This window comes from Oryctolagus cuniculus, chromosome 7 (assembly GCF_964237555.1).
Source record: "Oryctolagus cuniculus chromosome 7, mOryCun1.1, whole genome shotgun sequence".
NCBI classification, from domain to species: domain Eukaryota; kingdom Metazoa; phylum Chordata; class Mammalia; order Lagomorpha; family Leporidae; genus Oryctolagus; species Oryctolagus cuniculus.
In genome coordinates this window covers 161,314,695-161,555,720 of record NC_091438.1, presented here as the reverse complement: position 1 = coordinate 161,555,720, position 241,026 = coordinate 161,314,695, and the positions used below count along the sequence as shown (strand labels likewise).

Sequence of the window (241,026 nt, the reverse complement as noted above, 5' to 3'; positions counted from 1 at the left end):
TTGTCTGAGGGACCCACATTTCCACCCAGAACCACGGGACATGGGCCAGCTGTGGGCTCAGGGGCTCAGCAAGGCCCCTGAGAGCCCTGGAGCCAGGGCCTGGCCACGGCCCCTCCCAGAAGCAGCCACCGCAGGCTGGAAGCCACTTAGCTGCCGCAGATGTGGGCCCGGCCCCTGGGTCCGAGCCCTCGGCACGAGTGGATTCAGCCAGGGCAAGGGGCCGCCGCCGGCCTGGGCAGTCGCCAGGAGCAGTTAGAGCCAACTGCAGTTTTGTTTTGGCAAAAGCAAATAAAGGGGTCAGAAGCCAACCAGGGGAAGCGGGAGCTGCCCCCGGAGGGAAAGTTCCAGAAAGAGAGAGAGAGCTCCATTCGGCAAGATTTAATGAGCTAGAAAGCAATGAGAAACAGGACAGAGCCGAGGTGTAAATCAAATATTAATCATCGTACGGCAGGGCTTGCCCGGGCGTGAATCAATACTGCACGCAGACACGCACACACCTGCTACCAGAAACGGGGCTGAGCGCCAGGGCAGCAGAGGCCGGAGGAAGGGGCACCCCAGGGCCAGGGCAGAGGCTGGAGGAAGGGGCACCCCAGGGCCGGCGGCAGAGGCTGGAGGAAGGGGCACCCCAGGGCCAGGGCAGCCGAGGCCGGAGGAAGGGGCACCCCAGGGCCAGGGCAGCCGAGGCCGGAGGAAGGGGCACCCCAGGGCCGGCGGCAGAGGCTGGAGGAAGGGGCACCCCAGGGCCAGGGCAGCCAAAGTCGGAGGAAGGGGCACCCCAGGGCCAGCAGCAGAGGCCGGAGGAAGGGGCACCCCAGGGCCAGCAGCAGAGGCCGGAGGAAGGGGCACCCCAGGGCCGGCGGCAGAGGTGCCCCTGAACGATAGGGGACACCTCCCCCTGTCACTGTCAGCCGCCGCTCGAGCCGCCGGCCCCAACGTGCTAGGCTGGGAACCTGGGCAGGAGGCTCTGCCCACTGCTGGCCCTGCGGCGGGGTGTCCCCCACCCATCTGTCATTCTGCTCATGGAGCCCCTCCGCACACCTGGCCCCTGTCCTGGACTGAGTCATGTCCAGCCCTCAATCCTGCAGGCAGGCGCAGTGGGCAGTGGAAGGAGAGCGTCCAACCCAGGGCCCTACCTTCAGCTTCCTCCCTCCTCCCTGCTCCTGCACGGCCCCAAGGACCCCAGGGCAGCCCCAGAGGAGGGACAGCCGAGGGAAGCAGGACACAGCATTGGCCGCTGCAGAGCCCCAGCCTCGGCCCACGTGCTGCCCACACGGTGGGCCTGCCCCGCTCTGCCTCCCCACCCCTGCAGACCACACAGCCTGGAGAGCGGAGGGGCCTGGGCTGGATGGAGGTGGAGGGAAAGCCCTCCCCCAGCGCTGGCCCCAGCTGGCCGACCAGCCCCACCCCGACCTTCCGAGGGCCACCTCTGGAGGCGAGGTCACCTTTGCCAACATTGGCTTTGACCTCCGGTCCCCGTCATCACGCCCATTGTTCCCACCTGGGCCCAGGATCAGGACTTGAGAGCCTCTCTGGGGACGTCCACAGGGCAAGCTGGCCGCCCAGGACGGCCTCTGCCCCCAACAAGGAGAGCTGTGCTGTGGGGCGAGGCGGTGGGGGCCAGTACGGGACACTTTCTGCCGGAACCAGCTTTCAGACGGGCAGGAGCGCCAGGGCCTGGCTGCACGTGTCTGGTCTGTGGCGGAAGGAGCGGCCACAGCTGTCCAGGGGGAACCGTCCCAGCATCCAGAGCCACAGCCTCAGGCTCAGGGCACAGGGCTGAGTTGGCTGTGTGTGCAAGCATGTGGCTGTGTGTGAGCATGAACATGTGTGTGAGCATGAACATGTGTGTGCAAGCATGTGGCTGTGTGTGCAAGCATGTGGCTGTGTGTGCGTGTGTGAGCATGAACATGTGTGTGCAAGCATGTGTCTGTGTGTGAGCGTGGACATGTGTGTGCAAGCATGTGACTGTATGAGTGCATGTGTGTGCATGTGTGTGCATGTGGGTGTGTGCATATGCTTACACCTACATGTGTGTGCATGTGTGTGAGCATGAACATGTGTGTGCCAGAATGTGACTGTGAGTGCATGTGTGTGCATGTGGGTGTGTGTTGATGTGGGTGTGTGTGCATGAGTTAGTGCATCTGCATGTATGTGAGCATGAACATGTGTGTGCAAGAACTGTGAGTGCATGTGTGTGTGAGCATGAACGTGTGTGTGCAAGAACTGACTGTGTGTGAGTGCGTGTGTGTGTGAGCATGAACATGTGTGTGCAAGAACTGATTGTGTGTGTGCATGAGTGTTTGTGCATCTGCACGTGTGCGTGTGAGCATGAATGTGTGTGCGTGTGCATGTGTGTGTCCCCGCCTCCAGCTCCCCTTTCCTCCTCGTCAGGAGCCGCACACAGCAGCCGCGGTGGCCACCGTGAGACAGATGGGCGCTGGAACAAACCCCAGGCTTCCCAAGACCCCGCACTTGGGGGCTCTTAGCCCGCGTGCAGCTCACGCACCCCCCAGGGAAATGTGGTCAGAATTTCACGTCTGCACCCAGGAAGAGTCCCCGGGGGTGCATGACCCCCCGCCCCTCCAAGCGAAGACCCTGTCCTGTGCGGGAGAGGCTTGGCACCCTGGCCCGGCTCACCCTGAAGTCGACATCTTTCGCTGGGAGCCACCCCGCCCCGCGTCCCCAGATAGGCACAGCTACCGTCGCCCAAGCCTCAGCTGCCAAGCGGCAGGCAGAGGCGGGGCGCAGCTGCACCCCTGCAGCTCACACACCTCCTGCCTGCTGGCCCAGCGCTTGGCACAGCGACCACAGAGCCGGGGCCGTCTCCTGCGTGGAGGTGGGGGCAGCCCCGCCCTCCGGTGCCACGGGCTGGTGCAGTGAGCAGGAATGACCTTGCCTGGGAACCCTGCTGGCGGGAGCGGGGCTCTGAGCCGCCGAGAGCGACGTGGAACTCAGCCCACTCGCGGAACTCCCCCTCGGGCTTCACAGCGTGTCTGCCCTCAGATCTCCGAGCTGCTGAACAGGACCGATCCAGCCGCAGCCCACTGCCGCTTTGTTCCCCGCGAGAGGCGGCCCCAGAAGCAGGTTTGAGTAAGTGCACAGTGACTCCTGTTGTTGACTTAACAATTTGGCACTCTTGTTTATGGCGTCAGAATCTCCCTAGGCTCTAGTTGTGAGTTGCCAAGGCTATGGAAGCCTTTTGAGTTGGCTGACTTCGATCTTATTCTGACAGGGTCATAGTCAAAGTGGAAGTTCTCTCCTCCCTTCAGAGAAAGGTACCTCCTTCTTTGATGGCCCCGTTCTTCCCACTGGGATCTCACTCACAGAGATCTTTCATTTAGATCCTTTTTTTTTTCTTTTTTTTTTTTCTTTTTTTTTTTTTTTGCCAGGGTGTCTTGGCTTTCCATGCCTGAAATACTGTCATGGGCTCTTCAGCCAGATCCAGCAAATTACTTCTAATAAACATAGAATGGCTCCACAATGCACGTATTTTAAACACCCCCCCAGGAGCCCTGAGCCTGGGGACCCTGCCGTGGGACAGGTGCCCGGGGGCCCAGCCCCTCCACGGCTCCCCACAGGGCCCCAGCGGTCCCCAGCACTCCTGGAGGCTTGCACAGGAAGCCAGCAGGCTTGCAGATCGGGGTCACAGAGACCCCGCACCTGACCCGGGCAGCTTACCAGGAGGCGGGCGTCACCCTCCACCCAGGGCTGCCCGGAGCCAGCAGAACTCTGGCGCTCATGGTCCACAGACGGAGTGTACGTGTACGCTCAGGGGTCCACAGACGGAGTGCACGTGGAGACACGGCCGTGGAGAGGAGTCCACGCCTCCACAGCAGTGTGCTGTCCCCCCCACCGCGTCCTCGCCCTCCCCAGGGGCCCCGCCCAAGGCCACTGTCAGATGGGATGGACGCGCTGCCTCTCATCAAAGACCACAGACGCGCTCTGAGCGCCGTCCACGTGGAAGCCGTGCTCGACGTCCAATCCAGGCCTGCGAACTCTCTTTGCGGAAGAAGAGCCTGGATTTGCCAGGGCGCCCTCGGCACGGCCGCCGGGTCCTCCCCCAGTCACAGCACAGACGGGAAGAATGGGGGTAACACGGGCAATGACGCTCAGAAAACAAGCACCCCATGCACACGCGCGGACGAAGCCAGCCTGCCACGGAGGGCCCGGCTCCGGCTCCCAGCCCCCAGCCAAGTGACAGATTCATAACCAGGCGTCCCCGGCCCAAAGCCGGGAGAGCAGGGCAGGCTGCGGCAGCTGCGGAGCGGGAAATGGGATTGGCGGCCCCGACTCTGCGGGTCACCGGTTTTAATTTCGCCCGATCGCCCGGTCATCAGCAGCTGCCTCCGTACGGCCACTGGGGAGCAGCAGGCAGGCCCCAGTCACCCACGGGAGCCAGCAGGGGACCCCAGAGCCCCCCTGGCCTCCAGGTGGACAAGGACAGAGCCCCGGGGGCCTCTGCAGCCCAGCCCTCCCCCACCCGCCCCGGGCTCTCCCATGACTCAGGCCCAGAGGGCACCCAAGCTGGGCATGGCCTGAGGGGTCCCAGCACGGCCCCTCCTGAGCTGCAGGTGCCAGCGCGGCCCCGGGAGCCATGGCAATCCTGGCCCAGGGCAGCCTGCGCCCCCGGATGCCAGGGCGGGGAGAGAGCACCCACCCTTCGGGGAGGCAGGAGCGGGCCAGGCTGCCGTGAGGCCAGAGCACGGCTCCCACAGGGGCCGCCCCCCACGGCATGGGCTGCCCGGGCCCCGGCCTCCACTCCCAGCAGGCGAAGTCCTGTCTGGTGTCCCCAGCGCCCCTCCAGGCTCGGGCCCTTGAGTCTCAAGACCAGCACTGGGCGAACGCTGCTCGTTCGGCACAGCTCAACCCCAGGCATCGGCGGAGACGGCGAGCTACTCGGAATCACCCGGCTCCCAGAGCCCCACCGTGGGGAGGCAGGGAGCCGCCCCCAGCCAGGATGAGGGAACCGTGACCACGTAACGGCCACCAACCGCCCCAGCCTCACCAGCTCACCTCTGATTTGTCATGTGGTTTCGGATTTCACAGAGATGAAATAGAGACCAAGATTAAAAAATCCCCGAGGCCGGTGCTGTGGCGCAGCGGGTTAACGCCCTGCCCTGAAGCACCAGCATCCCTTATGGGCGCCGGTTCTAGTCCCAGCTGCTCCTCTGCCGATCCTGCTCTCTGCTGTGGCCTGGGAAAGCAATAAAAGATGGCCCAAGTCCCTGGGCCCTGCACCTGCGTGGGAGACCTGAATAAGCTCCTGGCTCCTGGCTCCAGATCGGCACAAAACACCCAGCGGCCAACTGGAGAGTGAACCAGCAGGTGGAAGACCTCTCTCTCTCTCTCTCTCTCTCTCTCTCTCTCTGTAACTCTACCTCTCAAATGAATAAATAAGTAATCTTTTTTTTAAAAAATCCCCAATGCGGCACCCACTCCCTCTTTCCCACTGATGCCAGAAGTCAGAACCCGGAGCAGCCCCTCCAGCGCCCACCCAAGCCCTGCGTGGGACCTGCCGCTGAGGCCTCGCGAGGGTCCGCCTCCCAAACCCCGGACCGGGGACTTCCTGCTAGGCACTCACTCCTTGGAAGAACCAGTGGCTGTAGACTTAAGAATGGAAGAAAGGGGGGCGGCGCCGTGGTGTAGTGAGTAAAGCCACAGCCTGCAGTGCCAGTATCCCATACAGGTGCAGGTTCAAGTCCCGGCTGCTCCTCTTCCAGTCCAGCTCTCTGCTATGGCCTGGGAAAGCAGTAGAGGATGGCCCAAGTCCTTGGGCCCCTGCACCAGTGTGGGAGACCCGGAAGAAGCTCCTGGCTCCTGAGTTCAGATGGGCGCAGCTCTGGCTGTTGCAGCCAATTGGGGAGGGAACCAGTGGATAGAAGACTTCTCTCTCTCTCTCTCTCTCTCTCTCTCTCTCTCCCTCTCTATAACTCTGCCTCTCTGTAATTCTGCCTTTCAAATAAATAAATAAGTCTTTTAAAAAAATGGAATTGGTCAGGCCATCTTGATAGGGTTGTATTGGAATCCCCTGGCATGTTTCTAGCTCCACCATTTGGGGCAAGTCAGCTTGAGCATGTCCCAAATTGTACATCTCCTCCCTCTCTTATTCCCACTCTTATATTTAACAGGGATCACGTTTCAGTTAAATTTAAACACCTAAGCATAATTGTGTGTTAATTACAGAGTTCAACCAATAGTATTAAGTAGAACAAAAAATACTAAAAGGGATAAAGTATTAAATTGCACATCAACAGTCAGGACAAGGGCTGATCAAGTCACTCTTTCTCAAAGTGTCTCTTTCACTTCAACAGGTTTCCTTTTTGGTCTCACTAGTCAAAGTGAGCCATTTCAGTTCACAATTGATCACACTGATAGGTCTAAGAGCCAAAGAGATCACATAAACAAGACTAGTGTCTGCTAATACTAACTGATAGAATAAAAAAGGGAGAGAACGATCCATCATGGGAAGTGGGATACACAGCAGACCCATAGAATGGCAAATGTCCTAACAGCACTCTGGCCTCAGAATCAGCCCTTAAGGCATTTGGATCCAGCTGAAGAGCCCATGAGAGTATTTCAGGCATGGAAAGCCAAGACACTCTGGGGGAAAAAAAAGGATCTAAATGAAAGATCTCTGTGAGATCCCAGTGGGAAGAATGGGGCCATCAAAGAAGGAGGTACCTTTCTCTGAAGGGAGGAGAGAACTTCCACTTTGACTATGACCCTGTCGGAATAAGATCAAAGTCAGTGAACTCAAGAGGCTTCCATAGCCTTGGCAACTCACGACTAGAGCCTAGGGAGATTACTGACGCCATGAACAAGAGTGTCAAATTGTTAAGTCAACAACAGGAGTCACTGTGCACTTACTCCTCATGTAGGATCTGTCCTTAGTGTGTTGTCCAATGTGAAGTAATGCTGTAACTAGTACTGAAACAGTATTTTACACTTTGCGTTTCTGTGTGGGTGCAAACTGAGGAAATCTTTACTTAATATATACTGAATCGATCTTCTGTATATAAAGATAATTGAAAATGAATCTTGATGTGAATGGAAGGGGAGAGGGAGTGGGAGATGGGAGGGGTGCAAGTGGGAGGGAAGTTATTGGGGGGGGAAGCCATTGTAATCCATAAACTGTACTTTGGGAATTTATATTTGCTAAATAAAAGTTAAAAAAAGAAAAATATCAGATGACAAAAAAAGAAAAGAATGGAGGAAAGAAGCAAAGCACATACACACACAAATAGTGCCTGCACACACGGAACACGGACAGCCCATCACTTGCAGGTGGTGATGTACACACGGATGGCACATGTACGCAGAGATGACACGTGTACACACAGATGGCACACACGGATGGCACATGTATGCAGAGATGACACGTGTACACACGGATGGCACATGTACACAGAGATGACACGTGTACACACGGATGGCACATGTACGCAGAGATGACACATGTACACACAGATGATTCTGTACACACGGCTGGTGCATGCACACGTGGATGGTGATGCACACACAGATGGCGCATGCACACGCGAGTGTCACTCAGCCCTGAAGTGGGTGCTGTGTTCTGTCACATTTATCACAACTGATAAACCATCCCCAGACTCCACTGTGTGCTGAAGACTCACCTCCCTCCCTCCCTCCCGCCTCCCTCCCTCCCTCGGTGCCTCCCTCCCTCCCTCCTGCCTCCCTCCCTCCCTCCCCGCCTCCTGGCCTCCTCCCTGCCCTCACGCGGAGCTCCTCCCAGCCCCCACCTTCAGGGGAACGCACGACCCTCATCTCACTGCGTCTGACACATCACCACCCGGCCTCTGGTTCCAGCCACACCCTCTCCGTCCATTTCAGGGCTGAGCAGTGTCCCCGGGCGCACCCACACCCTCTCCGCCATTCACCTGGTGGCAGACACTCCACCTGAGTCTGCGTTTTGGCTGTGGTGAGGCACGCATGGCGGGGCGGGCGTCTCCATTACCGTGATTTCGTGTCTGTCGTGTGTACACGGGGGAGGGCTTGGTGGCCCGCAGGGCAGCTCTGTCTGGCACCCCGGCGGCCCCTGTCCTGTCTTCCCCCGCAGCTGCGCTAACTTATGTTCCCACCACCAGTGCACGGAGTCCCAGACTCTGCTGCCCACGGGGTGAGGGTGGCTCACGCGGCCGACGTGCGCTTCCCTGGAGAGCGGGGACGCGGGGCGTCTTCTTACTTCTTCGCTGGCCGGCGTATCCGCCTGTTCAGAGCCTCTGCCTATTTCTCGACTGGGTTGGGTTTTCTGCCGCTGAGTTTTCGCGTTGTTGATGCACTCTGGGTACCAACCCTTGGCTGGACAAGCAGCGAGCAGACAGCTCCCGCCTCTCGGCTGTCTGCACCCTGGTGGCTGTGTCCTCCGCCTGAGTCCGATGGAATTCTCTCTCTAGTGCTGTTTTGTTGCCTCTGCTCTGGGGGTCTTATCCAAAAAAAAATCCCTGCCTCCGCCCGCATCTTGATCCACCCTCAGTTGCTTTCAGTGTATGGTGGGAGGCAGGCATTTAATTCCATTCTTCTGTATACGAATGCCCAGTGTTGCCAGCACCATTGATTGAAATATCATCCTTTCTGCAATATACATCCTTGGCGCCTCTGTCAAGCCAGTTGACTCCATGTAAATGGATGAATTTCTAGGCTCTTCCGATCTGTGTGTCATATTCATGCCAGTGCCATGCTGTTTTAATTACTAGAGCTTTGTAATATGCTCTGATATTGGCGTTGGTGATGACTCCTCCAGCTTGCTTTTTTATTTATTTATTTTTTGCTCAGGGTCACTTCGGCTATTCTGAGATTTTTGTGATTCCACATTCATTTTAAGATTGTTTTTTCTAATTCTGTAAAAAATGTGATTGATGGGGTTGGCACTGTGGCGCAGTGGGTGAAGCTGCCCTGTGCTCCTGGCTGGGGGTTGGTCGTGTGCAGTCTTTATAATTTGGGGCATTTTTATACTGGATTGATTGACAGGCTCCATCACGAGGGGATGCTGGATCTTACCAAACGCTGTCCCTGTGTCGACTGAGGTCGGCCTACGGTTCCCGCTCTTCCTCCCCGATGTCAGAGATTTGCAGAGGTCGAGCCGCGTCTGCCTCCCTGGGGCGCATCCTGCCTGGTTGTGGTGTTTGACTTTGCGGCTGAATTGTTTTGCACCTAGGATTCTGGTGCTGTGTCTTCGTCTGGTTTTGATATCAGAGTAACGTTGGCCTCATAAGATGGTGGCAGAGTTCCATCCTTTGTACTGTTTTGAAGTCGCATGAAAGCGTCAGAGCTGGTTCCTCTTTAAATGTTGTGTAGATGTCTTGAGCGGAACACGGACATCGGACACAGCAAGCTCCAAGGACGCAACAAGACAGCCGAGAAAGGCTGCATGGCACGCGTGGTCAGATTCCCAAAGCTGAGGACAAGGAGAGACTCCGGGAGACAGGGAAAGAGAGGCGAGCGTTCCCTACAAAGGAGAACCCGCTGGACGAGGAGACTTCTCAGCAGGAACCCTGCAGCCCGGAGCAGCGCAGCAGGACACACTCGAGGCAGTGAGGGAGAGCACTTCCAGCCAGGAGCACCGCATCTGGGGAAGCTGCTCCTTAGCAGGGAGGGAGAGACGGAGCCGAGAGAATTCACCACCACCAGCCCAGCCGACAAGAGCTCCCGCAGGAGAAGTGAAGACGATGGGAGAACAGGGCAAGAGCAAAGCCGCTGACTGCAGAGACACCAGTGAGAAAGAGGGGTTGTCACGCGGCACAGCACGGTGAGCCGCCGCTCGCGAGCCTGCCATCCATTATCGGAGTCCCGGCTGCTCCACTTCCCGTCCAGCTCCCTGCTAATGCACCTGGGGAAGCAGTGGAAGACGGCCCAAGTGCTGGGGCCCGGGCCACTGGTGTGGGAGACCCAGGTGAGCGCTGGGTTCCTGGCGTCTGCCTGGCCCAGCCCCAGCCGTTGCAGACCTTTGGAGAGGGAACCAGTGGATGAAAGATCTCTCTTTCCCTGTCACGCCCTCTCTCTGTCACTCCACCTTTCAAATCCTCAACAGCATAAAAAGAGAAAGAGAAGAGAATCCAAAAGCTACCAAAATACAAAGATAATCTGTCAGCATTAACCTTGAATGTAAATGGGTTCAATTCCCCCATCAAAAGACTTGGGTTGGCTGAATGGATCAAAACACAAGATCCAAGGACAATGCCACCTGCAATCAACTCACTTCACAGCTACGACACACACGGACTGAAAGTGAAGCAGTGGAGAAAGATACAGCAGACCAAAGGAAACCGGAGGCAAGCAGGGGTAGCTATCCTCGTGTCAGATCAAACGGACTCTAAATACAAAGCTGTGAGAAAGAGGATGTTATGTATCGGCAAAAGCATCAGTTCAGCAAGAAGACACAGCAATCACAAACGTGCGTGCACCCAGCACGAGACCACCCAGGTACATCCAGCAAGTACAACTGCACTGAGAGAGACCCCAGCACCTCAGCCCCCCACTGCCATCAACGGGCGGCAGATCCAGCGGGGCTGAGCCAGGCTACAGAGCAGACGGCCCCGACGGCACTGCAGAGTGTGCAGCCTCCTCATCGGCACATGGAACGTTCTCCAGGAGAGACCACATGTGAGGACAGCGATCGCCTCGCGTGTCTTCTCAGACCACAGAGGGACAAAGCAGAACTCAGCAACGAGAACCATGGGACATTTACAGAAGCAAGGAGATCAAGCCCCTGGTGCTGAGTGAGCAGTGGGTCACTGACAGTGTTAAAAAGGGGGATCAAAGATCGTTCTTGAAATAAATGAAAATAAAAACAGAATGTGTTGGGGGCTGGCGCTGTGGCGTAGCAGGTTAATACTCTGGCCTGAAGCGCCAGCATCCCATATAGATGCCAGTTCAAGACCCAGCTGCTCCATTTTTTTTTTTTTTGACAGGCAGAGTGGACAGTGAGAGAGAGAGAGACAGAGAGAAAGGTCTTCCTTTGCCGTTGGTTCACCCTCCAATGGCCGCCGCGGCCAGCGCGATGTGGCCGGCGCACCGCGCTGATCCGATGGCAGGAGCCAGGAGCCAGGTGCTTCTCCTGGTCTCCCATGGGGTGCAGGGCCCAAGCACCTGGGCCATCCTCCACTGCACTCCCTGGCCACAGCAGAGGGCTGGCCTGGAAGAGGGGCAACCGGGACAGAATCCGGCGCTCCGACCGGGACTAGAACCCGGTGTGCCGGCGCCGCTAGGCGGAGGATTAGCCTAGTGAGCCGCGGCGCCGGCCCAGCTGCTCCACTTCTGATCTAGCTCTCTGCTATGGCCCGGGAAAGCAGTAGAAGATGGCCCAAGTGCTCAGGCCCTGCACTCACTGGAGACGTGGAAGAAGCTCCTGGCTCCTGGCTTTGGATCACTGCAGCTCCAGCCATTGTGGCCAATTGGGGAGTGAACCAATGGATGGAAGACCTCTCTCTCTCTCTCTCTCTCTCTCTCTCTCTCTCTTTCTCTTTCTCTGCCTCTCCTCTTTCTGTGTAACTCTGACTTTCAAATAAATAAATAAATCTTGAAAAAAAACACAATGTGTCAAAACCTGTGGGATGGAGCAAAAGCAATATTAGTGGGAGATTACAGCAGTGAGTGCTAACGTTTAAAAAAGAAAGAAAGATTTCAAGAAATGATCCAATGGGGCATCTCAAGGACTTAGAAAAACAAGGAGAAACCAAACTCAAAATATTCTTGAGGTTAGAAGTAGAATCAGAGCAGAAATAAATGAAATTGAAGCTGAAAACAACACAAAAGACCAAGAACACAAAAGGCTGGCTTTGTGAAAAAGATAAACAAAGCAGGCAAACCTTTAGCCAGAGTGGAAAAAAAGGGGAAAACTCAAACACGTAAAATGAAGGGTGGAAAGGAGGCATTACAGCTGACACGCAGAGGCAGGGGGCCACGGGGCTCTACGGTGAGCAGTGGGAGAAAATCCTGGCCGCGTCCACCCCGCCAGGGTGAAACCAGACAGGGAAATCCAAGCAGATGCCTGAGCGCAAGACAGACGCAGCCATCAGTCTCCCATCAGGGAGGCCAAGAGCTGAAGGTCTCCGCCCCACCCTGCAGTGCCCCGGAGAGAACCAGCCTCGGCACACACTGGCCTCTGCCTCCCCACCACCGGCCACCCTGGCTTTTCCTGGGGTCCGACACACCCTGCAGCCTGCGGACAGGACTGGTGGCCCGGGGAGGAAGCAGACAACGGGTGGGGTCGGTGCCCAGGGCAGGCAGGGCTGGGTCCACAGGGGTTGTGGCAGTGACGATGTGGGGTGTCAGACCCCAGGAACAGCAAGTGGGCGGGGCAGTGACAGTGGGGATGGAGATCGGTTGCCAATGCTTGCCAGTGCTATGACAGCCACGCCACAGGACAGCCGAAGCAGGGACCCAGGCGTGGAGGGCCCAGTGTGGTTGGGGAGCCCATGCGTGGACAGCCCAGGGTGGCGGGGGTGGGACCATGTGTGGACAGCCCAGCGTGGTGGTGGGGGCCCACGTGTGGATGGCCCACTGTGGCAGGGATGGGATCATGTGTGGACGGCCCAGCATGGCAGGGGTGGGCCCACGTGTGACAGCCTAGTGTGATGGCGGGGGGCCCACATGTGGACAGCTCCCCCCACCGTGGCAGGGGTGGGGCCACATGTGGACAGCCCAGCATGGTGGGGGTGGGACCATGCATGAATGGCCCAGCATGGCGGGCACAAGGGAGGGATTGTCCTACACAGTGGCCAGGACTCCAAGAGCCCGTGTTCCCGTTGGTGACAGACACCCCCATGGCCTTCTGTGACCCGAGACTGGCTGTCACAGGGCATTGCTTTTTCCATCTTCCACTGGGGAGGGACCCCCTCTCAATGGAGCTGTGACCAAGTCCTGGCACCACCACATCCCCCTCCCAAAAGCTAGGCTGGACCCAAATGTCCTCGGGCGTGCCCTGAGGGTGGGGGTCACAGGGGGCTTCAGCCAGCTGGCGTCGCTGCACACCACAGAAAACCGGACACGGAGGGTCCAGCCGCCCCTCCCGTGCCACCCCTAGCTCCTGCGCAACGCCATCTTCTCCACCGTCCCATGTGTCAGCTGCCTGGGCCAGGAGGACCCAGGGAGGACCCAGCTCTCTCTGCACCCTGTGGGGACGGGGGGCTGGGTTCGCAGAGGGGGGCTCTGTGCAGACCCCATGGCGGCTCTCACGGCTGCCAACGAGACAGGGCTGGGCTCCTTCCCCTTGCACGACGCTGTGTGCTGGGACTCCAGAGTTCAGGGGTCAGCCCAGCCCCCTTTCCAGAACCTTCTAGCATGTTGAGAGGCAGCACTCCCCCGAGGCTGAGCTCCCAGGGTCAGGGGCTGTGCCCGTCGCCACGCCCTAGAACCAACACCAGTGCTCAGAGAGCCTCGGGGGCTATGCCGGGCCGCAAACAGACCCGCGGTTGGCTCCACAGACAAAGGCCCTTTACCCCGGCTGCGCCGTGGTCCGTTGGTTCCTCGTGTCAGCCGCGTTGCAGAGTCAGGAGATGATACACGAGATCCCAGCCTCTGGGAGGTGACCCAGGCCCCGTCCTGCAGGGCCACCAAGCAGGGGACACCCAGCAGATCTGCCCCAGTCCCTTCTGCCCACACAGAGCCACGTGGGCCCCCACGCCCCGCCACCATCAGACACACACTTCGTCTGCCTCGGCCTTGGGGTCCTGGCCAGCTTTACAGTCGGGGTCTCAGCAGCAAGAGGATCCTCGAAGGATCCCTGCCCCTCTAGGGTGCGGAGCGCCTGGGAGACATGGACCAGGTGTCACCAACAGTCCAGGCTGGCAAGCTCGCTCCGGCAGGACACACCTGCCCTTAACGGAACAGCTTTTCCACCCAGGATAAGCGCACTTGCTTGGGGTGGGAACTCGTCATTCTGCGTCTTCATCCCCCAGGGACGTCCCTTTCCACCCAGAACAAAGAGCCCAACATTGAGGTGACGCACCGGGCCTGGCCCTGGCCACCCCCGCCTAATTCTCCAGCCTCAGCTTGGACTGCTGGGGCACAGAGCTCCTCTCCAGCCCCCCGTGCACCCCCTCTGCCCCTTCCCTAAATCCTGGAACTCAGCTCCGTCTCGTGCGTCTGGCCTCAGAGTGGACGCCAGCTCCCCAGAGGCTCCTCCAGGCACCGCACCGAGCTCCACCTGCTGCCCAGGCTCCTCCTCGCCCACGACTCTGCTCCACGTCCACCTGCTGTGCTGGATGCCTTGCTCGGCTGCCTTCCTCCCCGGCTGTGAGGGCAGCAGCGTGGGGCAAGGGCAGCCCGGCCTCTCCACGGCTGCGACCTCAGGACCTGGAAGAGTGCCTGGTGGGCATGAGCAATGATGCAGAACAGCCAGCCGGGCTGGGGGACGGATGGACGGGGTGGATGGACCACAGGTGCAGGGAGAGATGACAGCCGGGCTGGGGGATGAATGGACAAGGTGTATGGGCGACAGGTGGAGGGAGAGATGACAGACAGGTGCATGTGTGACGGGTGGGGGAGTGTGCAGGTGATGGACAGAGGGAAGGCGGAGGGCTGAGGATGGACGGACACACAGGTGACGGATGGACTCAGACAATGGATAGATACAGGTAGGATGAATGGATACAAAGATGATGGCTGGACACAGACCGTGGATGAACGGATGCGCAGATGTTTATGGATGTACAGATGCCAATGGATGGACAGATGGATAGATGATGATGGATAGATGATGGACGGATGATGGGTGGATGGACAGTTGATGGACAGGTGATGGACATGGGTGTCCATCCATGGGTGGACAGGTGGACAGGTGATAGACAGTGTACGGATGATGGGAGGATGAGCAGAAGAGAAATGGATGGATGGCTGCACACAGATGATAACAGCATGGATGCAGAGGATGGACGGATGATGGGTGGATGGACAGTTGATGGACAGATGGACAGATGATGGGAGGATGTATGGATGGACGGACGGATGGACAGAGGATGGGTGTGTGCATAGACGGATGCTGAAACATGGCTCATTCATTCACACTCTCAGCCCCGCGGGGGTGGATGCACGGATCCCGGGAGCTCTGCACCCCCGTTCCTTTCATCTCTCCAGGCCCTCGGGGGCGACCCCACAGAGGGCCCCAGCTCTCCCCCGGGCCCCCCGGCCCCTGGCGTGGCCACCGCCTGAGGCCACAGACGTCCCCCAGTGGCACTCGGCGCTAACAGAGCAGTTCTCAAACGCGGGGCTCATCGAGCTGTCCACAGCGGAGGGCACGATTTTTGTTTGCAATTTGACACGAACCAGCACTTTGGTAAAAGCTGCTAAAAATGGAGACTAGAAGAGCGAAGTGAAAAAGATACAACACGGAAGCCTCAATCTTTCTATCAGACTCAACAGACAAAAAACTACCAGAAAATCGCTGTCCTGCCTTGAACCAGAGCGTCCAGGCACCCTGGGGGCAGCCGCACGGCACGAGCCGTGGGGGCTGCCGAGGCGGGAGGCGGTGCTCGCCCCGGGGGTCAGGTGGGTCGGGGCCCCCAGGACGAGCGGGCCCACGCAGGTCGGGGCAGCCCCCACCGCTGGCCACGTCCCTTCCCCCGTCCACGGGCAGAATCCAGGCCAGGCGGGAAGAACACGGGCCGACAGCTGCCGGCAGAAAGGGTCCGTTCCAGCTGCGGGAGGGTGACGCCACCTGAGCTCACGCGTGGGCGTCTGTGGGTGGGCGCCTGCGGGCGGACGTGAGCAGGGACCGAGCAGGGGAGGACGGCTTAAACGCTGTGGCCGAGGGGCCGGCGCTGTGGCGCAGCGGTTAAGCCACTGCCTTCAGTGCCTGCATCCCACACGGGTGTTGGTTCGAGTCCCGGCTGTCCCCCTTCCAATCCCACTCTCTGCTAACGGCCTGGGAAAGCAGCGGAGCCCAGGGAGAAGCTCCTGGCTCCTGGCGCAGCCCCGGCCATGGCGGCCATTTGCGGGGTAAAGATCGCTCTGTCTGTCTCTCTCTCTCTGTCTCTGTACTCTTCCTTTCAAATACATCAATAAATCTTAACACACACAGAGTCACTGAGAAGCTCACCATCAGACGCAGGGGCAGCAGGCGGCCAGCGGCCCGGTCTCTGAGCTGGCCTAGAATGTCCTTTCGCCCAGAGCCAGTCTCCGGAGCGCTCCTGGCCCATCCTCGGCCTCCCCAGGACAGGAAGTAGCTGCCTCTTCCCCAGCCCTCCCGAGCGGCTCCTCCTGCAGCTGTGCCGGGAAGCACCGGAAGGTTGCACACAGCTGCCTGAGCGTGGCCTCTCACACCCAGCGACGGCCGCCTCCATGCACGGGCACAGGTGCACACTCACCTGCACACTGGCACGTATGCACATGCGCTTGCATGTACACGCACATGCACCCAAGCATGTGTGTGTCATGTGTGCTTGTGGTACACGCACACGCGTGTGCATGCCCGGTCTGCCCACACTCACCTCAACGCAGATACTGGTTGAAAGAAAGCAGCGGGACCAGCCAGTGTCGGCGTCGCTGAGCTGGCTGGAGGCTGCGGGGGCACTGGAGCCAGCAAACCTCCCAGGAGTCCCTGCTCTGGGGCACGAGAGACCCGGGAGGAAGGTTTTTCCAGTGCTGGCCACGTTGGAAACACTTTGCAGGCCTTTCTTGTTTGTTTTGTTTTTTAAAGATTTATTTAGAGGGCCGGCGCCGCAGCTCACTAGGCTAATCCTACACCTAGCGGCGCCGGCACACCGGGTTCTAGTCCCGGTCGGGGCGCCGGATTCTGTCCTGGTTGCCCCTCTTCCAGGCCAGCTCTCTGCTGTGGCCCAGGAGTGCAGTGGAGGATGGCCCAAGTGCTTGGGCCCTGCACCCCATGGGAGACCAGGAAAAGCACCTGGCTCCCGGCTTCAGATTAGCGCGGTGCGCCGGCCGCAGTGGCCATTGGAGGGTGAACCAACAGTAAAGGAAGACCTTTCTCTCTCTCTCTCTCTCTCACTGTCCACTCTGCCTGTAAAAAAAAAAAAAAAAAAAAAAAAAAAAAAAAAAAAAAAGATTTATTTAGAGAGGGGGAGGTCTTCCACCTGCTGGTTCACTCTCCAGAAGGCTGCAATGCCCAGGGCCGGGCTAGGCTGAAGCCAGGAGCCTGGGGCTCCATCCGGGGTCTCCCACGTGGTCAGCGGCGGCCCAAGCACTCGGGCCAGCTTCTGTTGCTCTTCTCAGTGCGTTTGCGGCGAGCTGGCTTGGAAGTGGAGCAGCCGGCGTTGTGGGTGGCTCTGCCCACTGTGCCACAGCACCAGCTCCTGCAGCCCCTCCTGAAAAGCCTCTTATTCGGGGACAGGGGGAGTCAGGCCTCCCCGTGCTGCGGCCAGCAAGGCCTTGACTCGGTTTTCTGGGTCCCCAGGGTCTCTGTGAATAGTGAACGGATTGAGGCTCAAGGTCAGAGTAAGGACAGAGACTTGGTACAATCGCCGTGTCTGGCAGTGGTGCCCAGGGGAGAGCTTCCGCCGGCAGGCTCCCCTCGGAAGGTCGCTCCCCCAGCGGGCTGCTTGCAGACCCAGACCCCGCGGCCGACTCCCGGTGCGCTCCTCCCAACACTCCCTGCACCCACGACGCTGGCTGACCCCGCACCGTGACCCTGCGCACCGGACGGAAATGAACTTCTCCTTCTAAGCTGGCTCCTCTCGGGTTTCAGGGGCAGTGACAAATGCGGCCCCCAAAGCTCCTGTGCTGCAAAGCTGACCCCCCAGCACACTCGCTAGTGGGGCTTGGAGGCGGGGCCTGGGGGCCAGAGGGGGGTAGGCGCCTGGGACGGCCCAGGAGGCTTCCCGGGTGGAGGAGGGGACGCTGGAGCCGGCGCGTGTGCAGTGACACAGGAGGCCCTCGCCACGCGCCAGGCCCTGCTCTTCAACTTCCCAGCCTCCAGAACCGCGAACTGAAATAAACCTGTTTTTTTTTAAAGATTTATTTATTTGTTTGGAAGATAGAGTTACAGGAAGAGGGAGAGACAGAGAGGTCTTCCATCCACCGATTCACTCCCCAGATGGCCACAACGGCCAGAGCTGCGCCGATCCGAAGCCAGGAGCCAGGAGCTTCTTCCGGGTCTCCCACGCGGGTGCAGGGCCCAAGCACTTGGGCCATCCTCCACTGCTTTCCCAGGCCACAGCAGAGAGCTGGATTGGAAGAGGAGCAGCCGGGACTCGAACCGGCGCCCATGTGGGATGCCGGCGCTTCAGGCCAGAGCATTAACCCGCTGAGCCACAGCGCCAGCCCCTGAAATAAACCTGCTTTTTAATAAAATATGTTTATAAATAGATCATTTTTCTCAAAAAATGCAATCATCCATCTCAGCTCCAATGTCACTAAGGTCCCCCAAGGCGCTGACGGTGATCAGAGTCGGGGGACCCCAAGGAGAACGTGTGGCCAGCAACTCCCGGGGCGAGGGTGGAGGCAGGACGAGGGCTGTCCGAGGCCCGGAGCCCCCCAGCGGCACCCAGAGCCACAGCTGGGACAGCTGGAACCGAAAAACAGGGAAGGATCGGAACAAGCCGCTTCCCACTAAAAAGCTTTGAGTCCACTCGTGAATGAAGCAGGCAACAGTGAACAGAACGGTGTGAACACCAGCACTTACGAGTCAGAGGCGCTTCAGACTTCACGCACAGCGAATTAAAAGGCAGATCTATTTGGAGGTACAGGTCAGCTATTCCTAGACGCCCTCTTTTCCTTCTGTAACCAATGAGTGACCGGGGGGAGACCCGGGAAACTGACCGGAGGTTCCCGCCTGCGTGGCCCCCTGGGCTTCCGCTCGGCAGTCAGGTCCTGGCTCTGCGCAGCCTGGGCTCTGCCCACTCCCATTCATTTAAGTTCCTCCGTTAGACTTAGGACAGCTGCTCATTCAGCCGGGGACTGGCGGGCTCCCATGGACAGCTTCCGACAGTGCACCTGCCACGGGCGGCAGCCGGCCCAAGGGGACACACCACTTGGAGACCCCTCCATGGCCCAGGGCAGTGGGGCAAAGATGAGGGAGGGGGGACCCCAGAAACACATGGGGCGTGAGGACCCAGACGGCTGCACCCAGGGCTGACTCGGGCCTCCCGCCTCTGTCGTCAGCACCCTTGACATCACAATTCAGAGCAATGTTGAAGGAAAGAGAGGACGTGTCCCTGGGAATGTGGGGAGCGAGTGGGCCCCTCCCCGTGCTGCCGGGAGCTGAGTGGAAGGTTCTGGAAGCTCATCTCTCTGGGCTGCCTGCCATCAGCTCTGGGAAGAGACCAAGGAGACTTCTCTTACGCACAAGAGGCCAGGGCCCCGTGCAGCGCCCAAACTGACAGGAGAGAGAGAGACAGGAGGAAAACCGGCCTTTTCTGGAAGGAAGAACAATGCCCGTCCAGCAGGCTTAGCAAGGGAGGGGTTGGGGGGCGCGCAGCCGAGCGCCGTGCACCGCAGCGCCGGGCCCCGGCCAATTACAGAGGGAGAGGCTCCGGCACTCCGAGCCTGAAAGACGCAGTCATTACGGAAGCAGAACTCCCAGCAGGAGATGTTTTATGGAGCCTAATTAAAGCCCAACAGGACAGAGGCGTCACAGCGGCGGGAAAGGACGCGTCCCCGAGAGCTGAGCCACAGAGCGCAGGTGACGGGGGCGGGGGGCAGGGCTGCCTGGAAGAGAGGCAGGTCATCTGTGCACGTGTGTTCTCATGCACACATGCACGTGCACACATACATTGCTCACTGTGCTCTCGCCTGCTCTCCACGTGTGTCCATGTGTGTGCAAGTACCCTCAGACCATACATGTGTGCCCACACACGTGTGTGCTGCCATGTGCACACGCATGCACACACAGCCCTGGACATACAGGCACAAATGCACCTGCATACACATAAGCACATGTTTGTGCACACACGTGTACGTGTGATTGCTTGTGTGCAGCCATGTGTGGTGTTTCCACATGTGTACGTGTGCAGGCACACGCACAGGTAATCCTGTCTTCCTCCGTCAGCCCCAGAGAAAACAGCCCTCCGTCTTCCCATTCCAGAAACCGTGGCTCCCGGGGGTCCCGCCCCCAGGTCAGGCCCCCACAGTCTGTAAAGGATGTGAAACGGCGCACCCCCGGGCGGGCGCTTTGTCCAAGCCAGAGCCGGGGAAGCAGCCACAGCCCCGGGGAGGAGCGAGCCCTCGAGGACAGGCGGCCACGCCGACAGAGCTGGGAAAGCGGAGATCCGTGACCGCGAACACGCGTGCACGTCTCTGTGCCGAGCGCCACCAGGGTCCACACGCACCTGCACGCAGTAGGCCCACGTCTGCTGCAGAGTCACGACCTCCCACGCATAGACACGCAGGACACAACACAGCAGCAGGGACAGAACCTCACGTCCCCACCCCCGCCCGGAGCCTCACGGTCCCCACACCCCGTCCTGCACGGCCCCTGCCGCACGCCCGCTCCGGCCGCGTGCCCCGGGCTGCCCTTCCAGGCCAGTCTGTCTGCAAGTCCCTTCCAGTTCCCAGAATTCAGTGCGGGGGAAGACGCCCAGGAAAATGACCAAGGAGACACAGGCAGGTGGACAGACAGATGGACAGAGGACGGCAGGCAATTATGGGAAGGTCAGAGGTTTCCCAGGGGACAGAGGCCGGCAGGGGCCCACAGACATCAGCTTGACGTCGGGATTTGGCCAACAGGAGCTCTCCCGTGGCCAGCTGTCACCTGCAGGCCCCTCGCTCTGCGCTGAGCCCGGAGCACCTGCTCCACACGCAGGCTCCCAGGCGCCGCCCAGCCCCGCAGACGCTGACCCTTCCCCCGGCGCCTCGGCCCCAGCCCCCCGCTCCTCACGCTGACACCGACGCCGCAGAGAGAAAACCCGAAATCCGATTCCCTCTTCAGGAGAGCAGGTTTATTTCCTGAAGTTAAGAAAATAAATCCAGAGATGGAGGATTCTCCTTAATGGAGCAACGAAATTAAAGCGAGAGGAGCGCAAGCCCGAAGCTCAGCCAGAGGTGAGCAGAAATAATGGGATTTGCTGGAGGCTCAGAGTCACGGCTTTGATAGACCCGGCCAAGCCACTGAGGTGTGGACGCAGGGGCGGTGTGGACACAGGGGTGGTGCGGACAGAGGGGCGGTGCGGACAGAGGGGCGGTGTGGACACAGGGGTGGTGTGGACAGAGGGGCGGTGTGGACAGAGGGGCGGTGTGGACAGAGGGGCAGTGTGGATGGAGGGGCGGTGTGGACACAGGGGCGGTGTGGATGTAGGGGCGGTGTGGACACAGGGGCAGTGTGGACAGGGGCAGTGTGGACAGAGGGGCGGTGTGGACAGAGGGGCGGTGTGGACAGGGGCAGTGTGGACACAGGGGTGGTGCAGACAGAGGGGCAGTGTGGATGGAGGGGCGGTGTGGACAGAGGGGCGGTGTGGACAGAGGGGCAGTGTGGACGCAGGGGTGGTGTGGACAGAGGGGCGGTATGGACAGAGGGGCGATGTGGACAGGGGCGTTGTGGACAGAGGGGCGGTGTGGACAGAGGGGCAGTGCAGACAGAGGGGCAGTGTGGACAGAGGGGTGGTATGGACACAGGGGCGGTGTGGACGCAGAGGTGGTGTGGACAGAGGGGCGGTGTGGACAGAGGGGTGGTGTGGACAGAGGGGCATTGTGGACAGAGGGGCGGTGTGGACAGAGGGGTGGTGTGGACAGAAGGGCAGTGTGGACAGGGGCAGTGTGGACACAGGGGTGGTGCAGACAGAGGGGCAGTGTGGATGGAGGGGCGGTGTGGACGGGGCAGTGTGGACAGAGGGGCGGTGTGGACAGAGGGGTGGTGTGGACAGAGGGGCATTGTGGACAGAGGGGCGGTGTGGACAGAGGGGTGGTGTGGACAGAGGGGCGGTGTGGACAGGGGCAGTGTGGACACAGGGGTGGTGCAGACAGAGGGGCAGTGTGGATGGAGGGGCGGTGTGGACGGGGCAGTGTGGACAGAGGGGCGGTGTGGACAGAGGGGCGGTGTGGATGGAGGGGCGGTGTGGACAGAGGGGCGGTATGGACAGAGGGGCGATGTGGACAGGGGCGTTGTGGACAGAGGGGCGGTGTGGACAGAGGGGCAGTGCGGACAGAGGGGCAGTGTGGACAGAGGGGCATTGTGGACAGAGGGGCGGTGTGGACAGAGGGGTGGTGTGGACAGAGGGGCGGTGTGGATGGAGAGGCGGTGTGGACGGGGCAGTGTGGACGGAGGGGCGGTGTGGACAGAGGCGATGGGGGCGAACGCAGTCCGAGGAGAGCAGCACGCTGGGCGGAAAGCCACCGAGCCGCACTCGTCTCCCTCTGTGGTCCTCTGGGCGAGCAGCAGTCTGTCCTGGGCCTGGAGGAGGGGGCTGGCTGAGTCAGGGTGAGGGGTGAGGCAGCCCCACCCCTGCCCGAGGGGGCCCACGTCCTCAGGGGGGCTCCATCTGGCACTCCCCCTACCTGCTCCCCCTGCCCACCACCCCACCCCTCCTGGGGTTGACAGGCTCCGCCCCAGCAATCAGGCTCTGGGCAGCGCGCAGAGAAGTGGGGGGACGGTGAGCCACGCAGGGCACCACCCAGCCACCTCCCCCGCACGCAAGGACTTCCAGTCCTATCACATTCGGGGCCGAGCGCACCCCAATCTTCGACCTCCACTCATTTGGCTTCATCTCAGCCGTGGGCTGCACGGCGTGGTGGGGTGGGCTCCGGCCAGCACACCTCTGCCGGCCGCCTGCGCTGTGTGACTCGGGCTGGCCCCCTCCCACTTGCAGGTGGGGGTCTCCACAGTCACTTGGCACCTTCAGGGCTCGTCCTGCACCCGGCCCTGCAGGAGCAGAGGCTGTGGACTTCGCTCGCCAGGGCCACCCAGCACCCAAGGCTGGTGCCAAGACCCCGGGGGCAGGGATCAGGCAGCAGGTGGCCACGGGAGGGGTGCCCTGCCTGGAGATGGCACCCTGGGACCCATCTTCCTTGTGCTGAACCCAGAGTGCTGTCTGCTTTGCCTGGGCAGGAGGAGGTCCTTGCTCGCTCAGGGACACCAGCAAGCAGCACCCAGTGCCGGCAAAGGTGGGCTCAGGCCAGTAGATTCCGCCAAGTGCAGGGCCGGGGACCACCACCAGGCGGAGCCCCAGGGACGTGCAGGGAGAGGTCCTGGACTAAGGCAGCTGGGATGTGCAGGCGCTGGCAGCCAGGACCAGGAGGGCTGGGAGGGCACCATCACCATCACCAACACCATCATCACCATCACCATCACCAACACCATCATCATCACCAACACAATCACCAACACTGTCACCATCACCATTACTATCACCAGTAATGTCACTGTCACCAACACCATCACCATCATCACCAGCACCAACACCATCATCACCAACACAATCACCAACACTGTCACCATCACCATTACTATCACCAACAATGTCACTGTCACCAACACCATCACAAACACCATCATCACCATCACAAACACCATCATCACCATCACCGTCACAAACACCATCACCGTCACTGTCACCAACACCATCACCATCACCATCATCATCATCACCATCGTTGTCATAACCTTTCCATCGCATTTCTGTGTGCAGTGAGAACCGCTGAGTTTGCCCACAGAATTCACAGGGCTGGAGGGGGCGATTGAAAGCCAGGAACACCCACAAATGCCCTGTTTTCCTCAATCCTGACCCAAAGAAAGCTGAGCTCTGCTTCCTTCAATCCGTGACCACGTTCTCTTGAACAACAGATGCCAAGACCCTGAACCACACTTACCAGGGTATTAACTCTTCCCTTCTCAGCTGAAACCCAGACGTCCCAGGCTTTCCTCAACCCAGAAGTCACAGCTCTCCGTCTCTATGGGTTGGGGGCCCATCTGTTGCGCAGTGTCCAGGCAGACAGCCCCAGCCCCCCTAGACACACACACACAAACCTGGAACCAAGCCCCACCAGAAGTAAACATCCGTGGCACCCAGGGAGCCCTGACCTCCCCTCCAGCCTTCCCAGCCCCAGCTGCTGTGTGTTCACACACACACACACACACACACACACACACGCATGCACACAAGGAACCCAGGAATGATGCAAGAGTAATGAGGGCAATGACATAAAACCTGTCTTTCCCAAAGTCATCTTAACGTCTAACCCTCTCTCTCATCTGCCACAACTAAACACCACCCAGCACTCTGGCTCCTTCCTGGGAACTTTCTGGCCACAGACAGGCACTGGGATGTTGCCCGGCGTCCCAGGACACCTGGAAGGTGCAAGTCCATCAGGCCAGAAGTGAACGGCTTGAGAAGCCGAGTGAGTCTCATTCAGCAGCCTCCGCTCTGTGCTGGAGCCTCCCGTGAGCAGAGACCACAACACAGCACCCGTCCCAGACAGGGGCCAGCGCTTACCGAGTGGCTCCATGGCTGAGCACCCCTCCACCCCAGAGAGCGCTCAAAAAAAGAGAAACAGAAGGATGAGAAGGAGTCAGGACCTCCAGGTCCTTAGCCCCAGCCTGGGAGTGTAATATGGTTGCTGTGGTCCACAAAAAAAATTCGTTTTCTCCATTCACCACCCAACCCAACCATCCATTCTTCCATCCGCACTTTCCTTTTTGTCTATCAGTCATCCACCTGCCCATACACACACACATTCTCCCCCTTCTATCCATCTATCTGTTCATCTATCCACCCACCACTCACCCATCCACCCACCCACCCATCCACCCAATCACCCACGCATCCACCCATCCAATCACCCACCCATCCATCCACCCATCCACCCACCCAATCACCCACCCATCCACCCATCTACCCATCCACCCCTCCACCCATCCACCCACCCATCCATCCACCCATCCACCCATCCACCCATCCACCCACCCAATCACCCACCCATCCACCCACCCATCCATACATACATACACTCACCCACCACCCACCACCATTGTACCCATCCACCCACCCATCCATCCACCAATCCACCCACCCATCCATCCACCCACCCACCCATCCACCCACCCACCCATCCATCCAATCACCTACCCATCCACCCATCCACTCACCCATCCATCCACCCATCCATCCACCCATCCACCCACCCATCCATCCACCCATCCACCCATCCATCCATCCACCCATCCATCCACCCATCCATCCACCCATCCATCCACCCAATCACCCACCCATCCATCTACCCACCCATCCACCCACCCAATCACCCACCCATCCATCCATCCACCCACCCACCCATCCACCCAATCACCCACCCATCCATCCACCCACCCATCCATCCATCCACCCACCCATCCATCCACCCACCCAATCACCCACCCATCCACCCATCCACCCATCCATCCATCCACCCACCCATCCATCCACCCACCCAATCACCCACCCATCCACCCATCCACCCACCCAATCACCCACCCAATCACCCACCCATCCATCCATCCACCCACCCACCCATCCACCCAATCACCCACCCATCCATCCACCCACCCATCCACCCATCCATCCATCCATACATACACTCACCCACCACCCATCACCCACCCACGCATCTCCCCATTTCTTTGGTTCCAGCAGAAGTAACTCTGCCACCGGAAGTGTCGTCTGGAAGCGCCCACGCTGCAGGCGCCTGTGGTGGATCACGCAGGTGTTCACAGATGAACCTGCTCTGTGTCCTCTGCAAGTCGTGCTACAGATGACTCCAGACCGCATTTTGAAACCGTGATAAGGGCCGGCGCTGTGGTGCAGCGGGTTAAAGCCCTGTCCTGCAGTGCCAGCATCCCACATGGGTGCCGGTTCCAGTCCCGGCTGCTCCTCTTCCAATCCAGCTCTCTGCTGTGGCCTGGGAAAGCAGTAGAAGATGGGCCAAGTCCTTGGGCCCCTGCACCCACATGGGAGACCCAGAAGAAGCTCCTGGCTCCTGGCTTTGGATCGGCGCAGCTCCGGCTGTTGCGGCCATCTGGGGAGTGAACCAGCAGATAGAAAACCTCTCTCTGTGTCTCTACCTCTCTCTGTAATTCTGTCTTTCAAATAATAAAATAAATATTTTAAAAAATGATAAAAAGGTGAGACCAGACCCAGTGGTCTCTTTTTTTCGAGAAAAACTTGGAGACCTTTTACATCTCCCAGCAACAAACAGTCATTGGAGGATCCGTTCCACCTTCGCTTCTGTTCAGCCCGGCCCTTACAAGGCTGTCGCAGCGGGAACCGGATGTCCCTGGGGACGGATTTGCAAGTAAGAGCCAAGATCCACTCGGAAGCCTCCCCTCCTCTCTTTCAGGGAACGCTGCTGACCTCACATGGAGCAGGACCCCTTCTTCCCCCCACACCCCGGCTGGCTTCACCCTATCACACCGCAGCCCTTGTCCACGGGGCTCCCACCCGCCCTGGGTGTGGCAGTTGAGCTTCCAGTCACAGCTCCCACCAGAAGACAGCAATCATTCGAGCCAATTGGGAGGAGAGGCATCGGCTGTTGCTCTGCACAGATCCTGAGCCCAGGCAACCGAAACCTGATGCCTCTTTGACCCAGCTCTCAGGGTCTTCGGCAAGCTCGGCAGTTTGGGATTTGGCAGGAGGACTCTGAGTGGCCGGCCTTCCTGGTCCCCCGTCCCAGCAACCAAGCCGAGGAGAGACTGGACCATCGTCAGAGAGCAGAGCCGCGCAGGCCTGCGCTTGCCCTGTTCGTCAGTTCCACCCTCTCTCGGGCACAGTGCATTGAACTGGCCTCAGTATTTTGACTGCCCTCCTCCCTCTCTGCGGCTGGGATTGACTTCAAGGGCCCTCCAGCATTGATTGGAGGCGACGTTGCTCTAGTTCATTATCGATTCCAGCCCCAGCGTAGAACAAGAGGGTCACGTCCACACTCAGATGCTCCCGCACTGACTACTACATCTCGCTGTCACAGCGGCCAGTCCACGCACAAGCACTCTTCAGGCTCTTAGGGTGAACGTCATCCACAGACAGGCTGGCCTCGGGCCCTCCTGTCATCACAAATCCCGCGGCCCCCTTGGCAAACCCCTGCAAAGCCACCTCCCTTCATTAAAAAGCCGAGGTATGGGGCCAGCGCTGTGGCGCAACGGCTTAATGCCCTGGCCTGAAGCGCCGCATCCCATAGGGGCCCCGGTTCGAGACCCAGCTGCTCCACTTCCGATCCCGCTCTCTGCTATGGGCAGTCCTTGGGCCCCTGCACCCTCATGGGAGACCCGGAGGAGGCTCCTGGCTCCTGACTTCAGATGCAGCTCCGGCCGTTGTGGCCAACTGGGGAGAGATGTCTCTCTCTCTCTCTCTCTCTCTCTCTCTCTCTCTCACTCTGACTTTCAAATAAAAATCTTAAAAAAAAAAAAAAGCGGAGGTCTGGGATCCTCACGCCACAAACAGACAGCAAGCTGGGCGGGGCATCCGCCCACCTACAAATCATCGTTCTTTTCTCTCGGAACAAGCCAGGGTCTTCCAACAAGGGAGCCAAGCCTTCAAGCCTCGGAGAGGAGAGTTTCGGGTCTCTGTCCCTCCATTCCCTCCCAGAAAAAGGAAGAAGGGGGTTCAGTGAAGTCTGAGTAAGACGCTCTTCACATCCGAGGCTTTCAGATGAAGTCGCAGACTTCTTCCGCGAGGTCTGTGTTAACTGTTTTGGACTTTGTGGGCTGCGCGATCGAGACCAGCACTGCTCGACTCTGCCACCGCGGCACAGGCGGCACAGGCGGCACAGGCGGCCCAGACGGCAGGCGGATGACAGGTGTGGCAACAAAGCTTCCCCTACCAAGGGTGGCGGCGCGCTCTGCGGTTTGCTAAGCCGTGTGTGCAGTCGGTGCTCAGACCCGGCTGGGGCGGGGCCTCTGGGGTATCAGGGAGGCCAAGGCTGTGCACCCGGACCCTGCTCTGCTGGAGCTCAGCTTGGTGTCCCCCGAGGTCTGCCAATAAAGATGTTTGGCTTCTCCCCCGGTTCCACCTCCCTGGCTTTGCCCTACGGCCCCCACCAGTTACCATCGTGAGGGGAACAGTGAGGAAGACTCCCACACACCCAAAGGCTGCCCTCCTAAGGTCGTCCCGGAGGCCTTGTGAGGCCAGAGAGAGCCGAGGACGAAGCGAGTCGGTCCTCGGAGCGCCAGCACCCAGGGTCGGGCACCGACACGGCCGGCTCGCCTGGGAAGCGGCACAGGTGGAGTGAGGCTGGCTCTTGGGGGAACGAGGGCAGAGCTGGCCTGCACAGCCTGCCCGGGAGGGCTGCGCGCCTGCAGAGCCCGGGCCAGTCCCGTAACCAAGCACGTTAGCACCTAATTGGCTTCAGCAATTTAAAAAAGACCGATTCAATTTCCGCTCCCTTACACCGCAATCCAGGCAATTTGGAGACGAAACGAGATAAACGGACTTCCTCTCACCAGAGCCGTCCCGGGGAGCGTTGGAGACGCCACGTCTTCTTCCATCAAAGGGAGCCCGCGTCCATCAGAATGAACGTGGGCATAATTAGCCCAGCGGCTCCGTTAGTTCTCCAAAGGCTGAATGGAGAGCCCTGTTCAGCCCTGGCCGATCCCCACTCAATGTGCGATTTATCCGAGGGAGACCGAGGGCTGAAGGGACCTCCCGATGCCATGTTTGCCCTCCTGTTGTTGGCAGACTGGGCAGGACCGGAGCAGAAAACGCCAAACCTGTGGAATAGTGGGTAAAGCCCCCGCCTGCAGTGCCGGCATCCCCTATGGGCGCTAGTTCGAGTCCCGGCTGCTCCACTTCCAATCCAGCTCCCTGCTAATGGCCTGGGAAAGCGGTAGAAGATGGCCCGAGTGCTTGGGCCCCTGCACCCATGTGAGAGACCCAAATGGAACTCCGGGCTCCTGGCTCCAGCCTGGCCCAGCTCTGGCCATTGTGGCCGTCTGGGGAGTGAACCAGCAGATGGAAGACTTCTCTCCCTCTCCATGTCTCTGCATTCCCAAATAAATAAATAAATAAATCTTTTTGTAAAAGAAAGAAAACTCCAGCGTGGAAAAGGTGAGGGTGAGAGTAACGGCCCGTGGTCACAACCAGGGTTATAGAAGCAAGTGCAAGGGTGAGCTGCAAAGAGGGCAGTAGAAGACCTGCAGAAGCCAGGAGAGGCAGAAGCCACTGGAGGGAGACCGCGTGGTGGGCAGAGGCCCCTCAGGAGCCCCCACGTAGACAGGGCCTTGCTCGCTAGTGAAAAAGTGCACAGGCAGCACACTTGTAGCACACACAGACACACACTCACACCTGCAAACAGCTGTGTGCACACAGATACAGAAAGACAACCCAGCCCACACCAGGACACACACACACAGAGCAGACAGGCACACACACACACACAGACACAGACACAGACCTTACATGGGCATACAGCTGTATGCACACACAGAAAGACAGCCCAGCCCACACCAGGACACGGACGCACGGAGCACAGAACAGCCAGCCACACACACACACACACACACACACACACCTTACATGTGCACATAGCTATATACACACACAGAAAGACAGCCCAGCCCACACCAGGACACAGACGCACGGAGCACAGAACAGCCTCACACACAGACACACGCAGACCCAGACACACACAGAAGCACCCAGACATGAAGGCAGACCCCCATGGCACACACAGACACTGAGCAGGAGTGAACACACGTGCACCCTGCACGCCAACGTAACACACGCATGACACTCAGCTGGGGACAGATGCAAACCTGCGTCCAGGCCCAGGGCCAGCCCCCAGGACGTCTCCCAAGGTGATGGGGAAAACCTGGCGGAAAGCAGATGTGAGCAGCTTGGACCACGCCATACTGCACGCTGCACGCCGGGAGCGAGCAGCCCTCGGCACGCGCCTGACGCACAGCGGGCTCCGTGTGCCTCGTGCGGGACTCAGCGCCTGCAGCGCCACAGTAACCTAGACTCTGGCCTCCTGGTCCTCACCCCCGCCCCAGCCAAGTGCCCCCCGCCACACCCAGGATCCGCCCTCAGCTCCCTCCTGGCTGTGCAGCCCTGGGCCCCGGCTCCCCGCTGGCGACCCGGGAACCACAACGGCCGCTCCACCTTGGGTTTCTGAGCTTTAGATCAGGCCATGCCGGGTCGCTCTCACCAGGGCCAGCTCCCGGCTCAGCCGTGGCGCTGTTCCCTCGTGCACAAGCATCCTGGTTGCTGGTAGAAACGTGGGGGCGGGCTCCGAGGCGAGGGACCTCCTTCCCAGAACCCCCCAAGTTAGGGGCAGAGCGGGGCCGGAACCCAGGGGTCCTGGTCCTCCAGCCACTCAGAGCCCGCTGTGGCCAATCTCCTATCCTGCCCAGTGCCTCAGTGGCTTCCTCTGTCCCGGTCTCTGTCCCTCCCCTCCCCCTCCTCTCTCCCTTCCCCCTCCCTGATCCCAAACTCTGGTCTCCCTGCGCCTGGAGACGTCCCGGACCCAACAAGTCCAGAACTCAGCTCTTGTCTTTCCCCCACGCCTGCTCCTCTCAGCCCCCTGCTCGGCAAGGGCGGCCCTGCCCCTGCGGGGTCCCCTCCAGTCCCCTCTGCACCACCAGCCTGACCCTCAGGAGGAAGCCGAGCTCTCCACCCACCTCCCTTGGCCCCCCAGCCTCCCTGTGTCGCCCAGAGTACGCCACACCCACTCCACCAGGGGAAGGAGAGCCCCTGACCCATGGGCCCGCAGGTCTGCCCGCCATGACTGTGACCCCCACCACAGCCACGCAGCCACCGCCACTGCTCCTTCAGGGCCCCGGGCCCCAGCTCTCGGGAATGTTCTAGAATGTTCCTCCCAGACACCTGCGTGGCAATGCACACGTGGACAGCGGACACCTGGGTCTCTCCTGTTCCCACCCATGGGAAACCAAGGGGCCAGGAAGGAATCGGACGCCCATCCGTCCCCTCACTCCTTTCTCTTCCCACAAAAGTCCTGGAGTCAGACGCTCCGAGACTTTGTTTATGCCCCAGACCGGCTTGCCCAGGGCTGCGCAGCTCAGCGAGTGGCAGAACAAGGAGAGAACCGGGCCCCCGACCTCAGCCACGGGCTCCACCGCTACCGCGGCACGGGACACCGCAGGGGCCTGGCAGGCTGGCACCTGTCAGACAGGAGCGGCATCGGAGGCGAGGGGTTGCGGGGACATGAGTTAGGAGGCACATACAGGGACATTTGAATAAATGACACCCGATAGGCAGGGACATTACCCACCCATTCCTCCCCTCCATCGTCACACCGCCACAGCCACAGGCTCCGGTCGCTCCTCTTCCAGTCCAGCTCTCTGCTGTGGCCCGGGAGGGCAGTGGAGGATGGCCCAAGTGCTTGGGCACCTGCACCCCATGGGAGACCAGGAGAAGCACCTGGCTCCTGGCTTCGGATCGGCGCAGCGCTGGCCGTAGTGGCCATTGGAGGGTGAACCAGCGGAAGGAAGACCTTTCTCTCTGTCTCTCTCTCACCGTCTATAATTCTACCTGTCAAATCAATTTTAAAAATTCTCTAAAAAAAGTTAACCTGAACTCCAAGAAACACAGAACCCAACACCCAGGAAACAGGAGACCCCTGTGTTTTGCTGGATGTAGGGGAGATTCTCACCCAGGGCCGAGTGAGGGCCTGGCGCCCAGGGCAGAGGGGGCCGGGGAGGGGCGACACGGTCACACACGCACTGTACGCACTCCAGCACTGCAATACACACAGCCTGGCGTCAGTGCCTCTGTGCAGCCTGCCGGAGTGAGAATCTGAACCTCCCTCGTGACTGGAAGCGCCGCTGAGAGAGGCGCACCTGCGTGGGAGACCAGGAAGAAGCTCCTGGCTCCTGGCTCCGGATCGGCACAGCTCTGGCCATTGCAGCCATTTGGGGAGTGAACCATCGAATGGAGGACCTCTCTCTCTCTCTCTCTCTCTTTGCCTCTCCTCTCTCTGTGTAACTCTGACTTTCGAATAAATAAATAAATCTTATTTAAAAAATTTTTTAAAATAAGAAGAAGAGAACCTGAGCTTTAACGGGGTCCTTGAGCTTCGAGCGCCTCCTGCTTCCCCACAGGGGAAACCCCGTGTGCAGGCGGCCTCTGCTCTCGCCCCACCCCCACCTCCGGCACAGGTGCCGCTGGTGCCTCCCGGAACGGGCCTCACCACAGGGTCAGGGGACCAGGGCTGGGCAGAGCACGGCGTTCCCTGGCGGGGCTGCCCCCCAGCGTCCCCCGCCCCACCGCCCGTGACGGCCACTTCCTCCAGCCAGGGGTGCTGGCAGGGCTCGGAACACCTCTCGGCTGAATGGAAGCAGCCCAGCCGCCCTCCGGCATCCCTGGGGACGCTGTCGGCTCCTGTGACTGACAATCGCGGGGCAGACAGACCCGAGGCGCTGGCTGCCGGCACCCGAAGGCTGTCCTCGGCACCGGGGTGCCCTCCGCGCTGGCTTGGTTCCCAGGCAGGCTCGTTCCTCGAGATGGCCTCAGGGCTGAAGCTCCGGCGTCCACGCCAGGACACGGAGATGTTTCTCTCCCAGACGACTGTGGCCAAAGTCCCGGGGTGGCAGCTCCTGGGACCGGCAGGCAGGCATCCAGGGGTTTCGGAGATCCCAAAGGAAAGGGCTGATTGGCTCGGCTCGGATGCCCTCCCCACTGCGAGAGCAGGCCCTGGGGCAGGAAGGGACTGCCCCGCCCACAGGGCTACTCCCAGGAGAAGGGGGGCGGCGGCACACAGGCGCTGTGTGCGGCATGGCAGAGGACGCCCAAGAGGGACGGATTTCTCGAACTCACCGATCCAGAGGCCGGAAAGGCCCGCAGGCCCAAACTCCCGCAGGCCCGGTGAGCCCGGGGCAGGTGCCAGAGCCCGTGTCCAGGAAGGAGCACGTGGTGAACTTGGGCGCTGAGGACCCCCCACACCCGGGCCCAGGGGAGGCCTCGAGGGGTGTCTCCACCGCTTCTGGTGTCCGTTACACCGGGTGATTTTAGTTTAGTTTTTTAAGAGTATGGATTTTTTAAAAAGATTGGTTGTGTTTTTTTTTTTGTTTTTTTGTTTGTTTGTTTTTTGTTTTTAACGGGCAGAGTGGACAGTGAGAGAGAGAGAGACAGAGAGAAAGGTCTTCCTTTGCCGTTGGTTCACCCTCCAATGGCCGCTGCGGCCGGCGCACCGTGCTGATCCGATGGCAGGAGCCAGGTGCTTCTCCTGGTCTCCCATGGGGTGCAGGGCCCAAGCACTTGGGCCATCCTCCACTGCCCTCCCGGGCCACAGCAGAGAGCTGTCCTGGAAGAGGGGCAACCGGGACAGAATCCGGCGCCCCGACCGGGACTAGAACCTGGTGTGCTGGCGCCGCTAGGCGGAGGATTAGCCTAGTGAGCCGCGGCGCCGGCCTAAGATTGGTTGATTTCTATGAAAGGCAGAGGATAGGCAGGGAAAGACAGAGAGATCTCCCATCTGAGGGTTCACTCCCCGAACGGCCCCGGCCGTCAAGTCTGGGCCAGGATCCTGGGTCCCCATCCAGGTCTCCCACATGGGTGCAGGGGCCCAAGCACTTGGGTCTCCTTCTGCTGCTCTCCCAGGTGCCTTAGCAGGAAACCAGATCCGAAGCAGAGCAGCTGGGACTCAAACCCGCGCTCAGTCAGATATGGGATGCCCGTGGTGCACGCAGTGGCTAAACCCACTGGACCACGCGCCGGGCCCTCCTGGTGGTTTTAGATCTCCTGCGGCCCCGACTTTCAGATTGGCCCCTTGGGGTTCCCTAAAGGGACAGAGCTAATCTCACACAAGCCCTTAACGTAACCACAGTGAACAGAGGAGCTTTTCGGGGGGGGGGGGGGTTGTTGCTAAGCCTGACCCACGATGGCTAAAGGCCCAGCACCCGGGGACACTGACATGAATGCGCAGGGGCCTCACACAGGGCTGCACGCCCAGAGCCCCAACAGGGTGCAAAGGGACAGGGGCGGCAGGCACGTGGGGCCCAGCCAGGCTTCCCGGCTCAGGACCCGGCCACCGGGCCTGCAGGACCGCGACTCACGGCCCACGGAGTGACCCTCCCCACAACCCCACCCGGCCCGGGCTGTGTGACCCATGAGGCCAAGTCTGCTTTCTGGGCTGGAGCAAGCGCCCGAGGTCGGGCCATGCGCACAGGAGAGGGGCACCAGCCGCGGCAGAAGGCAGCCCAGAGGCAGGGCAGGGGCAGGGGCTGGGACAGGGGCCAGGCAGGGGTGGGTCAGAGGCGGGCCGAGGGCCGGGAGGGCCAGCCCACTGCCTTGTAGGAGCCCACTCTTCGCAGAGCCCACCCCTCAAGCCCAGCAATGACCCCCACCGCCCCAGCTCAGTCGCACAGAGGACCAGGCCTCTGCCTTCCTCACGGCCATCACCTGGCCCGGCGAGGCCCACCAGCGAGGAGGGCCCAGCCACCTTGCACAGGCTCTTTGGGCTTTTGTGTCTATTTTATTTCTTTACTTAGTGGAGAGGCAGACGAACAGGGAGAGAGAAACAGAGAGAACGGCACGTGCCGGCTGACCCCCCCCCCCCCACCAAGATGCCCACAGCAGCCTGGGCTGGAGGGGCCAGGCCAAAGCCAGGAGCCAGGGACGCCATCCGGGTCCTCCACGTAGGTGGCAGAAACCCAGCCACTGGAGCCGTCGCCTGCTGCCTCCCAGGGAGCTGGAGCAGCTCCGCACACCCACGTCTTAGCCCTAAGCTAAATGCGCCCAGCGCCAGACCCCTGTGTTGATGTCGGGGTCCCTGGGAAGTGACCGGCCAGGGTCCGGTTGTCAGGGAGCAGCCCCTGGTCTGCATCCTGGCAGACGTGTGAGCGCCCTGTCTCCTGCCAGAGGACGCTCTGTGCCACCTCCGGACTGCCAGCACGACCACCCCCGCCGAGGCCCTGCCGCAGGGGCCCCAGACCCCGGGCTCCTGAGCCACGGGAAACCGGTTTGGAAGCTGACCGATATGCCTGTGGGGCTCCCCTGGGCCCTGCTGCCCAGCGCCAGGTGCGGTGCCCGGGGCCGGCCACCTGTCCTCGTCCGTCCAGCCCGTGCTGACCTGCAGCTGCCCAGGGCTCCTCTGGAGAGCGACGGCTCCGGCGCGCGGTGGCAGGAGCTGGGGTCCAGGGTCCCGCGGGGAAGCCACATGGAAACGCTCCATTTACGCTTAGTTTTGTGAGGAACCAGCCTGTCCACCGTCCCTGTCTCAAAGCGATTTAAGCAAACGCCGTGGGCAGTGGATGGCCCCTCGCAGGCCAGCGCCGGCCTCCGGACCAGCACCACCCTCGGGGGGCCTCGGCGCCCAGAGCCGCCCCCATGGCCACTGGCCGATTAGGGTCTCACCTCGGCGGCAGCTCGGGGAGAGGCCGTGCTGGTGACGCCGCCTGCCCCACGCCTGCGCTGTGCTGACCGCCCCCAAATCTCCCAGCACCACGCGGGACCCCTCTCGGCCATTCTCCCAGGAACTCATTAGGAAATCCTGCTCAGCTTCTCCGGTCACCTTGAAGGGGTGTGGAGGCCGCCGCGGGCACAGCTGACCTCAGTCCCCCGCCAGGGCCTTCGCTCAATTTCTTCAAATTCGATCCTGCTCGAAGGAAAGCCGGGTGCAAGCCGCGAGTCCCCCCCCCCCACAGAGGACAGGGCCGCCGCGGCTGGACCTCCTTGTCGCTGCTTTCTCCTAGGGCGGCGAAGTGACCAGCACCGGCAGAACCTTCCAGAAGGGGCTGGTCACCTGGGAGACGCACACTCACGCACCCGTCCATCCACCCACCCAGCACGCCGCGAGCGCCCACGGCTGCCTCCCCGTCACACCAGCCGGCTCAGACTGGTGTAGCTGGGACTCGCTGGTGACAAGGACAAAAGGTGTCCCTGTGAGCCCGGTGTTCCAGCGGTAGGACAACAGCAAACAGATGCAAACCGAGGCGGGGGCACCGGCAGGCAGAGGGAGGTGGGAGGCGGTACAGCAGCAAGCCCCTGCGGGAGACCTGTTGCCCCGAGCCGAGCCCCCACAGGGCTCCTGATGCCACTGCATGACCACGTGGGCTGGGCCCGGCCACAGGGTTCTGTGGGCCAAGGCAGGGCCACCTGGGTGTACAGGGCCCTCGCCCAGGCACCCACAGGGGCACCTTGCTCCGGGCAGGTCCCACCCGTGGCTGGGGTCTTCTACAGCCCTGGGCACAGAGACGGGGTCCAGATCCCACCTGCCGCAGCTTGCACGTTTGTCCCCATGAGCTCGGTTCAGTCCCCGCCGTCTTCCGTTGATGGTGCGTGGAGGGTGATTCGATCCGATCTGGTCATGCAAGGGCCTGTCTGACACGGGACAGCTGTGGGGACAGACGGGACACCTGGCGCTCTCTCCACACAGCTTTCAGGCTTGTCCCCGTGGTGGCCTTGGGACTGGCTCGGGGGGGACCGTGCACACCTGCCACGCTCTGACAAGGAAAGCAGCTCAGACCCCGGCGTGGCGTGCGCCGCCACCGCCGCACTGTGGCCCAGGCCAGGGAGACGCTGGTCCACTGGGGTTCAGGACTTGGAGGCCCAGAGTCTGAGACCGGGCAGGACCCACCCCCCCGGGTCCTGGTGACGCCTTCCTGCTGGCAGAGTCCCAGGGGAGGGGGCAGCGTCGCACGGAGAGGCAGGCGCCTGCACACCCACCTGTGCCTCCCCCTCTCCCCTTATAAAGCCCCAGCTGCCAGCCCCGGCGCCCCACCCTAACAACCCAGCCCGATCCAATCCCCCAGAGGCCCTGCCTCCAGAGAGTCCACCCCGGGAACCATTATCAGAAAACACTGGGGCTCCAACTCGAGCTCAGGGGACGAACCGTCACGCCCAGCAGACAGGGACGCAGGCCACCTCTGCGCCGGAGCTGCAGAAGACGGCGTGAGGCCCCACGAAGGGCAGCTCCTTTAGAGAGTCACAAGAAAGAGAAAGGCAGGCAGGGGGGGAGCGGAGCGGGCTGCGGGGGGCGTGGTGGGGTGTGGCGGGGGCGTGGCGGGGGCGTGGCGGGGCGTGGCGGGCGTGGCGGGGCGTGGCTGGGGCGTGGCGGGCGTGGCGGGGTGTGGCTGGGGCGTGGCGGGGCGTGGCTGGCTGACAGGCGACAGGGACGCATGGACCGTCCTGGGCTCACGGGTGACACGGGCAGCTGCAGGAGGCCCCAGGACATCGGCAGGGAGGCGGCCAGTGCCGCTGGCACTCACGGGACAACATGGAGTCGGAGCTAACGAACAGATGAAGTCCCAGCAGCCGGGGGTAAGGGGTACGGTGAGGGGCAGGGCAGGGAGGGAGGGGGATGGCCAGGCACGGGGACGTGGAGATCATTCCCAACCGAAGCCAGGGACGAGGCCCGCGGGTCACCGAGTATTTCAGGCAGTGGGAAAAAGACCAGCAAAGGCCCTGAGGTGAGACGCACAGGCACATCCGCGGACGGCCAAGCGGGCGGCCGGGAGGAGGGGGAGCCAAGGTGGAGAAGCCGCCGAGGGCTGTCCGTCGGGACCACAGGGCCAGTCTGCAGCCCGCCCAGTCGCGGGAGTGGCCCGTCCTGGCGAGGAGACCTGGAGGCACTGCCCTGACCCTGGCACAGGGCAGGGAGGGGGTCCCGGCTCGAAATCCTGCCCCTCTGGGGACCCCACAGGGCTCTGGGAATCTGGGGGCCACGGCCCTCCCTCCTGGAGCACCCTCTGTCCCCAGCGTGGGCCAGGCCCTGCGGGGAGCTGCGTGGGCGCCCTCTGTCCCCAGCGAGGGGCAGGCCCTGCGGGGAGCTGCGTGGGCGCCCTCTGTCCCCAGCGTGGGCCAGGCCCTGCTCACTGTCTGTCACCGGTTTGAGCCGGCTGTCGCGTGCAAACAGAAGATCCTGGCTCGTGGTGTTGGTGCCAGGAACGCCCAGCAAACACAGCCCAAGAACGGGAGGTTGCTCGAGCGAACCTGAGGTCACTCATTTAGGGAACGCTGTAGGCAGCAGGGCAAACCGGAGGGGGCGGCGGGGCTGGCCTGCGGCCCGGCGCCCAATCCGACCCCCTGCTGATGCATCCAGGAGGCTCAAGTACCTGGATCCCTGCCACCACGTGGGAGACGTGGATGGAGTTCACGGCTCCTGGCTTTGGCCCACGTCAGGGGTGGACCAGCTGATGGAAGACCTCCCTCCCTCCCTCTCTCTGGTTTTCAAGGAGATGAAAATAAACAAGTAAGTCAGGACCCCGAGGTGCACAGCCTCACTCCCCACCCACCTGCCCAGCCCCAGGTCAAGCGTCACTGCGGAGGCACCGGCCCCTCCCCCAGGCCCCTGCGCCTTCCCGGTGTATGGAAGGCACTGCCTCCCCGCCCTTGGGCCCAGGAGCTGGGGCACCTGTCTTCCTGGCTCAGTCTCAGCCACATGGCGGCCCCGCAGGCTGACGGCCTGAGAGCAGGGGCCGCCTGGTAGCAGAGGGACCCCCACAGACGGAGCCTGCTCCACACTGCACCACCTGCACCTGCACTCTGTGGGCGGAGCCTGTGGGCGGGGGCTGGAAGGACTCCGCTCCCGGTGGACAGCGCTGGCCAGGGGGGAGGGAGGGACCTGCTGGACTGCGCCCCTCCCCTGCTTGGCGTCTGACATCCTCCCAAGAGTCCATGGAGTAGGAGCTGCGAGAGCCCCGTGCACAAGGGCTCACACGTGTGCGGTGTCGGTGCAGCCCTGCATCTCACACACGTGTGCGGTGTGTCGGTGCTCCCTTGCATCTCACGTGTGCGGTGTGTCGGTGCTCCCTTGCATCTCACACACGAGTGCGGTGTGTCAGTGCATCCCTGCATCTCACACACGTGTGCGGCGTGTTGGTGCATCCCTGCATCTCACACACGTGTGTGGCGTGTCGGTACATCCCTGCATCTCACACACGTATGCGGCGTGTCGGTGCATCCCTGCATCTCACACACGTGTACGGTGTCGGTGCATCCCTGCATCTCACACACGTGTGTGGTGTGTCGGTGCGTCCCTGCATCTCACACACGTGTGCGGTGTCGGTGCGTCCCTGCATCTCACAGACGTGTGCGGATTCTGTCCTGGTTTCCCCTCTTCCAGGCCAGCCCTCTGCTGTGGCCAGGGAGTGCAGTGGAGGATGGCCCAAGTGCTTGGGCCCTGCACCCCATGGGAGACCAGGAGAAGCACCTGGCTCCTGCCATCGGATCAGCACAGTGCGCCGGCCGCAGCGCGCTGGCCGCGGCGGCCATTGGAGGGTGAACCAACGGCAAAGGAAGACCTTTCTCTCTGTCTCTCTCTCACTGTCCACTCTCACTCTGCCTGTCAAAAAAAAAAAAAAAAAAAGAACACCCTCAAACATAGCACGCTCCGGCCCCCGCAGCAGAGCCAGCTCCCGCCCACAAGCCAGCCCGCGTGTCCACACCCCCATCCCACTCAGCCTGCCTGAGACGGCCAGGGACAGATGGCACTGAGCCACTCCCCTGAGAGGGGGCCCACGCCAGACTCCCCCGGTCTCCCCACCGAGTCCCCCTGTGAGCTCGGGCTCAGCCTCGAGTTTGTGTGGCCGTTGATGCTGGCTCGAGGGATCCGGCTGAGACTGACGGGGCACCGTCACGGTGAGCGTCCTGCCGGCACAGCGCACGGTGCTGCATCAGAGCCAGGCGGCCAGGCAGAAAACCCGGGCCGGCAAGGGGGGCACCAACAGGGCAGGCCGCACCCTCGCGCCGCGTGAGGGACGGAGAACTGGGCAAGGACGGAATGGGCAGGAGTGGGCAGGAATGGGCAGGCTGCCCAAGGGGTGCCCCGAGTGACGAGACCGTGCAAACCACGGGTGCTCTTGCCACAGGGAGCCCCGCAGGAAGCTGCCCAAGGACCCAGATTGCCGGACACTCCAGCCAGGTAGCTGGAGGCCTGAACGAGCCCGGACTCCAAGGTCAGGGCCGGACCCAGGGCCGGGCGGCTCACTGGGCTGCGGACAAGCCGAGCGTCTGCTGCTACACTTACACGCTCTGCGGCAGGCGCACGAGTCCCAGAGGCCGCCTTTAACAGAAAACAGCGGGAGAACCCAAGCGACAGCGACAAGGACGAGTCCTAGCGACAAGGACAAGGACAAGCCGGCGAGGACGAGGACGTCACAGAGACGTGTTCCAGAGAGGATCCTGTGTACACCGTCAACGCCTCCCCTCCCCCAGGATCCAGCGTCCACACTGCTTCCAGGCCGGCCTGGGCCACGGCACAGGGATGCATGCAGAGGGGTGCGCCCGGCCTCCAGAGGGCAACTGCAGCCCCTCATCTGCCCCCTCCTGCAGGCAGGGGCTGACGCGGCTACCTCGGGGCACACGGTGGACGCAAACTGCGGCCCAGCGCCGACGGCCTACGTGGATGGCTTTTAAGTTTATTTATTTATTTTTATTTGAAAAGCAGAAAGAGAGATGGAACTTTGATTTGCTGATTCATTCCCCCACATGCCCACAGAGGCCAGGCCAACGCCAGGAGCCAGGAGCCAGGAGCCAGGAGCCAGGAGCCAGGAGCCAGGAGCCATCTGGGTCTCCCGCACGGGGGGCAGGGACCCAGGGACGGGGGCTGTCACTGCTGCCTCCCAGGGTGTGTGTGAGCAGGAAGACGGGGCAGAAGCCGCGGTGGCACCGGAACCCAGCGCTCCGGTGTAGGAGGTGGGTGTCCCAAACCTCAGGTTTCCCGCAGTGCCACAGTGCCCGTCCCTGGATTTTTAAATGTAAGGGAACCGAGCGTCCATCTGGTTGAAAATGGTCTATTTTGGGTTTTCTATCACTCACAGCTGGAACAGAAATGAGCGCCCTTCCATTCTCCCTTCCCCTCTCCCTGTAGGTCTCTAACCTGCCCGCACCTGGCCCCCGCCAGGACACCCTCTACATCTGCTCCTCTTCTCACCAAAGCCACAGGGCCACGCCCACACGGCCACACCGCGCTGTCCCCTCGACCTGGTGGCCTGGGAGGACCTTGCTTGGCACCGGAACAGCTTTGCAGGCCGGGCTGCAGCTGCTGGCCTCCTGGACCCGGGCACGCGGCGCCGCTCCCCGCATCCGTCCTGTCTCCCCCACTCACCCTCCACCTTCACACGGGAAGCTGCCCCTCCCCCTGCCTGCTCCAGGCCCAGCTGAGCGAAGCGGCCCAGGCTCTGCCTTCCCGACGCTCCCAAGGCCCCGGGCAGGCACACAGCCCAGACGCCGATGAGTGAGCGAACTCTGAATGAATGAAGGAATGAATGAACTGGCTGTCCCAGGTAGCTCCTCGGAAGGAACGCACTCAAAGGGGAGCGATCTAGGCGTTAGAAACGTCAAAAGGAAAATCCATAACGAGATCTTCTAGAACGGCGTCTCCTTAGCCACATGGCTTCGGCGGGGGCACCCTGTGGGCGTGGGCGGGGCACTGGGCGGGGCTTGCTGGACAGGGCACCTGGCTGCTGGGCCCGCCCACACGCCTCTCACGGATGGCGCGTCTCACACGTGCCCCCTCAGCAGGACTCAGACAACCCAACTCCTTCAGGGAAGAAACCCGTCGGCCACCTTGAGTCGTTACGGGACTCGGAGCCGGGCTGCAGGTGGGCGGAGGCAGCGCGGCTCAGCCGATCGCCACGGCCCTGGCTCCCGACACCGCCAAGCCCCTGGCTCCAGCTTCTTCCCTCTCCCGTGGGGGAGGCAAGAGAAAGCCGCGGCTCCGACCTTCAAGATCCGGCGTGAAGTTTGTCTCGGGACATCGCAGACCCCAGTGTGGCCGGAGCACTGTGTGGTGGCGGCGAGACCGACAGCCCTGCCCGGCTCCTCTGAGAGGGGACGCTGGTTCCCGGTGGGCACCAGAGGGGTCGGCACTCCCCACAAGCCCCCACCGCGCCTCCCACACCCCCACCCCGGCTGTGCTCCTCCGAGCCTCACCCTCAGAGCCCCGGCTCCACCCTGCCACGCCCAGGCCCACTCTGCACCCCGCAGGTGCCCCCGGCCCAGCCGCCCACGCCGCACGGGCAGAAGCGCAGACGACTGCGAGAAACCTCGTGTTCTGTGTTTCACTCAGGAACCTGAAACACAGGTAGGAAGTAGCACCAGCCTAAGACAGGGGGTAGCAAACAATATATTTATTGTGTGTGTACAAAATCTAGTGTGAAAAACATTATTTTCTCATTTAGGATGATTCATAAATGCACTTTGCTGAAAGCAAATCAGAGTTAGACGGAGTCAGCGACAACCACGCAGGCGTCCACGGGGCGCCGGGGCCTGGCCTTGCCCGGCTGAGTCCCCGGGGCCACAGGCGGGGGGCAGCAGGCGGCCACGCCCCGGCCACGCCCTCACTGGTAGGTGACCTTCACGCAGAAGGCCTCCTCGTTCTTGTCCTCGTGGTCGTTGACGTAGATCAGGATCTGCTCCTGCCCCGCACTCTGCCGAGGCGCGAACCGCAGGCCGATCGTGTAGGTCTCGCCCGCTCCAACCTGGGAAGCGGCAGGATCCCGGTGCCGCCTGAGCCGGCCCCGCCCTCCCGTCTCGCCACATCTGTGGGGGTCAGGGTCAGCCCCAGGGCGTCCAAGGCCTGCCCGAGACTCCAGCCGGGCGCGCTGCCCCGACAGGCAACTCCGGCTCCGACCGGAACTCTCCTGTGCGCCCCCTCCCACCCTCGAGAGAAGCCTGGCCCAGTCCCTGGCAGGTGGAGAGGCCCGTCTGCCCCAGGACCCCGGGACGGTGCTGGGGGGAGGCTGGAGGGGCACCCCACCCCGCCCCGCCCCCGCACCTGGAAGGAGTCCTCCTTGAACTGCAGCAGCTGCGGGTGGTCGCTGTGCAGGTGGTAGGTCCTCCGCGAGGGGTAGGGGTTGGTGTAGGTGATGCGCTTGTTGGCGCCCTGCCCCTCCCCCGCAGCCATCGTGATCTCAAAGGCCTGCAGGGGGAGACACACCCGTGTCGAAGCCAAGGGCTCTTTGCCAAGTATCTGCTCAGCCTGTCCCACACTGTGCGGGGCCCCAGACGCAGGGAAGACGGCCGAGCTCGCCAGAGCGACACCCCCACCCCGCCCAGCACAGAACCCGGCCCACCCGACCCACCCGACCCACGCAGCCGAGGCACGGGACCCGGCGACAAGCCAGCGTTGAGAACCACGAGGCCCGGGCCACCGTCGCCCGGCCTGCACGCAGCCCAGGGACACACCTTGGAAATGAGCGGCTGGCGGCAGGAGAGGCACACGAGCCACGAGGCCACGAGCTGGTGGCAGTCCACGTCGACCAGGTGGAGGTGGACGAAGCGGCTGCCGGCCCTCCGGGGCCTCACCCCCACGTGCAAGTCCTGTACCGCGTGCGGCGGCAGCACAAACACCCCTCTGGGCTCCGTCTTCCAGGGCAAGAGAGGCGAGTCAGGGCCCAGAGGCTGCCAGGTTCCCCAAGCTCGGGGCAGCCCGAGCGGGGGCGCAGGCCCCTTGTCATCAGACACCCACCCGTCCCCTGTCCCAGGCCCAGCCCCCACTGCCAAACACGCCCCGCCAGGGCGGGCTTGGCCGAGAGGGTAAGACGCCCGCACCGCACCGCGCAGCATGCACCCTGGGAGGCAGCGTCACGGCTCAAGCCGTCGCCTTCGTGGTGCCCGTGTGGGAGCCCTGGGAGAGCCCCGCCTTCTTCGCAGCATCTGGGGAGTGGACCCGACGGGAGCACACGCACTCTCTGCCTCTCAGTGAGACAAAACTGAAGATCAAACCCGGCACAGGCCAGCCGGCGCAGGTCTGCCCTGCCCTCGGCACCCACACGCGTGGCTGTGCTGCGCGAATTCCGTCGTTAACGTTCACGACCACGCTAACCGCCAGCCTCCGCCACGGGCCGCTCGGCCCAGCACTGTGACGGAGAGCCGCCCGCCCGACCCTCTCCAGCCGCCCTCTGCTGCAGCAGCAGACGGACCCCCGAGAGGCCGCACCTTCAGCTCCTGGGGGTGCGACGTGAAGGCTCTCACTTTCCTAACCGTCTGTGTCCCCCGGAGGACGAGGGACAGGCGGGTCAGCTGGCCTGTGACACAGGAGACGTCCACGCGCTGCAGGGAGTGGAGGTGGACCTGCCAGGTATGCAGGGGCGTGGCCAGCCAGCGGTCCCTGCAGCGGGACAGGAGCGTGTGGGCGCCCTGACGGCAGCGCCGCCCAGAGGCAGCCGAGGGCACAAGGACCGGAGCCCACTGACCGCCCACCCGGCACTCGGGGTGGGGCCGTGGCCCGTGCACCACTTCTCTGCACCCAGGACCTGCCTGGTGGGGGACGCGGGGAGGTCGGGACAACACATGGAGGAGGGACAGTGGACGCTTTGGCCAGACTGTCCCCTGGACAGGCTGCAGCCCCCACGGCGTGCGGGAGAAGGAGGCTGGAGGCCACCCACAGGAGCCCACGCGGCTCGGCACCCGGACTGCAGGTGAGGCTCCCGGAGGCTGGGAGGAAGGAAGGGGCCAGGCCACCTACCTGGGCCAGGAAGCCCAGGACAACACGTGGCCTCTTCAGGGCTGAGGGTGAGGACGGCCACTCTCCATCTCCCCCCGAGGCTCAGCAAGAGAACAGTGCTGGCCAGCCCCGCCACTGTCTCTGGGCGCACACACGCACGTCCCCGTCTGCCGGGCCGTCTGTGCCTCCCCCGCTGGCCCCGGGACTCAGCGCCAAGCGGCAGACCCGCAGCTCCCGAGGCCAAGGCCCACTCCCGCTCCGAGGTGGACGAGGGGCAGCCCCTCGTGGCCGGGCACCGCCTCCCCCTGCGCCCAGGCCACAGGTTGCCGACTCACGCGTAAATGACCACAAAGAAGTCTTTGACCTCCGGGCTCGGCCCACTGGCCACCTTCAGAAACACGTCCCGCGGCTCCCCGGGGCCCTGGCAAGCAGACCGGGGCGTATCAGTGCCAGCGCCGCCCACCGCCCCGGCTCGAGCCCGGCCCGGCCCCGCCCCGGCTGACGCTGTCCGCTCTCGGAGCGCACGACATCATTAGCGTTGATCTTGTGTGGATTCCAGCAATTACACTCTACAGATTGTATCAGGTTTCCTCATCAGCCATGACACAATGCTTGCGTTATCCTTCACACAATGGCAATTAATAAGCACTTAATTAGCATTCACTGTGCTTCACGCCCTTTTTAAATTTAAATTCTGATGATGACACAGCTGACCTGGTGTGAAACACACCCCTGAGGCTCCCCTTGGCCCAGAACCGGAAAGGAGGCGGCCAGGGGCCCTGGCGAGGCGGGCCCCGACCCACGCACCACGTTCTGAGCCTCGCAGACGACGTTCGGGTCACTGCACCGGACGTGGACCGGCGGCTCCTCGGCTGGCATTCCCACGGGGGCACCTGCAGTGGAGACAACAAAGATGCCAGCTCAGCCCAGAGCAGCAGCTGCCGGCACGGCCACGCCCACCTCCGCTTCTTAGCCACCGCCTCAGGGAGTCATCCACAGGGTCCCGGGGAGCACGGGCGCTGCGCCTGCTCCCAAGGCCCCAGCGGGAAGGAAGCCAGGCTTTTCCAGGCACGACCGCTACGTGCGGCGAAGGCAGAGGGAGCCGAGAGCTGCGGAAGGCAGTAGCCAGCCACCAAAGGTGCCCCTGTCACCTCCAGGGAGTCTGGATGCGGCGCCTCCCCCGGGGCCATGTGCTGGGCCTGGTCCCCGGGGTGGCAGGATCCCAGGGAGGACCTGGATCCCCAGGAGGTAGGAGGGGTCGCTGGAGCTGCTCAGGTCCCCAGGGGCAGCCCACTAGGGGCGAGGGCACCCCGCCCATCTGGCCTCTGTCTGGTGACAGGTCTCTCCCTGCCAACGGCCACGAGGACCTCACCAGAGCCACACGGATGCCGGCCGTGACCTCGACTCTCCGCAGCTGTGAGCCAAGCGGCCCTCCCTCTGTGTGAAGTTAGGCTGCCCGGTGTTTCATGGTGGCAGTGAGAACGCACCGGCACAGCTGCCAACTCAACCCACGACGGCAGGCGGCAGGAGTGACCCCAGGCCGCAGGCAGACGAAGCAGTGAAGCCACTGCCACCGTGGGAGACGCCTCTGCCCTGGGGCGGGGGGCGGGGACCTGCCTGGGAGCCTGGGCCAGGGAGGCAGGCGGATGGCCTTCTTCAGGAAGGTGAGCTCCGGGTGGTAGAAGCGGAAGACCTGGTCCACCACGTGCGGCTGGGGCTCCACCGTCAGGCAGAGCACGGCGAGGGGCTTGCCGCCAGCCGCTCGGAACACGACCTGCAGGAAGGCAGCGGGCCGGCGTCAGGCCACGCCCACAGGCAGCCTCCGCCTCTCAGAGGGCACAGGGATCCCCTCAGCCCCTCCCCCATGAGGCGGAAGGACCAGCAGTGCCAGACACAGGGACAGGCCTGCAGCAGCCAGAACCACCCCAGGGCACCGCCCACCCGGCCCAGGACAGCGCAGCACGGGAGGGCGCGTGGCTACACGGCCACCCTGGGGCGCACGCTCTGCACACGCCAGAGAAAGGCTGGCAGTCCCAGCGCACAAATGACCCGGCGTGACTCCACCTTCCCACATCCCCAGACGCGCGCCCACAGAAGGAGCCTGACATTCACCCCCGGGCGTCCTGAGGGCAGAGAGAGGGCAGCAGGGCTCCACGTGCCCAGATAAAGGGGCCGGAGACCCCCTCTCCTGGGGCTGCACAGAGCTGCCCAACCTGGCTGCCCGGATGTGTTCACCCGGACAACTGGAGTCACAGGTACCCTCATCTCAACACACACACACAGTTCACACACACACATCAGGCACACATGCACCATGTACACACACACACTGGGAACACACGCACACACCAGGCACACATGCACCGTGTACACACAAACACACACACTGGGTACACACGCACACACCAGGCACACATGCACCATGTACACACACACTGGGTACACACGCACACACCAGGCACATGTGCACCATGTACACACACACACTGGGTACACACGCACACACCAGGCACACATGCACCATGTACACACACACACACACACACACACACACACACTGGGTACACACGCACACACCAGGCACACATGCACCGTGTACACACACCATGTATATGTACACACCATGTACAGACACACCATGCACACATAGACCATGTACACATACACCTTGTATACACACACACAGTACACAATCATGGATATACACACCATATACATACACATCTATGCACATACACCATGTACGCACACACAAACCATGGACACACACGTGTGCACACACGCACACTCACATGAACCACACAGAGGAAGAGAGACAGAGGCATAATCTTTCCGAACCTACAAGGACTTGATAAAGTCCACAGAAAATGGAATTAAAGTTTATTTTGGTGAAAAAGCTTTTGAAATCCATGCACCGTTTTTTCATAATCAGTGTTTTCCATGAAACTTTTTTTTTTTTGACAGGCAGAGTGGACAGTGAGAGAGAGAGAGACAGAGAGAAAGGTCTTCCTTTGCTGTTGGTTCACCCTCCAATGGCTGCCACGGCTGGCGTGCTGCGGCTGGCACACTGCACTGATCCGATGGCAGGAGCCAGGTGCTTCTCCTGGTCTCCCATGGGGTGCAGGGCCCAAGCACCTGGGCCATCCTCCACTGCACTCCCTGGCCACAGCAGAGAGCTGGCCTGGAAGAGGGGCAACCGGGACAGAATCCAGCGCCCCGACCGGGACTAGAACCCGGTGTGCCGGCGCCGCAAGGTGGAGGATTAGCCTAGTGAGCCGTGGCGCCGGCTTCCATGAAACTTTTGAAGACCCTGCATTTCTTGTGTTACAGGTTGACTTTAGATTTGTGGAAATATTTTCATTTTAGAAACAAAGTGAAGCTTAAAAAGAATCTCTATGTATTGGCAGTAATCAGAAAAAGGCACCCCCAGTGCGTGATGTCACAACGGAGACGACCAGGACCGAGGACAGCCACACACGGCCGGAGCTGCGGCGCCCTGATCACGCCAGCACACGGACGCTGAGACACGCAGACCCACCGTGTGGCCAGCAGACCACACCCGGGGGGATTCGGCAGACAAGGAAATCATGGGACGGGAGCTGCGAATGACAAACAGGAAGCAAGACAGCAGGAACAACCCGGATGCCCGACTGGGCCTGGGGTTAACCCACGGTGTTGTCTCTACAGCTAGAAGAAGGAGTCTGTGCACATGCACACACACACATGAACACACCTCACATGGTGTACACATACACATGTACACACCACACAATGTGCAACACACACATGTGTGCATACCACACGTGTGTACACACCACACACTGTGCAACACATGTACATGCCACACACGCTGTGCCACACATGCACACACCATACACTGTGCAATACACCCGCATATACATACAACACATGTGCAACACACATGCGCGTGCCACAATGCTGTTCAATGCACACATACATAGCACACATGTGCACTTGCACACGTACATGGCACACCTGCTATGCATGTGCACACATCTACATACCACACGCTGTGCACATGCAGACACACAGAAGACACAGAAAGAATGCTCACATGACTTCTGCTGGTATAAATTATGTCTGAGATGAAAACTGTGCTGGGTAGGATGAAAATAAAACAGCGAGAAAAAGGATTCGTGAACTTGAAGTCGTCACAATGTAAATGCTTCAAAATGAAACAGAGAAAACTGAAAAATTCTTGCCAAAGCAGCACCGAGAGGCAGAGTAATTTCACGCAGAGGATGAGCGTTAAGGTGGGTGCTGAAGTCCCCAGTACCGTTGTGCGCAGCCTGCGTCCCTCTAGATCCATGAACATTGCATGGCCAGGCGCCCCGTGACTCGGTGCACACACGCTTACTGTAGTCTCATCTTCCTGCTGAGTGGGTCCTGAAGCACTGCGTGGTGCCCCTCTGTCTCTCTTCACGGTTTCTGTGTTAAAGTCTCTTTCGTCTGGCGTCAGGATGGCTACCCCAGCTCTGTTTTGGTTTCTGCTGGCAGGGAATCCCTTGTTCCATCTCTCACGTTCAGCCTGCGTGCGTCCTTGCTGGTGAGATGTTTCTTGTAGGCAGCACACAGATGGTTTTGTTTTTCATCCACTCAGCCAGTCTGTGTCCTGCACCTGGGCGCTGAGGCCATCGACACTCAAGGTGGCTTGAGAAGTAGCGACGTTGCCCTGCCATTTTTCCATGAAGGTTCCGATTGTTTACTCTGGATTTCCTTTGTTCTTTTACTGGGAGCTCTCCTTCCTTCCCCTTCTTCCACAGCGACGGCCGTGTCTGTGTTTCTGTGTGCAGCTCATCCTTAAGCATCTTCTGCAGGGCTGGTCGGGTGGTGACAAGTCTTTCAGTTTCTGTTTGTCGTGGAAGGTCTGTATTCCACCTCTTCATAAATGAGAGCTTTGCAGGCATAACATCTGGGTGACAGCCTTTTTCTCTTGGGACGTGGGCTGTATCTCGCCATTCTCTCCTGGCCTGCAGGGTTCTGGGGGAGTCTCTGTGAGTCTAATTGGATCCTCTGAACGTGATCTGACGTTGCTCTCGTGCACATTCTAGAATCTTCTCTGTATGTCTCACTGTGGAGAGTCTGACTACCATGTGCCGTGGTCGTGTCTGTTAGGAGTTCTGTGTGCTTCCTGCGCTTGGACGTCCCTTTCTCTCTTAAAATTAGGGAACTTTCTGTTATCATTTTACTACAAAATCCTTCTAGTCCTTTCTCTTTCCACGCCTTCAGGAACTCCTAGAACCCGTGTGTGTGTGGGTCACTTGATGGTTTCCTGTAGATCCCCAACAGTGAGTTTTAGTTCTCTAATTTCCTCTCCTGTGTTTGGTCTGACTGTGTAACTCCCTGTGCTTTGTCTTCCAAGTCTGACATTCTTTCTTCTGTCTCACCGATTCTGTGGTTGAGGCTCTCCACCGCATGTCTGTTCTGTTGAATTCTTCATTTCATTTTGATTTCTCTTTAAGATCTCAATTTCGTGGGAGAAATTTTCTTTCATGTCAGGTACGGATTTCAGTAGTTCGTGCGTTTGCTTCTGATACTTCTGTTTAATCTTATGATCAACCTCTTGAATTCCATGTGACATTCCGTCCGTCTCACCACCTTCACGACCTAGACTGAGGTGTGGGCGTCATGCGTCTTCCTTGCCCTTTTTCTGGAACTGGTGCGTTTGTTACTCGGCATTCACGGGACACTCGCTGGTTTCTTCTCTGACTTCATCCCTGTACTACGCCCCACACCCCGGCTTCTAACTGCCCTCCTTCACAGCAGGACCCTCTGCTGTTGGCTACAAGAAAACAAGCAGAGCCTGGAGCACAGAAAGGAAGAAATCTAAGAATAAGGACAACGGAACAGGACACAGGAGCCAGCATGGGGGGCTGGCACTGGTCAGCTGGGGACAACGCGAGACCGCACGAGAAAGCTGCGACACCACTCACAGGACGACCAGCCGCGTCCCCTAACACACTGAAAAGGTCAGCCAAGGCCAGCAGGGGCACTCTGCAAGGTGACCAGCCCGCACGCCCCAAGCCACCACGGGGACAGGAGGGCTGCCAGGGCACACGGGGACCCACGAGCCACCGGCGAGCGCGAGGACGGCCGTGGCGATGCCATCACGGGCCATTCCTGACCCAGGCGCCTGCTGCACAGGACGGGCCGGCTCTGAGCATCACGGAGCAGCGGGGCCGAGTGTTGCTAACCTGCCCTCACACTGCTCCGAAAAGCAACGCACAAATCCAGAGGACAAGTCGGACGGGGGAGAACGGCGGGAAACCTGGGGCAGCGGGTCTCCGAGCTTGAAGTGACTTCAGAGCAACGTCCTGTTTTCAGTCACAGGAGTTCACTCGCGAAGGCTGGCCTGGCCACAGAGCAGGAGACGAGGGACCCCCGTGCTCTCAGGAGCCAGGGCACAGCTCGTCGTCCTGAAGCTTCATGCACAAAGCGGAGAGCCCCAGCGCGTACCCGGCTCCCCAGGCAGGCGAGTTGAGGCGGACGGAGACCTCATCATGGCTGTGCCCAAGCTGCGCCGGCCCCTGGGCCCCACAGGGAGTGTAACAGGCGTGGGCTGAGCCGCTGGAGGAGCAGGCGACAGCACCGAGCCCACCATGACGACCGGGCACTGTGGCCTCTGCGGGGCGGTGCTCAGCCCACGCCCAGCACCTCCTGACCCACGCCAGGAAGCAGGAAAAGGGCCAGCAGGCGCAGCCCGGACACCAGATGCCACGCCAAGGACTCGGGTGAACGCGGGGTAGTGGCGACGGCACGTGACCAGTCGGGGAAGTCCTTATCTGTGAGGGACGCTGAAAACTAATGAAATCTCGGGATTTTTAGGAAAACTCCAAGTCCACGTGAAGGGATCGCATTTCACCATCAACATTACCACAACGTGAAAACCCCTGGAGTCTCATCCGAACTCCTCTCAGCTGACCAGCAGGTGCCTCCCGAAAACACGGCGGCCAGTCCTCCCGCGCGCTGTCCACTCGCACGGGCACCGCCAAACCCAGAGAAGTTTCCGCACTCTCCCTCTGCGGCCCCGGCCCGGGCCCCCTGTCAGGTCGGTCTCCAAGCGTGCCCACAGCACTTCAACACCAGCCTTGTCTTTCCTGTGCATCTGCCCGTGGCCCTGAGCCCTGTGCCCCCAACTGCCCTGGTGACGAGGACAGGGCCCCCAACCCCGTACGGCCGGGTGACGAGCAGGAACGGCCCCCACGCAGGGGCTCCCCTGGTGAGGGGCCAGCAGGCCCAGGCTGCAGCCACAGTGGGACGACAGGCGGAAGCCCACCCTGGGACTGGGGCTGCCCTGACCTCTGCTCGGTGGGGTGGGGACAAAGCTTTTGTTTTTTCTTTAAAACTGCTACAAAAGGCCATTTGTCCACAAAAGCTTTGAAAGTTCATGAAACGATGGTGGCTCAGCTCCTCCAAAAAATGTCCTAGCAGCAGGCTGCTAATGGGTGGGCGCCCGACAAGCACAGCTCATTTCAGGGAGGAGCCCGCCTGGTTCTCACACTCACACACACACACACACAGAGCCAAAGACACACACACACACACACAGAGCCAAAGACGCACACACACACACACACAGATACATGCAGACCCACACACAGAGCTATAGAAACACATATACACAGAGCCACAGAGGCTGACCCTCACACACACACACACACAGAGCCAAAGACGCACACACACACACACAGAGCCATAGACACACACACACACACATACAGAGCCACAGACACGCTGACATACATACATGCACACACACAAAGAGCCAAAGACACACTGACACACATACAAAGATACACATGCAGAGCCATGGACACACACACACACAGAGCCACAGAGGCTGACACACACACACAATGTACTCACACAAATGTACTCACATACATACACACAGAGCCATGGACGCACTGACAGACATACACGCAGGTGCACACAGACACACAGAGCCACAGAGGCTGACACTCACACATACACACAGATGTACTCACATACATACACACAGAGCCACGGACACACTGACAGACATACACGCAGAGTCATGGACACACTGACACCCAGAGTCACACACTGACACACACACAGATACACACGCATGCTCACATACATACACACACCCTTACTCACAGCTACACACAAACTCACACATACATATAGATGCATACACGTGTGGCCACACACACACACACAGTCGAGGGGATGCTACGAGGAGGCCTGTGCCGTGGCCCTGTGCTGTGACAGCGTCACTCTGGGTGGCAGGCCCACAGCCCGAGCACAGGGCTGCAGAACGGCCGCCGCTGGGGCGCTGCTTCGACGCCTCCCCTGCCCAGGGACCGGTCAGTGCCTGTGAGGAATGAAAACCGCCCCCCCACCACTCACCGCCCAGACCGGGCCCCGGCCCCTGCCTCAGCAAACTGATCCACTGCACTCTGTCCACGCGAGAGCCTGGCTCATGCTGTGGGGCGTGGGAGACTGGGGGGGTCTCATGGGCCGTGGGGGGCGGTGGCCGCCTCCTGCCCCTTTACCTTGGCGTGCTTAGTGGGCATGGTGCTGGACTTCTGAGGGCATCCCGCGTCCACACCCTGCCAGGAGCTCAGCTCAGTGGAGGCCTGTGAGCAAGATCAGCGGGGGTCGGGGTGGAGTGGACGGTGGCCAGGTCTGGACACAGGACCCGCTTCACCCCGCCCCCTCCCCGGGCCGCAGCTGGGACGGACCAGCCTCACCCCCACTGTCACAGCTCACCTGGCCTGACACAGCTCTGCCTGAGGTCTCCCCAGGTCCTCCTGGCCTGTCCACCAGCCAGGGGGGAAACCTGGGCCCATCTCAGGGTCACCCCCGAGATCCCACCCTCCCCTCCCCGTGCACACTCGCACCACCCACCCTGGGTCTGCGTGTCATGCAGAGGAGCAAACGGGGGAGGGGGCCTGCGCCTGGCGCGGCAAACGCTGCGAACATCTGGGTCCCTCAGCGCCACCACGGCTTCAGAGAGCCATGCCGACCCAGCCAGGAGTGGCTGGAGGAGGAGGCCGGCCTCCCCGATGCCCACCGGCAGGACAAAGGACGGGCAGCCACGCAGGGCCCGCGAGTCAGCACAGAGGCGCAGGAGGCCCAGGGCTAACCAGCTGCCACCGGCAAGGGGCGTGCGGGGACACAGGAAGCGCTCGCGGGGCCCCGCCTGCCGCCCGCCAGCACCTGCACCGCGGCCGGGGGTCCCGCGCAGAAGCTCTGGTACTTGAAGGGCACGTGGGCAGTCTCGTGGGGGCGCAGGTAGAGCTGGGGGGCCAGGCTGCCGCGCAGGCGGAACATGTCCTCCTCCAGCGGCGTGTGCAGGCCCACCGAGTCCTTGAAGAACCTCCACTCCCGACTGTCCAGGATGAGGCTGGGGGACGCAGAGCACAGGCTTCGGCGCGCGCCGCCCAGCGAGGGTCCCACGGCGGCACCCCCACCCGACACCAGGCAGCGGGAGAGGAACCAGGGCCGGCCCCCAGCGGCCTCCCACCTGAGCTCGGGGTTGTCGATCTCGATGGTCACCGTGTGCGCCGCGTTGTGGGGGTTCTTGAGCGCAAACTCGAAGAACTCGGCCGAGCCCAGGGCGGCGCAGAGCGTGTGCTGCGTGGTGATGGCCAGGCTCAGCACGCTGGCAATGCGCTGTGCCTTGGTGCGCTCGCGGTAGGCGTCGATGACCTGCAGGTCCCGCAGGTGCTGCGCATGGAGGCCCTGCCGAGCCTGCGAGACACAGCGTGGCCCCAGCCCGGCCTCGTCAGCCTCAGGGGCCTCAGCCTGGAAAGCCCCTCTCTGGAACGTCACCTCTGCCGCGCCCCGCTGGACTGTGCTGCGCTCCAGGGCGTGGGCTCCCTCGCCAGCTGCTGCCCTCCCTGTGGCCCTGGCAGCAGTGGGGCCTGCCCTGCTCCACAGCATGCCCGGCCCTGGACAGCACTGGCTTCAGGTAGGAGTCAAGGCTGACGCTGCTCACCGGCCGGACCCTGCAAGCTGAGTCCACGGGAAGGGACCCAGGGCCCTGCCTGCCATGGCGCCAGCTCAGCGTCCCCACAGCCGGCCGTCCTGAGGCCAGGCCCCTCCCTCCCAGACGCCCCTGGAGGCGGTGGCTGGCAGGTGTTCTACAGCTCAGAGACAGGTGTGCTCCTGTGCCTCTGTCCCAGAGCGAGGCCCTGGGGGCTGCTCGGCACGCTCCAAGGCCTAGAGCGGCTGCCCCATGCCAGAAGGGGCCAGGCTGCAGCCCGAGACAGACCAGGGGCTCCCCCAGACCCATACAGGGGTGAGGCCCCAGAATCCACGGGAGCACCCCCAGTCATCGTGACTTGCAAACGCCCTGGAAGCTGACGTCCCGCCATGTGTTACCCTGCAAGGGGGCGCAGGGCAGCCCTGGCACTCCCACTCACCAGCACGCTGGGCCGGAGGCCGCTGAGCTCCCCGCCGCCCTCCCGCAGGCGCACCGACCGCATCCTGTCCAGCTTGCGCCGGCGCGCGGCCTCCGTCTCGTGCCCGCTGCTCCGGGGCCCCTGGCCGGCCCGCGCGTGCGTCAGCAGCACAGCAGCCAGCTCGCTGTCCACGTCGGCCAGCTTCCGCGCCTGGACCACGTTCTTCACAGCTGGAAGGGCGGGCAGCGGGCGTCAGCAGACAGGTGGTGGCCCCTAGAGCCACCGAGCCCGGAGGCAGAGCTGGAGATACTGCGACCGGGCCTGCAGCAGCCCTCTTCCCCCCGTCTGGAAGGGAAGACCCGAGCTATCTGGAGCCCTTCAGTGGTTTTCTACTGGGCGTCGGGGCCACGCGCGGCCAGCCAGGCCCCTCCCAGGTGCCTGCCCCGTGCAGCCCCTCCAGTGGGAACCCCTGCGTGCCAGGGCCCACGCTCAGATCAGGACCGGGGGCTCTGGGCAGGGGTGGACAAGCTGAGGCCCAGCTCCCAGGCTCATGCTCTCAACTCTGCACCCCGCTCCCGTGGGCAGCCTGTCTCCTCGGCGGTGCTCAACCCCAACCCTGGCACTAACGCCACGTAGAAGAGAAACGCGGGCCCAGTGGGCCAGGTGCCAGCAGGGACGCCCAGGAATGAAGGCCAGCCAGTCCTCACCGGTGCACACCACTGCGTCCCCTTCCTCTCCACCACGGCTGGGATTAAAGCGTCAGTGGAGCTGTGCTTGGTGACAGTCACATCAGAGCAGAGCTTCCTGCACAGCCACCCAGACCACCACAGGGGGGACGGGGGCCCTAACCCGGGACACAGTCACAGGTGGGAAACAGGGGCCCTAACCCGGGACACGGTCACAAGTGGGGGACAGGGACCCTAACCCGGGACATGGTCACAGGTGGGAAACAGGGGCCCTAACACGGGACACGGTCACAGGTGGGAAACAGGGGCCCTAACACGGGACACGGTCACAGGTGGGGAACAGGGGCCCTAACACGGGACACGGTCACAGGTGGGGAACAGGGGCCCCAACCCGGGACACGGTCACAGGTGGGGGACAGGGGTGCCCTAACCTGGGACACAGTCACAGGTGGGGAACAGGGCCCCTAACCCGGGACACGGTCACAGGTGGGGGACGGGGCCCTAACACGGGACACAGTCACAGGTGGGGGGTGGGGTGTCCTAACCCAAGACACAGTCACAGGTGGGGGACGGGGTGCCCTGCCCCGGGACACAGTCACCGGTGGGAGACAGGGGCGCCCTGCCCTGGGACACAGTCACCGGTGGGGGACGGGGGCGCCCTAACCCGGGACACAGTCACAGGTGGGGGACGGGGCCCTAACCCAGGACACAGTCACAGGTGGGAGACAAGGGTGCCCTGCCCCGGGACACAGTCACAGGTGGGGGACGGGGCCCTGCCCCGGGACACGGTCACACCAGCTGAGAGGCTGTGCATCATCCTCACTGCAGACCCCAGCCCTGGGCCTGGGCTGAGACACAGCTTCCCCCAAACACCCCTTCCTCCGCTCGGGAAAAGCGGGCCTGGAGCACCTGCTCCAGGGGCGCTCCGTCCTCTCAACACGTCCCTCTGGGTGCCAGCTTCCTGGGCGGCAGGTGGGCCCCTGCCCTGCTGGCCCCACTCTGGGGTTTCCCGGCGGCCTCAGCCCCTGTTCCCAGAGAGCGGACATCTCGGCCTCTCCGCTGCTCACAGGGACCACAGCGGCCAGCGGGGGCTACAGAAGCACCGGCCCCACGCAGAGAATCCAGACTCCCTGTGACCACATCTCGGCCACGTCAGACCTCCGCCTGCCTGGATTACGAACCGCAGGCCCCTCCTAGTGTCTGCTGCGTGCACAGGCCCCTCCTCCCAGAACACAGTTTTCCCTGGAATGTCAGGCAACTTGTGGGATCCTGGAGGCCTTGCCAGATGGAAACCAAAGCCCCTCAGGCTCTCCCAACCTCAGCTCCAGGGCGGCCTGCAGGACACCAGCAAGGCCAGCGTCACAGGAGCCTCAAGCCCGACAGCTCGTGCCGACCGGCACGAGGAGGTGCCCACTTGCACCGGGAGATTTCCCGAGCGCTCAGCGGCAGACGGCTCGCCCGCCAAGGGGCACGTGGAGAGCCCGGAGGCAGAGCGGCTTTATCGCGGCTCTGCTGGAACAAGTCTGAGCGCAGCCCCAGGGCCCTGAGCACCTCCCGCGGACCCACCTCCTACAGGCCCCACCACCTCCCCACAGCGGCCCCTGGAGACCACGCCAGAACACAGGGCAACACAGCGCCCTCTGGGGACCACGCCTGTAACATCGGGCACAACAGCACCTCCCTGGAGACCATGCCAGAACACACGGGCAACACAGCACCACATGTGATCCAGATGCCTGTAACACACGGGCACCACAGTGACCCCTGGAGACCACGCCAGAACACATGGGCACCAAAGTGCCCCCCAGGGGCCACGCCTGTAACACACGGGCGCCACCGCACCTCGTGTGATCCGGACGCCTGTAACACACGGGCGCCACCGCACCACGTGTGATCCGGACGCCTGTAACACACGGGCGCCACCGCACCACGTGTGATCCGGACGCCTGTAACACACGGGCGCCACCGCACCACGTGTGATCCGGACGCCTGTAACACACGGGCGCCACCGCACCACGTGTGATCCGGACGCCTGTAACACATGGGCGCCACAGCACCACGTGTGATCGAGACGCCTGTAACACATGGGCGCCACAGCACCACGTGTGATCGAGATGACAGATACGCAGGTCTGTGGGGTGTGAAGCCTTAAGGGGCTGAAACACTCTCCCCAAAGCAGGCCTTTCTCAAGCTCCGCCCCCAGTCCCTCCCACGACACGGGGAGTTTCTGACTTGGCTCTGAAAGTCAGTCTGTCCGTCCTGACCCTTCCTCACCTCTGCTTCCCCTGCCGCAGGAGCCAAGCAGACACACGGGCCCGTGGGACAACCTCCACGGAGAGCCCGGCCAGGGAGGCGCCACGCATGAGGAGCACGGTGGACTGACGGGCTCCCAGGTGCACAGGACGACAGGCAGGGCACCAGGCTGGACACGAGCAGAACACGCACACACACGTGTGTCCCCGCACATGTGTGCACACACACTCATGCACACACACGCAGACATGCGCACACATGCACACAAGCCCCACCCTCTATGCACAATCCACGACCCTCCCGCACGGGGCCCCCACAGTCAACTCACATTTTGGGCCTGCTCTGGCGAGGAGGCTGCCCCCAGGGAAGCGACTGGCTCCATCGTTGGAGATGACCCGAGACCTGGACGGCGGCAACGCACCGGAACTCCTCCCTCCCTCACACGCGTGACCTAAGTGAAGAACGGCAGAGCGGAGCGTCACGGCCAGACCACGTCACACACGGCAGACGCCCCTCGGCCCGCGCTGCGCACGCCCCAGGTGCCTCCACCTGGACGCAACTCGCGTGCGAGCACGGGCAGGGGCTCGTTCTCCCCAACCCTGCTGGCCAGGGCGCCCTTCCCCGCCGCCATCCAGCTCAGCAGCCGCCGTGTTCCGGGGATGGGTCCAGGCACGTGTGAGTCGCCGTGTTAGTATGAGGGGTCCGAGCACATGTGAGCTACAGTGAGGCAGCAAAGCCCTGGGTTCCTTCCCCTCTGTTCACAAGGAGCCACGGCTTTCGACAGCAGCTCGGTGCATGGCACAGTCCCACACCCACAGCTGGGTGCGCGGCACAGTCCCACGCCCACTGCTGGGTGCACGGCACAGTCCCACGCCCACAGCTGGGTGCGCGGCACAGTCCCACGCCCACTGCTGGGTGCACGGCACAGTCCCACGCCCACAGCTGGGTGCGCGGCACAGTCCCACGCCCACAGCTGGGTGCGCGGCACAGTCCCACGCCCACAGCTGGGTGCGCGGCACAGTCCCACGCCCACAGCTGGGTGCGCGGCACAGTCCCACGCCCACAGCTGGGTGCACGGCACAGTCCCATGCCCACGTGCCAGCCTGGCCTGGGTTCTGGTGACGGAACTGGGCTTTGTCTCTCCAGCTGCCTGGCAGACACGTCTCTTCCAGAGTGGCTCTGACTGAGGGTGGAAAGAGGGTGCTGTCCTTCCACGGGGTGGGTGGGTCTCCAAGCAGCTCTAACTGGGCGCCCCCTCCAGGTCCAAGGACCGGCAGCCAGGACACTGAACTGCGGCTGGTGGCCCAAAGGCATCCTTGCAACGCCAACCACCCCCTCAAGAGTGGCGGGCGAAGGTCCCAGCGGGAGGCGGAGAAAGGCCAGTCTGCACTTACGGATGGACAGAGCAGCCTGGCAGGACGAAGGCCGGCCACACGGCCGTGAACGAGCTCCCTCCCTCAGGGAGCCCGCAGCCTAGGACTCCCGGCCCTGCAGGCGTGTGCTGGAACCCGCAGTCTGTGGCTGGCCTCCCTGCTCCTGCCTTCGTCACGTGCTCTTTCAGAGCTGAGCTCAGAGCGACTCGGGAGCCACAGAGTCTCGGGGCGCCCCCCAGACTGCCGCACCGTCCAGGTGCCAGTCCCCTGCGGCAGCGAGCGAAGCTCACGGCCGGACACACACGCTGAGAAACCTGCTCTCAATGAGGCCAGCACCACGCAGGCCAGGTGGCAGGCTGCCTTCCCCGCCCAGGCAGCTGACGGGCCTCACCCCTGACCCGGACGTGAGCTGTGTGACACGCAGCAGGGCAGCAGCTGTGGCCTCCCCGTCTGCCCGGAGATCCCTGCTCTGTCCAGAGACGCGGACGGCACTGGACGCCACCCTCAGGCCCGCAGCCCCCGTGGACCTGCGGGGCCTACCCCGTCCTCCGGGAGAACGGGCACCTGGCATGCGGCTGCCCTGCCTCCACTCTGCCGCTCCCTCCTGTCTTGGCCCCGCCCCGAGCCCCCGCCCCCGTCTGTTCTGCACAGGGCTCTCCCACGTGCCCTTCACACGGGACCTTCAGACAAGGCTGCTAAGACTCTCATCGTATTCCACTGACGCTGGACATCACAGGGTCGCCACCTTCATCCCTAAGGCGGGAACCGTGGTGTCCACGCCCCTTCCTGTGGGCCGCCTGTCCTTCAAGTCCAAGAACAGAACCCGAGGCAAGACGGGCCCTCAGATGTGTTTGCCATTCCCTTCGTAACCTTCCCACCCCGTGCCAGGCAGGAGGGCAGCACAGTGCCCTAAGGAGCCCCCAGACCCCTGACGGAGATGGGCAGGAGGGCAGCACAGGTGGCGATGCGGGGGCTGGGGCAGGCGGGATAACAGCCTCCCGGCGCCGCCCCTCCCGGCCCAGCATGGGGGTCACATCCCGCCTGGGCCCCCAAGCCCTCAGGTTCCCACCCACAGGCTCCGAGTCGGCCCGGGCGCCTTGCTGTCTGCATCGTGTCTTCCCACGTGAATTCACAGCGAGCGGTGGCAGCAAGGGGCAGCTCCCAGCGGGGACCCAGGTCTGGCAAACGCCGTGTCCCACCCCAGGACCCACGTCAAGGAGAAACAAGCCTCCCGCCACCTGGCAGGCGGGCACCGAGCGGCTCCGCACACCTGGGGGAACCCAGAATCTCTGTCACCACCAGTGGTCCCACAGGAGGCCGCGGGTCCACCCCTCTGACTGGAATGAGCAGCTGGCATCCGCAGCCTCGGAGAAGCCCACAGGGACCGGGATGTTGCAAAGAGGGCAGGTCCAGGCCCGGGGAGCTCACAGGGCCCCTGGACAACAAGGCCGCAGCGGGATCAAGTGGTCACCTCGTGGGCAGGACCCATTCCCTCATGAAGTTTCTGCACACAGAGCACGGACTTGTTAGTCGTGGGAAAGGAGACTGTGTGGGCTGGGCTCCCATTGGCAGCCGACTCGGGCAGGGACAGCCGGCAGACGCCGGTCTCACCAGGGCGCAGCTTGCTGTCTGCAGTCGGTGCAGGTCTCCTTCCCTTCCGCGAGACAGAGGCTCCGCGGGGACCAACACGTCTGCTGCAGGGGCAGAAGTCTCCCCATCACGGGAGGCGCCTGACGGCCCCTCCTGCCAAGTGCCCGCCCTCACCGTGCCCACCGCCAAAGCGCAGCAGCGCCAGCTCCTGGAGCTTCCCAAGGGCACGGCCTGCCAACCCTTCCTGCCGTGGGCCCTGGGGTCGGCAGGCCCAGAGACGTCCCTGCGGGAGCCAACCCGCAAAACACTGCACAGCCACCAGCCCGGTCAGGCTTCTGCCCGCAGCACACGCTTCTCAGCTTGATCTCAACCAGAACGCGCGCTGCACACACAGCCACCCGCGCCGGGGCCAGGCTGCAGCGGAGGCGGGGACGCTGCCCTGCGTCTCACCCCGAAGGCTCCCACAGCCCAAGTAGATCCTGCTGGCACACGCCTGCTGCTCCGCGCACAACAGCCAGTGTTACAAAGAATAAAAAACCATAACGCTCTTTGTTCCAAAAAAAAGTGAAATTTCCAGAGGAAGCCCAGGCGTGGCGGCAGTGACACACGTGCTGGGCGCGGCTTTGTCCTCGGTTAACGTCCCCCCCCCCGTGCCCTGCACACCAGAGCTGGTGTCAGACGCGCTTTCCCGCGAGCGCACGGCTCTCCTGCAGCCAAAGTATGAAGATGGCAACTGGAGACAACACAGGAGGGAGCCCACCTCCTTCCGAGGATTGAGAAGCTGAAGCCTGGAGCCACCGCGCATGTGGGGGCTGGCGAGTCCAACGTGGAAGCCTCCACGCTGGCTGGAGGCACAGCGCCCGCCACCCCCAGGCACGTGGCTTCTGAAAAGCGTCCGCGGCTCACTGGGGCCATTCGCTCCTCCGGAATCTCAGGAGTTTGCTGTCTCCCTGTTGTCTACTCTCCAGGCTGCCTCGGGTTCTACAGTGAACAAGCAGGCAGAAGCCTCCAAGCAGACTTAATGAGCTGTGCGCCTCCCCCTGCCGGCCTCCGTGCTGCCAGCACGGGGCGGATGTGGCCCACGGGGCTCCAGGGTTAAAAACCAGGAAAGGAAAAGTCCCCCAACAAAATGATGGCCAGGGCGGCCCTGTCCCCACAGACACAGCCAGGGCAGCCACGTCCCCACACACATGGCCGGGGCGGCCCTGTCCCCACACACACGGCTGGGGCGGCCACGTCCCCACACACATGGCAGGGGCGGCCCTGTCCCCACACACATGGCCGGGGCAGCCACATCCCCACAGACACAGCCAGGGCAGCCCCACCCTCACAGACACGGCCATGGAAATCTTGTGTTTTCCCTGTGCCTTTAATTTTGCCCAAAAAAGGCTTAAGCTGTCCCGAGAACCCACAAGACAGATTCGTGGGGTTGACAGGGATCCCGCAGTGGGCACGGGCAGCACTGGCCTCACACCCCAATCCCCGTGCCCGCCCTCACACCCCGATCCCCGTGCCCGCCAGCCCCATCCCACCAGAGTCCTCAAAGCCTTTGGGACGTCCAGGCAGGGTCATCCCGAGCCATGGCAGCTGCCCTCGCTGGCCTGGCACACAGGGGGACAGACAGCGACTCCCCGCGTCTCTGATGAGCAGCTCCTGGGACAGCATCGGGTGCGAGCTCACGGAAATACATTCCCTACTCCTGGGCCGGACGGAAGTTTGGGGACATCCCTGCCACTGTCCTCTGGGATGGGGCGGTTCTGTGAGCCGTGCTCCAAACAGAACCTCTCCCGGGGGGGCTGCTTCGCGGGAGGATTGTCACAGAGAGCCCCCAGGCTGCACCCAGACACAACAGGCAGGCAAGCCTGGGACGAAGCCTGGGACGACTGGTAACCCCAAGCCCTGCTGGCACAAGACCACCAAGCAGAGACAGCGCAGACTCGGTGCCCGAGGACAGACGCCCCCTGGCTGACACAGGCTCCCGGGGGCCAAGCTGCTGAGGGTCTCGCTGACTCCCGAGAAGGTGACGCGCACAGTGGCGCTGCCCTAGGGAGCCCACACTCCAGCTTGGGGAAGAGTGGTCACTGGAGGAACCGTGCAAAGCCAGGCAAAGCTGGGGGTGGGGGACTCTTACCCACATTGGCCAAGGTCAGGTGCAGCCGGCCCTTCACCACCGTGTGCACGCCGATGGGCCTGACGTAGCCAAACCCAGCCACGTCTCCGCTCACCACCATAGCGTCCTGTTCGTACTCGGTTGCCACAACTTCAAGCTCGTGGGAGACCTGCACGGCCGGCCGCCCTTGGCGGAGGAGGTGCTGTAGAGGAGAAACGTGCGCTGAGAGCCGGGTCAGACCAGGGAGCCCTGCCCTGACCACACCCCTCCCAGCAAGGCCACCAGGTGTGTGGGTGTGGGCGGCCCAGGCCCCAGAGAGCCCTGACCCTGGAACACGAGGGAGGGGAGTCGGAGTGGAGGCCGGCTTCCCGAAAGCAGGAGTCGACGACGTCACAGACTTTGCAACCCAGGGAGTAAACCCCAAGTCTCGGCTCCGGGACCCACGGCGGCCGGGCAGCGGCCCTCGAGCAGGACGGGCAGGAGGGCAGGGCCAGCAGAGCCCATCTCCGTGCCTGAGAGCCCTCCAGGACACTGCCCCCTCCAGAGCACACACAAGCCTCTGGACACAGAGGCCGGGCAGGAAGCCTGGTGCACGGCAGAGCCCGGGGGTTGTGGTCGCAGGGTGTGAGGGACCAGCTGGAGCACAGGCTGAGGCCAGTCACAACTGCTGAGTGCGGGAAAAGCCAAGAGTGCTAACCATCATGTCTCCGGCTTCACAGTTTTACCTGTCAGTCCTCTGTCTGAACCCAGCATTCATGAGGCACGCCTTGGGCTGACAATGGAATTGTGGGCTGGGATCCAGGCCAGCAAGGACGGTGTTTACTGTGTGGCGTGGACGAGCGGCCTGCCCTCTCTGAACGAGAGCTGGGAAGTGTGGGACCAGACGAAGGCCCCAGCTTCAGTGAGGCACACCCACCCCCAGCACCCAAGGCCAGACCCAGCCCCTCCCTGGTGGGCCCAGGGCTCCCAGCGGCTCGGCCCCTGCCCGCTGAGCAATGCCTGGCCACACATGGCTGCCATTTAGGAGACCGTGGCCCCTGGACCACGTGGTGGCTCCTCTGGAGAGCAGCCAATGAATCAAGCAAACAGCACCCAGCCTCCCACCAACAGGGAATACAAATGAAAACAAGGCGTCTCTCTAAAAACATCCTTGCAGCTGTGATGGGCAGAAGCTCGTATCCCACAAATCACGGCGGCACGTGGAGACCAGGTGCCCTCCCGTCCTCGGAAGTGCAGGCCTCACCTGGCCGGGCCCCCCTGCAGCCAGCGCAGCCACGCCAAGTCTCCTCTGGACGCTGTCATTTGAGGGAACACGAGGGTCAAGAACGCACACGCAGAGTCAGAACTGGGCTACAACACTGGCTCCGGGGCCGGCACTGTGGCATAGCAGGTAAAGCCGCCACCTGCAGTGCCAGCATCCCAAGCGGACACAGGTTCGAGTCCTGGCTGCTCTACTTCCAATCCAGCTCTCTGCTATGGCCTGAGAAAGCAGTAGAAGATGGCCCGAGTCCTTGGGCCCCTGCACCCATGTGGGAGACCCAGAAGAGGCTCCTGGGTCCCGATTCCGATAGGCCCAGTTCCGGCCATTGCAGCCATTTGGAGAGTGGACCAGTGGATGGAAGACCTCTCTCTCTCTCTCTGCCTCTGCCTCTGCCTCTCTACAACTCTGCCTTTCAAATAAACAAATAAATCTTCAAACACACACACACACACACACACACACACACACTGGCTCTGGTCATTGTCAGTGTGACCTCGGCCCTGGCGTTAGGTGGCTGGAAGCACCGAGCCAGGTCTCCTGACAGCAGGGAGGAGGCTGCAGACTGTGGCCTCCAGATTCGACCAGCAGGAGGAGGCCACGTGCACCACCTACAGGGGGGAGGCCATGAGCGCCACCTGCAGGAAGGAGACCGTGAGTGCCCACCTACAGGGGGGAGGCCGCGGGCGCCCACCTACAGGAAGGAGGCCGTGAGTGCCCACCTACAGGGGGGAGGCCACGAGCGCCACCTGCAGGGAAGAGGCCGCCCACCTACAGGGAGGAGGCCGGAGCGCCCACCTGCAGGAGGGGCAAGGCTGCAAAGACAAAGCCGCACAGGCACCTGGCTCCTGTGCCTTGGCACCTGCGGTCCCTGGGGAGTGCCTTTCAATTTTCCACCCTTTCTACCTAAGTTTCAAAGAAAGACTTTTTCATTGTAAGGAAGTAAAGTTCGATGTATCCAAGTCTGTGTTGCTGACCTCACAGCATTTGGTTAAGGGGCTCTCAGCGATGGGAGACACAGGACAGCTCCCCTCAGCCCAGGAGCGATGGTAGAAACAGGCACAGGGCCTGGCCGGGCAAGGATGGGGGCCGCTGAGGCTCAAATGCGCTCGGCGAGCCCCTCCCCCGCCCTGGTACTCCTCCCTCCTCCCTCCTCCCTCCCTCACCACGCGGGCGCCCGCTGGGGCTCAGGACTGTGCTGCAGATTCTGCAGTGACACATCCGGCCCCTCCCCAGGGACATCACAGGCGGGAATGGAGGCACATGAGCAGCGGCCACCACGGGGCCACATGGCCACGCCCTGACCCCCGTGGAACCAGAGGACCCGGCTGAGAAATCGGGAGCCTGCACCTGCATGTGTACCAGCCCCTCTCCCACCCTCAGGAGCACCCGGGAAGTCCGAGGGAGCGGGGTGGGGCACAGGCACACTCTCGGCGTGGGGGGCAGGTCAGTGCTCTCCCCCTGCACACCAGAGCACACAGCAGGGGAGGGGCAGAGGAGCCAGCGAGCCGCTCCCGGAGGGCCGTGGCTGCAGCTGGAGTCCAGGGAAGCGGCTCCGCGGGAGCAGGGAAAAGTGGAGAATTTAAGATTCGGGAGCTGTGACGGCAGTGCCCCTCCTCTGCACTGCCTCCCAGCGGCTGGCGGGAAGATTCTCGGGACACAGCTCTCCGTCACCCCTCTGGGGTCCCCATCATGTGGCAGGGATGGCCTGGGGCGCAAGCCCAGGGAACGGGGAGTGAGTAGCGGGGCCTGGGTTTAGCCACCAGGCGTGCTGAGAGAGAGTGGGCTGAGCCCAGCCAGAACCGGAAAAGCCCGATCCACCGACTCCACTGCACAGCCCAGCCTCTGTTTGGCCCTGAGGGGCGAGGCAGGCCTGGCACCTGCCCCAGGGAACTCCCGCCAGCACCCTGGAGCGGCCGCGGCAGCATCCCCACGGGGTCCGTTTGCAGGAGACCCTGACAACCAGTGTGAGCTGGGCAAACACTGGGCAGACAGCTCGCGCAGCAGAATCTGGACTGATGAGAAGCAGAGACCGTGGCTCCGGCTCTAGATAGCGAGGCAGAAGCCGAACCCCAGTCCAGGGCAGCTGGGGGGCCACGGCCCCTGCGTCCCGCAGGGAGCCCCTACCTTCATCGGGACACCCACGGACCCGAGCAGGAGCAAGGAGTCCCCGTCCCAGATGTCCAGCTGCAGGACCTGCGCGGCCAGGTAGTGGACGAACCAGCGCTGCTCCCCGGGCTTCAGGAACTCGGGGCCCACCGTGTACTTCAGCTGGAAGCCGGGCGCCCCTGCGAGAAGAGAGTCCCGGAGTAATTGGAGTCATTTGTCATCTTTAGACTTTGTAGAGATTTCTGCTCTGGTCATGATTACTAATTTCTGCTTCCGTCACGGCCACTGTTAATAAACACATTAATCAAAAACATCCAAATTAACAAAACGAAGAGTCGTGTCTATGGGACCACATCTCTCCCCACGTGTACAATAAGCTCCTCCCAGAACGAGATTCATGGCTCTCACCAAGTCCTTGTAAAACCGTCCATGATGGATGGCAACAAGGCCTGCCTGAGGAGCCTCTCCGGGGACTTTAATATTCTGGACACAGAATTTAGGGGGAAACGTAGTCTACTGCTGCTGTCAACAGCGGGACGCCCCCCTCCTTGCCTCCCTCTCTCTCTCACTCGCTCGCTCTCTCGCTCGCTCTCTCTCTCTCTCACACACACACACACACACACACACACAGAGGAAGCACTCAACCTGACAAGGGGCTGAGACCGCACCAGACCCCCCGACCTGCCCTGGCGTGGGGCGGTGTCAGCCCGGGGCTGTGGCCACTTCTCTCCCACAGCCCACTCCGCGGAGGGGAGCTGGGCCCCAGCCCGGCTTCCTCTTCGCAGGAGGCGTCACCATTCGTCCTAAATCGGAAAAATGCCACTAAACGGTCATCAGAGCCGCAGGGAATGGAAGGTGGGGAAGCTCAAACATTTCCCCACGTCCGTCAGTAACAGCAGTGGTCAGGCAGCCCTGAACTCCGGGCTGGGGCAGCTGTGCACACGGCCCCACGCTGGGCTGGGCTCTAGGCGGGCTTCGGCCACAAGTCCACTCCTCCCCCTCCAGCCAGCCCAGTCCCCTGGCTGGCCCAGACCCACATCCCGCCTGCTGTCCTCAGGACCAAGGCCAGGGCCAGGGCTCCCAGTGGAGCAGTGAGCACCCTGGGCCTGAGACGCTGGGCTCCTGGGGTGGGGGTGCAGGGCCCCGGCGGGGGCTCCAGGGGAATGAACAGAGCTTCAAACAACGTGCACAAGTGTAGAGGCAAGTGAGGAACAGGGACAAAGAGCACGGCGGAGCTGGCGACGCGCGTCCGTGATGGCGGGCCCATCCCCAGCACAGCAACAGGGGGGCCACAGCACACCGACACGCGGCCGGGATGGCGGGCCCATCCCCAGCACAGCATCAGCGGGGGCCACAGCTCACCGACACGCGGCCATGATGGCGGGCGCATCCCAGCACAGCAACGGGGGCCACAGCTCACCGACACGCGGCCGGGATGGCGGGCCCATCCCCAGCACAGCAACAGGGGGGCCACAGCACACCGACACACGGCCGTGATGGCGGGCGCATCCCCAGCACAGCATCAGCGGGGGCCACAGCTCACCGACACGCGGCCATGATGGCGGGCCCATCCCAGCACAGCAATGGGGGGGCCACAGCTCACCGACACACGGCCGTGATGGCGGGCGCATCCCCAGCACAGCATCAGCGGGGGCCACAGCTCACCGACACGCGGCCATGATGGCGGGCCCATCCCCAGCACAGCAACGGGGGGGCCACAGCACACCACCCACAGCTCCCGCCGTGGCCAGCTCCGAGGACGTGGAGTGGCGTGGCCGTGCCAGCACAGTGGCCGTCCCTCCGGTTGCTCTCTGCACCCCCGCCTCACCACTCCTCTGCTACAGACCACTCAGTGTGGCCACCCTCAGCCCCTCCCAGCCCTCCCAGCCCCTCCCAGCACCCTGCTGGGCTCCCGCACCGAGCACCACCACGGCCACAGCTGCCAGGTCCTTTCAATGCCATCAGTGGTTCACTCACTCAACAAAGACTGGGCCCCTGCACAGGGCGACGTGGGAGAATGGGACAGACAGGGGCCCTGCCCGTACGGCGCTCAGGGCTCAGTGGGGAGGCCCTGCAGAACCCAAGCGCCCACACCTGCCCCCTGCTCCGGCACAGTCTGGCCCTCGACTCCTCCCGCTGCAGGCACAGACCTCTGCACTCCTGGTCCAGCTGAGACCAACGGCTCCTCGGCGGCCACCCCAGAGCCCGGGCTCCCCGCAGTCCACGTGCCAGCAGTGCCTCCCCCCCACTCAGAAGACCGAGACAGCGCCGTCCACCAACGGAACTCAGCATGGACCCCGGGGGCAGTGGCACCTTCCGCCTTCACAAACTGCATTCCCGGCTGGCACCCCGCTGCCCCCCGACCCGGCCCCCTCCAGCTCCAAGCCGGGGGCGGGGGGATGCTCTTTCCACAGGCGGGCGGCCTCTTCCACCCCCTCCTCAACCCCCACCTCTCAGGATCCCACACCTTCTGCTCCGTGCAGGCGCACACCGTGTCCTCGGACGATGGCAACTGTGGTCCCCACACCCACAGCTCACGAAGGAAGCGCAGCAGCTGTGGGCGGGTGGGCACCGAACAGCTGAGACACCTGCAGATGCCAGACGTCCGCAAGATGACGACGACGGACGAACCACTTGCACAAGGCAGCGCCAGTGGGCAAGACGCCCAGGCTCCAGAGCTGGCTGAGGTCTGGGAGGCCACGCACGGGGTACACACCTAACCTGGACCCCAGGCTGTGGGGGGACACACCTAACCTGGGCCCCGGGCTGTGGGGGGACACACCTAACCTGGACCCCAGGCTGTGAGGGGACGCACCTAACCTGGACCCCAGGCTGTGGGGGGACACACCTAACCTGGACCCCAGGCTGTGGGGGGACGCACCTAACCTGGACCCCAGGCTGTGGGGGGACACACCTAACCTGGACCCCGGGCTGTGGGAGGACGCACCTAACCTGGACCCCGGGCTGTGGGAGGACGCACCTAACCTGGACCCCGGGCTGTGGGGGGACGCACCTAGCCTGGACCCTGGGCTGTGGGGGGATATACCTAACCTGGGCCCCGGGCTGTGGGGGGACACACCTAACCTGGGCCCCGGGCTGTGGGGGGACACACCTAACCTGGGCCCCGGGCTGTGGGGGGACGCACCTAACCTGGACCCCGGGCTGTGGGGGGACGCACCTAACCTGGACCCCGGGCTGTGGGGGGGCACACCTAACCTGGACCCCGGGCTGTGGGGGGACACACCTAACCTGGACCCCGGGCTGTGGGGGACGCACCTAACCTGGACCCCAGGCTGTGGGGGGACACACCTAACCTGGGCCCCGGGCTGTGGGGGGACGCACCTAACCTGGACCCCGGGCTGTGGGGGGGCACACCTAACCTGGACCCCGGGCTGTGGGGGGACACACCTAACCTGGACCCCGGGCTGTGGGGGGACGCACCTAACCTGGACCCCGGGCTGTGGGGGGATATACCTAACCTGGACCCCGGGCTGTGGGGGGACACACCTAACCTGGACCCCGGGCTGTGGGGGACGCACCTAACCTGGACCCCGGGCTGTGGGGGGACACACCTAACCTGGACCCCGGGCTGTGGGGGACACACCTAACCTGGACCCCGGGCTGTGGGGGGATACACCTAACCTGGACCCCGGGCTGTGGGGGGGACGCACCTAACCTGGACCCCGGGCTGTGGGGGACGCACCTAACCTGGACCCCGGGCTGTGGGGGGATGCACCTAACCTGGACCCCGGGCTGTGGGGGGACACACCTAACCTGGACCCTGGGCTGTGGGGGGACGCACCTAACCTGGACCCCGGGCTGTGGGGGGACGCACCTAACCTGGACCCCGGGCTGTGGGGGGACGCACCTAACCTGGACCCCGGGCTGTGGGGGACGCACCTAACCTGGACCCCGGGCTGTGGGGGGACACACCTAACCTGGACCCTGGGCTGTGGGGGGACACACCTAACCTGGACCCTGGGCTACAGCCTGGGAGACCACACAGACAGACACACCTAACCCTGAACTCCATGACACAGAGTGCATCTCTCACGTGCCCTCAGACCAGTAACAAGAACTGGCCATTTTCTGGGCCACAAAGAAAACCTAAACACACTCCATGAAGTGGAAATAAGACAAGTAATATTCTCTGATCACAACGCAATGAACTAGAAGTCACTGTAAAACTTTTATTAAAAAAACCAATTCACAACTTACAAATAACTCCGTCCAAGGGCAAGCGCAAGCAGAAAGCAGCAATGACGGACACGGCACTCGTCTGAGTCAGCAAAACACAAAGAAGCAATCGGAGGACTGAAGTTACAGAGACGGAGGCAGAGAGGTCTTCCAGCTGCTGGGTCGCTCCCCAGATGGCCCCAACAGCTGGAGCTGGGCCGATCCAAAGCCAGGAGCCAGGAGCTTCTTCCAGGGCTCCCACGTGGGTGCAGGGGCCCAAGGACTTGGGCCATCCTCTACTGCTTTCCCCGGCCATAGCAGAGAGCTGGGTCGGAAGTGGAGCAGCCGGGACTTGAACCAGCGCCCATATCGGGTGCTGGTGCTGAAGGTGGAGGCCCAGCCTACCACACCACAGGACCAGCCCCTCAATCTGTAAGTTTAACAGAACTCTAACAAAGAAGCCAACACCCTCCTGCCACAGAAAACTAACCAGGTGGGAATGCCAGGCAGGCTGACTCCTGACACAGCAGGAACACCGTGGATGACAGGTGCAACGCTGAGCCGCAGGCCACATCCCGTGTGAGCCAGGAACGGTCTGCATGGTGTTTGTTGGAAGAGGAGGAGGAGGAGTCGTCAACAGAGATCACACATGACCCAGAAAGCCTAAAATATTTACCGTCCAGCCCTTAAGACACAACAGCAGAAAGTCCGTAAATATGTCTTTTTAAGAGGTGGCAGATGCTAGTGGGTCTCTCGAGTCGCCCGGAAAAGGCGGGGTTGTCAGCAGACGGCAGTGGGTTCCACAGCTCCCACCACGCGGCAACGTCGGTCCCAGGTCCATCAGAACCCTGAACATAAGCACGGAGCCTGTAAGTCCAAAGAAAACACGGGACTGGCACAGAAAAATAAGAAACTAATGAAAACTCTAAATCCACGCTAGAAAGAGACCCAGGAAGAAGGCACCCAGGCCCCGGCCTGCGGGAAGCACCAACTCTTGGGGGCACCAACTCCTCAGAGAAACGGCCGGACCCAGCCCGAGGCAGGGGAAGCACAGGACGAGCTGGGACATCCCAGAGGCTCCCAAGGGCTCCCCTGGCCAGACGAGGGATGACGTGTGCACCAAACGCAGGAGTGGGAGTCTGGCAGGACAGCTAAGACCCCACGTGGCACCCACCTCCCACAACAGAGCACCCGGATTCAAGCCCCGCCCCACTTCTGATTCCAGCCTCCCACAAACACATGTCCTAGGAGACAGCAGCGGACGGCTCAAGTACTTGTGTCCTGCTACCCACCTGGGAGCCCTAGACTGAGCTCCAGTACTTGGGTCCTGCCACCCACCTGGGAGCCCTAGACTGAGCTTCAGTACTTGGGTCCTGCCACCCACCTGGGAGCCCTAGACTGAGCTCCAGTACTTGGGTCCTGCCACCCACCTGGGAGCCCTAGACTGAGCTTCAGTACTTGGGTCCTGCCACCCACCTGGGAGCCCTAGACTGAGCTCCAGTACTTGGGTCCTGCCACCCACCTGGGAGCCCTAGACTGAGCTTCAGTACTTGGGTCCTGCCACCCACCTGGGAGCCCTAGACTGAGCTCCAGTACTTGGGTCCTGCCACCCACCTGGGAGCCCTAGACTGAGCTCCAGTACTTGGGTCCTGCCACCCACACGGGAGATCCAGACTGAGCTCCAGTACTTGGGTCCTGCCACCCACACGGGAGATCCAGACTGAGTTCTGGTCTCCTGGCTTCAGTCCCAATGCTGCGGACATTTGAGCAGTGGACCAAGGGATGGAGGGTCTGTCTGTCTCTGTGTCCCTCTCTTTCAAATAAATAAAAAACTAATTAAAACAAGCTTTAAATAGTAATAATGTATCATAACACAAAGCATAAATAGGGGCCGGGGCTGTGGCGCAGCAGGTTAACGCCCTGGCCTGAAGCACTGGCATCCCACATGGGTGCCGGTTCCAGTCCCAGCTGCTCCTCTTCCCTTCCAGCTCTCTGCTATGCCTGGGAAAGCAGCAGAAGATGGCCCAGGTCCTTGGGCCCCTGCACCCACGTGGGAGACCAGGAAGAAGCTCCTGGCTCCTGGCTTCAGATCGGCGCAGCTCTGGCCGTTGCGGCCTTCTAGGGAGTGAACCAGCGGATGGAAGACCACTCTCTCTCTGTCTCTACCTCTCTCTGTAACTCTGACTTTCAAATAAATAAATCTTTAAAAAAAAAAAAAGGCATAAATAGATACCCAAGAGATGACAACGATACCCAAAACACACACACACAGAAACCTGACAGCCACAGCCCCAGCAGCCACACAGGAGTGAACCACAACCACACCACCTTCTCACCACCTTTAGCCGACAGCAGGAAGGTGTTCCGCACCCGTCTGTCTTCGCGGGGGCGAACACAGGGTCATCCCCGGTCGTCAAGGGAAAACCCTTCACAGAAGGATGGCAGCAGAAGCCGTGAGACCCACCAAGACGGAGAGAAAAGCTTCCCAGTGAAGCTCCGATCGACACGACAGAGTTACTGCAGGAGCTCTCGGGCCGGGGAGCAAGGGTCTGCCTGGCCCCGAAAGCCCTCCTTCAGCGCCAAGGGAAAAACTCTGCTCAGGAAACACGGAGACGGTCTAGGCGTGTGCTGCCCGAGGGCCCCGTCCACGCACACGGCCCCGTCCACACGCGTGTACCCTCCAGCCGTGACCCCCACATGTAACCGCTACCGGGGCTGAAGCAACAAGGCAGGCACAACCCAGGGACGCAGACACGGCACGCGGGACGCTCCACAGACGCCTCGCTCGGCTTCCTCAAGCAGCCGGCGTCTGGAGAGAGACCGCGGGAGACCGTTCTGGATGAAACAGGCCACCAAGGCGCCACAGGAACCTGGACGGAGTCGAGCGCCAGACCAGAAAGACGCGCGGGGAAGCGCGGCGACTTCACCGTGGGACGGCTGCCGTCTTACATGCGCTAGAAGTGCGCCTGCGTGAGGTCCACGGAACACGGAGCTAGCAGGTGTTCATTTGGGTCCCAAAAAACCTGAAGCCCGTGCACAGCTCTCCCTCCACATGATCTTTTGTGAACTTGGTGAAGACTCCTAGCAGAAAGGGATTTCAATGTTTTGCACCAAATAAACTTATCTTCACCTCCTACCCCATGAACATCTGCATTCTTAGCCTCGAGAGGCCTGTGGCAAGTAGAGCGGTGCAGGGGACCAGGCCTGCAGCCGAGGCGCCAACGACGGGGGCGGGGGGAGTAACTAAAGCCAGCATCCCACCACATGCCAGCATGAAGCCTGCAGCTGGCGACACGAGGGACTGGGGTCCACTCAGGAGGAGCCAGGCCAGGCAGGACTGCGCGGCACCGTGGAGCTGGGTCCCGGCTGCGCGGGCCCGGGCGGGCGGGCAGGCAGGCAAGTGCTCCTCGGGTCAGTGCCCCGGCTGACCCAGGACTCAGCGACTTCACTCTGAGGAAGACTGTGCTAGACAAGACCCAAGAGGGACAAGCTAGAAACACAAGCCCAGGTCAGAAGCAAACGCTATGAAAAGGAAAGATGTAGAGGACAGGGACCAGAGCAAGCAGACCAAACCACCACTCCTGGAAAAAAACGAGATGACAGGAAGACATGCTGCTCAGAACCCCAAACACCACATACACTGGGAGCCAGCCCAGAGCACACACGGCTGCCCCAGGCCCACAGGGCACAGCTGCTCCAGCCCCACAGGGCACACGGCTGCCCCAGCCCCACAGGCCACGGGCTGCCCCAGCCCCACAGGCCACGGCTGCACCAGCACCACAGGGCACAGCTGCCCCAGCCCCACAGGGCACACGGCTGCCCCAGCCCCACAGGGCACAGCTGCCCCAGCCCCACAGGGCACACGGCTGCCCCAGCCCCACAGGGCATACAGCTGCCCCAGCCCCACAGGGCACACGGCTGCCCCAGCACCACAGGCCACGGCTGCCCCAGCACCACAGGGCACGGCTGCTCCAGGCCCACAGGCCACGGCTGCCCCAGCACCACAGGGCACACGGCTGCTCCAGGCCCACAGGCCACGGCTGCCCCAGCCCCACAGGCCACGGCTGCCCCAGCCCCACAGGCCATGAACTCCAGAGCTTCAGTTCTGACCACTGTAGTTTCTCCCTCACTGGGCCAGGGAGGCAGGGCTTCGGCGCGAGCCTGCAAGGGCTCTGCCAAGACAGCAGCGGCTCCGATGCCGCCTCCTGGGAGTGACTCTGTCTCCAGACAAGGCCCGGCCTGGAGCGGCTCGAGCCTCACCCACGCAGACAGCCGAGTGCCCACAGCAGCAGCGCCTGGACCTGAGGACGCCTCTGCACCCAGGGAGCCGCCTCGGGGGCTGGCTTTCCAAGCGCGGTGGGCGTGGGCCGGGGCTCGCAATAGAGAACAGGAGCCTCCACCCAACTCACACAGAGACAGAAACCCACTCCAGGCGATTCTGGACCTGGGTGTACACAGAAATTTAACACAAACGCCCAGAATTATGTTTAAGACTCTAAGGAGACACACTACTAGTCTCTGTGCAGCGTACACTGTGGTTATGGTAGCGGCTTGCCTTTCCATCCTGGAAATCGTCTTCCATTAAAATTAAGTCCATTTATCATTGTTTTCCTTTTTATAGTTTTATTTGTTTTGTTGATCTTAGAGGTAGAGAGAGGAGAGAGACAGAAAGAGCTCCCACCCGCTGGTTCACTGTCCAAGTGCCCACGAGCGCTAGGCTGGGACCAGGCCAAAGCCAGGAGCCGGGAACCCCGCTGGGGCCTCCCAGTGGGTGGCAGGGACCCGACGCCATGAGCCATCGCCTGCTGCTCCCAGGTGCACACTAGCAGGAAGCTAGAGTGGGGAGTGGGAGCCAAGACTCGAACCCAGGATCTCTGGTACGGGACGGGCGTCCTACGCGGAGTCTTAACCGCAGCTCCAGGCCCTGCTCCTGGCGCATCTCCACAACACAAGCACAGCCGTGGAAGGACACTCAGCGGGCAGCGCCTCGTCAAAACGAAACACTTCCGCCCCGCAAGCACACTGCTGAGGGAACGAAGACAGCAAGCCGCAACCAGCAGGAAGAATACACGCAAAACACACACCTGGCGAAGGGCTGCATCCAAAACACACACAGACACCTATGTGAACAGGCACCACGTGGACAAGGCATGAAGGACAGGACCTGCACGCCAGTCATCAGGTTCCCACACGCCAAGTGCCCACCAGCGTGGCCAAGATCCAAATCCTGACAACACCAAATGCCAGCGAGGACCAGGGCAACAAGACCGCTCACTCACGGCTGCTGGGACTGCAACACGGCACGGACCTGGGCGGTCCGGTGGCTTCCTACAAAGCCGAGCACATCCTTACTGGGTGAGCCAGCAAGACGTTCCTTGGTATTGGCCCCAGAGAGCCAAAACCCAAAGTCCACTCAAAATCCTGCACCCAGATGTTCACAGCAGCTTTACCCGTGACTGCCTAGGACCCGAAGCAGCCGCGGCGCCATCCCACTGGTGCAGAGATAAACGCACCACGGCACATGACGCGACGGCACGTTTGCAGCAGCAGGAAGAAATGAGCTGTGAGACACAAAAAGACAGGGAGGAACTTAAAATGCACATTGCTAAGGGAACGCAGCCAATCTGAAAAGGCTACCTTCTGTCTGCTTCCAACCACACAGCACTCTGCTCAGGCGCTGTGTGCGCACACGTGCGCACGCGTGTGTACGTGTGTGTGCGCACGTGTATGGGTGTGCGCATGTGCGTGTGTGTACATGTTTTAAGATAAATAAAATGAATGGTTAAAAATTTTTTTAAAGATCGGTGGTTGGGGCCGGCGCCACGGCTCACTAGGCTAATCCTCCGCCTTGCGGCGCCGGCACACCGGGTTCTAGTCCCGGTCGGGGCGCCGGATTCTGTCCCGGTTGCCCCTCTTCCAGGCCAGCTCTCTGCTGTGGCCAGGGAGTGCAGTGGAGGATGGCCCAGGTGCTTGGGCCCTGCACCTCATGGGAGACCAGGAGAAGCACCTGGCTCCTGCCATCGGATCAGCGTGGTGCGCCGGCCGTGGCAGCCATTGGAGGGTGAACCAACGGCAAAGGAAGACCTTTCTCTCTGTCTCTCTCTCTCACTGTCCACTCTGCCTGTCAAAAAAAAAAAAAAAAAAGATTAAAGATCGGTGGTTGGCAGGGGAGGGACAGGCCGGGCCGAGCACAAAGGGCCCGAGGGCAGTGACAAGGCGACTACACATCTGTCAGACGCCCAGGCCGCACGACGCAGAGGGAGCTGCAGGATAACCTGACTTAACACACCAGGAGGGCTCATCAGGTCTAACAACCGGGCCACACCAGTAAGAAAAACTCATTCTGTTACTTTCATTTTTATTTTTGGTCTCCAACTTGAGAATTTTGGACTTTGAATTCTAATTCATAATGACAAGAAAATCTGACTTTCGAGTCTAATTTCTTTGGGCTCCAACATGAAAGAACTTTAACTTCCCTCTGGGAGACCCGTCACAGGAAAGGGCTGGTGTTCAAGGCAGAAGCAGCCCTGCGTGGCCGGCTGACGCGCGCCCCACGGCCGTGGTCAAACCTCGCCACAGAACCTCTGAGGCGCCAGACCGGACAGAAAAACAGGGCCAATCTGGAAGGGGAGCAGAACGGGAGATGCGTGTTCAGTGAGGGACAGAGAAGCCTTGAAACGCACTCATCACCCTGGCCCACGCCAGCGCTCCTGGGGAGGGCAGCCACAGCACCCCGCCAAGTCCCAGGTGGAGGGGAGAAGGAGAGGCCTGCTCTGGGAGGGGACCCCATGCGGCTGGACACCTCCTCCCTGAGGACGACGGCCACGCCCCGGAGGGCCTGCGCTTAGCAGTGAAGGGCGGGCAGCTGCCAAAGGCAACCCCAGGAAAGATGCAAAGGAAGCCCTCCCGGGCCGCACCCTGGCTAGAGCAGGTAGGGAGGGGTGGGCCTGGGCTGCCCAGCCCCACGCGCTCCTTTCCAGAGGTCGCTGGAGTCCCAGACGAGCTTCCTGGCGCGCAGGGAGGTGACCGCGCCGCCCGCACCCAGCCCTCCGTCCACCTGCACCAAAGCCGTCCCGCACGAGCTGGCGCTGGCACGCGCACCACGCTCCCGCCGCGGCTGCAGCACAGAAAATGACGACAGGAGCTGCACCGTCGGACCCTGACGGACTCTGGTCCTGGGCTCTGGGCGCTCACGCTCGCTGCACCGTTTCTTTCCTTGACTTTGTTGGATGTTCCTGCTTCTCCCCAGGACGTCTGGAGCTGAACAACGAGGCCGTCAGCTAGAAATCCCTTCCTCCTCCCACCCAGGCGTTCAGACGACGCGTTTCCCTGACCGCGGTCTTCCTGCACCTTGTAAACTACGATATCGTTCATCACACGCGACATTGCTTTGCCACAGTTCTAGGCGGTCGTTTCTATCTTGATTCTGCACTGACCCAGGGAATGATTACAAGCGTGTTTTAGGATCTCACGACAGCAGGCTGGAGCCTTTGGGAAGAGGACCGGCGGAGTCCTGAGCGGCGGCACCGGGCGTGAGCTGTCAGAGTCAGATGTGATCTGGGAAGAGGACCGGCGGAGTCCTGAGCGGCGGCACCGGGCGTGAGCTGTCAGAGTCAGATGTGATCTGGGAAGAGGACCGGCGGAGTCCTGAGCGGCGGCACCGGGCGCGAGCTGTCAGAGTCAGATGGGATGCGGATTCCCTGGCATCGCTGGCACTGCTCAGTGATCTAAACCCACAAAGGTCCCACCCTTCCGAGCTGTGCTCAAAAACAATGCAGCCTCCAAGCCGAAAGCACAGTTGTCTAAGGTCACCTTTGAAACCATTCCCTCCTGTGTGAGTGCGCAGCCTATCAGCCTGCCAAGGGGCACGTCCAGGCCCCTCTGACTACGGCCCCTCCACCTGTCCCGACACACTCTCCTTCGCGTCTCCAGGCTATGGCGCTGGCAGCTCACAGGCCCAGGATCGCTACTTCCTAGTGAATTATTCTCCCAGAGACGACTAAGCAGCCTCCTTATCCCAGCCCTGCACGTACCTACCTGCTCTGCTCATTTGTCTCATGCTAACATTTTTAAGCTGCTTCCTTTCAGAACTTTTTTTTTAAGATTTATCGACTTATTTGTTAGTTCATTTGAAAGACAGAGCAAGAGGGAGAGAACTCTTCCACCCACTGGATCACTCCCCAGATGGCCACAACAACCACGTCTGGGCCAGCAACTTCTATCCTGGTCTCCCACGTGGGTGCAGGGGCCCAAGGGCGGGGGCCGTCGCCCACTGCCTTCCCAGGCCACAGCAGGAAGCTGGATCAGAAGAGCCTGGCGCTCTGACGCGGGATTCAGGAGTCACAGCAGCGGCTTCACCTGCCGCACCGCGCGGCCCACCCGGGGTCAGTGTTCTGAAAAGCTTTCCCACCTCGAGACGGCAGCAGCCCCAAGTCTGCTCGGTCCCTCACGAGGGACATCACCGGCCAGAGAGGGAAGACACCACCAGTAACAGGACAACGCGTCCAAGGCGTTTCCACCTGCGGTTTGGACCCACTTGCTCACAGCGAAGCCTGCGAGGGGGCCTTCCCAGCGCTCAGAAACTCAGAGAACAAAGGGAGGAGTGAGGCCCTGCCCTGCCCGTCCTACACAAACGGCTCACAAGGGGAAGCATCCCGCTGACAGCCAAGAACGTGCCCTCCAAGTCCAGGTGCAACCCTGGGTGAGTCACTGACCCCTCGGCGACGGCCAACGCCGTGCCGGCCACGGGGATTCCTGACAAAGGCAACACCGCACATCCGAGGGCGTGGGCATCCGGCCCAGCAGTTACGATGCCCACCTTCCACATCACCGGGTTTGGCACCAGGCCCCAGCCAGTGCCTCCAGCTTCCTGCTAACGCAGACCCTGGCAGGCAGAGGGGCGGCTCAGCCTCCCACAGAACACACTCAAGTCCAGCTCCTAGCTCCCAGCTTCCGCCTGGCCCAGCCTGCTGTTGCAGACATTTGGGCAGTGAACTGGAAAATGGGAGATTCTCTCTCTCTCTCTCTCTCTCTCTCTAATAAATAATTCCTTTTATACAAATTGTACAAACGGAACATACATCTGATCACACACCTTGCTCTAACTTCCAATTTACAGGAAACAAGGGACAGAGGCACACTCGGAATACCAAGGGAAAAACAGAGGCGGGCGGTGGCCCTGCCATGGTCGGGGCTTCAACTGCAAGGCAGGGACCTCCCAAAGGGCTTCAAAAAGTCCACGGAGAATTAAAGGAATTAAAGGCCTGGCTCACAGTGGTGCAAAGGAACCGGAGGTCCACGAGCTTTTCAAAGCACGCACTTCCTGAAGCCCTCACCCACTAGAAACACTTCCAGGTGAAATGACGCAGAGCCGGGACTGGCTTCAACCAGCACTGTCTGGGGTGGGCGGGGTGGGGGGGGCACTGGAGCTGCGCACACGGTGACTGACGCACCCGGGTATTCTCTCCGGTTCTCGGGTTCCAGCGTTCCACACACGGTTTTTAAAGGTGGAATTAAAGAGTCGGAAAGCGGGGTGCAGGACTTCCTGCATTCGCCACGCGCACCAGCACTCACCAGCCTCGGAGGAGCCGTCTTTATTCTCCAGGACGAGGATGTGGGTCAGGGAGCCCGAGCTGGCCTTCCCAGCCTCGTCCAGCCTGACCAGCTGCAGCCGTGGTGTTGTCACGGGTGGGAAGCGGTAGAACTGGAAGGTGAAATACACAGTCTTTGGCCATGGTGTTCCTGGGCAGTCCTGGGCCACTCTGAATCCAACAACAGCTCTGAATTAATCAGGCGTCCAGAGGAGAGAACACCCACAGGCAGTCCCTGGGGCCCGTGGGCAAGAGCAGCCTTCCTGGGGCCTCCGGGAGCTGGCCAGACGTCAGCCTGCTTCCGGGGCCCTGGTGCTGCCAGCTGGGGACGCCACGGCCAGCGTCACATCAGCACCCGAGAACTGGGCGACACACCACGGTGGGGCTCATTGATCATTATTTATTTGAAGGGCAGGGAGACAGAGCAAGCTCCCGCTGCTGGTCACTCCCCAGTGCCTTCATGGCCGGGGCTGGGCCGTGCCAATGCCAGGAGCCCGGAGCTCCATCCAGGTCTCCCACCTGGCTGGCAGGGACTCAGCCGCTTCTTGGGGCTTGAATTAGCAGGCAGCTGGAGTCGGGAGCCAGAACCGAACCCAGGCACAGGCATGTCAACCGGCAGGTGAACTGCCCGCGCATGTGCACACCAATTCAGACTCCCAGACGGAGCAAAGCAGGGCTCACAGCCGTCAGGACGGCTCTGGGCGGGGCCTGGCCAAAATGAAATAGAACAGCCGCACTCTGAGCCAGCAAGACCGGGAGAGAGAGCTCTGCCGCTCCACCCCGACGGGGTCCCCCTCCAACTCAGGGCGCCGGCGCTGCACTCTGCTCAGACGCCAACCCCTCACCTGCTGAAGGCGAGGAACTGGAACACGATCTCGTTGCCCTGCAGACAATCTGATTCTTCCTTCTGGGGGTTAAACTTCACGGGCGCTGTGGGACTGACCGCTTCGGCAGGCTGCTTGTTGGAGTCCAGGATCTCGGGGAAGCCGGCGGACTGCAGGAGCGCCATGGAGGCTCTCGAGAGCTGGCTTCCAGAACTGTGAGAGACAGGCCTCGGGCAGCCCAGGGAAGGGCGGCCGCGACCGCAGGCCAGCACGCCGTGCTCCGGCCGTGACACCTGCCCGAGCCCGCCCCTCCCACACCGCACCTCACCTCCGGGTCTGGGGCCCCAGGACAACCGGGAGATGCGCGGGGGTGAAGGGCAGCTCCTGCAACTGCTCGGCATCTGCCGCTCCCAGGAGCGAGGCCGGCCGGCTCAGGTCAGCTTCCAGGTGAGAGATGCTGGCCTCCGTCGGGGGGAGCCCCTGCTGAACACAGCACGGCCTCTGGTGAGGCTCTCACCCGGCAACGCCACGGAGTCGCCACGGCCGCCAGCTCTGGCCACCACACACAGCAGCACGGTCTCACAGCAGTTTCAGGCAAACACTGAGTAATTATGGCGTAAGTCTGTCCATGCAGGAGTTGGGACGCAGTTACACCAAGAAACCCATTGTTGCCTGAACGTCAGAGTTAACCGGGCAGCCTGTGTATCACAGGGCAGCGAGCAGCGGGAAGGAGCCCGTACGCGGGAGACGGGGAACTGACACCCAGACAAGTCACTGGAGAGGGACGGAGGCTCCCGCGACACCCAGGCGAACCACAGCCGCGCCACAGGCTGGTGGGCGGGGCCTGAGCATTCTCGCCCTCACTTGCACCCGTGCCCACGCCCGTCGCGCCAGGCAGGGGGCGTCCACCACAGGGCAGGCTTGGGGTGTAGCCGGCTCTCTGCAGCCGGGCCCCTGGGCTTCCAGTCGCAGCTGGAACAGGGCACCACTCGCCCGGGGTCAGCCCAGTATGTCACGGGGTGCCCGGAAGAAGACGGGCCAGCTCGTCACAGACGTGTGGGCCCCAGGCAGTGGACTCGGGCACCGCGCAGGTTTGCCGGTTTCCACGGGGCTCCTTCTGCTGAGCCAGAGGTGCGGGCTGCAGGCAGACTGGGAACGCAGCAAACTCCCCACGGTCGGCGGCAGCACAGGCCTGCCTCACCATCAGCCCGGCCCCACCGGGCGTCCCGGGACGGCACGCAGAGCCCGGCCTCAGCCTCTGCTCGCGGTGCCACGGAAGCTTTGCCTTCCTCTGCACAGACATCCGGAGGCGGAGTGACTTCGCTTCCCCAGGCGCTGTGGCAAGAACTCGAAAGGCCACATCCTTCCTTGTTCCCAGAGACAGATGGCGGCAAATGTCTGAGTGGGGAGCAAGCACTTCCCACCCGAATCCTACACCCCCCCACCGTGAGGCCAGCAAGGGCGCCGTCACCTCAGCGAGACTCCCAGCAGAAGGGCGCACTTACGGCGGGGGCCGGGGAGAGCCGAGAGCCGTCCACCTGCTGGCAAGGGGGCTTGGCTGAGCAGGGCCGAGTCAGGGACTGTGGGGACGCCGCCAGCTGGGAGAGCGACAGCTGGAAGAGAACAGAGCGTGGGTGACGTGATCCGACCCACCCGCCATTCGCGAGGCCACTCCCACGTGGGCAGAGCGTGGGTGACGTGATCTGACCCACCCGCCATTCACGAGGCCCCTCCCACGTGGGCAGAGCGTGGGTGACATGATCCGACCCACCACCATTCACGAGGCCCCTCCCACACGGGCAGAGCGTGGGTGACGTGATCCAACCCACCCACCATTCGCGAGGCCCCTCCCACGTGGGCAGAATGTGGGTGACGTGATCCGACACACCACCATTCACGAGGCCCCTCCCACGTGGGCAGAGCGTGGGTGACGTGATCCGACCCACCACCATTCGCGAGGCCCCTCCCACGTGGGCAGAATGTGGGTGACGTGATCCGACCCGCCGCCATTCGCGAGGCCCCTCCCACGTGGGCAGAGCGTGGGTGACGTGATCCGACCCGCCACCATTCGCGAGGCCCCTCCCCGTGGGCGCACTGGCGCAAGCCCATCCAGCCACGGGCTGCCCTGGGACCCAGGTGGCCCCTAAACTTCCTTCCCTTCCGAAGAGCTCACCAGGAAAAGCAGGGGGAGGAAGAGGCTGCTCTCTGACCTCCCTGGACAGTGGCCACCTGCGCTGCCATCAGATGGACGTCCCTGCTGAGTGGCTGACCACACTGGTGGCCACACAACTCCACCACCTCAACACATGTGGCCGCAGACAAGCCAGCTGCCCTCTGCTGGCCTCAGCCTCTCCCCTGCACAGTGGGGATCACCGTGGGACTAATGAGCGGTCACACCAGGTGCCGGCGCCGTACCCCACAAATGCTACACAAAGACCCTGGGGGGCCGGCACTGTGGCACACGAGAAGCCGCCACCTGCCACGCCAGCATCCCACGTGGTGCCAGTCAGGCCCCAGCTGCTCCACTTCCCATCCAGCTCCCTCCTAAAGGGCCTGAGACAGCAGCGGAAGACGGCCCAAGCACTTGAGCCCCTGCACCCACATGGGAGACCCGGAAGGAGTCCCGGGCTCCTGGCTTCGGCCCGGCCCAGGCATTCAAGGAACAAACCAGCAGGCAGAAGACCTCCCTGTCTCTCCTTGTCTGTCTGTCACTACTCTTTTCACGTGAATAAAATCAATCTCCGTAAGAAAATTCAAGACTGCTGAGGAGGGACCCGCGCTGCCCTGAAGCCACACGGCAAGCCCTGGACTCTGGGGCCAGCACACAGCGCCACTCGATGTCCACGGTCCACAGGCACAGCTGGCCCAAAGGCGGGGCTGGCACACAGAAGGACCCAGTAGCTGAACACGTGTGTGGGGAGAGCCGCTTCAAGCCCTGGGGGGGTGGGGGGGCCTGGGCAGCGGAGATCTTCACGGCTGCTCAGTCCCCCCCGACCCCACAAGCCGCCTGAGCGTTCCTGCTCTCTGGAGTGGCAGGAGCTGCTGCGTGGTCTCTGATCACTACGGGTAGCCTGGAAACTGCTACGGGAAACAGGCTCGTGGGCGGCGGGGGGCTGGGGGCGGTGCCCAGACGGCATCCTTAGGTGAACAGGACACTCACTGGTGACCCGGTTCCCAGCCTGCCCCTTGGCCATTCAGGCCGCGTCCTACAGACGGCCTCGCGCACAGGATTATTCGTTTCTGGAAAGCCAATCTCCAGGGCGAGGATGGCAAAGTCACCAGGAGGAACGAGTAAACTCCAACCCCGCTGGAAACCACGCGGCCGAGGCCAGCCTGGAGCCAGGTGAGCGCCCCGGGGCAGCTCGGCACTCAGCCTCGGTGGCCGGCCAACAGCCTAGCTACAAAGAGCCTTTCTCTGCACTCGGGAAACGCCAGCCCCTGGGGACAGTCCCCAGCTGACACGCTCCGGCAACGTGCTGCGTCCCAGGTGGTGCCTGGCCCTGGCTGCTCTCCTGCCCAACATCTGGGAGAGGGAGGGGGAAGAGCCGATCACAGCGTCTCTCGGGGGAGAAACAGAGGCTGCCGGTCCGTCAGGAGTGTCCCCGGGAGACAGGACTGCCAGGGACGACAGAGCACTTGGAAGAAGCGCAGGAACCTGCGTTCGATAACACGCTGGGGGTCACGGGCAGCCGGCAGGACGTGGGTATGGGAAGAACACACTGCAAGACAGAATGGGAGACCACAGACGTGCCCACCTGCGCAGCCAGTGGGCCCCTCCCAGCCGCAGGACAGCTCCCCTTAAACACACAGAGCCGGCGCTGCGGCACAGTGGGCTAAACCTCCGCCTGCAGTGCCGGCATCCCACATGGGCGCTGATGCCTGTCCTGGCTGCTCCACTTCCAATCCAGTCTCTGCTGTGGCCTGGGAAAGCAGCAGAAGGTGGCCCAAGTGCTTGGGCCCTGCACCCATGTGGGAGACCTGGAAGAAGCTCCTGGCTCCTGGCTTTGGATCGGCTCAGCTCCGGCTGTTGCAGCCATTTGGGGAGGGAACCAGCGGATGGAAGACCTTTCTCTCTGTCTCTCCCTCTGTCTGTAACTCTACTTCTCAAATAAATAAAGTCTTTAAACACACACGCACACACACACACACACACACACACACAGCACGTGCTCACACGTCTGTGGAGCTCCTGGAGCAGGCCTCGGTGGGCCCTGACTTACCCCTGGTCCCACAGGCGAGTCCTGGGTGGCAGCGGGACCCTGGGCTGCTGACGCTGGCGGGCCTGGGAGGAAGCACAGGGACAGGGGTGGGGGCCGTGAGCCTCTGTGGGCCCAGCAAGGCCAGGTCTTCACTCATCGCCCCACCCGGGCAGTCAGAGGTGCTCAGCGGAGCTTGCCAGTGGGAGCCCAGCAGGAGCGAGGACGCGGTCCACAGCCTGGCAGCTTCTAAGGACCCCCCGCAGCTCCTCCCCAGCACTGCCCGGAAGAATGGACACGAGCTGGCCCACGCTGCACCCCACCATGCTCCTCCGGGGGGCTCCAGCGGGCTCAGTGACCCACAACATCCTCTGGACACTTCCAGGTTCCCTACCACGGCCCCGCACGGCTTCTCCGTCCTCCCGTCGCTCAGCCGTCCCTGCCCCGGAAAAGCCCAGGCCTGCTGCTTGCCTGCCGAGTGCATCTGGCTTGGGCACCGCTGCTGCTTGAAGTGAGACAGCAGCGAGGCAGCCGGCCGGGCTCACGGCCCCGCTGATGCCCACTACGCACAGTCCACTCCCCAGGTACAGCTCGCTGCTCCAGGAGGCCGCCCTCCTGCACGCAGGCCCAGGGAGGGCGGAGCTGAGACCGGGAATGACCTCCACACCTGCTTCCCGTGGAGGGAGCAGCCCCCTCCCGCGGGAGCCATCTGCACCTGCCAGGTTCTGTCACAGCAGAGAGGACCAAGGACAGGCTGGGGGGCCTGTGTCTGTGATGCGTCCACGCCTCCACCCAGGACAAAAACCTCAACGCTCAAGCAGCCCCCGGGCTCCTAACGGCTGCACACGGGTCCCCGGCACCACTGAGGTCTCCTCCAGCATCCTGTGGTCATACGACAGTGCCAACATCTGCTTGTGCCCGCCCCGCCACTGCCTCACTCCACAGCAGGGGCTGCTCCAGCGAGACCCCACACGCACCCTGAGGGGGCCACCTCCACCCTCCCCAAGGCCAGCACGTGGCCAGCATCGCCTGCTGGGATGGCGGGAGCTCCCCCTCAGGTCCAGAGCCTGGATCTCCAGCCCTGGCGTCCACGCCCCGCCTGGCTCATGGCACTGACCTTGGTGACAGGAGTCTGTCCACCACGAGCAGAGCTCACCCCCGGCGAGCAGCCTGAGAAATCGATTCCCCAGAGACCTGCCCCACTTCCTGTCACCCTCAGTGCCTGGCGCCCTTCCTCCCACGTGGCCCACGTCTACTGTGAAACTCCAAACGAGTGCGTCTCTCCCAGGAGTCCCTGCGTCCCCACAGCACACTCGGTACCCTCTGACCAAGGGAACACGGCAGAGGGCTTTGACTTACATGCCGTGCACTCTGCACAGAGAACACCAGCAACTTCCTGGCCCACCCCAGCCGCAACACACCAAGACTGTCGACGGAGGAGGACTCAGACACATCAGGCGCCACCCTAAACCCAGCTCTGCTAGACCCACCCACCGGAGCCAGCACGCCAGCCAAGCCTCTTCCAGCGGCTCCCAGAACCCACAAGAAGGGGCTGCAGGCTCAGCCCTACCAAGGGCTCGCTGTGGGGGTGGGGCGCAGGGAGAGCAGGCGGAGCCCCCCACCTCCCGCGGTCCCACTGTCCACCCGGCAGGCACCGCTCACAGGGCAGCCACCCCCTGGGCTGGGCCTGCTCACCCGGCCCGGCGCCCCTCTAACAAGCCAAGTTCCTGTGAAACACCTGTGACAAAGGAGCCTGCGGTTCCAGAAACAGGGTCACGGACTTGGCAGGGAGCCGGCAAACCAGCGAGCGAGCGTGGCCTCCCCAGGAGACATCATCTCACTGGGAGCAAAACGCAGACGCAGGATCTGCTGGGCCCAGCTGTCCTCAAGCTGCGGCCTCCCCCCAGGCCCCTGGAGCAGCCCCGAGGACGGACCGCAAAGGCAGCGGGCGGGCTCCACTTCGCTCCACCTGAAATGGGGACTGAAAACTCGACAGGCTGATGCCGGCAACGAGGGAGAAATTGCAGAAATGGCCCCATTATCTTCAGCTAAGAGAAAGGTGCACTCAGGAGCCGGCCGCTGGGCACCCTGGGGGTGAGCAAGCCCACGTGCCCTGGGAAGCGCCCCCCGAGCCTGACACGCCCCAGCCTCAAAGGTGGGCACGGTGGGATGTCGTCTCGGGTAACTGTATCAGGACTTAGCCTGCAACCTTAGCTTCCAGGGTAAAACAGCATTAAAAAAAATAAAGAAGGTGTGGGGCACTGTTGAAAGACCCCTGTGGGGGAGCTCAGGCCTGGGGGTGCCCCAAGCCCCCCGCCCCAGACAGGACAGGTGAGAGAGCACAGCTCACCCGCGCGGCAGCTCCACGGCCCACGCTCCTGTTCCAGCACTCTGTGTGGCGGTCACTCGGCCCCGCCCCAGGACACCACGTCCCCCACAGCGTCCACGTCACTTCCTCCCAAAGCCACAACGAGGGGGTCGGACCGGAAGCCGACTCCACCACGGAACACCACTGGGCTGAGAACAAGGTGGGCCGGCAAAACCGACCACAGCACCACACACGGGGACGAACACACGTGTAGAAACATCGGCACCAACACAGGTGTGTGCGTCACGTCCACCACCTGCGGAAAGAACACGTCCAGAGAAACCCTGGCACCTGCTGGGTGGGGCCCAGAGGTGCTGGGCGGGTGTGGGCCAGCGGGTGCCCACGTGGAAGGCGGCCACGTCAGAGGAGCAAGTCACCAAACAGCCAGCACGGCAGGAAAACAGAGAAAGCCACCCGCGTGCGTGCGGGGGAGCCGCCGCCACTGAGACCCTGGCCGTAACGGGGCTGCCAGTCCACCCTCAGCACACGGGGCGAGCGGGTGTTCACAGGCGACGTGGACAACGTGAAGTCGCCACAGCTCAGTGGTGATGAACAGGGACACCCCCACATCCCTGCCAGAGAGGACGCCGGCCACACAGAACTCAGGCAGCGGCCACCCCGCGTCCCTGCCAGAGGACGCCGGCCACACAGAACTCAGGCAGCGGCCGCCCCGCGTCCCTGCCAGAGAGGACGCCGGCCGCACAGAACTCAGGCAGTGGCCGTCCCCCACTCCTCCCGCTCACAGCCCCCTCACACCCCAGCTGGCTCACTGGGGCACAGAGCTGGCTGAGCCACCAGAGGACCTGGTCCCAGGTCAATACCCTGGACGGTAAGTGAGAGAGCAAACTGGGACACAAGGTCTTCATGGCTGCTCCAGCACGCGGTGTGGCAGCTGTGGGGCGGGCAGGAAGGAGCCACGTCGGTGGTTTCCCACGACACCGAGGGACATGACCGGGAACCAGCCCCCAGCGACTGCTGCAGACACAGGAAGTCCGGGCGTGGGTGTCGCCACTGTTCAGATCCGATCTCCCCAGCACACCGTCCCTCTCCCGTCCATCTCCACGCACCCAAAGCAGCTGCCAGAAAAGCTCAGGTGCCCACTCCACTGCTCTGGCCATCAGCTCTGAGAAGCGCACACGCCCTGCACCTGCCTTGAACGAGGCCTCCCTGGGCCAGGGCCGGCGCTTGGACCCCCAGCCTGGGCGACCCCGAGGGAGACAGTGCGACAGAAGTCCACTGCGAGCAAAGGGTTCAGCCGTGGCCCCAGGGCACAGCGCCGACACCCGTCCTCCCCCAGGGAGACCTGCACAGGGCCTCCCACTGTGCGTGGTGGGTAGACACCGAGAAAGGACTCCGTCACTCGGCTAAGAGCACGGCCACACAGCCGAGCCCACCCCTGCCCCCACCGTCCCCAGACACGGGCTCTCCCTAACGACCGCCCTGCGCTCCACTCCCCCACCACGGCCCCTTACCAGGTGACAGGCAGGGACCTCTCACTTCCCAACAGGTTATGAATTCCACAGCCGGGTCAGGCGCTGTGCACAGCAGGTTCAGCTACTGTGTGGACACACACACCCCACAGTGCCGGGGGTCGAAGCCCCTGCCTGTCCAAGCCACTTCCTGCTAACGTCACACGGGGAGCCAGCAGTGAGGGCTCACGGGCCAGGGCCCCTGCCACCACGGAGCTCAGCCTCCTGGCTGCGGCCTGGCCAAGGCCCGGCGCTGGAGGGCATCTGGGAACTGAATCGACAGAGGGAAGCATTGTCTCTGTCACTCCGCCAGAGAGGTCACGGCCGAGGTGCAGGCGGCAGGGCCTGCGTCCTGACCTGGTGTCGCGGAGCTGCCGCTTGTCCCCTCGCTGGGCACACAGAAGCAGGGACAGCAACGAGGGCACAGGCCAGGACTGCGTTTTAGCAGCTCATCCATCACCCTGCGCTGGGCCACGGGAGCCCCGAGAGCGGGCAGACGCGCACAGGGCCAGGGGCAGCGTCTTCACCAGACCCCTCCCAGGCTGCAGACGGCCCCTCCCTCCGCGGGCATGCGTGGAGCCCAGCAGCGGCCTGTCTGGGGTCGGTGCTGGAGCCCACAACCGGCGACGCAAGCTGCCTTCTGACACCCGCCGGAGCTCAGCCGCAGGGGCCCAGGGCAGGAGGAAGCGGCAGGCGCCTGGAGGAAGGGCGGTGACCCGAGAAAGCACCCAGCCCGGCTGCAGGGTTTTCCAAGGAAAGCCAACAGCCCTGACGGAGGAGCAGCGAGGCAGGAAGAGGCCGTTGCTTGGCAACCACTGGGAAGCAGGGACAGGACCAGGCCAAGGTGGAGGGAGGGAGGGAGGGAGGGGCCAGCCCCTGGGGCTGATGGGAGGGGGGCGTCGCCCTGTCCTCATACCGCAGGAGGGAAGGGTGAGGCCACCGGGGGCGGGGGTGCGCTCCAGACCCCAGGCCCTTGCTCCCCACTTTGGTGGTGAAAGTCGTGTCTGATCACGGGGCGGGGGGGAGGGGAGGATGAGCAAAACCTGAGACACCAAGGGCCGCTCCACGGCGTGGGCGTGGGGCTCTCGGCTGAAGGCCTTGGGACCGCAGGCAGACAAGGGGGCGGGAGGGGTCCCAGCCCTGGCTGACCAGGTCCAAGCAGGGGTGGAGGTCCCGTGGCCTGCATGGAGCCCTGCGCGGGGGCCACCCCGGGGTCGTCTCAGACCCCGGCTCTGAGCTCTCTGACATCCTGCAGCAAAGGGCAGGCCTGGCAGGCTGCACGCTACAGGGCGGCTGGGAAGCTGCCCCGCGGCCCCACGCACTTCCCCGACTGCTCCCCCGACTGTGGCTGGCCGCGGCCTGTCCGCGTACCGGGGAAGCGCTGTGGCTGCGCGTCTGCGGTGACCCCTTCTGCAGGGCTGGTTTCAAATCGATTAAGCAAACAAACCTAAACTCTGACACCCCCAGACACTGGAAAGCAAAATGTGGGTCAAAGAAATCCCAGGTTACAGGAGACGGAGCCTGACCGCCCTCTAGTGGCCGCCGCCCGCGCGTGGCAGGCGAGGAACGGATCTGCCGAGCCCAGGGACTTCAGAGCCAGAGCACCTCGCTGGAAGTGACCGCCCACGTCGTTAGGACGTCCACGTGCGGCGGTTAAGCAGCGGAGGACGGAGGTTTCTGTCTACGTTAAACACCCCCGGATATTTAAAACCTCTCACGCGGAGCCGTAAGAGGCAGCGTCTCCAGCGCTCAGGAGCGATCATGTTATCACGACGCGCGTGCACCATAAACCCAAATGGACTAAACCGAGTGAGCCGCCTGCATCTGGTAACTGAAGTACAGGCGGAGCTGCTACAGCGCATTTCACAACAGCCGATGCCCGCTCCTCCCAGCCACCACAGCTCACTGCTCCCCGCCGAGGATGCGACAGCAGATGGTAAAGGACCCAAAGGGCACCTTTCCAAGTCCAGCCGCTGCCCGGGGTGCCCCGCACCGGGAAGACAAAGCCCCGGGCACGGCCCCCAGCACCATCGGGAGATGAGGCCCTGAGTCCACGGGCCCTGCCTGTGAAACGCTCCCGACAGCCTCTGCGCCGACCACCTGTGGGCGCCCACAACTGACGGGCCAGGGGGCCAGGCAGCTGCTGGCGGCCGGCGAGGCGGGAGGGGTGTTGTGGCCCTTGCTGACCCTGGGGCATGGGGCCCTTCCTTTCTTTCTGGCAACTGCCCCCAGCCACAGTGAACACAAAGCCAGAGTAAGGGGCTCCACTGCCACCACAGCAGGGCTGACTGCAGGACGGGGCAGGGGGAGACGGCACAGAGACCACACAGTCACCCAGACGGGGCAGGGGGAGACGGCACACAGTCACCCAAGAGGGCACACAGACCACACACAGTCATCCAGACAGGGCAGGGGGAGACAGCACACAGACCACACAGTCACCTAGATGGGGGGGGGGGCACCTTTGTTCTGCCAAGGCCCGCCTGCAACAACGCCATCCCATACGGGTCGAGTCCTGGCTGCTCCACTTCCGATCCAGCTCCCTGCTCGTGGCCTGGGAAAGCAGCGGAGGATGGCCCAAGTGCTTGGGCCTCTTCCACCATGTGGGGAACCTGGAAGAAGCTCCTGGTTCCTGACTGTGGCCTGGCCTAGCCCCGGCTGTAGCGGCCATTTGGGGAGTGAGCAGGCGGACGGAAGACTTCTCTCTCTCTCTCTCTCTCTCTCTCTCTCTCTCTCTCTCTCTCTGTAACTCTTTCAGATGCATGAACAGACCTCTGTGGACATCAGCCTGCGGCAGATGGACTGAACGTGAGCCCCGCCTTGCCAGCCCCAGACCACACGACCTTGCGGGCCGCATGCTCCCCTCTCCTGACCTGAAACAAGTGGGCGTCTGCCAAGAGCCGGGCTGAGAGCAAAGCCCCACCGTGGACGGGGCCCTGGAGCAGCAGAGGGCAGCGGGAGGGCGCACAGCCCAGCAGCTGAGACCCCCCCGCCCCCTCCCCGCCCCACACCCACCTTCAGCTCCCAGCCCCAGCCTCCTGCAGGGTGGGGTTCCCCCACACCGCACCGCAGACCTGGACCGAGGTCCCCTCTCCCAGCCTCAGCCTCAGCCTGGCCCTCGCCATCACAGGCATTTGGGAAATAAACCTCTCTCTCTCTCTCTCTCTCTCTCTCTCTCAAATAAAATACAGTAACTTTCAAAAAGAAAGAACAAGAAGAATTTGATAAATTTAATAATTTAAGAATTCAATACATTCTAAAATACTTCCAAGTTCTAGGAAAACAGGAAATTAAAACTGAAATCAATGGTGTGGGGCAGAGCACTGGGACCACAGCAGGAAACGGGTCCACGCCGTCTGTGGACGAAACTACAGACCCTGCGTGTCTTATCAGCAACAAGAAGAATCGGAAACCAGCGAAGCTTTTGCAGCAACTTGAAGACATCAAGAGGATGGAATTACTGACGGTGAAAACATAAAGCAGACATCAGGTGCAACTGAAGTTGGAAACTTGGGCACACAGAACAGGGGCGGGCGTTGGGCCCAGTGGTTAACACACCTGTCTGTGCTCCACGCTGTCTCGGCTACGGCTCTGCTGACGCACACCCCGGGGGGCAGCAGGCGCCGGCTCAGGCGGCTGGGTCCCTGTCACCCAGCTGGGAGACGTGGCTGGGATTCGGGCTCCTGGCTTCCGCCCGGCTCAGCCGCAGACACCACGGGCATTCAGGGAGTGAGCCAGGTGAGAAGTCTGCCCAGCTGCCTTGGTCTACCTCTCAAACAAGATTCAAAAAACAAAGAACACGAGAACTAAGCAGATCCGAGAGCCAAGTCTGTACAGAGGCCGGTGACGGGCGCAGTCTGCGAGGACCTGACCAGAGCCGGGGGCATCGCTTCCCTCCACCGTGCGAGGAATGAGAGGCAAACCAGAACTGTAGACACAGCTTTGTCCCCACAGCTCTGCAGGACACGTATCCTCACAGCTAACACCAGGGAGGCAGAAATACACAGACCGACGGCCTGAGGGACGGCGAGAAGGACGGCCGCTTCACTCCCAGGGCACTCGGCAAAAGGAGGGGCGCTCCCTCCTGCTAGGACAAGCCAAGCTGCAGATCAGGGTCTGCTTTGCTGGGGCGCCGCCACCCCACACAGGCCACCGGGACTCGCCGCGAAGAGGCGCGCAGCCCGGCGTCACCGACCTCTGCCCTCAGGGACCCCGCTCGCACAAGCCAGCCACACCCAGACGGGCCACTGGACAGCTCCCCGCAGGCCACGTGCCCACCGTCCCAGTTTCTCCACTGACTCTGCAGGTCCACGGCAAGACGGGGCAGGAGCAGAGGCCCCGCCCCGTCCCTGTCCCCACACTCGGCTCCTTTAATCTCCTACCACAAGCTGTCAGCCCCACAAGGACAGGCACCCGTGGACAGACGGACGGAGGGGGACGCCTGCCTGACCAGCTCGACCTGGCCCAACACGCCCTGCGGTTCCTCCGGACGCTCGCACCCGTGGCAGAAGCATCTCCGGCGGGGCTTCCGGGCCCAGGGAGCACCGAATCCAGGGAGCACCAGGCCCAGGGAGCACCGAATCCAGGGAGCACCAGGCCCAGGGAGCACCAGGCCCAGGGAGCACCGAATCCAGGGAGCACCAGGCCCAGGGAGCACCGGGCCCAGGGAGCACCGAATCCAGGGAGCACCGAATCCAGGGAGCACCAGGCCCAGGGAGCACCGGGCCCAGGGAGCACCAGGCCCAGGGAGCACCGAATCCAGGGAGCACCAGGCCCAGGGAGCACCAGGCCCAGGGAGCACCGGGCCCAGGGAGCACCGGGCCCAGGGAGCACCGAATCCAGGGAGCACCAGGCCCAGGGAGCACCGGGCCCAGGGAGCACCGGGCCCAGGGAGCACCAGGCCCAGGGAGCACCGAATCCAGGGAGCACCAGGCCCAGGGAGCACCGGGCCCAGGGAGCACCGAATCCAGGGAGCACCGAATCCAGGGAGCACCAGGCCCAGGGAGCACCGGGCCCAGGGAGCACCAGGCCCAGGGAGCACCAGGCCCAGGGAGCACTGAACCCAGGGAGCACCAGGCCCAGGGAGCACCGGGCCCAGGGAGCACCGGGCCCAGGGAGCACCGAATCCAGGGAGCACCAGGCCCAGGGAGCACCGGGCCTGGTTGTCAAGGACATGCAGAGCAGGGCAGCCGTGGGGGTGTGGAACTGTCTCACTGGCCGGCGGCGGGGCAGGGATGGGAGGGCGAGCGTGGCATCACCAAAGCTGAGAGCCCCCACCGGGCCCGGCTCCGCGTCCGGGCCGAGCAGAGGGACGCGGCCTCACTCCCCAGTCCTCACACCCCAGCCTCTGCCCACTTTGCACTGTGCTGTCCACGGACGTGCTTGGAGGAGCGGCCACGCTCCTCCTTGCCGGTCGGGTCTGGTGGTGGCATCTTCTGGGCGTCTCCCAGGCTGAGGCTGCCCACGCTCCTCTCGCAGGACCTCCCACCCTTCCGGGCCTCCTCCCCGGGCTCTCTGCCCTGCCCCTCTTCTCTGAGGGAGCCTCCTAACCTCAAGGTCATTAAAACATCCTCCAACGGCTGTGCAAGGTTCCTCAAGTTCTGCTGGACATCCCAGGCCTTTGATCCATCCCACTTCACAGCAGGGAAGACTGAGGAGAGGCGGGCGGCACTGGGCGGCTGGCGAAGCTCGCGCAGCAAACACGCGCAGGCTCCTCAGACGCTGCCACACTGCGCGCTTCTCTGCAGATCTTGCGACTCACACCGGGAAGTTCCAGCCATAACGCTGCCTGCAGACCTATCTGCTCACTTAGCTGACACGGCGACGGCAGAAACAAACCCCAGCCGTCCACCCGGGCTGCTGGGGAGCCGAGCTGCTGTGTGCGTCTAAAGGCTCCAAGCCTCGTCACGGGCAGCCTGGGCCGAGTCTCCCTGCCCGTGTGGGTTAGCTGTCCCTGGCATCAGGAGCCTGGAAGGGCACTCCCGGGCTGCAGGGACCTCTCCAGATCTCAGGGAACTGTCAACGCGGCTGCAGGCCCGCAGAGGCCAGCTCTCCCTCCAACGGCATCTCAACCTTCACACCGCAGCGACGGCCAAGAGAACGCGCCGATTCCCCGCTCCCTGCGCTTCTCTCAGCAGTGAGTGAGCACTTTCTCTCGCGTTGCAGGCGGCTCCCGTCCCCGCTCAGCTCCCTCTCTGTATCCAGCCCGTGCGTCCCTCTTGCCGTGTGCGCCCATCCTGCTCAGCTCCCTCTCTGTATCCAGCCCCTGCTCCCCTCTTGCCGAGTGCGCCCATCCTGCTCCGCTCCCTCTCTGTATCCAGCCCGTGCGTCCCTCTTGCCGAGTGCGCCCATCCTGCTCCGCTCCCTCTCTGTATCCTGGCCCGTGCGTCCCTCTTGCCGTGTGTGCCCGTCCTGCTCCGCTCCCTCTCTGTATCCAGCCCGTGCGTCCCTCTTGCCGTGTGTGCCCATCCTGCTCCGCTCCCTCTCTGTATCCTGGCCCGTGCGTCCCTCTTGCCGAGTGCACCCATCCTGCTCCGCTCCCTCTCTGTACCCCTGGCCCCTGCTACCCTCTTGCCGAGTGCGCCCATCCTGCTCCGCTCCCTCTCTGTATCCTGGCCCGTGGGTCCCTCTCACTGTCTATTTCTCGCGGATCTGGGGGAGCTCCCCCGTCGTCTTCCTCTAACCTAATTCTGAAGTTTCTAAAGCTCTGCTGTTGGATCCACCAGGAACCCGTCTGTGAATGCGAGGATGAGGACGGAACTCTGTGCCGCGTGGATGACAGCTCACGGCAGCCCCGCCCTCACTCCCGGGCAGGCGGGGCACTGCTCCTGCACCAAGGAACAAAGGCTGCGGCCGAGCTGGCCCTGCCACGGGGAGGCCCTCCAGCCTTGTGTAAGCCACACGGAGGCTAAAAAAAAAACACCTCAGAGGAGCAGGCAAGTGTGAGTCGAAGCGAGAATGCCATGGGCCGTGAGACAGCTCCTCACCGCCTGGCAGGTCGCAAGGGCAGGGGTAAACCGGAGGAAAGAATGCGCCAGCTCCAGGTGGGTTGGGAACTAAACCTGGGGATCCCAGGAACCCCAAGCAAAACAACACTCAAAGCACAACTCTGGGCGCCAGCGCCGAGCCATGGATAAGGCTGCCGCCGCCACACCGGCATCCCACCGGGGCGCCCTCTCCTGTCCTGGCTGCGCCACTTCTGGTCCTGCTCCCTGCCAATGGCCTGGGAAAGGCAGGGGAGGATGGCCCGAGTGTGGGAGACCGGAGGAGGCTGCTGGCTTCAGCACGGCCCAGCCCTGGCCAACGCAGCCATCTGGGGAGGGAACCGGCGGATACAAGGTCTCTCCCTCTGTAAATCTGACTCTCAACCTTCCGTGGGGTAAACACTACATCACTTCATCAAGGACACCCCCTAGTCGATCTGGACGGGACGGCACCCATGCGCCCTCTCTGCGTGTACTCTGCTTCCGCCCCCACCCCCGTCCCTCCCGCTCCCCCCCCCGGCCCGGAACGCGCCAGCAGCTCACTTGCGGCAGGTGAAGCTCCTGTCGTCTACCTTACACCCACGTGGCTGTAACATTTGAAGCAGCGCTTCTTTAGACTGCTCATCGTAAAAGATACACTGGTAGCTGGTGTGGGTTCAGTAAAAATTTCTTGATTGAAAAAAATAAATAAATAAATCTTTTTAAAAACTATCTTGTTAAAAAAAAAGAAAAAAAGAACAATTCTGGGAAAGTGACGCCGTGGGAAGGCTGGTTTCAAACCTCCTCCAGCCTCCTCAGGAAAAGGCCGGCAACCAGGGAGGCGAAGCCCAGGCCCACGGACGACACCCTCGGCGGGTCCAGCCCAGGGGACGCCCCCGGGGGACCCTGTCAGCTCACAGAGCACCCGGACATGGCGGCTGCTTGTTTGCAGGGCCACAGCCTGTACCGCGATTTAACACTCGAAACAGCCCTTTCAGAGCAGGTGATTAGACCCTCCCTAAGGCTAGCTGTACAAGTCCACTCTCGGGGATTACCTATGCTGCTGCTTCCAGACACGGCCACCCCACCCTTGCAGGAACACGATCGAAACTGCACCACACCGTGTTCCCATTTAGCCGTGAAACCAACGTGCGCCACGATCGCCCGCCCTTCCAGAGCCACGCGGCTCAGGGTCGGCGGTGACCACGCGGGAGTGTGGCAGCCTGTGCCAGAGACGACAGACGCGAGACCCAGGGCAGCCAAAGGGCTGGAAGCAAACTCCCCCCGCTCGGTGCCGGTGACCCGCGCGGCCAGGGCTCAACGCAACCCACAGGGTCCAACAAGACCGACCCTGACAGCAAGTCCAGGCCTACCAGCCGCCACCGCGAGGCATTCCAGTGGACAGAGCAGCACCACCTGAGTACAGGGGCTGTGGTGGACATCCTGCACCCCCCAAGTACAGGGGCTGTGGGGGACATCCTGCACCCCCCGAGTACAGGGCTCTGTGGGGGACATCCTGCACCCCCCCCGAGTACAGGGTCTGTGGGGGACATCCTGCACCCCCCGAGTACAGGGGGCTGTGGGGGACATCCTGCACCCCCCCCCGCCGAGTACAGGGCTCTGTAGGGGACATCCTGCACCCCCCCCCGAGTACAGGGCGCTGTGGGGGACATCCTGCACCCCCCCCCCGAGTACAGGGCTCTGTGGGGGACATCCTGCACCCCCCCCCCGCCGAGTACAGGGGGCTGTGGGGGACATCCTGCACCCCCCGAGTACAGGGGGCTGTGGGGGACATCCTGCACCCCCCCCGAGTACAGGGGCTGTGGGGGACATCCTGCACCCCCCGAGTACAGGGCGCTGTGGGGGACATCCTGCACCCCCCCCTGCCGAGTACAGGGTGCTGTGGGGGACATCCTGCACCCCCCTCGCCGAGTACAGGGCGCTGTGGGGGACATCCTGCACCCCCCTCGCCGAGTACAGGGCGCTGTGGGGGACATCCTGCACCCCCCCCCGCCGAGTACAGGGCGCTGTGGGGGACATCCTGCACCCCCCGAGTACAGGGCGCTGTGGTGACATCCTGCACCCCCCCCCCCGAGTACAGGGGACTGTGGGGGACATCCTGCACCCCCCCCGCCGAGTACAGGGCGCTGTGGGGGACATCCTGCACCCCCCCGTGTACAGGGGGCTGTGGGGGACATCCTGCACCCCCCCCCCCGTGTACAGGGGGCTGTGGTGGACATCCTGCACCCCCCCCCGAGTACAGGGGGCTGTGGGGGACATCCTGCACCCCCCGAGTACAGGGGGCTGTGGTGGACATCCTGCACCCCCCCCCGAGTACAGGGGCTGTGGGGGACATCCTGCACCCCCCGAGTACAGGGGGCTGTGGTGGACAGTCCTGCACCCCCCGAGTACAGGGCGCTGTGGGGGACAGTCCTGCACCCCCCGAGTACAGGGCACTGTAGTGGACAGTCCTGCACCACCCCGTGTACAGGGCGCTGTGGTACACACCCTCCTACACCACCCCGAGTACAGGGCTCTGTGGTACACACCCTCCAGCACCACCCCGTGTACAGGGCGCTGCACGTTGGGGCACCACTCATCTCAGATTACGAATGCACACGTAGGGAACGAAACCCTGAGACCCACCTGGCAGGCACAGAGCTGGGAGCCTGAAAGGCAGAGGGAGAGGCCGTGGGAGGAGCGACGGCGGACAGAGGTGCTCTGCCCCGGGGCCGCCGCTACGTCAGCGCCCCCGTCTGAAACCCGAGCCGCTCCAGCACCCGACACCCCGACACTGTGCGAGCCGATTCCGGAGCACCTCGGGTCACAGGTGCTCAACCTGTGCTAACTTTTGGTGGCCGAATCTTTGGGGGCATCACAGAGAATTCTGCAAGACCGTGAAAATGGAGGTCAGCAGATCAAGTTCTGGACCAACGAACAACACCAGTGCCCTGCACCCAAGGCCAGTCAGTCTCCATACACTGGGCCCTCAGCTCCCAAAGGACATCGCTCTGAGACAGCAGCTCCGGCACCTTCCCACCGGGTCTCGGGCGCCGCAGCCGGGAAGAGGCAGCAGGTCCTCCTGGACACCCAACTCACCGGCAGGAGGAGGGTGGGGGTCCCCCCAGGAACCAGCAGAGAGGAGGGGGTCACGGACCAGGTTCCAGAACTTACTCTCGGCTGGCGAGATCCCCAGAGCCAAGGCCTGGCACTCACTCAGGTGGACTTCCCAAACGCTCCCTCTTCCACCCCCTCTTCCCTGTTGACGGGATCCCCCGTCAGGCCACAGGTCCCCAGCTAAGAGGCCCTGGACACAGGGTGCCAGCGGCAGCAGAAGGCGCGAGACCCACCCGTGCTACAACTCCGTAACCACACACGTGCAGGCCCATCTGTCACTCCTGCTGGCAGCCAGCGAGACACACATTCCCGACCCCAGCGCTCCAAGGGGAGTGGGAGGTGCCTACGGCAACACGCAGAGCACCCTGCAGCCCCACTCTCGGCCAGTCTCTCAGCTCTCGGGCCCCAGGCGTGCAGGACATCCACGGGAAGTCGTACCCCCCAGGTGCCGCCCACAGAGCCACCCGCGGGTGCTGGGTCAGGGAACCGTGGCTGGGTCAGGCACTGGGCCGACTCACGGCTGCAGCACAAGGGCTGACCTGCTGGGCCACGCCACGCCACCAGCCAATGGTACACCTGTTAAGCAAAATCCCAACTGATTCCAAAAAAAGCAGTCTGTGGCAGCTACTCATAATCGTGACGGTTACTATGCTGGACTAAGCATCTCTCCTCGAGAACAGATGGCAGCCACGCTGCAGGCTTGCAAAGTCGGCTCCCTGCGGATACTCACTTGAAGGGGCCGTGGGCGGCCTCCTGGCGGACGGGCGCTCTGCCTTGAGGCCGCCAGCGCACTGCGTGGGCGCGTCCAGGAGTTCTTCAGAGCTCAGTGAGAACTGGAACTGGATGGTTCCCGACTCCACCTGCTTCACCTGCAATCAGAGGGCACAGTGGGGGCCAGTCCTCCAGCACTCCCCGGTCACTCACGGCCGCCCCGACACAATGTGTGTGCGCTCGGAGCAGCAGCGAAGTTTTCTGAACAGAAAACAACGGGCTGTGGCACTGAAGTCCCAGAAAATCCTATCATCGCCGAATAATCCCGGACCCAAGTAGAGATCACAGCCAGTGTATCTCGTCTTGTGCTCCTTAATCAAGCACAGAACGGCTCTGTCTCCGTGCGTGGTTCTACACAGATTCACACGACCAGCACACAGTCAGGATGCGCACCAGCTCCGTCACCTTCAAACACCCCCGGCTTCACCTAACCCAACGACCCTGATGGTGGTCTGCAACGGTGGCTTGGTCTTTGTTTTTAATTTAATTTATTTATTTGAAAGGCAAAGTTACACAGAGGCAGAGAGAGAGAGAGAGAGAGGCCTTCCATCTGCTGCTTCACTCCCCAGTTGGCCGCAATGGCCGGAGCCGGGCTGACCTGATCTGAAGCCAGGAGCCAGGAGCTTCCTCCAAGTCTCCCACGCAGGTGCGAGGGCCCAAGCACTTGGGCCATCTCCCACTGCTTTCCCAGGACAGCAGAGAGCTGGATCGCAAGTGGAGCAGCTGGGTCTCAAACCAGCACCCATCTGAGATGCCAGCACTGCAGGTGGTGGCTTTAGGCGCCAGGCCACAGCGCCAGCCCCAGTGGCTTGGTCTTTGTGAGAATGTCACACGTGGGATCATATCGGACACAACCTGGACGCTGGCTCCCTTCCCTCAACACAACGCGGACGAGATTCATGCAGGCCGCTGCACGCCGAGCCTCGGTCACCCTGCTCACTGCTGAACGGTGTTCTGCCGTGTGGCTGTGCCGTTTCTCACCCCTTCACCCGTCCCAGAGCGTCTGGCTGCGTCCATCTGGGTCTTCAGATTTCTGGGCGAGTTCCCGTTTCTCTAAGAGTAGGCCAGTGGGGCCACATGCCATGTGCATGTCCATTAAAAACTTCTAGGCTCTGATTTATTTCCAAACTCCCCGCTCTGCCCCGTAAGTCTATGTGCAATCCCTTTACCAATAATATTCTACACTGATTAGCGCCGCCTTCCATGAAGTCCTGAATGGTGGAGGGTGACTCCTCCAACTTTGCTGTTCTTTGTTCAAAACTGTTTTCGACTCTAATTCCCTTGACTGTCCACATAAACTTTAGAATCAGCTTGTCTGCGTCTGTTAAAACACCCTGCCGAGATGTCTACTGGATTCACGTTCAATCCATTGATCAACGTTGGGGAGAAGGACGTCTTTACCCTGCTGAGCCTTCCAATACACGCAGATGCGATGCCTCATCATGATTCAGGTCTGTTTCCACACTAAGGTTACCAGCTTTCACAGAGCTGTTGCATTGAGGGGGCTTTTTTTTTTTTTTTTGCATTTTTCTGAGCGCTCACTGCTCGTATGCAGAAACGCAATTCGCCACACGCACCCCGTGTCATCCAGCAACCTCACTGAGTCACCTCCTCACTCTGGAAGTTACTCTGTGGTTCCTGGGGATCGTCTACACAATCATGCTGTCCACACTAAGGGCGGTTTGCTTCCTCCGTGCCGTGTGTGTCTCCCTTGCTGGACCCCACGGCACTGGCCGGAACTTCCAGCGCCGTGTTGACCAGGATCAGGTGCTGAGAGTGGGCATTCTCCCTTGTTCCTGGTCTTGGGGCAGACGCGTCCCGGGATTCTATAATCCTGGGAAGGCTCAAGAAGCTTCCTCATCTCGCTAGCTTGTTCAGAGGTTTTACCAGAAACAGATGCTGAATTTGTGAGCTGCCTTTTCTGTATCAACTGCTATGATCATATGGCTTTACTTCTTTAGGCTGTAACTGAACTGAATCATATAAATTGGTTTTTGAATAGAAAACAGACTTGCGCTCCTGGAACAGGCCCCCATGTGGTTATAATGTATTATTATCTTTGCATAGTGTTGGATTCCACTTGGGCATTTTTCATCTACGTTCGTGAGGGACAAAGCCCCGCAGTTTTGTTTTCCTGCTACTGTCTTTTTCTGGTTTTCCTATCAGAGTAATGCTGGCCTCATTACATGAGTTGGGAATTATTTCCGTATCTTCTATTTTCTGGAAAAGATTCTGAAAATATTCAGCAGTTTGTAAACTGAGTAGGCCCAGATATCTTGTTTTCAAAAGTTTTTCAACCCGTGAATTTGGGGCAGGTGTTGTGACCCAACAAGTGAAGCTACCACCTGTGGCGCCAGCGTCCCACAGCAGAGGGTCAGCAACGCCAGCGTCCCATGGCAGAGGGCCAGCGACACCAGCGTCCCATGGCAGAGGGCCACCGACGCCAGCTTCCCATGGCAGAGGGCCAGTGATGCCAGCCTCCCATGGCAGAGGGCCGGTGACGCCAGCATCCCCCAGCGACGCCAGTATCCCATGGCAGAGGGCCACCGACACCAGCGTCCCATGGCAGAGGGCCAGCATCCCACAGCAGAGGGCCAGTGACGCCAGCGTCCCCCAGCGGCGCCAGTATCCCACGGCAAAGGGCCAACGAAAGTCCCAACTGCTCTGCTTCCGACCCAGCTGCCTGGGGAAGCAGAAGATGACCCAGGCACTCGGGTCCCTGCCACCGGCGTGGGAGACCCAGATGGGGTTCCAGGCTCCTGGCTCCGGCGCAGCTCAATCCTGGCCATTGTAGACATTTGGGGAAAGAACCAGTAGGCTGAAGATCCCTTCCTCTGCCTCTCCCTCCCTCTCTGTCACTCTCCCAAACAAATACATAAATAAATCTCAAAGGAGAACGCTGAATTCGATCTCTCCAATGTCACAGGACCACGCAGGTTGCTTCCTTCACCCTGGGCGACTTCCAGCAGCCAGTGGTCCCTTGGGAGCTCATCCGTTCCATCTGACCCCACGGCACTCCCTGGTGTCCTCGGAACCCCTGCGCTGTCCGCAGCGGTGGCTCTCCCGTTGCCCACGTGAACAGTTGGTCTTCCTTCCTCCTTCTCAGCCTTGCCGGAGTTGACTGACTTCACTGATCTTTCCGAAGACTCAGTTCTCTGTTTCGCTGGCTTCTCTGTTTCCTAAAAAAATGCTTCTGTTTTTGATGCAGAAGATTAGATAACTGATTCAAGATCTTTTTTTCTAAGTTTAATGTTATGCTATAAATATAATATTTATATTTATAAATGTATTTATTTGAGACAGAGACAAATGGATGCAGAGAGACAAACAGAAAGGCTCCCATCTGCTGGTTCCCTCTGCAAATCCCCTAACTGGCCTGGGCTGGCCGAGGCCGAGCCAGGAGCCAGGAGCCCAGTCCAGGCCTCCCTCGGGGTGGGAGGGGTCCACTGAGTCACCACCCTCTGCCCCCACCAGGGCCTGCGTCAGTGGGAAGCTGGAGTCAGGCGCAGGGCATAGACCTGAACCCAAGTACTCTGACATGGGACGTGGGTTTCCCAACGGACAGCCTCTCCCACTAGGCCGCACGGCTGCCCCAACGTCATAAACTTCCGTCAGAGCGGACGTTCACGTATCGCACTCTACTTTGCTCATTTCACAACGTCTCGTTTTCTCCTGAGGCTTCCTCTTTGACTTGTGGATTATTTAGAAACGTTCTAATTTCTGAGTGTTTGGAAACACTTATGTCATCCTCGTTGTTGATTTCTGGTTTAATTCCGTTAGGATCAGAGAACACACCTGGTGTAATTTCTGTTCTTCTGAAGAGGCTGAACTCTCCTGTGACCCAGGCTGACGTCCACCTGGGGGGGGAGGGTGCTGCAGGTGCACTGAGCACTGTCCACGGCTGTCCTACCTGGGGGGCTGCAGGTGCACTGAGCACTGTCCACGGCTGTTCTACCTGGGGGGGGGGGGGCTGCAGGTGCACTGAGCGCTGTCCACGGCTGTCCTACCTGGGGCACTGCAGGTACACTGAGCACTGTCCACGGCTCTTCTACCTGGGGCACTGCAGGTACACTGAGCACTGTCCACGGCTCTTCTACCTGGGGCACTGCAGGTACACTGAGCACTGTCCATGGCTCTTCTACCTGGGGCACTGCAGGTACACTGAGCGCTGTCCACGGCTGTTCTACCTGGGGGGCTGCAGGTACACTGAGCGCTGTCCACGGCTGTCCTACCTGGGGCACTGCAGGTACACTGAGCACTGTCCACGGCTCTTCTACCTGGGGCACTGCAGGTACACTGAGCGCTGTCCACGGCTGTTCTACCTGGGGGGCTGCAGGTACACTGAGCGCTGTCCACGGCTGTCCTACCTGGGGCACTGCAGGTACACTGAGCACTGTCCACGGCTCTTCTACCTGGGGGGCTGCAGGTGCACTGAGCGCTGTCCACGGCTGTCCTACCTGGGGGGCTGCAGGTGCACTGAGCACTGTCCACGGCTGTTCTACATGGGGTGGGGGCACTGCAGGTGCACTGAGCACTGTCCACAGTTGCAGGCACAGAGTTCTCTCTACACACATCACACAGATCCAGTCGGCTGATGACGCTGTCCACTCTTCTATGGCCTGGTGACTTCCCACCTGCCTGGTCCACCGTGCACACGGTGAGGAGAGCCGGGGTCTCCGGCCGCACAGTGGACCCACTTCCCTTCCGGCTCCTCCGGTTTTGCTCCCTGGGCTGGAGCCCTGCGGTCGACGCAGCTGCGTCTGGGGCGTCGTCTGTCGTCTTCCAGCACTGAGCCCTCCAACCACGCCCCGTCTCTCTGAGCTCCCGCAGGCCGCCTCGGCTCTGAAGTCCACCTTGTCTGTCGCTAACACGGGCGCTCCGGGTGTCCCCACGTCGGTGTCCCCACGGCCTGCCGTCCTCTGAGCCTGTGTCGCTGCTGGACGCGCACTCCTTAGACAGCCTGGAGCTCTCCGTCCCTGATCAGTCCTGCCAACCACTCCCTCTGGGCGCCACGGCCGGTGTGTCTGGAGTCAGGACGGCCACGTCAGTACTGCTTCTTCCGCTGGCTTTTTCTGTACCTGCTTCCCAAACCTCCTTCTGAATTATTATTTTGCCTGCTTTTGAGTTATTCCGTTTTATCCGTCTAGTGGGTTTTTGGCTCTCTCTTTGCGACTTATTTTTAGTGACTGCTATTATGGCTCAAGGTACCTGTGCATCTACCCAGAATGCGTATTAACTCTTCCTGTGGAACACGAAGACCCTCACCCGCAGCCCTCCTACCCCTCCTTCCTCGCTGCCACCTCCCCTGCGCTCACAGAGACCCTCACCCGCAGCCCTCCTTCCTCGCTGTCACCTCCCCTGCACTCATAGAGACCCTCACCCGCAGCCCTCCTCACCCCTCCTTCCTCGCTGTCTCCCCTGCACTCACAGAGACCCTCACCCGCAGCCCTCCTCACCCCTCCCTCGCTGCCACCTCCCCTGCACTCACAGAGACCCTCACCCCCAGCCCTTCTCACCCCTCCTTCCTCGCTGCCACCTCCCCTGCACTCATAGAGACCCTCACCCGCAGCCCTCCTCACCCCTCCTTCCTCGCTGCCACCCCCCGCACTCACAGAGACCCTCACCCGCAGTCCTTATCACCCCTCCTTCCTCGCTGCCGTCTCCCCTGCACTCACAAGGACCCTCACCCGCAGCCCTCCTCACCCCCTTCCTCGCTGCCACCTCCCCTGCACTCACAAGGACCCTCACCCCCAGCCCTCCTTCCTCGTTGCTGCCCCCCCTGCACTCACAGAGACCCTAACCCCAGCCCTCCTCACCCCTCCTTCCTCGCTGCCGCCTCACCTGCACTCACAGAGACCCTCACCCCAGCCCTCCTCACCCCTCCTTCCTCGCTGCCACCCCCCCGCACTCACAGAGACCCTCACCCGCAGTCCTTATCACCCCTCCTTCCTCGCTGCCACCCCCCCTGCACTCACAGAGACCCTCACCCGCAGTCCTTCTCACCCCTCCTTCCTCGCTGCCACCTCCCCTGCACTCAGAGACCCTCACCCTCAGCCCTCCTCACCCCTCCTTCCTCGCTGCTACCTCCCCTGCACTCAGAGACCCTCACCCCCAGCCCTCCTCACCCCTCCTTCCTCGCTGCCATCTCCCCTGCACTCAGAGACCCTCACCCCCAGCCCTCCTCACCCCTCCTTCCTCGCTGCCACCCCCCCGCACTCACAGAGACCCTCACCCCAGCCCTCCTCACCCCTCCTTCCTCGCTGCCACCTCCCCTGCACTCAGAGACCCTCACCCCAGCCCTCCTCACCCCTCCTTCCTTGCTGCCACCTTCCCTGCACTCACAGAGACTCTCACCCGCAGCCCTCCTTCCTCGCTGCCACCTCCCCTGCACTCAGAGACCCTCACCACAGCCCTCCTCACCCCTCCTTCCTCGCTGCCGTCTCCCCCGCACTCAGAGACCCTCACCCCCAGCCCTCCTCACCCCTCCTTCCTCGCTGCCGCCTCCCCTGCACTCACAGAGACCCTCACCCCCAGCCCTCCTCACCCCTCCTTCCTTGCTGCCACCTCCCCTGCACTCACAGACTCTCACCCGCAGCCCTCCTTCCTCGCTGCCACCTCCCCTGCATTCACAGAGACCCTCACCCGCAGCCCTCCTCACCTCTCCTTCCTAGCTGCCGCCCCCCCTGCACTCACAGAGACCCTCACCACAGCCCTCCTCACCCCTTCTTCCTCGCTGTCACCTCCCCTGCACTCACAGAGACCCTCACCCGCAGCCCTCCTCACCTCTCCTTCCTCGCTGCCGCCCCCCTGCACTCACCAAGGCTGGAACTCTCTCGTCATTGGGGTCGCCCTGCCGCCTCGGCCACCCCACGTGAAGAACTCAGAGGGGACGCTCCGCCGTGTCCCCTCTGTGGTCTCCCACCGCTGGAGCTCCAGACCCCTGCCGGGCACCATGTCCCCTCTGTCTGGGGAATTCCTTCACTTACTCTCAGAAAACGTCGCGGGGCCAGCACTGTGGTCGTGGTGCAGCCACCGCCTGCCACCTGGGCATCTCGTGTGTGAGCCAGCCCCGCCCTGGCTGCCCCACTTCCCCTCCAGCTCCCTGCTGACGGCCTGGGAAGGCAGTGGGACGGCCCCCGTGCTGGGGACCCTGCAGCCATGTGGGCCGCCTGGAGGAAGCTCCTGGCTTCCAACAGGCCCAGCCCCGGCTGTTGTGGCCATTTGGGGAATGAACCAGCAGATGGAAGACCTCAATCTCTCTCTCTCCCTCCTTCTCTCTGTAACTCTGCCTTTTAAATAAATATTTAAACAAAAAAAAAAAAAAAGAAGAAGAAGAAAGGGAAATGCCTGCCATCAGTGAATTCTCTTGGCTCCAGCTCGCAGGAGACTGCCGCTACGTCAGCTTCGTCTCTGTGTGGCTTCCGCTGGACACAGAATTCCGGCTTCCGTTAGCACTTTCCACAAATGCTGCTCCACCCTCCTGCGGCCTCCACGGTCTCTGAGCGAGGAATCCACAGCCCCTCAGCCTCCGTTTTGCAGGAGCCGGCGCTGTGGTTCCTGGTTCCTGGCTTCAGCCCCGCCTGTGGCAGCCTCTGGGGGGTGACCTTGCTCCTCCCCCGACACCGCGTCTCCTCTCTGTGCCACTGCCTTCCACACGCATACATCTTTTTAGGATCTTACTATTTCTCTCCAGCAATGCATCATTTTCTACGGCTGTTTCAAGGTACTGAGTTTCCGGCAGTTTGCTGCCGGCGTCACTGGGCGTGGACTCTGCCCTTATTTCTGTGTCCACTGACTGGAGGTGAAGGTCTGCCTTTCGACCAATCAGGAAAACTTTCAGCCACTATTTGTCGTCTTCTCCCTCATGCGTTCCTTGTCCTCCACGGGGACCCGGCTGGCGCGGGCGCTGGTGCTGCCCGAGCTCAGCCTGAGCCCCTGTGCGCTGACCCGCAACCCCGCTGCTCTCCGCCGTCAGCTGCGTGAACTCTGCTTGGTCCTCAGCTTCGCTGGCTCGTGTCTCACCTCCACTCTGCTATGGAGACCGTCTGGCGAATGCCCTAACTTGGTCATCTGGTTTTTCAGGTTAAAATGCGCGTCTCGGGGGGCGGCACTGGCACAGGGGTAGCACTCTGCCTGAGATGCCAGCACCACGGCCGGGTGCCGGAGTTCAGGCCCCAGCTCGGGTCCCGACCGCAGCTCCCTGCTCACGAGCACTAGGGAGGAAAGCAGCGGGCAGTCGGTCCCTGCCACCCACACGGGAGATCGGAGGGGCCCCTGGCTCCCAGCTTTGGCCTGGCCCACAATGGGGAATGGGCCACAGGTGGGGGGCTCCCCTCCCTGGCGTGCTAGGCCCACACTGGGGAGGGAGCCACAGATGGGGGTCTGCTCCCCTCCCTGGCGTGCTAGCTCTCATCCTTTCTGGCTCATACTTACACACAAATCAATAAAATATTTAAATTAAAAACTTTCAGATTTCCACGTGATTCTTAGGTACATCTCCTGTCTCCACCAAGACTTTCTCTCCCCCTTGCCCTGCTCGCCAGAGCCCCTGAGGACGGCAGCTTCAGGCCCCGAGTGGGAACCGCAGCACCTGCGCAGTCAGCGCCGGCCCTGCTAAGGGCCCAAGCCCCTTGCCTGCTGATTTCAGACATAGCACAGCGTTCGAATGTCACATGAGGGGCCTGAGTCCCACTTAGACCCACACAGAGCACCTGCTGTGTGCAGCCGGCCCCCGCCGGCCCCCGTCGGCCCCCGCCAGCCCCCGCCGGCCCCCGCCAGCCCCCGCCGGCCCCCTCCGGCCCCCCCCCCAGCTCCCCTCCAGCCTCGCTGGCCCGACAGGCTGTGTCTCCAGGGCCTGGGCAGGGCTCTTCAGGGCTCTCCTGGGCGCCACCCAGTGGGCACCTCCGGGACTACCCCAACACGGGCATTCAGATCTACACCCTGTGGCCTGGGGGTGAGCCCAGGGCTTGTAAACAACTTTCCAGCGCTGAGTCCCAGGCTCCTCCCTCCGGGTCCCACCCACCCCCACCCCGGTCCTGCCCGGTTCTCTGTGCCGCCCACCGCAGGCCGCAGGCCTCAGCCTTCACCGCGGGGAGTGGGCACAGGACGCCCACAGTGCATCAGCCGGCAAAGAGCAGCAGGAACTAGAAAACAAGGCAAATTCCAGACACCACAGCTGAGACTTGAAAGTCGCTGCCTCTGGAGACAGAAATCCTTTTTAAAAAGAACAATTATATCGCTTCTCGGCCTTTTGGCTAAGATCAAGTGTGAAGAACAATTATTCACTCAAGGGGGAAAAGAAGGAAGTGCTTAAGAAAGAAGGCATAATCAAAATATGTGACTTCGTTTCACAGAAAGCAACAGGGAAATAACTACAACACAAACACTAAGATCTACCTGGGTCAGGGCACTGCGCTGCGGCGTAGCGGGTAAAGGTGCCACCTACAGCACCGGCATCTCACATGGGCACCGGTTCAAGTCCCGGCTGCTCCACTTCCAATCCAGCTCTCTGCTGTGGCCTGGGAAAGCAGTGGAAGATGGTCCAAGTCCTTGGGCCCCTGCACCCACGTGGGAGACCTGGAAGAAGCTCCTGGCTCCTGGCTTCAGATCAGCCCAGCTCCGGCCATTGCTGATCCATCTGGGGAGTGAACCAGCGAATGGAGGATCTCTGACTCTCTGCCTCTGCTTCTCTGTAACGCTGCCTTTCAAATAAATAAATCAATCTTAAATAAATAAATAAAGTCACCCTGGTCAAAAATGAAGGGGTAGTTACATTTTTCTTTGATTTGCGTCTGCCAGTCTTCCCGCTCAACTTTAAGTTCCAGGGACCAGGGGAATTCTTAGTATAAAGGAGGAACTCGGCAAGAACCGCTGGGTGAATGAACGGGATACAGACCTAACTGGTTTGGGGCAGACGAGGGCACGCCTAGGTTCCCAACAGGCCTGACGTGCTGGGCGCTAGAACCATTGCAGAAAACACACCCGACAAGCAGAGGAGCAGTGCCTGTTTGGTGCAGGACAGCAGGTCAAGTTCATGGCCGGTTTAGTTAATTATGTGTACTTAGCGCATGGCCCTCCACCAGGGGCGATTCTGCTCCTTTGAGAGACGGCCGACAACGTCTGCAGACAGCTGGGGCTACAGGAGTGAGGGGGAGGGGGTGTCTGCGTGTGGTGCTGGCACCACTAGCTGGAAAGTCAATGAAGATTTATTTATAGCAATACAGACCCCAGGGGAGGGAGGAGGAGAAAGAGAACGGTAATGGCTCCGGAGAGGGACGGCAGTTTTGTGACAAGGGCTCCAACCAGACCTTGTGGGAATGCAGCAAGACACGGTCCGGTAATGAGAGGCGTTTCTCGTGACAGGAAAAGCTGCACAATCAGCCGCTCCCTCACTCGGGTCCCCAAAGCATCATCCAAACCGTAAGTAACAACCATTCGTCGCTGGAGTCAGCACAGAAGCCACACGCGGAAACAGCAGGTGCGGTCGGCACAGTCCCCAAAAGGCTCCCGCGCGCACCGTGAAACAGGCAGCCGGAAACCCCGCGGCCAGGCCACAGTGGACGGCCCTGCAAGGCCGGGGTGAGCGCCCGCCCTCTCTCTCTCTCTCTCTCACACACACACACAAGCTACACTCTCTCTCACACACACTCTCACACACACACACACACACACACACCTGCTCCACATTCTGTGCTTTCCATACTCACACACACACATACACCCCTGCTCCACGTTCCGTGCCTTCCATACTGCGGCTCAGAGACGCTCTCGTCTTACAATCACCTGGTAACCCCGAGGCCATCTGCTCCCCGGCTCGGTACTCAGCAGAGAGCAAGGCGGAAAGAGTGATGAAGCACAGGGGCCACCGAGCTGGCAGCCAGACCGCCAGGCGCCCGCCTTCCTAGGAAACCAGCGGCAGACCCACCGAGGCCCAGCCTGCACAGTCGCCGAGCGGGCAACAGGACCCTCACGGTCTAGCCCATCACCTCCAGAGACCCCCGGGTGGGCACGGCTGCCACAGACCTCACTGACGTCACACTGACCGTGAGCAGACACTCGTGTGTGCCCCGGCCAGGGCGTCCCCACGACGAGAAATAGCCCTCTTCACCAGACGTCTGCACGCGTGCCTGCCGCCTTCTGCTCCTGAAGACGCACGAACCCGCGGGGAGCGCGCCGGGGAGACCCACACGGGCAACGCGCGCGGCCACTTACCTCTTCAGAGCTCATGCTGGCCGAGGGGACCTTATAGACCAGACAGTGGGAGGGGTTGGGTCGGATGCCGCCGTGCAGAGGCAGGGTCACCCGCCCGGCCCCGGCCTCCCGCGGGGGGCTCCAGACAGCCCAGCGGACCATGTGCATGCAGGCCAGGCTGGACAAGGAGGTCACTGAAGCCGCCTGGAAGTCAAACAAAGCACAGTGGCGTCTGTTTCCACAATGCCGGGGGGAGGGGGAGGGGGAGGGGAGGGAGGGGGGAGGGAGGGGAGGGAGGGGAGGGGAGGGGGAGGGGGAGGGGAGGGGGAGGGAGGGGAGGGAGGGAAGGGGAGGGGGAGGGGGAGGGGAGGGGGAGGGAGGGGAGAGGGTGGGGGGCAGCCGGGCGGGATGGGCGGGGCGGGGGGTGCCACCCAGACCGGGGTTGAGGTGACAGCACTGTCACGCCTAACACTGGACACAGCCCAGGGGCTGAAGGAGAGAGCGGAAGGAGGCAGGAGGAGTCCACAGCACCCCTGGGCCTATGCGCTCCCTCTGGGACCCCCCCACCTCACCAGGACCTCCCTCCCACCACACATGGCCCCTCTTCTGGCCCAAGGCAGCGACGGCATCCCCCCCTGACCCACAAGGATCTCTCTGCGGGTCCGTGCAGCCCCCATGCTGTGCCACCGTCCCCTCAAGCCCACCAGGAAAGCATCGAGGACGGCACCCGGGGTACACTGGGTCCAGCACCCGGGGTACACTGGGTCCAGCACCCTGGGTACACTGGGTCCAGCACCCCGGGTACACAGGGTCCAGCACCCCGGGTACACTGGGTCCAGCACCCTGGGTACACAGGGTCCAGCACCCGGGGTACACTGGGTCCAGCACCCAGGTACACTGGGTCCAGCACCCTGGGTACACAGGGTCCAGCACCCGGGGTACACTGGGTCCAGCACCCAGGTACACTGGGTCCAGCACCCGGGGTACACTGGGTCCAGCACCCGGGGTACACTGGGTCCAGCACCCGGGGTACACTGGGTCCAGCACCCAGGTACACTGGGCCCAGCACCCGGGGTACACTGGGTCCAGCACCAGGGGTACACTGGGTCCAGCACCCGGGGTACACTGGGTCCAGCACCCAGGTACACTGGGTCCAGCACCCGGGGTACACTGGGTCCAGCACCTGGGGTACACTGGGTCCAGCACCTGGGGTACACTGGGTCCAGGGCTCGCATGTTCTTCAGCCTAACATGCGCCTTCACGTGGCACTGGGAGGTCACCCGGCCAGATGTCACCTCCGCACGTCCAATGTGGGGACACGGACGCTCGGAACCCCGGTCCAGCAGCCGCACTCAAACAAAGTCCCTGTCACAAACACAGACCCAAGCAGTTTCCACCTCCTTGCCCGTGTTCACAAGAAGTGGGAAGCAAGCTCGGCTCCGGTCCTTGCCGGCCACTGAACCCCGTGCTGCCGGCCAGCGAGGCCTGAGCTGTGCCCCCCAGGCGCACCTCTGAGGGCCGGCTCTGAAATGACGCCCTGCGAAAACAGCTGAGAGAGGTCTGCCATCCACTGGTTCGCTCTCCAAACAGCCACGACGGCCGGAGCCAGGCTGATCCGAAGCCAGGAGCCAGGAGCTTCTTCCAGGTCTCCCATTGGGTGCAGGGGCCCAGGACTTGGGCCATCCTCCACTGTTTTCCCAGGCCATAGCTGAGAACTGGATCGGAAGAGGAGCAGCTGGGACTTGAACTGGCGCTTCTATGGGATGCCGACGCCACAGGCAGTGGCTTAGCCCACTATGCCACGGCATCGGCCCTCCATTGACTTTTTGAAGACCCCTCGCATGCAGGGATGTCAAAATGTTTTGGCACCAAAATGAACTTACCAGGGCAAGTTTTGTGGTACAACGACTTAGGCTGCCCCTTGGGACGGGTGCATCCCCTGTCAGAAAACCAGCTCAAGCCCCAGCTCGTCCGCTTCCAAACCAGCTTCCTGCTAACGCACACCCTGGGAGGCAGCAGGTGATGGCCCAAGTGCTGGGTCCCTGCCACCTGCGTGGGAGGCCCGGCCACTGCAGCCGTTTGGGGAGTCAACGTGCACACCAAAGTCCCCCCCCCCCCGCCCCGCCTACTCCTACTCCTGACTCCTGCTCTCACTCTCTTTCCAGTAATGAAAATACACAAACATTTTAAAAAATCAGTGAACACACTTATCTTCCAACTCCATTTTCCTCGAACTTCAGCACCCTGGTATGCGCACCACTGGGAAGGCTGAAGCTCGTTCAGAGGCTCACAGGGTCACCCCGGGAGCCCAGGGAGAGGCCCTTCCGCTCCGGGAGCCTGAGAGCCCCGGGAAGCAGCACGCCGGCCTGAGCAGCTCCACCCCCAGCACTGTCTTCCTGAGCAACGCAGACCCCTCAGCGTGAGCGAGGCGGGGGGGCTCCTCCCCGGCCCTGGCAGCAGCCTGTGGCTCCCTGGCACTGAGGAGGGAACCAAGGGCACCCTAGACCAACCTCCTTCCCACTGCCCAGGCGGCCATCACAACTATGGCGGTGACCACAGTGGTGGGGACGGAGCCCGGGAGGGAGGCCCAGGCCCTGCCTGGAACAGGTGGAGAGCATCGTCCACCAGGAAGGAGATGCCAAGGGCCCTGATGACCGAGCTGCGCCGGAGCTGAGAACAACAGGGCTCCTCCGGTGACCAGGGTCCCAAAAGACCCTGCGTATCTGTCTGGATTCAGGGAGCAGCCGTGCCACTGTCACTGCCCAGACACGACTCCCCACACGCGTGCACACACACAAAAGGGCTCTGGCTGGGATCCTGACGCCCACGTGTGGCTCTGCAGGCCACTGGGTTAAACCACAGCCAAGTTCATGTGAGAGCAGACCCGAATACAGAAGAGAAACCATCTTTTCAACCAAGCCAGCCTCTTCCAAACTGCTTGTGGCTGGATGAAGCTGCACCTTTATACCCACACAGGGAACAAGTCCAGAGCCGGCACCTAGCACAGAAGTCACCCCCACGCCGTCGGAACCGGACCGCGGTCCGTCCCTTCAGCCGGGGCCAGGCTGACTGCTCACCGTGGCCGTGTTTCAGATCCCGGGCCAGGACACGGCGCACGTATCCATCTCGGGGTGGGCGGGGACACCCTGGCGGTGCAAGCACAGAGTGGGGGCGGCCAGGGTCCCCAGCACCGGGCTGCCCGCTTCCTCCCTGCCCACCCAGCTGCAGGGCAGGCTCCAGTCTACCAATGGGAAGCTGGCCGCAAATCTGATGCTTTTTATGGATGAAACGACCGTACGTGTTTTAGGAAAACAAGTCACTAAAGAAAAAAAAAAAAAAAAGGACCTCACCTCCTGTAAAACAGATGTGCATTTCAGGGTCAAAAGTAAAATAAAACAAAACAGCCAAGTTTTCATGCTGTTTGTGGAGCCCTGGTGAGGTTCAGTTCACACAGACTGTAAAGAAACAAAAGCCCAGAATTCACTGAATCGTTCCCATTTAGGGCCCGAACTATGACAGCAAAGAATATAAAGAAGACCTAAAGGGGCCAGCACCATGGCATTGTGGGTAAAGCTACCGCCTGCGGCGCCGGCATCCCGTAAGGGCGCTGGTTTGAGTCCCGGCCGCTGCACTTGGATCCCACTCCCTGCGGATGTGCCTGGGAAAGCGGCAGAGGATGGCCCAGTGCTCGGGCCCCTCCCGAAGGGCAGCAGTGCACACAGAGGGCCTCCTGTGTGGGGGCCGCACACGGACACTCCTGCGACCCAAGGGACCTCACGGAAACCCTCAAGACCCCCCAGTCCCATGTGTCAGGCTGTGTTCATCCACCTTCAGCACACGCCAGACCACGGTGCTCAGGCTCCACGCACAGAACAGCCCGCAGATGCGGCGCCGCCGTGCCCCGGGCACCCAGACCAGCACCTCGCGGACAGCACAGGCTCAGATGTGCTAGACGGACTTGTCTAGAGACCGTTGACAGACAGAGCTCCTGTGTCCACTATGACCTCTCAGCGACTTCTGGGGGGGTCGGCCTGTCTGTCACATGACCACCACGCCAGGACTGCTCCCACCTGGAGACCCCCAAGGGCTGCACACTTGTCCTGCCCTCCTCCAGGACGGGAAGACAGCAGCCACTCCGGCTAACAAATTAACCACACAGGAGACGCAGCAGAACCGTCTTCAGACCCCACGCAGACTCAGGGGGCGGGGTATTGGGTCTGACTTTCTGCTGTATTCTCTGTATTTGTCCCCCATCTGGGCACCCCCATTTAAAAGTGGATGGTGTACACAGAACCTTGGGGGCCACTCCAGGACTCGCGTACACGGACCTGGCTCGGGGGCCACCTCCCAGAGGAGAGGGCGCGGCCCCCTTCTACTCATTGCTGAGTCACCGCAGGACAGTCATCTCCAGCTTTGGGCTGGTGCGCTGAGTCCCTGCACTTTGGCGACACCCAGTGAACCACGCCCGGTGCAGGCGAGACTCTAGGAAGCTCTCTCAGTGCAGCCCTGAGCAGGCAGATCTGCGGAGGGCGCAGGTGCCCAGGCTCCATTATCCGCTCCTCCCTGCTGTAACTGCGTTTCTCATTTCCATCCTGGGGGGGTGGGGAGGGACAGCGCTGTGGCTTAGCGGGCAAAGCCGGCATCCCGGGCCGGCGCTGTGGCATTCCAGGTAAAGCCAGCACCCCATGTGGGCACGCGTTCACATGCCGGTCGCTGTTTCTGGCCCAGCTCCCTGCTGACAGCCTAAGAAAGCAGTGGAAGACGGCCCAAGTGCCTGGGCCCCTGCACCCACGTGGGAGACCTGGAGGAAGCTCCTGGCTCCTGGCTTCGGCCTGGCTCAGTTGTAACTGTTGCAGCCGTTTGGGAAGTGAACCAGCGGATGGAAGATCTCTTGGTCTCCCCCTCTCCTGTAACTCTGACTTTCAAAGTAAATAAGTAAATCTTTTTTAAAATTTTGAAATAAAGACATACAGATGTTCACAAATGAACTAAAATTATTTCCCTCAAAACAACTCAAAAGGGACCAGTATTGTGGGCGGTGGGCTAAGCTGCTGCCTGGGACACTGGCATCCCACACCAGAGCACCGGTTCAGTCCTGGCTGCTCCACTTCCACCCCAGCCCCCTGCTGACACCCCTGGGGAAGCAGTGGAAGACGACCCAGGTGCTTGGGCCCCTGCGACCCATGTGGGAGACCCAGATGGAGCTTCTGGCTCCCAGTTCTGGCCTGGCCCAGCCCCGGCCATTGCAGCCATCTGGGGAGTAAAGCAGCACACGGACGAGATATCTATCTATCTTTCCAATAAATGTCTTTTACATAATAACACTTCAGAAGGGGTTGTGGGGGGAGCATCCGCGAAGGCGGTGACCCATGAAGGTGACCGCTGAGGCTTCCTGTGTGCACTTGAACATCTTGTCTGTTTCTGCTCATGCTTGAATTCCCACTAGACAGCCTCCTCCAAAGACAGGAGGAAGGACGCGCCGCCCGATGGCACAGAGCTTGCAAAGGCCTCATCTTAACCGAAGACGGGCTTCCCCAGGCTGCTGCCCCCATGGCCGGGGCGGGGATGAAGTCCCCGCGGTCACTCACTCCGACCCCCGGGGAAGCAGCGAGGACCGGGCTGGCACCAGGGCCTTTGTTTTCCTCGACTCTCAGATCTGTGCCCGCTGGGAACGCTGGGTTCAGCCTCCCCGTTAGCGCGTGTGCCGCTCTCAGCGTTCCACACAGCAAGTCGTTGTGTGGAAAACCATTTCACACCCGGGAACACTCCCGTCCAGATTACACCGAGACAGAACACTTGATGACAGTGAAACGGAATCCAGTACCCCCGTCCAACCACCTCCAGGACAGAGAGGGCCGATGAGCCGTCACAGCCGCATCCGAGCACCGGGCAGCCAAGGCGCGAAGCCGCGGGCCACAGGCTGGGCTCTGGGGGAAGAGTGACAGCGACAGCAGAGCGTGTCCCGCGGGCCATCTCGGCTGCGGCAGACACCCCCTGGGGCTGCACCTAAGCTACGATCCACGGTGCTGGGGGCAGCACAACAGGCAGCCCCCGCCGTGCCCTGGACTGGTCCCCCGTGACCCCCAGGCTGGCGCTGCCACCCAGCCATCAGGAGTAGCACGGCCCGCCCAGAGGCCCACCAACTCCACACCCCCCCCCCCGCCCCGTGATCACCGCCCCACCCCAGGAGGCCCCAGGCCCACTCATCCAGGGCTAGTCACCTGCTCCAGGGAGAGGCACAGCTGGGAACTGTGACCCTGGGGGAGACACAGCCAGGAGGCGAGGCACAAGGCGGCCGTGCTCCAGCACCTCCCCTCCCTGCCACGGCGCCGGCGGCCCTGGGCCTGCCCTTCTGCTTACGGGAGCTGCCCAGCACTGCTCAGACCCCACCCCCATGGGGGACACCGGCCAGCCCTGCCTCACTTTGCAACTGATTTGTTACAATGATATGGCCTTTTTCAAACAGAAACCTGGATTTTAAGAACAGCCTGATGGGGGATGATCAGAGCCGCATCGGCGATGAGTGGCGCTCACGCGTGGAGTTGCTCCAGCCGACTCTCCCGCTCCTGCTCTTCACATAACAAAGGCACACGCACACACGGTGCACCGTGCAAAGCACAGACTGCCAGTGCAGGCTCAAGTTCTACCGCACTAAACACCACGCGAAAGACACCTTAGAACAGCCTCGTTTCTCCGATGGCTGTCGACTTGATAATTACTAATTAATGCCATCACGACCCGTGAAATTTATTCGACTACCTGCGACCCTCGGCCAGCAGACTGCGCCATTACCATACAGAGGGAGAATGGTGACAGGGGAGCAACCGCGCTCCAGGCCTCCTTCCAGGCTGACCAGACAGGGCGTTCGACGGGAGAACGCCAAGGCCAGCCGCGTGCACTAGGCGCAGAGCCCGTCCCGCCCGCTCCGCCTAGGGGATCAGGTCCTCACCACGCCGTCTGTTCCTGTGGGACTGTGAAACACGTACTCCAGCTGGAAGATGACCACGAACGCCGGCTGATGGACCATCTCGGGCAGGCGGAGGCGGCTCCTCAGAACCAGAGCTTGGCTTCCAGAGCTGGGTCAGAAACAGCGGGGGAGGTCACAGCGGTGGCTCCGCCCTGTCCTGGGCCCCCCTCCACCCAGGGCGCTCCAGGGACCCCAGGCACCGTGAGACCCCAGGGGACTGCCCAGGCACAAGCCCACCAGGCAAGAGAACTCTTCCACAAGGCTCAGCCTCCAAAGCGATTCCCTGAACCAGAGCTTTAGAAAACTTTTATTTATGTACTTGAAGGGTGGAGAGCCAGAGATTCCCCCTCCACTGTCCCGGCAACAGCTGAAGCCAGGAGCCCAGAACTCCACCAGGGACCCACGCGCTGGCCTCAGGTTGTCTGTCAGGTGGGAAAGACCCCAGGACACAGCTGCCAGGCGCCACACCCCCCCAGCAGCCACAGCTGGAGGCATCCAATATGCAAATTCCAAAACCCACCTCCCACAGCTGACACGCCCCTCCCTTCACGGTGAAGCCTCACGCACGCCCACCCCGCCCCCTTAACTCGGCAGGGCTGGCCCCGGAACCCGGGGCCGGGCAATACCTGCTCTTGGAGGAGGAGCTGAGCTTCCTGCTGAAGCTGGCGGAGCGTGTCAAGGCCACGTCCATCGCGGGCACCAGCACCACCACCTGAGGCCTCTGCACAAAGCCCAGGCCGTTGTGCACCCCCACGTGCAGACGCCGCTCCCGGACCTCCAGGGTGCCGCCGCCCTGCAACAGAGACAGAGCCGGAGGCCTGAGGCCGGCACAGACGGGACGGGCGGAGCCTGAGGCCGGCACAGACGGGAGACGGGACGGGCGGAGCCTGAGGCCGGCACAGACGGGACGGGCAGAGGGAGCCCCCAGGGCAGCGCAAGTTCCGGGGCAGGCAAGGAGAGGCAGGACAGACGCCTCGTGTGAGCCGGGCTTGGGCCGAGGGCACACCGTGACCCGGTCCAGCCGCCAGCCACGGGGCATGCCCCACACGGCGCCCGCTGAGGCCTGCACGGCCACACTCGCAGGCTGGGCGCGCTCTCGGGACGCAGCCAGCACAGGACCGCGGGACGTGGCTCCTTCGACAAGACTCTGTGGTCTAGGGAATCCGGCAGCCCACTCTCCGGAGGCACGGGGTGCACCGACACAGGGGTGCCCGGAGGCAGACGCTGCCCACCCAGGGACTCGGGACTTGGGTGACTCGGGCGGGAGGAGGCAGCGTAGCAGGCAGGCGTCACGACCCAATAAAGGATGGACGTGCCCCCAGTGATCCCCAGACAGCAAAGTTTCATCTCAACCCAGACCTCACAGGCCCTCCAGCAAACGCACACGGCTGTCCCCAGCTGCCCGTGTTCACTACGTCGTGATCTTTGCAAAACCACCTCCAAGTTTTCAAGCTTTCTTCACTGTCCACTGATCGTGCTGAATGGACCCAAGTTCAGCCTATGAGTCCCCGGGGAGTGAAAATACAGCGATGGCATTAACTGAGTACCCGTCAGCTCAGGAACAAGAACACACACGGTATGAAGTCATTTTTATGGTGACACGTGAAGTTCAACAACGACCTCTGCCCCACACAACCTGCCCTGCAGACGCAGGCAGCGCCGGAACCACGCCCGCCGAGAGCGTGGCCGCTGCGGTTTGGTCCTGGTCTCCACGTCGCATTCACAGCACGGATCCTGCCACGGGGCACGGCAGTGCCGCGGCGGGGCAAACAGCCGAAGCCCCTCATCCCCACAACAGGACGCCACGGCGCTCCTGAGAGCCAAACACCCGGATGCACGTCATGTGTCCTGGTGAACACGACAGGGTCCCCCGGGACACTCGCTCCCTAGAGGGGACTGGCAACAGGTAGGGGAGCCGGTCAGAGGGCTGAGCACACAGGACGCGAGCAGGGCGGTCAGCTGGAGAGACGGGGGGGGGGGGTGCACCCCCCGGGATGGTCAGGGCTTTGCCGTGGGACCCGGTGCTGCGGGAGGAGCCATGTGCTCACAGGTCCACGGAAGGGACAGGTGTGCCGCCACCGCCAAGGTGGGACAGGCGCAGCTGGACAGGCGTGAGGCCGAGGAGCCACACACAGGGAGGCCAGGGAAACCAGCAAGGACGAGCCACACCCGTCAGGACCACGGGGTGAGGCGTCCTGCTGTCCACCCGAGGGTAACCAGGGGCCAGCAGAGGGCTCCGAACAAACAAGAGACAGCTTCGAGTAAGGAGTGGGAGACAAGGTGTTCTGTGGGACTGACACTTCATCCAGGAATTTCCTGCCCCAGCACCTACTCAGCAAAAGTAACAAAAGCATCAAGAGGCCGACCACAGCGCCAGCCAGGAAGGCGGCACAATCTGACGCGTCAGCCTCCAAGTCCAGCACCAAGACAACGCACAGAGTCCCTGGAGCCCCAGGGGGCGGGCAGGGCTCCACGTCCACCTGGAAGAATCCTGGAATTCCACCAAAGCCCCACAGCAGGGGGCACACGCTCCCCGTGGCTGGACGTAACGCCTCTCCAGCCACCTCCTCTACCCTGGCCTCGCCGACTCTGGACGGGCCAGTGCTCTGCTTCGGCCAACGGGATGGTAGCAAATTCACTGCCACCAGGCTTGATGCACTTCTGATGCCTCTCCTACGCCTCCCTTCTGTGAGAACAAGCCCAGGCCGGCTGCTGGAGGACCCGCGAGCATGTGAGGCTCAGCTTCCGGGCTGAGGCCGGCACCTAGCTGACCATGAGCCACAGGCAGACACAGAGGAACGCCTCAGGAAAGCCCCTTTCCACTTCCTGCTCAGGGGCGTACTGAGTCAAAGCGCCAGGACACACACGGGAATGCTCTCTGCAGGGTCCCAACAGCCCCAAACCAAGCACCGCCCACAAGGCCGGCAACGGTGGCGTGGACAAGCGAACCGTGCGCGCTCACAGCACGCGTGGTGACACGCTGTAGAACTGGGAAAGTGGGCGAACGGCTGCACCAGCTGTGAGAGACAATCTCGCGGGTGCACCACGCCGAGCTGAAGACCACAACACCGAGGAAAAGGACGATTTCACTCCCAGCTCGAAAGCAGGCAGGGCTCCACGGGTTAGAGACGCGTCCAGACCTGGCGAAGCCAGAGCAAGCAGCGTCCAGGCGAGGACAGCGGAGGCCGTGGGGGCTGGGCTGCCAGGCCGGGGGTCCTCTCTCACCTGCTTAACCACCACGTCGGCGCAGCAGGAGCGTCCCTCTTCCGGCAGGCCCCGTCGCCAGCTGTCACTCACCCACCCTGCCCAGGAGACGGTACCTCTCGGAAGTGGTCGCTGACCAGGAGGTCCAGAAGCTCTTCCTCAAACTTCTCAAGGGAGGGGTACAAGGTGAAGAACACGTCGTCCAGGAACCACGTGACACACTTCTGTAGGCGGGGCTTCCGCAGGGCATCGCCTGGAACGGCGAGAGGGAGTGTGAGGTCATCCTTGGAGGCAACGGCCAGACGTGCGCGGGGCAGCTGCGGGCAGGCATGCAGACAGACACACCGCCGGCCAGAGCCGCCGTCGTCACACCCCGCCGCGAAGCCAAGTGAACACACGCCCAAGCTGTACCCCAAACCTCCCCTGGGATCAAATTTCACACCCCGACAATTCAGAGACACAGAGGACGCGACGCAGGGTGGCACCTGCACCCCTTCAGCCTTCCTGTAACAAGAACACAGCCAACAGTGCCATCTCTTCCCCCGCTGTGTCTACCCTGAACGGCTGGAAACACGCTGGGATGCTGGTGAGCACGTCGAGGCAACGCGTGGACGAACGCAGCCTGGGCTGGCCCGGGAGACAAGTCCCCGGCCTGGCCCAGATGCCCCGTCCTTTGGGCTCCTTGGGGACCAGAAGGCTGATGGCTCCCAGCACCTCACTCAGGGTGTCACAGGACAAACTCAGCTGAGAGAAGGAAGAGCCCTTCTCCCGGCCCCTGGAGCAGACTACGGTGAAGGCAGAGGGGCCGCGGCGTCCCGGCACACGCACGGCCCCGTGGAACCTTCTCATCCTCTCAGATCCCGGCTCCTCCCCTTCCTGTCTTTGCGACAACTCACACATTTAAGCTCAAGGTCTTGGATGATTTTTTTAAAGCCCTTAAAAGTTCCAAAGAGGAAAACAAAACACGGGGTTAACCCTCCATGGTGAGGACACTGCCCATCCTGGGAGACAGTGTCAGGGAGCCCAAAGGCCTCACACACCCCCAAAGCCCTGCAAACAGCCCACATCTCCCACACCAGTAAGGCCACTTCCTACACTGACTCCGGGAAAACAGCCAGAGGCGGGAGAGAGCAGTCACGGTAAGGACACGCACCAGGCACTACTTATGGCACAGAAAGCCAGGACAATCAGACGGCCCACAACAGGGGACCGCCAATTAAATCACTGCTGATCCAGCCCAAGTAAGGACCAGCACTGCTGTCCAAGGCTCTCTGATGACTGAAAACCAACTGAACAAAACAAAAACTGTGTATCACTCCTTTTGGCGTGGACTTCATTTAAAAATATCTGCATGGACTCCTGCATACCTGGGGGCAGTAATCACAGACCGTCTCGCCTCCTCCTCCACGGTTCTGTTTTCCCCATCACGACAGGCGTTAGGCTTGCTGCCTCCAAACAGAACACGTCTACGTTCCTTTCGGGATTTAAAAATGTGTTTAGCAGAACAGATGACAAAGCACAGACCAACAGATGACAAAGCAGCGCTGGTCCTTACTCGGGCTGGATGAGCAGTGATTTAATTGGCGGTCCCCTGTTGTGGGCCGTGGCAGAGCAGGTCAGGCCGCCTCTTAGGACCCCTGCCGCCCACGCGGGAGCGCAGGTGCAAGTCCCAGCTGCTCCGCCTCGACCCAGCTTCCTGCTAGTGCATCCCGGGAAGCAGCGGGTGACGATGGCTCAAGTGCTCGGGCCTCTGCCGTCCACGTGGGAGACTCAGGTGGAATTACCGGCTCCCGCCTTCGGCCTGGCCCAGTCCTGGCTGTTGCATTCTGGGAGTGAACCAGCAGATGGATAAATCTCAATGTCTATCTCTCTCTCTAACTATCTGCCTTCGAAGTAGATGGAAATAAACAAATGCAATTTCTTTTTCCAGCGCAGGCAGCCTCATCCCAACAGCCAGAGGTGGAAGCAGCCCCGTATCCGCAGGGGGACGGGGTCTTGTTCAGCTGTGAGAAGAAGGAGACTCTGGCTGGGCTACAGCGTGCTGCCAGGTGAAGGAAGCCAGTCACAGAAGGCCAGCAGCTATGTGGGCTCCCCAGAGGGGTCAGGGTCAGAGGGCAGCTCAGGGGGTGCCCGAGGCTGGGGACCAGGGAGCTTCTCGGGACAGAGTCTGGGAGAACAACACAGTTCTAAAGATGGATGGCGCAATGGTCACCTGCGGGGATGGACTGACTACCACTGACCACCGAGAAATGATACGGTGGTAAATTTTGTTGTGTTTTAGCACAGTATCTTTTAAACATTTATTTACTTATTTGAAAGTCAGAGTTAGAGAGAAAGAGGCCTTCCATCCAATGACTCGCTCCCCAGGTGGCCACAACAGCCAGGGCTGGGCCAGGCCAAAGCCAGCAGCTTCGTCAGGGTCTCCCATGTGGGTGGCAGGGCCCACACGTTTGGGCCATCTGCTGCTGCTTTCCCAGGCCATTAGCAGGGAGCTGATCTGCAGCAGCGCAGCCGGGACACGAACCGGTGCCCACACAGGATGCAGACGCTGTGCGGGCAGCCCCACCTGCGGTGCACGATTTAAGAGCACGGGAGTGCGTGAGGTCCACCCTTGGCTGCAGTGGCCAAGCGAGGTCTGGAGCTGTCCCGTGCTGAGACCCTCCCCGTGCTGTGGACAGCGAACGGGAAAGCGAGGAGCCCTTTCGGCAGATGGGGCTCCAGGAGCGGCGAGGTGGCCCCGCGGCACTGCCGCCACAGAGCGCCACACGGGCCCAGCTGCGGACGGCCGTGCTGGCAGAGCTTCCCAGGACAGGCAGGAGGCCAGCTGGGCCCATGGAGGAGCTAAACGGAGAGCCGAGGACGTCGGGCACGGGTCCCTGGGACGACGCCTGGCACCAGCCACCACTCCCGTGAGCCGCCAGAGCGTCGCAGCCAAGCAGGGCAAGAGGAGTGTGCAGCAAAGAAGGCCCCGAGGCCCGGCTGCCAGGGTGAGCAAACATCAGGGAGAGGCCGGGGCGCGCAGCCCACGCCACGAGGCGGAGCCCACGGGGTCAGGGAGAGGCCGGGGCGCGCAGCTCACGCCACGAGGCGGAGCCCACTGTGCCCTGAGTCCTGGACCGAGGCAGCCGCAGACGCCCCTCTCTGTGTGACAAGACTTCAGCCTGTGCAGCTCATGGATGGGGCCCTTCTCAGGACTGTGACCCACAAGGGCGCCCACAGCAGCGCACTGCTTCAGACGGTCCCACGCGGCGGGCCAGAGCCGCCACCGGCCACCAGAGCCGGTCAAGGACAGGGTGCAACAGCTCCAGGCGAGGCCGCCCCAGCCCCCTGCCCCAGCCCCCTGCCCCAGCCTCCCCTGTGTTCCTGACAAGGCCCTGCGCCTCCTCTGTGCTCTGAGCCCCATCTTCAGCCCTGACACAGCTGGGACCATCTCATGGGACACCCCCCCCCCACAGGCTTCTGTCACTCATCACGGACACCTGTGCACGCGCCGCTCACCTGACAGCCTGCCAGTGAGCACACACCCGAGCCCCCCTCTGCCCAGAGCAGAGGAAACCGGCACCCTGCATCCACACCCTATCTACGGAAACAGGAAGGGGGACTCCGCATCCTCCTGGCCCCTCACCAGCCCAGCGCGCGGCCCCCGGGCAGCTGGGCGGCTGCACCTACCCCCTAAGGCCCTCAAACACAGGACAAACCCTGAAAGGTGAACACAGCTGACCCATCTAGCTCTGCGCGGCTGCAGCAGGAACACAAGGAGAGCCCAGGCTCAGGGCTTCACCCGCCCCGTGAGCCACACCGGACGAGGAGCCAAGAGCAGACAGGGCTGCAGAGAGGCAGAACGAACAAGGGCAGACCGTGGGTCCAGAGCCCACAGTGCCAGAAACTCAAGCTCAGAAGCACAGAGCCCAGCGAGGAGCTGGGCAAGACGCTGCAGCCACGGAAGACCCAACGGGCAGCCCCACGGAGCCCCACGCTGCAGGGGACACAGAACTGCTGGTGAGAGACGGTCACTCCTGGAAGCAGGACCTGTCACAGGAAGAGGGCAGTGTCCGACCAGCCCAGCCCCTGTGGTCCCGGGCTGACAACACTGCCCATGGGGTGTGAGACTGAGGAACCTCCCAGGTGGCGGTAGGCACCAATGAGCCACAGATCCTGAAATACAAGGGCCAGTGCTATGTGGCACAGAAGGTTAAGCCTCTGCCTGCAGTGCCGGCATCCCCCGTGGGCACCAGTTGGTGTCCCAGCTGCCCCACTTCCGATCCAGCTCCCTGCTAATGCACCTGGGAAAGCAGTGGAAGATGGCTCAAATCCTTGGGCCCCTGCACCCAGCTGGGAGACCCAGAAGAAGCTCCCGGCTCCTCGCTTTGGCCTGGCCCAGCCAAGGCATCGGGGCCATACGGGGAGTGAACGGAGAATGGAAGATGTCGCTTTCTCCTTCTCTGGAAGTCTGGTGCAAACCCCAGAGCTGGGCCCTAGGAGCAGGCACCGCTGACCCCCAGAGCCCTGCGTCCTGAGCTGGGAAAGGCAGAAACAGCGTCCACCCCAGACACCGACTCTCGTTACTCCTGCACGTCCGTTCGAGAAAGTCACCACGCACACGGGATCGCTGAACCCCATCCCACGAGAGGACGCCTGAGGCTCTCCAAACAGCACAGCCTGGCAGAGCCTGGCCGGAGGCCTCCCAACTGTGCCCAGCCCCGGGCCGGAGCTGCCTGCCCTGCCGCCCAGCCACTGGCCATCTCAAGGAGACCTTCGACAAGAAGGCTCCCCCTCACCAAGGACTGCAGGGAGCTACAACTCAGCAAGGGCAGCTGGGACGGCGGCAGAGGCCCAGTGTCCCGGGAAGGGGCCCAGACTGGGCTCTGTATCCCCCTGTGACGAGGGGCACAGGCACCCCCGGATCCAGCAGCCGTCTGGTAGTCCTGAGCGGTCCACACAGAGAGGAGAGGAAGCACATGTCCCTGATGTGTCCCGCACAGGGAGCAGTGTGGGCAGGAAAGGCCAGCTCCCTCCAGGACACAGGTGCACAGGGAGCACCTGCTGAATCCTGGGCCCAGAAGGGCGAGGGCAGGTGGGCATCTCCACTCGGCAGCCCTCTCTGGGCCACCTGTACAACCACCCAGCTCTCAAGCCGGCCTCAGCCACCACACTGGCACGTGGCAGGAGCTGTGTCTGAAGGGCTAACAAGGAGGAACCCGGCCAGACCTGCGGCCGCTCGACCCCAGCAGGCACAGCGTCCGGCTGAATTGAGGACAGAATTCCCACGAAGAGCAACACAGGTGCCTCACCCACTGTCCCACTTCTCCCCAAACACAGCTCCAAGAGCAGGCCGATCGCCGTCCCCATTTCACCGGAGAAAAGTCAGCAACGACAGAGGCCTGGGGAGGTGAGGAAGTCCCCTGAGCTCTCGCTGCGGCGAGGGGCGGGCAGGCACCACCAGCACCGCGCAGAGCCTCACCGCACACCGGAAACCATCGCGCATTCAGACAGCTGACAGCAGCACCCAGAGCCCGCCGTGCCCCGCTACCCCCGCCGGCGGGGCGGCGCCACCCTCGCCATGTGCCTGGGCCTGGCTCTATCTGCTACCAAGTGCTTGCGCAGGAACACGGTTCCCAGGAATGACACGGTTCCCGGGGAAGCGCACCCCACTCCACGATGACCCAGTTTACCTGGGACTCCCACGAGTGGCTGCAGAGGGGATGACTGCTGGCAAGTGTCAACAAGCAGGAGCCCCTTCCCACGGACAGCCTGGAAGCAGAGACCCCTGGGACCCGCAAGGAGTCCCCCAGGCCGGCATGGGCTCCGGCGACCACAGCCCCCGGGGACGTCTCTCGGCACATCTTGAATCCAGCGCACACTCCAGCGGTGCAACCAGCGGAAAGCGGAGGGTCTGTGCGGGAACGGCGGTGAGGGCGAGCCAGGCCCAACGGCACCTCCGCGGGCACGTCAGACGGGCTTCGCCTGGGGAAGGGGGGTTTCGCCTAGGCACTCAGAGCTGCGCCCCCCGCACCCACACGGGCCCTCCCCAACAAACGCCCTGCGAACCATCAGTGGATCTACAAAAGGTGCACACTGAACACTGGCAGGGCAGAGGTTCTCTCGGGGCGGTGGAGTGGGAGGAGACAGCCCCAGTGCCCAGCGCCCAGTGCCCAGCCCAGAGGCGCCTGAGAGGCGTGCAGGGCGGGACGGAGGGCAGCGAGCCTGGAGAGCCCGGCACTGGCTGTGACCACCCCGCAGGGCGCCCGCAGTCCCAGTGGCTGCTGAGCCGTGATGCAGCCAAGTCTCGGCACAGCCAGTTTTGCTCCACCCCCACTGATGGCTGCCTCCTCTCTACCCTCCCACCATGGCTGCAAGGCCTGCCCAGCTCTCTGCCCTGGAGTCCTAGAACACACCACTGATGTCTCCACTGCACACAGCCCCCGCCTGCCACTCATCCGGAATGGCCACCGAGACACAAGCTTGATGGAGCCTGCACCAGGTCTCCGGACAGCCTTGCCTGCGTCACAGAAACCCACCCATTCACGGCTCGCTCCATTGGCCTCCCGGGGGACCCCTGTTTCAGACACTCTGGGAAGGGCCGCTCTGCTCGGGGGGGCACTACAGGCTGAGACCCCCACCCTCTCCAGACTCTGCGCCCAGTAAGACCAGGCCGCACTGTCCCTGGGCACCCCAGGAGGAAGCCCCACGCAGAGACGGCTTAATCCTGGCATCAGCTGTGGCCTTGGCTCCAGCTCCCCACACAAGTGAGCAAGAGACAAACCAGGAACTCTGAGGAAGGCTGCGGGGTCCCGCCCACGTCGGTGTCCTGGCATGACACTGTGCTATGCGTGGCACGTGGGACCACTCTGTACTATGCATTACAGCCGCCGGAGAATCCACAATGACCTCAATCAAAATTTCAATTCAAAACAATGCAATTCTGCATATCGTGGCAGCTTACAAACAAACAACGCTCCAGCTCCCAGTGTGGCATCAAGACAAAACCTGGGCCGGCGCCGCGGCTCACTAGGCTAATCCTCCGCCTTGCGGTGCCGGCATACCGGGTTCTAGTCTTGGTCGGGGCGCCGGATTCTGTCCCGGTTGCCCTTCTTCCAGGCCAGCTCTCTGCTGTGGCCCGGGAGTGCAGTGGAGGATGGCCCAGGTGCTTGGGCCCTGCACCCCATGGGAGACCAGGAGAAGCACCTGGCTCCTGCCATCGGATCAGCGTAGTGCGCTGGCCACGGCGGCCATTGGAGGGTGAACCAACGGCAAAGGAAGACCTTTCTCTCTATCTCTCACTGTCCACTCTGCCTGTCAAAAAAAAAAAAAAAAAAAGATAAAACCTAACCCTCCCCACGCAGACAACAGCCCCTCCCCAGGAAGCACCCGTCCCTGCCTCGGCCCTTTCTGGGCCGCAGAGTATCAGTCAGCAAGAACGAGGCTCGTGCAGCAAGCGGAGTCACGAGGCAGGGTGGCCCAGGGGAGCCCGGGACAGCCCGAGGGCTGCCTCAGGGTCCTCAGCGAGCCACATGGCACGAGAGGCCCGGCAACATGGGTTTCTCCCCCGAGACAGCCATGGGAGGAGAGGGGGGCTGAGGAGCTGGGTCGGGGGTGCAACTCCATGGCCTGCAGATTCCCTGCTCACGCGATGACAACAGGAACAGCTTAAACTGTCACTCACGGCTGCAATGTCACAGGCACCAACTGCTGCCTTCTGGGCCACCCCTCCCCCGCAGGGCGGCAGGACCCCTGTCACGTGACCCCACCCCAGCAAGGCGGCAGGACCCCTGTCACGTGACCCCACCCTGGGGGGGGTGGCAGGACCCCTGTCACGTGACCCCACCCCAGCGGAGGGGGGGGCAGGACCCCTGTCACGTGACCCCACCCCAGTTGGGGGGGCAGGACCCCTGTCACGTGACCCCACCCCAGTGGGGGGGCAGGACCCCTGTCACGTGACCCCACCCCAGTTGGGGGGGGGCAGGACCCCTGTCACGTGACCCCACCCCCAGCAGGGTGGCAGGACCCCTGTCACGTGACCCACAGCAGATCCAAACCTCAGCGTCCAGCCTGCTCCTGCTCACGGTTAATTTCTAGTCCTTGTTCCTCACCACTTCTCAGGGCGGCTGGACAGGGACCACACTGGTAGTGATGACTGCCATGGGCCCACCCGAGAAATTCACTAATTCAGATAACAACACGGGCACCATGCCCAGCCCAACACCCACACCAGCTCAGCAACCCCACTGACAGGTAACCCCCTGCACCCCAGCCCAGCGATGACACCGGGGTTGACCGCGAGTCTGGAGTGGAGTGGCTTCCTTCCTTCAGGGTCCCGGGCACTTGAGTCTAACAGCAAGCACATCGCTTCCCAGGCTCTCAGCCGTCCACGCCCAGTGCCAGGCCCGGCTCTTCCCTGAACCGAGCGACATGGACACAGCCTCTACTGGGGCCGGGAGCTCCCCGCGGGCGCCTGTGGGAAAGGCCGGTGGTCCCCACGCCCACCTCCACAGCCAGCCAGAGCAAAGGGCCCCACCCAGAAGCAGTGCACACCCCACAGCGTCCCCCAGCTGTGCAGGGGCCGACCCGAGGCCCCCCAGGAACCGACCTCTGAAAACCACACCAGAGCCCGAGGCCTTTCACCTAAATTTCAGTTTCCAAAAATCATCAAGTCGCACACGTGTGTTCACAGCAGCACCACCGCCCGAACCAAAAGGCAGGGGCAGCCGCAGTGTCCACGGAGGGAAGGGTGGACGGATCGACGGCCAGCTGGGTCCACACGATGGAGCCTCCAGGAGCCCAAGCCACCCACAGACGGACCCGGCACTGGCTCAGGGAAGTCACTTACAAAATGACTCGCGCTGTGTCCCCCGGCTGGGGGGAGGGGAGGGCACCTGCAGCAGCCACAGAGACGGGGGCTGGGGCTGCGGGAGCCGGGGAGGCAGGCGGGGGCAGCGCCTACACCAGAGTCCAGCCTGGGAAGCCGGAAGCCGTGCAGGTGAGGGCGCCGTTAAGTCCAGTGGGCGGACGTAATGCCACTGACCCGGCTGCCTGAAAGCGGTTAATGGTAAATTCTGCACCCGGCAGATTCTGCCTCAGCTAAGAACAGCCCAAGTCGCGGCTACCACAGCCCAGGGAACGGACGCCCAGCAGCGGCGGTCTCCCCGGCCGTGGTCAGACACCACCGAGGGGACGGAGTCGACCGAGGGAAGGGACCGTGTGCCCGACGGCCACCGCCAACGTCCCCTCCCCGGGGACCCCCTGCCAGAGCGGCCGTCTCTCTGGACCCGCCGGGTGGGGAAAGCAGAGCAGCCCTTACCCGTGTCCCCGTGCGCGGGGAGGAGGCCGGGGACGCGCTGCAGCCCAGACACCAGGAGGTTCTCGGGCAGGAGGTGGAGCGCCGGCTCCAGCGGCGGGTGCGGCTTCAGGCTGTACTGCAGGCCGCAGCTCTCCATCAGGGTCATGTGCTTGTTGTCTGGGGGAGAAAACACCAGCTGACGGCTGGGACCAGAGCACCGAGAAGCCGAGCGTCTCGGGAAGAAAGCCCAGACCGGACACGCAGCTCTCTGAAGACGGGAAAGGCTGCTAGCTCGGCCCCAGGAGGCAGAGCCCCGCCCGCAGGGGCGCTCCCTGGTCAAGTGTGATGAGAAGAGGTCGCTGCGCATCCTGGCTGACAAGCCCTCCGCCCGCCTCTCCCCGAGGGACGGGGGCAGGGGACGGGCGTGCGGCGCCTCCGTCACAGGCTCCGGAGTCACCTCAGGCACCACGTCCCTCAGGCCCCACACTGGTGCCAGACAGCACTGGAGGGCAGCTGGCGTCGGAGACAGAGCCCAGCCCTCAAAGCCAGACACAGCAGTGCCCGCACACAGGACAACAGGAAGCCACCCGTGAGCGAGACCCGGACACACAGGGAAGCAGCTTTGCCCTCCACCAGCCAAGGGTGGGGCAGGGCCCCCTGGGAGACGGAGACGGGCTCGGACCTGCAGCCCAGGGAGGGACAGGGTGCCCGGGGTGGAGGCAGCGGCGCCAACAGAGACAGGACTGCAGGGGAGCATCCCCAGGAAGCACAGGGCCTTCTCACGCCCACCAGCAGCCAGTCCTGCTCGGGCTTGGTTTCCTCCAGCGACAGGGACCTCACCATCTCCCGAGGCACACCAGGGCATCCCAGGCCAGTCTGGCCATTGAGGCTGCTAAGAGTGACATTCAGCTCACTCGTTTTCTGACTTTGTAAAGACAGAGCTGAGTGTGAACACGGTATTCATCACGGAGAGAAACCAACACAGACCGCAGACTTCACCCCAACTCTCCAAGATGGGGGCTGCCTGCTTTGAAACGAAAATGCCCCAGAAGGCTTTCCCACGTGGCCAGAGAGAGGAGACTGGCACGGGAAACAAGGAGGCAGAGCAGGCCCTGAGGGGGTGAGGGGGGATGAGGAGATGCAGCACGTGGGGGGGGAAGGAGACACAGCAGGCCCTGGGGGGGGTAAGGGGGGATGAGGAGATGCAGCATGTGGGGGGGGTGGGGAGGGATGAGGAGACACAACAGGCCCTGGGGGGGGGGAACGAGGCGACACAGCAGGCCCTGGGGGTGGGGGAAAATGAGGAGACAGAGCAGGCCCTGGGGGGTGAGGGGGGACAAGGAGACACAGCAGGCCCTGGGGAGTGAGGGGGGACGAGCTGACACAGCATGTGGGGGAGGTGGGGGGGGGGGGGGACGAGGAGACACAGCAGGCCCGGGGTCGGGAGGGGGACAAGGAGACACAGCAGGTCCTCAGGCCCTCACCCCACCACCACCAATCACCCTGGGGGCGTGGCTCCCACCTCTGTCCTGCTGAACACCTGAGTGTGCCCATGGAGGAGACTGCAAAACCAGGCAGCTGTGAAGAGGGGCACAGGAAACCCTCCCCCGGAGGGAAGCGGCAGCGTCAGACGAGGGTGAGAACAGCCTCGTACGTCTGCACCCCTGTCCATCTGTGTCCAGCCAAGGGCCCGGGAGGGACTGCAGGAACCCACGAGGGGCGGGGCTTTCACATGGTTCAGGTGGGAATTCACGGCCGTGTGGCTGCACCGCCATGCCCAGCACATTTCTGGAAATGCCGACTGGAGGGAGGAGCTGACACCCCCACGGCTGAGGCCCCTCACAGCCCCTGCACAGCCCAGAACACCCAAAAACTGCACACGCAACACACACGCCACAGTTCTCACATACACATGCACACATACAGTGTCCAAACACACATGCCCGGGCCAGCACTGTGGCATAGTGGGTAACCGGCATCCCATATGGGCGCCGGTTCAAGACCGAGCTGTCCCACATCCAATCCAGCTCTCTTCTGTGGCCTGGGAAAGCGGCAGAAGATGGCCCAAGTGCTTAGGCCCCTGCACCCACGTGGGAGACTCCTGGCTTCGAATTGGCCCAGCTCCAGCCATTGCGGTCATCTGGGGAGTGAACCAGCAGATGAAGACCTCTCTCTCTCTCTCTGCCCGCCTCTCTGTAACTCTACCTTTCAAATAAATAAATAAATCTTAAAAAAAAACACACATGCACAGTGTTCACACACACACACACAATGCCCAGTGTTCGCACAAATGGTGTTCAAACACACATGCCCGGTGTTCACATACATGCACACATGGTGTTCAAACACACGTGCCCAGTGTTCACACAGACACATGTGCACACACACACACCCAGTGTTCACACACACCCAGTGTTCACACACATGCCCAGTGTTCACACACACATGCACACACACACCTCCAGTGTTCACACACACACCCAGTGTTCACACACATGTGCACACTCCCAATGTGCACACACACTCCCAGTGTTCACACACGTGCACACACACCCAGTGTTCACACACACGTGCACACACGCCCAGTGTTCACATACACGTGCACACACTCCCAATGTGCACACACACGCTCCCAGTGTTCACACACGCGTGCACACACACGCCCAGTGTTCGCACACACGTGCACACACACAGTGTTCATACACACGTGCACACACTCCCAATGTGCACACACATGTGCACACACTCCCAATGTGCACACACACCCAGTGTTCACACACATGCACACACTCCCAGTGTTCACACACGCGTGCACACACACACCCAGTGTTCACACACATGCACATACACACTCCCAGTGTTCACACACACCCAGTGTTCACACACATCCAGTGTTCACACACGCGTGCACACACATGCACACACACCCAGTGTTCACACGCATGCACACACGTGCACACACACACACACCCTGGGCCTATGGGCACCGCGGGGGAAGAACTCGGGGCAGACAAGGGGCTCCATGCAGCCGCACAGTACCCAGGGCCAAGGTTCCTACCAGGACCACATTTCTGCCGGATCCTTCCCATCGACAGACCGTCACCAGCTCCGGTGTGGGGTGTCGGGCTGCCTCTGGCACAGGCCACACACAGCTCCCTGCTGGGGAGCCAGGCAGCACCCCCAGGGGCAGGCACAGGGGCCCCCACATCCTTCCCTCCGAATCCCTGGCAGGCGCCAGTCCCAGGCACAGCAGGAAGCCCCCCACCCTGCTGTGGGGCAGGTCCCTCTGCACCTTCCAGAAGACAAGAGTCTGGTGGGTTCTCCCACTGAACGCTCCACCTCGGGTCGGCACAGGAGGGGAAGCCCCCGCGGGGCTGGGGTGATGAGCGACCTCCCTGTTCAGGGCCTCACTGAGCACCTGGTGGCCAGTGACAGACGGCACTGTGGGGGGACAAGGAGGCCAGCTCCCCTTCCCAGGGCCACGTCCTCACTGGGCACTGTCCTCCTTCTGGGCTGGTGCACTCCAGTTCTTTAAGTTATGCCCGACTCCAAGTCCACGGTAAGTCTGCCCAAACCCATGAAATCAACGAGCCGAGCAGACGACTTCCGTGGAGAGCCAACAGCCCAGGGCTGGGCAGGAAAACTGCCGACAGGGGTGCTGGACTCACGTTCCACGGGGTCCTGGAGAAGCGGGTGCAGGAGGGCTCGGGGGCTGCCGTGGTAAAGCTTCAACCTGGAAAACAAGGCCAGGGACCATCACCCTCTGCACCCACACAGCCACCAGAGGCCAGGAGCGCCGGGGCCGGCACCCTCCCCCACTGCAGAACCCCAGGGAGCGCGGTGTGGGAGGAGCGTCTCGCCCCGGGGGTCTAGAAAGCCTGTGGTTGGCTCACTGCACACACGACACCGGGGGCAGAAGCCAGGGTGCTGCTAAACAGACACCCGCCAACGCAGAGTCCAGCCCCCACCACCGAAACCACCCAGCCCCAAGTGGCCGTGGCCGTGGGGCCAAGGCTGAGAAGCCCCGGTCCGGAGAGGGATGTGGGAGACAGGTCCCGGCTGGGAGGATCCAGTAGGAGCTGAGCCACCTCGGCACACCCAGCTCCTGAACAGGGCCCGGCACAGAGCAGGCGCTCAGCCAGTGTCTGTGGACAGCCCCTGCTCACTGGGTGCCTGTGGGTGACGAGCTCAGGGCCCAACACACAGCAGCCCCGTGAGCCGTGCACTGTGGTCATCCTCACACACAGAGGAGGGAACTCGGGACCAAAGGGCCGAATGACCTGCCTAGAACCGCCCAGGGACTCAGAGGCGGGGCGGGACTTCAGCCCACACCCAGCCACGCCCCCCCCGACACCTGGGACCGGAGCAGGTCCTCACTCAGGCTTGATGAGAAGTCGGGATGCAAAGCCAGCCACAGCCCAACGCAGGAAGCACCGGTCCCACAGCCCAAAGCAGGAAGCAGCCTGAGATGACAACCCAGGTGTCTGCTGTCACCAAGGATGAGCAGTAGCTTCGCCGCACAAGGACACCGGGAAACCCACGGGGTTCACAGCAGGAAGATACCGTTTGTCCTGGGAGGCGGCGCTGGGGGAGTCTGGCTTGTTGGTGAAGATCCGAAGGAGTCCAAACCCACACGACAGGGACTGCACGGCCCCGTCCCGTTTCTTGCCTTCGGCGACCACTTCTACCACAGCCACGATATTCGGGTGGTTCAAGGAGGTATGAAAATACAGGGGCTGCAAAACAGAAGTTGGAGGGTGGCCCGGCCGTGCACAGCCCGCTGGGGAGGAAGCAGAGTGTGGACGCAGGGCCCTCTCGCGCACAAAGCACCAGGACCGCACACCAGGACCGCGTCTCCCTGCCACGTGCCCTCCCATGGAAGGCCGCACCCTCCCCCAGGGTGCCAGGGGAGAGAACGAGACCCCCACAGCACCAAAAGCTGCCGCAGGAGCTTCTCACTCAGAGGAGCTGATGGTTGGGACGGCAGACTCTGCTCCCGGGGCAGGAGCCGCCCACCTCAGCCAACGCCCTGGCCTGGGCCCTCCGGGAACAAGGATCAGTGCAGCGAAGCCCCCTGCCCCAGGGGTGGGCGGCACCAGGCAGGACCCCACCTGCCAAGCCTCCCCCGACGCCCAGCACACGAAACTTCACAACGCGCCAGGACTCTGATGAGTGGCCATCGTGAATGAAGGCCCATCTGGACTAACTCTGTTTAATTTGCTTTTTAATTTATTTATTTCAGAGGCAGAGAGAAGGAAACAGAGACGAGACACACACAGCTCCTATCCACTGGTTCACTCCCTAAACGCCTGCAAATGCCATGGACAGAGCTGGGACAGGCCAAAGACAAGACCCAGAAAGTCATTCCAGGTCTCCCGAGGTGGGGCTGGGACCCGATGAGTTCAGCCACCCCCCGCCCCTCAAGGGTCTGCATTAGCAGGAAGTCCGATGGCCGGCGCCGCGGCTCACTAGGTTAATCCTCCGCCTAGCGGCGCCGGCACTCCGGGTTCTAGTCCCGGTCGGGGCACTGGATTCTGTCCCGGTTGCCCCTCTTCCAGGCCAGCCCTCCGCTGTGGCCAGGGAGTGCAGTGGAGGATGGCCCAGGTGCTTGGGCCCTGCACCCCATGGGAGACCAGGAAAAGCACCTGGCTCCTGGCTCCTGCCATCGGATCAGCGCGGTGCGCCGGCCGCGGCGGCCATTGGAGGGTGAACCAACGGCAAAGGAAGACCTTTCTCTCTGTCTCTCTCTCTCACTGTCCACTCTGCCTGTCAAAAAAAAAAAAAAAAGAAAAGAAAAAAAAAAGAAAAAAAAAAAAAAAAAAACAGGAAATCCGAGTCAGAAGCCAGAACCAGACATCAAACCCAGGTGCCCACCACGGGACACAGGCGGCGTACCCAGCATGCTTACTGCCAGGCTCGACTCCCTGTGTTGAGGAGGGATCCTTGGTGTCTCAGGTGCTAAGCAGTGATACCTAGTGCAGGGCCCAGTGAATTCCTTTTCCAACAAAATCACCTTGAGAGACCAGCGTTGCAGTGCAGCAGGTTAAGCTTGGAATGGCGGTTCAGGTCTCATCCAGCTCCCTGCTACCAGGCCCGGGAAAGCAGTAGAAGGTGGCCCACATGGAAGACCCAGACAGAGTTCCAGCCTCCTGGCTTCAATCTGGCCCAGCCCGGGCAGTTGTAGCCATTTAGGGACTGAACCAGCAGATGGAAGATTCTCTGTGTGTCTCTCCTTCTCTCTCTCTGTCACTCTTTCAAATAAATAAATATATTTAAAAGCACCTTGAAACATTTTCTTGACATATTTCGGGAGGCAGGCATTTGACACGGCCGGTGAGGCACCACTTGCAACACTCACGGCCAAACCGGAGTGCTGGGGTCAAGTCTCTGCTCTGCTCTCCACCCCAGCCTCCTGCTAACGCGCACCCTGGGAGGCGGGTGACGGCTCCAGTAGCTGGTCCCTGCCCCGCTGTGGGAGACCCGGATGGAGCTCCCAACTCCCGGCTTTGGGCTTGGCCCAACCCTCAATATTGCAGGCATGTTGGAGAATGAACCAGCAGATGGAAGGTCAACATCCCCCTCACCTCCCTCTCTTTCTCTCCCTCTCTCTCTCTCTCTGTGTGTGTGTGTGTGTATGTGTCATCTCTGTCTGTGTCTCTCTACCTGTCAAATAAAATAAACATTTTTAAGAGTGTATTTTTGGACCTAGGCCAAGCAGGCGGCACCCCCACTGATCCTGAAAGGTTTTCCACGCCCTAAATCAACACAGGCCCCTGACTCTGGACGGGAAGCGCAGGGAGACCCGGGGAGCAGGTCCACCGCACAGGTGGAAGGGCTGGAAGCAACTGCCCTCTGCCACCCCACTGACGTGAACGTGGTCGTTGTTTGAGCTCGGAGACAGAAACAGAGCCGCCGGCTGGGCCGGGCAGCCGACAGCGAGGGGCGTCCCCCAGGCTCTCGAAGGCCACACGGAACAGAGGCTCCGGACTCGGTGGCCCCAAACCCAGCGTCCAAGCTGGGGGCGAAACCTCTGAGAGAAGCCACCCGCGGAGACCAAGGCAGCCCCCGCGCAGGGCGGGGCCACGGGGGCTGTGACCGAAACCTGCAGGGACCCCCCCCACCCGTTAGCCAGCCGTGACCACGGTGTCACCGGGAGAAGCTTCCCTGTGATCACAGACTGTCAGCCGGCTAACAGAGAGACACATTAAAACATCAGCCCCGAGGTATAAATCGTGACTCTATTATCTCTTATTGCAAAATGATGAAATAATGACCACTTAGTGCTGACAAGTGGATGGACTAAGGGAGAGTTATGTTTCTGTTTCCAAGACTCAAGAACGCTTTCTAAAAAGCCCCACCCAAAGTCAAGTGTGTGGCCCTCTCACCTTCCGTGTTTAGGAACACGACTCACTTTCACTTTCGGCAGTGAGAACAAACATTGGCAACGCTGACACAAGCTCCAGGTCACCTTGGAAGGGCTCCACCGGAAGCCATGGGACCAGCGGCTCTGGGACGGCTACGGCCTCTCCCTCTGTCTACCCACAACCAGACAGAACCTCCTGCCACCAACAGAGCCCCAGAGCTGTGTCTCCTGTCCGACCGCGGCATCTAAAGCACCCAGCCGGAATGACAGGCGTCAGCCACGGGGAGCAAGGCGGACGGACAGGCGACGCCAGTTCAGACGGCTGTCTTGGGATCACTGCTGACGGGACACCGGCTCTGCCCAAACCCACCTGCGGACCCTCCAGCGTGGGGCCGGCCTCATGCTGCAGAGTGTACAGGGACCTAGAAAACACAGGGGCTCAGCACAACTCCAGACGGCGCTCGGAGCAGCGCCAGCGCCCACGCCCTCAGTATGCACACACCGACTGAATGCCAGCGCCACACGCGCTGACGGCACACGGACACTGTGTGATGAACTTTCAGTCAAGCCCAGCAAATCAGCTGCGGGAGGGGGCCCCGAGACAGGAGAGGTGGGCTCCCGGTCACCCCCACATCACCTCTCGCGTCTGCGTAGGACAAGCTTCCTCCCTGACGGGATAAACAGATTAATAAATCATGTAAACGCCCCTGTCCTAACGCCTTCATCTCCGAACACAGACAGCATTCCGCCTCGGGCCACGTTTCCATTTCTCACCCGCAGTGACAGGCCCGAAATTGGGCTCTGCGGCCGCCGTCTTCCTGAAGGGGCTGCTCCGCCTTCCCCGGCGGCCCGGCCATGTGACCTGCGACCTCTGACAGGCAGCCCTGCGACAACGCCGGGCCACAGGCCAGAGCAGCACTGAGCAGACTCAAACCAGCACCTTGCTGGTTCCGGAGGCATATACTTTCAGGGTGGCTGTGTGGCCTAGCAGTTAGGGCGCCCGCACAGTCCACAGCAGAGAGCCCGAGTTCAACTCCCAGCTGCAGCTCCTGTCCCAGCTCCCCGCCAACGCACGCCCTGGACGGCAGCACCAGGCGCTGTGCTCCTGCCATTCCCCCAGGAGACCCGGCTGAGCTCCTGGCCCCGCCTGAGCCCCAGCCCAGCCAGAGCCATGGCAGGCGTTTGGGGAGGGACCCAGGGATGGCAGCACTGGCTCCATCTCTCCCCTTCTCTGTGGCTCTCAAGTCAATAAATAAACGTCAACAAGGAAAGCGAGCCGTTAACGGACGACCTTCAGGAAGTCAAACAGCTCACAGAGCTGCATGCAGCGTCCACCCCCGGCTTGGCCTCTGTCCTGGCCCGGTCCATCCAACGCCGAACCGCACGAGTGTGCCGCACTCTGCCGAGCCAAACTCTCTGCTGGAAAACGCAAAGCCAGAAGCTTCTACGGCTGGGAAGGTGGGGGTCCCAGAGACGGGGACGGCTCCCCTCCGAGAGTCACCAGGCCCAGGAAGGCGGGGGTCCCAGAGACGGGGACGGCTCCCCTCCGAGAGTCACCAGGCCCAGGAAGGCGGGGGTCCCAGAGACGGGGACGGCTCCCCTCCGAGAGTCACCAGGCCCAGGAAGGCGGGGGTCCCAGAGACGGGGACAGCTCCCCTCCGAGAGTCACCAGGCCCAGGAAGGCGGGGGTCCCAGAGACGGGGACGGCTCCCCTCCGAGAGTCACCAGGCCCAGGAAGGCGGGGGGCCCAGAGACGGGGACGGCTCCCCTCCGAGAGTCACCAGGCCCAGGAAGGCGGGGTCCCAGAGACGGGGACGGCTCCCCCCCGAGAGTCACCAGGCCCAGGAAGGCACAGGTCCCAGAGACGGGGACGGCTCCCCCCCGAGAGTCACCAGGCCCAGGAAGGCGGGGATCCCAGAGACGGGGACGGCTCCTCCCCGAAAGTCACCAGGCCCAGGAAGGCGGGGGTCCCAGAGACGGGGACGGCTCCTCCCCGAAAGTCACCAGGCCCAGGAAGGCACAGGTCCCAGAGACGGGGACGGCTCCCCCCCGAGAGTCACCAGGCCCAGGAAGGCGGGGGTCCCAGAGACGGGGACGGCTCCCCTCTGAGAGTCACCAGGCCCAGGAAGGCGGGGGTCCCAGAGACGGGGACGGCTCCCCTCTGAGAGTCACCAGGCCCAGGAAGGCGGGGGTCACAGAGACAGGGACGGCTCCCCTCTGAGAGTCACCAGGCCCAGGAAGGCGGGGGTCCCAGAGACGGGGACGGCTCCCCTCCGAGAGTCACCGGGCCCAGGAAGGCGGGGGTCCCAGAGACGGGGACAGCTCCCCGGCGGGGGTCACCAGGCCCAGGAAGGCGGGGTCCCAGAGACGGGGATGGCTCCCCGGCGGGGGTCACCAGGCCTAGGAAGGCAGGGGTCCCAGAGACGGGGACAGCTCCCCTCTGAGAGCCACCAGGCCCAGGAAGGCGGGGGTCCCAGAGACGGGGACGGCTCCCCTCCGAGAGTCACCAGGCCCAGGAAGGCGGGGGTCCCAGAGACGGGGATGGCTCCCCTCCGAGAGTCACCAGGCCCAGGAAGGCGGGGGTCCCAGAGACGGGGATGGCTCCCCTCCGAGAGTCACCAGGCCCAGGAAGGCACAGGTCCCAGAGACGGGGACGGCTCCCCGGCGGGGGTCACCAGGCCCAGAGTGGCCGCTCTCAGCAGTGGCGCTCACTCATTTCCAGCTCTGGCTGCACCGCCATTGCGGCTGTGCCCGCCCTGCCCCAGCCCTGCGGCGGGGGGCTCCCGGCACCCCCAGAACCAGGCTGATGAATCAAGCCTTTGCAAGGGCTTGCAGGAGCCTCACTCGGGTGACACCGATGTTCCCCGACAGCGTCCACATTTAAAGGGGCGATCGCACCGCTCTCGTTACCCCGACAGATGAGAGCTGCCTAGGAGTCGCTTTCTCAGCCCGTCGGCCACGGCCCAGGGATGCTACCCAATTACCCGCGTCACTCGGCAGGGGCCGGTGATTTACCGATCACTGCAGCGACACGGGCCTCTGGGGCCCAGGGGAGGTATGGCTTAGCTGTGTACGGAGCACCCCACGACCCCTGCCCTGGGCTTAGCTGTGTACGGAGCACCCCACGACCCCTGCCCAGCACCCTGCCCAACATCAATAAAGGGGGATAAGCCCACCAGCAGCTGAGCCACGTAGTTAAGGAGTGGATCTAAGGGAGAGTCCATCTCAGAAAGGAAACGTGGAAGTGCGGTCCTGTGGCCGCCAGGATTATTTTTTCAAAGACTTTTTAGAGGGAGCCTGAGTTATTAACTGTCTCAGAGGAAGTGAAGGGCAATCCTTCTCCACCAGGGACGGTCTCGGAGGAGCACACGCACTCCGAGCTCAGAGCTGAGCGAGGTCTGGGGCCGCTCGCCTCTGGGCACCCCCATCCCCCAGCAGACCCCACAAGGGTGCAAAGCCTCATCAGTTACAGAAAGGAACACCCGGCTCAGGCGCAAAGAAAGGTGTGTGTGTGTGGAGCCTTCTGGGACCTTGCTGTTCGCAAGGTAGGACAGAGCACCATCTCCCAGGCTGTAAAGACACAGGCAGCTCGATGAAACCCCGGGCGAGGGTGCCGGACAGCCGGGGGCGCCGAACACGGTCCCCGCCCCCAGCAGCTCGCCAGCCTCAAATGAGGTCACTGCCCCAAGCCAGTGCCGCGGGTCAAGCTAGAAAAGTGTCTCCCTCAAGTCTCAGAACCACCTCTGCGGAGGGCAAAGGGTGTTTTCTCCCCGTTTCCACAGCAGCGTGGGCAGGGCCATCAATCGGCCGGGCGCTCTCACACAGCCACACCATCGTGTCTGAACGCCCACCCGCGGGACCCCTAGAGCCCCACCACACATGGGCACACCCGGAGCAGAGGGGAATTCTCCGCAGTCCCCTACACGGCAACAAACCACCTTCCCTGTCTCCTTAATGTCAAGGAGACACAGGAGGCGGCGGCTGGGCGGCCGGCAGGCCGGGTGCTCACTCCCGGGGCGCCACTGGCCTCTACTGCTCGCTGTGGGCATAGCAGCTGCACACAGCAGCCTGAAACGCCGGCTCCCTGCACCAACCCGCCTGCGTCCCACCTCGGTAACTTCTAGAAACTTCAAGCACTGTGCTCCACTGGGCCCCTCTCCTACCACTGCCCTCGACCTCAACAGAAGTCGGCCCAGGTGTCCCCTACGTGCAGCAGGGGCCAAAGCTGTTTCCGTCACTTAGACGTGAACCACGCATGAGAAGGCCACGGCACAGCTCCCGGGGTGGCAAAGCTGGAGGTGCGGACCCCTCGGCAGTGTGGCAGGGGACCCCCGACCTGCAGATCGGCTCTGACAACACGACCAGTGTTGTAGCCTGAGCATCAGGGCGGCAGAAGCCCGCCCCTTCCACCCAGGTCGCAAACACTGGTGCAGGGCGCAGGGCAGGTGTTGCACAGACCGGGCCGAAGCACTCACACGTGGACAGCTGTGACGAGCGGAAGCGAGGGAGGGACTCATCCCGGAGCCTCAGGGACAGAGCGGCCCCCTGCTGGTTTCAAAGCATAATCCCACCTCACTTCCAAAACTCAGACCACGGGGCCGTGTCGGGGACGTGCAGTCAGCGGGGCAAAGGGACAGGGGCTCACGGCACAGCGCTGCACTCCAACCTGCCCAGGCCTCACTGCCCAAGGCCCGCGCGCCCCCTTGTGAGGGGGGACGGGCTCCATCTCCACGCAGCTCGCCTCACTTTCCTCCACTTGAAATGGAGACAGAACACACAGCGCCACGGAGCCGACAAGCATGAAGTGACCTAGGCGCCACAGTGAAGGACAGCTCCCGTCACTGCACCGCCGTACTCACGGCACAAGCCTTCACACAGCACTGGCATCCTCCGGCCTCCCTCTGCACACGCGAGAAAGAGGAAGTCAAAGCAGCTGGCCCCAAGTGGCCGACCTGAGGGGCGGGGGCCGGCCAGCACCAAGACGGCCGCAGAAGGGTCGCTGCACCCGCCCACAGCAAGCGTGCACTCCCCCGGGCTCGCGAGCCGGGGGCCCCGTGAGAGGCGCCCACGCAAGCTGTTTGCCAGCGGCGCCGTCACACATTCTGAGCTCCTGGGACGTGCACCTGACCGGGGCCCCGCGTGACCTTCCTCACTCAGGCACCACCTTCCTCCACCACTCACGCCAAGACACGCACAAGCCCCACGCCGCGTGTGCAACGGCAGCAAGCTCACAGCCAGCTCAGTCACGGGTCAACCACGGTCAGAACAGGGCCCCTGCAGGAAAGGGGGCGCCCTGGACAGGGGGTGCCCGGAGCGATGTCTTGAAGGATGGCTGTGGTCACACAAGCTGTCCCAGCACCAGGCTCTCCCCAGTCAAGGTCACGTGTGAGGCAGCAGGCAGGCCTGGAGAGACCTCCACGGCAGAACTGGCCCACTCTGCCGGCCCCTGCGCTGCCGTGCTGGCCCCGCTCCCCACCCACCCCCCACAGCTGCCGGCTGCCCCGCCCCGCTGGGAGCATCCCCGTCTCTGCTCGCCCCAGGGCCTGCTTCCTTCCCACCCTGGGGGCCTGGCTGTGTGCCAGACCCTCCCTCACCACCCTGCCAAAGCAGGCCGCCTGTCCCTAGCAGGTCCCTACGGACTTTTCACAAGTTGGAATCCTTTGATCCCATGCTGGGCGTCACCCCACCAGGCTGCAGGCTCTGTTGGGTGGCACCATCATCCCCTGGCGCCCAACGTGATGGCCCCCCAGACAGCAGGCACGGACCACGATCGTGTGCGACCAGTGCTGCCACGTGGAGACAGAGCACGTGGAACACAGGGCGGCCGACGGAGCCCCCGGAGCAGGGACAGGTGACTCAACCAGGGCCAGCGCGGCCTGCCCCGTCTGGAGACGCAGGCCCAGGGGTGACTCCGCACTCTGCCACCTTCTACTCGGGCACACTGCTCGACTGAATCGCGTTTTCCCCACGGTAGAAACAGAAAACGGAAATGAAAGGCAGAACAGGAAGCAGATGCAATCGATGACTTCCTAAATTAATCCAAACCCCAGGTCCCCCCCTCACCTTCAGCCAGAGCTGTGCACCCACCCGGCTCCCGCGGGAGGTCCTGTCTGGGAACAGAGGCCCCCCCGCTAAGCCTACACTCAGCGAGTGCACCTGCCACCCGGCCACGTTCCGAGGGGTCTGAGGCGCGCTGGCCTTCTCTGGCCCTCCCTAGGCCACAGCCCAGGACCCGCGCTGCCCGCCTCCACCGCGGAGCTGCCCTGCCCGGCGTCGCGAGGCCTCACCTCATTGAAGACGACCCGGGACGGCTGCCTCGAGAGCTGCTTGGTCGGCTGCACGGAGCTCTTCCACGTCCTCCCGAAGAAGTGTCGGTAGGTGACATCAAAGAGAGACACTCGCAGATGGCACTCCACCTCCGACAGCACCTCCAGCAGCCCCTAGGAGACAGCAGGGAGCGGGCCCTGAGGAGTGCCGCCGTCACGAGCACCCGCAGCCACTGCTGGGTCACTCGGCATCCAGACCGAGTGCTCCGGCCGGAATCAGCAGCCCAGCTGCCTCCTGGGAACCCCATCTCGCCATGGCTCGCGGTGGGGTCTTTTTTAAAAAAATAAGTCTCTGCTTTTTCTTGTATTTATTTATTTATTTGAAAGGCAGAGTTACACAGAGAGAGAAGGAGAGGCAGAGAAAGAGAGAGAGGTCTTCCATCCGCTGGTTCACTCCCCAATTGGCTGCAACAGTCGGAGCTGTGCCGATCTGAAGCCAGGAGCCAAGAGCTTCTTCCGGGTGTCCCATGTGGGTGCAGGGGCCCAAGGACTTGGGCCATCCTCCACTGCTTTCCCAGGCCATGGCAGAGAGCTGGATCGGAAGTAGAGCAGCCGGGACTAGAACCAGCGCCCACACGGGATGCCGGCAGTGCAGGCGGTGGCTCTCCCTGCTACGCCACAGCGCCGGCCCCTCACAGTGGGGTTCTAAGTCAAAGTGCCTGGCCCTCCCCCAGCCAATGAGAGCACTGAAGTTGCCTGGAACAGACACAGACTCACGACTCGCACGGCCAACAAGACACGGGAGGTCAGGGCTGCAGACACAGGCACGCCTGCCAGCACGCAGGCCGACAGCCGCTGGCAGCCCCTGTGGAGCCGGGAGCAGAGAGAGAACACGCCCAGGCGGCATCACCCCAGACCCTGGACCAAACCGTGGGCCTGCGTGCTGCTGCGTTAATGAGCCGCTTCTGCTGTAAGCCACTGTGGACGATTTATCGTTTCTAAACAAATGAGTCCTTCCCGATACAACCAAAGACGCCGCATCCTCAAGTCGTCGGAGTCACCGTGGGACGGCGTTGGCAAAGGCAGGCAGCTCTCTGAGGACGGAGGAGACACGGCTACCACAGAGCACGAGGCGGCCCAAAACCAGAGGCAGGGACCGGATCCCAGGCTCACCGCCTCCACTGCCCGTCACGGCGACGCCAGCAGTGCGTGGGTACCGCCCGGGACACGGCTCTGCTTTGCTTCCATTCACTCGTGCAACAAACATCTGCCGCGTGTCTGCCAGGCACTGTTCAGGAACAAGACAAACTCCCGCCATCACGGGGCTTCCGAGAAAAGCCGGGCAAGGGACGAGGAACGAGGCGACAGTGCGGCTGAGAGCCCTGGGGGTCTGTGGCTGGAGAGCAGAAGCAGCCACGGAACCAAAGGTCCGGGGACAGAGGAGCCTGGTGCTGGGCGGTGCCTGAACCACACTCGCTAACTCCGCTCCCTCCTTACTTTCCGTAGTCTCCCGCTCCGGCAGCTGGGGCCTCACTGCCTGGTGACTGCCTCCCGGGCCAGCCTGAGAGAACTCTGACACGCAGACCAACTGGCCCACACCAGCCCCACCCACCGCACCCCGGCTCTCACTGCCCAGGAGACAGCACTCCTCCGATCACCCTGGGGCTAGGGGTGGGCCTGCCACGTCCTCCGCCTCACCCACCCTTCCTGCCAGGACCACAGGGAAGGCTTTGGCCCAGCCTGCCCCCTCGGCTTGGGACCTGCGAGTGACCAGCCTTCCAGCAGCGGCCGTCGGATCTGCTGGCCTCACTGTAAGATCCCAGAACGTTCGGAAAGAGGAGGCACACGCATCGAGGGGTGCGGGAGGGGCTCCCGGGGCATGATGGGAAGCTGGGCTTTTACAACCCAGATGGGACGAGGCCAGGCGAGCATCCCAGGCAGAAATGGCATGGCTGATTCGGGACCAGGGCTGGAGCAGGGGCCACGGCGCGGGCCACTGACAGCGGGCACGTGACTGTGACCCTGGTGGCTGCAGCGGAACGTGAGGCAGAGGCGGGAAGGCCTCGCTGTGTCCCCTCCCCCAGGTCCCCACTGACAGACGCCAGCACACTGTGTGTGTGCAAAAACAAGGCGGCACCGTGCACGGGGACAAGGAAGACGAGACCCAGTCCGTTTCAGTCGCCACTCAGGACCAGAGACCTCTGCCTGTGGCCTCGCCCCCACCGCGGCCACACTGCCCGCTCCCTGCTCCTCGCACCTGCCACGCAGTCCCACGCTCCCATCACGCCCGACAAGGCGGCCGCCAGCCAGCCCCATCCCCTGCCCGGCTTCACGTCCACGGCTGCCGCGGGAACTCTGAGAACGCCAGGGGGAATGCTGTTCCCTGCTCCAGTCCTTCAGCCCAGCGCCAGGCCACACACGTGTGGGTACTCGGCACGTACTGGGTCAGGCCAGGGCCCCGCCGCTCCTCCTCACCGTCTTCGAAGGCCTCCCCAGACACGAGCCATCGCTCACCAATCCCTACCGCTGGCCTGGACTTCTCCCCAGAACCTGAGTCTGACAACCTTCTCTGGGACCCCTCCCCACTCAGACAAGTTTCTAGGTGCAACTGCCCACCTGGACCCAGCACTGAGAAGACAGGCCACCGGGCAACCACCTGGGCACGCCAGTGAGGACCAAGTGAACCAAAACAGCCACCCCAAAGTACAACTCACGTCCATGGATTAAACAAAGAAAGTCAATGAGGGGCCGGCACAGTGGTGTAGCTGGTGAGGCCGCTGCCTGCAGTGCTGGCATCCCATATGGGCACCGGTTCAAGTCCCAGCTGCTCCTCTTCTGATCAAGCTCTTTGCTGTGGGCTGGGAAAGCAGTAGAAGATGCCCAAGTGGCTGGGCCCCTGCACCCGTATGGAAGACCTGGAAGAAGCTCCTGGCTCCTGGCTTCAGATCAGCCCAGCTCTAGCCTTTGTGGCCATTTGGGGAGTGAACCAGCAGACGGAAGACCTCTCTGTCTGTCTGTCTGTCTGTCTCTCTCTCTCTCTCTCTGCCTCTCCTCGCTCTGTGTAACTCTGCCTTTCAAATAAATAAATAAATCTTAAAAAAAAAAAAAAGCAAGCCAGTGGAGCAGTTAAAAGAAACATGGTAAAAAAAATAAATAAATAAAGTGCCCCAAGCACAGAACAAACGTGCTGCGTTCTCAGCCCAACCCTTCACAGGGAGGTCTGCCACCCTGCACGGCAATCTACGCTCAACACAGCAAACCCACACACACCCGCCAGACCATCTCGATCACGTTTTCCTTACATCGATTTCTATTTATCTGAAAGTCTGAGTTACAGACAAAGAGGGAGCGCCAGAGAGAAAGAGAGAGGTCTTCCATCCGCTGGTTCACTCCCCAGATGGCCACAACAGCAGAACTGCACCAATCTGAAGCCAGGAACCAGGAGCTTCTTCCAGGTCTCCCATGTGGGTGCAGGGGCCCAAGGACTTGGGCCATCTTCTACTGCTTTCTCAGGTGCATTAGCAGGGAGCTGGATCAGAAGTGGAGCAGCAGGGACATGACCAGTACCCACATGATGCCGGTGTCGCAGGCAGCAGCTTTACCCGCTACGCCACAGCACCGGCCCCTTTAACATTTATTTCCAACTTCATCTCTTTTTAAATGCTGTTTTTGATGCAGAACCAACTTTGTGTCTCTGTGATAAGCCTCACTTGAGCCTAACATACTATCCTTCAAACATAGTGCTGGATGAGAGGGCGACAGCTAAGGACTTCTGCCTCAGTACCCACGAGGGCTGTCAGTCTGCACGCACCTGCAGTGCCCTGGTCCTGGAACAGTGAGTCTGGGGGTGCTCTCTCCCTGCCTCCTACAATCGCTTATCTAGAAAGAGTCTTACTCGAGGGTGTCCGCCCTGGCGATTGAGACACCAGTGGGGACCGACGGCTTGGTCCTGGCTCCAGCTTCCTGCTGGGGCACATCCTGGCAGGCAGCTTAATAGCTGCAATGGCTGGGCCCCTACCACCCACGTGGGAGTGTGTTCCCAGCTCTCGGCAGGCAGCCGGGCCCTGCTGTGGCCACTGTGGGCATCCGTGGCCAGGAGTTCTCTGTGCCTGCCAGATGACCATACAAAAGTGGGAAGAATTAATCTTCCTGTACCCTTGGTGAAAGTCAACCTGGGAGACGCAGCGACGCTTTCCTGTGTTTCCTTCTCGTGATCAGCCTCGCCGGGGCCTACGGCTTTTACTGCTCATCTCAGAGAACCGCTTCTGGCTGTGTCGGTTTTCCTATTGCTTGTCTTTCACTTGAGTGACTCCTGCTCAGACACTTACCACTTCCTCTGCTCTGTGGACCTGGCATCTGATTTGTCCTGTTTCTCCAGGCTTTAAGGGAGCAGAGGTCACTGACTTCACATCTTCCTTCTGAACACAAAGAGGACGTGGACAGCTGTGGATGTCGCAGGGAGACGGCAGCAGTCACCCCCACAGGCAGATTCCAGTAAGTTCCTGAATTACTTGCTCCAACTATTTTCTGGTCTCCGGGTGAATTCCTCTTCGCCCCTGGCTATCCAGCTCCCTATCAGTGCTCACCCTGGGAGGCAGCTGGTGACGGCTCCAGGGCTTGAGTGAACACTCAGGCTCAGTTCTGAGCTCCTGGCTGCGGCCTGGCCCCGCCCTGGCTGTTACGGGCATTCAGGATGTGAACCAACAGATAGAAAATCCTTCTGTGTGTCTCTCTCACTTTTCAAGTAAAAATAAATAAAAATTTTAGAAAATAAAGTGTACCCGGGCCAGCACTGTGGTATACCAGTTACAGCCGGTAAAGCCGCTGTCTGCAGTGCCGGCATCCCATATGGGTGCCTGTTCGCGTCCCGGCTGCTCTACTTCCGATCCAGCTCTCTGCTGTGGCCTGGGAAAGCAGTGGAAGATGGGCCAAGTCCTTGGGCCCCTGCACCCATGTGGGAGACCGGAAGAAGCTCCTGGCTCCTGGCTTCGGATCAGCACAGTTCTGGCTTTTGTGGCCAACTGGGGAGTGAACCAGTAGATGGAAGATCTCTCTCTATCTCTGTCTCTCTCTCTGTCTCTTCCCCTCCCTTCCTCCCTCCCTCCCTCTTTCTGCCTCTGCCTCTCTGTAACACTGCCTTCCAAATAAATAAATAAATCTTTTAAAAAAAAAAAAAAGAAAAGAAAAGAAAGAAGAAAGCATACCTTTTTGTAAGCAACGTATAATTAAGTCCTTTTCTTTTTTTTTTTTTTTTTTTTTTGACAGGCAGAGTGGACAATGAGAGAGAGAGAGAGAGAGAGAAAGGTCTTCCTTTGCCGTTGGTTCACCCTCCAATGGCCGCTGCGGCCGGCGCATACGCGCTGATCCAAAGCCAGGAGCCAGGTGCTTCTCCTGGTCTCCCATGGGGTGCAGGGCCCAAGCACCTGGGCCATCCTCCACTGCACTCGCTGGCCACAGCAGAGAGCTGGCCTGGAAGAGGGGCAACTGGGACAGAATCCGGCGCCCCGACCGGGACTAGAACCCGGTGTGCCGGCGCCGCAAGGCGGAGGATTAGCCTAGTGAGCTGCGGCGCCGGCCCATAATTAAGTCTTACATGATCATTTTTAATATACGACTTAGAATCGGGAATTCCGCTTGTAGGAATTATTCTAGATATATGTGTACACAGGAAATATATGATGTAAATGAGGTTATTCATGGCGGCAGTGTGTGTAATAGAAAAGTCTAAATGTTCATCCTTGCTACAAAATGCTGGTTCATACAAAGAAATACTCATTCTTGAGAAAGAATCACAGTGGTCATCACATTATATGGAAAACCTATAAGATATATGGATAAGAATTTTAAAAAAGCAAAGTAGAGAACACACTACTCACCTTTGACAAAAGGAAAACTTCCACAAGCACAAACGCATTTACAAACGGGTTTGCCTGGAAATACTGGGGAAGGGGCCGGCGCTGCGGCGCAGTCAGTCAGACATCCGCCTGCAGTGCCGACTCCCATGTGGGTGCAGGCTGGAGTCCCGGCTGCTCCACTTCTGATCCAGCTCTCTGCCACGGCCTGGGAAAGCAGTGGAAGATGGCCCAAGTCCTTGGGCCCCTGCACCCATGGGAGAGACCTGGGAAGAAGCTCCTGGCTCCTGGCTGCAGATTGGCACAGCTCTGGCTGTTGGGGCCATCTGGGGAGTGAACCAGCGGATGGAAGCCCTCTCTCCCTCTCTCTCTCTCTGCCTCTCTGTAACTCTGCCTTTCAAAGAAGGAAGGAAGGGAGGGAGGGAGGGAGGGAAGGGGAGAGGGAGGGAGGAAGGATGGACCCACTATGCCCCTCCACGGGCTGTCCGTCACATGGGCGTGCTGTGGATGGCCCCACAGAAACCCTGGCTTGTCCAGCAGGTCCCCCAGCTGCAGGGCACGTGTGGAGGTGCGGCCATCAGGGCATGGGCCTGAGCGCAGAAAAGGCCACGGGGGCACCAAGCACAGGGCCCAACGGCCACAGAGTGGCCGGGTACACAGGGCCTGACAGCCACAGAGCTGCCGGGAGCACACGGGCCCTGACGGCCACAGACAGAGCTGCCAGGATGCCCGGGCCCTGACCGGCCACAGAGCGGCCGGGATGCCCGGGCCCTGACAGCCCACAGAGCGGCCGGGATGCCCGGGCCCTGACCGGCCGCAGACAGAGCAGCCAGGATGCCCGGGCCCTGACAGCCCTCCCGGGCCCTGACAGCCCACAGAGCGGCCGGGATGCCCGGGCCCTGACAGCCCACAGAGCGGCCAGGATGCCCGGGCCCTGACAGCCCACAGAGCGGCCGGGATGCCCGGGCCCTGACAGCCCACAGAGCGGCCGGGATGCCCGGGCCCTGACAGCCCACAGAGCGGCCGGGATGCCCGGGCCCTGACAGCCCTCCCGGGCCCTGACAGCCCACAGAGCGGCCAGGATGCCCAGGCCCTGACAGCCCACAGAGCGGCCGGGATGCCCGGGCCTGCCTGCAGCAGTCCAAACTGCCGGGCTGCAAGCAGGCCAGGCTGAGCCACGCGCAAGGCCGCCTCTTGCAAACCTGGCGCAGGGACAACCAGGAGATCAGATCACTGCCCCTGGTTTCTTCACTGCTCCACCAGGGACAGAAGAAAGCCTCACCCAGCGTCAGAAGTGCTGACCAAGCCGCTGAAGGCGGCCTGCTCTTTGCTGATGGGCCACTTTGCCTCTGAACGCTGCCGAGCCCAAGGTAATGGGTGTTGTGGTTAAGACCCAAGTAAATCAGCGAGAATCAATACATTAACTGGCACCCTCGGCCCGGCCACCGGCAGTCAGGGGCAAGCGTCGTTACCTGTCTGATGAGCGGCCCGTCGAGCCACTTCAGGACACACTGGAACGCCGTGGACTCCCTCACCGGCTGGCGTGCTCTCTGCGGGTGGGGGGGCACAAGCACGTTGTGGGCAAAGACCTCGTGCCAGTCCCGCATTCCGGCGGCGAGGATCCCCGGGTGCCTCCAGGATGCCTGCACCTTGGCACACAAAGGGAAGGCGGACGTAAGGGCCACGCACCAGAGCCACGCGGTTTCCTGTCACCGATCGGCCCCAAAGCCGTCGCCACACTCCGCAATCCCCAGCGCAGTCGCCGCACAGCTGGCTGGCACCATTTGGCCAACGTGCCCATCTCGCGGCAGAGAGCCCGCCACGCCGCGCCTGGCCCTGGTGACGCAGGGGCAGGGCTGCGCTGACAGGCCGAGCACGCAGGAGGACGCCGGGCCTGGGGGAGAGGGCAGCTGACCTCCAGGCCTCGTGCGGGGCAGTCCTGGGAGGGGGCCGGGAGGGAGACTCAATCAAGGCCATGAAAGGCGCGTCTCAGGGCTTGTGCTGCCGTTCAGAGGGAAATCCGGCTCTCAGAGCACACGGTCAGCAGCCTGGAGCTGCCGGGGACCACCCTGGGAGAAGCCACTCGAGACATTAAAAAAAATAGCTAGTGGGGGACAGGCAGCAGTGCCAGAGCCCCTCGGCAGCCTGGTGCGTTACGGCGTCATCCGACCCCGCCGGGCCACGGGCGGACCTGAAGCTCCTCTAGGCTTCCTTCCGGCTGACACAGAACCACAGCCCTGACTCCGCACTCCACACTCCGTAGGCAAGGAGGGAAGGCCGCGGGCTAGGTCTCCTGAGAACAGTGCAGTCGCCAAACCCAGGGCTCCAACAAGACCCCGCAGAGCTTCCCTGAGGTCAAAACTAGGTTCCTGCAACCGGCAGACTGGTCTTCTCCATGGTGCCGACACCCAGGCTGCCGGAGCGAAGGCCGCGGTGCCGGCCCTGCGGGAGCTGCGGCACAGCCAGAGGCAGGCGGTCACCACGCTCGTCACCACCCAGGGCAAGGGACAGCGGCACCACGGCCACGCTGCAGAAACCACCAGCGTCCGCCACGCACACACTTCGGGCCGCCGTCAGCCAGGGCGGCCCCCTGTGCCTCTGAGGCTTTGGATCAAAACCTCCGCTCTTCCCATCCATCGGCGGCATTGCTCCTAGGAAGAGTGACCGAGGGACAAGCCACTGCCCGTCCGACTGGGCAGATGCTTTCTCAAAACTGGACCAAGTGCGCTTGTCACTTCAAGGCAAACGACCGTAGTAAGGGTGGAGCTCCCCGGCCAAGAGCAGGACTGGGGACAGGTGCACCTCCACAGCCTGGCAGCTTCGTCCTTCGAGGCTTTGCTGATGCGACGGACAGTGACACGCGCTGTGACCCTCTGAGACTGCACCGGCGAGTGCGTCAATGTTTGGAAGCTCTGCGGAACTCAGCGAGCCACGATCCTCCAAATGAACAACGCGGACGGTACAACATCCCGCAAGAGTGAAAGATCCGCCCCCGAGCAAGGCGGGCCAGAGCGGGGGACGTTTACCGACCCAGCGGGCAGGACTCCACTCTGGAACAAATCTTTCAGATGGGGGGGCCGGTGTTGGCATCAGACTAAGCCCCGCGTGTGATGCCGGAGACACACCCCATGTCACGGTGCTGGTTCAAGTCCCAGCTGCACCACTTCCTACCCAGCTGCCTGGCAGCACATGGCCCAGAGACGGGGCTCCTACCACCCACGTGGGAGACCCAGGTGGAATTGCTGGCTCCTGGCTTCAACCGGGCCCGGCCCCAACTGCTGTGGGCATTTGGGGAGTGAACCAGCAGAGAGAAGATGATCTCTGTCACTTTCCCTTTCAAATAAATAAAAATATTTAATAAGAAAAAAAGTGCGAGGGGCTGTTTCAACAGGCCACACTCCCCGTGCTCACGGCGGCACCGGGGCACACAGGATATGACTACAGGCCCGGGATGCTCCCCTGAACGCCAGGGCTGGGTCCAGCCCACACCTCAGTGCAGCCCTGGGGTGCAGAGCCAGCCTGTTGGCGTGTGATGGGCACGCAGGGCTGGTTTACCTCCGCGGTCACCTGTGTCTGCTCAGCACCCACTAGGGAAGGGCTGCCCCCTGTCCCGGCCCGGGGCCTGCAGCGACTGGTTCAGAGAGAAGCACCTCTGACCCACACTCGGCCGCAGTCTTCCCCGGGAGACCCCAAGCCAGGCTGTCTCCCTACGAGGCCCGGAGCACGGGGGGCCAGCCTGACGGGCATCGCGGGAGCCCCTGAAGGCCCCTGGGGCTGCTTTCTCCTTTGATCCCAGTGCGTGGTGGGCTGCAGATGCCCCAGCGCTGTCCGATCCTGCTCCTGGAACCGGGGACACACAGCCCGGCTGACGGGTGGAGGTGCGGACACCATTGCTGATAAGGACTTTGAGGTGGGCGGTTTGCCGGGGTGGTCCGGCAGCCTGGCGGACGCCCAAGGGTCCTCACGGGAGCCAGGCAGGAGGGGCCCCAGGCAGCCAGGAGACAGGGAAGCAGGGGGCTCTGAGCTGGAGCCGCAGGCCAGGGGCTGCAGGCCGCCTGGAGCCCAGAGGGGAGCAGCGCTGGCCACACCTCGACCCCGGACTTCCAACCCCCAGCCGGGCAAAGAACACGTCTGTGCTGCTTTTAAGCTATCAGGTCTGTGGTATTTTGTTACAGCAGCTACAGGAAACCTACCCGGCTGCCCCTTCCTGTAGGCAGAGGAGCCAGACCACCACCCAGCTGGAGGGCCGCCTCCCCCAGGAGGGCTTCCAGGCTGCTCCCGGGGGTGCATGCCTGGGCTCGCGTGGCTGCTGAACGTCCCCTGGTCACAGCACCTGTCACAGGTCTGGTTGGACCTGCACCCCGGCCAGCGCCTTGAGGAAGGCAGCCGTACTCCCGTGCCTTGGTATCCAGCTCGTCAGCACAGCTCAAAATCACGCTGAACCGCCGGTAACGCTCACCCGGTGCCGCTTCTTCCCAGTGGCTTGCAGTGCGGACGTGAGAAGGGCGGACACACAGGACGCGCGCTGGACGGACATGAACGGGGTCTCAGGGGGAGCCTCCCCACCAGGGTCGCCCTCTGCAGACGCCCAGGCCCTCCGCCCTGACCCCGGGTCCCCGGCCTGTCCTGTGCCACACATGGCCAGCAGAACACGCGGGTGCCAGGCTGCCCTCGCGGGCCATGCCATGACCTCCAGCGCCCCCGCCTCTCCAGCTCCCCTTCTGTATGGAGAAGCAGCCGATCTGAAAGATCCCGCCTCCCACAGCAGTCGTGAGGCCGGGAGGTGGCGGGTGACACCTGGGAGGGAGGCCTCACCTTCAGGCGTCCACTCCGAGAGGCCTCCTCGGAGGCTCCTCCCGGCCCAACCCACACTCTGTCACAGAAGTGTCCCCTGTGGGACCGGGAGCTCCAGGAGGTCAGCAAACACTGGTTAATGAGGATGCCCAGGGGCCGGCGCTGTGGCGTGGTGGGGACAGCCTCCGCCTGCAGAACTGGCATCCCATATGGGCGCCGGTTCAAGTCCCGGTTGCTCCACGTCTGATCCACCTCCCTGCTAACGGCCTGGGAAAGCAGTAGAAGACGGTCCAAGTGCTAGGGCCCTGCACCCACGCAGGACACCCAGAGGAAGCTCCTGGTTCCTGGCTTTGGCCTGGCCCAGATCCGGCATTTTGCAGCTATTTGGGAAGGGAACCAGAGAATGGAAGATCTTCCTCTCCCCTCTCGTTCTTTCTCTGTATCTCCGCCTTTCAAATAAATAGATCTTAAAAAAAAAAAAAAAAAAAAAAAAAAAAAAAAAGAAAGATAGATAGATAGATAGATGTCCTGGAACAAGAGCAGAAGCACCTCTGGGGCCCAAAGGACAGAGAGCAAACCCAAAGCAGGCGCTCCCGGGGGAAACAGGCAGGAAGCGCCGGCCACCCAGCCACACGGCCACTTCATCGCCCCAGCAACTCCGCACGCTCAGCACCACCACAGCCCCCAACGCACAGAGGAAAACCGGCCAAAAGCCAGCCCCCGCGGGAGTGAGGTCAGAGCCAGGGAGGCTCAGGTCAGTTGGCTGAAGCCCCGCGGCCGGAGGGCCCCACAGAAAGGGGCTCCAGCCTTGGTGAGGACCATGTGCACAGAGACCACCTGAGCTTCGGGGACCGGCCCTGCACAGCGACCCAGAAAGCCGCAGCGAACGCAGGGGGCCCCCACGTTCCGCCTCCCCCCTGGGCGCAGGGGGACCCTTGGACCCTTGCGAAGTCCTCCAGAGGCCAACTGGGCAGAGCCGGGCAGCAGCGGGGCTGGCTGGTCGGCGCGTGGAGGTGAAGGCCACAGGGGCCCCGAGCAGAGTCTCGTGGACAACCCTAGGGCCCGCAGGAGCCGGACAGTCGGACGCGAGCCCTCGGGCTCCGCCGGCAAAGGATGCACACGGAGAGGCCTGAGGCACACGGAGGCCAGGGAACCAAGGCCACGGGCCTCGGCAGAGCTCAGGCGATGCCCCGCTTCGGCTGGGGGGCTGCAGAGGGGCGCAGAGGCCGGAGACTGGGGGCAAAGGGCGAGCCGGGAGCTCAGGGTACCCAGCGGCCTGGACCGCACCAAATGTCACGGAGGGGACTGGCGGCGGGCGACCACGGGGACAGAGCCCCGCGCAGCGCCCCGCCGCCGCACCCCTCAGGCTCCGGGTGCCCCACACAGGGCCCGAACGAACCATCCCATCCCCGGGTCCAGAGGCCCCGTCCTGCTCTGCGGCCTTGTCCGACCTCCCCCGTGGCACCAGCCCACATGGTTCCTCCCACCGTGGACCGCGTTACCAAGGAGACGGGCCCGCCGCGACCGGCCGACTGACCAGGCCCGCGCTTTCGAGGAAGTCCCCTCACGACGGGCCCAGAGGCCTGGCAGCCAGTACGCGGTCTTGTGTACTGGCCTCAGGTCTTGCGGGCCGAGGGCCGGCTGAGGGGCGCGCTGCTTCGGGCCGCTCGGAGGAGCCTCGGAAAGCTGGCGCCCAGCGCTCAGGCCGCGGACCCGCCCCGCGTTCCTCTCGTCGTCAAGGCCTCGGAGCCAATCAGAGCACAAGTCAAGGGGGGCGGCCCTCCGCGAGCGCCAGCCAATCGGTGAGGCAGCGGGCCCGTCCTGATTTGCATGGCCGACGATCCCTTAGCCAATATCAAGATGAGAGGCGTGAGCGCCAGCCAATAAGAAACTGCCGGAGGCGTGGCCGCGGGCGTCCCACGAGGTGAAGATGCTGCGGGCGGAACCTGCCCGAGCGAGCGGGATTCGGGGGCGCTCGAGTCGCAGGGGCAGGGCGGGAAGGAAGATCCGGAGCGGGACTCAGGATCCGGAGCTGGAGCCCCCAGGTGAGTGGCGGGGGAGACCCCGGCGGGCCGCGCGTGGTCTGGGCGTGCGGTGGGCACGGCCCTTCGCCCGCTCCTCCCGCCCGGCCCTGCGTCCCCGCCGCCGCCGCCGCCGGTCTCAGCCTCTCCAGCCTCCTCACCGCCTTCTCGCTCGCCTCCCTTCCCCCAGGCCGTGCGCGCTTCTCTTCCCCATCTGTCCTCCCGCCTGACCTTCCAGCTGCCACCCCGACCCTGCACAACTTCCCGCGGCTCGGGCATCCCGCAGCCTCGCCTCCCCCTCGCCCCGTCGGAGCGCCCCGCGTGCCCTCCTCCGACGGCTCGGCCCGGGTCCCGCGGTGCCCCCGGCCCCCGCCATCTCTCCCGTGGGCGCTCCCCTCCTGCCGGCTCCTCTGGCCCCCTACACCCCGCACCCCGTTCCCCGAGCTCGCACCCCCATCTGCAGCTTCCTCCCTCCCGGAGCCCTGGCCCAGGGCGCCCCCACCTCCCTACCTGCAGCTGCTCCTGCGGATGCGGAGACCCGGCTGCTGCAGGGCGCACCCCTGCCCCCCCCCACACACACACACACGCACACCGCGCGCCCGGGCGCCCAGGCAGCCCCTCTGGCTCTTCTGCAGGACCAGGCTCTCCTAGAGCACCCTGGGTGCTCCAGGTGGGAAGCCCCTGCCTCCGCCCCGTCACCATCTCCCTCCCCACCCCCCCTCCCTGTTCTGCTTCATTTTGTGAGTCAGCACTTTTGGGCTCCCTGGGGTGGTGGAGACCTGGCCGTGGGACTAAGGGTGGGTGGTCTTGACTGCAGTTCGCAGGGCTTGCCTGGGTGGGAGAGAGGCCAGGAGCAGGGGCCCGGGCCGTGGGGGGAGGGGGAGCCTCCGCCTCCCTTTCATCTGCCTGCCCTGTGTTGAACCGTTTCCAAGGGGAGATGACATAAGTAATAGCTCTTGGAGAAATGGGCCGTTAGCATTTATGGAAATTAATTCGTGCACATCTGAGCGTAAGAACACCAAGTTCAGGCCACAGCTGTCCCGCTGTCTGTCATGTCAGGATTTCTCTCTCTGCAACTTCTCCCCCTCAAAAACGCCACCAGCGCCACCTCCCCCCCCCTGCCAAGTGCAGGCGCCTGCTCTGCTGCCGTACTGCACTTGGGCCTGCTGCAGGCTTGGGGGCCTGTGCGTGGGCACTGTCTGCCCACCCGATGCGTGCCTGGCAGACGTGTCCACGGGCGGCTCCTGGGCTCCTGGGCTCCTGGCCCTGTGCTCTCGCTGCACCCGGCTCCCCGGATGCTGTCCAGCAGGCCCGACGTGCAGCCTCTCCAGGGAGAGGTCTCCAAGTCCACACGGCCTCAGTGGCGTGGACAGTGTTGGGGCCTCAGCACGTCCCTGCCTCCAGAGCAGCCCGCCGGAGGCTTCCCTTGTACAGCCAACGTCCACCCTCCGTTCGTCGTCGTTACACCAGGCAACACATGCTTTGTGGGCACTGATCAGTGCCCAGGGGTCGAGCCGGGCAAGGGGGAGAGGGAGGTGTCCTGAAAACGCACGCAGTCCTTGCCATGTGCTTCTTGTGTTCAAAACCCGTGTGCGTCTGGATCCGGAGCCTGGTAGGCAGGAAGCACGCACAGCGCCGATTGCCCCCGGGAGCTGGGGTGCGGTGGGGCGCAGGCCGTGGCCCTGGGAGGTTCAGCCCAGAGAGCTCTGGGCTGGCCGGCTCGGGGGGCCTCAGCCTTGGCCTGGCTCGCTTGCCTCTTCCAGTCGTCTTGTCAAACCCGAATGATTCAGGAGGAAGTGAGTGGCAGAGCTTTGGTCTGGCAGTTTCCGGTGAGGGCTGGCGGGAGGGGCTCCTCTAGACCTTGCTGTGTGTTGGCACCGGCTGTGGCAATGGGGCAGACAGACGGTGGCTATGTGGACAGAAAGCCCGCTTCCCTGCTGGAGACCTGGGGAGTGTGGCTCGGTCTCCGGTGTGTTTGGTCCTTGGCTGGTATCTCTGGGACCCTGGTGTCACCAACGGTCCCTAAACAAGGAGGTGAGCCATGAGCGGCTGTGGGCAGGGTCCAGGAAGGGCTGCCTCTGTCAGTGGGCAGGGCCGGAGACCCCACACTTGCCCATACCCCCTCTCCCAGCAGCCAGAGAGAGAGGTCCTAAAGCTACAAGGGCCTGGGCCACCCCAGGCTCCGCCCTGCCCTCTCTCAGAGGGTGGAGACTTCTCCAAGGTCACGGAGAGGCCATACCGGGCCCCCACTTCTTTGCATCCTTGGTGGTCGGAGCTGCAGGAAGCCGACACCCCAAGGGCACGGCCGGCCGCCCTTTGGGAAGCCGCTGTGCCAGTGCCCTTGTGGACATCTGTGTCACCGGAGGGCTGCTGGGGATGGGCAGTGCCACTGACCACAGAGAATTCTGGCCGACCACAGCCCTACAAGACCTGGCAGACGCGCAGTGTGAGCGTGCGATTGTTCGTGACTGTCCACACCGTGGCCAAGCGGTTGGAGGGGGGACAAGCAGAGAAGGGACTGCCCCGACACAGGAACTGCACTTCCTGCCTCGTTTCACCCTGGGGCCCTGCGAAGTGGGCTGGTCAGCATGGATGGGGAAACTGAGGCCTGGGCAACGCCAGACTGACCCTCCGGCCTCCAGCGGTGAGGGGGCCTTGATGCTGTCCTGCCCTGCCAGGACCGTGTGGCCAGCGCTCCCTCTGCTGTTCAGCCCAACTCCAGAAATCCTCCTGAGGTGCTGGGGAGGCGCGGGCTCAGCCCCCGAGGGATGTGGGAGCTCTCCTTTGTCACCCTGCACTGCCCCTTCCTCCATGACAGCCACCCACGCCTAGCCCCAGCCCATCCTCTGAGCGAGTCTATTAAGAAATGGGTGTGTGTGCCTCTGGTCCCAGCCGGGGCTGAGGGGGCAAAGGGTACAGGGCCCAGGGGGACCTCTGTTGCGTCACCACAGGGTGGGCTTGGCAGCTGCATGACTCTCCCTGCCCAGGGGGACCTGCCGGGGGTCCTCGTGTCCTTTGCCACATCCTGGGGGGCTCCCAGAGAGCCCGTCTTCCCCTTCCCATACCCTGCAGGTGCCTGCCACCCACACACCTGGGTTTCTGACGTCCCGGCTGGATGGGATGGGGTATCAGGCGCCCACTCCCAGCTCTGCCGAATGGTCACCTACGTGGGCTTGCGTGCGTCACTTGTCCCAGGGCCGTCCCCTGCCCTGTCTCGCCCGCTTCCCTTGCACAGGTCTCCTTGGAAGTCCCCCGTGCAGGCAGCCCCTCTCCTCCCTCATTGCAGCGCCCGGGCCCTGGCGAAGGTGACTGTTCTGACGCCGTGCATCGGGAGAAGGAAAAAATGGAGAGGGGGGCATCTGCCCCGCTCCACACCTGTGCTCTGGGCGAGTTTAAAGGGCTTTCCTCACCATGACCTTGAGCTCTGGCTGCTGAGTGGTTGACACCTGTTATCCAGCTGAGCAGCTAAAAGCCAAGTGCCTTAGTCCATTTCCTGTCGCTGTAACAATTCCCAGGACCAAGTAATTTACAAAGAAAAGAGGTTCTGGGGGCCAAGTCCAAGAGCATGGCACTGGCATCTGCCAGGTCCCTGGCTAGTGGCACGGGGTGCCATGGCTGTGTCTCTTCCTGTAAAGCCTCCTATGCTATCGTGACCACATCTACCCTACTCACCTCCAAATCCCATCCACACAGGAAGTGGGGGGTGACGTTCCTGGCACGTGGACGCTGGGGCCCACATTTTCCCCCGGCACCGCGCCTGTGGTACTCAGATCCCTGTGCCAGATTGAGAGACAAAGAGCAAAGCACGCAGCACAGAGGTGCTGTCCCCGGGAGGTGAGCGGCTCCCGGCGCTGGGAGACGGCCAGGGACGTGTCCTCCGGGCTCCTCTGTCGCCAGCCCACGTGGCTTCGTTCTTTATCTGAAGCGGTGACACGGCCCCTGGAGAGTAGAGGCCTGGGCGCAGTCTCGGGCTCACAGCAGGAGCTGAGTGTCAGCTCCTCTCCTCCCACCCAGAGACTGAGCCCCGACATTGCCTGGCCTGGCTCCCCAGGGGCACCAGAGCGGACTGACTTGGGCCCACTTGGGGCTCTTAGAGGGGCCACCTCTCTCTAGAAGAGGAGCCCAGGGACTGCTCAGGAGGGGGTGGGGGCAGGACAGAGAGGGAGGAGGGGAGCAAGGGAAGAGCCTGTCTCCCCGGTCTGCGAGGGCAGCCTCCCCGTGAACACCCTGGTCTCCCCAACCAGCGAGGCTGCCAGCATCCATCTGCACACCTGCCCGACTGTCTGTCCGTCCAATGCCAGCGGCCCGTGGGCAGGCGGGGCCTCAGAGCCGTGCTCCCGCCTTCCCCACGGAGCTCATCTCCCACCCCTTGGCAGCTCCATGATCTTTTAGAGGAAACACGTGCCCTCGGGTCCACACGGCCGGGGCTCACCGGAAGTAGCAGTCTCCCTGCCCCTGGTCTGTGGGCCATAGAAGGCCTGCAGACAAGACTCGAGACTCAAATCCATAGCAGGCTAATTATAAGTTGATCAGTTTGTATGGCGACCAGTGATGTCATAGAGATCCAAGTGGCTCTTGGCAGATAAAAGCTTCCACACCCCTGGGGCAGGGGATCAGAAATAAGGAGAAGGCCTGGACAATGACGTCGGGTGCTTCCACTCAGGAAATGAATTTCAGGTCGAAACACTGTTGAAAATCTGTGACCATGCTAGAAGGGAAAGGCCTTGAGCAAGCCCTGCCCACCTCCATTCCCTAGGGACCAAGAGCCAGGAGAGGAGTGAGGCGGCCACGTGCCGAGGCTGAGGACGGGGGCCGGGAGACCCTGGACCCAGACTTAGAGGCGGGCCGGGCTGTGACAGGCAGAGCTGGGGAGGGGCTGTCTGGTGCGAGCCCTGCACGGGAAGGGGAGAGGACCGGGCAGGCTGGACGGTGGTCAGAGCCCAGCGTGGTCACAGGTGGGCGTCAGAACCTCGTGGAGCTGGACAGCGAGAGGAGGGGAGGGCCCAGGAGTCTTCTCGCCGCGTCCACCTGTCTGTGCTGCCGAGGGAAGGACGCAGGGCTCCCAGACAGAAGCACCGAGCGGGGTGTGGGGGCCTCGTTGGGTCCCAGGTCCATGGCTCGGCCAGCGGTGCCCACAGGCATTGAGAAGCCAGGGCCAGAGTTCAGAGGGCTGGAGGGGCCTGGAGGTGCCTGCCAGCACCCACAGGTCACAGCTCTGACAGTGGACAACGTCACACTGGGGGTTAGGGCCAAGAGTAGAGAGCGCAGAAGACAGAGCCCCGGGAGCGACCGTGGGTGCAGGACTGAAGACAAAGCTCAAGTCAGACATCGGGAAGCCCTGGGTTATCCCAGAGCCTGGATGGAGAGGGAGACAGGGTAGGGGGCATGTGGCTGCCCCCGAGGGACCATCTGCATCGAGAGAGCGTGGGCCCTGAGGAGGAAACCTCCCCAGAGCAGGAGCCCGTGCTGTCCATCCCGGGCCCTCTCCGATCGCCCTATTCCCGGCTGACTGGTGGGGAGACGGAACGTGGAACTGACTTCCCTGGGGTCTCCCAGTCAGTGCACGAGGAGCCGAGACCCAAGACCAGGCTGTTTGGAGCCAGCGTCTCCTCTCTCAGTCTTTGAGCTCTGCCGCTCAGATGGCCCTGGAGGAGTCTGACGGTGACAGCGAGAGAGGGCGAGGGGAGAGCCGCAGGCAGGAGAAGCCGGCAGAGCACGGAGGAGGGAGGTCCCGTTCCCGCTCACCGGCGCCCGGCTGCTGCCCCTTCACTGGCCGTGTCCGTGGTGCGTCCTGTTCCCTGCCTCAGTGGGGCGTTTCTGGGGGTACCCGTGAACTGTGGCTGCAGGAGCTGCCTGTGGAGGGGGTGACAGGAGGGGGGCTGGGGGGGCCCGGACAGGCCGAGGGGTCCTGAGCCACTCCCGCTGCCCCTTGGCAGCTCCGTCCTCTACAGCCCCTGTTGACCATGACTTGGGGGCTCCAGCTGTTTGGGGGTGCAGGTAAACCCTCCAGCCTCTCCTCCCCCACAGAGCGGCACCCAGGAATCACTCTGTGCGAAGGGCCTCGCCGTGTTCCCTCACTCCAGAACAGAAGCGGCCCCCTGCTGCCCAGCGCCCTGCTCGGCTTCTGAGCGCCTTGACTCCCACGCCATGCTCTCCCCGTGACACGTGCCCGCGCCGCTGTTAGCTTCCCAGTCCTCCAGGACGTGGGCGCCTTCAGGCACTGCCCAGGTGCTTGTCAACTGTCCCAGAAGCCAGGGTTCTGCAGAGGAGCAGGCCCTGCCACCCTGGCCCTGACTGAACCCCATCAGCCACCTGGCTGGCTGTGCTGTGTCCATCACTTAGCTGTGCCCTGGCAGTCACCTGGCTGTGCTGTGTCCATCACTTAGTTGTGCCCTGGCTGTCTCCTGGCTGTGCTGTGTCCATCATCTGTCTGTGCTGTGTCTGTCACTTACTTATGTCCTGGCTGTCACCTGGCTGTGGCCTGGCTGAGCTGTGTCTCCCTGGCTGAGCCACAGCTGTGCCATCTGCAGGACCACATCCTGCATCTCCCCACCCCACCCCCACCTCTGCTCAGTCAGCTCCGCACCCCCAGGGGGTATTGCCTTTCCCTGGTAACGAATCGATGGCACCCAGGCCAGGAGGTGCTCAGGTGTCATGGACAGGAGGCCTGCAGCCGTCTCGTCCCTCTGCCCCTGCAAATGGTGCAGGTACCCGGAACAGGAACTGTAGATCCAGTCCCGGGGGACACAGGTGTGCTCTGCTCCTCTGGGCACGGCGGAGGCCTCAGCTTTACGTGCTGCCCTTTAAGAAGGGACGTCAGCTGCCCCGGCCAGGGCACTTCCAAGGCCCTGGGGGTGCTGCCTGCTTCCTCTTCCGCCTGAAAGTCGGGTTGTGAAAGAGCCGGGCGCTTGCCAGCCCGCCCCCGGGCGTGGGCCCCATCCTGCCGGTGCCTGGGGCACTTATCCAGGGGCCCAAAGGGAGGCTTTCCAGAAGACACAGAGACATTTAGCAAGGCAAACAAGGACCAGCAGGCCTGCACTTGGGCTGCCAGGCCACAGCAGCGGGGGGCGGCCCCTCCCACTCTGCCCTGCGGGAGGCCATGCAGCCGTGCACACCGCTTCCCCAAGGGCCAGGGGCAGGGTGAGGTCGCTGCTGGGGGCCCATGTAGGGGAGGGGACTGTAGTCCAGGGCGCCATGTTTCACCCTGGCCACCACCGAGGTACCTGCAGGCCCGGTGGACAGGACACAGTGGTGTCTGCGCATGGACAGAAAAAGAGGGGGGTGGAACCAGACCTGACACCGGTGGGTGGGAGGCATCCTTCCAGGCAGCAAGGGTGGGGTTCGAGCGGCAGGGACAGTGGGGGTGTTGGGGTCACCATGGGCAGAGGAATATGGACCGGGACCTCCCACTACCACAGGCCCCCATCCTCCCTGAGTCCACGGCACCCTCGTCCAGCCCGGAAGGTTCTGGCAAAACCCGGTGGTGTGCCGCTGGGAGGGATGGTGTTTGCCAGTTCCCCACCCCTTGGCAGCCTGGTAACCACAGCAACCACAGGGTACTACGGGAGGGACCGGGCCACCTGCTGGCTGCATGGGTGCCAGGGTCTGGCTGGGCCCCAGGGTACACAGGTGGGCAGCAGGAGAGGGGGTGCCCGAGCCGGGGCCCCTCCCCCAGAGGGTTGGCCAGGCGCCTGAGCCAGCGGCCTCGGGGAAGTCCCTTCAGGCTCCTCAACTCTGTGATGTTGTGCTTTAGGGGAGGGAAACCGAGGCAGGGTGGGCAGGCCACCCCTGCAGCTGGAGCCGGGGACACAGTGCAGCTCTGTGACCAAGCCTCCCGGCCCGAGTGCGCTTGTCCTCTCATGACTGCTGATGTGGGCCTGTGAGGACGGGCGCACCTGTCCCCTCTGCCTCTGCTGGGACAGGCACTGCGGGGGGCGTCTGTCAGGAGAGCTTTGTTCCCCACGGCTGCCCCCTGCAGACCAGCCCAGGGGCAAGGGGGCCATCGGCTGACTTGGGGTGATCAGATAAGGGAACCCCCAGTCCTCCCCACACCCCAAACACAGGCTCCCTGCTTTCCAAGCCACGCAGCCTGGCTCAGTCCTCCAGGGAGACTGCGCGTGTGTTGATGAGTTGCGTTGGTGCACGGGGCAGTGCCTGCCTGACACAGGCTGATTTCGTAGACTTGAAAGTGCCCAGGTCGAGACCAGAGCACTCGCCTCCCAGGACTGCCTGTCCGGGTGCTGGCGTGCAGGCTCAGAGCTGCAGAGGGGGTGAGTGCCGCAGTCCTCCTCACCCACTCTCTGGCCTCCCCCCTGTCCATTCCTCTGCCCCTCGAAACTGACCCGAAAATCACCCACCCCCATGTGAAGCCTTGGGACCAAGCAAAGGCCGTCCCCACAAGGGGCTCCCTGACTCCGCTGGCCATGACCCTGGAACTTGTGCCCAGCCGCGAGCCGCAGGAGGTGGACGCACCCCTGCAGCAGCAGCTGAGCCAAAGCCAGGTGCGCGGCGCCTGTGCACGGAGGCAGCTGTGGCCCTGCGGCTGGTGTCCTGGCTGCCAGCCGCCCGGCATCTGGACAATCAGGCTGCGTCCCTCAGCCCTCAGCCTTCCTGGCCAGCAGCCTCGGCCACAGGCACTGCCTGTGCCACGATGAGGCTGCTGAGCGGGTCTTCACAGCCCGGGCACTTAATTACGCAGAGCTAATGCCTTCCAGCCGCGGAAACCATGCTGGGGCGTGCGGGTCCGGTGCTCCCGGGCGGCGAACAGAGAAGGCCAAGGTGCCTGGAGATTGCGTTTGTTGCAGAGCTGCCTGTGCCTGGCACCTGCCTCCTGCCCTGTCTGTGTTCACTGTTAACCCACAGCTCCCCCGGGAGACGTCCTGCGTGTCTCCATTCCTAGTGTCCTGAGCAGCTAGTGTCCCTCACAAAGCGCCCAGTGGCCAGGGCCAGATGGGACTGTGGTGGACTCCTGGTCCTAAACCCTAGACCACCCCATCAACAGGGCAGTGTTCACCTGGACCTTGCCCCTGGGCCAGGGTCACCAGGGTGTCCCCAGGGAGAAGCCACAGGAAGGCACAGCCCAGCCCCCCACCCCGTCCCGGCTCCACAGGATTCCCCGGATCATTGTCCGTCCCCCCCCCGCCCCCCCGAGGAGTCCTGAGGCAGGGGCACAATCCACCACACACAGTAGCACTAGGGCCTTCCCAAACCCAGAACGGTGACTGTGTGCCGCGTCCCCGCCGCCCTCTCCTTTCCTAATTCACGGAGACGCTCTATTGCACCTTGGCCTCCAAATCAGGACGTGAGGACCGTTCACGCGGTGCCCCTGGGTTTCCTCCCTGCAAGTGGGGTTTCTGGGGCCCAGCACACGGGCCTCTGCTGCCCAACAGGGTCAGCCCCGCGGCCCCAGAAGCCCAACCCTCGGCGGGGAGCAGCCCTGCCGAGCCGCGATGCCAAGGCAGAGTGCCTGGTGGCCGTCTGCTGTGCCTCGCGTGCCCGACTCAGCGCAGCCGTGCCGGACCCGGTGGCGTAGAGCCAGCTTTCAGGCTGCTACTGGGGAGCCGCGTGGGCACCGCATTAATCCTCCTGCCCTGCCACGTGGGGCGGGGACCCGACCCTCTGAGAGCCGCTTTGTTTATTCTTCCAGGCCAGGATAGCAGAGGCACTTCCTCCCGCGGCCCCCAGCCAGGTGGGGAGCAGAGCCAGGGCTGCAGGCCACAGGGGGCTGCACCCCCAGAGGCGGGGACGCCCCCCCCCCACCAAGAGAAGACTGTTTCCCTGCTAAGGCTGGGGGGTTTTAGAGACCAGAGCGGTTGCACCTGTCCCTCTAACTGTGTCTTAGCTTCCTGTTACGCACCGTCAACCGGGGTCCACAATATAACATGGGAATAAGCAGGCTGGATCGCGCCGATTACAGGGTCCTGTTATGATCCCTCACTTTTAGCTCTCGTTACGCATCTCCCCTGGGCCTGCTTCATAGACTAACTTGACCGTCGTTCCGGGCTCTCTCCAGCGCCTGGTGGCGGCCACAGTCCCCAGGTCCCTAGGCTTCCAGAGGCACCGCCCGCTGGGTCGCTGGCCACCCTGTCACGAGACCACCTTTTCAGAGTCTGTCCTGTCTTCTTGGGCGTAGTAGCGGAGGTGGCTGGGACGGAGGTTCTCGTCTTTGTCAGGGGAGAATTCAGAAGCGAGACAGGAGACAAGGCAGCGAGGTTTCACGGGGCGGGGCATGGGGCGCCTCTGCAGGCGGAATCTGAGAGAGGGGGCCCGTCGTTCAGACTGGAGTCGGCAAGGCTGCTGGTTTAGTGGAGAGGAGACCCCTGACTGGCCAGGCGGGCATCTCTGGAAAGAGCTAGCCTCTTTATACAGACTGCGGCTCACGTGGGGCTGGGGTCCAGATCCTCCTGCGTTTCTCATGCCTCCCACCCTCTCCTAAACAAAGGCGTTCGGGGGGGGGGGGGTTCCTCCCACGGCCTCGTTCCGCAGTGCTCTCCGACTGGGGCCCACTCGGGAGCAGGCAGAGAGGATCCTCCTAGGGTGCCTTCCCCGGGGGTGGGGCTGGGACCACCCGTGGAGCTCCCGCGACTCCGCCTGTGAAATACGGGGCTGCTTCCCTGCGCAAGGTGCTGGCGGAGACAGGTTCCGTTCTGTCTTCCTGTCGCTGCACGGGGGCCCGCCCCCCTCCAGGGTGATCTCATCACAGGAGTCTCAGGTTAATTACATCCACAAAGGCCCACCCCCAGCACCCCTTCCAGAAGCTTCTGTGGCTTGCTTTCTAGTCTGGAGGCTGCTCCCCCGAGCAGGGAGAGCCCGCCAAGTGCAGCTGGCAAGGGCCGAAGGTGGGGCCGTGGGGCAGCCGGGAGGGTGAGAGTGGGCGGGGCAGCCAGGGTGTGAGAGTGGGCGGGGCAGCCGGGGTGTGAGAGTGGGTGCGGTTGCAGTGGATCTCGTCTGGTGGGAAACGGACAGTCGGGCCTGGAAGGGCCGAGTGCTCACCGCTTGGCCAGGAGTGGGTGCTGTGTGGGTCTCCTCTGCCCGCACCTGCGGGTGTTTGTGCAGGCAGGGCCACTCTCCTGGGTCAGAGCCGTGGTGGTGGGAAGGCCAGGCTGCCTCCCTGGCCATCACCAGGAGGACTGGGGAGAGGACAGGGGAGGCCTGGCCCCTGGGTGCCGTGGGGGCTCTCGGGGTAGGTGACTACTCAGAGTGCCAGCTCACCCTGGCCGGCGGGGGGAGGGATTTGCGCTCTGGACATAAGGGCGACCCCGGGGAGGCAGGCCTGCCTGAGTGCTGCCCAGCCAGCACCTTCTCCCCCGTCCAGTGGAGTCAGGGTCCCCGCGACTCTGAGCACTGTGGCTGGAGCCTGTGTGCACACTCACCCTGGTCTGGGGATCGGCAGAGAACAGTCACCTTATGCCATGCCTGGAACTGTGCCAAGCATCGCCCGGGGGCCCAGCTGGACGCCATGGCCAGCGTGTCCCGGCAGTGCAGCTCCCATCCTCACAGATGGACCAGCCCAGCCCCTCCGACGTTGGCATGGAAACTCGCGTGGGCCAGGCGGATGAGAGCACCCAGCACTCCCCAGGCACCCTGCCTGCCCACTCACTGCATGGGGGCTCAAAGCCCAGATGGTCTAGGGTCTGGATTGATCTAGGGTCCCAGAGAGGGCAGACCCCCGGCCATACCTGGGGGCAGGGCTAAGTGGAGGACACAGTGTGGCTGTGTAAGCCCACTCTTTCCGAAACGCCCTCCTGGGATCACCAGGAGGATGGCCTCTTCCTCCTCCTCCCACCTGGGATGTAAGCAGTTAAAGCCTGCACCCCTGCCCGGGGAAGCCAACCAGCAGCCTGGAGCGGCTCCAGCGCTGCCTCCGGCCGGTCGTCCAAGGCTCTGTCTGTCCATCCATCCGAGGCTCCATCCGTCCGTCCATCGGAGGCTCTGTCTGTCCGTCCATCCAAGGCTCTGTCTGTCCGTCCAAGGCTCTGTCTGTCCGTCCATCCGAGGCTCTGTCTGTCCGTCCATCCGAGGCTCTGTCTGTCCGTCCATCCGAGACTCTGTCTGTCCATCCTCCGGGGCTCTGTCCGTCCATCCGTCCTCGGCACCGCTCCGTCCATCATCCCCCATGGGCGGGGCCTCCTCTGCACCCCATCCTGCTGAGTCAGGTTTGCATCGGGGTGCCAGGCTTGTTTCCTCCCAGCCCCCTCGCTGTGTTTTGCCTAAATTGGCTTCACTTAAAATGCCAGTCTGGCCAGGAGAGGGGACTCAGCGTTTTCTTTATCCCTTTCATTGTGGATGTTCCGGAAAGCAGCAGGTAGACCGGGCCCTGCAGACGCTGTGTGCACGTCGCTGTTACCTTGACCACTGTAGGGGAGTGAGGGAAACAGGTGGACCTGCCCCCAGGCCTTCACACACACATACACACACATGCACACGTGCATACACACACATGCATACACACGTGCACACATACACACTAGCATACACGTGTGCACGCATACACATATGCACATGCATGCACACACACCCTCGGCTCCGGGTCCTCCTACGGGTGCAGGTGCAGGGACTCCGTCTATCTGACACTGCCGCCGGGTAACTGCTGCAGCCGCCGCCACTCTGGGAGAGCCAGAGATGCCACAGCGGTGGCCGTGGCCACAGGGCAGCTTCAGTTCAGCATGGCCTGTGGACACTGCCTGGAACTCAGTGGGTTTCCATGGCCACGCCTTAGGGAGCTGGCAAGGATGGGGAGCCCAGAGGCTCTGCCTCTCAGGGATCCCACTCTGGTGCCTCGGTGAGCAGGCAGGCGGGAATCCCAGACATGGGCCAGTAAGACCCCCAGGCCGTTTCCTATTTATCATGAAGAATGGGGCTAGGTTTTATTTTATTTTATTTAAGATTTATTTATTTTATTTGAAAGTCAGAGTTACAGAGAGGCAGGGGGGAGGGCTTCCATCCACTGGTTCATTGCACTGATGGCCACAATGGCCTAAACAGCCAGTCCAAAGCCAGGAGCCAGGGGCTTTCTCTGGGTCTCCCATACGCGTGCAGGGGCTCAAGGACCTGAGCCGTCTTTCATTGCTCTCCCAGGCCATAGCAGAGAGCTGGATTGGAAGTAAAGCAGCCGTGACTCGAACCAGCTCCCGTATGGGATGCCAACACTGCTGGCGGAGGTTTTAGCCACTACGCCACAGCGCCAGCTCCTGGGGCTAGGTTTTCAGAAGGCGGTCAGTGGGGTCTGGTCCCCAGGAGCGGCCAGTGCACAGGGTGGGCCCCCCTTGTCCCTCTTTCTGTTCTCTTTGAGGACTCTCAGAAGGACAAGCCCAGTTGCCCAGACACCAGCACAGGCTGAGAAGCGCTCTTGGTGCCAGCAGACCTGCGAAGGGACTGTGGGCTCTGTCCCCAGGCATTCCTGCTGCCTCCACCCTGAGCCTCAGAGGGGCTCCCGGGGGCTTGTTTCCGTGGGAGACTCAGGCTTGGGAGCGTGCTGTGGAGATGTCTCGGGCCTTGACACTGGCCTGGGCCCTGCAAGGAGGCACCGGGCAGCCCAGCCCTGGACCTCCGGGGGTAACCACCGTGGTCGCAGTTAAGGCAGGAAATTGGGCACACGCGGGCCCCGGAGGGAGGAAGGAAGTGCCGCCAGGTGCACCTCACTCCTGGGGGGGCAGAAGCGGCCCCCACAGCCCCGACCATATGTTCTGAGTCTTCGAAATGGGCCCTGGCGGCATATTCATGTCTGGCCACGGGTCTGGGGTCACTCAGATGGCATTGGGTGGCTCTCAAAGCCCTCCCAGCCCCCCCATCCTCGGGGGGTGGGGGGCCTGGGCCTTGATCTTCACCTGTGCTTTGCAGCATTTTCTGAGCGTCGGGAGGTGGCCTGGGATGCCCTGAGGGTCAGAGCCTTCCACACACAGGGGCCTGAGTGTGCCACTACCTGGCCTGGGGGCAAGTGTCCAGCCTGGGCAGGGGAGGCCTTTCCCAGCTCATCTGCAGGGACATGAGTGGACATCAGGTTGGCAGGTGGCTTGACTGACAGGTAGAGTGGGTACCCTCACCCACACTCACCCACAGGTGCACATCCCCTGCCTCTACCCACACCCCAAGGCCTCTTGCCAGGGCCAGCCCAGAACACGCCGTCCTGCCAGGCTCTGGCCTCTCCCTCCGTCCTCCTGACCAGCTTCCTGGCCGGGGGAGGAATGCTGACACACTTTGGCAAACGGGGATACAAATATAGTTTTTAAAGGGAAAAGTAACCACAGGATGGCCTGGAATTTGCTTTCCGCCCAGGGCTTGCACCACGGGGTTGACCTACTGCCGTCCAGGGTTCTGGGATGAGGTTAGGAGGCTCTCTGGTTTCCAGGGAGTGTTCGCTGGCAACCAGTTCTCTCGCGCGTCCCCATTCTCTCTCCCTTTCTGTCTCTGGCCGGTGATTGCCACCTTCAGCCCCTGGCTTCCATCTTACCATTGGGTCACATGAATTTCTCGTACCTTTTAGGGACTGCACTTACTCCCTAAGTGGGCTCATATCGAAGTGAAACTCACTGTCCCTGCCATGAGGGGCCAGCCGTGTCCTCGTCATCCCTGGAAAAACCAGGAAACGTTGACTTCAAGACCCATCACGGCCGCGCCGTGGCTCACTAGGCTAATCCTCTGTCTGCGGCGCCGGCACCCCGCGTTCTGGTCCCGGTTGGGGCGCTGGATTCTGTCGCGGTTGCCCCTCTTCCAGTCCAGCTCTCTGTGTGGCCCAGGAGTGCATTGGAGGATGGTCCAAGTGCTTGGGCCCTGCACCCCATGGGAGACCAGGAGGAAGCACCTGGCTCCTGGCTTCAGATCAGTGCAGTGTGCCGGCCGTAACGGCCATTTTGGGGGGTGAACCAACGAAAGGAAGACCTTTCTCTCTTAAAAAAAAAAAAAAGACCCATCACGGGAGCGCGTGGGCTTTGACCATCCCAGCCCAGGGGATCCAGGACGAGCCACCCACTTGTTTCCTGGGTTCACAGGTGGACTATCTGGAGGGAGGTCATCAGTGTGTCGAGGGCAGGCTGGGGCCTCTGTCCCTCCTGCTCAGCTGAGTGTGGAGATGGGCAGAGAGGAGGCTTTCCTGGCAAGAGGGTGTCCAAGGCTGGGCTGGCCTTCGGGTGTCAGAGATGTAGGCCGGAGTGCCATTGCCACGGAAGTCTGGGGCCAGAGGGCAGGAGGCTCATTCCTGTGGCTCGGGGGGGCTCGCGGGCCCCACTCCTGGGTCCTCAGAGCCGCGTGGCTGAGCAGATGCAGATGGTGGAGGTGTTGCAAGTGGAAAGCACAGCCCCCTCTCTGCTTCCGCCCACCCCCCGGGGAACCACTGCCCATAGAGTGGGTGACCCGTCCAGACTGGGACGCAGCCTCTGTTTTGGACCCAGGGGCCAAGAAGTCCCCAGCAGATGGGGACACGCAGCCTCCCTCCCGGGAAATAGCAGGAGCAACGCCAGTGGTTGCCACAGATACGGGAGCAAGAGGGAGAAGCAGGCAGGTGTGTCCCTGCCCAGGTGTGAGAGGAGAGGCCGGCCGGTGTGCGCCTGGCCAGATGTTAGAGAGGGGGCGGGCCGGTGTGCCGGAGGGGCAGACGGTAGGGAGAGCTGCCACGGTAGCCGGGCTTGCCTCAAATGTCTCTGGCTACCAAGCCGAGGCACTTGACCTGGTGCCAGAGGCCCTCAGCAGCCCCTGCGGGCTTCAGAGAAATTCTTGGAATGAGAGATCCGCTCTGAAACCTAGAAGCAGGGCTCTGGTGACGGTCCGGCAGGTGCTCCCAAGGCGAGGGGGCCGTGGAGGGAGAGCAAGAGAAGAAATGCCCCAGAGGTCCCTGGGAGGTCCGAGGCCACTCCTGAAGCTCCTGGTAGAGGGGGGCTAAAGGCATCGTAAGGAGGGCACCTGGGGTAGGAGGTGAGAACTGAGGCTAGGAGGAGGGCCTAAGAATGGCCTGGAGGGTCATTCGGGGGCAGGTCCCCAGAGCAGAACAGTGAAAGCGAGGGTGCTGGGGGAGGTGGCAGTGGGGAGGGGGAGGGGGAGATGGTGGAGGGGAGGGGGAGGGGAGGTGGCAGTGAGGAGGTGGAGGTGGCAGTGGGGAGGGGGAGGTAGCAGTGGGGAGGGGGAGGGGAGGTGGCAGTGGGGAGGGGAGGTGGCAGTGGGGAGGGGGAGGGGGAGGTGGTGGAGGGGAGGGGGAGGGGAGGTGGCAGTGAGGAGGGGGAGGTGGCAGTGGGGAGGGGGAGGTGGCAGTGGGGAGGGGAGGGGAGGTGGCAGTGGGGAGGTGGAAGCAGAGGCGACAGGAGGGTGTTCACGTGTGTGCCCGTGCTCACGCCTGCAAGCCTGTGTGATGTTTGCTCTGCATGTGTGCTTCATGAGCCAGGCAGCATCCCAGTGGGGACTGCACACCCGGCAGAGGCCGGAGCTGAGCCCCAGCCTGAGACCCTGCAGTACCCGTGTGGCCGCACTGCTGCCCAGGAAACCCGGGAGGAGGCCTCGGGCTGCAGGGCTCCCTCTGTCCCCCGAGGAGAAGCAGCCAGAACACGGCTCCCACCGCTCTGCCTCCCTCTGCTCTGCCCGGCGTCAGCCTCACGCCGGGCTGTGTGCCCTACGAGCAGAAGCCACCTGTGCAGCCAGGGCCGACACACCCACATGCTTCCAGCGAAGGCGTGTGGGGCACCGGTGAGGCGCCAGGCTCCGCCCAGGCACAGGGGGCTCAGCAGGAGGTGACACAGGCCCTGCCGGCACCCTCTGGGGCACCTCGCCCAGGTCGGGAGCACGCACAGTGACGTGATGGACGGTGCCCTCCAGGACGGCCTCTCTGCAGGGCGACTTCTGAGCGCAACACCCAAGGAAGAGCATCCCAGGCCAAGGGGCCCCCAGCCTCCCGCCCCAGCTGTCCGTCGAGCCACTCGGACCCCTGCCAGCTCCAGGACACCGCCCACTGCTGCCTCCCTTCCTAGGAACTAGCGCCTCGCCTTCCTCTCACCCCCACAGCACCGCCAGGCGACCCAGAGCTGCCGGCCTCCCGGAGTCGCCAGCCCCTGCCACCCCCTTCTGCACCTGGCCCAGGCCACCTCGGCTCGCGCCGCGGGTGCTCCGGAGCCTCCCTCGTGGACCCCGCTCTTGCCTCCACCGCCCAGCCGGTGCTCAGAGAGCAGCGCTCAGCTCACTCCGAGGAGGCTCGCTCTATTCCCCAGCGTCTCCCGCACACTGACTGGACTGGGGAGGGCAGGCTGGCTCCACGGGAGCCCAGCAGGAGGCAGCCCCACCTCAGACCCTGCTCCAGGAACTCAACTCCGCACGTTCTTAACCCAAGAGGGCTTAAGAACACTGCGTTTCTGAGGCCAGCACTGTGGCGTAGTGGGCTAAGCCTCCACCTGCGGCACCGGCATCCCATATGGGTGCTGGTTTTAGTCCCGGCTCCTCCTCTTCCGGTCCAGCTCTCTGCTGTGGCCTAGGGAAGCAGTGGAAGATGGACCAAGTGTTTGGGCCCCTGCACCTGCATGGGAGACCTGGAAGGAGCACCTGGCTCCTGGCTTTGGATCGGCTCAGCTTCGGCCATAGCTGCCATCTGGGGAGTGAATCAGCAGATGGAAGACCTCATTCTCTGTCTCTCCCTCTCTCTCTAATTCTGCCTCTCAAATAAATACGTTAAATCAAATGAAATCTTTAAAAAAAAAAAAAAACCACTGTACTTCTTTAACTACAGCACAGGAGACAGAGCACACGCAGTCTGTATGAGCAACTCACGTCAAAAATAAATGAGCCAGAGTCACCCAAAATAGTGCGCAGGAGCGGCGGCAGCCTGCGACGCCCGGCCAGCTGGCCTCCGCGCTTTGCCGCCGAGCGGCCTCCGGAGAGCGGAGAGAACACGTCGTGGAGTGCTTACTCCAGAAGAGATCGTCAGGCCGGGGGCCGGGGGTCGGAATCACTGGCAGCGCCCAGGGTGCCCCCTCCGCCCCAGCACCCCTGCCGAGCCGCGGACTGGAGCCCAGCCGGCAGCGTGGACTCACGCGACCAGGAAGGTCCCAGTTCCACCTGTAGGGGTTCCACTTCCAGGCTCAGGCTGTCCGCACGGAGGGCAAGGCTTGGGTGCAGGAGGCGCCCCGGTGACCAACGAGCAGGGCAGCGAGTGCTGTGGCCATGATGAGGATTGCACCTCGGTCCTAATTTATTACCGTGAAAGCCACTTTGATTTTCATGTCATAAATCAGGGACCTTCACAGTATGACCCAAGATTGATTTTATTTATTTGAAAGAGAGAGAAAGATCTTCTATCCCCTGGTTCACTCCCCAAATGGCTGCAACAGCCTGGGCTGGGCCAGGCCGAAGCCAGGAGCTTAGAACTCCATTTGGGTCTCCCATGTGGCTGGCAGGGACCCAAGTACTTGGTCCATCTTCTGTTGCTTTCCCAGGAGCATTAGCAGGGAGCTGGAAGGGGGGCAGCCAGGACTCCAACCAGAGTTCCAATATGGGATGCCAGATCACAGGTGGCAACTTAACCTACTGCACCACAATACCAGCCCCTGTTTCCTAAAAAAAAAAAAAAAAAAAAAAAAAAAAAAACTAATTTATTTGAAAGGCAGAATGACAGAGGGAGAGGAAGAGAAAGATCTTCCATCCACGAGTTCACTTCCCAATGGTCACAGCAGCCTGGGCAAAGCCAGGAGCCAGGAACTCCATCCTGGTCTTCCAGATGGGTGGCAAAGGCCCAAGCACTTGGACCATCTTCCGCCGCCTCCCCAAGCACGTTAGCAGGGAGAGTAATCGGAACGGAGCGGCTGGAACTCAGACCGGTGCCCTGATATGGGATGCTGGCATTGCAGGCAGCGGCTTAACCTGCTGCAGCGCAGTGCCGGCCCCACACTGATTTCTGCAAAGGAGGTTTTACAGGAACACGGCCACATCTTTTCCTTTACATCTCAGGCTACTCGGGCACCGCAGAACTGAGTAGTTGCAACAGAGCCTAAACTATGTACTCCGTGAGCCGTCACTGCCAATGTCACTGCCCCTGCCGTGGCTGCCTGGTCACAGGCGTGAGCGTCCCAGGAGGCAGCCCACTCACGGGAGACCACTGCTGGTGAGGATGGAGAGTTTGCTCCATCTCGTTTTCCTTGCTGTTGTTGATCTGGGATTCTAGGTTTCTGTTCTACAAGAGCGTCTTTTGGGCAGGGACATTTGAGTCCCTGATTAGTCTCCGTCCCTCCATAAAGGGAAGCCTCAGACCACCTGCAGCTCAGGCGTCCGGGGCCAGGCGAGGTGGTGGTCCACTGGGCCACCCTCCCTGTAGGGCTCCCCAGACATCTTGGCGGGGCGGGGGGAGCTCAGGATTCCAGTGGGCAGGGCTGGGAGGGGCCCTTGCCCTTGGGAGGGGGTCCCTTTCCAGCCCAATGCTGACATCGCCCGGCTTCTGTGAGTCACAGTGGACCTGTTTCAAACCTTGAGCTCTGAGGACCACATCCACCCCGTCGGGGGACAGGGGACTTTCCAGGGGGGTTCCCTTCCCCATAGACCGTGGAGCCAAGTCTGGAAATGGATCCGGCATTTTAGTGGCCTCGTTGGACACAACGGCACCCAGAGAACAGTGCAGGGAGCTCCTAAACCGTGAAGGTTCGCCCTGCAGGAAGACTCCGGGTGCCACTAACACGGGGCCAGCCATGAAGCCCCTGAGCAGGCACCAGCAGGAAATCCCAATCCAACTGGGCTGCACCCCTCCCCCACACAGGAGGTTTAGAAGGGGGAGGGGCCAGATGCTGCAAGCAAAGCCGGTGCTCCAGTGGGTCTGCCTCCGGGGAGCAGCTGCCAAGCGGATTAGCAGGTCAAGTCCCCTGGAGAAGAGGTCTGATCCCCTGTGGTGGAAACAGCCCAACCCCAGGCTTGACTGGGTCCCAGAGACGGCAGCGCCCCAGGCCAGCAGGCGGCTGGGCAGAGGAGGTGTGTGGCTCGGAGGAGTCAGACAGACCAGGAACTCCCACGTCGGCCGTGGACGGCCGTGAGCCACGTGAGCCCGGCCTCCCAGAAGCTGTGCCGGGAGGAGGCTTGCTCTGGAGCGGGGCCAGGCAGCGAGTGTTTGGAGCGTGCACCAACTCAGCCTCTGGCACCAGAGCAGCCGTGGCCAAGGCGCAGAGGTGCCGTAGACTGAACGCCTGTGTCCCCCAGAATTCGTAGTTGAAGCCCTAACGCCCAAAGTGATGGCTTTGAGAGGTGGGGGCCTTTGGGGGGTGATTAGGGTTCAGTGCGGTCACGGGCGGTGTGACCCAGGAACTGAAGCCACCATGTTGGGTGTCCACTCCCATGTGGGGTGCCTGGAACTGAAGCCTACATGCACTTCTGATCCAGCTTCCTGCTAACGTGCACCCTGGGCATATCAGGTGATGGCTCGAACATCAAGCCCCTGCCATCCCCATGGGAGACCTGGGTGGGGCTCCTGGCTCCTGGCTTCAGCCTGGCCCAGCCTTGGCTGTCGTGGGCATTTGGGGAGTGAGCCAGCAGGTGGAAGATCCACCTCTCTCCCTGTCTCCCTCTCTCTCTCCCTCAGTCACTGTACTTTACAAATAGAGACATAAATGAGACCGTGGGAGTAGAAGCCGAGGGTGGGGTTAGTGTTCTCCTAAGAGGACACGGAGGCCCACGCACTCCCTCTGCTGCTGTCGTAGAGGGAGAAGGCGGCCGTCTGCAAGCCGAGAAGCCTCCCCGGGCCGCAGCCGCCGGCTCACAGATCTGGGACTTGCAGCCTCCAGCACTGGGAGATAACTGTTCGCCGCCTCCAGCGTGGTGGAACAGCAGCCCCAGCCGATCAAACACAAGGGGGCGTGGCTGCGTGCCGGTGACGCCTTGTTCCTGGAGGCCGAGATTTGAGTTTTATATGGTTTGGTATCTGTGCCAGGAGATATTATTCTCGGTCTGGTTTTCTTCCAACCTTCTGAAGATGGGAAGCCGTTCTCTGCTCGTGCGCTGCACCGACACAGCCTGGACGGGGCCCGGGCATGCAGCACTCCGCTGGCCGTGTCCCACAGCAAGCGTGGAGGCCACCTGGCGTCACCGGCCACCCACCAGCCCCCGGGCGCCACTGCTGCGGGTGCTGGGTGCCCCATCATTTCGCCAAGCACCACAGAAACAAATACCTTTCAAAGAGAGCAACCCAGACGTTGACGTTACAGAAAGAGGCCAAAACGAAGGATGAGCACCTCGGACGCCCGGGCCGTAGACTCCCGTTCCCCTTGCGCCAGCTGGCTGACCCCGGCCTCGGCGTCCTCACCTCAGTCCACAGGACAGCCAGCGGCCTCCCCTGTGTGTTCGTACGCACTCGGAAATCATGTCACGCACCATCGGCCGAAATTGGGCTTCCAAGCGTAAGCGTGAGAGCTGGTGTGAGGATGGACAGATGGGTCATTCGACAAATGGCCTCAGTGGCCAGGAGCTGGGCTAGGCAGGAGCCAGGAAGCCCACCTGGGACTTGGGCCATCTTCCACTGCTTTCCCAGGCATGTTAGCAGGGAGCCGGATTGGGAGTGGAGTGGCCGGGATTCTGCCCGGCACCCACGTGGGATGCTGGCACCGCAGCCCGTGGCTCGGGCCCCAACGCCCTTGGCTCCCTGCTGCTGTCCCCTGGAGACCCTGTGAGCCACGCGCTCCTGCCGCCAGCTGGGGCTGTGCTCTCTTCACAGCCCCGGTTGGGGGCATGGACTCAGCAAAGATCCGTTCAGTCCTGTGCCTCACGTTGTGGAAACATCTAGAAGCCAGGAGGAGACGCGCGAGGGCCCACTCAGCGGAAGACCAGGCAGGCCTGGAGCACACCTGTCCTGGGGGGAGGTGGGGACAGCGCAAGGCCGCTTGCTGCTGTACAGCCCGTCCTTGCCTGCCTCCTGCCCCCCCCCCAAACCCGGCCAGGAAGCCCCCAGCATCCCTGCTGCTGAGGGTGGCCGCAGGCCTTGGGACGCAGCCTCCGTGGTGACAAAACCAGAGGAAAGCACCAGTTTCCTGGAAGCCCGGCTTAGAGACTGGACAGTGATCCCAGCGACGGTCCCCGGGGGCCAGCTGGGCCGGTCACAGCCACACCTGCCACGTCCACGGGCCTGGCTTCCGGACGCGGCGCAGACCCAGCCCGTGCAGGAGAGCCTGGGAAGCATGGCTTCCCTCCTCATTCAGTATTTGGACTGTGTTGAAGCACGTCTGACATAAAATACGTCATCTTAAGTGGACGGTTCGTGGTGCCAGGTAAGCTCCTCATGTCTCCGCCACCCACCTCCGTGCTCTTTGTCATCCTGTGAAACTGGAACCCCGCGCCCCTGGCAGCCACGTGCCACGTGTCTGACGGACGACACGGAGAACCTCACGCACGGGGACTCCCACGTGCTCGGCCTTCCTGGCCGGCTTGTGTCCCAGGTTCATCGCCATGGGAGTTTCCTGCTGCCCTGAGGCTGAATCCCGCCCCTCATGGGCCACGTTTCCCTGGGTACTCTGTACCCGTGGCCACGTGGGTTGTCTCCATGTTTTGACTCTGGTGGGGCATTCTTAGGAACAGGGGCGCACACACGTCTGAGTTCCTGCTGTCTGTTCTGGGGGGGACAGGTGCAGGGTCACAGTCCCCAAGGCTGACTTATTTATTTGAAAGGCAGAATTACAGAGAGAGGGAGATCTTTCACCCACTAGTTCACTCCCCAAATGGCCACAACGGCCGGGGCCGGGCCAGGCCCAAGCCAGGAGCCATTCTCTGCTGCTTTCCCAAGAGAATGAGCAGGGAGCTGGATTGGAAGTGGAGCCCTGGGGGCTTGAACCAGTGCCCTGATACGGGATGCTGAGTCACAGGTGGCAGCTAACCCAGCTGCAACGCAGCGCCAGCCCCCACTTTAATTCTTCGAGGAGCTGTCTGTCCCACTGGTTTCCGCGGCGGCTCTGCCGTCTGCATCCCCACCAGGCGTGCCTGAGGGTTCACCTGTTTGCCATCGTCGCTGTCTGGGTAGTAGCCGCCCTCAGGGTGTGAGCTGCTGGTGTGCGTGTCCCCAGTCCCGGTGACACAGCATCCTCTCGTGAGCTGGCGGGCCGACTGCTCCCGTCTCTGCGGAAATGTCGGGTCAGGTCCTCGCTCTTCAAAGCAGCGTGTGTGGTCCTTTGCTGCTGGGCTTTGGGAGTTCCCTGTGAGTCCCGGGTATTAGTCCCTGCTCGGATAGAAGACTTGCGGTGGTCTTTGAAATAAGGCGTTTGTGACTGCCAGCCAGCATTCAGCAGTCGCCTGCCTTCCTGGCCTAAACTCCTTTAGGTTTTAAAAAGAGCCTGCAGTGGGAGAATTGCCGCTCGCTTCTGAGAGTCAGGCGCGAAGCTGGCTTTGTGGGCAGGTTCAGCGCGACCACAGAGCAGCCGGGGACGGAGCAGCCGGGGACGGAGCGGCCGGGGACGGAGCGACCAGGGACGGAGCAGCCGGGGACGGAGCAGCCGGGGACGGAGCGGCCGGGGACGGAGCAGCCGGGGACGGAGCGGCCGGGGACGGAGCGGCCGGGAACGGAGCGGCCGCCGACTGTCGCCTGCTGTTCCGGAGGCTCCGTAGCTGCATTCGTGGTCTGCCATCAGGGTGAACAGAGCCTGGAGACCCACAGGGTCTCGGCGACGTCTCTGTGCTGGGGTCGAGAGTATAACTGCTGCTCCCTGGCTCGGGGGGGGGGGGGGTGTCACTTGTCCCAGGCCAGGGGTGCCAGGGCCCGGGAGAGGAGGTGGATGTGTGGTGCAGTGAGTAGAGGAAGGAGCCGCAGTGGGAACACCTGGGCTCCTGTCCCAGCCTGGCCTCGGGTTCGCTGACTGACTGTGGATGTTTTTTCCATTCGTGACCTTGATTTCCTCATCTATATTGTGCCAGAACCCCGGGGCCCCTCAGGGTTGCCCTGTAGCTTGGGGCCCCCCTGCCCAGGGCTGTGGCGAAGATCAAATGGGATCACACAGCACAGGTAGAAGATGGCTAAGGTGAGGGGAGCTCATTACCCTCCCCCGTCTCTCCCCAAGAAGGGGGTTCGCAGACTGCCAGGGGTCCTCCTGTCCTGCGGGGGCTGCCGTGGGCAGGAGGAGAGGACAAGCTCAAGGTGCGTGCCCCTCCAGGCCCTCCATCTGCCTCCCGCCTGGAGCCGCTGCAGCATTATAGGGGGGTTAGGGTGCCTGGGCCATCCTGCCTGGGTCCTGGTGCTGGGCAGTCCTGGGACTCAAGACCACACCCTGGCACCCACGGGGCGCTGTTCTGCCAGGCTGCTCCACTCTGCTGTGGCACCAAGCAGGGCCCTGGCGGGCACCGTGCCAACTTCCCCTCGGGCCTTGTGACCCCCGGCACTTGCGGTGTAGCAGGGGCGGGACCTGACTTCATTTGGCACACACACAAGGATCATGGGCTGTCCCCAGCCGTTCCGGTTCAGGAGCAGGTACCCAGGCCTCTGGGGGGATGGGTCGTGTTTCCCAGGATGGGTTTGCGTCTGGTGGGTGAGCGGCCCCAGCCCCTGAGCGGGGTTAGGTGCTCGGTGGCGTCCAGGGATCCCTGTGCCGGCTGCATCACTGAGCCCACGCCCCCCAAGGGAGTGGCCCTGCCCAATCCCGGATGGCCCCACGTGGCCCCACGTGGCCCCAGGTGGCTTCCTGTCCAGCCTCGGAGGGTGTGCAGTGCACACGCATGGCTGGCTGAGGACACAGCGGCCAGGCCCCAGCTGAGGTCTCTGAACACATAGCAGTTCACCAGTTTCTGCTTTCATGCCTGGGCCGGAGGGGGAGACGCCCGGAAATCCAGAGCCCTGTGGGGCCGCCTGGGTCCCTCGGCAGCCCCTGCCATCTGCTCTCTCCTGGGATCCCCCGGCCTGGGGTTTCCTGTCTGAGCAGGAGGCACCAGAGCCCCAGCATTGACAACCCATGTGCTGAGTGCCCATCCCACCCCTCTCACCCCGTCTCCTCTGGGCTGAACACGGGATGGGGGAAAAGGTGAGAGACCCCCTGAAGGCCTCCACCCCGCAATTGTGCCCTGGAAGAGTGCCCTGCAGCCCCACACAGCTGCCTGGGCAACAGAGAACTCCCTGGTAACCACAGCTTCCTCTCTCCAGCCCCGCTCTGTGCTCCTCTGCTTCACCCAGGCAGGATATGGGCGCAGGGCGTGGTCGGGCGGGGAGGAGACGTGAGCTTCCTCCATTGCTTGTCCAGTGCGTGCAGTATGCATTGAATGAATGACTGAGGGAGGAGGCCGCGGCCTGAGCACGCAGTTATGGGGCTTACGGAGCAGGTAAGGACGTATGCTGCCTCCCTCCTCTGACTTGCAGTAGCTCGCGGGTCTGTGCCGCGCTGGCGCCCCTCCCTTGTATGCCTGCACAGCACTGCACTTTGCCACCTGTGGTTGCTGAGACACAGGATGGGGCCAGGAGATGAGGCCCCTGACCTTGACCCGGTCACGGAAGCTGGAGGGGCCACCGTCCAGCCCTTTGCCAGGTGATGGAAGCAGAACCCGCTACCCTGTGGGTCCCAGCCCCCGCTCCCTGTCTGGGAGGCCTGGCAAGCACTGGGGCCATGATGGTGCCCAGCACCTGGGGGTCCGTGAGCTGCAGTGGGACTTGGGAGTTCCGTCCGGAGGCGCACTGCCTGCTGGTGTCGGGGTGTGCCGGGGGTCCAGGGTGTGGACGTTGCACTGGGAGCGCTGGGGGCTTTGGTGCAGTCTCTGCTCTTCACGTGGTGTTAATTAGATGTGAACGGCTCCTTTGCATCAAGCTGCGCCCTGGGCTGTGTGCCAGGCTGGTGCGGTGTTTGAAGTCAGGGACGGGCGTCTGAACGTTGCTCTGAACATATTGAAATTCTTAGCCCGCGATCATCTTGCAGAGTTGGAGTGAGGCGCTGATGGAATGTGTTAGCACATGCCGCAAACGGCGGTCTTGATCTTGGGCCCCAAGGTGGGGCCGATGCTTCTGCTGTTGACCACCTGGCCCTATGCTGTGTAGTGTGAGGCTGCCAGGTCTCTGCGCCGCCCGTCCCCTGGCTCAGGCCGTAGGAGCCTGGACAGAGTCTGAGGCTCCTCAGAGGTCCTGGCCGTGCCCCGTCGTGTAGTTCCCGCCGTTCTTTGCCCCATCCCTGGACTGCATGTGACCCAGGTCTGGATGGTGCAGCTGGGGAATTGGGGCATGCTGGCCTCGGGACCCCTGCCCAGTCCCTCATGGGCACCCTTGCAGCAGCGGGGACTTCCTGTCCCTCCACAGGCAGGACTGGCTACCCAAGGGTACTCCGAGTCATCGGCAGCCTCCATAACTGATCTCGCTCCCAGCCTGGCGTCCGGCCTCCTGGGGAGACAGGAAGGGTGTGTCTGTGCATGTGCGTTTGTGTCCTGTGGTTTTGAGCAGTTGCACCTCTTCCTGCCTCTCTTTGGGGCCCACAGTCGTCGGCACAGTGGCTCCTCCCAGACTCGGGCCACACAGCAGGCAGGGTTTTGTGGCCCTGGTAGGCACAGCAGGCTCTCCGGGGCACTGGCAGGTGGGAGGCCCAGGGTGCAAGACGCAACGTGCAGAGTCTCACGGATTCCGTATAAGCAGGCGCTCAGAGCCCACAGCCCTGGGACTCTTCTGGAAATCAATGGCACCCAGAGCCTCTGCCTCTCCACCCTTTTGGCCAGCATGTGCCGAGTGTGACCGTGTGGCGGCCGCCACTCTGGGCACTGCGGCACGTCAGCAAACAAGAGACGCAGCTGCTTCCCCTCCCCAGATGGGGCTCAAGTCCCAGCGGTCTCTGGGGACATGGGGATGGAGGCAAATAAGGACGGTGCTGCAGTGACCAGCCCTGGAGATGGCCCCCAGCACCCCTGCCCCCGCCCCCCGGTCCCCTCCCCTCAGGGTCCCCTTCCTCGCGGTGCTAGGGTTGGGTGTTGCCACGCAGCCACAGGTAACGCCTCAGCCAACTGGAGATCAGACCCGTGGAGCCTCTGGGCTCGGGGCTGAGTGGGAACTGGAGGCAGCCACAGAAAGCCCATGGGTGCAGGGCCCCACCACCTGCACCTGTGCCCTGGGGTCAGCTTGAGTGTCAGGCTGGTGGGTGGGTGATGGGATGCGGACAAGAGGAGAGACCTCTAACAGCAAAGGAGACGCAGGGGAGGGGAACAGAAGATGCTGAGGGGAGTTGAGCATCCCAAGAGACTGCACCCCTGCAGAGCGAGGAGCCTGTGCCCGGCCCGTCTGCAGGGGCTGCTCATCCGCCCTCGACAGGCGGCACAGACAGCCAGGAGCAGCTGCCCCACCCACTCTGCAGGAGGCACACCCAGGCCTTGGGTCAGAGCCTTCTCTGCCCCATGCCTGGAGGGTTGGGGACCAGGCACGGACAGGTCCTGGTGCCCATGGCCCTCCCTGCTCACACACACACACGGGTTTCCACCCCTACTGTTATCCCATTTCACAGATGAAGAAACTGACCCAAGGTCACCCACCAAGAAGTGGCAGTTAGGACTGCAGCTAAGGGTCAGCCCAAAGCCCAGGGAGCAGGGACGGCCTTGCCCCCTTCCCGGGCACCGAGAGTGGCATCCCCTGGGGCTGCTCTGGGGCCCTCTGGGAGGGCCAGCCCCAGAGGGCGGAACGCTGCCAGAGGCTCGGGCAGGATTTCCGGTTAGAGACTGGCTCCCTCTCTGGCACTCGGAGAGCTGACCCGGAGGTCCATGCTGAGGGAAGGCTGCAGCCACCCACGCTCTCCTGAGCTCCAGAATCCACAGAGAAGGGCAGAGACGGCCGCCTGCGGGGGCTGGGCATTGGCCGCCAACTCCCGCTGGACTTGCGTTTCAATGCTAGGGATGTCCCTGAAACCCTGGCTCCCTGGGGCGCTAACATCACAGCGTGTGATGAGCCGGGCGCAGGCCACAGCATCTGAGGCTGGCTGGCTCCAGACCAAGCAGCTCTCGCACGTGTAGTGGGGGGGCCGGGGGCACGTGAGTGCCATGTCGGGCAGAGATTTGAGGACAAGTCCCCTGTGGCCGAGGCTGGAACTGTCAGCGTGCTTGCCTTCCCTTGGCGAAGCAAGTCACACGGCCACACCAAGACTGGGCCGGTTCAGCCTGCGTGTGCGCATGTGTGTGCCGAGGGGGCGGCAGAGACACACAGCAGAAGTCCTGCTTACGGGGAGAAGTGAGGACTCGGCGTCGATGGTTCAACCTCCCACTGCCGCCTCCTGCCTCCCCTGCAGAGCCGATGCCGGGTGCAGGGGCCGGAACACCCAGCTGACCAGAAAAGGCTGTCCCCCAGGCAAGCCAGGAGGGGTCTTGCATTGCTCTGTGTCCCTGCCCCTGGCTCCTGGGCTCACGTCTGTCCTTCCCCGCTGGTGTGCCGTCTCCTGGGTTCCTGAGTCCTTCCGTCTAAGGCACGAAGCCTCCGTCAGACCGGACAGGCCACAGAGTCCGCCTGGAATGCTGAGGGTGAAGGAATCAGAGGTGGGGACAGCCCGGCACGGCTGCCACCCACACCCCCAGACACACCGCCCCAGAGTAGCACAGCCACTTAGCGTGCGCTCCAGGGCAAAGCTGGGGGGGTGCGGGCAAGGCCCCCCTGCCTGCAGATGAGGGAAGGGAGGCTGGGGGGGGAGGCTGGGGAGAGCAAGCTCGTGTGGCCTGCTCGGGCCCTCGTGTCGGTCTGCCCTGACCCCGCCCCTTACACCGCCCACCTGTTTGACACCGGGCCTTTCCTCCTGTGTGGAAACCTGCTTGTTCCTGCCCAAACCAGCTTGTGGTTCCCACCAGGCTCTGCGGTTACAAAGCTGGAGTCAGGAGCCGGGCTCTGGTGTGGGACGCAGGTGTCTTAGCAGATGTCCCTTATTCCTTTTTCCTAAAAGAAAGTTACACAGAGAGAGAGGGAGAGAGAGAGAGAGAGAGGTCTTCCATCCGCTGGTTCACTTCCCAAGTGGCCGCAATGCCAGAGCTGCAATGATCCAGAGACAGGAGCCAGGAGCTTCTTCCAGGTCTCCCATGCAGTGCAGGGGCCCAAGGATCTGGGCCGTTCTCTACTGCTTTCCCAGGCCACAGCAGGGAGCTGGATCGGAAGTGAAGCAGCTGTGACTCAAACCGACGTCCATATGGAATGCTGGCACTGCAGGCATCGGCTTTACCCGCTACGCCACAGCGCCAGCCCCAGTGAGCAGATGTCTCAGCTGCTAGGCTGAACTCCACCCTGTACTCTGGAGTGTTTATTTATTATTTTTATTAGCTTTACATTCTTTTTTCAAAGACTTATTTATTTCTTTGAAAGGCAGAGCAACAGAGAGAGAAAAAGAACTTCTATTGACTGGTCCACTCCCCGAATGGCCACACAGCCAAGGCTAGGCCAGGGCAAAGCCAGGAGCCCGGAACTCCTACCCAGCTCTGCCTTATGGGTGGCAGGGGCCCAAGCACTTGAGGCACCACTCTGTGCCTTCCCCGGGTGCGTTAGCAGGAAGCTGGATGGGAAGCGGAACCGGCGCTCTTCTACGGGATGCTGGCGTGCAGGTGGCAGCCTAACCCCCTGCGCCCAACCCCAGCTCCCCATGAGAGATACTGTGGGACAGCGGGGGAAGGCGAGCACAGGTTCCTGTCGGTGATAGTGAACCGGTCGCCTGAGGTGTGACCGCGGGGCTCTGGTTACCTGCGGCAGGGTTCTCAGAAGATGCAGGCTGATGTGGTCGGGGGAGGCTTGGGAGCCTCAGCTCACTTTCCGAGGCTTCAGGGAATCGTGTGTCTGCTCTTTGAGGCGGGGAGAGGAACGGCAGGAAAGGAAGAGAGAACGCGGACCAGCAAGGCCGCAGGCGGACGGGCGGCGGCCAGGGTGAGCGTCCCGTGGTTCTCACTGTTCTGATTCCTCCAGCGTCTCTGAGCTTTGACGGTGTTCAGGATGACAAGCAGGGGAGGGGACAGGAGATGCAGGAAGCGCCTTTGGTGAGCCCGCAGGGCCGGTGTACGCGCCGGCTTCCCCGTGAGCTCAAAGCGTTTTCACTCCTCGCTTCTCTGCTACCGTGAGGAGGCGGGGCAGGGCCTCGTAGACCTCCCCGCTTCTGATATCATTGGGGGAGGGGTGGGTTCAAGGTCACATGTAGCCCACGTGGGAGTGCAGGCTCCCGGGGGACCCAGCCTGCACCCCAAGCTGCTGGGCTCCCCTCCTGTCCCGGGGCGCAGGGGGGCTTTAGAAGCCGTTCCCCCAAGGTGCGTGGTCACCGGGGTCTTCTCTGCCTGCCTCCCTCCAGCACGTGAGCTGTGCCAGCCTGGGCATCGCAGCCCACCCGCTCAGGTATCCGCTCCCCGGGATTGGCTGCTCCACAGGTGCAGTCGCTCCTGATTGGACGGTGGCAGCTGCAGACCGAGGCGGCCCTGCCCAGCCCCCAGCATTCTGGATGCAAAGCAGGGGCTGAGGAGAGCCCCCTCTCCTCCCTGAGAGGTGGCAGAGCGGCACGCTGGCCGGCAGCGCCGCGAGGAAGGAGACGGGCGCTGTGGGTGGCCTGCAGCTGCTTGTGAATGACTTCAGAGCAAGGCAGTGCCCGCCTGTGGCCGGAGTCTGACCTCAGGGCCAGCGCTTCTTGCAGTCCAGGCTAGGGAGTGGGACAGGGGCTTCCCTGGGGACGCCGCCCCACACGTGGCCTGTGGCTGCCCTGCGCACCCCACTGGGCAGAGGGGGCCTTGACGTCCAGGGAAGGCAGCAGGCAGATGGCCAGGCCCCCTGCTTCTCCCGTGCTCCCTCTCCAGGGGCCTTCAGCCGGCTGAGTCAGACTCGCTCATTGGTTGAGTCATTCACTCAGCAAATCTCTGCGGCGTGTCCGCCATGTGCCACAGCGGGGACCACAGCAGGCGGAACTGCTGCCTCCGTGGCCAGCACTGTGGTGGAACAAGTCGGGTGAGCGTGAGGTATGCTGTCAGGCGACACGCAACAGAGGTGAATAACAGGAAGGGGCCGGGGTGGTGTCGGCCCGGGGTGGCTGAATTAAGATCAGGTGTCCGGGAAGGACTACACGAGAAGGTGACCTTGGCTTAAAGAGGCAAAGGGGCAGGGAGGGGTGGCAGCTTGGGCGGCTCTTGGGGTCAGGAGCTGAGTTCAGGCAGGAGGCCGAGGAGCAGCCTGCTGATTCAGGGGCTCCCACCCCCACGCAGGGCCCCAGTGCACGGCCCTAGGGGTTGAAGCTGCAGGGGCCTGGGGCAGGCGGGCCTGCCGGCTGGCGTGAGGATTTGAGCTGTTACCCTGCATGGAAGTCTGAGCGAAGTCGGGAAGTGCTCTGACCTTCCGGCCCCCTGGAGACCACTGGGGTGCGGGCAGCAGTGGGAGACTGGGGTGAGGATGCAGGAGAGAAGGTGGGGGCCGTCCCCGGAGGAGAAGTAAAGAGCACGGGATGCGGTCTGAGCCTGGCCCGGGGGCAGGATGTGGACAGGGCCTGGCCCCTGTGGGGGGGTGGGGCTGCAGGTGGACGGGCTGGTCAGGAGCTCAGTGCCTGCCCGTGACTCCAGCTCCACGCCCCACAGAAGCAGCTGAGTGAATGGAGTCAGGGATCTGGGGGGCCCCCGGCGGAGATGGGGGCGCGGGGCCTGCCATGGAGCCACAGAGGTCAGGAAAGGAAAGAGGTGCAGGGCCAGAGCCCGGGCGGCTTCCAGAGCTGGGGACGGCAGCACTGGGATGAGTGGGAGGAGCCCAAGGAGACAGAGGTGGAGCCAAGGCGAGGGCACACAGGGCACCCCTGGGCTAGCACGGGAGGCTTCCCTGGCGTGGAAGTGGGCTGATGGGAGCTAGCTTGGGAGCCAGCAGGGGGGGCAAGGAGCTGCCGCGGACTTTCCTGTGAATGGGGGGGGGGGGTTAGCTCCATCAGGAAGGGGGTGGACCCAAGGAGCTGTGCTCTGGCGCTCGCCTTGAGTTGTGTGCAGAGCAAGGCTCCGCCAAGCAGGCAGCACTGGCCACAGCGACTCCGGGCAGCCAGGGGTCTGGCCACAGCCTGGCCACTTCCACGGGGAGCCAGAGCACCAGAGCCCGGGGGACGCTGGTGCTGGCCAGGGGGTCTGGGAGACTGGTTTCAGGCTGCTTGCGTCTTTTCAAGGCGAGGGGCGAGGGGCGGTGTGTTCGCGGAGGAGCTGGAAATTGGCGCTGTTGGACCGGGAGAAGTTTGCTGGGCCTTGGCAGATGTCCTGTACGGGGGCAGAGAGGGCGCACGGGCTCTCGGGCTGCCCCGCCCCGCGGCACACATGCAGCACCAGCCGTGCTGGGTCAGTGTAGTTGCAACTTGAAGCTGGGCAGATTTGGCCTCTGGCCTTGGCCTGTGGCCTCCAGACCAGTGGTTCTCAAAGCGTGGACCCTGGGCCAGCAGGGAACTTGTTCGAAGGGCACATCTTGGGCCTGCTCTCGTCTACAGAGCGAGAGACTCGGTCTCCTCACCATCTCAGCTACTCACTGGGTTTGTGATTCTAGAATCCCGAGCACCGCTGCCCCACCCCCACCACATGGCCTGTGGGCCTGCGTCCTCCACGGGGGCTCTCTGGGGGTCAGCCGCTCGGGCCAAGTCTGTTGCACCCGCAGGGGTCAGGCAGTGTTTTGTGCATTAGGGGACGGACCAATGGGAGTTTAATGCCAGATGGTTTTTTGTTTCTCGGATTTTTTTTTTTTTTTTTTTTTTTTGGTTTTTGGTTTTGGGGATTTTTTTGAGAGAGAGACAGAAAGACAGGGAGAGCTCCCAGATGCCTGGAACAGCCAGGAGCTGAGAACCCAATCCAAGGCTTCCCCGTGGTGGCAGGGGCACAGCCACTTGAGCCGTCACTGCCGCCGTCCACTGCACACAGTAACAGGAAGCTGCAGGCGGAGCAGAGCTGGACTGGAACCCAGGCGCCGTAATCCAGGACGCAGGTGGCGTGTTAGCCATCTTAAGATGCCAAGCAGCACCTTCACCTCCGCGCCACACGCCCACCCCGCCCGCCAGCTGTTGCGTGCGTTCTGTGAGCCCCGAGTGCCCTTAGAGTGAGATGCTGGGCAGGTGCCGGCCTCGCAGCCCCGCCCACGCCTGCGGACCCCCAGCTTTCCACAAGAGGGCACTGGACACTTCGGATTGCAGCGTCTGCCCCGGGGTTAGGGCTCTGCAGCCGCGTCCTGCATCCAGGCCGGTGAGCCGTTTCCTCGCAGACCTGGCTGGGTCGGAAGCTGGCTGGTGCCGCTGAGGACCAGGGACCCTGGAGGACCCACCGAGGGAAAGATGACCTGGAGGCCCGGTGTCTGCTCACCAGGTGTGGGCTCATGGGGCGCATTCCCCGGTGGCATCCTCGCAGCTCAGGAGGGACCCCGGGCGAGCCAGGAGCCCTCAGGTGAATGCCAGGCAAGCATCAGCTCCAGTTGCCTGAAGAATTTTTTTAAAGATATATTCATTTATTTGAGAGGCAGGGTTACAGACAGAGAGAGGGAGATCAGCTGGTTCACTCGCAAATGGCCACAAAGGCTGGAGGTGGGCCCATCTGAAGCCAGGAGCCAGGAGCTTCTTCTGGGTCTCCCACCTGGGTATAGACCCAGGCACGTGGGCCATCTTCCACTGCCTTCCCAGGCCGTTAGCAGGGAGCTGGATCAGAAGTGGAGCAGCCGGGACTTGAACCTGCGCCCGTATGGGATGCTGGCGCCGACCCCCTGCCTGAAGGATTGAAATGCACCTTATGCATGGTGTCTCTCATTCCCCACGAGATTCTAAAGCAGTGAGGGACGCTCACTGTCCCGTGTCGCCTGCTCCGTGGTCGCTGCGGGCTGCGTCTTCCCACCCTTGTCCCCGTCTTCCAGGCAGGTCCACACACGCCTGCTCTCAGCCCCACTCGCTGGGGACTCTGTTAGCAGCAGCTGCGCTGAGCCGCGTGGTGGGGGAGGGGAGGAGTGTCCTGAGCTTCTGGGAGCCAGGGATTCGGATTTGGGGAAAAGGAAGAGTCCATGAGCGAGGCCTGCAGGTCTGGGTGTCTGGTTAATTCCAGGGCCCCAGCACCCAGTGGGCAGAGCTGTGTCTTGAGCCGGGACCAACCCTTTGCCCATCAGAGCCAGGGCTCTTTCCTCCTTTCAGAAGCCACTCCCTGTACCAGGTGCAGGTGCTGTGGGAGTGAGACCTGCAACGTCCCTGCCCCCACAGAGCCCCCACCCCAGACCAGGGCGCAGGGTGGACCCCTGAGTGCAGTGGGCGGGCAGAAGAAACTCCATGCCGAGGCCCGGGAGGGAGGACACTTGGCTGCCGGGGAAGACCAGGGCACCTGGAGTCTGTGCATGTGCAGGGGCCAGAGACTGGAGACGGCACAGAGCCCTGGGAGGCCATGGCTGTGGGAGGGACACCGTGCCCAGAGCAGAGCCCTGGGAGGCCATGGCTGGGGGAGGGACACCGTGCCCAGAGCAGAGCCCTGGGAGGCCATGGCTGGGAGAGGGACACCGTGCCCAGAGCAGAGCCCTGGGAGGCCATGGCTGGGGGAGGGACACCGTGCCCAGATGTGCTCCAAAGTAGATGTCCTAGCTGCTGGGGGCGGGGGGCAGGAGTCCAGGGCTACGAGGGAGCAGGGAACAGTGAGGAGGCCGATCCAGGCATCAAGGGCAGGACCGAGATAGTAATGGAGGTGGGCTCACTGGGAGGGCGTGGCGTCTCCACTCATCTTCCATTGCTGTGGACAGTGCCACCACGGCCCTGGTGGGGGCAACAGTGCCTGTCCGTTGCCTGTGTCGGCCTGTCCTCGCCGTCACCAGCGCCTGAGCCTGGCTCCCTGACACGGCGCTGGGAGAACACGGCCCAGCGGCCTCTGGTGGGGACCCGACAGTGGGTGGTGGCGCAGCAGCAGATGGGCCGCGGGGACATCACGTGGTGAGACAGGGAGCAGAGCGGGGCGGGGGTCGGGCTTGGCCTTTCCATAACAGAGCACTCTCGTGGGAACAGAACAAACCGGGTCCCAGGAGCCCCCCCCGGGCCCCCCCTCTGAGAGCGTCTACCCCTCCACCGCACTGGACAGCAGACCACATCCGAACCACAGCAGCACCTCCCGCTTGCTCTGGGTCCGGAGCCGGCGTGGGCGGGGCCGGCACTGGAAGCCGAGCTAGGATCTGTGTCAGCTCCCAGGGTCACGTGGGAGATTCTGGCTTTGTGGGCTGTTGGGCTGAGGCCGCCCCTCCGTGCTGGATGTCGTCCAGGAGTCGTTCTCAGTTCCTGCCACAGGAACCTCTCCGGCCTGGCAGCTTGGGTCACCAGAGCCAGTGGGGAGAGTGCTGGCGAGACAGAGGTCACAGTCTGTGTCCCATCCCCAGAAGCCACAGCCGTCACCTCTGCCGTGGTGAGCCGGCTCGCAGCAAACCGCTGGCCCAGCCGCATTCCGGGGAAGGGAACCACATGAGGTGGGGATCCCAGGAGCCCGAGCCACCCGGGCTTCCAAAGAGCTGCCTGGCTCGGACGACGCCGTGGGCTGGAGCCAGGCCAGAGACGGCACTCGGGTGACCCTGGGTGCCGTGGGGCCTCCTCCTGGGAGGGGGGGAGTCAGGAGCACCCAGAGCCCTCTGCACAGTGGGGGTGACAGTTAGAACAGGAGGGAGGTGCGGAAGGACCCCTGCCGAGTCTGCCGGGAGCATGGAGTGATGGGGTAGGGTCCTTCATGAAGCCGGGACCCCTGCCCCCGGCGGGGGAGGGAAGCGGTGTCAGAGTCCTCCCCCAGCCGTCTCGTCTGGCCATCAGCCCACCTGAGCCAAGGGTCCATCCACCCAGTGTCGTCCTGACAGCCCCCCAGGCCCTGCGTGGAGCCCCTGCCCGCACCCGGCCGGTCTTTTCTAACCCCCCCCCCCCCGATGTGCTTTCCTTCCAGAACTTTCCCGGCGTGAACGAGCGAGCGGGTCTGGACGCGTGAGACCGGCTCCATGTACCCGGAATCGACCACGGGCTCCCCAGCCAGGCTGTCCCTGCGGCAGACGGGCTCCCCAGGGATGATCTACAGGTGACCCAACACCCCAGCCCCCCGAGGAGGGCCCCCGACCACTGCCTTTCCCAGGGCTGGGAGGTGCCCCTGGTGAGCAGCTCCCCACGAGGGAAAGAAGTTTGACAAACCACAGAGGAGAGTGCGAAGCCTCCCCCGGTGGGCCTGGGCCAGGGCAGACCCCTCTCTGCTCCCGGCTCTGCTCGAGTGTTCTCGAGGGAGGCCTTCCCAGCTGCTGCTCTTGCTTTTTAAGAAAGTGTTTATTTATTTAGAAAGTCAGGGTCACACAGAGAGAGAGAGGTCTTCCACCCGCTGGGCCTCAGTGGCCGGTGCTGGGCCAGGCTCTCGGCAGGAGCCAGGAGCTTCATCTGGGTCTCCCACGTGGGTAGCGGGAGCCTGAGCACGTAGACCATCTTCCGCTGCTTTCTCAGGCCATTATCAGAGCTGAGGGTGGGGGGAGAGTGGAGCAGCCGGGACTCGAACCAGCACCCATGTGGGATGCCGGCGTCACAGGGGGTGGCTTTACCCTTGCGCCACGCCACCAGCCCCCTTCCCAGCTTCTGTCTCACACTTTCACACGAGGGCTCCTGTGGCCTCTGGGGTACCCCAGCTCCTCCAGCAACCCGCGCGAGGCTCACAGCCCGGCTGCCCTCGAGGGAGGCTGCATCCTGGCCCAGCTCTGCACAGCAGGCAGCGGCAACCCAGCAGGGCCGGCCCGCAGACGGCTGCGTCACCGCCGTCAGAGCGTGGGCAGGACCCCAGCACCCATACTGGGGAAGCAGGGCTCTCCTAGGTATTGAGTGGGACCTGAGTCCAGGACGGCGTCCGTGGAAACGACCCGGGAAGAAGGGTCCCCGAAAGAGCTGTCGTCACCCACAGAGGCAGTGGCGCAGGGCCGCCGGGCGCCCCCTGGTGAGGGTTTGCAGCCCTTGTCCATTGCTAGGCATGTTCTGAGGCTTATAAAAGCCAGACAGACAGAGCTGGGGCGGGGGCGGGGAGGATTAAAGCCAAGCAAGAGGATCCCTTAGTGTTCAGAGGGCTTGGGCTCCCTGCCTCTGCCCGCACGGCCACTGGGTGGCGCTGCTGCAGAGCGTGTGGCCGCAGCCGCACATCCTCGGAGAGAGCCAGGCAGGCGGGTGGGTGGGGGCCGTGGGGTGTGCCGTGCGGCTGCTGCCCCCTGAGCTGGCACGTCTGTGGCTAACGCCAACTGTGGACTCTCTCTCCTCTCTCCCTCTCCCTTTTTCTCTTTCCTCCATTGCTGTCCGAAGTACTCGGTATGGGAGCCCCAAAAGACAGCTCCAGTTTTACAGGTAATCAGCCCTTTTTTCCCGAAACCCAGCAGGCTGAAGGCGAGGGCGTGGGCTCCGTGCGGCCCGGCGCGGTCTCCGATGCCAGCCAGGCTCTGCCTGTCTCTCCCAGTGCCCACTCGCGTGGGCAATGTCCTGAAGGAAATACCGAGTGCGTGGTGATGCACTTGCTGTGTGCTCTGACTTGAGCTAGTGGACGTCCTGTGCCTGGTTCGCTCTCGGCCAAGTGCTCGCCCGCCAGAGGGAGGAGGGGCCACGCTGCTGCCTCTGCAGAGGACAGGGGCTCGGAGCACGCGGGCTGCTCGTAGGCTAAGCCTTCTTGGGTGGGGTGGGGGTACCCATGTCCCTTGAGTGAGGGCCAGGGTGACTTGGTGACATCTCTATGCGTTTTCCTGCTGGTGAATTAGCCAGCCAAGGGCCCCAGCAGGCCGTGGCACGGAAGAGCCAGGCTTCTGGCCGCGGGCTCTCCTAGGCCAGTGCATCCCTCCCTCCCTGTACACCGCCGTCCTCGCACCTGCCAAGTGGGGAAACACCTGGGAGGGTGATGCGCCCTTCTTGGGACGCCTCCAACTGTAGGAGGCAGAACGCCAGGCTTGTCTGGTGCCCATGGGCGGCCAGCCCCGCCAGCCGTGGCACTGCGTGGAGAGTGGGTGCAGCTCTGGGTGCTACCACTGAGTGGTGGCTCCAGGCCTGGGAGTCTGCCAGCTCCCCAGCATCATGCCACACCGGGGGCATTTGTCCCGGATGGGCAAGGAGTCTGGGGCCGTGGGTGCTGGGGTCAGCAGCGGGTGCCGGGGTCGGCTTTGGATTTCCGTTCAGCGTTTTCCTCCCCGCAGCCTTGGGCTCTGTGACGGTGACAGTGGTCCTGGGTCCCCAGGCTGGCTCAGTGCCTCCTGGGAGGTCTCATCTCTGGCAGAGCGCGCAAAGACGCGGCCGGTTCTTGGTCACTACTCAATTCCCGCTACTTGAGATCTTGCCTGAACTAGCTGGGTCCCAGCCTGAGCCTGTGAGCGCTGTGTCGGGTGAAATGTGTGTGTCGTCCTGGATTATGTCGTAATGCGCATGTGGCAGTCATGCCGGGGCACTGGACCAGTGAAACACAGCCTGGACTGCATCTTCAGAGAGCTGGGGCCAGAGGGAGGGTGGGGGGCAGGTGCGGGCTGGAGCTGCCAGTGTGACCGAGCTGGAGTGAGAGTCACTCCAAGGTCCGCAGCCCACGGGTCACCGAGTGAACACCTCCTCCCCGTGCTCAGCCCCGTGTTCCGGTGCCCTGGGGCTCTGGCCGCGCTGCCCTGTGGGTGTCAGGTGGGGTTTCTCCACGTGGACACTCGTGGCTGTCGTGGCTCTCACGGTGACTTCCAAGGGCTGGGAGCTTTGCTTGTTTAACAGACTGGGTGCCAAGCCCAGTGGGGCGCCCCCGTCACCGGGCGGGCACTAACCATGGCTGCGGCCGGTTGCCTAAGGGACTTCAGCCTGGCATCCTACTAGGGCAGAGGAGTCCTGGGGGTGTGCCCTCCAGCAGCTCCCAGGCTGGTGGGGGGGTAGGAGCCTGCGTCGGTCAGCTGTGCTCTACGCGACACGGAGCAAGCAAGCCTGGAACTCAGCGATCCTTGCCCATTGGTCCGTGGGCTGCCTCGAGTCTGCTCCTCTGGGCGGGCCCAGGTGGTCTCCCTCCCTCCATCCTGCCTCACTGGGCCCGCCCAGGCCCTCTCGTGGCAGACATGCTGGAGGAGAAGCAGTGTGCACTGTCTCTGCGGCCACCGTGGGGACCGGGACTCAGCCCTCTGCTCGCATCCTTTTGGCCAAAGCAAGACTCATGACGAAGCCTAAAGTCACAGGGCGGGAAAGCAAATCCCCCCACCCCGCCGCCACCACTGCGAGTGGGGAGGACACCCAAGTCCCACGGACAAAGTCGTGGCTGCAGAGAGCGGACAAGCATGCAGTGTGCCCCAGAACCAAGGAGCTTGAACCACGTTTGGAAGGCAGAGTGAGCCGTGGGGCAGATCCCAGGTGCTGGTGGGCTCCCAGGAGGGGTGGCCACAGCCAGAAGAGAGCCGGGAAGGCTTCCTGGAGAAGGCAGCATGAGAGCTGAGCTGGACCCCAAAGGCTGGGTGCACAGAGACCAGGAGGAACAGTCCAGTAGATGCAAAACCTACAACCACAGGTGTGGGCAGAGGGTCAGTACGCAGATGGGGCCAGCAGGGCTGTGGTGGACACAGGCCAGGAAGGGAGGAGCCCAGCTGAGCCGCAGGAACAGCAGAGGAGAGGCCAAGGGTGCCAGGTTGAGACCCAGGTGTCGGGCCACATCCCGGGGAGAGGGAGAGCGAGGAGGTGCCCAGGGCTGGAGACGGGCACATTAGGCTAAGGGCCACGGCCCGGCACAGAGCACGGGGCCTCCCACTGCTCGGGGGGTGACGCAGAGGACAGCCCTCCCAGCGCAGTCTCCCCATCCCAACTCTGCGTCCTCTGCAGTCTCTGGTCTCCTGCACCCCTGCTCGGTGTCTGGGGCACCACCTTCCTGTCCCCAGCCCCCGAGACAGCCAGTGGCTGTCCATTCGTTCACTGTGGGACAGACAGCTCCGCCTCGTCCAAAGTCCCACCGGCACCGGTTCTCTGGCTGGGAGGCGGCGTGAGGCTGGCGTCCTGGGTGGCAGGCAGTGCCCCGGGGGCCACAGCATTTAGCCTCACCCCAAAGCATTTCCCAAACCCTGGCCAGGACGTGTGCTGTGCAGAGGGCCTCCCGGGCCCCTGCCTGGAGGGAGTGGTCACACAGTAGCCAAGCAGCAGGCTTCTGGAACCTTCCAGCCATACAGAGGTGCAGGCAGTATACGATGCACCAGTCTGGAGCACATCCCCGTGGAGGCGTGACCTCACCCGACCCCAGCCCCTTTGCTGTGGGTGGTGGTCAACCTCCCAGCCCCTCCCCCCCGCCGCCAGAGTTTGGGACTGGATTGGGCAGAAGCTGCGGGCTCTGTGTCCTGCACGCATACAGCAGGCTCTGGCAGGCAGGGCCAGTGGGGGATGTAAGAGGGGCTGGAGGCGACAGCAAGACCCCCGCCCCAGGCTGCACCCCAGGCCTGCCTGCCAGCAGCCAGCCCAGCCAGGCTGCACCGCGGAGCTGCACTGCCCAGACTTTCAGGGGAAGAGGCGCTCGTGAATAATTCAGCCTCGTTCGCGGAGACGAAACGCCCTAATAGAACTAATGGGCTCGCTGCCTCCAAAGCCGACCCTTGGGGGACTCGCCTCGTTCACCAATTGCTTCAGAGGCTCCGCAGTGACACCGCCTAATGAAAACGCCACGGCGCCAAGCCTCGGAGCGCCCGATCCCCACCAGCTAGCCGGAGGCCTCCTTAGCGGGCGGCGCCCACGAAGGCAGGTGAGTGCTCCCTCGCGCCCAGGAGCGGCCAGACCACGCAGGCCCCTTCTCAGGAACTGAAAGCGGACCAAGGGGAAGAAAGCAGGGGCGCTCCGGGCTGATCTGAAAGGAGGCCCCCTGCGGTTATTTTTTCAAAGCGGAAACCCTCAGAGCGATCCGGCCAGGGGCAGGTGTGAGATGGCCGCGCCAGCGGTGGGGCGGGAGGGTGGACAGGTTCCGCCGGGCAGCAGGGCAGCACCGCTGCGCTGGTTCTTACACCTGAGCCCGCGAGCCACCCGGACCCGACCCGCGTGCCGGTCCGCTTGCCTGTGTGCTGGGGACGCGCTGGGCCCCCACACGGAGGGTCAGACCCAGGGTGTGCCCGGCCGCTGTTGGGGAGCACGTGCCTGCGGGGCAGGGGGTGCTTGTCTGGGCCTCGGTTTGCTGGGGGGGGGGTGCTGTGCGCTGGGCGCCCTGTGTGCACTGTGTGGCCGTGGCCTGGAACGGTAGCAGCCTCCCCCGCTTCCCGTTTCCGCTTCCAAGAACTGTGGCTGGCCCCGGGGTGTCCGAGCAGTGCCGTCCTCTAACCAGGCCACGCAGGCCTCCTCAGCAGACGTGCACGCGTCTGGTCCACTTCAGTGGCTCAGGGTAAACAGACCCCGAGTCGGAAATCCAGGGAGAGGCCTGGGGGCAGCAACTCCTGCTGACTTAATGAGGTCAGGTCTGGCTTTCCTGCTCCGCGTCGCCATGTTCATCCACCTGGGCTCCCCCGGGGCCCCCAGCCGACTAGAATAGACCGGCAACGGGCAGGCCACAGAAAGAGCTCCCGGCTGCCGGGTAATCGGCAGTGACTACCGCGGAGGGGGCCGAGGGGCGGGAGGGCCGCATCAGAGCTGGGACAGCTCACTCTAGAAAGTCCCTGGGATGCTGTCACTCAGAGGTCAGGGGTCACTGTGCCGGGGAAGCAGGGGGCCGAGGCAGTCCCCCCCCCCCAAACAAAGAGCAGGCCCTCCCCCTCCCTGGCAGGGTCTTGCCTGGAGCCTTGCATCCATGGGTTGGCTCCTGCCAGACCTAACCTCAGAAAAGCCCAGGCTGCAGCCCCAGCCAGCAGGGGGCGGTCTGGCACAACTGGACTTCATCCTCTGTGCCCAGACAGTCCCGGGCAGTGCCAGGGACCACCAGAGCTCCTGGGGCCATTTTTCCTCCCCACGGAGGCTCCCCCAGCTCCTTCCCAGAGCCAGGCCCCCTCAAGGACCACAGTGCCAGGCTGCCACACTCGCCCAGCCCCCGCCTCTCTGCCCACGAGTCCCCTGTCCAGAGCCCGGTCCTGCACCAGGGCTACACTCAGAGCAGAAGGCTGCAGGGCTCCTGGGCCGTGAGATGAGTGGTAAGGAAAGGTCTCCAGCCCTGGGCCACCTCTGAGTCCTGGCCCCTGCTCTCCCCCACCTGTCAGGAGCGTCTGTCCCCCGCGAGAAGGGGCAACTGGTAGCGCCTGTGCTATGTCCTATTGAAAACGTCCTGGCTCACTCGTGGTTCCTGCAGCCTGTGGCACCAGGCCCCTCCCAGAGGTTCCCAAGTGGTGTCACCGAAGCCAGAAGCGCCACCACCACTGCTCCCGGCTGCATTGCTGGCTGGGACCCAGCCCCCCGGCAGCCTGGGGCAGTGGGCTCCGCCCAGCTCACTTCACAGCCATGGACGCTGAGGCTCCGAGGGGCCAGGGTGCCTGCTGGGTCATGCTGTGAGTGGCGACAGCCAGGGCTGCCCCCGGCCAGAACACTGGCGCCGAGCCAGGCTCTCACCCCGCCCCAGGGCCCCGGCTGCATTCCCAGAGCCCAGCCAGAGCCAAGCTGCTCCCTGTGGGTAGCGCCTTGAAAGCTAATGGCTATTGACCGGGGCCCGGCTGGGCCTGGCGAGGAAGGAGCGGTCCCTGCCTTTCGGGAAGAGCCTGCAGCTGCAGCCCGCCCGGTGGCCGCCCCCCGACCCCAGCCCCAGGGAAGGAAGAGTCGACTCCGCACGGCCAGCCCAGGAGCAGCTGCCTGATGCCACCCTGTGTGCCTGGAGCGAGGGCCGTGGCCAGCAGGCGGGGAGGGGGACTGGTGCTGCTGCCCGGGTACTCAGTGGCCCCCTGTCTGAGATGGACCGCACGTCAACCCCAGCCCCTGGGTAGCTCCCGACTGATTCTCCCAGGGCATGGGGCTTTTCACACCACTTCAGCATCCGCAGGGCCCCGTCCTCATACGAGCTCCATGGCAAACTCAAGTCCCGGTGTGGGAGCCACCCCCGGCCCCAACACATCGCAGTCTGCCCCTCCCCTGCCCGGAAATCTCAGTGACAGCCCCCCCCCCCCGCTGGCCCTCCACAGCCCAAAGCCCCTGCTGTGTGCACTGGGGGGCACTGCCACTCAGAGGGAGGGGTCGGCCCATCTGGGAAGGCAAGAGTGACAAACCCAGCACCAGGGGGCGACATCACAGCAGGGATGGGAGTGCCTGGTGGGCTGGGCCGAGGCTCTGATGGGAGCAGTAGGACTGCCGGGGCCGTGCCCTAAGACAAGGCTGTGAGTGGTGGGCACAGCCGCTGTCCCCGGGGAGGTGCTGGCTGCCCAGCCCTGCCCAGCGTGGCCGCTGCTCCACTGCCTGCCCAGGCTCCTCCGTCCCGCCTTGCCCACTGACCTCTCCAGCTGTGCTTGCATAGGTTCAACGACCCTTTCCGGGCCTGTGCTCTGAGCCACGCCCTGTGCTGGGTGGGACGGGACGGACGTGAGTGACAGATCCTGAGACAGGAATGGACAGACGTGCTTGCAGAGAAACCTTGGGGGAAGGAGCGGCTCTGGGCTCGCTCCCCAGGGACACCCGGGCCAAGCCCCTGAAGGACAGCCAGGCTGGCCCTGCATTGCAGAAGGATCCAGCAGCACACAGAGCGCATCGCAGAGTCCTGCCGGCTACAGGGATGGGTGGCCGCTTCCGTCCTGCCGGCTACAGGGATGGGTGGCTGCTTCCGTCGCAAGTCCCCCGATGTTGGACACTTCGGTTGTTTCTGGTTGCCGAGGGCGGGTGCTTGTCAGCTCGGCACGTGCCAGCTTTAACACTTCCCCAGCCCAACTAAACCCAGCTCCCCAGGCCACCCGCACCCCCCCACACTGCTCAGCGTCCCCGTGCGGAACCTCGTGGGCTGTGCCCTCCTGGGTCAGCATGGAGTCCAGAGAGTTCAGTGGGCACAGCGGGCAGAGGGCAGAGGGCGTGCTGTGCGGGTGGTGCCCCCCCTTGATGGGGCTTGTGAACACGCGGCCCCCCTGGGGTGCACTGGCCTCCGGCAGAATGGCGCTGCAATTTGCTTCGACCATGGGTGCGGCTCACGCTGCGTCCCTGGTACAGCCCCTACCTGGCTTGACCCGGGACACCTGAAGAGGGCGCTGTGACACAGCCCTCGGCGTCGGGGCTTGGGCTGTGCATGCTCTGAGGCTTTCCTGCCCGGAATGCGGCTTGGCCTGTGCTTGTCCCGCGGCTCAGCCAGACTCCCCCGCACAGGACCGAGAAACTCACAACAAAGGGTGTTTACGTACAGGGCCCGAGCCCCTCCCCAGGCACCGAGACCCCTCCAGAAGATCCCGCCACAGCCGCCCTCCCCCTGGGGCTGGCCAGCCAGCCTGGGGCAGGGCACTGACGCTCAGCCTTTCCCGCCCGCACGGTGCTGGCTCCCGGGCCAGGCAGCACCATGTTGTCCATGACGTACAGCGAGAGCCTGCGCAGCGTGAGCAGCAGGTGCCACTCGGACTGGGCCCTGCACCCCGTCCGCCAGACGGACACGCTGGAGCTGCAGCGGTTGCGGGAGGTGCGGGCGGCCGCCCAGGCCAGGAACATGGAGAGCTTCCTCCGCATGCACGGCCTCTCCCTGGACAGCTGCACCGCCCAGCGCACGGGCATGAAGTATCGGTAAGGGCTGGGCAGGGCTGGGGCGGGCAGTCCCTGGGTCATCGCAGGAGGCCTGAGAGCAGGGGGTGCAGCCCAGGAAGCCCTGACCACAGTTTTGTTGTCTATTGGAGTAGCCGGTCTGCATTTTTAAATTCCAACCACATTCAAAATGTGGAAAGAGGAAAAGGAGAGTGTCGTAGCCCTGTGTGTCCAGAGGTGGGGTTCGGTCGCCCTCCATGGAAACAGGTCCGCCTGTGGGGAGAACTTTGCAGAAGGGGCCAACATTCTGCTTCACTTGTGTCTTGCAACCTCCCTGGGACAGATCCGCTACTAGGAGTTGATAAAACGTGATTTAGTGAAAATAGGCAGCTCTTCATTGCCAACAACAAATCCACTCTGGCAGCAGAAGTCCAGGTCGTACTCTGGGGGCACGGGAGTTGTCTGTCATAGTGTTGGTAGAGTGTGCTGTCTTTGTGGGAAGTGGTTTTCAGCAAGTGGCCCCTGGATTGGTGACATCGAACTGTAGCTCTCGGAGCAAAGCCGTGCACGGAGTGTCCCCAGTCTCGATGTTCTCAGAGCCTCAACAGGACCTTCTGTTTAGCTCGCCCAGCTCTGGGTTCAGCACCAGGGACAGCGCTCCGGCTGTTCCAGCGTCTCTGAGAGAAAACCTGGGGAAGTGACGCAAGGGCCTGGGAGCAGGCGGCGTTTCTGCTCCTAACCCCTGTGGATCGCCCCCTGCGCCTCTCGGGGACAGGCCCTTGGCAGAGCCCCACCCAGTCCCTTACACCTGCCAGACATGGCAAAGGAAAATACAGGCGGCCCAGCCACATTCTTGTTTCAGACGAACAGCGAAAACTGTTTCAGTATAAACGCGTCCCCTGCAGTATTCATTGTTTATCTGAAGTCCAGGGTTTTTTTTTTTAAAGATTTATTTATTTTGAGAGGCAGAGTTACAGACAGGGAGAGGAAAAGACAGAGAGTTCTTCCATCCACTGGTTCACTCTCCAAGTGACCGCAACAACATTGCTGGGCCAACCTGAAGCCAGGAGCCAAGAGCTTCTTCTGGGTCTCCCACGTGGGTGCAGGGGCCCAAGCATTTAGGCCATCTTCCACTGCTTCCCCAGGGAGAGGGCTGGATTGGAAGTGGAGCAGCCAGGACTCAAGCCGGTGCCCATATAGGATGCCCATGCCACAGGCAGAGACTTAACCTTCTTCGCCACAGCACTGGCCCCAAAGTTCAGGTTTAGCTGGGGCTCCTGGGTTCTAGTCGGCAACCCTGACTCTGACTCCGTCTCATCCCTCCCCGGGGACCAGCTGGCTGGAAAGGAGAGTGGACGCCAGGGCTGCTCCCTAATCACTTCCTCCTGTGGACAGTGCGTGTGGTTCTTCAGTCCACTCTTTGAATGTGTGGTCATAGTCCAAAACACTCCTGCCACGAGTCCATTAGATGGCAGAATTTCTGAGTTTGTATTCTGAGTCAGTAAGAAGGACAAAGGGTCAGCAGGTTTGGCCACAAAATAACCCTTAATTCTGATCGAAATTTCTCAAGAGACCTGATGCACTTTATCTGTTTGCTTGTTGTTGGCAAGTCGTTGGTACCTTTCGCTTATTCAGCAAACATCTACTGAGCGTCTGCTAGGCACTGGGCTGCACCCTGGAGGTGCCGCGTGAGCAAGACCTACAAGGTCCCCACCCTGGTGGCAGCTACGTGCTGGTGGGGGAGGCAGAGAGGAAGCAGGCAAGCACACACGGATGGAAGCAGCAGCGGCTGTCCTGAGAGAACTCCACAGGCCAACGGGATGCAGGGTGACTGGGAGGCTGCTCTGAGCTGAGCCCTGACCCAGCTGAGAGGGGTCCCTGGGAGAGACTTCCTGGAGGAAGAGGGGATGAGAGGCGGCCCAGGAGCTGGACTGCAGAGACAGAGCGTCCGCAGCGAGGGCCAGACCGTGTCCTCCAGGCACTGGGCAGACCTCGGCTCCCCCAGTGTGGACAGGATTTGGGATGGAGACTGAAGTGGGTTGGGTCATGCCCCCCACAATTTCATACCCACCCAAACCTCCAAACGTGTCTGTGATTGGAGACGGGACCTCTGCCTGTTGATTCTGTTCCGATGAGGCCGCCCCGTGTGCATCAGGGCGTTCAGGGCCTCGTGCCCTCATAAGGTGGCCAGTGGCAGCGGAGGCAGAGGGAAACCACTCGTCAATCAGCTGTCCGTGTCTGTGGACGCCACCAACCGAGGATGGGAAACATCGGGGGTGGGGGGTGGAATTGTGTCTGAAGTGAACAGGTGCAGAGTTTTTTTCCTGGTCATTCTTCCTCTAACTGCACACTGTAAGTATATCCAATAGCACTCGTGTCGTATTCGGTGTTAAGGTCTTCTAGAAGTGGCTTCGCGTACACAGGAGGGTAGTGTTGGTTACACACAAATAGGCCGTTTCGTATCCTGGGGTTTTGGTGTCTTGGAACCAGTCCTCCGGGGGTACCAAGGGATCCCTGACCAATCCCAGGCTCCCCAGGTGCCACCAGAAGCTGAGGAGGGGAGGCAAGACAGGGTCTCTCGCTGGAGTCCTAGGAGGGAGCACAGCTCTGCCGACCACTGGACGTCAGCCTCCTGCTTCCAGAACAGAGAACAGTTCGCCGTCGTCTCTGCCACCCAGGGTGGTCCTAGCACAGGGCGGGAAAAATGTGTCTTGTCTCTGCCCGGTGTCCCAAGGAGAGTGTCCCTGCCACATCTGAGCCACTGCTGGACCAACTGTGGGGCCGAAAGGCCTCAGGAAAACCCACTTCCCCAGGGGTGGAGATGAGGAAGCAGCTCTTGGCCTCGGTGGCCGTGGCCGTGGGCCCGTGCTCTCTCTGGCGAATCCATCTCGCTGTGCCGGAGCAGAGACTCAAGCCAGCAGTTACCAAAGGTCGCGGATGAACGCCGTGCCGCGGTTGAGTCTCCTCCGCCAGGGACTGGGCCGGGACTCGGTGACACTGGTCTTGGCTACTAGCAGGGAAAAGTGGTGCTTCCAGTGAGCACGGCTCTGGGAAGCCATGGCCTGGACGGGGCCTGCAGCTGGCAGGGAAGGGCTTTCTGCTTCACCTCCCTGCTTTCCCCGACGGTCCCCTACTCTGGCCGTTCAAAAAAAATAGAGAAAAAGAAATTGAATTTTAGACCCATGGAGCCCGTGAGTAAGCGTGAGGAGCAGGGGGCGGGGGCTACTCTGGCTCCTTCCCTCTGTAGCGGGGGAAAACCCAGAGGTGGGGCCTTGGACAGGAAGCCCGGAAGCTGTGGCCTGGGCCCACACGGGGCCAGTCAGGCACCAGCCCTGGTTCAGTTGTGTTTCTCCCCTGCTTCCTGTGGGGCAGGGCCTGGGGTGAACCCAGACCCCTCCACAAGGCCCTGTGTGGCCCCTGCCAGCCTCTGATTCCAGCTCGGACCCCGTCCCTCCTGCTCAGCCTTCTTCAGTGTCTCTCGAGGACCCTACATGCTTGGGTCCCTGCCACCCACGTGGGAGGCCAGGATGAAGTTCTTGGTTTCTGGCTTTGGCCTGGCCTCTCTCTCTCCCTCCCTCCCTCCCTCCCTCTCTCCCTCCCTCTCTCTCCTTCCCTCCCTCTTTTGTTGACACTCTGCCTTTCAAATAAATAAAATCAATCTTAAAAGCAAAGCAAAAAACCATCCCAGGTGAGTCCCGCTGGCAGAGAGGTGCCCCGTGACCACCGTGTTCAGAGTGTAGCACAAGGGAGCAGGCACGATGTGGAGATTATACCAAATTCTTTTTCCTAAGCACCCCCAGCCCCGCCCCGCTCCGGAAGGGACTGTAGGTAGCTTCCTTAACGAGCCCATTAGCGTGGAGCTGTTCAAGTCAACGGCAACAGAGATGGGAAGCGGGAAGCGAGGGCAGGTTGGCCAAGCGATGCACCACGTTCCCCCACCGGCAGAGCCGGCACAGAGACCTGCTGCCAGCAAAGAAGGAAGCACAGTGGGTCTGCAGAGTCCAGGGTTGCTGGGGTCACCGCCTGGGCCCTCACAGAACAGTGAACGCGGGACCGCTGCCCCCGGTCACTGCGCATCTGTCCAGCAGTCTTCTATGGGGACAAGGTCAGGGCAAGCTCAGGGACACGGTCCAGTCTCCCCTTGCTCATACATCCCCAGTACGCATCGAGAGGTTGCTGGGCGTGTGACGTCACACAGAACACTGTCCCTGCGGAGAACAGGGCCGAGGGTACTTGGGGGTGGGAGGGAGCTGCTTGTGCTGGGGGGCCGGCTTCACATGGCACCTGCTGTCAGGTGATGGGGAACCCGAAGGCAGAGAAACAAAAAGCATTCCCACGGGGAACAGTGGGTGTGGAGCCCTGGGGTTTTTTTTAATATTTATTTATTTATTAGAAAGGCAGAGTTACAGAGAGAGAGGGAGAGAGAGATCTTCCACCCACAAGTTCACTCCCCAAATGTCCACAATGGCTAGAACTGGGCCAGGCCAAAGGCAGGAGCCAGGAGCTTCTTCCAGGTCTCCCGTGTGGGTGCAGGGCCCAAGCACTTGAGTCATCCTCCACTGCCTTCCCAGGTGCATTAGCAGGGAGCTGGGTGGGAAGTGGAGCAGCCAGGACTTGAACCGGCGCCTGTATGGGATGCAAGCACTGCAGACAGTGGCTTTACCCACTACGCCGCAGCACTGACCCCCAGCCTGGAGGTTTTGAAGATAGATGACTTTTTTGGTAACAGGTCTATTACATACACACTGCGCAATTCACTCATTGAACGTGTGCGACTCATTGATTTTATTGTACTCATGGAGTTGTGTGAAAATCGCCACCGTCAATTTAGAACGCTGGCATCACTCCCAAAATGAAACCTTATCTGTCTCTCCATAGCCCCCTCCCCATCCATTCCATCTGATCTCTGTGGATTTACCTCCTCTGGGCCTTTCTTGTAAATGGACTTGTATGGTGTGATCTCTCATGGCTGGCTTCTTTCACGGAGCACATGGCTTCGAGGTTCACCCCCGGCCTGGTGTGTGTCAGCACGCCATTCCTTAAGGCTGAACAAGGCTGTGTGCTGTGGATATCTGCCGTGTTTCAGCCATTTGTCAGTAGATGGGCGTGGGTTGTTTCTGTTCACCGGCTGTGGGCGTGCGTATTGAAGGCTTTGTGTGCGCGTATGTTTTCGTTTCTCTGCGTGCAGCCTTGTGGTCGTGTGGTGAGCAGGTGACACTTTAACCGTGGCGACTATGGCTTCTGAGTCTCACTCAGCTCTGCTGGCTAAGAGCAACCCCTGAGGGCTGAGGAGACCCCGGCCCGGGCTGGGACCTGATGATTTTCCAGAGCACAGAGAGAGACGTGTGGAAGAGTGAGCCAGGGGTCTCGGCGTCTCACTAGGCCAGCAGGCGTGGCCTCACGGGGTGCTCGTGGCACAAACACCGCCTACAGCCTCCAGGGCCCAGCCCTAGAGCTGCTGACTGTGCAGGTCTGAGCGAGGCCCAGGACTCTGCATTTTAGCAGCCTCCCCCGGCTCCCGATCAGAGACCAAGCAGACAGCCCTGGAAGGGGAGCACCTGGGGCAGTGCCGGGCGCACAGTCTCCTGTGCCGTTTGGACAAATGAACATGATCTTTTCTCAGCAGGGCAGGCAAGGGACTCCAGCCTTGCAGGTTGAGGGGAGAGGGCTGCCTAGCTGAGCCCCTGATCATGCTGGATAAAGAGCCCCCCAGATATGGGGAGGGGAGGGCTGGGCTGTCTCACCAGCTGTCTCCGGCCTGTCCAGCAGAGAGTAGCCCGTAGTCTTCAAGTTCCAGGCCCAGCCCGAGGAGACACTGGCTGGCACAGGCGAGGGCCTGCAGACTGCCCCTGCCCCTCATCCTCTCCTCTCCCGAGGGACTCGGCAAGGCCCCCCCACCCCGCCCGGAGCACAGGCCCAGCCACTCTGTTCCTGTGGGCTACGTGGGCAGTAGCAGGAGGAAGGCAGAGCGGGGCCTGCATCTGGGCCTGCCGGGCCCCCACTGGCCCCCATGGGTGGCACCTGTGACTTGTTAGGGCGTCCTCGGCAGAAGCACCCACTCTGCCCTCCCAGGCCTCTGTCTGCAGGTCTGGCCTGTGCTCATGATGAGGACGTGGGAGAGGCAGACAGGGCCGGGGGCCTCACCACACCACCGCAGACCCCGCCCGGGGGCCTCACCCGCGTGTGGCCTCTGCCTCCCCTTCCAGACGCCTGGCTTTCAGACCTGCACGGTGGCCCCTGAGCAGGACGCCCAGGTGGGAACATCAGACCTGCACGGTGGCCCTGAGCAGGACGCCCAGGTGCAAACAGGGTTTCGTTCTCCCCTGAGGGTAGAAAGGCAGGCAGCAGTGCCGTCCACCGGGAACAGCTCCGGGGGCTTCTTTCTGGGTCCTGTCGGGAGCAGGGAGTGGACAGCCGGGAGGTGAGGAAGGTCCCCGAGGGACAGAGCTGGGAGGGGCAGAGTCAGTGGAGGCCCAGAGAGGGCAGAATCGCTGCTGAGATGGCACAGCGAACGAGCAGCAGGACCTGGGCTGGAGGGATTGCCTGCCCCTGTCCAACGCTCTGCCCAGGAGGCAGTGCTGGCCAGGGCCCCCCTGCAGAGTGTGGGGGATGCGTGGGGGCAGAGGGCAGAGCCAGCCCCTCCCGATGCTGGGGAGCACGGGGTACAGCCGGGCGGGAGAGCCGTCACTCGCCCACTCACTCACTCGGGAAGTACTCACTGAGCATGCACTGGGAGCTAAGTACTGTTCCAAGTAGGGCTGCGTCTCTGTCCCTTCACCCCTCCGACCCCGGCGTCTTTCCTTGGCCACCTCTGTCATGGCCGGCGAGGCAGACAGGGCTCCCCCGCTGCACAGCTCGGTCACTTTTCCTCCTCTTCTGGGCATCAACCCCGAGCGGACAGACCTGGACGCTCGCTCCAGGGAGCCAGGGACTGACAAGCTCAGCCGACCGGCTGCACCGCCAGCCGCCAGCCACAGCCACAGCGCCCACCCGCGCCTCGGCCCGGTGGTCCTGGCCCAGCGGCCGTCAGCCTGGAGCAGCAGTGCTGGCCCCGGGGGATCAGCAGGGCAGCGGCGTGTGCGTCCTGCGTCATTAATAATGAATCGCCGCCCGCACCTCGCTGCCTGCGCCGCTCGCCGGCCACCTCACTGCCTTTCGGGGAGCCTCGCAGCCCCGCAGTGGGAGCCGTGAGCCAGCGCTCCCCAGGAAACTCAGGGAAGCCTGCAGGAGCAGCTGCCGCCCTGGACCCCCAAGCCGCTGCGCTAGGGAAGCAGCCACCAGGCCACCACCCCCGAGCTCAGCCAGCTGTGGGCTCCGCCCACCGAGGGAAGCGGCTGTGCTGACCACGGGGAGCAGCCCAGACCAGCAAACACTTTCCAAGACTTTGAGGGGCCAGAGCCGAGCAGGGAGAGAGGAGAGGGGGGCGGCGCCGGCCCCTCCCTCCCCCTCGCCAAGGTCTCCTCCAGCCCCACTCTGGAAATTTGATTCCCTTCGCTCCGAAGCTGCTCCGGCTTCTTCCTCCTCCTGGCCACTGCCTTCGGAAATCCTCACGCCTGCAGGGACTCCCCGCCGCCTCGCCACCTGGGACGCGGTCCTGTCCGGGGAAGAGAAGGGCCTCAGGGGACCGCTGACCCCTGCGCCCGCGGGGAGCAGACGCCTCGGCATGCAGGTGTCCTTCGTCTGCTCCGAGCACAGCCTCAAGGGCCGGGGCCCCGAGGAGCGGCTGGGCCGGCCGGCGGCCAGCAGCCCCAGCCTGGGCACCCGCGGCCGCTTCCGCGCCGTGGCCATGGTGGCCCGGAGCCTGGGACAGCTGTCAGTGCAGAGCCTCCCGTGTGCTGGCGACCCCAGCGTGAAGCAGTCCGGGATGAAGCATAGGTAGGAGGGGCGGTGGCTGTGCCGGGCGGGGGCCGCCTGCCGCAGAGCCCCTGCCCGGCAGGCGCGGGCAGCCAAGGCCGAGCGGCCAGGAGGGGCTGCGGTCAGCACCGGGAAGACCTGGCGGGAAATGAAGCGGAGGCGTGGGTCAACCCCGTTCCTCTGCATGTTGGCCCCTCTCCCTTCCTCCCTGGGGGTCGCTGGCCATAGCAGAGCCATCCTGGTCAGACTCTGCAAACCCTCCTGTTCCTGGGGACCCCCGGGCATCGGCCGGGCCCTGCCCTGGGCACACAGGCCTCAGCAGATGCCCCTGGTGGCCTCCTGTCTGTGGCCAGTAGCCCTGATAAGCGTCAGTTTGACAGGCGGGAGCGGCCGGGTGAGCCATGAGCTGGACTGTGTCCTCACCCCCGCCGGACCCACACCCCGGCAGGCGGGTCGACGACTCTGGCAGGGACAGGGCGGCCCGGCAGCATGCCAGGCGTTCCCTGCCACTCAGCCCAGGAGGTCTCGTCTCCCTCTGTCACCACTCGGTCCTCTAGGTGAGGAGAGGCTGAGTGTCGGCAGCAGAGCCTCGCTTCCCGTCCCGGGCCCAGGACTGAAGGGGGGGGGGGTCCCAGCTCTGCACAGAGGGTCTGGGGGCCTGGCTTTTCCCAGCCTGCACAGAGTCGCGTTGTTGGGAGGAGGGGACGCAGAGGGTGCCTCTGCCACACCGGCCTCGCTAGGAGAGGGCTCCAGCTCCGAAAGAGGAAGCGGGGACGGCTTTGCTCTCCAGGAAACGGGAAACGCCACGGAGGGTTGTAGTTGTCATTCAGAGTGACAAGAATGTCCCCCAGCACCCGTGCCAGGCCAAACCTGTGTCCCCTTGGGACAGGGCTGAGCGACGGCACCTGCATCCTGGTCCGAGGCAGGTCTGGGTCTCATCAACGACCCTGGTGGGTAAACAGCTCATGTTCCCGCCCTCTGAGCCAAAGAGAGCAGTGCAGGGAGCACTCCGTTCCCGAGGCTCTTCGGGGTCGCAGGGGTGGAGAGGTGGGAGCCGGAGCAGGGTTCTCAGAGGCAGTGAGGTTGCTCCCTCTACTCTGCGGCCACTGTTAAAGGCATGAACACAGTGACACCACTTCCGACCAAGCGCTCAGTTGGCGGTGCGTGTGCGCATGTGTGTGTCCGGCCACATACACATGCACACGGGCGAGAGGCATGGCCGGGAGGCCGAGGACCTGGGGTAAACCCCAGCCACGGCGCTTCCTGTGTTGGGACCCCTGTGAGGTCACAGTGGCTGAAGCAGAACTGGAAGTGAAAGTCCGGCCCGCAGCCACACCTGCGACCCCCTGTCCCCCGAGCTGCCCCAGGGCCACCCGGATGTAGGTGGGGACTGCAGGACTGAAACTCCCTGGGGAGCTGGCCCTTCCCTGTGTGTGCCCCGGGCACATTGCGGATGAGGCCACCCAGCCTGCAGGTGCTGACAGTGTGTGCTCCGTCCTGCTCTTGCCGAAGAGCCCAGGAGGCACTTGGCGGGCGGCGGGTGGGGGAGTGAGTCCCCTGAGCAAGGGAGGAGCGAGCACTTGGTCTCTGCTCTCCCCTGAATTGTACCCACACGTGTCCCCAGCAAGCCCCGCCGGGATGGCGAATATGCAGATGCCCAGGCCCTGCCTAGGGAATGGGGCATCCTTACAGCCCAGCAAGGCCGTCACAGGAGGCTGCTGGGAAGGCGGCCTGCCTCCCCGACACCTCCAGGCCACCTGTCGAGATGCTGTGGCTTCCCCTTCACCGGTTACATTTCTCTTAAAGATTCATTTACTTCTTTAAAAGGCAAAGTGGCAGAGGGAGAGATCTCTCATCTTTCACTCCCCAGATGGCCACAGTGGCCAGGGCTGAGCTGGGCAGCAGCCAGGAGCTTCATCCAGGTCTCCCTCCCATGTGGGAGGCAGGGGCCCAAGCACGTGGACCATCTTCCACTGCTTCCCAGGGCATTAGCAGGGAGCTGGATTGGAAGCAGAGCACCCAGGACTTGGACCAAAGCATCGCAGGAGGTGGCCGGCCCCCACGGGTCAAATTTTAGTCCTCGTCCCAGGTGGCTGAAATGAGAGGTCCTAAACCCCCCTGTGTGGACCGGCCTAGGACCCCCAGTGCCTGCAGCGCCAACCTTCAGTGACTGGCTCCCTGGGCCAGCAAGAGCGCAGGGGAGACACAAGGTGGGTTAGTGACGGCCAACGCGTTTGGGCTCTCAGGTTTGCGCCATTTCGTCTGCACGTCAAGTTTTAATTAGGGGGAGGAATCTGTAGGAGACCGTGTTTCCTAAGTTAGGAGCGCCCGCGGCCCCTGCCCAGGCCGGGCTGTGATGTCTTGCGCTCCTGCCCACACAGAGCAGCCGTGGTTTTAAAGCGCGCAGCCTGGAGGTGGCCTGTCCCTTCTCGTCCCTTCTCCGAGGCCTGGCAGCGGATGGCAGATCCAATACCGTCACTTCAACGGGGAGGCAAGTTGAGCGGGGCAATCGCAGCATCACGCGGCGCCCTAGATTCTCTGACTTTCTCCTGTGGGCGGTGGGCAGAGGCCACTGCAGAGCCACAGGGCCTGGATCCCTGCCACGCCACGGAGGAAACTCAGAGCTCATTCTGGGCAGTGTCCCTGTCGCAGCACTCAGACCCGGAACAGTTAAGAATCGGGGAGCAAGGGCGGCCCCTGCCAGCCCTCCCCAAGCCAGCAGCCCAGGGCTGTCTACTCCTGAGCCACAGCCACAGGTGGGGTCACCTCGTCCTGCGTGACCTCACCTGCCTGCTCCTGGTGCTGCTCTGAGCCTGACCGCACAGCGCGTCACAGTGTTGGGTTCTGCGGCATCAAAGGGACGTGTGCAGGAGGAGGTGCCCACAACCTGGCCTCTGGCACGGCACGGTCAGGGGTGGCTTCCCATGGTCACTTCGGTCGGGGGTTCTGCGGGAGTGGCGGCCAGCCTTCCTCTGGACACCGGGACTGTGCTAGGCCAGATGCCTGGGGGGCTGGGGACCCTGCAAAGCCCGGATATTGCTAGCGAGGCGCTGAGGCACTGGCATCTGCAGCCTCTGTCAGCTTCCCAATGACCCCGAGGCAGTCCAGGTCTGCTGGTCAAGGTGTCAGTCCTTCCTTCCTCCCCCGTCCACTCCACGGTGCCATTTTTCCCCAGTTACTCTCCGGCTAGCATGGGGGAGGGGAGCCAGGCCATCAGACTGAGCTGTGCTACACAGGGAGTGACACAGCTGCGCCGTTCCTCTGGGCTGGAGCACGCAAGCAGTGCAGGGAGGACTGTCAGGTTCCGTCACTGGCTCGCGGGGGACGCAAGAGGATGCTGGGCCCTGTAACATGGGAACAGGTGAAGCCGTGGGTCTCTCTCTTGTTGGTTCTTGTAGACAGAAAAAGCCACCCCTCCGTGACCTGTGCTGGCCCCTGGGGAAGGAGACCCCAGGCGCGTGCCTCACCTCGCCGCACCCGCACGGCACCCCCGTGAGAAAGGCGGCGGCCAGAGCTCGTTCTGCAGATGGGAGCACCAGGCATAGGGCAGTTCCCTAGGAACTTAGGAGAAGCCCTGCGCTCCCTGTGGCCGGGGAAATCTTAAAAGAAAGCCAGGCCACTTAAAACGCCCCTCCCTACGGATGACACACTCAGCTGCTTTTAGACTGCTCACGGGTGTCACCCGCCCACCGTGACCCCCAAGACAGCCAGACCTGGGTCCTGTGCCCAGGGCAGATGAGGCAGCTGAGGGTCAGAGCTGGGCCACTCAGGGTCCCCCTCAAGCCCTCAGGCCGCCTTCCCAGGGACCAGGCTGGGCCGAAAGGGGGTATGGTGAGGACACAGCGCCTGTTAAGTGGGGTGTGGAGGCCCGGGGCCTTGGGGAGGAAGTCTCACCCCAGCTGGCGCCCAGAGCGGCCAGCTGTCTCCCCCGGACGCCGTAGCAGGATCCACAAGGGCTGGGAGTTGACCCCAGGTGGGGCAGGGCCTGGCTGTGGCTGTGACTCCCTCCACCACTTGTCAACCTCGCCACCTGACCATCCGTGTGCCAGCGAACAGGGTGGGGGTGGGGAGGCGGGCCCGGACCCCCGCCCCTCCGCTGCCTGGGCAGGTCTCAGAGCTCTGCCGAGGCGTGGGAACTGTGGCGGCACCAAGCAAGGAGCACGCTGGGAGCTTGTTTCAGGATGGACAGCTGTGCCAGTCCTCAGCAGAGGGCTGCCGCCCTGCGTGGCCTCCCAAGGACACTTGTATGGGCTCCAGGCGGGCACCAGTGGCAGGGCCAGGGCAGCCGGCCCAGTTAGGATGTCGGCCCTGCCGTGGCTGTAGGAAGGGACCTGAGATGGAGTTCTTGGCGGCACACACCGCGGCTCAGGGAGGTGAGAGACAGATCCCAGGCTGCGGGTCCAGGTGAGGCGGGGGCCTCGGGGAGAGGCAGGCAGCCCCGCAGTGTGCAGAGGAGAGGGGGGATTCAGCAGGGGCGGACGCCCGGGGACACGGCACGTCACCACCCAGGAAGCAGACGTCGTGAGCTGCCCCCAGCAGTGGGCCGGGGCATTAGCGCCTCCGCTCCCCTCCAGGGCCAGCACGCAAGGCCGCCCTCCAGCAGTCCCCGCCTCCCTCACAGCCTCGCGATGTGTCAGCTGGGGGGGGGGGGGGCGGCCTTGCAGGGCCGCATCTGGCCGGTGGTGGGTGGGCCTTGTCAGGGGAAACCCACACCAAGCTTGTGTTTTTTCTTCCTTTTCAGGAATCTGGGCAAGTCCGGCCTGCGGGTGTCCTGCCTGGGGCTTGGTGAGTGAGGGGGACCCCTGGCTGCCCCCCTACCCCGGAGCCCAGCAGTCAGGGGCCAGGTGGGGAGGGGGAGGGGCAGAGCCAGGCCTTAGCAGAAGAAGCGGGGAGGGGGCCTAGGACGGATTTCTCACACAGCCTCCTCCTCGCTGACCCAGAAAATCAGGGCTGCCAGGAAGAGGCACCCCCGTGGGTGGGCTCGGCCTGAAGGACTCTGGGACTTCGCCTCGTTCCCTGTCACCAGGTGCAGGCCCCTCCACGGGGCACGTGCACAACCCCGAGGCCCCCCCATTCCCGGCAGGAGCAAGTAGCTTGCCCGAGGCCAAGGAGCGCCCCCATTCCACTCTCACTGGGAGCATCAGCCCCAGCTCTGGGCAAGCACTCACGAGGGCCCTTGCCTGCAGGGCCTGAGATCACTATGTGCCCTGGAGACAGTCACCCCGAAACAGAGAGAGGGAGGGAGGGAGGGACTGGCCCTGAAGGCCGGTGTCCACACGCTCACAGCACAGTAGGGCAGCCTGTGGCTCCCTTCCCCTCCCCCACCAGCCTGAGGCCTCCCATGGGGGAATCTGGCAGGTTCCCTAAATCGGTCCCGTGTGTCTCCTTCCAGGAACATGGGTGACCTTTGGAGGCCAGATCACCGACGAGGTAAGCAGTGACCGACCACCCCCTGCACGCAGACCCCAGCCACACAGCGAGGTCCCCTGCGCGAGCCAGTGAGCCTCATGCGCGTGGCTCCTCCCCCCACCCCGTTAGCCAGGAGCACTCAGGGGGCACACGGTTCCCAGCCGTAAAGCGGGTGCAGGCCTGAGCGGCCCCTGCAGTGAGTGCCCGCCGGGGTCGTGTGGAGCCGCGGCCTCTGCGGTTTTGCTGCCGGTGGGAGAACCCGAGGAGGCTGATGTTTTACCAAACTCCAGGCCGCATGTTTCCGTGTCCACCGGGGCGTCTCTCTCCACGGTCGGGGCGCAGAGGCCAGCACAGAGAAGCCGCTGTCGGGGTGCTGCCGGCGTCCCGGGGTCTCTAGGGAGGAGGGGCAGCCCGGCCCGGGGGGATGCACACTTCTGGACAGAGACAGCTTGGCAGCGAGAGCGGTGGCGTTGCTGGGCGAGCTCAGGCACCCGCACGGGAAGGGGTTTTCCCATCTGCCCTCCTTCCTGCTGGGAGGGCTGAGCTTGAAAATTCACACATGGGCGGGTTCACGACCCTGTTAGCTGTGACTGCGCAGTTCTCTAAGGAAAACCTGTGCTTCCGCCGAAATCTAAATGCACACGGCTTGTGTTTTCTTGGTTTTTATTTTGGTGACAGTAGCTGGTGATAGGACTGTGAGAGTACTTCTAGAAGTTCATAGAAATGGGATGAAAAGCTCCTTTATTTTTGAAATCCATGCATTACTTTTATGTTACATTTTCCATGCATTTTTTAAAGATTTAGTTTTATTTATTTATTTTTTTTAAACTTTTATTTAATGAATATAAATTTCCAAAGTACAGCTTATGGATTACAATGGCTTCCCCCCAATAACGTCCCTCCCACACGCAACCCTCCCCTTTCCCACTCCCTCTCCCCTTCCATTCACATCAAGATTCATTTTAGATTTAGATTTATTTATTTGAAAGACAGAGTTACAGAGAGAGAGGTCTTCCATCCACTGCTTCATTCCCCTGATGGCCACAATGGCCAGAGTTGTGCTGATCTGAAGCCAGGAGCCAGGAGCTTCTTCCAGGTCTGCCACGCAGGAACAGGGACCCAAGGACTTGGGCCATCTTCTACTGCTTTCCCAGGCCATAGCAGAGAGCTGGATCGGAAGAGGAGCAGCTGGGATTAGAACCGGCACCCATATGGGATGCAGGTGCTTCCAGCCAGGGCTTTAACCCACTGTGCCACAGCGCCGGCCCCATTTCCATGCATTTTTGAAAGATTTTACTTATTTATTTGAGAAGCAGAGTTACAGAGAGGTAGAAAGAGAGAGAGAGAGAGTCTTCCATCTGCTGCTTCACTCCCTAAATGGCCACATTGGCCAGGGCTGGGCCAGGCCAAAGCTAGGAGCCAGGAGCTTCTTCCAAGACTCCCATGTGGGTGCAGCGGCCCAAGCACTGGAACCATCTTCCACTGCTTTCCCAGGCCAAAAGCAGAGATCTGGATGGGAAGAGGAGCTGCCGGGACATGAACCGGTGCCCGTATGAGATGCCAGTGCCACAGGCAGAGGCTTAGCCCACTATGCCACAGCGCCGGCCCCCATGAATTTTCTGAAGACCCCTCATGTTCCCTGTGCTGTGAGGTTGCCAGAAATGGGCTGTCCCAGGGTGAACTGGAAGGTTCTAAGGAAGGGAGTTACCCACCGTGGCCCACACCAGTCTGGTTCTGGGCACTGGGAGCGGAGCTCAGAGCCCTAGGCCCCCGTGCCTGGCTCGGCCTCACTCCCCTCGTCATGGCTGCTCCGAGAGTCGTGGAAGTGTCGCGCCGGAGCGAGTGCAGCAGACGAGCACCACACACGATGAAATGTGACAGCCCTTTATTGCCGGCGGTGGAGAGCGGGCTTGTGCCCTAAAGAACTCTCGACCCCGAAGCTCAGAGCCACAGGGTCAATAAAGGCAAAACCCACAAGGAGGGGAGGGGGAATGCGTGGTTCCTAGGGTCAGGCTGACCTAAGGTCTATGTGAAACCAATATCAATTATAACCTTAACAATTCCGGGTGTAATCTTGCGATTAATGCAGGTATTGGCCTAAATCGCGTGTGGGACACAGACAGTCACAATCCTGTCACTAACCCGGTGCAGCCTGTCCGCTCCTGAGCTTGAGCGATCACGCTAGGGGGTTCTGTGCTCCCCCGGGTGCGATGCAGTGGACTGCTGTTGTCTGAGTGTTTCAGGTCATAGTTTTAGACCAGAGTCTCACGGCCGGGGGGGGGGAGGTTCTCAAGAGGGAGTCCCAGGTGCTCCGAGATGAGGTCCCTACTGTCCAGGTGCTACCTCAGAATCCCGTAGAGGGTGTGACGTCACCCGGCGGGTGCCGTCCCTTGGAAAGGCAGAGAAGCGGACGGGCAGGTTCCGGTGACTCCGCCCCCAGCACACCCGCTGCCTTTGAGTGACCGACGGTGGCCCGGGCTGGCTCCATCAGGGACACCGAGGCACAGCTGGCGATGTCGGAGGCCATGTTTGGATGGCACCGAGCTGGCAGATGAGGAAGGCACAGATAAGGGAGTCGGGGCTCTGGAAGGCTGTGCAGGGGAGCGAAGGACCAAGAGGAATTCTTGCGTTAAGTCCTACAGGTGGTGTCCAAGTAAAATCCAGCACCCCAGGTCCCAGGGCGCGGCCGACTGCAGGCCCAGGGAGAACATATGGGCTTTTCCTCCCCACCCTGGCCACGTTGTTTGTTTGTTAGTTTTTAAGTTTTCTTTAAAGATTTATTTGTTTCTTTATTTGAGAGGCGAAGTGATAGAGGAAGAAAGAGAGAGAGAGAGGCCGGCGCCATGGCACACTAGGCTAATCCTCCGCCTTGCAGCGCCGGCACACCGGCTTCTAGTCCTGGTCGGGGCGCCTGATTCTGTCCCGGTTGCTCCTCTTCCAGGCCAGCTCTCTGCTGTGGCCCAGGAGTGCAGTGGAGGATGGCCCAGGTGCTTGGGCCCTGCACCCCATGGGAGACCAAGAGAAGCACCTGGCTCCTGGCTTTGGATTGGCGCAGCGCACCAACTGTAGCAGCCATTTGGGGATTGAACCAACAGAAGGAAGACCTTTCTCTCTGTCCCTCCCTCCCTCTCTCTCTCTCTCTCTGTAACTCTACCTGCCAAATAAATAAATAAATAAATAAATAATCTTAAAAAGAGAGAGAGAGAGAGAACAAGCTCTTCCATCTGATGGCTCACTCCCCAGATGGCCACAACAGCTGAGGCTGGACCAGAGCTCATCCTGGTCTCCTGCATGGGTGGCAGGAGCCAAAATACTTGGGCCACCTTCTGCTGCCTTCCCAGGATCGTCTGCAGGGAGCTGGATCAGGAGCGGAGCAGCCGGGGCTCAAACCGGCACTCAGATACGGGATGCCCATGCTGCAAGCGACCGCTTTGGTCACAGCACCATGTCAGTGGTCCTTGTTTGTTTGTTCCACTGGCTCACTCCCCAGATACCCACAACAGCCCAGCCTGGGTCGGGGCAGAGGCTGGGAGCCCAAGGACTGGAGCCATCATCAGTGCCTCCCAGAGTGTGCATTAGCAGGAATCTGAGACAGAAGCCAGAGCTGGGACCCAACTCGGTCACCCTGACCTGGGACAGGACGTCTTATCCAGGCCACACACACGCCTGCTCCCTGCCCTTTCAGCCATGTTTAGGCATGATGCCATGGAGCCATCACCCGGAGCTTCAAAACGTTCATCGCCCCAAACCAAGACTCTAGTTTTTATTTTTTACAGATTTATTTATTTATCTGAAAGGTGGAGTTACAGAGAGGCAGAGGCAGAGAGAGAGAGGTCTTCTACCCGCTGGTCCACTCCCCAGATGGCCACAGCTGCACTGATCAGGAGCCAGGAGTTTCCTCCAGGTCTCCCACGGGGGTGCAGGGGCCCAAGCACTTGGGCCACCTTCTGCTGCTTTCCCAGGCCATCAGCAGGGAGCTGGATAGGAAGTGCACTAGCTGGGACTTGAACCAGCGCCCAGAAGGGATGCCGGCACTGCAGGCGGCGGCTTTACCCACTACACCACAGCGCCGGCCCCGAGACTCTAGTCTTAAGCCACAAGTGCCCGACCGGTGGTAACCTCTGGTCAACTTCCTGTCTGAGTTCTGCAGCGTGCTTCTGTCAGTGAAGTTCTGTCCGCACGACGCCGTGCCCGTTCCCCGGCGCATCACCTGGGCAGAGCTGAGTCGTGGTGACAGAGGCCGTCTGGCCTGCACAGCGTAAATCATTTACCATCTGGCCATTGGCAGCAAGGATGCCCCCCAGTCAATGGAGTCCCCGCGGCCGTCAGCCCATATCCACGGGGCCGTCTCGGCCTCGCTGTGTGCCAGGCCAGGGTGCAAATGCAAGCTTGCCCAAGAGTGCAGCAAACTGCCCGGTGTAGCTAGCATGACCCCAGCCTCCCACTGTGCTGCGCAGAGGCCCCGAGGGCAGGACAGCGTCCAGCCCCCAGTCCGCAGCCCTGAGATCACAGCCACGTCCCGCTCGCCGTCCTCCCTGCTGCCCCACGCCGCTCCTCTGTAGAAACCAACCCACGAGAGGCCTGAGTTCCAGGCAGGCTGGACAGCAGCAAGGTAGCAAGAGCGCAAGCTGACCGCTTGACTCTCCCTGAATCCCCCGTCCACCGGGGAGCTGGCGCTAGTTATTCCTGTCTTGAGACACAGCAGGTGCCAGAAATCACACCTGGTGACCGGGCCAGGGGATCCCACCTGGGCTCCGGCCTGCAAGCCCAGGCCCAGCTCCCAGCTCTGGGGGGGCGGTACTCGGGCGAGGATGGTTCCTTGCTTCCCGGGCCAGGGTGGCAGGGAGGTGGCCTCTCTGTCCCCTGCACTTCCTCCTGACCTCCGCGTCTGGGACTCTGACCCTGGAGAGAACCAGAAGGTGCCAGGGTAGAGGCTCCGTTAAGTCAGCCGGGTGCCCCTGCACAGCGGAGTCTCTAGCTGGGCCCCCGGGACCACTCAGAGTGCCTGAGGTGCGGTGTCGGCAGGAGGAAATCACCAAACTCACGCCGGGAAACCAAACGAGAAGGCACTGCCCTAAAGGCTTCCTGGCTCCCCGTTCTCCTCGCTGGTAGCCAGCCAGGTGCGCTGCCAGGTGTAAGGAGGGTGCTTCTGGCTTTCCTGCGGGCAGGGACAGACGAAGGCCTCGGGGCTGCCGGTGGCCGCGGCCACGCGGAGGGGCCTCCTGCCTGGGGTGCAGACTGTAGTCAGTGAGGAGGCCCTGGGGCGGCTGGACTGGGGGCCACCGGAGCCAGCTGGAGGACAGACCCTCATGTCACCCTTTGTCTCTGATGGGCTGCTGTCTGGAGGACACAGTGTGGAAGGCGCCAGCGGCCAGAGAGGCACACGCGTTGAGTCCTTGGAACACGGCCCTGGGTTTGGCCAAGTTCACAGAGACAGAAAGCAGCAGGGGGGCTGCCAGGGGCCGGGGCCAGAGGGGGAGTGGGTAAGGGGCACAGTTTCAGTTTGGGTCGGTGAAGAAGCTGTGGAGACAGACGGTGGCCGTGGCTGCCCAGGACTACAACCGTGAACACCACAGAGCGGCCCGCTTACCGTGGTGACGATGGTGAACTGGGTTATGCGTATTTCACGACACCGTGCACGGTTTTCATTCAAAGAAGGAAGAGGGGAGGTGGCCGGGAGCTGGTGGGGCGTGGCCTCGGGGGTGCGTTACAAGAAAGCAGCAAAGCTCTGTGCCCGTGCTGCCCTCCAGGTCAGAAAGATGAGGGTGGGGCAGGGGCGGGGAGGCCCCTCCTGGGCCTCGCTCAGCCTGGCTGGTGGGAGGCACCCAGGAAGGGTCAGGATGCTGGTGAGGTTGAGCCAGTGCCAGAGCCCTGGGGTAGGAAGAAAAACGCCTGGGGGGGGGGGGGAGCTCGGCACCGGCACCGGCACCGGCTCAGCACCGGCACCGGCAGCACCACTGCCCCGAGGCCTCTGTGCCTTTGCCACTTTGACCCCTGGTGCTACAGCAGAGTGGGCAGCACATCAGCTATGGGGGGCGGGGGGGATCCTGAAAGCTCCACCAACCGCCCTCCTCCCATCCCTGCCCCAGCAGCCATGAGTGGGGCTTAGCCATGGACCGCACAGCACCCGGGTGTTCTGGGCTCTGTGCCAGCGTTCGGGAACCAGGAGACTTTACCCTCCCCTCCCCCAGCCCCTGAAACAGCATGGATTTCTGGTTTCCCTTGAAAAATCCCAGCATCTGGTGGCCTGAGCCTGCTCTCCCACAGGGAGTTATTGGGCCTGGACCCTCCTTCCAGGTGGCGCCCCCAGTGGCCACCGTGCTCGCTACCCACTCCTGCCCTGCTGCCAGGAGCCCTGGGAAGCCGTGCCCGGCCGGCTTTGTGTCCTGCGGTTGGTGGGGGTCATTCGGAATTGTCCACCCCGCCCTGGGCTAGCAGGGGAGGGAGGCCAGGTGCCCAGAGCAGAGCTTGGAGAAGTGTCACACCCAGGGGACGGCAGAGCTGGGGGTGCCCTCTTCCTCTGCTGCAGCTTGCAGGGGCGGGGGGCTCTCGAGGGCAGGCTGGCTCCTTGCATGTCACCCGCCCTACCGGCACACCCGTCCGGCAGCCCGTGGAGCAGAGGCTGGTGGGCAGCGTGTTTAGGCTGGTGGGCAGCCTGGCCAGGTGGCAGGTGCTGGGAGAATCCGCGCAACACAGCTGAGGCCATGGCCCACCCCGCCAAGACCTGCCACACCCTTGGTGGGGGCCAGGTGGGTGTCCTGGGGCTGCCGCAGCCTAGGTGGCTCCCAACAGCCAAAGTTTGTTCTCTCCCAGTCCCTGCGGCTGGAAGTCTGCACTCAAGGTGCTGGCCGGGCCGCACCCCTCCCGAGGCTCAGAAGTGGGGTCTGCCTCCTGCCACTTCCTAGCCCCTTGGCTGCCGGCAGCACTGGGCTCCCCTGGCCTGCACATGCACCCAGCTCTGCCTCCCTTGACACACAGGCTCCTCGTTGTATCTGTGTCTCTGCTCACGGCACCTGTCACCTCGGCTTCAGGGCTCACCCTCTCCTGTACAGCCTGACCCCGACTGATTTCACCACAAACACCCTATTTCCAAAGAAGGTCTGGGTGGGCATGAATTGGGGTGGGGGGAGTCACTGTCAACCCAGTGCCGGTTGCACAGCCCTGAGATGGCCCCAGGCATGGCGTCCCTGCGCTCAGGAAGTTTTTCACCCATGTTCCTTCCTTGTCACGGTGCTGAGGGCCGCCTCCATCACAGGAGAGGGAGGGGAGGGAGCCGGACAGGAGCGTGTCCAGCGCTGGGCACAGGGTCTGAGCATGCAGGAGGCCTCCCAGGCCATAAGCTTCCTGCTCCAGGGCCCTATGTCCTGCTCCAGCCCCCAGGCCCTCCCCCGGGGCCCCAGGTCCTGCTCCAGCCCCTGGGTCCTGCTCTGGCCCCCGGGTCCTGCTCTGGCCCCCAGGCCCTCCTCTGGGGCTAGCAGGACAGTGCTGGCCGCAATCAGCCCGGTTCTCTCGTTTCAGATGGCAGAGCAGCTCATGACCTTGGCCTACGACAATGGCATCAACCTCTTCGATACCGCAGAAGTCTACGCAGCCGGCAAGTACGTGTCCCTTTCCCATGGGAAAAGAGGGTGGAGGACTCTGGGGAGAGCTGGAGCTCCAGTCTTCTGCCGCTAGCATTCCCAAGCGTTCCCAACAGTGCTGTCCGCACTGCCTCCTCCATGAAGCCATCCTTCCATGGTACTGGGAGGTGTTGTTTTCATAGGGCTGGACACAGGGACACAGGGACACCCTCGCTGGCTAAATTCCCTTTGTACCCAAGCAGCAGGGTGACCCCAAAGGCCTGCGGCCAGCCCCAGTGCCGGCATTTCACGTTCTTGATGGGCAACTGGGGCTGCGGGGAGCACGGGCCCCCAGTGCCACGGGGAGCAGGCTCGGGTCCCCGGAGCCACGGGGAGCAGGCTGGGGCCCCCAGTGCCGCGGGGAGCAGGCTCGGGTCCCCGGAGCCGCGGGGAGCAGGCTTGGGTCCCCAGTGCCACGGGAAGCAGGCTCGGGCCCCCAGTGCCACGGGAGCACTTCCCATCTTGGCAGTGAACTTTCTACTCAATTATGTAAAAGATCATCCCTCTGCCAGGGCTGCTGGCTTCGGTTTTGAAGACTGACTGTAATCAAATCATCCACTCTCCTGCATCGGGTTTCAAAAAGTCAGCTTCTGTTTGCGCAGTCATTAGCTGGCTCTTTCTCTCCACCCTCCCTCCTGCCCCTCCTGCTGGGGCGAGCCAAGTTCCTGTCAGCCAGGCTGGCTGCGGCGCTGGCTTGCTGTGCACTGGGCCGCGGGGCCGGCACCTGCCTCGTGGGGCCCTGGACGGTTACCTGTCTCCTGCAGCGGGCTGGAGCGCCAAGCATCAGGGAACCCGGCTGGACCCTTGCTCAAATCCCGACCCAGGCCCCGGGGGAGCTAATCGCCCAGGGCCTCTGCTGGCATCCCCAAGCCTCCTGCTCACCCCTGCCACCTGCAAGCCGGCAGAGCTTCCCACCAGAGTGGGGAGCTTTCAGGTGCCTGGGCAGGAGGCTCGGGGGCTGGAAAGCCCAAGGCCATCCCAGCGGGCCCCACCCTCTTTCCTGGCCCTGCTTGTGCCTGGCTCTGCTGCCCACGAGTGTGTAGGAGGCAGCTCCACGCAGCCTCCTGCAGCTCCAGATGGCCCAGCCCCCTGGCATGCTCCACTCCCCGGGAGCCCGGCTCTGGTTTCCTCCACTGGCTCCACCACCCCCTACTGAACTGAACACCGAGGATCAGCAGGCCAGGGCAAGCTGCCACGTCCTGGGCAGCCCGGAGGCCTCTGGGAAGCCACTTGCTAAAGAGCCCAGGACTCCGGGAGCAGCCTCCCCTTGGGCCGCCATTGCTCTGGGAGCCGCTGTCCTCTGCTCCTCCACCAGCCCCTGCACCCCCCCCCCCTGCAGAGCCTGGAGCTGCCCCTGCTGCTGGCCCCCGGCCAGTGCCTCAGCAGCAGCAGCCACCCTCCCTGGGAAGCGGGGCCCCGTGTCCCCGGACAGACAGAAGACGCTTTGGACGAGGGGGTGGGAGGTGGATCCCGGGCAGCGGGCTAGGGCCGCCCCTTCACTGCCAAGTGCGTGTCCCGCCAGGGCCTTGCTTCTCCTGGGGAGAGCTGCGGTGTCTCTGCCCCCTGCACAATGCACATCTTAGAAACCCTCAGCCAGGACCCTGTGCGCGGCTTTGCTTCATTCATTGTCTGCGGCTCCGCCGGCCCCAAGGTCAGCCCCGATTCCCTCCCTCCCGTCCTCCCTCCTTCCCTGGGCCTGGTGAGTTCCCTGTGCCTGCTGACCGTGAAGAGGAGCCTTCGGAATGTATGCTAAACAGCTTGCAAATTAGAGCCCATTATTTCTGAGTGCATGACTCAGGCGCTTTCATAATTGGACCCGGGCACTGGGCACGGATCTTCTCCGTCTGTTGCTTTTACTCAGAAACATTTTGCTACAAGCAGAAAGTCCTTCAAAGTTAAGCCAGCACCGCTGTGCCAGGCGCACGCGGCTCCTGCGGCCCTCCGGGGACCCCAGCCGGCCTCGACTTGGCGCAGGGCCAGAATGGTGCCAAGCAGAGCAGACAGTGGTCGGCCTGGCATCTGCCCCTCTGATGTTGGACAGTGAGGGACACACATGCACACGCACACGCACTCTGCCGGAGAGCTCACTGCCGGGCGGTGGATCGTCTCTGAAAACAGAGGATGTAGCTGATGAATAATCCGCCTTTTAAGAAAATCTTTGTCTGGATGTTGTGCCCACGTGACTCTCCAGCTGGCCAGGGAGACGGCACGCTGGCCCCGCTGGGCACGACAAGGGCTCCCTCCTTCGCTGCGAGCTGGAACCAGCGCTGCTGACAGTGGGACACTTGCCCTCGGGACACCTGCCCGTGGCCACCCTTGTTGGGGGGAGGGGAATTGATGTAGCTGCCCCGGCTGGCTCTGGCCAGCCCCATGTCTCACCTCTGTGGTGTGAGCTGCCGAGCCAAGGTGGGCGTGGACGGCTAGCGGACATTCTCACAGAGGGGCAAGGACCGGGTTCCAGGTGGGGCTGGGTCTGATCTTCCCGTCGCCCCCTCTCACTCTGCAGGGCTGAAGTCGTGCTGGGGAACATCATCAAGAAGAAAGGCTGGAGGTGAGGCGCTGCCCCCACCCTGCCGCCTGCATGGGCGCGTGGGGAGGCTGGGGTGGAGGAGGCACGGGGAGGCGCTCTCAGGTGCCAGGCTGGGGAGCGAGGCCTTGGGTTTGGGTGCAGCGGGAAGAATGAGACTTCCGGGGTTGCTCAGCCCCTGCTGCTGTCCTGCTGACTCCTAGAAGCCCCAAAACTGTTCCAGTGGGGCAGGAGGACTGTCCCGGGGCGGGGGCAGCCCCAGGCACTGCCCACAGGGAGCTGGGACGGGCTGTGCACACCGGGGACGCTCCCCCACCCCCCGAGGTCCCCAGAGTAGCGTGAGGCCGTCCTCTGAGAGGCAGAGGCGATGCCCGGGAAGGAAGTGGAGTGGAGGTGGCCTGTGGCCTCCAGCCCCGCCCATTTGCCCCTGCCTCTGTCCCATCCCCCACAGAGCTCGCCAGGCAGAAGGCCAGGGTCCCTGGCAGCCAAGTCCCCGGTCAAAGGGAGCCGGAAGTGAGAGCTCCCTGCAGCCTGGGTATAGCCGGGCCTGGAGGGGAGGGGCTGAAAGAACCAGGGGTCGGGCTGGGACCAGCAGCCTTGTCCCGCCCACAGGCCCTGCCTGAGAAGGGTGAGAGTCGGCCCCCCGCCCCCGGCAGGCCTGTCTGAGCCTGCACGGTGCCCACGCAGCCCGTTGGGACACCTGGGAAGTGGCAGCTCTTCAGCTCAGCCCCCGAAGGTCAGGTCGGGAGCTGAGGGCCCCCCTTCTCAGATAGGGCCCACGGTCCCGGACAGAGGCCAGGCCTCGCCAACCCCAGGGCCAGCTACAGCCTTATTGAAGCGGCAGTAAGCCCTGGCTGAGACCTCATCTTCAGAAGGCATGGTCCCCACTCCCCCACCACTCAGAACCTCAGCGGTGCTGTGCCGGCAGCCCCCGACCCTGCCACATACCCTGCCCCCCGCTCCTCAAAGCTGTTTCTCCTCTGCCCTGGTCAGTCTCCACTCGGAGGCGCCTCGTCCACAACTCCAGGATGTGACAGGCACAGCCCCCACTGGACCCACGGAGGTCCTTGTCAGGTCACCCCCGGTCACCCTGGGGGTGACACTGCCCTGGCAGAGGTGGGCAGCTGCTGATCTTCCCGCGGCCCATGGAGCAGGACTGGCAGGCCCTCATCGCCCCCACCGCGGGCAGGAATCTGCTCCCACAGCTCCCACCACCCTGAGCCCTCCAGGCAGCTGTGAGCAGGTGCCCTGGGCACCCTGAGCCCTCGCCTTGTCTCCTCATCCTGTCTCTGGCCACACCCCCCAGTCAAGCCCCACCCCCACCTAGTGACTCAGTTGGTTAGGTGCAGGGAGCAGGGGGTCTGCTTGCTTGGCTCCATGGGGAGTCCCAGGCCCCCAGGCTTGGCTCTATGTAGGTACACATCTCACGGAATGACAGAGACCCATTTCACACCTGGGCCCCCTGGTGGGGAGGGGGCTTCTAGGGTCCCTGTGTGAGAGCTGAAGGTGCTGGGGGGAAGGGAGACCCCCAGGAGGTCAGCACAGCCCTGTAACCCCCTCCCCTTCTCTTCTGCCCTGCAGACGGTCCAGCCTCGTCATCACCACCAAGATCTTCTGGGGCGGGAAGTAGGTGCAGCTGCGCCATGGCCCAGCTTCTGCCGGGACTACGGTTTAGGAGGCGGGGCTGGGGGTGGTCGGGGTGGGGGAGGGGGTGCCGGGCAGGGCAGGGGCCACCCGCATCGTTCTGCCACCTGGTTAGGGACCTCGGACCCCAGGCAGCGGCTTTGGCCGAGTTGGACTTCACACAAACCTCACTTAACTTTTATTTATAAGGGGTCCAAATGTAGCTTCGTAAAAATTCCGGAGCAGCCAGCAAATCTGTGTGCTGCCCACCCCCTGTAGCCTCCCCTGGCCTCGGCACCCCTGCCACTCCGAGCTCTCCAGGGCCAAAACTCAACCTCATAGGAATTACCCTAGGATTCACTCTCTGGGCTTCTTTTATGTAATTCATTTGAAATACAGAGAGGCAGACACACAGAGAGATGGCCCAGCCGCTAGTTCTCTCCCCAGATGTCCACAACAGCTGGAGTTGGGCCAGGCTGAAGCCAGAAGCCTGGAACTTCCTCCCAGGAGGAAGGCAGGGACCCAAGTACTTGAGCCCTCGCCTGCTGCCTCCCGGGGGTGCGTTAGCAGGAGGCTGGGGTCAGGAGCCCAGGAGCAAACTCCGGTGCTTCCGTGTGGCACGCAGGCCACCCAAGCGGTATCAGCCACTGCACCAAACGCCCTTCCTGTGATACAATCTTAAAAAAAAAAGAAAATAGAAACATAACATTGAAAAGCAAAAGCCCCTTCCCCGCGGCCCCCCACCGTGCCCCCCAAGCCGCCCCAGGGACAGCGTCCAGACCTCTGCCCAGACCTCCTGCGTCTCAGCCCTGCAGCCTCGCGTTCGCTCCCCCAAAGTGGACTCGGCGCGCGCCTCCTTCTTTCCTTGCACCGTAAACTCTTCCCCAAACTGCCCGCGGCATCACACACGCTGTCCCCTGTCTTTCAGAGCCGAGACGGAGAGGGGCCTCTCCAGGAAGCACATCATAGAAGGTGAGGAGGCGCTCGGGCCCCCGGGGCCCCCGGCCCGGAGCGTCCAGCCCCTGCAGGGACAGAGAAGCGACACAGGGCCGCCCCCAGACACGCAGCCAGGGCCCCAGCCCCGTGCGCCTGGTACTCTGGCTGGCCCTCCCCGTCCACTTCCACCCTCTGCAGGATAGGGAGGGCTCTGTGGCTGGACACGCACAGGCCTGGCTCAGCCCCACGCTGGCCAGTGGCCTTGAGCAAGGCACTCTGCCTCCCCAGGCCTCTGTCACAGTGTCTGTAAGGTGGGGACAGTGAGAGCGGCCGCCTTGGGGTTGCTGGGACTCCGGTAGAACCAGGAGACCCTGCAGTTGGTGTGCAGCCCAGCGCATGGTCCACCGCTCGTGCTGTATACTCTGCCTCTCCCAGCTGCCCCACCCACCCCTGCTGCCGGTGCTATCCGCTGACCGCTCTGCCCCTGGGTGGTCACTGCATTGAGAACGTCACTGGCTTTTAGTTGGTTTAAAAGATTTGTTTATTTGTTTGAAAAACAGAGAGAGAGGGAGATCTTCCATCCACTGGTTCACTCCCCAAATGACCACAGTGGCCACAGCTGGGCCAGGCCAAAACCAGGAGCCTGGAACTCCATCCGGGTCTCCCATATGTGTGCAGGGGCTCAAGCACTTGGGCCACCCTCCGCTGCTTTCCCAGGTGCATTAGCAGGGAGCTGGACCAGAAGTGGCACAGCTGGCATTAGTCTTCTGTGCCACACGCCGGCCACTCATCAGCCTTCTGTGTGCCAGACCCGGCTCACCTCTGTGTGGGGTCACGAGGCCACACCTCTTGCAAGGCTGCCCAGCAGGTGGCCAAGGAGCAGTCCCAGAAGAGGGGGATCTGCTGTCCCCTCACACCCTCCTGAAGGGCAGGGCCCCACTGCCATTAGGGTGCCCCCACTTGAGCACCCAGCACCAGGGCCCTTCTCTCACCTCCTGAGCCCTGAGCCGGACACCCCACCCAACCCTGTGCCCCCAGGACTGAAGGCATCGCTGGAACGCCTGCAGCTGGAGTACGTGGACGTGGTGTTTGCCAACCGCCCGGACCCCAACACGCCCATGGAAGGTAGGGGCTCTCCCCAGGCGCCCATGGGCAACCCTGGGCTCACCAAGGGTGTGAACTGCCAATGGCCTCAGAGGAGGCCAGGCCCCATGTGTGGGGGCAGGGCAAGCGCCCCCCAGCAGGTGCGCCCTGCACCTCCCGGTCCTGGGGGTCCACACCTGACCCACTCTGGCCCTCCCTCCTGGTGTCCCAGCTCAGCGTCTCTGTGGGTAGCTAAATGCAGCTTCGGGCTGCAACTGTTGCACTCCTTGTTCCGAGGTTCCCCGGGTCTTTTGCTGGGGGCCGGGCCGGGGGCGGGGCGAGCCGGCACCCTGTTGGAAGTGGTCTGCGTCTCCTCCTTACACCTCTCGTCCCAGGCCCCCACCCCCACCCTTCCCCGCCGCCGGCCTCTTCTCATCTGTGCTTTGCTGCTTCTGGGACTCGGAGTTGTGTTTGAGCCGCTCTGGCTTCGTGAGCGTAGACGCGGGTTTTCTCTTAGACGAAACGGATTCTCTGCACTGAGAGATTTGTGTTCCCGCGCCCCGGGCCTCGTGTTCCCACAGCTGCAAACTCCGGTCTCTTTAAATCTTTCTTTTATCACCAGGGGACCCATTTAGTTCCTCCAAGGCAAGGACATTCATCATAGAAGGTACACAGTCCCCCGCCCGACGACTGACTTCTGGGTCCAAGCTGCATTTTATGAGACAGTGTTTTATTTACACGGCCCTCCTCCCCTCGACAAACTTCTCCATAAAATGCATCCGGGAGTGAGCGAGAGAGGGAAAGCAGAGCGCCGTGGGGCCCCGCCCACGCTGCCACGGCCCTCCCGCCCCCCTCTGCATGCCCCTCCCCACCCCCGCTTGCCGTGCTGTGACCCTGGTGGCCTCCTCTCCCTCTAAGGGTGCTGCCACCCCTGCCTGGAGCCTTGACCCTGATGGGACGAGGAGCAAACCCGTCAGGGACCCCAGAACACGCGGCCCCTGGAGCCGCCGCTGGAGGCAACGCCAGCCACGGAGCCTCCCCTCCAGAGCCCACCGCTCACGTGCCCTCGGGGGCTGGACTGCCAGCCCTGACCGTGTCCAGGCGCCTCCGTCTAAACGGAGCCCCCTCCCTTTGAAGACTCGCTTACGGGAGCGGGTGGAATCCTGAGACAGAGGCGGCCTCCAGCCACGTTTGTTCTCTGCCTGCTGTGGCCAAGACCCCCGGGCCCCACCCTGCGGCCAGGCCTCAGCCTCCGCCCCACACAGCAAGGGCTCCTGCCGGCCACCTGGTGCCGCCGCCTGAGCCCTCCCGTGTTATTTGTGACCGGGCACAGGCGCCCTGGGCTTTGGCAACAGCAGGAAGGCTTCTGCCGCCTGCCTCTCTCCAGCGGCAGTTGAAATGAAGGACACTTGTCCCTAACTGTCCCTGCTTCTGGGGCCACTGACACCCCCCGGCAGAAGCGTAGCGTGCCGTGCTCCCTGCCTCGGCTCCACGCCCCGCCTGTCTCTGCCCCACGCCTCCAGGGACCCCCTCCCTCCCAGGACTGCCGAGGCCACATGAGCTCTGGCCTCCCCGGCGCCGGCCCCTCTGTCACTGCATGGGAGGGGCATTGTGCCGTTTCGCCGGTCGGGGACTTCTGTGTCAGACAGGGCGGGGCTGGGAGGGCGAGGGAGCAAGGCTGGCGCTGGGGTCCTCTGGCCGCCCTGTCTCCGGCATGTGGACTTGAGCCTTGGCTGACCGGGCGCTCTGCACAGTCACAGGTGCCCCCAAGGGGATCTCAAAAAACAAGGGCAGCGCAGCCTGGGGCCTGGGCTCAGGGGTTAGGATGTGGCCAGCACCCTCCCGGGCTCCTCTGGGTGCTCCACGGACCTGCCCACGGGCGCCTCTCTCCTCCTCACTCCAGTGCGTTGGCTGTTCAGGCAGGAAACACACAAGGGGACCCCAGGGAGGCCCACGCTTCCCCTCCCAAGCCCCCCCCAACACACACACAGGGATGCATGGGCAGGGGGCAGTGCCTGACCCTGGATGGAGGGAGGGGACAGGGCTGGGCCAGCAGGTGCAGGAGCCTGGGGGACCCTCCTGGAACCAGCACGCTGGAAGCCCCTACTCCCTTGGCTCCAGTCCCCAGGGTGCCCTGGGTTCTACATAGTGGACTCAACCAGACAGGCGCTCAGGGACCCAGGAGGGGTGGGACAGGACACCCCAGACAGTGCCCGCCTGTGCCAGCGAAGGTGCCTGCTGTCCTGCACCACTCCCAGGTGGAGCCGTCGGGACACAGCCGGCTCCCTCCTGCCTCCGTCTCCCCAGCCCCGGCATCTTCAGGGAGCTCAGCTTCGGCATCACAGCGGCAGAGAGGAGCTCAACTCCTGGGGGCGTGGGGCTTTCCCCAGGCCGAGGGCCCTGCCCTGTTCTTAGGAACACCTGCTGCCTGCAGCAGGCGGACTGCGAGCCCTGTGCGGGGCCTGAGAGAAGCCAGGGAGCAGCCAGGGCCGTTTGAAATGGGACAGCTCACAGCCACGTCCTGTTTTCAAAGCCACATCATCCCAGGGAGGCTGCAACAGCTGGGGGGGGCGTGGCGGGTGGGGGGACAGCAGCTTGCAGATTTCTATACCTCAAAAGCCCTTTTCTGTATGGTTTTTTTCATTTGTATTTGAGAAAGAGAGAGACAGAGAATCAGATGGAGAGAGAGCATCCGTCGCTGGTTCACTCACTAAATGCCTACAACAGCCAGGGCTGGGCCAGGCCCAAGCCAGGAGCCAGGACTCCAGCCAGGGCTTCCACGTGGGGGACAGGGACGAAGTGCTTGAGCCACACCCGCTGCCCCCGTGCACTTTCGCAGGAAGCTGGCTGGGAAGGGGGTAGCCGGGCCCTGAACGGAGCACTCCGACGTGGGATGTGGGCGTAGCCCAGAGAGGTCAAGCGCTGCCCCAAGGCCCTCCCCACTTGGTGGGATCACTATGTCCCTGGCGGGGGGGGCCCTTCTGCGACTGACGAGGCTGGCGAGGGGTCTCAGAGACTTACTCCTCAGGAGGTGATGAGTCTCCGCTGTCTGGGATTCTCATTGTCTCCGGAGCTCGTGGCGTGGGCTTCGGAACTCCTCTCCAGCCCTCGACCCCTCCCAGCAGGGGCACCCAGACCCGCTTGCCCTGGGACCATCCCCTGGTGCTGGGCTGGTTTGAGAGCCCGGGGCCTCCCGGTCTGCTTCCTGCAGCCCCGCGCTGGGACGTGCACTGTGCCTTCTCCACGCAGCCCCGGGTTCCTGGCGAACTAGCACAGCCGAGCAGGAGACAGACGCTCCCCGTGTGCTCGGAACCCCCACCCACCCGTCCGGTCCTTGCTCAGCGATCTGGTCCCCCGATCCTTCCCCAGACTAGAGACCCCGGCCGGAGTCCCAGACCACGTCCCCGACCTCCCTTCCTCATCCGGGCCACAAAGCGCCACGGCCGCTCGAGCACCATTTTGCAAAAGTGCCGCTGGGCCTGTGACTGGGAGGGGCTGTCGCGAAGCAGCTTCTGGGGTGCAGCTCGCCCCCGGCTTCCCCGCAGCCCGGGACCCCCGAGCACACCGCTTGCAAGACGTCGCTGCAGCCCCGCCTCCCCCGGCTCCTGCCGCCCGCGTTTGCCGAGCGCCCCCGGGCTGGGCCCCAGGCCCGGGCCACCCCCCACCTGTGGTTTCTGCTCTCTCACACCAGAGACCGTGCGTGCCATGACCCACGTCATCAACCAGGGGATGGCCATGTACTGGGGCACTTCACGCTGGAGCTCCATGGAGATCATGGTAGGTGCCGGCGTGGCTGTGTGGGACCAGCAGGGGCTCTGGCTGCGCCAGTGCCGAGGTGTGAAGAGCGGTGCCGGTCCGGTGGGGGCTGGAGGTGACGCCTGCAGGCAGTGCAGACGGGGTGGGCCTGTTCTGAGCCTCTGAGAGGACAGGTGTGGGGCTGGGCCAGTGCTCAAGGGTGGCGACACCCGGGACCCCTTGGGCTGGGCCCTTGTGATGCCAGATGTCAGGCACCAAGGGGGCCGGCTCCCCTTTCATCCTCCCAGCACCCTCTGGGGCAGTGCTGATGTCATCCTGTGTCTTGAGTTCTGAAATGTGCCCGAGGTCACCCGGCTCAGGCTGAGACTCACCCAGCCCACGCGTGGCTCAGGGCCTGGGCGGCCTCAGCACGCGGCCCTCCTGGTTGGCAGGGTTTCCCCTCACCTGCATGTCCCAGAAGGCACCCACTGACTGTCGAGTCCCTGCATGGGAGCCGGCAGAGCCCGAGGGTCGGCACGGCGCCCTGCTCTCGGCCCCTGAGGCCCAGCCCTGGCCCGCCGCACGCTGCCTGCCTCCCGACGGTGCTGCCGCCTCCGCTGAGTGCTGGGCTCCTGCTTCATGACGGAAGTGCCGCCGGGTTTCATTTCCAGTTAACCAACCCCATTAATCCGCCTGTGGCATCTGTGCCACGGATGAGCCCTTACGTGGCATCTTCCAAGGCTGCCCGGGGCCAACACTGGGCCACCCCTGCTGTGCCCCAGGATCAGAAGCCCAGGGAAGGGACCTCCCAGCGTGGCCAACAGCCCTTCCTGCCCGGCCACACCCTCTGGGGTGGGGGAGGGACAGGTGGCCACGTCCTGGAAGCGGGCTGGTGCTGCTGCCCCTGCCATCGCCCAGGCCCAGGCCCCGGGATGGTGCTCGTGGCTCTGAGTGCCCGGCATGCAGCAGGCTCGCACCCTTGGAAACCGAGGCACAGGGCATGAGTGCTTTGCCAGGAAGTGCCAGAGCCCTAGGCTGGTACAGTATTGTGCTTTAACCAAGACCCTCACCTTGGGGTCCCACAAGCCGCCCCCTTTTCCTGGCACAAAGGGGCCTCCTAGATGCCCAGGAAGAGTGCGTGTCGGGGTAGAGGGGGCCCCAGGCATCTCGCGGGGGCGCCCCCGTCCCCTCTCCGGCACCCTGGCTGACCGGCAGCGCTGTGTCCCCTTCTTGTGCACAGGAGGCCTACTCCGTGGCCCGACAGTTCAACCTGATCCCGCCCATCTGTGAGCAGGCCGAGTACCACATGTTCCAGCGGGAGAAGGTGGAGGTGCAGCTGCCCGAGCTGTTCCACAAGATAGGTGCGCCCGCCCCGCCCGCCTGCCCGCCGCGCCCCGCCCCCCCTGCCCCACCTGCCGCGCCCCACCCCGCCCCCCCTGCCCCGTCCACCGCGCCCCACCCCGCCCCCCCTGCCCCGTCCACCGTGCCCCACCCCGCCCCCCCTGCCCCGTCCACCGCGCCCCACCCCGCCCCACCTGCCCCGTCCACCGCGCCCCACCCCGCCCCACCTGCCCCGTCCACCGCGCCCCACCCCGCCTGCCCCGTCCACCGCGCCCCACCCCGCCCCCCCTGCCCCACCTGCCGCTCCCCGCCCCCCCTGCCCCGTCCACCGCGCCCCACCCCGCCCCACCTGCCCCACCCACCGTGCCCCACCCCACCCCCCCTGCCCCGTCCACCGCGCCCCACCCCGCCCCCCCTGCCCCGTCCACCGCGCCCCACCCCGCCCCCCCTGCCCCGTCCACCGTGCCCCACCCCGCCCCACCTGCCCCGTCCACCGCGCCCCACCCCACCTGCCCCGTCCACCGCGCCCCACCCCGCCCCACCTGCCCCGTCCACCGCGCCCCCCACCCGCCCACGCCCCAGGCTTCACTCCGCCTGCTTCCCTTCTCTCAGGAGTGGGCGCCATGACCTGGTCCCCTCTGGCCTGTGGCATCGTGTCCGGGAAGTACGACAGTGGCATCCCGCCCTACTCGCGAGCCTCCTTGAAGGTGAGGGAGGGGCGGGCAGGGGACAGTTGGGGTGCAGTTGGCTCACCTGGGCCCCGGCCGCCCAGCTCTGTGCACGGGGGTCGGGTTGGGTGGTTCGAGAGAGGGACAGAGCCCCCTCTGTCCTGACCCTGTGTCTGGAGGAGCCGCCCGCCCCATGGGACAGCCCCGGGTGAGGAGCCCCTTCATACCCCCACTCCCCACTCACAGTGCCACACGGGGTACCCCCTGCTGCCATGCACTGGCCCCCACTCTCTACCAGCCCTGAAACCTCCGGGTTCAGGGCTGGGGGCTGTAGAGCCACTCAGAGGTGACCCCAAGACAAGCACCCCCCCACACACCCCCAGGAGTCCCCAGACTGCAGACACGGAGCAAACAGAGAAAAACCACCCAGCCAGAGCAGACCGGCCCGGGGTCCCACCTGCTGCTCCCCAAGCATGCAGCCAGGACAGAGAGCCCCAGGAGACACAGAGATGGGAGGTGGCCGGGGCGGGGGGGGCTCTGAGCCCAGGCTCCAGGCCTCCGGGGAGAACCAGTCAGGTTGAAGCTGCATGTCCTGGCTCAGCCCACCCCCCACTGTGCCCTTCAGAGGGGGTCCATCCTTGTCCACCGTGGCCTGGGGCAGGGCTGCTGCGGGGGGCAGAGGCCCAGGAGTTTTCCCTCACCTGTAACCCTGCCACCCCCCGCCCCTGCCCACCAGGGCTACCAGTGGCTCAAAGACAAGATCCTGAGCGAGGAGGGCCGGCGCCAGCAGGCCAAGCTGAAGGAGCTGCAGGCCATCGCCGAGCGCCTGGGCTGCACCCTCCCCCAGTTGGCCATCGGTAACCAAGCTCTGGGCCCGGGGTGGGGGCTCGTGTCCCTGGGGGGGGGGTCCACGAGGGCCTGGCTCCAGTGTTCCCGAGCTGGCCCTCGGAGGTGGGGCTGGGGCCCTAGGGAGAAAGGGAGGGATCCCTAAACAGCCTCCCCAGCAAGGGCGGAGTTGGGGCCCCATGACCATGGAGTGATGGCAGCAGTCCCTGACTGCCTGCCTAGGGCCGTAGGGCCAGGTCAGGAGTCCCTGAGTGCCTGCCCAGGGCCATGGGGCCAGGTCAGGGGTCCCTGAGTGCCTGCCCAGGGTCGTAGGGCCAGGTCAGGGGTCCCTGAGTGCCTGCCCAGGGTCGTGGGGCCAGGTCAGGGGTCCCTGAGTGCCTGCCTAGGGCTGTAGGGCCAGGTCAGGGGTCCCTGAGTTCCTGCCCAGGATCATGGGGCCAGGTCAGGGGTCCCTGAGTGCCTGCCCAGGGTCATAGGGCCAGGTCAGGGGTCCCTGAGTGCCTGCCCAGGGTCGTAGGGCCAGGTCAGGGGTCCCTGAGTGCCTGCCCAGGGTCATAGGGCCAGGTCAGGGGTCCCTGAGTGCCCACCCAGGGTCGTAGGGCCAGGTCAGGGGTCCCTGAGTTCCTGCCCAGGGTCGTGGGGCCAGGTCAGGGGTCCCTGAGTTCCTGCCCAGGGCCGTGGGGCCAGGTCAGGGGTCCCTGAGTGCCTGCCCAGGGCCGTGGGGCCAGGTCAGGGGTCCCTGAGTGCCTGCCCAGGGCCGTGGGGCCGGGACAGGGGTCCCTGAGTGCCTGCCCAGGGCCGTGGGGCCAGGTCAGGGGTCCCTGAGTGCCTGCCCAGGGCCGTGGGGCCAGGTCAGGGGTCCCTGAGTGCCTGCCCAGGGTCGTGGGGCCAGGTCAGGGGTCCCTGAGTGCCTGCCCAGGGCCGTGGGGCCAGGACAGGGGTCCCTGAGTGCCTGCCCAGGGCCGTGGGGCCAGGACAGGGGTCCCTGAGTGCCTGCCCAGGGCCGTGGGGCCAGGACAGGGGTCCCTGAGTGCCTGCCCAGGGCCGTGGGGCCAGGTCAGGGGTCCCTGAGTGCCTGAGCCACCTCTGCACCAGGAGCAGCAGGAGGGCCAGGCTCCCCCAACACCACCCACTCCTTAAGCAAAGCCCCCACCTAGCACTGCTGAGCCTTCCAGGAGCCCGGGACCCCCAGACCAAGCATCCGGCTCTCTCTGGCGCCGTCAGGGCGGGGCAGAGCCAGGAAGGGCCCTGCACCGAGCGTGCCTGCCTCACCTCGGGTCTTGCCGCCCTCAGCCTGGTGCCTGCGGAACGAAGGCGTCAGCTCCGTGCTCCTGGGTGCTTCCAACGCAGAGCAGCTCATGGAGAACATTGGCGCCATACAGGTGAGCAGGGCGCCTGCTGGGTGGGGCTCGAGGGCCCAGGGCGGCCGGCTGGGCGGGGCCCACGGTCCCAGGCAGTCCTGGAGCAGGCACGTGGTCACTGAGCACCGACCGCCCGCCTACCCGGTTCCAGGCGCCCGAGATGCTCCCTGGAGGAGTGTACCTTCCAGCACCAGCAGAGATAAGCACTTAGTGCAAGAAATTAGGTGTGAGAAGGCGTGAGGGCTCTGAGGGAAAAGCGGGGGCACCCTAGGGGCGCTGGGGCCAAGAGGAGGCGGCACCATAGGCCCCGGTTCTAAGGGGGCTGGAGGGTGGGCTTGTCCTGAACAGGTGCGGAGTGAGCCCTGCAAATGCTCAGGCGGAAGCTTCCAGGCAGGACGGACAGTGGCGTTAGAGGCCCAGCAGGGCAGTGGGGCAGGTCCCGTGAGACAGCGCCTGCCCTGCCCCCAGGCCGGGGGTCTTGCTTCTGAGTGAGCCGCAGCCCGGCGGGACTGGGCGGCAGAGGGGCAGCTCCCGCGGGGCTTCTGAAGGGGTCCTTCTCTCTGGCAGCTCAGTGGGGAGGCTGGGGGAAGAGAGGCCTGGTTGGAAGTGATATCGCCCCTGGGGGAGCCGGGGGGGAGCCATGGGTGGATCCTGGGTGCTTGGGGGGGGGCTGTGGGACTGGGGGGTGAGAGCAAGCATCTGACGATGGCCCGGGGTTGTCACCTGGTGTTGCCGACTGTTGAGGCGGGGACAGCTGGGAAAGGGCAGTTGGAAGTCAGGCCCTGGAATCTGCATGTTGTGTCACATCACCACCCTTCTGGAAGGTTCTACAGCTGCCTGGAGTTTGAAGGGGAGAATAGAACCCCACATGTGCTTCCTGTCTGCCCCAAACCTTTGAAACAAGGAAGCCATGTGGACTCTGTCTGCTTCCAGTGGGGCCAGGGTGTGACAGGGTGGAGCCCAGCCAGGCCAGCGGGATGCCGGGAAGAGCTGCCCGCTGGGTCCTGGGGGCGGGTTCTGAGAGCCTTTCTGTTTGCGTGCAGGTCCTCCCAAAACTGTCCTCTTCCATCATCCATGAGATCGATAGTATTTTGGGCAATAAACCCTACAGCAAAAAGGACTACAGGTCCTAAGTGGCGCCCGCCCGCCTGCTGGACAGTGTCCGTGCCCCTCCTAGTCTCTGTCCACTCGCTTACGCTGTCCTGAAGCCAAGTGCAGAGTGTGGTTTGCATCCGGAGAAAACACCACGCCACGTCGTCATCAGGAACCACTCCAGAGTCACCGCAGACACCACCACCGCTCCGCCGGCCCGCGTGGGGCCGGTGCTGGGAGACAGCCGATCCGCGGGCGTCCAGGGCGCCCACCCACACCTGGCGTCTCTGCTCATCCTCTGAGAATAAGCCACCCAGTTCTCTCCCAGCCACAGCCCTCACGGACACGCCCCAAGTCATGGCCAGGCCAAGACCTGCCGGGGTCCTCGGGGCAGGCAAGGCTGGCCTCTCCTCTGCCGAGAGCCCCCACCTGGAAACAGGGGTCTGGCGCTTCCTGGGGCCGCGTCTGCCAGGGTCCTGGCCGCGGGGGCAGGGCAGGGCCACACAACCCCTCACTTTCCAAGGGCTCCTGGTGCTTTCCGCTGGGCCTGACCTCAGATCCCCCCCCCCTTCCCTGCCGCTAGCAGCTCCACATAGAGCCGGCCCTCGGCCCCCACCCCACCCTTGCTGGCAGGGGCCAGGGACCCCAGGGTGATTGGCTGGCAGCACAGGAACCACAACACGTGTGGGGCTCTGGTTTCCAACCCAGGGCCACATCGTCTCTCTCCGTCTCCCCACACACCCACGGAGACCCCGCGTGCTTGGGAGGGTCCTCAGATCCCTTAGCAGGGCCTGGTGGAGTGGGCCCCCAAAGGCCCTGAGGCCGGGCAGTCTTCGCTGGCCTGAGGCTGCTGACCACATGGTGGGAAGTGGCAGAAGGCAGGGCCCCCACGCGCACAAGGCCGAGTTGCTCGTGGTTGGCGACCACCCTCCGCACACCCCCTACCCCGGGCTCTACTGTGCGCCGGGGTGCTGGGCGTGGGCTCCAGGGAGGACCTCTCGTAAGGGAGGGGCCCTGGGGTCCTCCATGCTGCTGTACCCCCAGCAGCAGCCCCACAGTGTAGGGAAAGGCCCAGGGAGTCTCCCTGGAGAGATGCCGGTGCTGGTCACCCCCTGGACACACCTGCACCCCAGCCTAGACAGGAGCGGGGTGGGGGCAGGAAGGGCAGAGTGTGCACCGGAGCTGGGACGGTGGTGCCAGGAAGCCTGCAGACTTGCCCAGCCCTGAGGTCCCGAGTCGTCCCAGCATTTGCCGCACCCTAAGCTAGCTGTGCCTCCAGCCCTCACGGCACACCCCCGGGCCAGGCACACCTGCTCCGGCCCTCACGGCACACCCCCAGGCCAGGCACACCTGCTCCTGCCCTCACAGCACACCCCCGGGCCAGGCACACCTGCTGCTGCCCTCACGGCACACCCCGGGCCAGGCACACCTGCTCCTGCTTGGCCCTTAGTAGAAGCTGCTGTTCTGAGAAGGCCCCTCCCTGGGCTTGCTGCCTGGCCCCGGCCCTGACTGGGGCCTGGGAACTTGGCCATCCGGAAGCCATAAAGATGGGGGAGGCAGGGGAAGAGAGGGGTAGGGGGACGTGGCTTCCTCCACTCCTTCCACCTGGGGGCCCATCCGGGAGCCTGGACCCCTCACCCCTCCCCATGGACCAGGCCCCGGGTCTCCACCGAGACCTGTGACAAGCATCGCTGGAAGCCACCTGGGGGTGTGGGGAGGGGCAGCATCCCTCCCAGTGGAGGCCCAGCCTGTGGTGTGGTGGACAGGCAGGCTCGAAGGGCCACAAGGCCCACCCCCGCTGGCAGGGAGCATGGCTGGGCCTCCACACTGCCAGCCCCTGGTGCCGCCCATTGGGAGATGGACCAGGGAATGCGGTGGTGCCTGGGTCGAGGCCGGGGCTCCCCCAGGGCCACGCCCAGCAAAGCTGAGTTCCCGTTGGATGCGTGTGGGCCCCTGGAAAGCCACAGCCATGGTCTAGGCACCCGGGCAGCCACCAGGCCGGCACTTGCACACGCCTCTCTCTTCCACGTCCTCCATGGCTGGGGCGCTGCTCCCCCCGACCTCACAGCAGGGTGGCTGGGGAGGGACTGAGTGGGCCCAGGAGGGACCGGACCAAGGACAGATGAGCCAGAAAGGCAGGAGCCGGCTCCAGTTCTCCAAGGGCCGGACACGGGCCTGGGACGCCAGGTCTCCCCTCACAGCCACCCTGTGGCCCTCACCTCGCAGCCCAGCGTGCCCCGGCCAGTCCCCCTCCAGGGGTGCTCCACGTAGGAGGCGGCCGGGCAGGCGGCGAGGCAGTCTCCCACCCTGCTGCCACGCAGAGCCCCCACCATTGCTCATCCCGACCCCTTGGTCAGGTCCAAGGTCCCGAGGAAGGGCGGGCGCCCTCCCCCGTCCTCATCCAGCCGTGTGACTAATGTGCTCTCTGCCCCCTTTTTTAACGACTGCGGCCCCCAGCTCACTGCACCCCCACTAGGCAGAGACCTCCAGACGCCTCGAGCTTCCACGCGAGACTCAGACGGAGACGCCGCGCCGCGCCGCGCCGGCGGAATGACACAATAAACCCAAGCCCGTTGCTCTCTCGCTTCCGCTGTTTTCATTTCCTGGGGTCAGCACTGCTCCCGGGGACAGCGTGCAGAGGACAAGACCCCCACCCACGGGGACCCGAGGACTGGGGCTCCCGATCCCCATGGCCAGGAGCAGGTTGGAGGGAAAGGGCATGAGCAGGCGGCACTGGGTGGTCAGACGTGCCCCCGCCCCTCCCAGGGCCCACAGGGGACGGGGCCACCTCCCCTGCTGTACCCTCGGGGGACCCCGCCAGCTGCTGTTCCCATGGTGACAGGTGTTAAGGTCTGGGGGACACCACGCGCTGTCACATTGGGGGTGCATGAGGGAGGGGCACCACCCCAGCTCCTCCCCCCGGGGAACCTCCCAGGTGCAAGGCAGTGACATCTCCACCCCTGTCCCCACTCCTAGCCGGCGAGGCGCTCGGAAGACCACGGAGTCAATCCTTTCCCAAAGGATTTATTAAAACACAGAAAACCAAAACATACACACAGAGTACAAACGAAAGGTGATTGTGTCGGCTGTAGTCTCCGGGTCACGACTCCGGGGAGCTCCGCTTCCATAGCTCCGCCCTGCTCCTGCGGGGACCCCGCCCAGAGCGCCCCGGCCCAGGCCCCCTCCCCTCGCCGGCCTGGGGCGGGGCGGGGTCTGCTCCCGCCGCACACAGGCCCCGCCCCCTCCGTCAGCGCGTGGGCCAGCGAGGAGTGGTAGCAGCGGTTTCAGGACACACACACACACCCAATGGGCCCTTCCTGGGTTATCGCACCTAAAAAAATACTTTGTTTAAAAAAAAATCTGAAAATTAAGGAGAAAAAAAACCATAAACACAACACCGCCAGTGACTTTGGGCTGATCCGTGCCACAACCTGTAAACTTCCCAGACGTCGGGGGGTGGGGGGAGGGACAGGGGGGCCTCCTCCACCGCTGTTGTGCCCTGCACAGGAGAGCCCTGGGGGCAGCGTCCACCCGGGCCCTGGCCAGGCCACCAAGGACGGTGAGGGCAGACGGGGCCTGTCAGCCTCCCCCAGCGGAGCCCCCTCCCTGCCCACCACACCCAAAGCTCCACGGGACCGACACTTGCCCACTTTGCAGGGTCTGCTGGCCCCCAGGTCCCCAAGGCCCCCCTACAGCCCCCACAGGTCCCCAAAGCAAAATAGGGCCAAGCCTTGGTCAACCCCTGGTGTAGGCGGGGCCACCCGGGAAGGAAGCCCTAACAGGCAGGGGTTCTTGGTGACGCGGGCAGGAGCCCAGGCCCACCTCTGGGAGCAGCCACACGTGCAGCCCACTGGGCTCCAGGAGACACACCCGCTTCTTGGCAGGTGCATGTGAGGGGCTTCCCAGCCAAACCCCTGTCCCCCGAGAGCCTTTGAGACCTTTGGCCAAGGCCCCACACGGCCCTGGCTTAAACAGCAACAGGATAAACCCAAATGACACGGCCGGCACCCGGGGAGTCAGAGGACCTGCTTCCAGACCCCACAGAAGACGCCCAGTCACAGACCCCAGCCCCGCCCCGCCCCTGCTGCTGGCAGCAGATAACTGAGAAACCAAGAAGAAAACACCCTCAG

The 241,026-nt window shown here is 62.9% G+C and overlaps 2 protein-coding genes and 2 long non-coding RNA genes across 17 annotated transcripts; 1 reads left to right on the top strand and 3 right to left on the bottom strand.

The window, feature by feature from the left end:
- Positions 1-41,873: 41,873 nt before the first annotated feature.
- NPHP4 (nephrocystin 4) lies at positions 41,874-157,023 on the bottom strand. Of its 7 annotated transcripts, none has more exons than XM_070079390.1 (30): positions 156,905-157,023; positions 151,052-151,228; positions 143,749-143,901; positions 134,662-134,834; positions 133,767-133,831; positions 130,120-130,275; positions 120,938-121,074; positions 118,244-118,410; positions 117,600-117,726; positions 110,672-110,854; positions 99,420-99,558; positions 84,798-84,859; positions 82,083-82,190; positions 80,906-81,060; positions 80,599-80,790; positions 79,737-79,924; positions 66,006-66,166; positions 62,642-62,822; positions 57,876-57,998; positions 54,630-54,838; positions 53,729-53,955; positions 53,422-53,608; positions 52,755-52,838; positions 45,829-45,985; positions 45,019-45,104; positions 44,547-44,632; positions 43,704-43,875; positions 42,951-43,130; positions 42,541-42,684; positions 41,874-42,244 (listed from the first exon to the last, which is right to left on the bottom strand). In XM_070079390.1, exons 2-30 carry the CDS (start codon positions 151,184-151,186, stop codon positions 42,104-42,106), a joined length of 4,278 nt encoding a protein of 1,425 aa, XP_069935491.1. In that variant the 5' UTR covers positions 151,187-151,228; positions 156,905-157,023; the 3' UTR covers positions 41,874-42,103. The 7 variants fall into 7 exon arrangements, with proteins under 7 accessions (XP_069935491.1, XP_069935489.1, XP_069935490.1 ...); XM_070079388.1 differs by lacking the exon at positions 156,905-157,023 and adding an exon at positions 155,876-156,114; XM_070079389.1 differs by lacking the exon at positions 156,905-157,023 and adding an exon at positions 155,911-156,114.
- Positions 70,894-79,729, bottom strand: LOC138850744 (uncharacterized). The gene is made up of 3 exons (XR_011390920.1): positions 71,870-79,729; positions 71,456-71,501; positions 70,894-71,030 (listed from the first exon to the last, which is right to left on the bottom strand). It is a non-coding gene; the product is annotated as an uncharacterized lncRNA (long non-coding RNA).
- KCNAB2 (potassium voltage-gated channel subfamily A regulatory beta subunit 2) lies at positions 156,325-239,479 on the top strand. Of its 8 annotated transcripts, none has more exon segments than NM_001171057.1 (16): positions 156,330-156,418; positions 192,146-192,274; positions 193,522-193,563; positions 213,398-213,441; positions 214,049-214,086; positions 221,584-221,663; positions 224,191-224,235; positions 225,793-225,837; positions 226,763-226,806; positions 227,809-227,895; positions 231,545-231,630; positions 232,829-232,949; positions 233,542-233,636; positions 234,334-234,454; positions 235,737-235,825; positions 236,848-237,021. In NM_001171057.1, coding segments are annotated over 15 exon segments (1,104 nt in total). In that variant the 5' UTR covers positions 156,330-156,418; positions 192,146-192,197; the 3' UTR covers positions 236,938-237,021.
- LOC138850743 (uncharacterized) lies at positions 215,026-235,817 on the bottom strand. Its single transcript, XR_011390919.1, has 2 exons — positions 235,716-235,817; positions 215,026-215,233 (listed from the first exon to the last, which is right to left on the bottom strand). It is a non-coding gene; the product is annotated as an uncharacterized lncRNA (long non-coding RNA).
- Positions 239,480-241,026: the final 1,547 nt, after the last annotated feature.

Excerpts from the sequence above, each read along its gene's own strand:
- NPHP4 (XM_070079386.1), bottom strand. The coding sequence starts at position 154,577 with ATGCCAGTTCTGCAGGCGGAGGCTGTCCCCACCACGCCACAGCGCCGG. Across the intron at positions 121,075-130,119 it reads CCCCGCGCACGGGGACACGG|GCGATGCCCTGCGGAAGCCC; the intron begins GTAAGGGCTGCT and ends TCGCCGTTCCAG. Across the intron at positions 43,876-44,546 it reads TTCTTTGTGGTCATTTACGC|GGACCGCTGGCTGGCCACGC; the intron begins GTGAGTCGGCAA and ends GTCCCGCTGCAG.
- KCNAB2 (XM_070076688.1), top strand. The coding sequence starts at position 200,627 with ATGTTGTCCATGACGTACAGCGAGAGCCTGCGCAGCGTGAGCAGCAGG. Across the intron at positions 213,442-214,048 it reads GGTGTCCTGCCTGGGGCTTG|GAACATGGGTGACCTTTGGA; the intron begins GTGAGTGAGGGG and ends GTCTCCTTCCAG. Across the intron at positions 225,838-226,762 it reads AAGATCTTCTGGGGCGGGAA|AGCCGAGACGGAGAGGGGCC; the intron begins GTAGGTGCAGCT and ends CCTGTCTTTCAG.